General features: G+C 42.1%; 1 protein-coding gene across 4 annotated transcripts; it reads right to left on the bottom strand.

Moving 5' to 3' along the window:
• Positions 1–71098: 71098 nt before the first annotated feature.
• On the bottom strand, positions 71099–247068 carry MED27 (mediator complex subunit 27). 4 transcript variants are annotated; one of them, XM_065418779.1, is made up of 8 exons: positions 246840–247068; positions 240446–240590; positions 173078–173208; positions 114826–114919; positions 100348–100455; positions 88885–88926; positions 74747–74824; positions 71099–71717 (listed from the first exon to the last, which is right to left on the bottom strand). In XM_065418779.1, exons 1-8 carry the CDS (start codon positions 247043–247045, stop codon positions 71583–71585), a joined length of 939 nt encoding a protein of 312 aa, XP_065274851.1. In that variant the 5' UTR covers positions 247046–247068; the 3' UTR covers positions 71099–71582. The 4 variants fall into 4 exon arrangements, with proteins under 4 accessions (XP_065274851.1, XP_065274852.1, XP_065274854.1 ...); XM_065418780.1 differs by lacking the exon at positions 100348–100455; XM_065418782.1 differs by lacking the exons at positions 71099–71717; positions 74747–74824; positions 88885–88926; positions 100348–100455; positions 173078–173208 and having other exon boundaries at positions 114839–114919.
• Between the last annotated feature and the right edge of the window lie 41290 nt (positions 247069–288358).

The following is a 288358-nucleotide window of genomic DNA, read 5'->3' as shown; positions in this document are numbered from 1 at the left end:
CACTCTCTCTGAATAGTGAGTGGCACCAACACAGAGAATGAACAATGACAGGAGAGAGGAGCAGTGCTTCTTCATGAAGGATAATCACATTCAATAAAAAAAATTACCCTTGGGTAAATGAACCACTCGGTGCCTCAGTTTCCACTTCGTAAAATGGGGGTAATAATAGTGACCTACTTTGCAGGGGGCTGAGGGTTAATTAGTGACTCTGATCATCTGAGGAAGTGCACATCAAGCAGTTAAAATGTGTGTGTCCTGATGTGGGCCTTCCAAACTGCATGCAGGTTCCTTAAGAAGGGACTGGCCGTCTCCTACTCTGATTCCATTGTGCAAGTTCCAGCTTGCATACATTTCAGACAACATTGTAAATGTGGGGCACGTAGCCCTGATAATGATACAAACATCAAGCCATTATTTCTCAGCCCAGAGCGCTTCTTCTCGTCTTCAAGCCAGCAGTAATGGGTTGTTTTGTGTGGTTTTTCCTTTTTTCAACCTGACCTCCTGTTTCTGTCTGGGAATTTATGTTAGATTTTTACTCAAAGTTAGCAGCAGGGAGATAAACTCTCAATAAAGTCCATTTGTCAACACAGATTTCCTTCCTTAGCAAACAGACAATGGAAAGGCAAAAACAATGCTCTGGATGGACAAGGGAATTCCAGCACTGTGGAGATTGCAGAGGCTACTCTCTCTGCCCTGCAGAGGCCCCAGGGGTGGCCTTCAGCCCCATAAAAAGTTAATCTTGTTGTCAAATTTATTTCTATCTATTTGAAGAATCCCCACTGAGTCCAGCTGGAAGCCTGGGGATTGTTTGGCTCTCCCCTGCCTTAGAAATTGCCTCTGGAGTGCCTTGTCCCTGGCTTCATTGTTTCATTTCCCTTCAAAAATAAGCTCCATTTTCACGGGGCTCATTATCACTCTGTAACTTGAGGATGGCTTCAGAGGCTGTTGGACAGCCCTTGTCTGTTTCGGAGCCACAGGGTGCAACTAGGGGCTCGGGGGGAAATTTAAAGGGCAGGCAGAAGGGTTGTAATTTAGGTCAAGGGTCTCCATCTTGCCTGAGCCAACAAGGAAACTCCAGGGCACTGGAGGGAAGCGCAAAGCCCATTGGACTGAATTCTCCTCTCCATCATTCATTCTGCTTCCACCAGAGCAGACCCTAGCACAAGGCCCCAACAGTAGCAAGTCCAAAGACAAAGCAGCACTATTGAGCGCCCACAATCCCCATTCCCCAGGTATTCACAGCTGGCCAACATCCCCCATAGTCAGGCAGCACTGTCTAGGGAGAGGGTGTAGCCAGAGTATCCAGATGTGCTGACTCTGTGCATCCACAGGGAAGCCTACCCCAGTGTAGTTCTTATGGTGCCCCAGCTGTTCGCCTCTGGTGGGAAGGCAGTGATGCAAATAGCACCTGCCCTCCCCCGCAGGGTGGGTAAATACCCCCTGCTCTCCCACTCCGGCACTAGCGGAGGTGAATTAAACCCTGACACCGTAACCGAGAGTTTCCAACTTGACACAGCTTGCATAGTCCCTGGATGGGTTAAACTCCAAGTAGTGTCTCATTCCAAACATACTGTTAACCATTTTAACCTGCCAGCAGTGCCTGGCTGACAGCAGGAGCAATACACAGCGTTTGTTTCTGATGACCATTTCAAAACCAGTCCCAGGTTTCCTGGTGATTGTGACAGATGAAAAGAAATCTCTCATTAACCCAGTTACTCTACCAGAAGGCTGGGGGTAGCCAGTGTCAAACATAGTTTGAAAGGAGGCACCCGGGGTGTTTCTGACAGTTATAGACCAGTCAGTCTTACTTTGGTGTCAGGAAAATTAGCTAACAATAACTAAAGGCAGAATAATAAAGCACCCAGAGGAGTATATGATGGGGACTAACAAGCTCTGGTTCTGTAAAGGAAACGGTACCTCTCCAATCTATTGGAAACCTTTGAGAGTCAACAAAATAATGGATAAAGTAAAACCAGAAAATATGATGGGCAATGGATCGATGCCCATTTACACCAGCTCAGGATCCAGCTCAGTTTATTTGGACTTGCGAGAGACTTGTAAAAAGGCTTTTTGTACAATCAGATACGTTGATCCTCAGCTGGTGTAAATGGGCATCAATGCATTGGCCTTTACAGATTTATTTACTCCAACTCAGGGTCTGGCTTAGTTTATTTGGAATTACCTACCCCCACCCCCCAAAAACAACAACAACACAACTTCGACAAAGCCCCTAACAAGAAGCAGTTGAAGAAAGTAAGGGTGTATGTACACTGGAACTGGAAATGTGACTGCAGCTCGGATAGACATACCTATGCTAGTGCAACTAAAAATACCAGTGAAGCTGTGGCATCAGACTCTGGTATGGGTTAGCACTATGAATATATACCCAGGGTCCCGGGCCGTCATGTACAGCCCACGCTAATGCATATGCCACCATATTTTCATTGCTATTTTTAGCTTAAAGCTAGCACAGGTATGCCTACCTAAGCTGCAAGTACACTTCCGATTGCAGTGTAGACGTACCTTAAGAGTGATAGGTGACAGGAAAATCTCTGTCAAGGATTAGAAACTGGGTAGAAGAACAAAGTAGGCCAAATAAATGCTCAATTCTCATCATGGAAGGAAGTTCATAGCAAGGTGTTCTGAGGACCAATGTTGTTTAGTCTATTTATCAAAGGTCTGGGAAAGATGAGCAAACAGTAAGGTGACAATATTTGTGGATGGCACAAAATTATTTCAATGAATGAAGAGTAGAGAAGACAGCAATTCTGGGGGACCTAACAAAGATAAGTGACTAGGCAACATGATGGCAGATAAAATTCACTGTAGACACACAACGCACACTGGAAGGAACCATTTGAATTATTCCTACACATTGATGGGATCTAAATTAACTGCAATGACCCAGGAAAACAAATCTAGGCATAACTGTGGACAGCTCAATGAAAACCTCAATGCAATATGCAGTGGTGGTTACAAAAAAATTCCCCCAAATATTAGGGTGGATAATATAAGGCACAAAAAATAATGCTTATTATATAATAATGCCATTATATACTTCACCTTTAACAGCCGCATAAGGACTGGAGGGTCTAGGATGAGTGACACCTCCACCTCAACACTCAGGAGACAGGCAAACCAGCACCCAACAATTATTGGAGGGTTATGCACCTTAGGAAGTACCACCCGAAGAGACCAGAGCGACAGAACCCTGCAGTCACCTGATTGGTCCACAGCACCGAAACCAAGAAGTTGCCCTAGGGAGTTGTCTGAGCAACAATGCAGACTTTGGCTTGCTACTGTCACAGACCTGGTTTTTCACCCTGTCTTGCTCCTGGCCCAGCTTGATGTTGGTACCCATCTCCTGACTCAGCTTGGTAACTAGTCTCTACTTCTGCCTTCAACTCTGGCACAGCAGATGCTATTGGCCCAACCACCTACACCCCAGCCATTAGAAATTGATTCATTTCTGGTCACCCCAAGAAATGGAGAAGGTCTACAGAAGTGCAACAAAAATGATCAATAATACATGATGATAGATTAAAAATATTAGGACTAGTTAGGTATGACTAAAAGGGAATGGGATAGAGATGAAGAATGAGGACGTGACCGAGGCATTTAAAATAACGAGTGATGCAGAGACAGGCATGTTGATTTACCCTTTTTCATAATACCAGAACAAGAGACATTTAATTAAATTAGAAGGCAATACATTTAAAACTGGTAACAGGAAATGCTCTTTTTACAGAATGTGTATTTAACCTATGGAACTCACTGCCATAAGGTATCACCGAGGCCAGGAACTTAGTAGGATCTGTAAAAAGAATGGACTTATACACTAATAATACAAATATCCTCTGTGGCTACATTAAACATGATACAAACCTTCCTGCTTCAGGGCATACCCCAAACACTAACTGCTTGGGGTTAGGAAGAAACTTCACCTGTCGGCATGTTATTCCATACTGTCCATTATGGGAATTTTACACCTTTTTTGAAGTCTTTAATGCTGGTCACTGTTGGAGATATGACATGGGACTAGGTAGAACAAACGTCAATTGGTAATTCCTGTGTTTGTATGTTAGCCAACCAAGACTGTCCTGTCCAACAGGGAGAAGGCTGGCTCGGTTAAAGTTCATCGGGAATAATAATAAGAGAAACATGGACTTGATTTCAGTGTCTGCCTGGAGTGAACTCTGTCTGTGTCCTCGATGGATGGGGCTGCATCCTTAGAATATGTTTCAGGGCCTATAAAAATCTACATTCAACAACAACACTTGGCACTTATATAGTGTCCACAGATCTCATAGCTCTTTACAAAGGTAATTAAATATAATTGTCTCCCATTTACACCTGGGGAAACTGAGACAGAGAGATGAACTGACTTGCCCAAGATCACAAACATTAGTGGAAGAACTCAGATGAGATCCCAGGTCTCCTGACTGCTCTGTTCTCCTATCTACTTGACCCAGCTGCCTTCCTCGGGGCACACATCTTCCCCAATAAGAGGTATATGAGTATCAGATCTGGAGAAGGGAAAAAGTCCTTTGAAATCAGGAGAGGGGGCCACTCCATGCGCAGTCCAGCCTGGAGAGCCTGTCCCTCTAGTATCTTTGTCCCAACATCCAAAACACATCAACCATCACACACACATTATGCTCTGGATCTGCGAACTGCACAGTATCTGACAGGTGAGGCGGTGTGTGTGTGTGTGTGTGTGTGTGTGTGTGTGTGTGCGCACGTTGGCAGCTGCTCTTCCCTCCTCCCAAGTCTTTATGGTAGGGGAGGAGATGGAGGGAACGGCTCTGGCTCTGGCTCCAGATGACAGAAATAACTGGAACAGCAGGGACCACCCACTCCACCTGCTTCTGGTTTGTTAAGAGGGTTTTGCTGGTTTGCTGTGAGGGACTAAAGAATGAGATTATACAGGAGCCTGTCAGGAGGCCAATGACATTTATAAAATATTAATCCTCACAGCGTGTCACTCATCAGCAGGTTTGATAGTTGTTCTGTGCTGGCTCCCATGGTCTCTTGCCTCCGTGCCGTTCAGGAGCAGTTTTGTGATGCTTCAGGGGCTTGTTGGATTTTTTTTTTTTTCCTTGTCACTTTTTGTAACAGGAATTTGCTCTCCTCTGCCCCATCCTCAATCTCTCCTCCAGGGTTTACTGCTTCAGCTGCTTTAATCATCTGTTTCCTTCTGTTTTCCCCCAAGATCCTCCTCCTGCTTTCCCCAGACACGACCCCAAGCGCCTTCCAACCCTTTGCAGCTCAGCTCCATTTCATCTTTAAATGAGGCTTGAAAGATCCTTTCTTGGGGAAGGGAGGGAGAAACAAATATTCTGCCTCCATATTTATGTTCCCTCCCCTCCCTGACACACCCACATTTTAATTTTAAAAGCATCCAACCAATATAGCCTGAATACCTTTAAAATCACTTGGACTGAGTCTAAGTGTTCTACATGTTGGTCTTGGGGTGGGTGGAAGAAAAGCAAGCACCAACTTCAGTAGTTAATCTGCCCTCCGGGAAGAGAAAAGGAGCAACTACAGCTTTAAAACAAAGATTAGATGCAATTCCCCCCCCCCCCCCCACCTTCTATCTCTCTCTCTCCTTTTAAAGGGAACTTGTCAAGGTTTCCATCAATAATAGATAATGGTGCTTCATTCTGGCAGGTTCCACCCTGAGGCTGTTTTGTTATTTTCCAGAGAATTTGTCAGCAATCCTACTGCAAAGGGGGGGGGGGGGAGAGAAGAGGCCTCATTAATTTTTCGTCATTTGCATTCCTCCTGTTAAATAATGTATTGATTGCTCTCTCGCTCTCTTTTAATTCCCCCTCTTTTGCTGCATCTCGCGTACAATGGTCCTTGCTCCATGACAGACGAGTTTGTCAGAGACACCAGACAGCTCACGCTCCACCTGAAAGTGCTGGGATGTCTCAATGTGACCCCCATGGCTGTCTCCAGGATTGTTACATGGCCTATACAGGCTCTTTCTACAATTGCTTCTCTAGGATGGCTGCAGTGGGCTAAGGCCATCTGGTCTGGGCACTCTGTTTCCAGCTGGCTTTTGAGCCAACTAGGGCCTGCATCCTCACCATGCCAGAGCAGCTTCAGTTTTCATTGTAGGTTCGATCCAAAGCAGCATGGCACAGGGAAGACAGGCCATTCTCCAGGAATCATTGGAAGGACGGATCTTGGAAGCGGAACTAGCACCAGGATCCCACCTCCATCACAGGCCAGCATGCCCCCTGCGTGTACGAACACATGAGATGCAGTTTTTCAGATGAGACTAAAAGCGGAGGTCCACTTGTAATCATTAAAAATCCCATAGCACTTTTCATATGACTAAGAGTTCTCAGTGCCAGTATCCTGGCCAAATTCCACTCTGTTCCATAAACTCCCCATACAGTTTCTATTGGGTATGGCATGCACTTCCTGTCCTCCACCTTTGCGTAGTGTGTCTGTGCACTGTTCAACAGCTGCCTCCTTCGACTTCAGTAGTGGCTGCATTTCAGTGGCAGGTGGAGAAATTTCCTGTGTTTATTGTTTGTTCAGAACTCTCCCTAGGTTATTAGTTGAGAAATTCTTCAAATAGGACTGGAGGGAAAATTTTCCTTCATACCCAAATAGATGCCACAAGCCAAAGATTTCCAAATGTTTTTCAGGCCATAAAAGATGCCATCATGCTGCTCCCAATAGCCACCTGGCCCTGTCCATTAGCCAAATGATGCTGGCCAACTCACCCCATCCCATGTGAAACTGACGTGTGTTGGCATAAATTAAAGCCAGAAAAGATCAGCAGCAGTGAGGCCAGACAAGATGGAACAACCAAGATGACACAACTTGGTTCTTCACAGCAAATCCCACAAGTGATTACAGAACAATGACACCCCGCTCCCCACTCACTGCTGGACGCCCCTCAGACATGCATGCTGCCCATTTAAATTGACATACCCTGAAAAGCCAGCGTGAGTCAGATTTATGAAGCAACAGTGAAGTGGGGAGACAACTGGAGGATGACAAATGGCTAACTGCGCACATCTCTTAAAATCAAATGAGCAACACCGTTGAAATTTGATGGGATTTAGATGCATAGCTCCTATTGAGTGGGAACTGCACCTCTAAACCCCCTAGGTGGCTTTAAAAACTTCAGTCCAAATTCTTATGAAGCCAAAAACCAGCTCTATGGAGTTGACAGCTGAACTAAACAAGACTTCACACAAGATTAGGGTTTTGCTCCTCTTAGCACAGCTGGCTTCCTCTTTAATTAATGAATACTTAATTACATAGTTAATATTTGAATATTCCCTTTAAAATATGATTTAATGGAGTTCCCGCCAGTTATTTGTTTTGTGTGACTTATGTTTATCTTCCTTTTTTATTTCTCATTTCTCCCCCCACTCCCCACTGCAATCCTTGTAGTTACTTGCTGATCTTTGCAACTGAATATTAGCAATTGGGCTTCCAGCCCAAATCGAATCTGGCCTTTGAGTGTGACATGCATCACCAAAGGTGATAATGTGTGTTATTAGCACTCTGGTGTTTCACTGCATATATACAACCTCTGTGAGGGATCAAGGTGAAATGAGATGCTGCAAGGGACTCTGTGGGGGAACGGGGGAGAAGTGAACTAATGTAGCATGCGGGGAGAATAAGAGAAGTCAGCGACAGCAGTGAAGAGGGGGTGTTGGGTACAAAGGGGTGGCTTTATCCAAGAGCTTTTTCTTTGCTGAAAGAGGTAGTAGCATCCCTAGCTGGAGGAGTACTGAGCTCTGATTTTCCCTGGTAACCTGAATCTCTCCATTAGCATGCCCAGTTTGTCTAGGTCAGGGGGTCTCAATCTTCATTGCACCCCTTCTGGCAACAAAAATTACTACGTGACCCCAGGAAGGGGGGGCTGAAGCCTGAGCCCGCCCGAGCCCTGCCGCCCTGGGTGGGGGGGCCGGGGCCGGGGCCGGGGCCAAAGCCAAAGCCCGAGCCCCACCGCCCTTGCTAGGGGGCCAAAACTGAAGCCAAGGGCTTCAGCCCCAGGAAGAGGGCCTATAACCTGAGCTCCGCCACCCAGGGCTGAAGCCCTCAGGCTTTGGCTTTGGTCCCAGGTGGTGGGACTCGGGCTTCGGCTTTGGCCCTGGGCCCCAGCAAGTCTTAAGCCAGCCCTGGTGACCCCATTAAAATGGGGCCACGACCTACTTTGGGGTCCTGACCCACAGTTTGAGAACCCCTGGTCTGTGTGCGGAGCATGGGGACATGTAGTGGTACATGCCTGAAAGAATGGGGAATGGTTCCAGTAGGGTGTGGAGGGGAGACGAGTATAAGTGAGGTCTGAGATATACTGCAAGGACGCACGCAGGAGCCTGGAGGTGGAAGAGAACCGCTGATGAAAGTTATACAGGGATAGGCTGGGTGTGAGGAGTCCCTGGGCTCCAGAATCACAGGGCTGGGAAGTCTCAGATCATTCAGAGGTGCTGCAGAATGCACCAGAAAAGCAGCCAAGTTTCAGAGTGAGCGAGATCTGAAACCTCTGAGAACTACTTCAAATGCTGCAAAGCAGGGTTTATAAATTGATACACGTATCCATAGGGGAGGCAGAGATAGCCCAGTGAAACCAGTACAGCACACTGGGAGTGGGAGGCCCTGATTTGGGGAGGCTGCTGCTGGATCTCTATGTTAGGGAAGATGAGGTGAATTCTGATAGCAGGGAATAGCAAGCTCCCATGCATTGCCACCAGCTACAGCAAAGGTTTTCAGCCTTTTTTCATTTGCGGACCCCGTAAACATTTTGAAAGGAGGTGCGGACCCCTTTGGAAATCTTAGACATAGTTTGTGGATGTCCAGGTGTCCGCGGACCACAGGTTGAAAACCACTGTGCTACAGGATTCACTGGGTGATGGTGTGGAAGGGCACCACCTAGAGGACGAGTGCAGCAATAACAACCCTGCACTCTGTCATGAGTTCAGGAGACTCAAAGAGGTAGATGGTCTCAGAGGGGGTGAGGGATGTTAGAACCCAGTGTGGAGTTTGTCTTCAGCTGAGACCCAGGAACACTCAATCAGAGACCCTGCTTGGGTGCTTAAGAAGGGTCCCTTGGACTAGAAACCTATCTAATAAGCCACATTGTCAAAAAGAACTAAGAGGGAATGAGGGAAATTGATAATGGGGCAGGGAAAAATCACAGGCTGCGAACTAGAAGTGGACTGGCTCAAAGCACTGGGGCTGAGATAAGAGTAATGGGTGGCTGGTGGACAGTATTTTTATTTGTCTTATACCATGGCCATCTGTCACGGAGTATGGGGGACTCAGGGCCCTGCACCCCCGGCTTCCTGCGATTCACCATGACTCTCAGCCAGCCAGTAACGCAGAAGGTTTATTTAGACGACAGGAATACAGTCCAAGACATGTCTTGCAGGCACAGACAACAGGACCCCCCTCAGTTAGGTCCATCTTGGGGTCCCAGGACGCTCCAGCCCCCTTGGGAGGTCAGACCCTGTCTGCCTCCCAGCCACATCACCAGCCAGCTCCCGAAACTCTGCCTTCAGCGACCCCTCCCACAGCCTTTGTTCAGTTTCCCGGGCAAAGGTGTCACCTGGCCTTTAACCCCTTCCTGGGTTCTCATGTTACATGCTCAGGTATTCTCAGTCAGTCTCCCATCCCCCAATGCAGACTATCCTAGCCACACTCCCCTGTCAGCATTCAAAGACCACATTAAGAACAGTCCCAGTTCGTCACACCATCACAATACAGAGAGGGTGGATTTGTCCAGGGAGATCCTGAATTAAAGCAACTTCCCCAGGCTACACTCTCCTCCTCTCCAGATGGCCCTCCTGCCTCCCCACTCAATACAAAACACAATTCCATCTTGAGCAAAATCTTCGCTCTGTGAGGAACATCACTGTGGACCTGTTTGCCTCCCAAACAAACAAGAAATTCGAACTCTACTGCTCCTCTACTCCGGAGCTCTGTTCAGGGGGGCGCTGCTTGCAATCTGAGGCCACTGCACAGGGGAGAGGGCTCTCCCCAACCTGGATCCCACTGGGGTCTCATGACCTTTTGCATGAGATGTTTTCCCAGATGGAGCTCTTGTCCCTACTGGGTTCAGGAAAGGAAAGAGACAGATGTTACATTTGGCGGCAATGTGAGCCTCCCCAAGGCAGCAGAGACTGTTCTGGTGTGCATCATTAACTGAGAATGAACGGGGGTAAGAGATACAGTTCTTAAACCCTGGGACTCTCAGAGTAGTCCTTCTCCACAGGGAGAAGCTCCCCAAGATGGGGAGGAACTAGACAAACTCTACTAGCTATAAAAACACTAAGTCGAAGATCACTAAAACGATTTACAATATACATTTCCAGGTTCTGAAAGCAGAGGAAGATTGTAATGGACACAGAGGAATCCAACTCAGGCCATGTGACGGTAAGAAGGAACTGGAGAGGCATCAGTCTGTGCTGCCCTTTATTCCCTCATTTCATAGCAAAAGAAGGGCAACTGTGCAGGCGCGGACCAATGGACACTACTTGCTACAAATCTGTGGTCTCTGGTGCTCCCACATGTGGAATACACAGAGGGACCAGCACTCGAAGAAGAACCAGTAATATCTCTTTAGAGTCAGTCTGCCAGAGAGGAGGGATTCCTGCGTTCTGTTCCTGGGTCTGCTGCTGACTTGCAGTGCACCTCATTTAACTGAACCAATCTGACCTCGGCACCATTGCACCAGTACCAATGCCAGTGCAGCTCCACCAATGGGAGCACTAGCTAAGACCAGACAGTCTATTTCAACCACTGTGTCGCCTGGCCCTCATCTGAACAGGGAAAGCTGACTTGGTGATGAAAACACCTAAGCCCTATCTACCCTAGTGTTCCCAATGGTGGAAAACACTGGTGCTAGTGGGAGCATTTGAGGAAAATGCTAGTGTAGACACGTCCTCTGTGATTTAGCCTCCCATATATCAATGGATATAATACTGATTTGTGAAGTTAAATTAGGGCTTGTCTACACTAGAAATGCTTTGCTGGCATACGTATACCTGTTATGCCAGCAGAGTAGAGCTACAGCTCATACCAACAAATAGCGTTCTTTTGCCAGCCTAGTTAAACCACCTCCCCGAGGGCTTGTCTAGACTACAAATGCTTTGCCAGCTTGCCTAGACCATCACAGCCCCCTAGTGGAGACGCAGCATAAGCCAACAGACGGAATTCTGTTGGCATAGCTAAACCACTTCCCTAAAAGACAATAGTTATGCCGACAGAAGCACTCTTCTGTTGGCATAGTTGCATCTACACCAGGGTTTTTGCTGGCACAGCTATGCTGGCTGGGCGGGTGATTTTCTTCACACTCCTAGTTGGTGTAGCTATGCCTGCAAAACTTCGTAGCGGAGACCAGACCTTCATGTTTGCAAAGTGCTTTCAGATCTGCAGGTAAATGGTGCTATAGACAGGCAAAAGTACCACAGCTGGGGGAGGGGGATTTCTAGAGCAAGCCTTGCAATTAGTGAAAGGGATTGTTTGCTTCAATTGAACGTGCAACTGAAATCTGAGGTGAAAGAGCACAGCACCAGGAAAGCAAAAGATAAAACAAGTTGGAATGCTAAATTAATGGAACTGTTAAGTGTTCCATATTCCTAGCTAATGAGGCTGCTGCATGAGAGAGGGTGAAAGAAGAAAGCCCATTGTGAGATAATAAAGCGCCATGACTTTAGCTGACTGGAGGCACTGAAGCTAATGAAGTCACCAGAGAGTTGGGATTCCTTTGGCAGATTTGACATTGGTCTGTAGCACTGTTACTTTAATTCAGTCTGAGGAAATAATAATAATAATAATAATAATAATAATAAAAAAGGCATGTGCCAATGTGACATGCCCAAGTGACAGCAGATCAACTCTGATTTGCCTAACAGATCTGCACAGCCCCAGGATGGGCTGTGGAGTTCAGACAAGGTGGCTTTGAACTTTTTAAACAATGAGATGGGGGGAAAACAACCTCCTTGGGGTGTGAGATGCACATGCATATAGATGTGCACAGATACACACACACACACACACCGGCATGCATATACAAAAATGCACACGGACAGTGGCTTCTATTGTGTGCACAGATACAAATCAGAGGCACACATACAGACTGAAGCATGCCCCCATAGAAAATAAGTGCCTAGAGATTACAACAATGGTGTTCTAGAAAAAAACAATGTTAGACAGATAGATCTGTGGGGGAAGACGGATGGATGAGTGGATAGATAAAAGATGCTAAAGTACTTATCTATCTCCAACTGCTTCATAAACTGTATACCTACTGCACCAGTGAAATGCAGTTCCCTCTGGGATGAAGATGACAGCCAACCAAAGCACAGCACAATAGTAAGGGAAGGGCAAATTTTGGCCAAGGACACTGGCATAAATCTCTCTACTTTTCTGAACCGAGTGCCCCAGGCACTGTAATGTCCATGCATAGCAGATAGGAGCTTGTCTTTTGGGGGTTCGTTGTAAAGACCCACACCCAGTACAGTACCTGGCATTCAAGGTAGTTTCCTGAGATGGAGGAGGGGGCCAATTAACCCTGTTATGATTTGAACCTGTGATTCCAGGGAATCTAAGTATTCCAAAGGTAATGCACTGATCACAAAGCTATAAAATGGATACATAGATAGGCAGATGCAAATATAGACCAGAGAGGGACAGAAATGCACAACTCTTCTCACATATAGACACACAACAAGACCACTTCTTTTTCCATGCTTTACCTTGACAGTTGAGATCAGATTTACAAAGGAGAGGGCTGGAGGCTGACCATTTCCTACGGAGGAGCTTCTAACAGAGGCCAAGTTTTATTGAATCATAGAAATGTCGTACTAGAAGGGACCTCCAGCCTTCTGCACTGAGGCAGGACCAAGTATACCCAGACCATCCCTGACAGGGGTTTGTCTAACTTGTTCTTGAAACCTTCAATGATGGGGATTTCTCTGTACCCTAGTCCAGTGCTCAACTATCCTTAGAATTAGAAAAGTTCTTCCTAATGTCTAACCTAAATCTCTTTTGTTGCAGATTAAGCCAATTACTTCTTGTTCTACCTTCTTTATAACAACCCTTAACATATTGGAAGACTTATCAGGTCCCCTCTCAGCCTTTTCGTAACAAGGAGTGGGGAGCTACTACCAAAGAACCCACCCCAGACCTGGCAAGGAGAAGACTTTCACAAGCACTAACAGGAATCAGAGACTTAACTACCTGTTGTGCCTTTGAAAATCAGCCCCAATGGGCTTGGGGCCTGCTGGGGCAGACATGGGGAAATTAGTTAGTACAGTGGAGATAGCCATGCAGTGCAGACATGCTCAGTAAAGTTGTTTCTAGAGACAGTGTATTTTTACTACATACTTAGTAAGTATGCTTCAGTAGCAAGTGTTAGTGTCTAGATTCAAGAAACTCTCGGTTAGCTGGGGCGCCTCCCTGAACCAAGAGCCGCTCCTATCCCAGGACGAAGGCTCTTTTGGCTTTCCCTCGCCAGCCTTTTTCTAGACACCCATTTCTCACAGTTCTGTCCAGATCCGTTCTCCTTCCGCCATCAGCCAGCTGCCGTCTCCACACTTAGGCTAGCTGAAGTTTAGGAGAGAGTCAAAAACTAGCACAGCCCCATAATAAGGTGGAGGAGGAAGAGGCTGGGCAGCTGGTTTCTGTAACCACGTCGTTCAATGAGCACAGTGGCTCTTACACAAACCAGCACAAACTCCCCTTCACTCCACCTCCTCACCCATGCTGTCCATTGAAAATTAAGGGTCTTATCCTGCAAATCCTTAGTCAAGAGATTAGCCCCATTGACTTCACATGAGTAAGGCCTGCTCATGTGGGTAAGAATTTGACAAGACAGCGCTGAGAGTCTGGCAGCAGCTGCACTAACTTTGGCTGTGACTTGAGACTATTTTTGGAAGCTTCACAAAGATCCAATGAGCCATTGATTCCCCTGCAGCTTCTTTTAATCAGAGAAATTAACAAAAACTTCGCTCTCTGCTATGGAGCTGTCCCCATCCCTCTGCTCTGGCCATCGCCTTTCTAGCCAAGCAGTGGATGGGATTCCCCTCAGCGTTCTGCAATGCTGCTCCTTAATTAGAAACCTCTTCTTTAAGTCTTACATTTTCTTCCTGCAGGTTTAGTCACTATCACCTGCTTAATCTCAGGAGATTACTTTCTGGTCTCTAGGAAAAAAACCTCCAGTCCTCTTTTAAATCTTTTAATTTCACCTCATACAATTCCTCCCCAGTTTAACAACTTGGTAATAATGAATAAGATTAAAATGAGGCTATATACGTGTTAAGGAAAGAGTTTTCTTGCTGATTAAGGGTAAAGTAGAGTTAAGAGTCAGGACAGGGATAACGCTAAACTTTGGGGCTGAGCTTTCGTACCCTCCCGCTTGTAACCAGCAAAAGAGAGAATATGGTCTGGATATGGGATAGTTTGGATTGGAAAGCTTCCAAGAGAACAGGCAGGAGCTCAGTGTAAAAGGCATATGGCAACATGAGGAGTTGGGGCCTAGACATGGATGGGACCAAATCACCTGTCTGGATCTGAACATCCTTGAAGGCTGGGGAAATATTGCTTTGGTTTTGGGCTTGGTAACTCAGGCTCATCTAACAAATAACAATACTCTGCACTTCTCTAGCACCTATGTGAGGTAAGTCAGTATTATCCCTATTCTACAGATGGAGAAACTGAGGCACAGAAAAGTGGCTTGCCCAAGATCACACGATGAGCCAGTGGCAGCTACTAATAGAAGCCAGAAGTCCTGACCCTGCTCTGCCTGCGTATGTCTGCACTGTGAATGGGGAGTGTACTTTCCAGCTTGAGTAGACCATATGCACGCTAGCTCACTGCGAGCTAAAAACAGAAATGTGGCTGTCATGGTGTGAGCAGCAGGAGGGGTCAGTCGCCCAAGCAGGTACCTAGGATCTCAGATGGGATCTACTAGGCAGTTATACTCTGTTTTTAGTGCGCTAGCTCCATCAGAGCTAGCAGGGATACATCTCCTCAAGCTGGGCATTACACTTGCAGCTCCAAGTGTAAACGTACCTAACACGCTAGCTGCTCTCTCATCTCCTGGACCCGCAGGTGCAGGGAGCACTGAGTGGCTGTGACAAAGAACCCGCGTGAGTGGATAGGTACATGTGGAGCAGAAATATAGGAGGGATCCTCGGGACTCTTTAAGAGATAGGCAGGTCCTGCCAGGATGAGACAAATAACACCACTAGACCAAAGCTGTTTTCATTTATGGTTCTGAATCCCATGGGGACTGAGTCATGGAGCCCTGACGTATTAGGGTCCCTGATCCACCGCATTGAAGACTAATGCGCAAACTGGTCTTTTAGGGCCTCATTATTCCTGCCTGTGTTTAGGGCCGTACAGAGTTATCACCGGCCCAGCTCCCACTTGGCAGGATGATGCTGGGGGGAGGGGGCAGGTGCTCAGGCAGGGGTGGGGAGCCAGGGAGGAGGGAATGATACTCAGGCAGGGTGTGTGGGGGGGTAAGGTGTGCAGGGATAGTACTCAGGAAGGGTTGAAGGGCAGGGTGCGGGGACGGTGCTCAGACAGGGGTGAGTGGGCAGGCAGGAGGGGACGGTGCTCAGACAGGGGTGGGGGGACAGGCAGGAGGGGACGGTGCTCAGACGGGGTGGGGGGGCAGGCAGGAGGGGATGGTGCTCAAGTCCATTATGTGGAATATTAAATGGAGAGATGACAAACGAACAGTTTGGGGTTTTTTTGCTAAGCACTGGGCACACCCAGCCCCCTCCCCCAAGGGTGCTGGTCCCAGGTGTGCCATTACTCCTGCCTCGCTCCAGATGAGTCCATCCCACCTGGGCTGTGCTTGTATGCAGAGGTCATCCTGTCTTTTCCTCTCTGTTGCTCAATTTGGCCGGCCTGCTATTAAGAATGGTTTGTCCAAGGGCTCTGAGGCTCTTGTCACTCTGCTCTCTCCCTTCCCCTTGCCTCCTTGTTTTGGCTGCGTCAGCTGAAATATGGTCGGAGTTCACCCCATTGGTATTCACTGGGCTCCTTTCCATGTTGATTGCTGAGGTGAAGATTTCTCCACCATCCTCTCTCTCTCTCTCCTCCCTCCCCCGCCCCTTCCCGGCTGCTCAACAGATCTGTCCTGAGGGCTCATGATTAATTCCTGCCCATAAACTTTCTGATGAGGCTGTGTGCTCACGACAGGCAGTCCTCCAGGATCAAGGATTAGCTCACAAAGCAAATTTCTCTGCTCTGGCCCCCGTACCGTCCGGGTTTCATTACCTGCTGCAAGGTTCACACAGTTGCTCTCTGTTCTGCGGAACAGCTACAAAACAAGCAACTCCTGCTCGGAAAAGCTCAGGGCAGCCTGAGAAGGATCTGGATGGTCCCACCAGCTAGCACATCCTGGCTGAGCCTTGTTCCCTGCAGTAGGAGTGCCCTCCTAGGGTCTGAACAACTGGGGCTGTTATTTAACATGTGCCTCAGCGCAATCAGAAGACCATTTTGGTTCTGCAGCTCTACAGAATTTATTTTGAACCCAGCCCCTTGGGCTGTGGTGCACAAGTCAGGAGCATCAAACTCATCTGGAACCTGATCCAGCACATGTGCGAAGTGTTGCATGTAGCAGTGCAAGGTAAAAGGCGATGAGCCAGACAGCATGCACGGGGAAGGCAGAGCGCTGCTGCATGGCCACCAAATTACTCCCGTCTACAAGCTAGAATGAGGCCTAATGGAGTGCCCAGCTAAGAGCCTCCTTAGCATGACGAGAATTAAGGCTACACCCATGTCTCCTCAGACATGATTATTCTCTGCCCATGCTCTGCCCTTTCCCTACCCTGCACATGTGCAGCTTAAGGTGTGGGTACGCCTTGTCCTCAATGCAGAGGACCATGCTCAGTATTTAACCTACTTGCATCCTTACCTAGCCTCCCCTTGCAATGAAGTGCCGCAATCTTGCATGCCCTATGCTCTGCAAGGACCTGGAGAATGAGAGCCATGGATTACACAGGAATTCTTTTATGAGAATCAGTTCTAGCAACCCTTTGTTTTTTGATCTATGTGCTAGGAGGGAGCTGCTCCATGACAGCTCCCCCTCTCAAGCCCCAAAGTGACTTGCAGGATGAAATAGCTGGAGAACCACCGCTGTGTCTGAACAATCCCCATGTAATACAGGGAACACCCTGAATCAGATGTGCCTGGAAGCAAAATCCCTACCATCTAACCAGGGCCGGCTCTGGCTTTTTGGCCGCCCCAAGCAAAAAAAAAAAAAAAAACCTGTGGTGCAGCCGGAGCCAGGGTGCAGGAGGACTCTCTGCCCTTCAGATGTGCCCCGGCTAGCGGGGGGAGAGAGAGAGAGAGAGAGAGAAGTGGGGGCGGCCACGCGGCCCCTCCCGCCGTGCCCCCTGCCGGGAGGGCTCTGCGCTGCTCCAGTCGGCTGGGAGGGAAGGATGCGGGCTGCCCTGCCGGGCTTGCTGCAGGGCGCTCCCGTCCTCCGCGCCGCCGCCCCCTACAGGGTGGCCGGAGCGGAACAACAACAACAACAAAAAGCAGCCATGCCGCCCTAGGATTGGGCGGAATGCCGCCTCCTACAAGCTGCCGCCCCAAGCACCTGCTTGCTCTGCTGGTGCCTGGAGCCGGCCCTGCATCTAACAAAGTACTAAGTTCTAGCAAAAAGCAACAAAGAGTCCTGTGGCACCTTATAGACTAACAGATGTATTGGAGCATAAGCTTTCGTGGGTGAATATTCTTCACCTTATGCTCCAATACATCTGTTAGTCTATAACATGCCACAGGACTCTTTGTTGCTTTTTACAGATCCAGACTAACACGGCTACCCCTCTGATACTTAAGTTCTAGCAGGCATTTTAAAAAGCAAGGTAAGTTATATCATAATGGGCTCTAATGGGAGATGTTCTTTACCAGCAGCCGACTGGCCCCTAGAAAGGAAAGAAATGCTCTATCTCTGAAGATGTCAAGCAAAACCCAATAAGCTGCTTCCCATCTGATCCTTACAACGAAAAGCCCCACTGAGCTGTTGGAGTGAGAAGAAACCACCTCAGTCCTGATAGGACCTGGAGTTTGGGAAGTAGTTTGAACCCACTCTGAACCATGTGCGTCTCCATATACAAAGGTGTTGGAGGAACGCTGCTTGAGTTTGGTGTTTTCGATGCCCCACCTATTTTACACTCATGGAAGCGCCTGTGCATTATAAGATTTTACTGCATAATTCCCATGGATGCCACACTGAAAAGTGTTACTTTCAGTAGTGACAGCTCATGTCAGTCAGTGCTGTTTGGCTGAGTCTAATGATGTGATGTGTCTCCACTAACACTCCCCGGAGGTGGGGATCTCTGAATTGGTGTTGTAGCTTCCTGTTGATTGGCAACTGGACCAGGTACAGAAGTGCGGTCCATCCTTAATTTGGAGAAGGAAATGCATTAAGCCAAATTCAGCTAATGGGAGCCTAGCCATTGCTGCACTCTAAACACAAACCCACACCAGAACTCGGCAATCCTCTCTGCCATCGCTGCGCTCTAAACACGAACCCACACCAGAACTCGGCAATCCTCTCTGCCATCGCTGCGCTCTAAACACGAACCCACACCAGAACTCGGCAATCCTCTCTGCCATCGCTGCGCTCTAAACACGAACCCACACCAGAACTCGGCAATCCTCTCTGCCATCGCTGCGCTCTAAACACGAACCCACACCAGAACTCGGCAATCCTCTCTGCCATCGCTGCGCTCTAAACACGAACCCACACCAGAACTTGGCAATCCTCTCTGCCATCGCTGCGCTCTAAACACGAACCCACACTCCTTCCATTGCACGGCACAGCCAAGCCTGTCAGTGCTCCATATTTCCAAGTGTTCTGAGAGAATCTCAGTAAGAGTAAAAAAGCTTCTGGACATCAAAGGAAATCTGGGTAGTTGACTATTGAAAGATACCCTGCTTGGAGGAAAGGGGAGGGGACTGTTTTGCATCAACACCACAACTTTGCCCTGGCACAGTAGCTGGGAACTCCCATATCCACAGCCTATTTACTGGCCTTTACAATGAAAACTGCTAATGAGAAGAGGGCAGACTGCTCACATTGCATTACCTGTGTTTGGCTGTTTCAATTATCAATAGCATTGGTACTGACAGGGAGTACAAAGAACTGTGGAAATAATTGAGTTGTCAGAGGATGTGTGTGACAGGAATCCTGCCCCCCTGCATGGGTGTGTATAAAACCCTAACTAAAAAATAATTCTCTCTCCAAACATGCCTCCCCCCCCCCCAAACACACACAATGCTGATGCTAAGGGCAAGCCCGTCAGCAAGTCTGAGCAACTTGAATTGCAAGGATGCAGGTTGCGCACTGGCAGGAACGGATGCCTGAACACTGATGATACTGATGACTTCCTAATAGGGAATGAGCACCATTTCCATCTCCTCGCCATCAGCTGAATTATTCAAGAGAACATCTCCTCTATCATCTTGTTTGCAGCAGCCGTGAACCACCCTGTTGGCACCGTAGTCAACCTGTCAGAACAAGGCTGGCGTCCTTGCCTCCCTTTTCAGTATATGAAAGGCCTTTTCCCAACAATTAGTTTTTTCGCTTCTACTCTGAGGCACTGTCACTTTAAAGATGCTGGTCATTTTTAAAGAAAATGTTTTGGTCTTTTGATTCTCGTTCTCATTCCCTGTGGACCAGCTATACAATAAAGGGCACAACTGAGTGATAATGCTGCTGTGGGTATGAGCCCTGATTAACTTGTTCACATTGATCCGAGGAGAGTTTTGATCGCAGCTGAGGTTAGGTGTTGGGTTGGTTTTCTTTTTTAGAACTGCCAGAAAGCAACCAGTAGCATCATAAACTGGCCCATGATCTCAATTAACCCCAATACTTGGCACTTCTAGAACACTGCTTATCTGTGCACCTCAAAGGTGGGTATCATCTCTACTTTGCAGATGCGGGGGAAACGGGGCACAAAGGGGAATTATTTGCACAGCCGCTGAGCATCTGTAGCTCCCTTAAGGAGTCCAGTGGGAATTGTGGGTGCTCAGGACCTATGAAAATCAGGCCCTAAGGCCTCAGTTCAGCAAACCAACTCTATTCAGCAATGCACATACACATGCTTAACTTTAAGCACAAGCTTAAGTCATATTGGCTTTAATAAACATTAAGCACATGGTTAAGTGATGTCTTGAATAGGGATGCTTCCCTGAATCAGGGACTATGAGTTTTGAATAGGGATAGCCTGGTGCATAAGCTTAAGTGCTTTGCTGAATCAGGGCCTTAAATGAATTGCCTAGGGTCAAACAGCAAATCAGTAACAGAATCTAGAAGTCCTGACTACCATTCTTGGGTCCTATCCATTGCTCTACATTGCGTTCCCTAGTGCACACGAAACCAGCAGCACAGTGTTCTGACACCACTGGGTGAAAGATGCTATATATGTATGAAGTATTACTGTCTTGTTAGGTATCTATTTGGACACACATCGTGTCCTCCTGTTACCTGGCTTAATCTCTTGAGCCCAGGGATGCCCAAACTTTGTGATCCCAAGAGATGCATCATTGATTTGGCAGGACTCCCAAATCAGGACACCTACTTTGCATTTCATATTTACATACCTTAAAAATAAATGTACAGCCCCATTGCATTCCAGTTTTGCTCCTCTCTTTCTCAATAGACTCACAGAAATTTCTTATTCACCAGCTTACTGCTGCTCACCAGCAAAAAACATGAGTATTTGAACCACTTTCTCCTCCCCACCAGCAGAACACTAGAAAATTGCTGTTAGGGCATAATTCTGTACTGGATGGGAGAGACTAGATGGGACCTTGGAGGTCTCCTCAATTCCCAATAGTCACGATCATCTACATTACCTTCCAAAATAGCTACGCAACATGGAGTACTCTGACAGCTGACTGAGGATTCCAAAGCTGGGGTGTATCAGGTGCATCTCCTTTTGCTGACCACAGTGACTTGGGATTAAACCATTAACCAGAGAGGACTGGGGAAACAGAGAGAAGAAAATGAAGGACTTTTGGGGAAAAAAAACCACATATAACATTAACCTTTGCTTCGCAACATTGCACTCCAGGGCATGGAGAGGTATGGGGCTTCTGAGTGGCAAAGCTCAACAGGCCAAACGGGGAAATGGTGTAAGTTACAGCTTGTAAATGGGGGTCAGGGAGTCAGAGCTGCTGTGATTCTGGCCCAGCGTATTGGTCTTGTGATCCACTATGCACCTGAGGATTGCAGGCATCTAGGACACCTGCACGTTTACCCCAGTCACTGCTGACTTAGGGATCAATCCTACAGTCTGGTGAGAGGTGCTGATGATTTTCAGTTCCCACTATCCTCAGCAGGAGCAGAGGGGGTTCAGCACCTTGCAGGATTCAGCTCTTAAGAGAAAGCCAGCCATAACATCCACCTCCTCCTCCTGCCCCCCTTCTCTCCATTTCCCTATCCTTGTTATCCTCACCCTTCCACAATTCCCACTAGCTCTACTTGTGCCTCTTCCCCGCTCCATCCTGAAATCCCCCCAGACCCCACATACACACCCTCCTCTGCCATCTCCTCCTCACCTCTGGTGACATCTGCTCTACTATGGCCTTCCCTTCATCTCTCACAACCACCCACCCCACAGCCCCTGCCCCTCGCGTACCACCATTTCTAATCTCATGCCCAACACCCTCCTTCCCCTTTCCTGCCTCCCCTTCAGCTGCTGTCTCTGGAATGTCCCTTTAAGCGCTAAAAAGAGCTCTGCCATCCATGACCTCTTGATATCTTGCCCCCTCCAGCTCCTGACCCTCTGCAGCTGCCCTCTCTTATGGAAGCCTTTCTTTCCCCACCACTCCCTGCCCTGGATCAGACTGCAGCAGGGGTATTGGGTTCCTTATCCCCTCTCTGATCTCCCTCGTGCCCCTGGTTATCCCCATCCTTACTCATCTCTTAAAACTCTCACTCACTTCTGGCTCCTTCCCTCCAGTACAAACATGCTTAGTCTCACCCATTTTAAAAAATACCACCCTTGACCCCATGTGCCTCTCCAGCTACCTGCCCTATTGCCCTTCTGCCATTTATCTCAAAGCTTACTGAACTATCAGTATCCAGAGTTCCTCTCCTCCACTTCATTCTAGACCTTCTCCACTCTGGCTTCTGCCCCTTGTGCTCCACTGCAACAGCTTTCCTCAGAGTGTCTAATGACCTATTCCTAGTTGAAGCTCTGAAACAGTACTCCATCCTCATTCTCCTTGACTTGTCAGCAGCTACTGACATCCTCCACCACGTTGTTTATGTTGCACTCTTGTCCTCCTTTGGCTTCTGTGACTGTCCTCTCCTGGTTCTTCTCCTACCTCTCTAATTGGTCCTTCAGCCGGTCCTTCAGAGGATCCTCCTCCCCCTCCCCCCCCCAACTTTCTGTGGCGGTTCCTCTGTCTTTGGTCCCCTTCTCTTCTCCCTCTACATCTTAGCTCTGGGTGATCTCATTCACAAACACAAATTCAGCAACCATCTCTATGCTGACAATTTACAGATTTACTTCTCTACTCCCAATCTGTCTCCTTCTGTCCAAACTAGAAGTCTTGGCCTTCCCTCTGACATTTCCTTGTGGATGTCTAGCGGCCAGCTCCAGCTCAACATGGGTAAAACAGAACTCTTAATTCTCTCCCTCCCTAAGCCTTCCCTGCTACCTCCTTTCTTGATCACTGTCCACCACCACAACCATCCTGCCTGTCACTCAGGCTGTAATCTTGGCATCATCTTTAACTTGGGCCTCCCTTCTGCACCTTCCAAGATGTATAGGAACCTTCCTTCAGTTGCTTCACACCTCACTAAGTGCCCAGGAACCCTTGTGTGACATTGCCCTCTATATGATTTTATGAAAGTATGCTGATGAGTGTGAACATAATGTAACTAAAATATGCTTCATGCAAAAGGTCTCTTGTAAGGTATCATTACAAAGGTTATAATCTACTGAGTGTGTTCATCCTATTTGTATAAATGTATCACTCTTGTATCTGAAACTAGAAATATGAAATATAACTCTGAGGGCCTATTGTAATTATGCAAAGTGTGGGCCATTAATGGTGGTTTGGAATCTTGATGGCTCCCATCAACCAAGACAATTGACTGTAAATGGCTCTGTTTTACTTGTAAGTCTTCCTGTATACCTGTGTGCTGGCAAGTGGGCAATGAAGTCTTACAGTGACATGGGATTCCAGTTCAGGTGACATGATCTTAAACCTGGTGCTTTTCCATTGGGGGTGGGGTGGGGGGAACCCAGAGAGGGACAAAGGATTACCACCTTATGCAAAAGATATATAAGTACGTGGAACAGAACAAAGGAGGCTGCAGTCATGAGAAATCCCCTAGCTACCACCTGAGCTGGAACAAGGGCTGTACCAGGGGAAAGGATTGTGCCCAGACTAGGAAGGCGTCCAGTCTGTGAAAGAAACTTATCTCTGAGGGTGAGATTTTATCTGTATTCAGTTTTATTACTGTATTAGGGATAGACTTGCGTGTTTTATTTTATTTTGCTTGGTAATTCACTTTGTTCTGTCTGTTACTACTTGGAACCACTTAAATCCAACTTTCTGTATTTAATAAAATCACTTTTTACTTATTAACCCAGAGTATGTATTAATACCTGGGGGGGGGGGGGAAACAGCTGTGCATATCTCTCTATCAGTGTTCTAGAGGGCGAACAATTTATGAGTTTACCCTGTAGAAGGTTTATACAGAGTAAAACGGATTTATTTGGGGTTTGGACCCCATTGGGAGTTGGGCATCTGAGTGTTAAAGACAGGAACACTTCTTAAGTTGCTTTCAGTTAAGTCTGCAGCTTTGGGGCACGTGGTTCAGACCCTGGGTCTGTGTTGGAGCAGACTGGTGTGTCTGGCTCAACAAGACAGGGTGCTGGAGTCCCAGGCTGGCAGGGAAAGCAGGGGCAGTAGTCGTCTTGGCACATCAGTTGGCAACCCCAAGGGGGTTTCTGTGATCCAACCCGTCACACCTTGCTCACCGGCTTTGTACCTTACAAGGTCCACAAAAATCTCTTCCCTGAGTCCCAGAGGTTTCTACCAATTCACAGCAACATAAATTGCTGCATTTTTCAATACACAGCTAAGATAGTCACGAAATGAGCTCAAATCCTTCTTTAGCTGCTCACTTTTTGGTAATTGAACATAGCAACTATTCATGTTCAGTATGTGCTTTCCAAAGGCTCATCATGTGGTCAAATTAAAATAAATTTTCTCTGGAATAAGCAAAGGTATTTCCTCCAGTAAGGACTATAACCAGGCCAAATTTAAACTCTCAACTGCCAACTATTTCAGCTGCAGGCTGGTTCAAAGTCAGGTTTCAAGAATTTTCCTTCTATTAATGAAAAAATTCCCCATTGTCAGAAATGGCTGACTAGTATTCATTCAAGCTTTCCTAATAAAATTTAAAGTAGAAACAAAAATATCAACCACCACCGTGCAGAGACCAAGCCTAGACAATTTTAGTCTGAAAGGTGAAGTTGTCAGAAGGTTAGACTAGAAAGAATCCTGCAAACTTGTCTATAGCAGTCACTACGATCCCCACCATTGTAGAAATAATAGAAATCCAAGACTGGAAGGGAATTTGATAGATCATCTAGTCCAATCCCCGGGACTGAGGCAGGACTGAGGCCTGGTCTACACTAGAAAATTAAGTCGGCTTAACTACATTGCTCAGGGTGTGAAAAATCCACACCCATGAGTGGTATACTTAAGCCAACCTAACCTCCAATGTAGACAGTGTGAGGTTGATGGAGGAATTATTCTGTTGACCAAGCTACCACTTCTTGAAGGGGGATTACCTACGCTGATGAGAGAACTCCTCCCATCGGTATAGGCAGCGTCTACACTGAAGTGCTACAGCAGCACAGCTTTGCCACTGTAGTGTTTTAAGTGTAGACATACCCTCGGTATCATCTATCATCCCTAACAGCTGTTTGTCTCACCTGTTCTTAAAAACCTCCAGTGATGGAGATTCCACAACCTCCCTGGGTAATTTGTTCCAGTGCTTAACTACCCTTACAGTTAGGAAGTTTTTCCTAATGTCCAACCTAAATCTCCCTTGCTGCAATTTAAGCCCATTACTTCTTGTCCTGTCTGCAGCGGATAAGGAGAGCAATTTATCACCCTCCTCTTTATAATAACCTTTTATGTAGTTGGAGATTGTTATGTCTCGCTCAGTCGTCTCTTCTTCAGACTAAGCAAACACAATTGTTTCACTCTTTCCTCATAGGTCATGTTTTTTAGCCCTTTAATCATTTATGTTGCTCTCCTCTGAACTCTCTCCAATTTGTCCACATCTTTCCTGAAGTGTGGTGCCCAGAACAGGACGCAGTACTCCAGTTGAGGCCTTATCTGTGCTGAGTAGAGTGGAAGAATTATTTCTTGTGTCTAGTTTACAACACTCGTGCCAATACATCCCAGAATGATGTTAGCTTTTTTTGCAACAGTATTACGTTGTCGACTCATATTTAGTTGGCCATCTACTATAAGCCTCAGATCCTTTTCTGCAGTACTCCCTCCTAAACAGTCATTTTCCATTTTGTATTTGTGCAATTGATTATTCCTTCTAAGTGTAATACTTTGCATTTGTCCTTAATGAATTTCATCCTATTTATTTCAGATTTCTCCAGATTGCCAAAATCATTTTGAATTCTAATCCTGTCCTTCAAAGCACTTGCAACCTCTCCCAATTTGGTGTTGTCCACAGACTCTATAAGTGCACTCTCTATACCATCATAGAGATCATTTAAGAAGATATTGAATAGAACCTTGTGGTGATGAATAGAACTTCATCATGAAGTGGAAGATACATGACAAAACTTTTCATTGTCCTGTTTCAGAGTGACTGTTTAGAATTGTAATCCTTTACCTTGGGTCTAAGAACAGAAAGTTTCCACTTTGTAGTTCCCATTTCATAGTGCTTTACCCGTTCAAACCGCAGTACAAACATTAACACTCTCAACACTCCTAGTCAGTTGAAGTACTATGATTCTCAATCCTCAGAAGGAACGAAAGGGGCTAAGTGATTTGTCCTAGGACACACCATCAGCCATTGTTAGTGCTGGGATTAGAACTGAGGGCCTCCATAGCCTCAGTGTGGAGCTAGGTTCTCTAGACCACTTTGCCCCTCAATAAATATCAAGTTAATGGTATCTAGACAGGAGCTGATTTCCCCTGGGACTCACTTCCCAGACAACAGTTAAATCCTCTCTGGGAAATGCCTCCCAGACACCTATAGAGTCAGGCTGGATATCCCTCCCCAGCAACATGCTGACCTTTACAGTGTAGAATTACGGCCTGCTGGATGGCAGCTGTGTGATCTAGTGCCTATTAATGCTTGTGATGTATGGCTTTCAAAGAAGGCAGATGCTGAGATCCTGTGTGTTTCCCTTTAAGACTAGCCTGCCTCCCCATCACCAGTATCAATGTCCTCTCCAAGCATATCCAGCTCCTTCCATCCGACAAGAGCCAGCGTGGGCCATGTTCTGGTGCAGACCAGGAGCTACCAAGCTGGGACAACTGAAAGAAAAGTTTTATTACCAAGTATGAAGAAGATTTTAAGTGTCTCACTGGGACATGCAGCAAAATCCTTCTTTATGTGAGGGAGACACCTTAAAATTAATACAAAATGAAGGCGCTTCCTTCCAGTAGACCTGGTGCCAGAGGTCTGCAGACATGTGCCATGCAGTCTTTATTATTTATTAGTAGTTTTATTTCTATTACAACAGAACCCAAAGGCCCCAATTGTGATCAGGACCCCACTGGGTCAGGTACTGTATGAAGACATAATAAGAGACCCATGCTGCCATGAAATGCTTACAATTTAAATAGACATGACAGAGAAAGGGCGAGAGGGGAAATGACCTGTCCAAGGTCACACAAGTTAATGGTATCTAGACAGGAGCTGATTTTCCCTGGGAAAATCTCAGTGGCAGAGCTGAGAATAGAACCCAGGTCTCTTCATTCCCCGTCCAGTACCCTATGCCACTTGACCACACTGCCCTCAATGACCCATAGGAAGCAGTCTGGGGCTGCCAGAACACATCTCAGCTGATTCAGAATCTGCGCTTATGCAAAAATGGGGCCCAGATTGTACTATGGCAAATTCCACGAAAACACACCGTGCGGTGGACACAGAGAAGCTCTGAAGTCACCTGTCCTTGAGAGCCATTAGATTAGTGTGAAGAAGCAGTTCCACCTGCTGGCCAACTGGAAGAATGACTGGGAGGTTCGTGTGCCTATGTGATCAAGAGCATGTGTGTCACTTTGCAGAGCGAGCTATGTTGAGTGGATGGGCATACTTATTGTGAGGTGGAGCATGTCATGCAGGGAAAATAACTTATTTATATGAGGAAATTTATTCCTCCTGGCACTGCGTACTATAGATTCATAAATAATCACCCTTAAAAGCAATTGCCTGAACTAAATCAGAGAGGAACATAAACATTCAAAAGCTGCTTGAGTAGTAAGAAGCAACAGAGAGTCCTGTGGCACCTTTAAGACTAACAGATGTATTGGAGCATAAGCTTTCGTGGGTGAATGCCCACTTCGTCTTTTTACAGATCCAGACTAACACGGCTACCCCTCTGATACTTGAGTAGTAAGAGAAAATTACAATGTAAAGGAAGATCTGTTGCTCTCCTTTGCTTGCCCATTGCACAGCCATTCATAGAAGAAAGTCTCCCCAGTGTTCTGAAAGTAGCAGATGAGCTAGTAGGGCTGAATGCCATTGCCCAACAGCTAAGGAACAAAAAAACCCCGTAAGGAAGCAGTCCATCTGAAAGGAGGCTCTGGCTGAGGGCCCTGCTGAAAGGTGCTTGGCTCTTACCCTCAGCTAAAGCTTAAGCACGAGAAAATGTCATTGAAACACAAGGTGATGCTCACCCCTCCACTTCTGAGGATGCAAACGTTACTTCTCCAAATAGCTATGGCAGCTGCAAGAGCACAGCCTTGCTGCACACAAGACTGCGTCTCTGAACTGTGCTTTGCTGTCAGTGGTACATCGCCCAGGCAAAATGTTCCTTCCCCAGCTTTGTGCATGTCCTCCTAATGAGACCCTTTGATCCATGTGCTTTGAAACATTCCAAGGGCTGCGGGGGAAGGGCAGGGGAGGGAGTGCTCCCTGCACAGGGTTGTACTCTTTATGCTTCGTCCACAGTAAATTTACTCTTAGCAGTTTTACTGCTTCTCCCGGTTATTCATCTAAGTGGTGTGCTCCTTCCAAAGGCTTCACATCAGTCATTGCTGGATACAGGCTGAAGTGACAGTAGCTGTCAGCAGGACCAAGATTATTAGCCCAGTCCTGCCCTGTGGAGAGCTGCAGGGCACCACGATATAACAACAGTAATAACAGCTGACATTTTAAACAGCACCTTCCATCCTGAAGGATCCCAAAGCACTTTGCAAACTATACGCAGCACATTGCTATACAAGCTGTGCACCCATTGGTTCATTCATCTGTGGGTGGAACTTGGCAGCTGTTCAATGGTCCACAGCAACATCACACAAGAATTCAGGAAAGACATGAACAATGCCATACCCAATTTCAATTGCAGCTTGTGTGTATGTATGTTGGGGGTGGGCGGAGGGAAAAGCAGGGAGGCAGCACTAATTACCCATCTGGAGTTTGGCCAGATCACTGAGGTTAAGAGTCCTAGTCTTGGGGGAGGGGGGGAAGCCACAGGATCTTTAACGGGGGTCTCCCAGTCAAACACTAACGAGGCTCCACCATGCTTACTGTGTGCAATTTGAGGTCACAGCCCAGAGTGATATGACAGTAGATAATTTAGTAGCTATCTATCTTGGGCTTTTATTCTGCCACCCATCACACCAGTATCTGAGCACCTTCCACATAAAATTGATCGCAATCATGAAATCCCCAGGGGACTTCATAGACTCTCCCTTTTGAGGTAAAAGCTCACTTTGGGGAGGGTTTGGTTTTTCAGATTTATGCATATACTTCTATTGGGTTGTTGTTTTAAAGGCTGATTGGTTTCAGGGTTAGGTTTTTGTTTGCTTCTTTTCTTGGTTGGGGGTTTGGTTGGGGGCAAGTGTCAATGCGGCGAGTGTCATTCTGACAGTGGCAAGGCCATTTCTGAGTTAAATTTATGATTTATCATGAGCTATTGTGACACGCTGTCACAGAGTCATTCCATTACAGTCAGTGGAATAACTATGACATGGAACAGCAGATGACATATTGCAAAGTAACCAAGAGTCAGCATTTTGGTGCATGCAGAGAGCAAACATTTTAAGGTACCCTTACCTTTTCTTGCCCTTATCAAAGTTTGTTTACTTTAGGAGGTCGTCTTGGGCCAGAGCAAGCCCTGTGCATTGCCTTGTAGGGGAGGATGAAGATCAACGTCTGATTTAACAGTGTGATGAAGAAAGAATTTTCTGTAATATTTTTAGGAATGATGTGTGTGGCCGTGACTTACTGGACTACGGATTGCTGCCTCCTGGGTGCAAAAGGATACAAAGCTGCTCCTGGGGCAGAGCAGGAGACACGAAGTGCGTGTGTGTCACGCCACCATCTGGGGTGGTATGAGTGGGTCTTCACAGGACTCACTGAAGGTAACCCATATCAATGGAGGATCTGAAAAGACCATGGGAGCCCCAATGACTGAACAATTGTCACTAGCCACAGACATCTCGTCAGGTGGAACATGTGAACTCAGCAGGGGTCAGTAGCTCTCACCTGGGACTGACAAAGAGGGAGCACGCCAAAAAAACGGATTCCACAGAAGCTTGGCTGGATGAAATGCTGACTTGGCCAGGATGGATTATATCTTAACCTTTGCTTCTCTATGCTAACCTGAGGACTTTCCGATGCTGTGTTCCAGTTGACTAGCAAACCCTACTCTGTTTTCAACAGGCTGCCTGGTGTCATTACAAATACTTGCTGAAGTGCATTGGTCCCTGAAGAGTATCAAAGTCTCTGACCAGGAGTCTGTCAGTTGATCTCACTGGGCAGAGCTCACGGTGTGAAATAGGAGTGCTGGAGCCCAGAGGCTCAGTCTCAGACGTGTTGGGGACGCATGGCACCCTGACGGGGTTCCACCCAGACTATTTAAAAGCAGGGGCATGGCACAGATCCTGTGGATCCATGACAAACAGATAAACAGCCTCCAAAGCTGTCCTGGGGTGTGTTTGCGGCTTGCGCACACCCAACACTCCAAACAAGGCCCTCAAATATATACAACTAGATCTACCCAGTGTGCGGCTCCACGTCCCCCTATATTTGATCAACCCCGGCCATGTTACGCCTTAATGCATCCTTGCAAATAAGGTCTTTGATTCATTAGCAGGCCTGAGATCGATGCTTTGATTAAAAAAATGCTTTCCCCCCGTTTAAAGTAATGATTTGAATTCCCAGGCAGCCGCCCATGCCCAGCTCTGTGATGACAATCGGGTTCAAAGAAGTCTACATTAAAACCCAGAGCTGCTCCCTCGCCAGGGCCGGCTCCAGGCACCAGCCGAGCAAGCTGGTGCTTGGGGCGGCATTCCGCCCAATCCTAGGGCGGCACAGTCGTTTTTGTTGTTGTTGTTCCTGTTGTTGTTCCGCTCCGGCCGCCCTGTAGGGGGCAGCGGCGTGGAGGACGGGAGCGCCCTGCAGCAAGCCCGGCAGGGCAGCCCGCGTCCTTCCCTCCCAGCCGACCGGAGCGGTGCCGAGCCCTCCTGGCAGGGTGCCCTGCTGAAGCCCTGGCCGCCCCCCCCCTCTCCCCCCACTTCCTCCTCCTCCCCCTGCTAGCCGGGGCACATCTGCAGGGCAGGGAGTCCCCCTGCACCCTAGCTCCAGCCACGCCGCAGGTTTTTTTTTCTTTTTTTTTTTGCTTTGCTGTTCTGGCCGCCGCGGTTTTTATTTATTTTTTTATTTATTGCTTGGGGCAGCCAGAAAGCCAGAGCCGGCCCTGTCCCTCGCAGCCCAAGATCACAAACACCTGCAATGTGGATTGATTGCCTGATTAAGGGGGGATTGATTGCCCTGTCCTCATTAGCATATCGTTAGCAATGACCCCGTGGCTTGCCCAGCTCTAGCTTGCCGTGACCTGGATGGATTAAAAGGTGCAGTGCGTCTGAGGAGGACGGAAAATCAGTAAACGGGAGAGGAGGAGAGGGAGCAGGCTCCTCGGAAAAACCCAGTTCAATAATATTCACAGCATTAAGCCCCTGAGACTTAAAGGAGCTTGGATGCCAACCAGCCCCATGGGGACTTGCATCCAGGAATCCCACCTGTGGCCTGACTCTGCATTCATTGCCTTCCAGTGGGTGCACAGAGGAGCCTGATTCTCCAGTGCCTTGTACCTTCAAAATGGGTGCAAGGTGCTACCACATCAACTTCACACCCACTTTGCAATGACACAAATTGCAGGGCAATGGAGAATGGGGGCCAAAGGGCAAGGAATTAGGGCCTTTCTGAAGAGGGCACAATGAAGGAGCTGCTTCTTTTGCGGGTTAGGGTAAAGAACAGAGACTATCCACTTACTTTGGAGGAGCAGGGGATGGCTAGATAGAACGGTGATAGATACATTGGAGATAGACAGGGGACCAGCCAGTGAATGGAACAGGTGAGGCTGTGACTGAACAGAGAACAAGCAGGACTGGCTATTGCCTAATGAAGGGGCCCAAGGAGAGCTCAGCAGGCACTGAATCTGGAAGCTGGAATTGCTGGCAGCAGCAATCTTGTTCCCTGCCCACTACTCGATGCTAGGTACCTTCTGGCTAACTGACCTCCTGCAGCTACTCAATAAATAAAAAAAGACCAAGAAACCGTGTGTCCAATAATGACACCTGGTAACAGCTCTGATTGGAAATGTTTTGTGCTATCTGCAGCCCTTTTGAACATTGACTAACAAGTTTTTTTTAAATGTAGTGAGTCAGTAGCCTCATATAGGATTTCCATCTGCTCATTGTTAGGCCTTGCCAGGCAGTGTGTTAGGCCTCTGCCAATTAAAAACTAAAGTAGTTTGGTTTAATTTACTCTTGCAATAGTTTTTAAACAAAAAACCCTACCCTCCTCCTTGCCTATTTGCAGTCCCCATGCATGCTCTCTGTTTTGTGCTGGTCAGCTCAAGATAAAGAACATTAGTCCGACATACGAAACAACTGTGGTTCCAAGCTGTATCTGAAATCTACTTACACAACAGGGGACTGCTGAGCACTTGGAAGTACCAACCTATTTCAGAAAAGGCAGAAAAGTAAGTATCTGAATATTAAAGCTACAGCATTGCCAACAATGCAAGTAACATGCCAGATAACTATTGTCTCTTCCCCTTTGGCATCTCACAATCTTTTATGTAGTCATCCTACCAACTCCCCTGGAGTGAGCTAAAGAAACACTATTATCTCCATTTTACAAATGGGAAACTGAAGCACAGAGAATAAGTGACTTGCCCAAGGTCACACAGGAAGTCTGTGGACGAGCAGGGAATTGAACCTGTGTTTCCTACATCCCAAACCAGCACCCATAATCTGGTTATTACTAGAATGTGTAAGAGGCAAAGCTGACTTTGTGAAGCAAAGTCTGGCTTATTTTGCAGCTCCAGTAAAAAGACAGTTTTGTCAGGGGTGAGGATGTGGGGAGAAATGGACTCTGGAAAGACAGGATTAAAGGACAGCATACTTTTGCATGTAGGCAAAACTTCAAGTTGGCTGGGTCAGTGGTGGTTGCAGCTCTGGCCCAGGAAAATAGTGAAAGCTCAGCTCTAAAGGCATTGGTGGGAGATGGCCAAGTCTGAAGCAGCACTTTCTAATTGGTAAGCAGAGTCCACAGATCACTCTTCTCACAGGTATTTTCCTGGTTTTTTCAGGATATGATGCTACTTGCCATAGAGCAGTAATAGACATATAGGGCACAGGGGTGGAAGGGCATTGTGAGAGTTTCAGACTGGAAATAAATCTCCTGGGTTTATTCTGGTTTGTTTTCTGATATCTGATATCTTGAGTTTTCTGATATCTGAGTCTCAGGGGACACCCAAAACTCTCATTAAATGAAGGGAACAGACTTTTCTGACTGGGGGGCACCAAGGGCACTTCAGGTCTTTTCAGGAAAACTAGAGGTTTCTCTGCACTGCCCTTTGCTAAATCAGAGATTCACACCCCATCAGATCCCCCTGTTCTGGGCCCAGCCCTGGCCAGCACCTCACCAGCCAGCATAGGCATGCAAGCCTTCCTGCTGGGCTGATTCACACCAGTTCCCCTCAGTCTCGCCTCTGCTTCTGCTGTCTAGTGTTATAAACGCTTCCCAACTCCCAAGACCCAAAGGAAGCAAAGAACAGTGTAAATGCATTCAAACAAGTTGCACCATTAGGAACTCATGAAATTCCATCATCAAGCAGTGGCAGAGTTGGCACTTCTCCAAGGCCACTTTAAGAGCTCGGGACTTTTACATGAAATAAAGCTCCAGTAATGAGATTGGAGGGTTCAGAACACCCTCCTGCTGCAATGGGATAGAAGAAGCAAGAGACCAGCCAGACTTTGGTGGGGGTCTGGGAGATGTTAAATGCACATGGAGCGGGGTGTCCAACTTTTCCAAGCATGTATCAGTATCACTAATTGGGGCAATAGCTGAAGAGAAATTTGTTTCCAGTAAGAATGAGGGGTGCTTAAAGAGGTCTTATGTTGTCAAAAGCTCTTTTATAATTCTTGTTAACAACTGAGATGTGTGGTCTGGTAGGTGGAAAAAGAGACCGGAAGGCAGGACCTTGGGTTCTGTGTCCCAGCTCTGCCACTCACATCATGCGACGCCTTGGGAAAGTTATATTTCCCCTTTGGGCCTCAGTTTTCTAATCTGTAAAATGGAGATAATACTTCCTCACCTCACAGGGTAGTCATCAGGCTTCACTAAATGCATATAAAGGGCTTTCAAGATGGAAAAAGTACTAATTATTACCACCATCAAGACTACAACATTTACAAGACATTTTACTGAATCTCCTCTACGTCACTTTCTGAAAATAGTAAAGGCAGGGTCTTGTTTTGCTTTTGGCTAGAAACTAATCTAGCATGGCAGTGAACCAAACAAAACCCTTTGTAACATGCTATCCCATTCTAAGATCTCCCTGCCCAAAGAACAATCCCAGCCCTGCAAGTCGAGAACAGATTCCAGACTTGCTCTGGAACGGTGCAACTGCACCTGTAACGCTGCACCAGCCCTAACAGTCAAAGGATATTTTGTAGCAATTTATTTTCAGCCCAGGTATTCTAGGGCAGGTTCAGTCTAGCCTTCATTGTTGTCGAAACAGCAGCTTCTTAGTAAACTCCTCTAGCTGAAAGGTGCCTGAATGACTAATAAACGGAGGGTGCTTTGACTCACTTAATAAAAGGAAATTGCTCCCCCCCACTCCATCAACCTGGTACGTGCACATGTGTTTTTAATACACCGCTATTCAGATTTTGGCTTTACCAGCATAAAGGGCCTAATCAGCCCCTTGCTCAGGTTTAGTTTCCTTCCTCCATAGGGTCTTTTTCAAAAGTCACAATACTGTTGAGGAGCTGAAGGGCTTCTCTACCGGCAAGTTGCTGTGCTGCACCCCAGGATGTGAATCTATAGCAGACCAGCTTGCCATACAGTAACGTCCTGTGCAGATACTGCTACAGCAAAGTGGAAGTCCTGGAGTGTGGCTTAACGTACCAGTACTTGAAAGCGTAGCATGCCGAGCTGCATTTCTCTGTGCTGGAGCAGTGCCCATCCAGGATAATGCGACACAGCAAGCTGGACTCCTGTGCCTGGCTTGCCACAAGGAAACTTGCCGTACAGACAAGCCCAAAGTCAACATCTGAAAAATCTGTGGGGAAAAGGTTGGACCTGCTGCCATTAGGGAAAGTATTATGGAAATAGCTCCCACTGGGTGCAATACAGTGTAGTACGTTCAGGCTGTACAATAATATAAAGGCCTGGTTGAAAATTCTCCACCAAAACTTTTTTCCACAGAAATTGGGTTTTCGACTAAACAAAAGTTCTCACAAAAAGTATCTACTTGGAATTTTTTGGTCAGAAAACCAAAAAATTGAAAACAAAGGTTTCAGCCAAAAACCAAACTTTTTTTTAAAATGAAGATTTGAAACTTTCCATGAAAAAAAAAAATTCAAACCAGCAATAGTAGTAGACACGGATGATGCAACATTTACATGTTATGCATAAGGACGCTATTCTGCCCCCAGACAGTAAACATTATTTCCCATTAGCAGATGGAGACATTGAGAAACAGAGTGAAATTAAGTGACTAGCCCAAGGTGACACAGCGTGCAAGTGGCACAGCTGGGAACAGAACCCAGAGCTCAGACTCCCAATCTGAGCTTTAGCTAAAAGATGGTCTCAGGGCAGAAGGGCATCTCTGTTAACACTCGGTTTTGGATTACCGTGCTCCAATATCCAGTGTACAGCACTATAAGCAGGGCTGGTGCAACCATTTAGGCGACCTTGGCGGTCACCTAGGGCACTAGGATTTGGGGGGCACCATTTTCTTCGGCAGCGACCGCAGCGGCTGGATCTTTGGCCACCCCGGTCGCCGCCGGCATTTAGGCGGAGGGAACTGGGGCAGTGGAGCACAGGGAGGACCGCCTGCAGCAAGGGGGGGAGGGCAGCACGCAGGGGAACTCCCCGCCCCAGCTCACCCCTGCCCCGCCTCCTCCCCGAGCACGCCGTGGCTGCTTCACTTCTCCCGCCTCCCAGGCTTGCAGCGCCTAAGCTGATTGGTGCCACAAGCCTGGGAGGCGGGAGAAGTGAAGCAGCCACGGCATGCTCGGGGAGGAGGCGGGGCAGGGGTGAGCTGGGGTTGGGGGGGTGCCTCAGGGTGGGGGTTGGGGAGCTGCCGCAGGGGGGGCGCCTCAGGGCGGGGGCTCGGAGACGGGGGCAAGGTGGAAGTTTCGCCTAGGGCGCGAAACATCCTTCCACCGGCCCTGACTATAAATTAAACATCATTGTAACAATACAAAAGTAGGAGTGTCCAAGGAGAACTCTTCAGTTTTGCCCACACTGTTCAGTATCAGAGAGATTTTGGTGGGAGATTGGGTTTCCCTGGAGTTTATACTTTGTCCATTCCTGAAAGCCTGTTTTATCCAAATTACCATTCAAATTACCATGCATCCGAAGAAGTGGGCTGTAGCCCACGAAAGCTTATGCTCAAATAAATTTGTTAGTCTGTAAGGTGCCACAAGTACTCCTGTTCTTCATTCAAAGAGAGACCACTTTGGGCTTCTTAATAAGGCAGATATGCCTCGTTCAAGTGCTCTTAGGAAGCAACACAGAGAAAGAGAGAGGTTTCCACAGGACCCTAGCATACTGTAGGGAGGTTGTGGACCTCCGTCCTGTCTTGGAGGGAGGCCACGCCCCTCGCCACCACGCCTCTATCAAGACACGGTGTACTGGGGAATTAGTCTCTGAAGCCCCTGGCCTCTAGGCACGGCCAAGCAGCACGTAGTCCAGGGCTCTGACCTCAGAGCACCAACTAGTCTGGGGTGGTGAGGCCCTCAGGCAGGGCAGGGCACCAAACAGACTAGGGGGTTCAGGCCCTCAGGCAGGGCGGAGCACCAAATAATCTGATGTCCAAATTCTGGCAGACAGCAGACACATGCAGGCCGCATGGCCTCAGGTGGGGATGGCAGCAGGGTATAGTGGGATCCGGGCCCACCCTACTCCACAGGGTCCCAGCCCAGGGACTTAACAGAGGCGGAGGATTCTGCCACTAGGTCAGCAGGGATCCCACCACAACACATTGACCTGTGTTCTGGCCACACAACTGGACTATTGTCTGGTGTCCCTCGGCTACTTCCTACGATCCCCTTGCTGTGTACCTTCACTTTGCAGGTGTCCTCTGTCTTCCCTAGCGGCAGTCCCAGCAACTCCTCGGCATCCGTGTCGGCTAGTAGTTCTGTAGTCCTGGCAAGTCCTCAGTGCTGAAGAGGTCCTCTTCAGGCTCCCACTCCAGCAGTGGGTGGGAGGCCTCTGTCTCCTTCACCAGCTCTGACCCAACTGAGCTGCAGGGCCTGCCTTTTAAACTTCCTGTCCCACGCCTCTGCTTCCAGCGTGGCTGGCATAGCTTGCCTGGCTCCGCCCACCAGGGTGAGTGGGGGGTCCCCCCATCTGTCTCAGAGGGAGGCCATGCCCCCTCGCTACACATTCTGTTGGATGTCAAAGGCTTTGAGACAGTGCTTTGCACCACTGAATGCACATGACAAGAGGGAGAATCTTTGTGAACATTATATAAAATCGTAGAGACCATGAAAGTCCCTGAAAGGTGGACAATTACATGTCTTCTGGTTTATATAAAGATAATATGAAAACAGCACTGGAGAAATGCTGTATACGGAAAATATCTGAACCCCACAGAATCATAGAAGATTAGGATTGGAAGAGACCTTAGGAGGTCATCTAGTCCAACTCCCTGTTCAAAGCAGGACCAACCCCAACTAAATCCCAGCCAGGGCTTTGTCAAACCGAGCCTTAAAAATCTCTAAGGATGGAGATTTCACCACCTCCCTGGGTAACCCATTCCAGTGCTTCACCACCCTCCTAGTGAAATAGGGTTTCCTAATATCCAACCTAGACCTCCCACACTGCAAATTGAGACCATTGCTTCTTGTTCTGTCATCTGCCACCACTGAGAACAGCCGAGCTCCGCATCCTCTTTGGAACCCCCCCTTCAGGTAGTCGCAGGCTGTTATCAAATCCCCCCTCACTCTTCTCTTCTGCTGACTAAATAAGCCCAGTTCCCTCAGCCTCTCCTCGTAAGTCATGTGCCCCAGCCTCCTAATCATTTTCGTCGCACTCTGCTGGACTCTTTCCAATTTGTCCACATCCTTTCTGTAGTGGGGGGCCCAAAACTGGATGCAGTACTCCAGATGTGGCCTCACCAGTGCCGAATAGAGGGGAATAATCACTTTAATTGATTTGCTGGCAACGCTCCTACTAATGCAGCCCAATATGCCGTTAGCCTTCTTGGCAACAAGGGCACACTGCTGACTCATATCCAGCTTCTCGTCCACTGTAACCCCAGATCCTTTTCTGCAGAACTGCTACCTAGCCACTCGGTCCCTAGTCTGTAACAGTGCATGGGATTCTTCCGTCTTTAGTGCAGGACTCTGCACTTGTCCTTATTGAACCTCATCAGATTTCTTTTGGCCCAATCCTCCAATTTGTCTAGGTCACTCTGGACCCTATCCCTACCTGCCATCATATCTACCTCTCCCCCCAGTTTAGTGTCATCCGCAAATTTGCTGAGGGTGCAATCCATCCCATCATCCAGATAATTAATGAAGATGTTGAACAAAACCAGCCCCAGGACCGACCCTTGGGGCACTCCGCTTGATACTGGCTGCCAACTAGACATCGAGCCGTTGATCACCACCTGTTGAGCCCGACGATCTAGCCATCTTTCTATCCACCTTATAGTCCATTCATCCAATCCATACTTCTTTAACTTGCTGTCAAAAATACTGTGGGAGACCGTATCAAAAGCTTTGCTAAAGTCAAGGTATGTCACATCCACTGCTTTCCCCACATCCACAGAGCCAGTTATCTCATCATAGAAGGCATGGTCAGCTTGGTCAGGCATGACTTGCCCTTGGTGAATCCACGTTGACTGTTCCTGATCACCTTCCTCTCCTCCAAGTGCTTCAAAATGGATTCCTTGAGGACTTGCTCCATGATTTTTCCAGGGACTGAGTGAGGCTGACAGGTCTGTAGTTCCCCAGATTCTCCTTCTTCCCCTTTTTAAAGATGGGCACTATATTTGCCTTTTTCCAAATCGTCTGGGACCTCCCCCGATCGCCACGAGTTTTCAAAGATAATGGCCAATGGCTCTGCAATCACATCAGCCAGCTCCCTCAGCACCCTTGGATGCATTAGATCCGGACCCATGGACTTGTGCATGTCCAGCTTTTCTAAATAGTCCTTAACCTGTTCTTTCACCACTGAGGGCTGCTCACCTCCTCCCCATACTGCGCTGCCCAGTGCAGCAGCCTGGGATCTGACCTTGTCTGTGAAGACCCAGGCAAAAAAAGCATTGAGTACTTCAGCTTTTTCCACATCATCTGTCACTAGGTTGCTTCCCCAATTCAGTAAGGGTCCCACACTTTCCCTGACCACCTTCTTGTTGCTAACATACATGTAGAAACCCTTCTTGTTACCCTTCACATGCCTTGCTCCATCTCATTGTATGGAGTTAGTGATGGTCTTTCCAATATCCCAGGATGGTGTTAAGGGGATGCTGTGCAATAGGAGATATCTTTTCGATGAGACACAAAACCAAAGGCCTGACAACCTGTTGTCCTTAACCTTCCATATCATTCTTAATAAAACCCAGGTATTAGAATTTAAACAGGACACTGGGAGTAACTTTGTAAAATTCTATCTTCCTAAAAAATCCTTGCAGTTTCATCTGGAACAGGTATTTTTCACTTCCTGTCCTATGCTGCCATATACTGTTTGCTGCTAAATAGCTGTTAAGTTCCACTTTAGAAGTGGCCACATTGCAGTGTGGGGAGCAAGGGGGAAATTATCCCTGTTTACAATTTGTCTGTCAGTTCACTAAATATAAAGTGCTTCAGGATGAAAGGAGCTAGATAAATGTGAGATCATTGTCGTTCTCTTTCAAAAGAGCCCAGGAATTCTAGTTCCAGTTTGTTTTAAATTTAAGGCAAGTTGGTGTAAGAAAAATCTGTTCAGAAGAATCCCTTGATGGGAGACATATCACAGCACTTTGCCAGGTACACTAACCACAGCAAATTAATTAGCAGCAGTATGTTAAGTACCTGCGAATCTCATAGATGTAATTGAGGTGCAATACTCTTGTGAGGAAAATTTACTCTGCCATCTAATAATGAAACATGTTTCCTCCTTTCTCAAGATGTCTTGTTCCCACTAGGGTCTGAGCCACGATTGTAGAGGAGGAATAATTAGACTAAGTGGAAGCTGAAATACAGAAGCCACAGCTTTCAATGGTTCTACAGTGTCTGAGCCTGGCAAAACTTTTGATTATGCCCTTCCCAGTTTCTTGACATAATTTCATGGATGTCAGAACAAACACAGACAAAATAGACAATGGCTGAATCCTGTGGATACTTGGGGGCAAACTCACCTCTGGCATAAGAAGGTGCAACTCCACCATGGTGTGCAGTCCTGTGTACATATGGAATGGAATAGCAACCAACGCCCATCTGTGCAGGGTTTTGAGGCCATTTGATCCATTACAGCACCCAGGTTGCATGGAGGCTCTGACTGGGCCCCTGCCTAGGGCCTGATCCATAGCCATTAAAGTCAATGGGAGTCTTTCCATTTCCTTATGTGACTGCTAGGCCCCTGAGTAGATTCCATCCCTGGAGCATGTCATATTCGTCAATAGGTGGAGATGCATCAGGTGCTTCAAACTGGGCAGCTAAAGGGTCACTGCTGCAATTTGGGGGGAGGGATAGCTCAGTGGTTTGAGCATTGGCCTGCTAAACCCAGGGTTGTGAGTTCAATCCTTGAGGGGGCCACTTGGGGATCTGGGGCAAAATCAGTACTTGGTCCTGCTAGTGAAGGCAGGGGGCTGGACTCGATGACCTTTCAAGGTCCCTTCCAGTTCTAGGAGATGGGATATCTCCATTAATTTCTATTTTTCTATTTCAATGGTGCTGCAGCTGGGAAAGGGGGTAGAGGTTGAGGAAAATTGGTGGCCCCTGGAATGGTGACAGGTTGGCTTTTGTCTTTGCTCTGCTGACTGCGGCAGGCCCTTGGTAGATTCACCCTCCATTCCCAATGGCTTACAGAAGTAGCAAATCAGCACAGGTTCCCTATTCCAAAGCGCACTCTACATACCTAATGCCCATCTCCTCAGACAAGTATTGATCTATAGGGACAGTATTTCTCCCTTATATTTTCAAGAATGATCCTCTTGGGTTCTGTTGCTATTCCTCCAACTTCCAGAAGCCTACCTTTCTTAATTAAGTCATCTTGAGCGTGGCCAGCCTTCAGCAATAAAAAGACCTCCACTCAACATCAATATTAACAAGGATTCTTTTCAAGCAGCAGAGAAATTGAAACAGGTAAGTGTGATTGATTTGAACTGCAGTGAAAAAAGAAAACGAAAACAACTGTGGTGCTTCTTAGGAAAGGCTAGAGATTATTTTATGAATAAGTAATACAAAGCCATAGATCTCTAACTGTTCTGAGCATCTCTGTGTGATCTTTGTGGCTTTCAGAAAAGAAGCTAGAAACAGAAATATATTTTACAGGCGGCAAAGATGTTTGAAGCCGCCTTCGTTTCTTATTTCAAGTGTTTATCTTCTTCTTTCCACACAGCTGTGCCTCTTTTGCAGCAGGCTGGTGTGACTCAGGAATCCTAACACTCAAAACAAAGTTTTAACTATTGTAGGGCTACCACCCAGCCCAAAACAAAGCCAACACAAACCCTGCTCAATGGGCCAAGAGAAGAGGGGTTGAGACTAGACGTGGCTCTCATTTGTCACAATTTGATTGGCCTCTGGATCAGGGAGTCTTTCTTTTAAGCAAAGGCCTAGCTGTCCATGCTTCCAACATGGAAATATTTCTTTAGTTTGCAAAAGATGATCAAGCATTGGGAACATAAAGAACACGGATTTTACATTAATAATAATTTCACACGCAATCAGAGTGCTTTAACATTACTGGAAGAAACTGATCATGCATTGATCATGGCTGAATCAGCTGACAATAAATTATTATTATTTTAATATCTTCCTTTCCCTCTATTTTAAATATAACAGGCCAGGTGTGAAAGATAATTGTTCACGAGATACTATTGGCTACTATAACAATAATAAAAGTACATTTCCCTCCTATAGCATCTCTCATTGGAGGAACTCAAAACACTGTATATACATTCATTCATTTTTACAGGTGAGAATATCTCCATTTTACAGATGGAGAAACTGAGGCACAGACAGGTCACGTGACTTACCCATGGTCACACAGTGAATCAACAGTAGAGAAAGGAATAGAATAGAGCCGTAGTTCTCAAACTTATTTGATCACACCCCCTTCTTTGTGTCTGTAGTCGCTTACGTTGCCCCCCCCCCCCCAGGTATATATACCGCTGCCCAGCTTTGAAGGCAAAGCGGAGAGCAGCAGCTGCTGGCCAGGTGCCCAGCTTTGAAGGCAATGTCACACCAGCAGCAGCGCAGAAGTAAGGCTGGCAATGTGAAGTGATATTTGTCATCACTTTTCACAGCAGATTTAGCGCCCCATTACCACCCTTATTTCTGCGCCGCTGCTGCCACCCGGACGCTGACAGCTGGAGCCCTGCTGCTACCTCCTGGTGAGGGATTTGGGGGGGGGGAGAGACAGCCCAAGCTTGGGCTGCCTCTTGGCAAAGGATTGAGGGGGGGGGGAAGGAAAGCCCAAGGAGTGGGGCTCCATCTGTCAGCCCTGGGGCGGCGGGGCTCTGCCTGACCCCTTTATCCCATCCCCCCACCTCCCAGGTGTGAATGGTCCTGCTGCATGAGCCTCAGCTGCCTGGGACTGACAGCCGGAGCTCATAAAAAAAAACACACACAGCTCGTGCTTCCCTTGACACATTCCCATGCCTCCCTTGGGAGCCCGCCGCATAGCTTGAGAACTGCTGGAATAGAGCAATTCTTTTTCCTGAGCTCCTGATCTAACCATTGAGGTATTGCTAGTAGTAACTCTGAACATTCCCAGTTCTCTGCTGTGATATAGGTGGTTAAAGGATTAATAGGTATTTACTCTTAATTTAGCTCACAGAATGAAGTGAGAGGAATCTCTCTCAGGTGGGACAAAATAAGGACCACGCACCAACCCCCTCTGCCATATGAAATCCGGAAGGCAGAGGGATTCTATACACCTAGGGTGAAATCCTGGCCCCACTGAAGTCAATGGGAGCTTTGTCAATGTGGATAGAATCATAGGACTGGAAGGGACCTGGAGAGGTATCTAGTCAGTCCCCTGCACTCATGGCAGGACTAAGTATTATCCAGATTATCTATCATCTCACCCCTTGAGTCTACCTCTTACCCTACATGAATTTACTTATCGAAAAAGAAATCTAAAGAGCCAGATAAAGAGATGTGAAAATAACCCCACCGAAAACATCCTGCTCCTCTTTCGCCAGAGAAATATTTCCGCTATAAAAGAACCTGAAAGATATTTGTTGCTTTGGCATCATGAGTCCTTTTTTGAGTGACTGCATCTAATGAGCAGTTGATAGCTTGGACAGGTCTTTTTACAGTTCTTTCAGTGCCCAGATACAGAAGGAAAAACAAAAATAAAAAAATCCCAACCCGGACAGCATGCCATGGAATCCGTATCTTAAACAGTGAAATTCTGTCTGCTTTTTGAAGAAGGGCGATGTGCTCTCAGCCACATGACAGATCTGCAGTCAGACCCAGACATCCAGACTGTTCTACTCAAGAGCCAACTAAGCATAACCATCTCACAAGGAAAACAAAGGACCTGTTCCTGCTCCCACTCCAGCCAATCCCTATTGATTTTAAGGGAGCAGAAGCAGGATCAAAGAAAAACTGCAGGAGTATTGAGCCTGAAGAGTCACAATGGACATGCTTGTGCTGAGTCTCTGCTCATAGGACTCTGCTCCTTCCCTCTCCATGGTGCTGCAAAAGCAACCGTACCTTAACCTTGCTTAGCTTTAAACAAGGTGCCCCACCAGTCCTGTGGGCTTTTCAAGAATATACCAGAACAGCTCAGGGGAACTTTGCAAAAGAATTTGTGATGAGCTCATGCCTCTCCTTTCCCTTTTCTGGTCAGAAGCGATGTCTGGGGGAGGCTTAATCTCATCTCATCTCAGGTTTATGACAATGTTGATACATACTGAGCTCAAGGGGTTTCAGTTCCGACAGTTTCAGCAGAGAGGCTGGCTTTTGTTTTCATTTACTTAAATAAACTCTTCAGGGTGAAGATTTCTCTGAGCTGATTTTTAATAGCATTAGTAGGTCCCCACCAGATTTAGATGCAGCCGGAGGCTTCCTCGCTGAAATGCCTGCTTTCCATAGCTGCCAAAATTAACCCAGGCACAAACCACCTCAGAATTCTGATGTTGTAATTTCTGGCTGGTTTAAATCTGAAAATTGTTATAATTAGTTTACCATCATGAAAGTTTCCAAACTACACTTCACCTTCCTCGTGCGGCTGCAGGCTATCTGGGGTCTCCTGTAGTTAATATGTGGATGTCCAGTATGATTTTATCATAAGTCACTAGGCAGGAGTTGTTTTTTCAGCCAGATTAGGCTTGGAAGCTCTTTTTGTCATGACATTTTCAACTTTGCAAAGCTAATTGTCAACAAAAGCTTGGGTCTTGCAAAGATACAGTCACGGATCTCAGCAAGACACTAAATGCTAGAAGAGAACATAGAAAATGTAACCCACTTAAATCATTATCAGATGGTCATTGTAGGCTTGATTCTCACCGATGCCAAGGCCCTTTTATCCGGCAGTGTAAAGGGGCCTTGTAATGGGAGTAAATTATAGTTTACACTGCCAGAGTGGCATGAAGGGGCCTTAACGTAAATAAGAAACAAATCCTATGTTTTTAAAGGATCCTCCCCCACAATTTCCTGGATCATTTTTGATGTTAATGGCAGCGGGACTTTATTTCAGCAATGGACATAGGCAGGCCGATGCTTCGCAATCTTCTATTCTCTGCTCTGACAGAGAACGTCAGTCCTTACCTGCCGTGTACCTGCCATTCAATGTTGTGATCATTTTGGGGGAGGCAGACACTGCTGTGTGACAGTGCTGGTGGCATGTACGTTTGTTGGCTTTTCCTGACAACGTGCTCTTGTTTCGTTCATTCACATACTCCCGGTGCTGCAATATCGTGCACTCTTACGTTACATTCCATCCAAGAATCTCAAAGCATTTTACAAAAATCTGTTAAGCCTTACAACCCTCCTCAGTGGCAAGTGTGTTCCTCCTTTTACAGCAGGGGAAGCGGATACATGGATTGAGGGAGTGACATGACCTGCCTTGCGAGTCAGTAGCAGTGTTGAGATTAGAACCCACGACTGCGGATTTGCATTCAATTGCTCTGACCACTAGATAACATTGCCTTTATAGGGACTACACTGAAACCTTGGCATACAATTGATTGTGATTTCAACCCCAGATTAGTGCAGTATTCCACCAAGTCATTTCTCAGCCTTGTCTGCAGTTACCAGGAGCTGGAGATTAATCGGATATGCTCTCAACGTGCATTAATATCTCTGAACAGTGCTTGGACAGGTGGCCTGTCATCACAAAATGCTCCCCCTTGAAAGAGAGAATTATTTCACCAAAGTCTAAGAAGTCATATTGTGCTTTGGCAGGGCTCTGCCGGTGGAAATATTTCACTCATGGCAGCTTTCTGGCACTGCCAAAGACACCTGCTGAGAGCCAGCTGAACAAGACAGGCCCTTAAAAAAAAAGGGGGAGGTTGGAAATTACAAACGGCAAAAGACAACAACAACAAAAACATACAGCTTTCTCCTCAAACTGCTCTTTTAGTCCCAACAATGTCTGCTGTGCAGAACTTGCTTTTCAAAATTCACAGCTGCTCAAAAAGCTCATGAATTATTTATCCTTGCTCAGATCAATCCTTCAGCAGGCTGTCAGTTCGAAATCAAAGCCCAAACAAGCCAGGCACTGGAGGAAATGGCTTTCAACCCCCAACATGCAGCCGCCGCAATGCCTGTTCACATGCGGGCGGCACCCTACAAGCCTTCCTCCCCCCCCCCCTCCAAACACTATGTCTTTGCCGGAAGCAGACTTACAAAGCCATAAAAAAAAACCCACAACCCATACACACCTTTTTTGAGCTTATTCCAAGATTCTGCGTATTAATAATTGATGTCAAAAGCGTATTTTAAAATGGGAAAGTCATCTTGTTTGGAGCAAGTTTTTTTTTTTTAAATCCAAATCCACTTTTGTTTCAACTAAAAACACAACAGTGCTAACTAGAAAGGCTGCTTTATTCAGCGAATGTGCCTTTGCCACATTGTGGCTCAGTGTTTCAACTGTAATCTTTTAAAATGTTAAAATATATTACCTCTTGCCGTATCCGGCGCACAGCAGCTATTCCATTCTCAAGGTGACAAGAAAGCTAAGAGTTATTGAGGCTGATGAAAAAAGAAAACAATGCCATCCTCACAAGCCCCCATCTGCCATTCAAATGAATTCAGAGCTTTCTTGTATTTGTTTATAACTGAGTCTCAGCTGGACTTTGAAGAACTGGTATGACATTGGGGTAGTTGTTTTCCCTGCCACAGTGTGGCAGAGCTGTGCTGTCATTGGGAAGTTACCCCTGCCCTAACTGGCTTCCAGGAAGCAGAGTTTAGGGGAGGTTACAACTTATTTTCACTTTGGCCTTCAGAAAGACCCTCCCTCTGTACACAGAGAGGTTTGTGTAAGTGCTTTACATATATTAGCTCTAAAAACAATGTCTCAACTCATGGAAATGCCTTCTGGGGGTAATCCCAACAACTGCAAAGCCAGATTCTGGTCTCAGTTACACTAGTGAAGATCTAGAGTAACCCCACTAACCTCAAAGGGGTTATTCCAGCTTTACACAAGTACAAGCGCAATCCAATTCTGGCGCCAAGACTCCAAGCACAACACAAGACAGCTCTAAAACACCTAACAACGTATAACAATGTTGTCTCTTGTTATTAGCTTGAGTGCTTACACAAGAGTACATCACAGCTCTTCATTCAGAACGATAGGTGTTCTTCCTTCCCCTTAGCGTGAGGATTGCCACAGTGGCAATGTTTTTTTTAAAAAAAGTCTAAGTTCCATTAAAAGGGAAGGGGTCTGCCATGGTGCCATCTTACTCCCTAGACAAAGAGAAAATGAATGGCCAAGATATGGAAGAACAATCCTGCTCATCTGTAATTTGAGTTCTCTGAAGGTGACATAGTCCCCTTCTAAACACTTTCAGGGAGGTGATACCTTGCATGTGGCCTCCAAAGAGCCAGTTCATAGCAGTGTTATTTGAGGCTTTTTGCCTTGAGGAGCTGCTCCCGGGTCTTTTGGATACTTGCCTGGAGAGTACAGTACAGTGCATGGCTGTGTGCATTACACCTTTTTTTTCTCCACATCTTGGATTTTTCAACCGGCTCACAGAATCTTTTGGGCTAGAGAAGTCTGGTGGCTCATCTTGTCCACTTTCATGAGCTGACACAAATTTGGACAGATCTTTACAGTATACATGTTGTTTTTAATTGTTCATACCAGCTGGTGCTGTATGCCTGTTGGATCTCACAAACTGAGCAAGGCTGACCTGGGTCAGTACTTAGGTGGAAAACTTCCAACTACCCAGCACACTGTTGGGGAGCCAGTTCATGACATGTGAACAAGCAGTAAAGCCCCAAGCATCACGCCGTATGATTGGTAACTATGCTGGGATGCTGCCTTTCACATGGACAAACAGAGGCCTGGTTCACCTGAAGTCATTAAAGATCCCATGGCAGCTTTTCTAAGAGTCAAGGTGCTTCTCCCAGTGTCCTGGGCCCATTTGAGAATGCTCTGACTCCCTCGGTAACCACTTTGCATTCTTCCTCACTTCCCACCCTCAACAGCTGTGCTGTTACAGAGTTGCCACGTTCTACCCTAGAGCTGTATCTCTCTGTGTATAACATATCTATTTCCCAAAGGTTGCTACAATGCTACTTAATTTGTGTTTGCAAAGGGCCCTGATATTCTTGGCTGCAAGACCCTGTAAGAAGTATGTACTATTAGCACTGCTTTTATTTCCAATTTGGATCATAGCAGGCCACTGATGATCCTGAAATAGGTACCCAACCTGATCTGTTTGCACATCATGATCAAACAAGATGCCAGTTAAAGCATGCTCCCTTTCTTTTGGATAGGATACCGTACAGCCCTGGATTCCAGCTGCAGCTCCTCCGGATGCAAACCCATTTATCACAGCATAGAAACAGCTTGCCTGCGAAAGGCCACATGATGACAAAATGCCAGTAAATAGATTTACATTCAATATGCCCTGTTAATCTGGCCACCAGAAAGCGACTGCTGAATCTGTACTTTCATTCCTGAGCATCAATCCCTTGTTACTGATTACAGATTGATTCCATTTCCAGTAGCCAATAGTTTTTCTTTTAATTTCCAGCATCAGGTTTAATTAAACTGAGGTGTGCCTGACCCTGTCAAATCATATCAAAATCTGTCATGGTGTCGGGTGAGTGAAAACACTGGCATAAATTATTGATTAATCTTTGTTCAAATTAATCTATCAATGACTTTCTCTGGATAGAATGAGGACAGAGCCCATAAAAGTTTGTCTCAGAACAGCTACTATTACACTGCAGGCTGAAGAGAACAGAAACACAGGGAAGTTCAAGATGCAGTGACATCCTCAGCTAGGGATGTACAGTTGAAGAACCTTTCCAGAGTGAAGTGGAGTCACTCACTCCAGCCCCTGAAGAATTTGAGTTCAAAGCCACAAGTTAAACTTCCAGTAGGTTGCAATCAAATTAGAGAGAGAGACAGAGTAAAAAATCCTGATCTAGTCACAAAGCCCAAGTAAATGGACCTCAGGCAGAGGTTTTCAAAAAAAGCATGAAACCTTCCCATGGCCAAGAGGCCAGGGATCCTCTCCATAGCTACTCCTGTAACTGCATGGGAGCGATTGTCAATGTAGGGAAATCCTTTTCCTCCCTTCCTGGCCTCCTGCAAACTCAGAAGAAGCTGATTTGCAGCTGATTGTACACAACACAAGCTCATACCTGCAGTAATTCTGAACCCAAAGCAGCAAGGTTTAATGGGCAAAGAGGAGCAAACCAACTTCTAGACATTGCCCATTATTTGAGTGCACGTGAGACCCTTGCTTCGCATACAGCAAAGTAAACTCTCAAGTCTGACTGACCTCCCAGTCTGTGACTGAACACGTGTTGAAGGTAATGCACATGAAAGATGCCAGGTGGACGTTGCTGCAGGCTGACATCCTCAGTTCACCCCCAGACTAGGAACAGCATGGTAAGTAAAAATGTGGGCTTCCCCACAGCTGTGCAGCCCATAGGTTTTAACCCTGGCACTGAAGGACCGCCTTTAAGAATGAGCAGGAAGTTCGGTCTCTGAGGCCTTTTTCCTGAGAGGGAGGCAAGTTGGTTTTTGTTGTGACGTAGATCTCCCTTTTCCCCCAGCATTCCACAAATTAGGCTGAGGTTGTCAATTCATTTCACACATGCCACCTTATCAGGTAATGGCTTTTGTTCCCTACTGACTTAGACTTGAACTGGAAACGCCGTCTCCCATCACCAATCTTCTCACTCATTCATTGGTCTACTTAAACATTTTCAATCAGAAAATAATCTATAGCACCATAACTGTGTGTGGTGTTTTAGCAACATTAGATATAGTCTATGCCCATATTAGAATAGCACTTAGAGGCCTCCACCATAATGGAGGCCCCAGTGGGCTTGGTACTATACATATACCTAGTGAGATAAGAAGACAGACAAAAGCAGGGGGGAGAAAACAGTATTATTGAGATGAAGTGATTTGCCCAAGGTCACACACACACACAAATTGAATCCAACTCTCCTGAATCACAGTCCAGTGCCTTACCCACTGGACCATCCCAACATCTGGAAGAGCTCTTTCTTCCCAATAGGCCATACTGGAAAATGCCTCTTTCATAAAACTGTAACTGCCACCAAAGTTGTCAGTGCTGAGAAAGCATCTTCAGGTTACACAATCACACACATCTACTTGCTGGGGAAAAAGGCCCTGGAGTGAAAACATATCACCGCTAGCACTGGCCAAATCTCAGAAGGTTTGCCTTGGATAAGTCCCGGCACATATGAATTCTTATTATGTAAAGCTTATCTAAACCTTTTCCTGTAGGCTCAAAGGACAAAACAAACCAAAGTAATATTTGACATTTAGAAAATGCACAGCCTAGAAAAGGGGAATAAAAATTCCCCTTTAGTGAGGTAAGGAGTGTTTGGCTGAAACGGTGGGTTCCCTTTAGCGCTGTAGTAAATATATATAAATAAAAATGCTCCTTTTGGGTTCTGAATAAAGGTCAGGCACGGACACTCCCTGTTGTTCCTGCTGACACATAGCTGTCCTGACTGCATACTAATCTTTGGCCAAAATTGAAGCCATTTAAAAACAGATAAGGGGCCAAGTTGCATCATCATCAAATGGAAGAAGATATGATTTTGCAGCATTATCCAGGATGCTCCTGCTCTTTGGATAAACTTTGGGTACTGCCAACCCCTGAAATGGGTATTTATCTATTCCTATCCAACCTTTCACTTTAAAGAGTTTGGAGGGTTTTCCAGAAGCATCAGATCAAATTAAGTCAGCAGCATTAGCACTTACCTCAACAATCAATCCGCAAATTTCACAATTCTGCTTTTCACAGATCACATAACCTGCTAAATTGCCTCAATATTATAGCTTGGGTGTTCACTGGCGAAAATGATGGGAGTTAATGAAAACACAAAAGGGGGGAGGGGTAAGATTGTAAAGACCCAAATAGCTTTGTTTTTATATTATTTGGGTAGATTGCCTTGCAAACACGATGGCTAGGATGGCCATGTCCACTGATCTCATTTTATTACTACATCATTAAAAATACCGGAGGCTATTTTCCATCAGCAACAGTCTCCCCATGTTGGACTCTTCTGTCTGTATAACTTCCCCTTTCCTTTCCTATTTTTGTACCTTTTTGTTTCAGCTGCCATTCCTTTCTGAACTCCTGCTGCATGGAGGAATTCTTTGATCATGTAAAGATTTCCAATCTTTTTGGATTAGAACCCTCTCCACCTCAAACACGAAACTGACAGAGGAATGGCTCTATGAAAGGAGAAGATGAAAGGCACTTTTTCCCCTCCCACTGCAAAGTGTCAAGATCAATAAAAAGTTTCCATCAGGCCAGCAGACCTGGCTCTCGTGTAAGGGAAATTGGCTGGGAAGAACGCCGAGTGAGAATGATTCGGCAAAGTATGCCGCACTAGAGTTCATCTTTAAAGTATTTTTAGCACTAAGCTTGGGAGAAAATGCTGCAGCCACATAGTTCAAAGCAGGACAACTAGAGGACATCCGCATGTCACAGATACCTTTGTACAAAAGGTTCCTCCAAAGTAGGGCTGTGAAACTACAGGGAAGTTTAGAAGAAAAGATTAGGCTGAATAGAGTGGCGTTTTATTTTATTTATTTATTTTGCATTGAACTTCTGCAAAATGCGTGAAAAAAGTATGGTGACTTTAAAGTCTCACTCAGGCGCTAGCTAACCCTTTGACTTTTAGATATTTTTTAAAAATTTCAGTTCTTCACAGCTATGCTGCGTGTGTGTGGAGGTATTCTTTTAGTCCTGTGCATGGGAAATCTGTTCATTTGTGATCCAGGGGTGGTGATACACTACTTGATAATCTATATCTCTTCATCGAGTACAGTAGAACATCAGAGTTACAAACACCAGAATTATGACCTGACTGATCAACCACATTTGGAACCGGAAGTACGCAATCAGGCAGCAACAGAGACCAAAAATAAATAAATAATTAAACAAATAAATAAATAAAAGGCAAATACAATACTGTGTTAAACTACTAAAAAAATAAAGGGAAAATTTAAATTTTTTTTTGTCAAGGTAAACAAACTTTCTTTGCTTGTTTCATTTAAATTAAGATGGTTAAAAGCAGCATTTTTCTTCTGCACAGTAAAGGGCAAGTCTAGACTATAGCACTACGTTGGCACAGCTGCGCCACTGTAGCATGTCTGGTGAAGCCGCGTTATGCTGATGGGAGAGCACTCCCGTTAGCATAATTACTCCACCACCGTGAGAGGTGGAAGCTATGTCGGTGAGAGAGCATCTCCTGCCGACATAGCAGTGGTGTGGACAGCACTTAGGTAGCTGTAACTTGCGTCGCACCCTCAGCGATGTAAGTTACATTGATTTAAGTGATATTGTAGACCAGCCCAAAGTTTCAAAGCTGTATTAAGTCAATGTTCAGTTGCAAACTTTTGAAAGAACAACCACAACATTTTGTTCAGGGTTATAAACATTTCAAAGTTACAAACAACCACCATTCCCGAGGTGTTCGTATCTCTGAGGTTCTACTGTTGTACTAACATATGCCCCCTTTGTTACCTCCCCATGCCCTGAGGTTGTATTACTCTCTCTCCTTTAGAAGAGCAAATGACCAGACTTCACTCCAGGACATTTTTAATGTTGGCTCATATTCTATCTTGCAGGAAGAATTTACACAGGCAGGGGCAGTCAGTCACTTCATCCATAGAAGCCAGGTTATGTCAATCCCCTTACAGTTCTTAATTCAAGTGGTGCTCATTTTCTTCTGAGATGGTGTCATCTTAATGTTCCTGAACTGGTGATCATTAATCTTGCATCAGAGATGCACAGACCATTATAGATGAGAGAGGGAAAAAAATCTGTAGGACAGATTGATCAACCAAATTACAACAACTCAGTGATGATTTATGTTTATGTTATACCACACCTTAAGATATTTCTTTCAACTTTTTCCAGAGCAAAAAAAATATATGTAACACATACCAGAGTATTTTGTTTACATACAAGTTAAAGAGACACTGTGAAGAAGTTTAAATCGAATATAATTATAGACTGGCGGGGGAAAAGTCTTCCTACAACCATATTACATGTTTTGCTGTCATCGCCCGACAGCTTATGAATTCAGTAGCGTCAGGTTTGGTCAGCACTAGGATGAGACCAAATAAAAGCCAAGATACTGCAGAAATGATGTCGGCAATGCTTCAGATGACACTATTCCCTCAATTTGACTACTGGCCTCCCTCCCTCTGTGGTATTAGGTGGCACTAGAAGGTGTCTCTTTTTGGATGAGACAAGAGAAGGAGCTGCTGATGTATGGTCAGCAATAATCCCAATAATCTTAAGAACAAGGTGTGCCAGTCCTGATGTCCTAGCCCAATTTCATTTTGGGTACCTACACTATCTACCTATACTTCTCACTTGTAGTCCTAAACTGTTTTACTTTACAGTGTTTAATAGACGCTGTTTTCCACCCCAGAGATGGCTGCATTTCTCTGTCAGATGAAGTGATTACTGTTATCAAGGGGCTGATCCAGATCCCACTGAAGTCAATTGAAAGACTCCTATTTACAGATATTGGCAATGCGAGAGCACAGACAAGGAAGTCAACAAAAGGGAGCAACCCTGCCTATAGCTTCTTTGAAATAGTGGCGAAAAAGGTCAACGTGTTTTGTAGCTGGAAATGAAGAATGCTTTGAGCTTCTAGAAGGGAACATGGAAACGAAGGATTCTTTTTAAACTTGTAAAACGCTGGAGAATTCATAGTGTTAAAAAGTAAAATGAAAAGTGGTTGTTAGTGTTCTTTTAAGAGCAATGTTTGGTCAGCCACACCACTTTTCAATTAAGCAAAAAAAAAAAAAAAATCAGTGTTATAGTCCTTTCATTTATTTTTAAATTACTTTGCCTTCTGAATGCTTTATTTATTTATTTCATACTGTTTCTCTATCAAATAATGCTTCACTTTGGTACACAGATTTCTTATGTCCCAGTCATCGGGGAAAGCAAAGTAAATGCACTTTTAATCCTAATGGCTGGAGGTGTTACTTTTTGTTTATATCACGGTTATTTAATGATAAATATTTTTAGTGCTTCTGATAACTTCTGTAAGGCGTATTGATTTCTCTGCCTTCTGCTGTGAAGTGGCTCATATTAAAAAGAGAGCTGACTCAGCTCTTCTCTACTCTGCGGTGACTGCTAAAAAAAGGCAGATGTTAGACTGCTTTTTAAGTAGGAGGGGGGAAAAGTGATCTTTATAACAGTACAAAATGGCCAGACAATGAAGCACAGAATTATCAACAATATCGGCTAACAGCAGCAACAAATGACGGCAAAACTGTATGTAAATTATGGCCTGAAATAAATAGTTCTGTGTCATAGGAGTATATCCTAGTAGCTGGAGTACCGCAGTCGACGGCGAGCGCTTCCGGGATCGATTTATCGCGTCCAGACCAGACGCGATAAATCGAACCCGGAAGTTCGATTGCCAGCTGTCGAACTACCGCGATAGTGTAGACCTGGCCTTAGCCTTTCTGATTTTATCTCTACATGCTTCTGCTGTTCTTTTGTACTCATCCTTAGTAATTTGTCCATGTTTCCACGTCAGTGCTGGTCCTGCTCCAGCCTTGCTCACATCCTGCATCTGCACTGGTCCTGCTGCAGCCTTGGCTCTGGTTCCTGTACCCTGACTCCGGTTCTGACCCTTGACTCTGGTTTCCAGTCCCCTCAGCCTGGTTCTAACCATTGAGCTGCACTGCCAGTGCCCAGGCTCAACACTGCCTGAGCAAATTGTACCCCTATATACCAATATTCCAGTAATGAGGCTAATTGGCACCACAGACACTTGGTGGGATCAAATTGTAATTTAGCTTGTACACTAAGGCTTCCAGTTCTTCCTGTTTATTCCCCATACTCCTTGCATTTGTGTATAGACATCCAAGATGTTGAGCAGATTCCCCTACTGGCTTCCCTCATTTTTGCTCTTATGATCCTACTGTAATTTTCCATTTCCCCCCAACATCTAGCTGTCTATCAAGGTCACTTTTTTTATACTTGTCTGTGGGCTTTTGTCACCTTCCCTCTTTGAACCTAATTTAAAGCCCTCCTCACCTGGTTGGCAAGTCGATGCATGAACATGTTCTTTCCCTTCTTGGGCAGATGGACTCCATCTCTTCCCAGCCATCCTTCCTCCTTGGTTGAGGAAACCAAAGCCCTCCCATTGACATCATCTGCATAGCCATTATCATCTCCAGGATGCATCTGTCCCTGCCTGGACCCTTACTCTGAACTGGGAAGATGGACAAGTACATCACCTGCACTCACGACCCCTTCACCCTTGCTACCAGAGCTCTGGAGTCACTACTGATCTACTCAGGGTCAGACCTGGCAGTATCATTAATGCCCACATGGAGGAACAGCATGGGATAGTGGTGAGTGGGCCAGACGAGCCTCGGCAACCTTTCTGTAACATCTCAGATGCGGGCTCCAGGCAGGCAACACACGCCCCAGATTGTCAGGTTGGATCAGCAGATGGATATCTCCATCACCCTCTGGAGGAAGTCCACGACCACCACCACCTTTCCTCTTCTATTTCAGTATTGTAAAGAGGCCTCAGCCATATTGGGGGCCCATTGTGCTAGGCACTATAGGAACATATCATACAAAGATCTCAAAAGTAAGTTTCATTATCCCCAAGCATCCATGCAAACCCCACTGACATCAATTGGAGTCATCTCTGAGAGCAGAATTATCCCCCTTTTAATACATTTATTTAACATTAGTGCCATCTGATTTTAACTAGAATCCCCTTTATTTACTGCAATGGGGAGTTCTGCTTAAGAACCGATGACAATACTACAATAACCCAGAATATTCCATGCGCCTGATTATTCACTCTGTTACATTGGTTTTACACTGATTTAACTTCATTGGCATTGATGAAGTTACATCAGTATAACTGAGTGAAAAATCAGAACCATATGTGCACTGTGAGTAAGTTAAGACTACTACAGTAGCTTTTACTTTTGGCATCTCCTGATGTTTGAATGTTCAGTTTTAGGAAATGACACCTGCATTGTATTAATTTTCCTGTGCAAACAACATTTCTATGGGTCATCACTACCTTCAGCTCCTCCACATACTGTTCCAAGGTTGAGGGCTAGTATCACAAAAAGAGAAACTACAGCACATCTTTCAGCACTCGTTGATAGGGCTTCAACTCTTCTTTTGAAGACTTTCGCTTTCCTCTGAGCATCCTAAAGAGGCTACTAAAAGCAGCGAGGCTACAAGGGGGAGAAAAAAGCACTAAAAATACTCCAAAAGAGCCAAAATTCATACAGATAGTGCAGATGGTGAGAGACATGGACATCTTGGAGCCACTCATGTACACATGCCCCCAGTATCAAGGTTATTTTTCTACCAAAAAGGTGTGGTGAAATTTTTTGCTAATTATTCTTCGTCTATAATTTCCACATAGGCAGCTTGTGAGAATTCAACAGATGAAATTTCAGCTTTGTTGGTTAACTGTAACTAGATACATAAATCCTATGATATGTTTCTGTTTAGCAACTGGATGAGAGTAGTGTTTAGAATCAGGTTTCCAATGCTTATGAATTCAAAATTCATTTTCCATTAATATTTTCCCATATTTGCTGTTTTTGGAAACATTCCTGGACTCATTTGCTAGAGCACTTGTAGAAAGGACATAAGATAGTCAAGAATGTAATCAAAGCAGATTTGTTTAAAAATTTAAGTGACTATTAAATTGTTTTTCAGCATTTGCCCAGCTGTAATACAGATCTCTAAATCCTTAGCTACACAGATGATTCCCAGTTGCTGCAGGCATTGTGCACTAGCGTGCTAGAGGCATTGTGCACTAGTGTGCTAGGTTCTGGGATCAGTTAAGTAGGAAGTGTTAAGAAAAACAAGTTGTTTACCCAGCATCAGACGTTCAGGTCCTATGTTCACCAAAGAACTGTTCAATACTCCTGATATGATCATAATTGGCTTCTGCAGGACAAGAGAATATTTGGTCCTTTTTCTCTTGTAAGTGCATCCTGGTCTCCCCACAGATTTTGTACTGGTATAGCTGTGTCAGTTAGGGGTTGATTCTACTGAAATAGTTATGCTGGTATAATGGTGCTTTATGCGGGTATTGCTTATTCCTCTTCCCCTATAGGAATCAGCAGTACAAGTATAATTACATTTATACCAGTGTAATTGTGTCCATACTAGGAGGGGTTGCACTACTTTAATTATATCAGTGTTGTTAAGGTGGCCTTATGCTCAATAAAGGTGTAATGAAGACCTTGTCCTTCTTTATATTCACCAGCAATACAGCATGGGCAGCAGTAGTCAGCTTTCTTAGACAATCCAGCTAAAAAATTCCAACTATGACCTACAGGGACTGCCATTAGAGTCTTCTCTTCACAGCATGGTCTAACACAATAGGCTTTTTCAGTGCAGACAAGTCTTAGGAGTGAAATGGTAGATAAATATCCATAACTTTGGCTTCTGGGCAGTGTGTAACAACCATGTCAGGGGACGACTGCTGTCCAGAAAGGACATTCCTGAGCCTACTTCTGATTTGGAAGCCTCCAAACGGACAACATAAGAGATTTTTAAGGAGCTTTCTTCCTTCTTCCTCCCTGGGCTGGGCGCTGAGGAATTATTTTGGCAACAGAAAAGACGGTTACTCACCGTTGTAACTGTTGTTCTTCGAGATGTGTTGCTCATATCCATTCCAGTCAGGTGTGCGCGCGCCGCGTGCACGATCGTCGGAAAACTTTTACCCTAGCAACACCCGGTGGGTCGGCTGTGGAGCCCCCTGGAGTGGCGCCCTCATGGCGCCGGATATATACCGCAGCCGACCCAGCGCCCCCTCAGTTCCTTCTTGCCGGCTACTCCGACAGTGGGGAAGGGGGGCGGGTTTGGAATGGATATGAGCAACACATCTCGAAGAACAACAGTTACAACGGTGAGTAACCGTCTTTTCTTCTTCGAGTGCTTGCTCATATCCATTCCAGTCAGGTGACTCCCAAGCCCCACCTAGGTGGCGGGGTCGGAGTGAGACATTGCTGTGTGCAGAACCGCTGACCCGAAAGCAGCATCGTCTCTGGATTGTTGCACCAGCGCATAGTGCGCTGCGAACGTGTGCACCGAAGACCACACTGCAGCTCTACAAATGTCCTGGATCGGGACTTGAGCCAGGAAGGCAGTCGAGGAGGCCTGGGCCCTCGTGGAGTGAGCGGTGAGGCGTGGCGTCGGGACACCGGCCAGGTCGTAACAAGCACGAATGCAGGACGTGATCCAAGAGGACAGGCACTGTGAGGAGACCGGTGAGCCCTTCATCCGGTCGGCCACCGCAACGAAGAGTTGCGTCGTCTTTCTAAACGGCTTTGTACGGTCAATGTAGAAAGCCAGGGCCCTGCGTACGTCCAAAGAATGCAGACGCTGGTCTTGACGAGTAGCGTGTGGCTTTGGATGGAAGACCGGGAGAAAGATGTCCTGGTTTACGTGGAAAGGTGAAACCACCTTCGGAAGAAAGGCAGGGTGGGGGCGAAGCTGCACCTTGTCCTTGTGGAACACCGTGTATGGGGGCTCGGACGTCAGCGCTCTGAGTTCAGAAACACGCCGTGCTGAGGTAATGGCTACGAGGAAGGCCGTCTTCCAGGATAAGTACAGGAGCGAACAGGTCGCTAATGGTTCAAACGGGGGCCCTGTGAGCCTGGAGAGAACAAGGTTGAGGTCCCACGTTGGAACCGGCTGGCGTATTTGTGGGTACAGCCGGTCCAAGCCCTTGAGGAATCTAACGACCATCGGGTTAGAGAAGACCGATGACGAGAGTTCTCCTGGGTGGAATGCCGAAATGGCGGCGAGGTGAACCCTGATTGAAGATACCGCCAAGCCTTGCTGTCTTAGTGACAGGAGATAGTCCAGTATGAGAGGGATAGGTGCCTGCAAGGGGGACGTAGCCCGTTGCTGACACCAACAGGAGAACCGCTTCCACTTGGCTAAGTAAGTGGACCGTGTAGAGGGCTTCCTACTTCCCAGCAGGATCTGCTGGACGGACTGCGAACATTGTTGCTCCGTCTGACTCAGCCATGGAGCATCCACGCTGTGAGGTGGAGCGATTGTAGGTCGGGGTGACACAGACGGCCGTGGTCCTGAGAGATGAGATCCGGACTCAAGGGGAGCGTGATCGGCGCTTGAACCGACAGCTCTAGCAGTGTGGTGTACCAGTGCTGCCTCGGCCAAGCGGGAGCCACTAGAATTACTCGTGCCTGGTCGGTGCGGATCTTGAGCAGCACCCTGTGGACAAGCGGAAATGGGGGAAAGGCGTAGAACAGGTGACCCTTCCACGTTAGAAGGAATGCGTCCGACAGAGAGCCTGGAGCTCGTCCGTAAAGGGAGCAGAATGCGTGGCACTTCCTGTTGGCCCGGGATGCGAATAGGTCGATCTGGGGAAATCCCCACCTCCGGAAGACGGAATAGATGACATCCGGGCGAATCGACCACTCGTGCGTCTGGAAGGACCTGCTGAGACGGTCCGCCAGCGTATTCTGGACTCCAGGCAGGAATGATGCGGTGAGATAGATCGAGTGGGCGATGCAGAAGTCCCACAAGCGAATGGCCTCTTGGCATAGGAGCGATGAGTGGGCTCCGCCTTGCTTGTTGATGTAAAACATGGCCGTGGTGTTGTCGGTGAGGACCAGCACGCAACGGCCCTGTAGGAAGTTGAGGAATGCCTGGCAGGCTAGGCGCACCGCCATCAGTTCCCGGACGTTGATGTGTAGGGCTAATTCGGAAGCGGACCACAGACCCTGGGTATGACGCTCCCCGAGGTGAGCGCCCCATCCTAGAGATGAAGCGTCCGTGACTAGGTGGAGGGAAGGTTGTGGGGCGTGAAAAGGCACTCCTGCACAGACCACTGCGCGATCCAACCACCAGGTGAGGGAGGTCAAGACCGAGGGCGGGACCGTGACCAGCATGTTCAGGTCGTCCCGGTGAGGACGGTACACCGATGACACCCAAGCCTGCAGTGGGCGAAGCCGCAGTCTGGCGTGGCTGGTTACGTAGGTGCACGAGGCCATGTGACCCAACAGGGTAAGGCATGTTCTTATGATGGTGAACGGAGATGCCCGCAGTCCATGAATGACGCGTGCGATGGACTGAAAGCGACCTTCTGGCAGAATGGCTCGTGCGCTTCTGGAGTCCAGGATCGCTCCAATGAACTCTATTCTCTGTGTTGGCACCAGAGTGGACTTCTCCCTGTTGAGTAGAATGCCCAGTTCGTGGAAAGTCTGTGTCACCATGTGGACGTGAGCTTGAACTTGGTCCCTGGTGCGGCCGCGCACCAGCCAGTCGTCCAAATACGGGAACAGCTGTACCCCTCGTCGGCGAAGGTATGCCGCGACGACTGCCAGACATTTCGTGAACACTCTGGGAGCCGAGGACAAGCCGAAGGGAAGGACTGCGAATTGGTAGTGCACCTTGTTCACTACAAATCGCAGGAAGCGCCTGTGAGGCGGATAAATAGCTATATGGAAGTAAGCGTCCTTCATGTCGAGGGCGGCGAACCAGTCTCCAGGATCCAGCGAGGGAATAATGGTCCCCAATGATACCATGCGGAACTTCAACTTTACTATGAATTTGTTGAGTCCGCGCAGGTCTAAGATGGGACGTAGACCCCCTTTCGATTTGGGGATCAGGAAGTAGCGGGAATAAAACCCCCTGCCCCTTAACTCCTGCGGAACCTCCTCTATGGCTCCCATAGAGAGGAGCCCAAAAACCTCCTGTGAAAGGAGTTGCTCGTGAGAAGGGTCCCTGAAGAGGGACGGGGAGGGGGAGTGGGAGGGGGGGGGCGAGGAAAATTGGAGGGCGTATCCCTTCTCCACCGTGCGAAGGACCCAACGGTCTGATGTTATAAGGGACCAAGCACGGTGGAAACGGGAAAGGCGATCCCGGAAGGGGGGAGATGAATCCTGGGTGCTGGTTCTGGTGCCGTCCTCGACCGCACCTTCAAAAGGCTTGTCTAGGCCCTGAAGGTGGTCTCGGCTGGCCCTGGTTCTGACCGGGTTGAGGGCCGGTCGACCGTCGCCTACCGCCTCGACCCCGCCTCCTGGCAAAGTCCTGTCTCGGGCGAGGCGGGGGAGGGTAGAACCTCTGAGGCTGGGGCCTGAAGGGTCTGCGTTGTGGACCCGGGACGTGCATCCCCAGAGAGCGCATCATTGTTCGAGAGTCCTTAAGGTTTTGGAGCCTCGAGTCTGTCTTTTCCGAAAACAGGCCCTGACCCTCAAAGGGCAAGTCCTGGAGGGTCTGCTGCAGTTCAGGTGGCAGGCCCGACACCTGGAGCCAGGAGGTTCGCCTCATAGCTATACCCGACGCTAGGGTCCTAGCGGCCGAGTCGGCTATATCCAGTGAGGTCTGTAGGGAGGTGCGTGCCACCCGCTTACCCTCCTCTACCAAAGTTCCGAACTCTTCCCTAGATTCCTGGGGAACCAGTTCCTTGAACTTCTCCATGGAGGACCAGGTGTTAAAACTATATCGGCTTAGGAGCGCCTGCTGGTTGGCCGCCCTAAGCTGAAGCCCCCCCGCGGAATAGACCTTGCGCCCGAACAAATCGAAGCGCTTAGCGTCCTTCGATTTCGGCGCTGCCGCCTGCTGACCATGGCGCTCCCGTGCATTTACTGATGAGACCACCAGCGAGCACGGTTGAGGGTGAGTGTACAAGTACTCATGGTCCTTGGAGGGTACAAAGTACTTCCTCTCCACGCCCTTGGCCGTGGGGGGAATAGAGGCCGGGGTTTGCCAGATGGAGGTGGCATTGGTCTGAATGGAGCGAATCAGCGGTAACGCGACCCTGGATGGGGTGTCCGCTGAAAGGATGTTCACGATCGGGTCGTGAACCTCCACGATCTCCTCCATCTGAAGGTCCATATTGCGCGCCACCCGGCGCAACAGGTCCTGGTGGGCCCGGAGGTCTATGGGGGGCGGACCCATGGCGGATGTCCCCGCTACCGCCTCATCAGGCGAGGAGGAGGAGGATACGCCCGGTGGCAAGGGGTCCAAAGGCAAGTCTTGCTCCAGGTGCTCCTGGAGCTGGGCCTCGCTCGTCCCAGTGTCTATGGCCTGCGCCGGCGTGGGCACTGGAGCCTCCATGCCCCCTGGCGGGGGGCGGGAGATGGTGGCCTCCGGGGCTCTGGGCTCAGAGCGTGCCGAGCGGGAGGCAGACGGTGGGGCCCCTTGGGCTTGGTGATAGGCCCATGGGGTCCAAAAGGACCAGTGAGCAGGTCCCTGCGTAGGGTCCTCTGCCATGTCCTGCGAGTGCCCGAAGTCCGCCGAAGCCGCCTGTCCCTGTGGAGGGTAGGCCGATCTAGAGGCCCCTTCAGAGGAGTGGGACGCGGATCTTGACGGCCATGGCGGTGCCGAACGCGAAGCATCCGTCCCCGGCTGGTGCGGTGCCGGTCGGTGCCGGTCGTAGGACGATCTGTCCCAGCGTGCCGGAGAATGGTGCCTGGATCGGGATCGGTGCCGGTAGCCCCGCCGGTGCCGCGATCCGGATCTGGAGCGGGACGACGATCGCGACGACACCCGGTGCCGGGAGCGGTCCCTCGATCGGCGCTCATACCGGTACCGGGAGGTGCGCCTCGAGTCCGATCGGCGCCGGCGGTCGCGACGGTGCCGAGATGTAGAGCGGCGTCGCGAAGAGGATCTCGACCGAGAGTACGACCGGCGCCGAGGTGATAGTCGGCGCCGGGACTCCGAGCGGCGTCGGGACCTGCTCCGAGACCTGGAGCGGTGCCGAGAGTCCACGGTTGGAGACGGTGGGCGCACCAGTGCAGGCTTGCCTCTCGACTGCACAATGCGCGGAGCCACCGGTGCCGGGAGCTGCGACGGTGCCGGCTCCGTGAGTGCGATCAGGTCCCTCGCGGTATTAAACGTCTCCGGAGTCGAGGGGAGACAAGGTTCCACCACCAGCCTAGGTGGGGAAGCAGTCCGTACCGGACTCAACGGCCTCGGTGCCGGAGTCGACGGTGTGGCCGCCTGCTTTTGGCGGTCCAAAGGCGGACGCGGCTCTACCCCCGGCACAGGGGGAGCCGGCGTCTTCAGGGCAGCAGTGTCCTGAGCCTTGCGGGCCTTCTTATGGCCTGGAGAGAGGGATCGGCGCCGAGTCCCCTGAGGTGGGCGCGGTGCCGAAGTCTGCCGGTGCCGGGAGGACTTGTCCGCGGCGCCGGTCGGAGCCGCTGGGGCGCTGCGCACCGACGCGCTCGGTGCCGGGGTCGGGCGCGCCGAGGGAGGATCCGGGCTGAGCGCCGCCTCCATGAGGAGCTGCCGAAGCCGAAAGTCCCGCTCCTTCCTCGTTCGAGGCTTGAAGGCCTTGCAGATTGGGCACTTATCTGCGTGATGGGCTTCCCCGAGGCACTTCAAGCAGGAGGCGTGCGGGTCACTTGTTGGCATCGGCTTCGCGCAGGACGCGCACGGCTTAAAGCCAGGAGCCTTGGGCATGAGCCCGGTATGCACCGGGGGGAAAAAAAGGGGGGAGAACAACCCCCTTAACCCCCGCTCACAATTTATAACAGCTACCAGCTAAATAACAACTATCTAAAGACTCTAACTACTATACAACTATCTAAACTATCTACAGAAATAAGCTAGACGCTAGGGAGTGTGGAGACCAGCTAAGCTGTGCTCCGTAGTTCCAACGACCGTCAGGGGCGGTAAGAAGGAACTGAGGGGGCGCTGGGTCGGCTGCGGTATATATCCGGCGCCATGAGGGCGCCACTCCAGGGGGCTCCACAGCCGACCCACCGGGTGTTGCTAGGGTAAAAGTTTTCCGACGATCGTGCACGCGGCGCGCGCACACCTGACTGGAATGGATATGAGCAAGCACTCGAAGAAGAATTAACATTTGCTTGCTGAAAATAAAAAAGAACCTTGCCTTTTGCACAAGGAAAAAATTGCGCAATGACAAGTCTTCTGCCTTATCCAGCAACCCCCTGGATTTTAAAGCAATGTGAACTTTTTGGTAAACTCTACTCATTACTGGGTTCTCTCCCACATTTCTAACTACAACAGACCTCCATTATAAATTACCCGCATTATTAGCTTAAAAATTACATTAAATAAAAAAGTGTGCGTGTCCCACAGACTATGTCCTGAGGATGGGATATATAATAAAATGTCATTTACATTCCTGTAAAGACGCCTTCAATTTCTTCTCTCCCTTTATTTTTACAGTACAAAAGTGGCAATTGGCTGCTGCTGCGCTTTACAGATGATAAAAAGCCAAGTGATAAAACAATCTGGTTGTTCTAAAGGAACAAACCAAATGACCTCATACAGAGTTCATTGCTCTTTTCTTATTAACAAGCATCAAACCTGGAAACCTTTTTTGTTTTGATCATCCAGTTTTAAAAAGGACGGGGAAAAAATACAGATTCTAATAGCTTCATGAAAAATTCTCACTTCTATGGAAATGGATTATCTTATGTTCAAAACAGACTCCCTAAAAAGGGGGGGGGGAGGGAAGAGGAGGAGAGATGGGACAACTCATACTAGTTTCATCTCCAGGATATCACTCACAAAGCAGCGGACTGTAACCCTATGCCACTGAAATGCCTACACGCAGAACAGAAGGTTTTCATGATGCAACTCCCTCTCCCCCAAAACAACAACAAAAGCAACAAACCACTCAGTTTCTCCATTTCCTTGTGGAGTATCATCTCTTTTGAAGGACACCAGGTGAATGCTGAAGAGAAATCCCTGCCTAGCAATAACACATTAGCAATAGACATAGGGAATTCAAGAGTTCCACAAGTAATACCTACTACACTCAAATCTGGATCAAGGAAACGGTTGCCATACCTAAGCCAGGGGAGGAGTCCAGAAAACGGCTTGCAGTGCTAAACTCACTGATGAAACCAGCATTTAGAGAAGGCTTTGAGGTTGTCACCCTCCCTGCATGTACTTGAACTAAATCCATAGCATGAATCCATAATAAGGTCACACAGGTAGAGGTGCAGACAGCAGTGAGAGCATTTAAGGTTTGCACTTTACTTACCAGTGATAACCCAGCTAATAAATCAAACAACTGAGCTGTCTGACTGAGAATCTAAATTATAGACATACACAGCCAGATCTCCCTTCTCAGATACCTGAGCTACCCCCTACTTTTGTACAGGTATAATTATGTCAGTTAGAGCAGCGGTTCTCAACCAGGGGTCTGAGGCCCTCTGGGGGACCGCGAGCAGGTTTCAGGGAGTCCGCCAAAATAAACCAGAGAGCAGGACTGGCGTTAAAGTAATTGGGGCCCAAGGAAGAAAGCCGAAGCCCGAGCCCCCTTGCATAGAGCTGAAGCCGAAGCCCAAGCAACTCAGCTTTACAGGGCCCCCTATGGGGTGGGGCTGCGGGCAATTACCCTCCTTGCTACCCCCTAATGCCAGCCCTGTTTTTTAATCGATTGGATATGTAGAAAAACAGTTGTTGTGGCACAGGTGGACCGTGGAGTTTTTATAGCATGTGGGGGAAGGAGGGCTCGCAAAGAAAAAAGGTTGAGAATCCCTCATTTAGGGGTTACCAAAAGAGGTATACTGGTACAATCTAGTGTAGTCTTGGTACAGGAATAAGCTATACCAGTATAACTGCATCCACACTAAGGGGGACTGTATACTTAGGCTGGACAAAATTCAATTTTATAAATATAATTGATGGATATTATCAATTTTATTTTAAAGCATTTTTTCAATTTTCATCTATTTAAATTTTCACAGTTGCGCAAAATTATTTCTTCCCTCCCAGTTTTTAATCGATTTTCACAGTTGTGGGATTAGGGAGGGAGTCAGATAATAATTATTTAATGACGGTAGATATTGTGACTCAAAAAGTTAAAGCTTTAGAACCGTTAAAAACAAACCATCAACATCACGTGTCAAATTATACAAAGTCAATATCCTTAAATCAAACTCTAATAAAGTTCTCAAGCAGCACTCTTCTTATTTTGCCTATCTGTAAATCTCAATCATCATCAATGGAGAGAGAGAGAGAGAGAGAGAGAGAGAGAGAGAGTGTGTGTGTGTGTGTGTGTGTGTGTGTGAAATCGACATTTACTGTTAAAAATCTAATCTTTCCCAGCCTAACTATACTGGTATAAAGTGCTACAACTTGCATGTGGAGACAAGCCCTAAGTACTAATGCACTCAGTTCCTTCAAGATTCTCCTATTCTTCCATACTGCTGCTGTTTATATCTTTTTAAAATTTATGAAGTTGGCTGGCTAGATAGACTGGAGCCAGCAGCAGAGCCCCAACCATGGTTTGAAATTAACATCTTCCCCTCTACCCCAAATTCTTCAGTAACTCCACGAACCAGCACACGTGCTATTACAATCCATTGCCATTAAGGGGACCAAGGTCTCAGACAGTGGACTGCAGTATCATTACACAACTCAGAGATGTGAGGGTTTCCATTCAGACATAATTACCTTGTTTTTTAACCTGCATTTTTACCCTTAAAAGTGTCTGTAAAAACCGCACTGTGGGTTTGCAGAACCACTATGCCCACTGAATAGAATATCTGACCAGTTTACTTTTTCCCACCACCATTCTTGAAAACTCACCTCGGGCTCTGATAGTTAAATGGAGTGCCTTCTATCTCGCATATCATCACCACCACCATCAATAGAAACTCTTCAAGCAAAACTGTAAGCCCAAACAAACATATGGAACCCACCAAATCATGTGGGAGGAAAAACATTTTAATTTGCATATTGAGCAAATCTGATATGGAAATTCATGAGTTACTCAGTGCCATTTTTACAGTCTTTTTTGGGGGGGGGGGATGTATAGTATTTTAAGTGACAATGAGATGGAGAAGAAAAAAAGAAAAAGGATTCTATTAAGTCCCTGGGGGCACGGACTTTTTGCTCTTTGTTCAGCGCCTAGCACAATGGGGTCCTGGTCCATGACTAGGTCTCTTAGGCACTATGGTAATACAGATAAATAATAATAATAATAATAAATTAAATAGGATTTCTGCACACTTAATTTCAGTAAAGTGTGTTCAATGCTCAAAGTTGATTCTACTTGAAGACAACCATCCTTTCTGCCATCCTGGAGCTCCAATGAAGGGATGCCACCAAAACACTGGTGTCTGATTAAGAGTATGTGGGCAGGGGAGATGCATGACACAAGGCGCTGTTTGGGGTACTAAATGATGACATTTCTATTATGTCTGCTTCAGCACTATGAAGTTTAGCTGCTCTGGATGTAGGCGTTATTGGTAAGGTTTGTCAGAAAATGTGGTCTCAGTCAAAAACTAAGTAATTTTCATTACAATCTGTATTTGATACTCCTGAGCACTATAAAAGCAGCTGAATTCACTTTTTCCTCATACAGGTGTAATTTAATGGGCTCTTGCTCCTAAACTTGTTTGAAATCAAACACCACTGTTACATATTTCTAAAGGCTGTTAAAGACTTCAAATAGCAGCTCTAAATTTGAGCCTCACATTGAATCCCTATGGCTGATTTTGAAATACTGCTGGCAGGCTCCGTGGCAGGTCCCATGCAGTTCTGCAGAACTGGAACTTGTAAACTTGAATGGGGATCTCATAGCATGAGAGTAGAGATCTCTCAGACATGTCTGCCAATGCACTGTCTGAATCAAACAATCCTGAGCTATTATAATACACAGGTATCACCTGTGAAATGCTTGGGCGGGATGAGTTGTATTACACTCCTGCTCTGTGCATCTTCTTTGCTAAACACAGTTTTATGACAATGACCATTGTTTTGGGGCTGGTAGCTTTTTTGGAACAGAGCAATAAGAACAGCCAAAGATACTCTGACTCTTCAGCCCCTCCCCCCAATGCTTCAATAAGAGCGATTCATAGTTTCTCTAAACCAGGTTCAATTATGAGATCTGGCACCCCCAGCGTTAGCTTTTGATGCATCATTGCTTGATATTTTAATTGGCATTAGTGGGGCATAAACCCTTCTGGTAGCCTAGGTCCCATTTAAAAACCAACAAAAAATCTTGTTAGTAAAGAAAAATGAAAAACTCCATACAAGGGTAACAGCTATACAAGAAAAGCAAGAGAACTAAAAGGCTTTGGTTAGAAAATTAAAGTTGTTTGCCATGGCTTGATGGCTTAATCAGTCGATCAATACTGTTCACAGGGCAGGCACGGAAAGAGCTGCGAGTTGTGATGAAAAATGTATGAGGGGACAAGGGAGACCTGGGAGTAGAAAATTAAAAACTCAGCCTGTTACATTTGTCCAATATCGGCAGAAAAATTAAAGTGGTTTGGGTGTGTGCATGCTGGGAGGGAAGAGGAGAGCTGGCTGCAATATTACTGAATATCTGCTAAGGGGTCCCTTCCTGAGAGAAGCTCTCACATTAATTACAGTTGCTTTCTTAGAGAAAAGATGGATTTTGTAACCTTTAAAATTTACAAGCAACACGTTAATAGGAGGGGGGTTTGCACATTAGATAGAAAGGGTGATCTCTCCACATCAGGCATCCTATCAAAGGCTTAACAGCCGTGTGCTCTGACCTAGGGTAAAGTGAGATTGAGGCAACAACAGGCATCATGGGGCAGTGTGTTTTCTTTGCAATGTCAGGTTATACTAATGTATCAGTGTACTGTAGTCTGAATGCTGGAACAATACAGCTTCATAACACACAACCTGCCTTACCTTCTGATCCACCAAAGAAAGCCATTGCAGCAGTGTTCTTTGATAGCATAGGTCATTTCCACTTCTCTCTCACTCCCATTGCTGAATTTGACTACCACCCCATTCTACGATGGAATTTGCCTTGCTGAAATAAGGTACCATGAAATATGCAATTCCGACTTCTCTCTAACACTAAATATAGGGGAAAATGGCCAACCATTCCTCAGGAGACATGTTCATTATCATTTGCCTTAAATAATTTGAATGGTTTTGTAAAGGATGCAACAAACTCAGATTGTGATAAAATGCAAAGTTACCCAAACTGCAAAAAAGCCACATCTTGCTGCCCATCTCTTTACCTAAGACTGAATAAGGAGAGCAATGTTCATTGCCTAAGGAATATGGTTGGTAGGTGTAACAGTGAAAGCTTTCCACCATAAGAATGTAGTTTTGATTAGAGGCTTTAATTCCTCAAAATTCAAAACCCGAAATTAGTTTCTCCTTGGCTTAAGGAATGCATGACCCAGTGATTAGCAGCAAGTGAACAAAGAACAATCCAAAGTTTTAGGGGCAAATTCTAAGGTAAGATTAAATGGAGCCTAAACTATTGTAATTTTTTCAGTCCATCAGTTCATAAGTTGGACTAATTTAGACACAGTTATATCCCATTCCCCTTAATGCAAATATTCCAACCCTTACACTTCACCTCTGGAACTGGCTTTGTATTTCTTTCCCGTGAGCCTTATCAACAAGACATGATTTGCCAGGTACTATATGCCAGACCTTTTTGTATGGGAGAACGTTCCCATCTACCTGAGGCTTTTTGAAGGAATTATGCAAACTGAATTTGCATTACATGTCCACAAGCAAGACAATTATTCTTCTGTTCAGGTACCTACACTGAAATTTTCTGACTCGGCATCAGGATAGCCAATTACAAGCTTAAAATTTCAAACTCAATTAACATACAGACTGGCTGAATCAGTTTTCTGCAACTAATTATCTGTAACTGCCAATATGTTATTTCACGTGTGATTTTCCTGTGAACTTTGGGGTTGCTTTCTACACCATTATCCAAGTATAAACAAAATGGAATAGACAGAAGCCTCCAAAGCCTGCTGAAAAGTGCTGTCAACCATAGCATGACCTTTTTGGGTTTTTTAAAAAAAGAAAAAGCTGACAGTGTAAGAAAATTAAGTCCTGTAAATAATTCACAGGCCGGGTGCAGTGATGGCAAGACCACTTACCATATTACAATATTCACTCTCATCTGGGATGCACATATCGTTCTGTCCTGTATGACCTTTGCACCCAGAATGCTAGATAGGTCAAATAGTAGCAAGTGAGCAGGAGTATGTGCAATGGGACCAGTTTTCACCAAGCAAGTCAACTTTACTTGCATTGACAGAGCCTTTAAATCCAATTTGGCAATCTTGTGTTTGGGGTCACTTGTAGAGTTTTAAAAAATTAAAAGGCGAGGTAAAATATATAAAATTTCACTCCTATTCATCAACATCATCAATCAAATGTATATTCACACCTCGCAACCTTAAAAGGAATAGTAGGATCACACACTTCTTTGTAGCCTCTGTCTCCTCTCTCTCGAAGCTGGGCTGGCCTAAAAAAGTTCCAGATATAGAATCACACCCGGAATTCTTAAATTCTGAACAAAGTCCCTGTTTTTGCATTAACGCTGAAACATCAGTGTTGCAATGTTTAGTCCTTTACATTAGCAACAGGATGTAAGAATGTTTCACTCAGTACCATAACTATATACAATGATAGCTAGAGCAAGTTGCAACCTCTCCAGTTTCTGTACCTATTTAAATAATAGCATCTTGCACTGCTGGACTGTAGACTTAATCCAATGATATCAGCAGAGCACTTTAAGCTCTTTGCATAAAATGGACTACGTGCAATACCTTACTGAACATGGCCACCAAGAGGAGGTAACTTTACTCAACATTCTTCTCTAAAACCAAAGTCCTCAGAAAGAAACGTCTCACTTTTCAGCAAGAGGCACTCTCCACACAACCGTAGGGGCTACAAAAATGAGTTTGCACCATTCGGATTCAACATCAAATCTGCTGAAAAATAAACAATTAACAGTGACAGCCCTTCTCTAGCCCTCCCCCTATTGGCTTCATTACGTTTGTGAAGGTAATAAAGGTGCACTAAAGGGAAGCACAGCCAAATGACTGATAAGGACAGGGACAGATACAATCTATGATCGCCCAGAAAAGTACGAGAGGCTACCTACACTCAATCAGCATTTATTTGCAACAACCCCACCTTGAGTCATCAGTGAAGACTGATCCAGAGACTTTCAGTTCAGGCTTATTACCTGTGCTCTTATGCTCTGTGTGGACCAGCACTATAGGTGGACATGTTACCCTTAGCTAGAGTGCTATATGGAAAAAACCACAAGTTTTAAATCATCACACTGCTGAATAAGTATGTGTCTGCTCTAAAGAAGCTGTGCTTAAAGCCTAAATTTATTTTAGAACTTTCAATACTGAAATGGGGCAAATGAATTAGACACACTGTGACTGCTCACCACATATTTTCTAACCGCTCAATACCCGCAGATTTTGCTAACATTTTTCATTACAATTTTAGTAAAGGGAAACATCTGTTTCCTCTCTCAAAAAGTACAATCCATCTTCCAAGCTGCCACATGCCTTTGAAATTTCATGTTTATCAACACTATACTCTCTTCCAGAATAAGAGCAGCACAGAGAACCATCCTTGCAAAGAAAAAAATTCTAATAGCATTGTTTTTTAATTATTCCAGTTTTTTAAAGTCAAAAACTGAAACACACACAAAATGAACCTAAAGTGTGTTACAGAGTAACAAAGTAAATGACACTTTTTGAATACAAAGTTTTTTATAGTTCACAAAAATAAGTTTGCCTCCATTGTGAATTTTGTAGCAAAATGTACATTGTACATGGATATTCTCATTAAAATATCAGTTATTCATGACCATGATTACAACTGACAGTTCCCAGAGAATGACTTCAGCACAAACACCCCAATATGACCACGTATGACCTGCCTATAACAGTAACTTTTCCCCACCTTTTCCCTTGTGCATTAATTGAAGTAAAAATAAAATAAAATAAAATAAAATAAAAGCCTCATTAGTACCTTGGACAGAGACTTCTTTTTTAATGGCCAAATGCATAGTGCTGCTTTACTACTCAGTAAGAAAACTTTACTAAAGGAGGGAATGTGTATATTAATGTTCAGAAAGGGAATCAACTAATGAACCATCAGCATTCTTCAGAGCTCATCTGAAGGCCTGTTCTGTCCATAAGTCCCATTCGCTTTCCTTCTTGCAAGACCAGGGACTGGGTCATGCTACTACTGCCTGCAAGTGTCATGAAAAGCCTCAAGCGTTCGGAAATCTCTCCACGTAGGTGGAAGGCCATCCTGCAAAAACTTTCCACAGCGCTGGCATGGAGCCTGGAACAGCTTTATGTAACTTCTTAACCAGGTCTAAAAAGAAAAGCATAGAGAGAAATTAAACAAACTGGATATAGATGCTCCCCAATGTTATCATTCCTGTCAAACAAAATGATACTGAGGATCGAGAACGTACCTTGGCTTGGGCCCAGCAAGATATACAGTGATTTTATAGAAATGGAAGCATGCAGAAAACCACAAGGTCACAAGACAGCTGATTTTCATTTTGCTGGAGTCCCTACTCTCTCTCATTAAGCAACTTGGAAAACAGAAATTCATGCTGGGAGAAGAAGTTATTTGTAGCTAAAGGATCACCATGGACAACCAATGCTCCTCACATTCCAACTGACATAGGATTATGCTTGATCATTCTCTGATACTTGTGCCCTGGTAAACTGGATATTGGTTTCTTTCTTTTTGTTATTCCTCTACCACACCTCTGCTGCAGTCACAGTGCAGAAACCTGAACTCTTAATAGATGAAGATACAGTATATGACTTTCACATCAGGTTCACTAATTTTCTTTCTAATGTAGTTTGAAGATAGTACTTATTGGTCATAAAAATACTATAAAATCTTATATTTGATGACGCTGCTACAAAAGAAAAAATGTTGTCAAGTGATAAACAACAAATAACAGCTTAAAACATTCCCAAGTAAAGGTTTTCTCTCTTAACCGGGTTGTCATAGATAAGAATGAGCATTACATAACTCAATTCCAAACTCAAGGAGATATGCAACTAAAAAACTCAAGACAAGCAGCTTCACAGTGTGAAGGATGCACATGAATCTTGTCATTTAAAGTCCTACTGAATTACATCAATAAGAGAAAATTGTTCTCTGAAGAAGAGGTCAAGTGAATTTATTGAAACAAATCCTTGCATCTTCATCAGAGCCTTCTCTATAGCAGCAGAATCTAAAGCAGTCAATAACTTTCCTCAAAAAGAACTAGATCATCTCTGGGTTTAGCAGTAACTGTAGGGACATGGGCAACAGAATACTATAGGTAAGCTGCTGCTATTTACTTCAGCTCTGTTGGACTTAGCTTGCACCACAGAAAATAAAATTTTCTGAACCATAATATAGAATTAAGTAAATGAAGTTAAATTGTACACTTAAACACCTTTTGAAAGAAAAATAATGTACTTCATTACATCCTGACAAATGGACTGAACACCTGACATGTAAAAGGACCGACACATTGATACTTATGATGAGCTTGTGTTTTTGTTTTGTTGAAGTTTTCAGTAGTGTTTTATCAAATCAATATGACAGGTCCACGCACAGGCAAATGTGCTATTTTTCTTGAAACATTAATTTTCAGGTACATCCTGCAACATAGATTGGACCAGTAAGGCCTACTTCTGCCATTTTGTAGCTGAAGACTCTTATTGTAAGATGCTCCCTAATAGAAAAGTGTTTTACACAAGTATTTTAGCTTGGTGGCCATTTTATAAATTAACTAAATAAATGCAACAGGTAAAGGAGTTCAACAGTTTTGAAATCAGACTTCTAACAACTGGAACATGAAAGAGCAATTTACAACTTCCCACATGGGAATCTAAGGGCTGGTCTACACTGGGGGAGGGGGATCGATCCAAGATATGCAACTTCAGCTACGCGAATAGCGTAGCTGAAGTCGAAGTATCTTGGATCGAATTACCTGGGGTCCAGACGGCGCGGGATCGATGGCCGCGGCTCCCCCGTCGACTGCGCTACCGCTGCTCGCTCTGGTGGAGATCCGGAGTCGACGGTGAGCGCGTTCGGGGATCGATATATCGTGTCTTAACGAGACGCGATATATCGATCCCAGATAAATCGATTGCTACCCGCCGATACGGCGGGTAGTGAAGACGTACCCTAAGTTTTCTCCAGGAGTGGTGGAGACTGATGGGAGACAAAGCAAACCGGATCCTGATTTTAAAAAATGCCCATGTCTCTATCACTTATTCTGGACAGTTATAAAAAAGTTGAAATACATTTTATGAGCAGTGAAAAAGTGTTTCTTCGACAGTAGGTGGGGTAGATTGGGCCCTGACTGTTTTCCACTGCCAAACTATATCCTGCCAGAAAGAGTATGAATAAGGAACCATTGTTCTTACTCACCAGACAGCAGTATAGTTTATACAGAAATCTGTTTTTACAAACAAAATTATAAATATATTCAAAGTTTATACGTGGTGAATTGAAATCTGTATATTGAGACATAGATTGGTTTAAATAAATTAGTATCAGAGGGGTAGCCGTGTTAGTCTGGAATAAATAAATACCTAAATAAATTAGGTAATTCTTAATAAATAGTACTACTTAATATTTCAGAATAAATCATTCTTTCTGGTAAAACTGTGGGACAGGTCTGTGTGTGTGTGCGCGCATGTGCACAAATGCGCACTTGTCCCCTCTTGATTCCGAGAGCCAGTCTGTGCCAGCCGTGGCAAGAATTATGCCAGAGTTGTGTGGTCCCTGAGGAACCAGGTATGAGCTGAAGACTGATGTAGCCAAGTGGAGTGCCAGCCAGCCCCCTACCAACATGTCCTCTCCCATCTCTCAATGTGCACTCCATGCCAGAAGGTACGGTTGGTAAAGACATGGCTCTGCTGCTTTTACGCCAGTTAGGAGTTCTCCTCAAATGGGAATTCTCAGCTGGCCAATGACAGCCAGAATCCAGTTCTTTTACATTGCTGGAGTCCAAAGGGGACAGATCATAACTGAGAATTTGGCCTCATTTGCATGTCAGTTTCAGAGCTGACCCCAGACCAGCTTCACAGATAAGATTTAGCAAGCAAACATTGAGAGCTATAATGAGTTATACAGTTGCATATACAGGAATCTTTGAATACCATCCATCCCAGTGTACTAAGAACGGCACTATTTACTTTAAAGAGTATTAATTACTAATAACATTGGCTACCTTCTTCAGTTGTGAGTTGAGGAATTTAGTAAATAATTATTTTTAACCACTTTAAATATGGGAAATTACTCTGTGTAACAAACTGCCTGGTATCACTCACTCTCACCAGGCTGAAGTCCAGCTGGAAGAATTTCTTTTAAAATAAGCTTACCATGAAGGATCTGACCACCACATCTGGCATCTGGGGCAGCTGGTAATGCAATAAAGCAGTGGTTGCATGATCTGTCACCTGTACCACAGACAGAAGGGAAAGACCTCCTTATTAATTCATTGTTTCAGACAAAGATGTGTTACTTTAAATAGAAACAGCATAATATCTCAAAGGGAAGATGTGAAGAAAGAATTACATGACACCCAAGATATTCAGAGAGCAACACAAAGATGTTTATGTGGCTTTCTCAAACACAGTCCCATTCTTTAGCTCTCTACACAAGAGAATTCATTAAGACACAAATGTAATTAGTGTTTTCATACACAAACACTAAAAACTAAAAGCACCTTTAAAATGCAATAGCATGGTAATAGCTAATAATATAGGGAGGAAACATGGTTTAAGTCTTTAAAGAAGGGGTCTGTAAGCCAGGAGAAATAGGTTCTATTCCCAATTCTGCTAATGACTCACTGAATGACACTGGGCAAGTCACTTAATTTTTCTATGCCTCAGTTTACTGACCCACCTTTGTAAGGCACTTTGAGATCCTTAGGTGGAAAGCACTATAGAGGTTTTCTATATAACTTATGATAGGCAGAAATCTCAAGAAAAGAACAGTGTAATATTCAAAACAAGAGCTACATCAAGGAATTTGCTTAACTTGTATTTTAGCCTTCTACAGTGAAGAAGAGTAGAATAATACCCTCTTGGCTGTGGCTCTACAAAGGAAACCCAGTGTGCACTACAGAGTCATTAACAAGCTGAACCACTAGCAAACAGCTTCAGAGGAAAATCCTAAGTGTTCTCTTCTTTATAGGCCTACATTTCCTTTTTGCCATTTTTCCTAAGTTTTATGTTCCCTTAAGTCATGTTGATTTACTCTATGGAGGAAAAGATCCACAGTGATGAAGCAGAGAACTAATTTTATTCATACACAAACAATTTTCCCTTTTCTGGATGAGGAAAATTATTTTCAAGTTTCAATTCCAATATCAAATGTAAATTGTCTAGGTAGACAATCTTGTGGGAAAGACCTCTTAAAAGTCAAGCTATTTTATACTATTTTAAAAAATGATTCCACTCTTCCCCACAAAGATTTCATATTTGACAGCATTATTTATCTGTATAGTACCACATTTTCATGGAAAAATGGATACCCTCTTCTAACAGAAAAGGAAAGAAAAGATCATTCTTAAAGTCCCATTTAAGGTTGTTTACATCAAACCGATACAGATTTAGCACTCTTCTTGGTCTCCTCTGTAACCAAGACTCTACAAATATGTTCACGGTCTACTTACCAATTTACACGGGGAGAAGGTTTCTGATAGCAGGGGGCTTTTTAATCTACCAGACAAAGTCATGACAAGAGCCAATGGCTGCAAGTTGAAGCAAGACATATTCAGACTGAAAATAAGATGCAATTTTTGTTTGACAGTGCTGGTACTTAACCATTGGAACAATTTACCATGGCTGTGGTAGACACTCAATCACTGAAGTCTTTACATCAAGACTGAGGGGCTTTCTAAAAGATATGCTGTAGCTCAACCATCAGTTATGGGCCTGATGCAGGAATTATTGGTGGAATTCTCCTGCTTATGTTATACAAGAAGTCAAACTGATCCCTCTTGACCTTAAAAATCTATGACTATGATCTTACAGTGCTTACTAGCATCACCCTGGATATAAGAATATCAAATTATATCATTGTCCAGTGGTTAGTTGTGTTCTTGTAGTTTTTTCAAGAAAGAGACAAGCTCCTCTCCAATTCACACAGTACAGTTGGTTGCCTCAAACTCCCTATACTGATAGTTGGACCAATGTAGCCTATTTTTCATCAAGCCCCACTTTAAAGCATATTTAACTGAATTTAAACTAATACCATGAAAAATACTAATTTCTTTGGGCCAGATTCTGCCATCAATTATTCATGTAGACTAATAGGGGGGGAGGGATAGCTCAGTGGTTTGAGCATTGGCCTGCTAAACCCAGGGTTGTGAGTTCAATCCTTGAGGGGGCCACTTAGGGATCTGGGGCAAAATCAGTACTTGGTCCTGCTAGTGAAGGCAGGGGGCTGGACTCGATGACCTTTCAAGGTCCCTTCCAGTTCTAGGAGATAGGATATCTCCATTAATTTTAATACATTATTCTGAAAATAGCCCCATTGATTAAAACGGTTCTACTTACGGAGTAAATTGCTGCTGACTGTGAATAAGATTATCTTTGGGGCAGGGACTATATTTTCCCACGAGCGTGTTCTGTGCAGAACACAATGAGGTCCTGACCCTAACTGGGGTCTTTGGGAGCTACCACAATATAATGATAATTAGCAATAAAATAGTTAATTATTAATAACAAACAATAGTAATTTACAGCTTCCTAACTTAAACCAGTCAGTCATGTCTTTAATTACATCTCATGGATTATGTTAACCTCTTCACACTTCAAATCCTACTAGCTATTTTTTTTAAAAGATAGCACTTAGATTTATAGGACAGTACCAGACTTTAAAAAAAACAGGCAGTTCTAAAGATATTTATGAGTAACAGTTCCCCTTCTATTGATATTTCTACCTCTAATGAACAGTGTTTCCCCCCGAAAAACAAAGCTGTTTTCTCTCAGCATTGAAGATGTGGGAAAAAGTTGCTTGAAGAGAAATATTGCCGTTAACAAATTCAAATTCACTGGCTACTTTGGCATAGCTGCACATATGCTGTTCCTATTGTGATGTAAAGCTAATGAGATTCCACAGGGAGATAAAAGCCATCCCAGCACTGCTGGAACACTAATAATGTTTTCTGAACAAAAAGGAGGCGACTCATACCATAAGCAAGTGCTGATAAAGAAAAAAGATGCTTCTAAAAAGATCAAAGTGGGTGTCAAATTTTGGGAAGAGGAAAGGGGGAATAACACCCCACAAAAGTAGCAACAAACATTGTGATGCTGAACAGAGCAAAGAAAAGAGATGCAAAAATGTCAAATTGTCTAGTGGGTGGGGGACCAAACAAAACAGAGATGAAAAGACAAAGCGCAAACTGTCCAAGATTAAAAAAAATTAAAAAGGAAGGTAAGAGATCAATACAGAAGGCTTTACTAATGGAAATATCATTTCATGCCAAACCAAAGTAAATTGCACATGCACCAGCTCATTTTGGGGATATTTTTTCTTCCATTCAAGTTGGAGTTGCAAGATAATTTATTTTGGGTGTTGAACGACATTTTGTATATACAGGACTTGTTTTATTCACTTCCCTTTTACAGTTATCACTTCTCTACACTATCTTACAACATTTCTGTTCCCCTCACCTGTCCCCTTTTTTCCTGATTAGGTTGTCCTCTAGCTAGTACACAAACTGATTAGACAACTACTCTGAGTTGCAGAAAAACCTCTTCCCCTCTTCCAAGAAATTTTGCAAAAAAGCTTCAATTGTCACAATTCATTTTCTGGAAAATACCTGTGAGTTTTTCCAAATAAAATGCAAGATACACTATTGAAGTTAAAGACAAGTTTTGCTAAATGAAATATTTATCATTTAACCAGACACATTCACATTTTACAGCAGAGCCTCAAAGCAAAAAAAAGACTCCAGTTGCAATAAAAATTGACTGGTAGAAACATGCTCTTGGGTCCTGTCTTCTGAATGAACTTACATTTCTACTGGACTGGATGAGCAGATTTTGGTTTATCAAAATACCATTGTGTTTAAATTTGAATAGAATCACTTTCCCTCTTGTTAGCAGTTATTTAGATTGATCTCTGGCACCAAACTTAACATTTTTTTGTTCATTTCTGCTTATAAAACTGCTTATAAATGTAAACTGCTTGAATGCATTATCTTTCTTCCAGTCTAGAGAGATGCCTGCATTCTGAGTTCAAACCGCAGATCACCAGGCTTCCGTTGGGTGAACCTAATCTTTAACATGACTTTATGGGAAAGAAATTTTCAATACTTTTTCTCTAAGAGTAACAATTAGGTCCCAGTGAGTAGAGTAGTCTGGGTATTTGTTCACTCTGAGAAACTACATGCTGAGCCCACATTGCTGCTCAGCAGTACAGTGAAAAGGCAGGTACGCCTTAGTTCCTTATCGCATCTGACGGCTCAGCTTGTTTGCTTGGTAACGTTATAAATAGCTCATGAGATCAACACACAGTGATAGCAACAAACAAAAGCCTTGCTGTTTGTCTGAACCAACCCATCCTCAGCCTTTCTCCAAAATTTCTTATCCACTCAATGGTACTATAAAAGGCAGTAGTATATTATTATTCCTGGAGGTTTCACTTTTCAGAAGTGGACAGCAGGGCCGGCTCCAGGGTTTTGGCCGCCCCAAGCAGCCAAACAAACAAACAAACCAAAAAAAAAAAAAAGCCGCAATCGCGATCTGCAGCGGCAATTCGGCGGGAGGTCCTTCGCTCCGAGCAGGAGTGAGGGACTGTCCGCCGAATTGCCGCCGAACAGCTGGACGTGCCGCCCCTCTCCGAAGTGGCCGCCCCAAGCACCTGCTTGGTAAGCTGGTGCCTGGAGCCGGCCCTGGTGGACAGTATCCAGGAATGACAAAATATCAGAATTTCTAGTGTTGCAGATTCATTTAAAAAGTACAGTCTTGTTTATGGGTGGGTCAGGGTAAATGAGTGCTTCCAAAATTGTGACAAAAACCACAAAGGTAGGGGTGTTACTTTGCACTATTATGAAGGGGACCTATTAAATAGTCTGGTTTCTTACTATTGAGGCTGACAGGGGCTTAAAGAACTAATAACATAGGATGTTAGAATATAGGAATTGCTATACTGGTTTATACTAGTTGTTCCTCTGTTCTAGCATCCTGTCTCAGAGTGGCCAGTAACAGAGGTTTCAAAGGTGCATGTAAAATCCCTATAGTGGATAGAATTTTTTAATCTAGAGGTTGCTTTATGACCTCAAACATAAGGGCTGACATCCCAATCTAATGTATCTGTGAATGTTCTCAAGATACATATAAGTGCCTATTGTTTTAAAATCCTACTAAGCTCTTGTCTTCCATGTGATACAGTAGCAATGAGTTCCATAGGTTTATTATGCCCTGCGTAAAAAAATTCTTTTATCAGTTTTTAATGTGCTGCCTTTCAATATAATTTAATGCCCCTTTGCTCTTATTGAAAAGAGTAAAGAAGAATACTTGGAGATGAATGAGAGGCAAACAGCTCCTATCTTCTCAATTTCCCTTTCAGGAAAAAGCCTGAGAATCCCATAAAATAGGGGAGCAAAAGCACTTTGGTGAGGTCACAAAACACAGCAAAGAAGAAATAATGTATTCATACATAAGCTTTAGGGCTGTCAAATGATTTTTAAAAATCATGATTAATTGTGAGATTAAAAAACAATCGTGATTAATCACAGTTTTAATCGCACTGTTAAACAAGAGAATACTATTTATTTAAATATTTTGGATGTTTTCTACATTTTCAAATATATTGATTTCAATTACAACACAGAATACAAAAATTTTACAGTGCTCACTTTATATTATTTTTTATTACAAATATTTGCACTGTAAAAAAGAAACAAAAGAAATAGTATTTTGCAATTCACCTCATACAAGTACTGTAATTCAATCTCCTTATCGTGAAAGTGCAACTTGCAAATGTAGAATTCATTATTATATTTTATATAACTGCACTCAAAACCAAAACAATGTAAAACTTTAGAGCCTATAAGTCCATTCAGTCCTACTTCTTGTTCAGCCAATTGCTCAGACAAACAAGTTTGTTTACATTTGCAGGAGATACCGCTTCCCGCTTCTTATTTACAATGGTATGTCTACACTGGAAACTTCAAAGCGCTGCCGCGGGAACTCTCCTGCGGCAGCGCTTTGAAGTGCGAGTGTGGTCGCGCCTGAGCGCTGGGAGAGAGCTCTCCCAGCGTTCCTGGTAATCCACCTCCACGAGGGGATTAGCTCCAAGCACTGGGAGCACAGCTCCCAGTGCTCGGAGCCTGTCTACACTAGCGCTTTAATGCGCTCAGGCTTGCTGCGCTCAGGGGGGTGATTTTTCACCCCCCTGAGCCAGCAAGTTAGAGCGCTATAAAATGTAAGTGTAGACAAGCCCAATGTCACCTGAAAGTGAGAAGAGGCATTCGCATGACTCTGTTGTAGCCGGCGTCGCAAGGTATTTACGTGCCAGATGTGCTAAACATTCATATGTCTCTTCATGCTTCAACCACCATTCCAGAGGACATGCTTCCAGGCTGATGACAGCTTCTGCTCGATAATGATGCAAAGCAGTGTGGACCGACCCATGTTCACTTTCATCATCTGAGTCAGATGCCACCAGCAGAAGGTTGATTTTCTTTTTTGGTGGTTCAGGTGCTGTAGTTTCTGCATCGGAGTGTTGCTCTTTTAAGACTTCTGAAAGCATGCTCCACATCTCATCCCTCTGAGATTTTGGAAGCCACTTCAGATTCTTAAACCTTGGGTCGAATGCAGCTGCCATCTTTAGAAATCTCACATTGGTACCTTCTTTGTGTTTTATCAAATCTGCAGTGAAAGTGTTCTTAAATCAAACAACATATGCTGGGTCATCATCCGAGACTGCCATAACACGAAATATATGGAAGAATGTGGGTAAAGCTACGGTGCAGGAGACATACAATTCTCCCCCAAGGAGTTCAGTCACAAATGTAATTAATTATTTTTTTTAATGAGCATCATCAGCATGGAAGGATGTCCTCTAAAATGGTGGCCGAAGAATGAAGGGGCATACAAATGTTTAGCGTATCTGGCACATAAATACCTTGCAACACTGGCTACAAAAGTGTTTTGTTTTTGAGTGCAGTTATGTAACAACAACAAAAACCTACATTTGAAAGTTGCACTTTCACGATAAAGAGATTGCACTACAGTACTTGTATGAGGTAAATTGCAAAATACTATTTCTTTTGTTTATCTTTTTTACAGTGCAAATATTTTCCATCAAAAATAATATAAAGTGAGCACTGTACACATTGTATTCTGTGTTGTTATTGAAATCAATATATTTGAAAATGCAGAAAAACATCCAAAATATTTATAATAAATTTAAATTGGTATTCTATTATTGTTTAACAGGGTGATTAAAACTGCAATTAATCATGATTAATTTTTTTAAATCGAGTTAATTTGTTTAGAGTTAATTGCTTGAGTTAACTGCGATTAATTGACAGCCCTAATAAGCTTGTATTCTTAGCAACTCAGGTTTTGACAGAGCTCACATGCATATGCTCCGTAAGAAATACGCCTGGAAATATTGAGCTTGGAGCAGAGAAAGACCACTTCATCATGGAACCACAGAGCCTTGAGGCTCAGAGAAATCCAGGAAAGAATGAGAGATGGTGTGTAGGCAGCTCTCAATAAGAAAAACATAACAAATGATTGACGTTTCTTAAGTAACTGCTTCCTCAATACAGTATGGAAGGATAAGGAGTTTTCCTGAGGGTAGGGTTTGGTGGCTGTGTCCAAAACCTCTGAAAACCAGAAATATTTAATCTGCTTGGTTTTCTTATTTGGACTTGATCAGACATTTAATCATTGTTTAACCAGCTACTTAAATACAACCAAGTACTGATCATGCAAATAAGCAATCAGCCAGGTGACCCTCGAACAGTCCATCTCCTCTCTTTGAGCAGGCATCATCAGTAGTCCAGTATTCAGCTCATGCATGCATTCATCCCACACATTGTTTTATTCAGATATTATTGACAAGAATACATCTTCATACATTACAACACTTGTGTGTCCTTGTAACGGTGACAATTGTGCCCTGAACTTCATTAGTGTGGGACTGCAAACCTCTTAGACAAAGACCCGGATGCACAGCAAGAAATGCAAATAGCATCAGGCACCGTCAATGATGTACTACTGTTTCTCCTCCCTGAAAGAAACTAGCATTTGAAAATTTGTAGAAATAGAACCCCGAACACTAGGATATATATGACTACTCAAAGCACTCTGTTTGTGGAAGGCATGTTTTATTTCATATGTTCAGTTCTCCTGTGGTTGCATCTTGCTTGTCTTGTTCTTGCAGGATTTTGTACACTGTAATTTTTAGACTGTGATCATTTCCTTACATTACAAACAGCTTGTTGAATAAAAGATAGAAGCATGATTCACCTCATAAAACATGTACATATGCATTCAGGTCTACACGCTCTATTTTATCATCCATAATGTCCTCCTACCTCTAGGAATTTTAAAGATCATGACTAACTACACAAAGGAAAAAGCTAAGCAACTGTTTAACAATTAGCCAGAAAATACTGGAACTAGCTTGTTTGCTGGTTTCGCCAACTATCTTTTAAATCTCTTGAAAGCTTGGGTTCAAATGTAGGTAGGATCTCAAAGAAGAAATCTAAAGGATTGTTTAGTCACAGCTGTACATGTGAAACCATCATACAACCAACTTGCAGTCTGACTACTGTAAAAATAACAGGAGTACTTGTGGCACCTTAGAGACTAACGAATTTATTAGAGCATAAGCTTTCGTGGGCTACAACCCACTTCTTCGGATGCGCATCCGAAGAAGTGGGTTGTAGCCCACGAAAGCTTATGCTCTAATAAATTCGTTAGTCTCTAAGGTGCCACAAGTACTCCTGTTATTTTTGCGGATACAGACTAACACGGCTGCTACTCTGAAATCTGACTACTGTGAATCTCTGTTTAGGGGTAATCCACTATTAGGCTACCAGGTGTGCTGTAGGTCAAGACTGAATTGGCAGGAATACATGTGAGTTTACGTGGTGCCTATGGATCACATAGCTAATTGGGGGGTGGGGGAGAGGGGAAGAGAAGGAATAAATTACATTAGACAGAGAAACTATATCTTGTTACTGAAGGGCTCAACTAATAGTTAAGGGCAGAAGTTAGCCACTGGTAGAGCGTTTCATTCACTACACTACAACAGAAACAACTATACCAGGGGTGGCCAACCTGTGACTCTGGAGCCACGTGCGGCTCTTCAGAAGTTAATATGCGGCTCCCTGTATAGGCACCGACTCCGGGGCTGGAGCTACAGGCGCCAACTTTCCAATGTGCCGGGGGGTGCTCACTGCTCAACCCCTGGCTCTGCCACAGGCCCTACCCCCACTCCACCCTTTCCCACTCCCTCCCCTGAGCCTGCCCTGCCCTCGCTCCTCCCCCTCCCAGCCTCCTGCACGCCACGGAACAGCTGATTGGGAGGTGCGGGGAGGCGCTGATCGGTGGGGCTGCCAGTGGGTGGGAGGCACTGGGAGCAGAGGGGGGGAGCTGATGGGGGGCTGCTGACATATTACTGTGGCTCTTTGGCAATGTACATTGGTAAATGCTGGCTCCTTCTCAGGCTGGCCACCCCTGAACTATACTGTCCTTTCTTCTTCTACTTTCCCTCTGAATGAGAAGCTATGAAGCTTGCTCCAGTCACTACAATATTTTCCTTCAGTTCAGCTACTTGGCATTCCACACCCCTCACCTCTATTTTTCAGATTTCACAGCAAAATTTAAACACAGTAAATATTTCTAAATTTCTTGTCTTATTCCTCCTCTTAGGTTACTGAATGAAGACATGTGAGGTGTTAAAATAGGGAGGTTAAATATCAAAACAGTCACCGCACCTGCCGAGTTTAAATGTCAGAAAAATATGGAAACACAAACCTTTTCTTTATTGTTTGTGGTTTTGCCCTTTCAAATATCCCCCCCTTATTTTTAAGTTCCATTCTCTGAGACTAACCCTGCTGGTAGATTCGGTGGCTATGAAAGCTTATTCACCCCAGGATGAAGTTCAAGAAGTCTCCAGGGAACCTTAGTAAATGACTGTACATTTTAGCAGTAATGGGCCCACTGGGAGTTCTCCCCCTTGGTATTATACACACATGGGTATCCTGTCTAATAAGGAGGAGAGAAAAGGCTTGCTGACACAGCCAACGGTTGCAAACAAAAGTCAGGACAAATTTAGCTTCATTTGACAGGGTTGGATAAAGGATCACAGGTCTTTGGTCCTTAACCTAGAAAGTCATGTTGCAGTCCTGTGAGAATTTGACAGGGTTTGCAGCTTCCATGAGCAGATATCTTGTGAGCTCCAGATGTTGTTATATTGTCATTGAAGAGAGTTTGGGAACTACGTCCAGCTTTTTAAAAATAAATGTCCTTTGCCCTTCAAAGGAATGATGGATTCTGCGGTGTTAAAGGAAACAGACACAGTGAAAGGGCTTCCCAGCCTCCTTGGTGGAAGTCATTGTTGCTCTTCTGAGAAGGTGAAAACAGAGCTATTTCCACAAAGGGTCAACACTGATTGCACAGAGAGAAAGATTTCATAGACATACAGATATGTTGTGACATGGGTAAACAGGTAGAGAGAAATTCAAAAAAATGGTGGGAAAACATTTATTCTGGAGACTTAGGAGTGCCACAGTAAAATCGTTTCTCCAACACTACTTTATCTGATACCCTTTAGCTCATGCTGCTATATCATTATTTCAATGTACACCTCTACCCCAATATAACGCGACCCGATATAACACGAATTCTGATATAACGTGGTAAAGCAGTGCTCTAGGGGGGCGGGGCTGCGCACTCCGGCGGATCAAAGCAAGTTCGATATAACGCAGTTTCACCTATAACGCGGTAAGATTTTTTGGCTCCCGAAGACAGCGTTATATCGAGGTAGAGGTGTATTAAAAAGAATCTGATGGGAGCATAACTTCAACGGAGAATAAAAAAGCAAAATCACAATAAGAGCTGATTATGCAGAATCACAGCATTTTCCACCAGCTGTTTAGAAATGTTGACTATATTTTTCATAGGTCCTAGTTTTAACTTATTTCCCTATTAGTGCACAGTTATAGGCTCTGCTACTGCTTCTCAGGAACAAATAATATCTTGCATTTCTATAATGCTTTTCATCCAAGGAAGTCAAAGCAACGCAACCAAGATTCAGAGCTCCTGTGAGGTAGGAAAGTATAATCCCTATTTTAAACATAGGGAAACTGATCCACAGAGAGGTTAAGTGATTACTCAAGGTAGCGCAGTGAGTTAGTGACAAAGCTGGGAACAGAACTCAAAAACCCCTGCGTAACAGACCCTTGCTCAAGCCATTAGACAACACTTCCTCCCTCCAGCAACCATGTGCTTCTTATTTTAAACTAATCCGTTTTATATTATTTGATTAGTTTTCCTGGATAGGAATGATAAATAGTAATTTAATGTTCAGATAATTTAATTCTATTTCAATTATGAATGAAAAGTTGTAGATTATTTGCAATGAAAAATGAACATAAGAACAGCCATACTGCATCAGACCAATGGTCCATCTAGCTGAGTATCCTCTCTTCCGATAGTGGCCAATGCCAGATGCCTCAGAGGGAATGAGCAGAACAAGCAATCAGTGAGTGATCCATCCTTGTTATCCACTCCCAGCTTCTGGCAGTCAGAGACTAGGGACATCCAGAGCATGGGGTTGCATCCCTGACCATCTTGGCTAATAGCCATTGATGGACCTGTCCTCCAGGAACTTATCTAATTCTTTCTTGAATCCAGTTATATTTTTGGCCTTACAACAAGTTCCACAGGTTAACTGTGTGTTGTGTGAAGAAGCACTTCCTTTTGTATATTTTAAACCTGCTTCCTATTAATTTAATTGGGTGACCCATGATTCTTGTGTTATGTGAAGCAGTAAATAACACTTCCTTATTCACTTTCTCCACACCATTCATGATTTTATAGACCTCCAACATATCCCTCCTTAGTTGTCTCTTTTCCAAGCTGAAAAATCCCAGTATTTAAGCTCTCCTCATAGGGAAACTGTTCCATACCCTTAATCATTTTTGTTGCCCTTCTCTGTACCCTTTCCAATTCTAATATATCTTTTTTGAGATGGGGAGACCAGAACTGCACGCAGTATTAAAGGTGTGGATTTATATGTCAATTTTGGTGGGTTTGTGTATATGATGTGCACTTGTGCTTTGAGAGCTGGGCAGAGAGACCAATAACTTATTTCCTATACAGCCACTAGATAGATATGAGATGGTTAAAGTTTCTTTTCACTACTGATATGTATTCAAACCAGCACTTGACATATTTTATTGAATTTAATTAACTTAATATTTTAAAAGAAAATTTAGTGAGTTAAATGTGCTGCAATGACAGTGCTAGAGAACAAAGACTTCCCATTACCCACTGGAGAGGGGTTTGTGGGCAAAGGAAGTACAGGCTTCTCCCATACTTTCTCACCAAACTATCTCACTTCTGACCTGACGGGCCACCACCTAGTACGTGCTTAAACTTCTGGATTGAACTGAGACTGCCAAACTTATTTTTTATGGTCATTTTGCACCTAGATACTACTCTGATTATTGCCCTATAAATATCTTAGTTAGAAGTTAGGTAAAATTATAGGGCCAACTAGCATCCAGTGTGATGGTGGCTATTATGTGGATTCTTGACAAGTAGGAACTGTACTGAGACCAACTTGCTTTACTAACTATTATGCAGCCACTGGTGACATACACTGTAAAAGAATTCCTCATCTTTTTACCAATTATATTTACAGTTTAGAATGGGTAGCTGATACTTCTACCCACTTGTCAAACTGATTGCACTAAGGTGAGAACTATTACTAAGTATGTTGGTTGGTCCCTTTTAAAAATATATTCTAAACTAAAACATCTAAGGAATGCCTATTATGATGATTTGCAATACATTTATGCCCACCATGTGGTAGGCACTGTACAAACATATAGGAAGATGCAGCCTCTCTCTCATGAGATCATAATGTAAAACACATATGGAGAATTTCAGAAGACATACTTAATTACAAAAACCTAAACCTGTTCCATTGCAATAATTACTTCAAAGCATCATTGATAAAGGTTTATTAAGATTAATTCTGCAGTAAATTACTTTCCACTGCATTCTTCTCTACCTGACATAGGAAAGAAAATAGTTTTGTGGACAGAGAAGAATTAACAGGTTAAAGAATTCTTTACCTGTCTCTAGAGTAAAGAAAGAACCACAGTGGCATTCTTTCTGCCTTAATACTAGGCAGGGAGGGACTGCTACATACCTCCCCCAAAGCTCTGATCCTTCGCAGGTTAATATCATAGGTCAAAACTGTTTTTCTTTTGACTGCACATGAAATCCTGGAGTGAGTTTGGATTCTTGGAAACATTTATGCCCAAATACAGGTGTTATATCTTTAGTTTTGACCCCTGCTTTTATGCCCTTTAGAGTCCCTGACCCATAGTTGTTACATAAACTACAGAAGTAGATGAAAGGAATAAAGTAGCGTGAGCCTTAAATTCCTTGAACTGTGGTTTAAATGTAATGACATTGGAATTTAAAGCCAGTTCAGTTTGAACTTGCAACATTTTGGCCAAAGGTTTTCATAGAGAAATTTTATTTCACTTGCCTTGAAAAAAAAGCACAATGTCTAAAAGTGTCTTTAAACTCTTGGCAGGTTTATACTTAATGGGCTTATTTTTGTCTCATACCATTCTCACATTCGTGGAATGCCCCTGATTTCAGTGGAATTACTTTGGTTTACAGGAGCATGAGAGGACAAGCAGGTCCAATAGTTAGCTTTAAGGTAAAATTTTTAGAAGTGCCCAAGTCTGACTGACTTATTAAAATTATTCCTCCTCTTGAGGTTTGTGTGGAATTTGTTTCAGAGCAGTTTGGAAAAGATGCTGTTGACTTGCCTCCCTATAGAGGGTGCACTTTTTCCTTTAAACTGAGAAAAGTAAAAGAATAGATTTTTAGACTTAAAACTACTTAGAAAGAATTAATCAAACTAAAGCTCAAAAGTCAGTAAGTGAAAATGATTTCTCAGGCTAGAGAGGAGAAAGTCCCATAGTTTGGGCCCCGATTGCCTTGGCTAGGGTCAGAGATATGCCAGGATATAAGTGTAAAGTAATCTCTGAAAAACAAAAAAGCATATCCTATTTTTGTCCTACTGACTATCTTCAGTCATTGGAGATTATATTTTGTTCTTTGCAAGCCGTGATGGAAGTTTTATAATCACATTAAAGATGGCTGACAAATAACACAAGACCTAATTGTTTTTGCAAAGTGTTTGTCTATTCAAAAACAAGAAGTTCTGCAAGACACAGAATCCACATTTCTTTTATAGGCATTGGGTAGAAAGTAAATGTTGTGGGACTTACCTTCTGAAAAACCTGATAGTTGGATTTGGACCATATGTCAACCTGTAGTCAGAAAAAAAAAAAAAAAAAGTTATATATTACCACACATGGATTCATAAGAACACTTTATTAGACTAATATTTGTCTTGAAAAATCTATAATCCCCATTACCAGAAATAAGCAGTCTAAACGAAGAGACAGAGGAGCATATTTGTTTCTTAACATTACCTTGGTTTCCAGTGTGCAGGCTGATGGGGATTGCTCAACCTCAACAGAATGTTTTAGGATTTTTCTCTTGCATTCACTCACTGGACTTTACTAGGTTAAATTGACTTTATGCTACTGAGTTAATTGCTCCACAAAACACGACTATAAAGCCACTCTGCTGCCCTCTTTTTAATCTGCCAAGAGCCACTTAAATTGCCTAAAGGAAATTACCAACTGATAATGGCTAGATGGAGGGCCAGTAAAGACTTCCAATATTTATTTGTATATATATATATATATATATATATATATATATATATATATATATATATATATATATATATATCTGTAGAGATCTCTTATTTATATTTAAAAAGCGCCAGGGGCATCTATATTTTGTAATGGGAAATCCCAAAAACAGTTTTAGAATTTGACACCTGGTTAGACACAAGGCCAAATTTTACTTTGCATCCTATCCCTTTTGTGCCACTGAAGTGGAGCAATTCTGGTCACAGCTGTCATGCCCCTATGTCCAAGTGATCCAAAAGGGATGGAATGCAAGCTAGATTCTGGCCAAAAAAATTAATAAGATGTACAGTCTTCAGCCAGTTGTTGGGGATTTCCCATTACTAAAACTAGATGGGCTGGCACATAAAATTGACACATTTATCACTATTAATTGAAGTGAAGGGGATATCAGCTGATATTAATAAAGGAAGTCAAGTTTTGTGTGGGTCATGCTGAAGATATATTTGAAACCCTGGCACTAAGGATTTAACACAAGAAAACTTGTCATCTGTGAAATTCCACTGTTACCCTTTAGTATTCAACTACAGACATTTCACATACAGACACAATTAATGAAATGAGTTATGGTATATTTTATTGTAGTTTTAATATGGTAGTATGGAACCTCGAGTGCTTTGGTGCTAGGCCACCTAATAAATATTAAAAGCAGTTTCCTTTGAAATATTATACTGCCTCTGACTTCAATAACAGTTGTGTGGCTTTAGTTATATACACATATACACATAAGGGCTGCAGGATCCTGTGGGATAAGAACAAGAAAAAGAGGTGGTGTCTACTAACAATGCTGTTCTAACTTGGTTTTAACCACTATGTGCTCAATCTGACAGCTGAGATATTCATAATGCCGTTTCCTAAAATGGGAAGTGGTATTTTCCACATAAATAATGTTTTCTATTATCTCAGTTTCATGACCCAGCATTTCTGAGCTAATTTTACAATAAGAGGAATAAAAGGAGAGACATTTGATTATGTGTGTGTGTGTATATATATATATATATATATATATATATATATATATATATATACACACACACACACACACACACACACACGAGACAGACCATTGTAGATTCTCAGCACAACAAAACCCATTTCACATGTGCACACTGTTAAAATGCCTAGAGGTTTTCAGTAGTCAAGGGTGGTTTATACACCATTTGAACCAGAAGGATTTTATACAATAAGGTCCACACTTTAAAAAATATATATCTGTTCTATAAGATTATTTTGCATTTCTACGTCACCATTAATCAGTAGATACCTCAAAGTGCTTTACTTGCAGTAGGCACATGACTAAGGTATTATATGAGCCAATTACTGTAGTATCTGAGTGACTCGGTGTCTTTAATATTCTGACCATGTATTTAAAGACTACTCATGTAAGCAGGGCTTACAAGTTATGCTTAAGCTCAAACAAAAGTTTGATATGGGAATTAAAGGGTGATGGTCTATGGCCTGCATCATGCTTAAGATGAGACAGTCATAATGGTCCCTTCCAGCCTTAAAAAACAAACAAACAAAAAACTGTTATCTTCTAGAATTCTCCTATGAAGTGGGTATATATTATTCCCATTTTACAAGTGGGGAAACTGAAGCACAAAGAGGTTAAGTGACTTGCTCAAGTTCACAGAGCTGCAACAGCTTTCCAGGAGTCCTGACTTTGTACTGTTTTGGCCATTAGACACTTCTGCCCCAACCTTCACACACATCTAAGAAGGGATCTAATGAAAAAAAATAGTCCTTGTTTTGCAATGAATAAGGCATACGGTGTTTAAGTTTCATTTTATTAAAGCTGTACTATGAAATCTTATAAATGAGTCCTGTTGAACCAATGTGCAACCTTAGAGCCAGCAAGATCTCCTAAATTCATTTGTAGGAGATTGTGCTGATCTATGTGAATATTTATCAGCTTCAGCCTGTCTCTATAACAAGGGCATTTCTTCTAATCTTTTGCGGGTCCTGTGTCCACGAGTAAGTGATTCAGCAACAACTGATACAGAACACATTTAGCTGAATTAAGCTAGAGCACTGGTCTACAGGAACCAAATAAAATACCCCCTGTATACTGTACTTAGAATTCCAAACAGGTGGGGTTTTTTTTTTTTTGGTTAAGCTAGATTTAAGGTTGTGGGTACTGAACCTATCTGTGATTTCAATATATTTTACTTTTCAAGAATATAGGAGCTAAAAACACCAAACAAATAGGAGTTAAGGTTGCACTTCTCAAACAAGGGACTGATTCACACATTTACACAAGCACAACTGATATGCTAGTGCAATTTTAACACAGCCTTCAGAATATACTGTCTCGGTGGAGATAGCAAAGATGGCAACTTCCTTCCTCCTTTCCTGACCTCCAGCTTATTTCCTATTACTAAAGGGCCTCTTATAGTCATAATTTCTCATCTGCAAATCTTATCATGGAAATCACACTTACTGAAGAATTGTGCTGCAGAGATACTTCGCTTTCATTTGAAAAAAATCATTTCTAACCTTTATGGGTGGGTAGAAAACATCAAGAAGATGAATCAAAAGTAAAATGCTGCAGGGAGTCTGTGCAGTACACCTCTACCTCGATATAATGCGACCCGATATAACACGAATTCGGATATAACATGGTAAAGCAGTGCTCCGGGGGGGGCAGGGCTGCACACTCCGGTGGATCAAAGCAAGTTCAATATAACGTGGTTTCACCTATAACGCGGTAAGATTTTTTGGCTCCCGAGGACAGCGTTATATCGAGGTAGAGGTGTATTTGAAACAATAGCTGTGTGGCCTGATCCATTCACTTCTGTCACAGCCCTGTGGACTCCCTGATTCTGCAGCCACAGAAATTGGCATTTTCCCCAAATACTATGGAATTCAGCATTTCTGCCACAGAATTTGCTGTTTTGATGTAGCTATGTGCCCAACATTTTGTCTTCTGGCTTCCTGCCCTTCTGGGACCTACATGCAGCTGTGTCCAACTTTCCCCATGACGGAGAATTAACTGGATTAAAGTGCATGCTCTTCCATGGAGCCAGGCAGCAGAGAGTAACAGGTATCAGAGTGGGCATGTCCAGCTTGTAGCCAGGAAGTGGAAGGAGCCAAAAGTTTGGGCTGTTGCATGGACAATAGCATACCAGCTAAAACCCAGTGAGCTGGGAAGGTGAAACTGCTGAAGCCAGCTAAAAGCTCCCCACTCTTGAGGACGAATGAGGTTCTGAGCTGGATTATTTGGCATTATGGGAGCCAAGAAATGGAGCCAGGACACCTGAAGAGAGTAAGGAAAAACCCATCAGGAAAAATAAGCACGGTCTAAAATGAAGAATTTTAGATCAATGAGTTTTTTTCAGCTATGAGCCAGAGATGTGTTTGAGTGTATATGGGTGGAGGATGGGAATTCAGGGTATTTAATGGCAGTAGAATAAACTAATATTGCTGTGGAATTTAAGGGTAGCTATAATTTTTGGTTCCATTGTGCCATGAAGTACACAGGGCCCTGATTATTAGTTCTCTTGGATAGTACCTAGATGGCCAAATAGGACTGGAGCCCTGTACAGAGGTAGACGTGATACCTGCCCAAAGAACTACCAACCTACAGCCCCAATCCTGCAAAGATTTACGCTTGGGCTTAAATGCATAATGTTAACACTGCATTGGAGTTATTTTTATCATTAATTATATTATTGTTTATACATTTTAACAGGTTTTTTTTACACAAAGGAGAAATCAGACAATCGAAGTGTTTGGCAACAAATTAGGAACAGATCCTATTTACTAAGTTCTGCTAAAGTTTGCATCCTTACATATAAACAGGGTTAGTTTTGTTTGGTCAACCAACCTCCTTCTTTAAAATAAAGTATAGCTATACAATTATTTTGATTTTTTTTTCTGTTATGGTAATACCCAAAGGTTCCAATAATGATCAGAACTCCTTAGAAAGGCATGGTCCCTGCTCCACAGAGGTTACAAACTAAATTGAAACAAGTCACAATGAGTGAGGGTAGGTCTATGGCAGCATTTCTCAAATGCGGCCACAGGCTCCTGGGCTGTGATGGGGGGAGGGCAAAGAAGAGCCCACTCCCTGTTGCTCCTGGATGCTGGGGCCAGCAGCAGAGGTTGGGCCCTGGCCCCCTCTGGAGTCACCTGAGGCACAACGCTGTAGGAGCAGGCAGCCAGTACATTCCCCACCTTCCCAGGGATGCTGGGGCTCAGATTTTGGGCTTCTGTCCTGGGGTGGCAGGGCAGCAAGCTCTAGCTGCAGGGCTTCAGGCTTCAGCCCTGGGCTCTGGCTGCGCAGTGGCAGGCTCCAGGCTCTGGCGACATGGCTTCAGGCTTCATCCCTGGCCCCCCGTCTTCTGGCCACGGGGCTTCGGGCTCTGGCCGCAGGGCTTCAGGCTCCAGCACCCTCACTGCCGCCTCCTGCCATCCACCCCCATCTCCCTTGGCCCCCAGTGCCTCCCCCAACCCTCCATCCAGGGCTTAATTTGTCCCCAGGCTTGCCAGGGCTGATTAAGTCTGCTGTGAAAAGTGATACTTGTATGTTTGTTAATATCGCTTTTCACAACAGACTTACTTGCCAGCAATAAATAAATTACAATGATTTGGACATGTATATGTGCATATTTATTTGGTTTTCCTAAAGCTAATCAAGTATTTTAGGAAAAAGTGAGAGACAGTGGCCACCAGCAGGAGTTGGTGGCCACACTCTGAGGCCACCAAAAAAATTTGTCCTGAGAAACCCTGGTCTACAGTGCAATCGTGGAATGAGATTGCAGTTTGTGTGCATCTATCTGAGCTAGTTTTAATGTAAGTAGCTCAGGTACTGATGCTATAGGAGAGTGCGCTTAAGTGTGTGCTAGCTGCCTGAGTAATTTAACCAGGGTTCCCGGCAGCCTTGTCCAGCCCTCGCTGAATTGCACACTGCCACAGCTTCACTAAGCTGGTACCTGAGTTAGCTAGATTAAAGGTAGATCAGCTATATCCACATGAGCTGTAATCACACCCTGTGATTGCAGTGTAGACATACCCCAAGTGTGACAAAAGAGAAGGGGATTGAAATGGGGAAAGGAAGAGAAGTTGAGGGCAATACTAATAAGTTCACATGGTTACAGAGGTTAGCAATGTATCTAAGTTAATAGTTCCCAATCATTTAAGAGTATTGTTTGGATTTTTTGGCCCCAGACCTAGACATGGTTAACTGGCCTACTTCTTGTAGATGTCACAGCAGAAGTGGATCTTGTGGAGGGATTTGGAGGGAGGAGAAGGTAGAGTGACCTTATGGATCAGCTCAAGAAGTGTGTTTCATGCTTGAGAGTTGGCATGGAGTCAGTTGCAGGAGAACTGGACAACTAGGCAGGCAAGGCTAGCATTACTGACAGAGCAGTGGGTGACATGATGACATACAAGAAAGAAGAACTAGAGAGAGAGTCATAAAGGACGTTCAAGGTCAGGATGTAAAACTAACTTGATTTGGTGGTGGTAGGGGAGTGGGGAATGTGTGTGAGAAAGATGACCTTAGCAACTCCCTTTTGTATAACTGGAGAGAGGCAACACAGAATAGGGAAAGGCAGTCTTACATTTTAGTAACAAATACGCATGCTTGTAAAGCTAATTCTACAATTTAAGACACACAGAAAATTAATTTAGAGTTTGTTTTCTAGCTATTTTCATCTAACTGAATGTTGGTTGGTTGGTTGATTGATTGCAAATCTTGTGTTATAATTGGAAAGCATATTAGTTACTCAGTTTTAATCTCCAGTGATGATCATTCTCCAAGCCAAATATATGATCCTCTGCAGTTTAATTCAAAATTTTTAAAAATTTCTATTTTAGATTCTGTACCTGTTGAATTCATCCAAATGCAGCATGTTCATTATTTGGCATGAATACTCAAAAGCAGCAAAAGTAATTAATGTCTTATAGACCTGATGTTATCCAAGTTTAAAAAACCCTCAAAACACATGCAGGCATCTTAAATGACTGTCTATTTTTCTCCATGAAAACAGAGGAATAAGGCAGGCGTACTAAAGAATGTATTGTTACAGATCTATTATTCTTCAACTTTTCACTTTCAATCAAGATACACATTTGTATCTAAAAAACTGCTGAAAGCACAATTTCGGGGCATCCTCTGCATCTGAATTAAACTGGGGCTTTTTTTTTCCCAGTGCCCCACTCTCCCCACCCGTCCCTAGTATAAGTAACAAGAGACCATTTTCTGAAGGTCGTCTGAACAATTTCAAAGGCGATAACAAATCAAAATGTTCCCTGCATCTAATATCAAACACGGCTGGTGCCAACACTTATTAGAGAAATCGGATTCAACCCCCCCTTTCACCCAAACACACACACATCCAGCTTTGAAGTGGAAAGAATGCAGGGATCAGAAATTACCCAAGAGACAGTTCTGGCTGTCTTTGAAGCTTTCCTTTGATACTACTATTTCTTTTCCTCTCTTACGCTAGGAGGCTAAAAGCTGCCTTTTTTATTGATATGGGGTAATTAATGAAGCCATAGCATTAACATAACCCAAGTTCCTTAACATGATAATTCAACTGAGACACTTATGTTTCTTTAAGTAAGTCTAACTAATGCAGAATTAGGAATTTGGCTGCGCAGTAATGTTAAATACCCACGCCAAATATGCCATGTCATGGTTCTTCCCCATCTCTGTATTTACAGAAAAGCAGCCTGTCAGCATGCCAAACAAACCTGAAGAAGAGCTCTGTGTAGCTCAAAAGCTTGTCTCTCTTACCAACAGAAGTTGTTCCAATAAACGATATTACCTCACCCACCTTGTCTCTCTAAACAAATCTTAATGCAATTTTATTTCTATTAGCAGAATTAGGATACTAATGGCTCAGTTCATGAAAGCCTGCCCTCAAGGATGAGCTGCATGGATTTATTTTTTCAGGAATCTGGATGGCATTACTAATAATTAAGGCTACGATTTTGTCACGGAGGTCGCAGAAGTCACGGAATCCGTGACTTCCAAAGACCTCCGTGACTTCAGCCCTGGCAGCTGGGAACTGCAGGGTCCCATCGCCGCCTTCCCGCAGCAGCAGGGAGCTATGAGGTACCCCCACCGCCTGAGGCACCAGGCCCCCAAGCTCTGAGCCGCCACAGTGGGGCAGGGGGACCCCCCGCAGCTCTCTGCCAGGCACCACGGCGGGGTTTGGGGACCCTGGAGCTCTGAGCCCCCATGGGTGGTGGGGGCCCTTGAGCTCCCAGCCACCCCACAGCTGTACAGCCCCTTCCCATTTTATCATGGCTATTTTTAGTAAAAGTCAGTGATGGGTCATGAGCTTCCGTGAATTTTTCTTTATTGCCCGTGACCTGTCTGTGACTTTTACTAAAAATAACCATGACAAAATCTTAGCCTTACTAATAATTACTTTCCATGACTGGATTCCAGTGCACTATGAGTATGTCAAAGTTTGAAATTAGGGGAGGCACAATGCCACCACTATGGCTACAGACTAATTAAAATGCATCACTATGCAGTGGATGTAATGGGCCAGCAGTAAAGCAGAGGAGAGACTGCACAACCATCAGAATACAGCATCTACTGTATGGAAAAACTGCCAGGTCTCATCTATTCTTTTTCCAAAAAATCCAACAAAAAGGTGTGCGGCGTATTGTTTGCAATCTGGCAAAAGCAAGTTCGGCAGGTCTTTTGAATGCTTCATAATTAGGGCCCTACTTGAATAGCGAGATTGTCAAAAAAAAATTGCAGCTGAGTTGTGGACAAGCCATGGAAAATTGCAGAAAAGTAACAACGATCTTATTATTTGAGGTAATAAAGTCCATTATTATTTTTCCATGATTTTCTGCTGTTGGCAGCCCGGGACTGAGAGCGGGGACTCCCGTTGTCAGCCCCACACATGGCAGGACTCCCGCTGTCAAGGTTTAGGTGGAAGCTTAATATTGCGGAATCCACAATTTCCGCAATATTGCAAGTTAAGTAGGGCCTTATTCATAATTCAAATACAACCAGACCTTTTCAGAAAATTACTGGTTCTTATTTCTTTGCCAGTATGCAAAAATCTTAAAAACCCACAAAACAAACATTGTCCAATTTCTCCCCATGTTAGGTTAAGACCATCTGCTAGATTTATTTTTTCCTCTTCATTTTGAATACAGTGTTATTTTTTTCTCATCTGAATAAAAATGATTGACTAATTGCATTTGCTGCACTCGGATAGAGTAGAAGCTAGCTATTTGGCAGCTTCCTCACTCAGCTCTGCCAATGTACTTCCATAATGACCTGAAATAAACTGGCTATTCTAGTCCCAATTTTTTTTTTTTTTGCAACTACCAATTGTTCCTAATTATGCCAACCCTGTGTGGCTCAGTGTCCAGGAGAATCCACCAAACTCACTGCATCTATAAATCCTAAACTCTGATCCTTAAAAGTATCAATATTTACCCCCATTCTCATACCAAACTCCTCAGCATTTAATGTAACATTGCTCCTCTCAAAGATCAAAACCACATAAAACTTATTCATGCCCCTGACACACCTACATTTGCCTTCCTGTTTCTCTTCTGATCCCCCTTCCCCTCTAGCCTCAAATCATCTCCTGGTCCTATCTTCACACTTAATCCTCCAGTTTTGGCCTCCTAGTTCTGTCTTGGAGCTCTCCAGTGAGGGGGCTCTTCTTACTTCTGCTGCCTCTTCTGTCCAAACTCTCCCCATCCTTTCCTCCAAGCCACTTCCTGTGCACATTTCACCTTAAACTGTTACTGGAGCTGCCCCACTGGAATGTTGGGGAAATTAAGTGAATGATGTTTGTACAGCAATTTAAACATAAAGCACAATGTAACTACTACTATTGTTCTAACTTCTCTTTCCTATTTGGTTTATGATAAAGACAGAAACATAGGAATTGCCACAGTAGATGAAACCATTGGTCCATTTTCTCTCTCAGAGTGATGAATACCAGATGCTTCCAAGAAACATGCAAGACATCATGAAATGGACACCTATGAAATAACCTGCTCATAAGGAAAATTTCTTCCTAACTCCTTTTGCGATCTTAAGTACTGACTCTCTTCATCTCTCTCTCTCTATAAAAGATGATGTCTGAAATCTCCCCACAATTCTCTCAATTTTCTTCTATTCCTCCATCTCTTCTTTTTTGGTTCAGGATGGGAGTAGAAGAACTGGAGTTGCAGTAGGAAACTGCTCTAAAATGCTTTACCAACAGCGTCTGTCGCAAGGGAAAAGGAAATGGAATTTAATATAATCATGCCTTCCCAGCAGACACAGTAAGTAAAGAGCATTACTGCATGAGTTCAGCCCTACTCTTCCTCTCCAATTACCAACATATTTAATTAGGGAAAAACAGGTAGCCCACTGCTTGTCAATATGCATTCCAGTTGGGCAAACTAGCAAGCTACATATTTATTCACTCAACATTTTAAAGTCAAAGTTGCTGCTGGTTTAACTGGACATAACTCGGTCAAACTCAAAGGAGTTATGCCTGCTTATACCTGCAAATAATTTGGGCCTTCGGGTTTGGGACTAGTAAAGTCCTAGACTAGCCTAGTGGAATAGTGAGCTGACAAGTGAGTGACACAAGTTCATACAGTCTCACTTAGGGTGACCAGACAGCAAGTGTGAAAAATCGGGACGGAGGAGGGGGGTAATAGGAGCCTATATAAGAAAAAGACCCAAAAATCGGGACTGTCCCTATAAAATTGGGACATCTGCTCACCCTAGTATCACTGCAGGTGTTGGCAAAGACTGGTAGTGAAGGTGAAATGGTACACTCCTCTCATCAAATTATCAACGCTTTTTAAGAGGAGTAGGATTATCATTTTACTTGCATGCAAGACCAGAGGTTTTATGGTTTTTAAAAGTCTCCTTTTATTCACTAATATCCAAAATATCTCCTGCTCGATGGTGTATCTGATGGATAAGTGAGGTTTTACCTAACCTGCATTACTAGGCATGCAGATTTAAAACCAGTGCGCTGTCAAGCAATTTCTATTCTCCCCACTCCAAAAGGGAGAAAATAGAGTTGTACTTCCCTTTAACAGATGGCTCTTAACCTCTTCTCTGGAAGAGAGGTTCAAACTCAGCCACTGAACTCAAGGGTCAGTACATAACATGCTGCTGTGTGCTAAAACACAGGTCCTCTTTTGAACGAAAAAAATCTCTCATTATAACATGGCCTATGGGTGCCACATGCTCATCTAGCTATAAAGAACTTTGTATTTTAATGGGATTCATAATAAGGGGAGAAAGCTCCCGAGAGAACGTGAATGACAGAGGTGCTCAGTACTTGTTACTGGCAAGGGTGAGTTGTGGTGGGTGTCTCAGCAAGAGAGCCTATTCCATTCTGAAAAGAGAAAATAAAACTAAGCTGAAGCCTGTCAGGTCCCATTAACATCTTTTGATGCTATACAGAGAGCCATATGGAGTGTGTGCAGTCAAAAGAAAGTAGAGGTTCAAGCAGGTTGAATTTTTCATAAAGCAAATCACTCAAGGAAATACAGGTTATACTTTCTTTGGTAGCTGCTGTTCAAGAGGCACTATTACCAACCAGCAACTTATTGAGGGCTACCAATGATTTTCATAGCAGAGTTTATCAACTCAAGTATAAAACTAGCCCAAGATTTCCCAGTGGCTCTCAGAGAAGAGAAATGTGAACCCTGGGCTATTGATGTGCTGGTAACTGAAAAAATGTTTCCTCAGTAGGCACTATTAATGAGGCAACTGTGGTCTAAGGTGATAAATTAGAAATTCAAGCAAGGGCACCAGGGCTTAGAGAAAAATCAGACGCTTGGGTATGAAAAATCTGAGTGAAGTGTGCTAAATTTAAAGCTGAAAGCTTTGCAAAACATTAGCCCAGCCTCTTGTGATGGTTTCTTGTTCGCAAACATACTTCTGATGAGACTTCTTTTTTGGAGTTTCTCAAAAAAACAGGTATCAGGTAAGTATGAAGTTTAGCCCTGCTAGAGATGTGAAAACCCTACCTTGCCATCTTCAGTGTAGACATTTTCATTATATCCTTTTACTATTGTCCGGTCAATGAAGAGACTCCGCATCACCACTATCACTTTTAGCACTTTTCCTAAGGTAACCTGTCAATAACAAGACAAGGACAAAAACAAAGCTGAAAGAGAGCTGGCTGAAGTCTGCGTTCACAAGGTCGTGGAGTTAATTGCTTACATTTGTGGGAATTTCAGTTTGCAACATTTTACAGGAAGATGAAAATAAAGATCAAAAATACTGTGTGCGTGTGTGAGGAAGAGAGGCAGATTATAAAATACAGAATAAGTAAATAGTGTAGACCATTTGTGTCTGAAAATGTTTGAGATCGTGAAATTCACCTGTACAGATATGACACTGCCAAACAACTCTCTCCTCCTTAAATTAACAAAACCCAATATGTCAAAAATACTGAGCAAATGTGATTGTTTTCAATATATTTTATGCTCCCCAACAGAACTGCATGCATAACAAATAATTTTTAAAAGAATCAGCAGACTTTTCTAATGCTACCCCTGAAATGCATGTTGAGAGTTTAAAGCAAAACATAACAAAAATGTAAAAGGGGAAAGGGGGGGGGATGTTTTTTTACTGTTAGCAGCAAGACTCTGTATTGCACATTACATGCAACGTGACTTCTCCTATGCAATTGTGGCATCGTAAAACATGTACTGGAAAAACTTTCATGCTTTGACATTTTGGGGTTCACCCAGACCAGTAATGGGTTTGATCACTGTCTGCCTTGAAACCTTGGGTGTCTTGTGGCCACTCTCACATTCCTGGAATGTCTCACATTCTGGTACGTGCGGAATGGCGTAGTCTTGCCCACAATCTCCTTTCCTGCTTTTACTGGTTGGCCTGGCCAGGACTCATTACATAGATCAAATTGCTTTGTTTCTTTGTCTCCTAAGGTGAAGGATAAAGATGGAGTATGTCACTGTTCCTTATATCCCCAAAAGGGTTGTTTTTGTCTTACAAGTCAGGAAGGCCTCCAGGAGATTCAGGCTCCTGTCTCTCCCTGGGGCACAGGACCCATGTTGTCGAGTTCAGGACCAGGATAACCCCCTGGTTTAGCTTGATGGCTTTGTTTATTGCTAATATGTAAATTGAGGTAAACCCACTTCTCTTTGTTTAGGACAGACCTGTTTATCACCTTTACCTAGGCTAGGTTGTCTTGTCTTAAAACATGTTCTAGTAACATCATACAGAGGGAATTCATAACTTCACATATAACATTAACACATGCATTTTACAGTGATATTAATAACCAGAGTGGTGGTAGCTTTTATATAATACCTTACACACTTACCTTTTGGATAAATACCATGGCAAGAGATTGGGTGAAGTGAGTTAGTTGGGTCGGTCTCAGGAGAGACAGAGTACCTATGCTAGTGGGCATTAGGGCTCTCAGAGTCACACATATCAAGTACACAAACATGACAAGTGCCGAAAAAAGGGTACTTATTTAGAAATTGGGTCGCCCTTTTTATCATACTCAGAGGAGGAGGACTCCCCAACCAGCAAGCCAGAATATTTAGTCAGATTTTTTGAATATTAACTTGATCCTGCATAAGTAATGTACCATGTAGTATGTTAACATTTCATCGTAACTTCGACTTAATAAAAAAATTAAATAAAAGAAGGTTAGCTTGATGCCCCTTTGGGAAAAAAAATAAAAGGGGTAGGGGAATGAAACGGTTGCAGGGGGAGATTACAGTTACAAGAGTAAAAAAAAGTTACAATTTCAATAGTTGTAAAGGGATATTTACCCCTCTATTTCTAATTTATTCTGTAAAGAGTAAACATATAAAAAGAAAAACTAGTGTCAAAGGAAGTCTGTAGGGTCCAGTGGAGTATAAGAACAGAAATAAGCCTTAATTACTGAAAAAATACAATAATTAAGAAAGCATTTTAATGTAATATCTATTTACTTTTCAAAGATTAGTTTGAGTTTTAAGGCTGTTAAAAGGATGTGTGTCCAACAAGGATTTCTGTCTTTGTGATTAGTTATACAGACAGCATTACATAGTTTTTCCTCAATGGAAAATCATAAGAGAGAGAAAATATCTGTTAGATTATTTAAATCCATCTCCCAGCCAGTAGAGGACTATTTTCTACTTATGTTCTCCAGGACTTTGTCCAGTCTATATTAAAATGCACCAGAGTGATGGTGCTTCCACTGCTAACCTTGACAGACTATTCCACATTCTAATAAATCTCATTCTCCATAGTTTTTCTGATTTTTTTGCCTTTATTCTTCTTTTCTTAATTTCAACTCATGGCTCCTAGTTATCATTGTACCACTTTTAGTAATTCTCAATGCTTGGGGTGAGAGTCTCATTCTCACACTGGCCCCTGTAAACAGGGTAAAGTGGCTCTAGGAGGCCTGTATACAGCTGTGACAGGATAAGAGATGATTTTTTATTGTTCACCAGGACACCTAGCTGGATGAACAGAGAGAGGGCATATTCCAAGCTTGCTGCCATCTCCTGCCAAATTTTGTCTTCATCAGACAATCATCCAGGTACTGGCAGAAGTGAATGTTTTCTTCTCAGATGGGCACCATGACTGCTAGGCATTTTATGAAGATCCTTGATGCTGTGGAGAGTCCACAGGGCAGTACTTTGGACTGATGGTGATTGGGCCCCAGTGCAAATCTCAGGGGCGTCCTGTGGGCTAGGTGGATGACTGCGTAGAATTACGTGTCCAGTCATGAACCAGTCTTGAACCTGAAGAGATGGATTGATGGAGGCAAGTGTTACCATCCTGAATCTGAGCTGGCGTATGTATTTGTTCAGTTTCCTCAGACCTAGGACAGGACATTGCTCTCAGGTCAAAGAGAGTTGGATGAGGCCGACTTTAAAGCCTGTACATGATGTGCCTTAAATTTCTTGGAATGGAGACTGAGATGGGGAGAAAAACTTGTGTTTGTAAAGAACTGGGCAAGTTAATGCTCCATCCTGGGGCATAGAAGACAAAGTCCTGAAATCTACCCTGGGTCTTTTACCCAGTGTAACACAACTTTACTGCACGGCCACCTGCCCTCTTTTATAAATGACATATATACACATGAATCTAACAAATAAAGGAAAGAACCTGTTATTGAAATATGTGCTGAAAGTTCTGAATTTTAGCACTTCGGTACATTGCAACTTTCACTCTTTCTAAAGTTACGTTTTAAAAATGACCATTCTGGGGTCTTCACAGCTGCCAGATGTTGGAATATTAGGTTTCCTATTTCATACCAATGTCTTCTTGACAGTGGAGTTCCAGTAGTTTTTATGGTTGAAAAAGAGGGAGTGGGGATTTCAGCAATTAATTTATTCTAGGAACAGAGTAATCCACAAATTGAAGGGGTTGTGGCTCCGGTCAAGAAGATTAGGGAATGGAACAGAACTAGAGGCAGAAATTTTGGAAAGGTCACTGTGGTAAAGAATGATTAATCGTAATTTCTGTAATGTCACTGAAAGAATGAGGCCAGTAATACTGCACTCAGCAATGGCTGTACAACAGCCTGTCACCTAAGTGGGGAATGCTGTGAGATTTGGAAGCCACAAGAGCGCCCCATAGCTCCTTTCAGTGTGGAACAGAGTCCACATTATTTACAACTATAAATACTTTTATTTTGTCTGTAATGATCAAATGTCATAAATTGCTTTCAGAGTAGCAGCCGTGTTAGTCTGTATCCGCAAAAATAACAGGAGTACTTGTGGCACCTTAGAGACTAACAAATTTATTAGAGCATAAGCTTTCGTGGGCTACAACCCACTTCTTCGGATGCATCCGAAGAAGTGGGTTGTAGCCCACGAAAGCTTATGCTCTAATAAATTTGTTAGTCTCTAAGGTGCCACAAGTACTCCTGTTATAAATTGCTTTACAGGGCTCTCGTCTTGATCTCAACAGCATTTTACAGTTCTCCTACAGAGAATTCTCAGAGGAATACGTTTTGTTCTTGGACATGTGGGGCTAACTTGGCCCAGACAATAGGAATTCATGCTTGGAAAAGATCTAGCTCTGGAGTATAATTTACATTTTCAGGCATACAGCTGTGGCCCCGCAGATCATCTGATAGTAGGGAATAAAACACTAATAGCCCTTACAAAGGGAGTAATTTGATAGTTCTACTCTGAGCTCCAGCAGTGCAGGTCTCTTCTTTTGGAGGTCAAGCCCCACCTGGCCAGTCCTTTTTAAATGAACACTCAATGTACCCCCTTGACCTGCACAGATGATAATCATAGGGAGCTACTATCAGTGTAGAGATCTGCTACTTTTCAATTTAATTAAAGTGGGCAACATTTTTTCCCTTCTAAAGCAAACTTTTCCCATTAAACTTCAACTTCTTCTGTCGATACCCTGTTAGACAGCACTTGGCTTTTTAATATTTCGCCTGTAGGATATGTGCCAACTTGCCCTTGATGTAGAAAATTTTAATTCAAATCAATACATGTACAAGGTCACTTTAAAATTCAATTAATATGAATGGAAAAATATGCCCCACAGTTCTGTGAGCTGAAAATGGAACAGCTGCAAGTTAAACACTCATGTAGCTCCTGTTTTGGTTCTGTGTCTACTAACAATGCTGTTCTAACTTGGTTTTAACCACTATGTGCTCAATCTGACAGCTGAGATATTCATAATGCTGTTTCCTAAAATGGGAAGCTCCAGGATAAGGAGAGACAATGTACTGAAACATACAACTTTACTGACAAAAATAGGGGTGAAATAAAAATCCCTTTGTAAAATCCTAGATTTAAAAATATTTTGTCTACCACTAATAGAACTCTGAGGGCAGATGACTAACATTTTAAGCCAAAAATGAGGGGCACTTAGGAGAGGTAATCTGAACATTTGATTTTGTTATTCTTAGACACCTATCAAATGCTCACTTTAATTAATTTACTGACAAAAAAGGAAGCAAAAACAGTTTTTTTTCTCTCCAAACTGGTAGTAGCAAGGTCAAAATTTAGCTTAAAAAGGTCAAAATTCTGTTTGGAGAAAATATCTTTAAATCTCCTCTTTGTAACTTTAGTACTGTACTGAAAATTATGACAAACTAATTCGCTCTTATAGGCACTAATTAAATACTATTATAAACATCCTCTGTTAGATTTATTTTATATTTTGATTTTAGGAGAGAGGTTGCTGAAGGCACCAAGTTCCAATACTATGCAGGAAAATTCCCTAAACTCCAGATTGCCTCTCGGCATCCCAGGGAATCCTCTGCTGATTTGAAATGCAGATGCTCTGCAATGCAGAGCTAAACAGAAGAAATATTATTTTCAGTTCACTTGCATACCTCACTGCTAATGTCAAAAGGAATGAGAGAGAGAGAGAGAGAGAGAGGGGTGTGTGTGTGTGCACGGATGTGTTTTCATTCACCTTAGGAGACAGTAACGCATCAACAAATTAAAAGCATAATGAAGCTGTGCACGTTCAGCAGCAAAAGGCCAGCCCACCTGCTCCTTGCAAAATAGGCAGACCTACTCTTTTTTCTCTTGTATCTTGATAATCAGCAGAACAGCCACGAATCATATGGTACGTGTATTGAGAATACAAGCATTAAAAAAGCAACAGACTTTCTATTAGTTATTTTTTCCCTCCATTTCTCTCTCTCATCTGAGGCTGGTATGAATGCTGCAATTCCCTTCACACAATCATTATTCTTTAATGATGCCTATTTGTAAATAGCACGATAGGATGCAATTAAGCCATTAGAGGCTAAATAAACCAACATGCTAATTAGGTTCTTTACAAGAATTTTTTTTTTAATGTAGAGGCTGGAATTTACCTTTCATTAATCTAACTTAATTGCAATAGTGCACGTTAAAAGTCAACACAAATTAAGGTCTTTAAATGATTTCCCCATATTAAGGATCAGTTGGTGATCTTTTCCCTCAGTAACAAGGCATATTCTGTTAATAAGGAAACCAAACTGGCAAACAATATTGCTAAAAGGTTAGAAGACAGGTTTTGCCTGTGGGCCAGTCACATTTATGGTATAATTATCCAAGTCCGATGAAGATTAATTTGCTACTGAGAACAAATAGTTTCTTAAGTTTTGCTTTCCTCATTCTAAATTTTAATACCCCAGTAATATTACTGGGATGGGATGGGATGGATGTCTGACTTCCGTCAACAAATAAGCAGCTCTACTAGAGCGTCAAGATGGATCATTGACACTCTGGAATTGGATGCATATTCACCTATACAGAGGAATAGAAGCTGAATAAACTCATCTCCAGCTTCTCTCCACCTCTCCCTGCTCCTTCTCCTTTCCTTCGCTTCCTCACCTTACTAACTCTCACCCACCAAAAGCAGGTAGAGAGCAACAACACTCATCCTCCAGGGCTCTGCTGCTCATAGATTATGCTGGTTCCATAGAAGTTCTTCCCTATCTACAACCCATAATGTGACCTGCCCTCCTCACTGCTTGTCCCTGACCTGAGGAGACAGTCATGTACCAGCAGCAGAGGGAGACAGGTCAGACTGTGATGGTCAAAGGAGGTGGGGTTTGATGCAGGGACAAGGGGTTGAGATTGGTTCTTCTAGTTCTGACTCTGGCAAAAGAAGCTGTAACTCAGTGTCCCAGATAAATACTGGAAACTGGCCAGTCTCCAAAATTTTAAACACCTCAGAATTTATCAGTGCCCTATTAAAGGTTTTCTGACATTTGGTTGCCTGTTCCCATCATGCTTATGCACCATATAAAGTTCAATGTAAATACAGAGAGGAGATATTTACAATGGTCACTTTTAAAATTTGCTAATTTTGCTTTAGAAAAATAGAGGAGGAAATATGACAAATGCTGAGGAAATGTTAGTTATCAAGAACAACTAGCAGGGTTTTAAGGATGAAGACTTATACTGATTAGCATTGGGGGAAATAGGGATTTTTTTAAAGTCAAACATTAAATTGTTCCAGCAAACTACAGCATAGGCAACTGATTCTAAATTACTGGATAATTAAATATATATATATATAAAAAAAATTGTTTAACTGCTCTCAGGATAATATCTTATAGAAGATTCAATTTGATGTCTTTTTTAATTGTCAAATTATTAACCTCAAAAACTGAATTTCCAATAGAAAATGGTGGCAATTTTAACTAAAGCACTGTAGCTACAATATATAGAAAAACAAAAACTGAGCCAAAAAAGTCTTCCATCTTAGTGAACAGATGTCTAGCCCATTTGCAATTAATACGACCCAATTCCATACAATCAGACTGCTTAAAATGCCTGGAACAAGATTTAAAAGTTAAAATGCAAATTATCTGATTTTAATGAGAATGAATGGAAACTATGTCAAAAATCTCTCTCCTTTTAGGGCATGAAAAGTAGATGAGGGAAGCAGTAGGTAAAAATCTAGCTAGCAGTATAAATGTATACAATGAATTTATCATCAAAAAGATTGCTTGATAACAAAATATGAGAAGAAAATGCTATTTCTGAAATGAGCTTTGTTTTGGCAGAAAGTATTTTCCAAAATTAGAATTCAGTTATTTAAATCATTATGTGTTAGAAACAGCTCAAAACAATAAAACTCTTCCAGTGTTTTTTAAAACACATTTCCCCAGTGTTTATATCTGCTATAGTGTTCCTTTTATATGCTTTTATGATGTTAGAAGGTAGTCAGTCCTTTGACGTCTGGTGACAGAGAGGCAGAATGGTCTAGCGGTTGAAAACAGAAGAACTTCGTTCTATTCCTGAATTGCTGTGTGACTTTGGATAAATCACAACTTTCCTGTGCCTCATCTGTAAAATGGAGATAATGCTTACCTTAATTTGTAAAGCCCCTTTTGATGCTTGAATAAATATGCTACTATATATATTGGTATTATCATTAAAATATCACACAACAAGATTTTGAATTTTGATAATGGTCACAAGATGGCTGAAAACAACCACACTGTGAAAAGTCTTTATAGACACAGGGCAATTGCAATAGTTGAATTTTTAGAGACACACTACCTTAAAACCAAAGATGACATTTGCAGTGGCAATTCTACTGTTTCTAATATTGGTATTCTCTTTTCCTAGCCTTATAATCATAGCAAAGCTTACGAAAATGGTTAGTTTGGAAAGAATGGAACCAGACAAATGATATTCTAAAATAATGAAAGAATGGAAAGGACAAATGATATTCTGTGGGTCTGCCAAAATCAGGAGAGTTCCACTGCAAAGAAACAAAATCCTATCTTCTTAACCTGTATTACACCTATTGCAAATAAAGCTGTACCAGTTTTGATCACCCCAGTAATATGAAAGCCAACAGGGAAGAAAGCTCTAACTATTTTGAAATACATTGTGCATTTCACAATTTGTTAAAATTTTAGGGTATGATCCATTTACTTTTATTGGCGCTACATTGATTTACACCAGTTGAGATCTGACAGCTGCATTTTGGAGAAAACTGCTGACTGCAAATCTTGTTAAAAGTGACTTTGCATGTAATCTTGGCATTATGGAAGCCCAGGTGAGAGAGTACATAAAAATGTCTACCTGCTTCACACTAACTGGTTCACTACAGTCATAAAAAGGGATTTAAGTAAAGTATGAGTATTTTTTATTCAAAATTGAAGCTTTTCTTCTGATTATTAAAAGGCAGACTGCAAAATGGTTAACAGTGACTTAGGGCTCTCACTTTGCAAAGGTCACAAATGACTTCCCATTTCAGCATGGCTGCTGCCACCACAAGGAAGTATGCCTGATATGATCTTTGAGCATGCTCTAATTCACACTGAGAGCTGGTTTGGTCCCTTCACAGACCAGGATACAGGGACCGCTAGGATGGCTTGCAGCTCAAGCACAGGAACATATTTGAGAATCAATCCCAGTATGTTTATTAAGATAGGGTCCATGTTCTGAAAATTTTTCCAAACTCCTGATTTAGGGAGATGAGTACTTTCCCCAGGGCTGTGATTACCACAAAATAACAAAGAAGACAGTTGATCTCACAAGAAACACACCCTGTTTCACAAATAATGTTGTGTGTCCAGGAATTTAACAGGTTAAGTAATCAAAGAAACAACAAAAAGTCATAATTAATGTATTCTTAACATACTAGGGAAAGTTTATCTGTTTACCATCCCACTTCAAATATTGTAAGCTACTGGAAGTTGAGCAACAAAGTCAAAGAAAAACCTTAAAAGAGTCCTCTGTTCACTCCACTGCCACAACAAATTAATTTTGCATAGCACTTTTATTGAAGCTGATCTAAAGTGAATGTTTGTCTTCTTTCATGCATAGATACAAGTAAAAAATTAATTGAAAAATCAATAGTGTAGATTGGGATTAAACTGCACACTGATAAACGGCTTTTAAAAATCAGTTGAGGATTTCACACAGCTCTGAAAGATGTCAATGATTTATGCGTTTGGTCTATGCAGCGTAAATCCAAGCTAATGAGGTACAATTGTTGTGCATAAATCTGAAACACAAAAAGACACAGTTGTCTGGAAGAAGCAACAGCCACATAGGATTGCATGTAGGAATCTTTCAGAACTAACATTTATGCTTCTAGAAATAGTTTAGTATCTTCTTGCTTACTGGTGGTGGCTTGTGTTGAAAGATGTATGCTGCCAACTGAGGGCCAAGCTTCACATGAAGGTTACTACCAGTTGAAAGCAAGCCTGCAGGTCTACTTTTGTTTACCAGATGGTGTCTTTCAAATGAGAACTACTACTTTTGGGACACTGAAGGAACTGTGGATTGTAGTAGTCACAACTGCTATGGTTAAAGTTGCAAAACAATTTCTAAATTCTCAAAACTTTCTGGAACAATAATCTTTTGGGCTAACATTTTCAGTGTTGGGTCTCTTCCCGGAGGTGATTTGTTTGGGAAAGTTTGAACAAATTCCTTCATACTTTTGAAGTTACAAAAGGGCTAGCAAGCATATTTTTACCACTTCCCCCATAAAGATAACTACGAACAGCTAAACTTCGAAACTTCAAACTAGACACTCAAATAGGTCATGATAATAGAACATGCATTGCTCAGTCTGAAAATGAAAATGTTTTAAAACAAAGGGCAAGATCATCCTCTGAGTGAGAATTTTCTTGGGGGGGGGGGGGGGGGGGACGACTGGAAATTATGAAGTTCTCCTTGTGGAATTGTCTTGCCTTTGATTTTTTGGGATAGGGCGTCAAAGTTACATCCCTGCTACACATAGAACAAACGTGAGGTTGGTTCCCCAAACCAATGGGCTTCTCTTGGCCTCTGCATGTGCCCTCTCCAGCTCCCCAGCAGGGCCGCCCAGAGGGTTCAGGGGGCCTGGGGTCTTCGGCGGCGGGGGTCCTTCCGCTCCAGGTCTTCGGGGCACTTCAGTGGCGGGTCCCAGAGTGAGCGAAGGACCCGCCGCCGAATTGCCGCCGAAGACCCAGAGCGGAAGAAGTCCTTGCCACCGAATTGCCGCCGAAGACCTGGAGCGGAAGAAGCGCCAGGTCTTCGGCAGCGGGTCTGGGACCTGCCGTCGAAGACCCGCCAAAAACTCTCATGGGGGCCCCTGCGGGGCCTGGGGCAAATTGCCCCACTTGCGCTCCCCCCCCCCCGGGCGGCCCTGCTCCAGGATTCCAAATACATATCCCGAAGCCCCACAATGAGAGTTACACAGCGTGAAGGGTTAACTTAACATTGCGGGAGGCAGGCTGCCTCCTTCTCACCATGTTTTTGAGCCAGTAGATCCCTTCCATAATTTCCCCTGCACTGACTCGCCATTTTGGTCTCTTCCACTCACAAAGGGAGAGGGCACAATCCAGCCCAATGTTTGAAAATATGGGCCCTCAAGGTCACAACAATTTGGGCCTTCTTAATATACTTGTTTCTCATGCCAATACCTTTATTAGTAAGTACCGTATATACTTTTCTTGGTCAACTGAATTATTTTAGAGCATGCTGGATGCCTTGCAGTACAAAAGCAAGACATAGCCCCCTGCCTCAGAGAGCTTACACTATAATTTCAGACATAATGCAAAACTGAGAGGGGATAAAACAGTAGGGAAGGAATCGACAATGGTTGCATCAATGAGATTATATAGTTACTTAATAAAGACTACTTGGCAAACAGATTTGGTGGCGCAATTTTTAAAAATAAAATAAATGTCCTTTGAATCACTATTTGAAGTAAGAGAATGAACCAGTAGTGCTGTGGCAGAGAAAAAGTGCTGCTGTGCAGAAACTCTAAACTGGTCTTACTTGGGACTCTCACTCACATATTGACAAGTCACAAGTATTAGGGAAGACTCACTTTTCTCTAGTGGCACAGGTACCAGTCTCAGTGCCCATCACATAGCACCTTTCACTGACTGATTGTGGCTGAAACCAGCAAAAGCTTTTATGGCAGTCAGGGGAAAATGGAAGATTCCATATTGGCAACATGAACTAAGACAGATGGGAAATAGAAGGAATAGCTGCCTGAAAAGAAAAATGATCATTACATGACCATATACAACAAATAACATTAAAACAAAGTTTCAGGATCTCTGATTGTGGATTATGTGAATACCAACTGAAAGGGAAATATCACTTGTTCAGTACACTGCAGTCAGGGCCGGCTCCAGGCACCAGCTTAACAAGCAGGTGCTTGGGGCGGCCAAGGGAGAGGGGCGGCACCTGCGGTAATTCGGGGGCGGCAGGTCCCTCGCTCCCTCTAGGAGCGAAGGACCTGCCGCTGAACTGCCGCCGCCGATCACGGCTTTTTTTTTTTTCCCCCCCAATTGCCGCCGCCGATTGCGACTTTTTTTTCTTTTTTTTTTGCTTGGGGCAGCAGAAATGCTGGAGCCGGCCCTGACTGCAGTTAACTGGTACCAGTAATCATGTCCTTGATTTAGTGGTGGTACTGTGACAGGTACACAGAGGGCAATTTAATCATGCAATCCAGCATGTTATTACTTATTGCAAAAAAGAGTCTCTTCCAACAACAACTCTTCCAACCTACTTTATTCCTTACCTGTACTCTGTCAATGCGCCCAAATCACAATGTATGTTTGGGACTTGATCCTGAACAGCGTTGAGTGTCCTCAACTCCCACTATAATAAAATAAGTTGAGGGCGCTCAGCCTTTAGTAGGAGCTGCTCTGAATCCAGCAGAGTTGGGTTCAAAGTGAAAATGGCAACAAATATTTTCTCATACTGAAAATGTTATAAATAAATAAACCTAAGAGCAACTTTAAAGGCATCATGAGGACTACCATTTTATGGCCCCTTAGATATTATGTGGTTCCGTTTCATTAATCAAACAATTGCAAATGACATGTTTTAATGCCTATGAAAGCCAGCTGTTTACCCTCTGACTCAGTTAATCTCTTAATATTTTTTTTCTGTTCAAAGAAAATTAATAATGGGATGTTAGTTGATTAACAAACTAAAAATCAACACAGCTAGACTTATGGATAAATGAACTCATCCTTTTAAGGAATGTACAGGGAATTTACCCATACTGAGGATTCTAAAGTCTACAAACGCTACAGAAACAGCCCAGATTCTAGATGGCAACTAACACTGAGCCACAAATATGCTTACAGTTTGGTTTAGCTTTGGCTCAGACTGGACATTAAATGAAAGCTTGAATTCTTTTCTACATCTGATTAACTAAAGTTTCCAACAAAGTGACCAAAAAAGAAGGTTAGAATGACTACTGAGGTATAATAATTATAAATCAGCACACCTTGTGGAAGTCTTTCCTTTCCCCTGTTGAGAAATACAAATGTCAGTGTAAAATGGGATTAAATGACCCAACATCTGAAATTGAAGGCCAGTGTATTAAGATGACTCCATACCTTCTTGTTCAATTTTGTCAAAGATTCTGATTTTAGATTCATTTTAATATTCACTATAACTATAGAAGATGAAAGGAAGCACTAAGTAAACCAAGAAAGGTGTTCTGAAACCTGAACAGGTTAACCTTTTTCTGGTTCCATATTCTATGTCTCCTTGAGACCACTTTCCACGTGGATATTTGTTATCTAAGATGTACAATACCATCAGCACAGTATCTAAGTGCTAATGTTGGATGTCCTTGTAGAAATTACCCTAGTTTCTGAACCCTTTTATGACAGTGTTTTAAAATACATATACATCCATATCTACCCACACAGCTGTTATATCCAATCTTTCCATAGTTGTGTATGGGATAACGAAAAATTAACCATAAAAGGAAATGGAATGAGAAGTTAGATGAAAAAGACTGAATAGGTCCCATCCACTTCCTCTCCCACCTATAGTATATATATTTTTTATTTTATTTTAAATGTGCCAAATAATGGGATTTCTATCACTTACCTTGATAGCGCAAAAATAGCTAAATACATTAAAAGTGTCACACGGCCACTGCTCAACACCCTTCAAAAGGTTAATCTTGTACACTAAAAATTTTAAAAGCTCTCTTCTTGCCATTAACACAGCAGCTGCATGTGAAAATTGATGTGGCTGATAGGTCCTTGTGGAATAAAAGCTTGTTCGCTCAGACAGAAGTAACTCTAATATCTTGGACCTATTTATCGATAATCCAGTCTTTACTGCTCATTCACTCCGATGCCAAATTCCTGACTTCATCATGGAACAGAAACTCACTGACCCAGAAATAATTTGAACAAACCTATATCACTGAGGATTTTTTTTACCCCATTAAACTCTCCCGCCCTGATAATGCTGCTGAAGGCATGGTTAATGTGTCTGAGGCTGGGTAGACTCAATCTTCCACAATCACATCTAATAGTTTAGGTATTAAAGTAGCACATTAATCCCTTTAAAGGGAGGAGCTATTTTTGACCATTTACTTTTCTTTTCAAAACAAAAAGCCCTCTAAATTAAAAGATTAATCCTTACACTATATCAAATTAGGAGAATATGGATAATAGAGAAGATCTTAATACTAAGAATATTTGCTTCTCCAATTAAGAATCAGCAACAAGACTTGATCCTGCTCCCACTGCACTCAATGACAACACTTCCTTCCACTTCAATGCTGCAGGATCAGGCCATAGTCAAGATGGCAAAATCTTTTTAGTGTCAAATGACACAGAGTCATTCTGATGTTATTTATCACACTTTTTATCAGTGCAAAAATCAAAGAAATATATTTTCCCCTCAAACTCATCTAATGCTTTTCCTGTTCAATTAATAATCTTTCCTGCAACTCCTCCATCAGAAATGCAAAGCGGTCCTGGGAATCACATTTTGCAATGTCTGTGGGCTGATTCCCACAAAGTCCTCCTGATTCTGAACTCTGCCAATATGTCTTCCAGGACTGGATCAGTACTTTTTGTTTTTGGACTAAGTCAAATATATTTTCCCATCTTCCTTACCAAAGGGAAGAAATGAACTACATTATTGTACAGCCTCAGGCACACTACTACTCTGAAATGTACTTGAGTCTTTAGCAATGTTCATTTTAAGAACAGCAAATTAGTCTGTTAAGCATTCAACCCCCACTGGATTATCTCAAAACCAAATGGTGGAACTTACCAGAAGCATTGCAGAGGTTCCATTTGGCCTGGATAAATGGATAGACATCTCAGGGAACATCCTATCAATGCGGCTGATCACATCATCAACATACCTACCAAACAAAACAAAAAAAACCCCCAAAATTTTAGAAGTCTATTTATGCCACATATGCAGCAATTAAAACAATCACAAAGATTGTGGTACAGATTTCAAAATCCATCTTGACAAACCATCCAATAGGTAACAAGCCAGAAGTTTTATTCTGGCCAATGTCTGCAAGGAATGGTGGGGAAAGGAAGAAGAGGTGGATGGCTGATTTCCTCCCCTCTTCCTAATTAGCTACTGCATTTCCAAAGGTGAGAGACTTCCTCCTCCTACAGAGCACCTGAAATCAGTAGACTCCCTCCACACCTTCACGGCAAAACTCCTCTAGAATTTTCAAGCATTTGTAAGGCTGTGCTCCCAAAATACTTTTTAAGCACCTTTCTGTCACACCGCTTGCCATCGGTTATTGGTCAAGGATTGTTCCATGACATTATATAAGCTGACTTTGTATTACATTTGTGATTGTCTCTAATTCAGATATCATCCTACCACTCATCAGTCAGAGCTGGGTGCACTTTATAAGTTTTTTACATTCCATTCAGCCATCACTGACACGCACCAGCAAAGCTATATGCTAGAAGCGCAGTAAACTGGAAGATCACTTTGGAGCAATATGAAAGTCTATAGCTCACAAATGCACCCTTTGAATAATATGCTAGGATGCACTAGGAAACAGAAGTTTAGCACTGAACTTCTAGCAATGTGCTCTCATTGAACTCCATTCATACCAATGACAGCTGTGTTTCCTTAGTAACTAACATACTTCAAAGAGTCACACACGTTTAATATATTGTGGTAAACAAGGCAACCCAATGTGAATGCAGAGAGAGGAGCAATAAAGGAATAATTCTAAACTAAATGAGAATAAGTGATTTTTTTCAAAAAATAACTTCACTCTGGCAAAATTATATTGAATATGTGACAACATGTGGGAGCATGAGGTGCTATAAAGTTTAAATTGCCTCTTGTTTGAGAAGACCTACATAATTCATTCATGGCTTTCCAATGCCAGAGTAATATAGCTATTCTGAAGTGTTGGTCCTAAAGATTTTATAGCACCCCACCTACATACACTATTTCAGAATGCAAATCTTTTGTACTTCATGGAATTTAAATTATAAACATCTCAGGAAGGAACTTGTACTTTTTGTCTGTAAGGCACTATGCACAGTTATGGTGCATTAAGTAATAATTATTGATAATAAAGATAATATAGCAAACTAACTGCACACTAAAATAATGATGCACAAATACTATCATTATAAAGATGAATGCAAACACACATTAAAAATACTCATGAAAATAGTTACTGCTCATAAGTAAAGTCAAACTTTAGATCCATAACATGAATGTTAAAAATATACATATATGTTCAAAATACAAAATTGATTAGACTATTTTATGTACTAAACTTTAAAGTACCGTATATACTCATTCATTAGCCCATTCATTTATAAGCCGAACCCCCAAGATGGTTAGGTAAAAATAGCAAAAACTGTATGACCCTTTCATAAGCTGACTGTATATTTCAGGGGTTGGCAAACTTTGGCTCCTGGCCCGTTAGGGTAAGCCACTAGCAGGCCTGGACGTTTTGTTTACCTGGAGCGTTCACAGGCATGGAGCCCCTCAACTCCCAGTGTCCACGGTTTGCCGTTCCCAGCCAATGGGAGCTGCGGGAAGTGGTGCGCCACTTCCCGCAGCTCCCATTGGCTGAGAACGGCGAACCGCGGCCACAGGGAGCTGAGGGGCTTCATGCCTGCAGACGCTCCAGGTAAACAAAACAACAATGTATTAGATATTCAATTCAATGATTCCATAGAGTTTAAAATCATCAAATTTTGGTGTAGACCCATTTATAAGCCAACCCCCGCTCTTTGATGTGTCACTTTTTTACCAAAAATATTTGGCTTATGAACGAGTACATACGGTATATTTGTGAGAATGAACTGAAATATTTAAAAAACAATCACTTTAGTAACCATCAAATTGCTTTAACTAGTTTTTCAGAGTTCTCATACCCCTATGTTGATTGTTTTTATTTTTGCAGTGGTTGAGCAAATTTATTTTTGATTTTTTAAAAATTAGTGTTTTAAAACTAATTCAAATATATTTTTATATGTACCACAACTCAAAAAAGTTTCAAATCAAAGTCTGAGACCATTATTACAAAGTAACAGCCTGGAGGGATTTTTTATATCAAAGTTATAAGCCTCTGACAACAAGGGTTTATAGAAAAGCTAAACTCTAGTGGTGTGAACTGTGCCACTGGAATAATAATAACCCACCATAAAATCTTTGTATTCTGAAAAAGTTAACAAACCCTTTTCAAAGCAGGAAAATACAGGGCACACTCTCTGGCTCTTTAAGGACAGGATCAGATGGGGTGCTACTGGGTTGCTTCTGAATGCATCTACAAACAGCATGAGTTGGTTACAGAGCTACAAATTGAAGAAGGTATACGTGGACATGTTTACATATTAGCATACACTTAGGCTTTGAAAAGAGTTTTCACAATATTAGCTAACCACCACCAAAGTGAAAGTAAAACATTTCTGCATCTAAGAACTATTTCTCACATGGAATTATTTGAACTGTTTAAGGAGGGTAAGCAATTTTGAGATTTTGCTTTTTAAACTATGTTTTAAATTATTCTTTTTAGTCTTATTTGGTTAAAAAACCCAAAGGAATCTTTTCACTGTGGACATTTAGGCTTTGATTGCTATCTTGCAGTAACCCAAATTCACTGCTGGGCATCATCAGTAAGTCAATGAAGTTGTATCTACTCATGCAATTGGTGAACTCGACCCTCTTATTGCAAATAAAGAAGGGAACTACTGTAACATTTTAACATAAAAAACTGCTCCATCCTTCCTGTTACAAGGGGGAAGAGGAAAACGTATGGTTTTTATCCATGGAAATGAAATTGACTCTCAGCTTGCTAACTGATAGTGGAGTCAGAATCAGTGTAAGCAAGGAATGTCTTCCTTAAAATGGTGAAAGAGGAGAAATGCATGACAAAGCTCCAAGATAGTCTACATATCAACAATATGTATCACTGTCACTTTAAACATTCCTGCATCTGATACATTTCTATTCTAAGCATATGTCTGTGTGACTTGAATCCAGTTACTCCAGACTCTGCAAAAAGCAAATTCAGCTGTCACTTGTGTGTGAAAAAAGAGGTCATTGCTAACCATATGCTAATTAAGAAACATGGAGTTTCTCCTTAACAGATCCTCAATCAATACACATCATAGCCTTGGACAACAATGCAAATTATTGCAGAATTTAAATAAAAAGCTATGGCAACAGATTTTGGAGTTTCAGGTGATAATTAAAATGGAATGAAAAATGAACTTTTAGAAGTATTATGCCACTTGTCTGGCATATATAAAGCCAGGCTCACACCAACATTGACATATTTTTTATTTTACTATGTAAGGGAAGTTAAAATAATACTAAATCCTGTATCTATACTAGAAAAGTTAGGGTTTTCTTTGTTTTTTTAAGCAGAGACCCAAATCATAACTAGTCTCTTTAGAATACAATAACACAGTAGTTTGCATGAAAAAGAAGCAATTATTTTACTATGCTACCATAGCTCATCATGACATCATATTCCAGATATCGGAAGCTGTCCCAATTTATGATAAAGTCAATGTACGTTAAGATAAATGTTGCCTATTAAATGTATTCTCCTGAACACCACTTGAAACCTCTATATTACACTTAGAAAAGGTAAAAACTGAATACACATCAATTCTTGCAATCCACAATCTGATAGGAAAGGTCAGAGGATGGATTAAATACATGACATTTTAAAAATCAGACTTTATAAAATGTAAATATCTTTCCTTTTAAAAAAATCTGTTTAAAGTTAAATTTGAAATGACCACAATCTATCATTAAAGGCCTAAACTTCCCAGAACCTATTAACATCATTTAAATAAATAAAAGCACTGCATCAATGGGTATGTCTACACGGCAGTTAGACACCCGCGGCGGGCCTGTGCCAACTGACTTGGGCTCGCGGGGCTCAGGCCTGCGGAGCTGTTTAATTGCAATGTAGACATTACAGCTCAGGCTGCAGCCGGAGCTCTGGGACCTTCCCACCGTACTGGGTCCTAAAGCCTGGGCTGTAGCCCAAGCTCAGATATCTACACTGCAATTAAACAGCCCTGCAGCCCAAACCCCACGAGCCTGAGTCAGCTGGCACAGGCCAGCCCCAGGATTTTTAATTGAGGCTTCCTCAAATTCTAATGAGTTAAAGAGTACTGCTTTTTTAATAAGATCCACAGTCAGGGGGAAACATCTACCTTCTGAGGTCAACTCAAACTTTCTAAATTTGTCACAATGTCATGTACTGCATTAAGTATGTATATTATTTTCAGTCTTTAGAATTGAGCAAATGCCGGTATTTACATTTTCTCAAATGGAAGTATTTTCAATTTCACTTGTCTAGCAAAGCTTTTGTCTTAATTATATTGGGGTTCAGTTTAGATAGCAGGTACACAAATAATATTTTATTCATTTGCACTAATTCATTCAAATTTAAGAAATGGATTGAGTGTTGAAAAAGCAGGAAATCTTGTTTCCTCCTCCAATCTATGCATTAAAAACAGGTGGGAGAGGATGAGATCTACTCAGTTTAAAAACTTGAGGGGCATGAGGACAGATTTTCAAATGTATTTAGACACTTAAAGATGCAGATAGGCACCTGGTAGGATGTTCAAAAGGGAGTTAGGTGCCTAACCTGTGTAGGAGCTTTTGAAAAATCCCACTAGGCACCTGTCTGCATCTTTAGGTGCCTAAATACCTTTGAAAATCTGACCCACGACAACCAAACTAGTTAATTCACTAACTATGGTTAATACTTCCATCCAAAACGTACTTTGATAAGCTTTTTTCCCCTTATGTATTTAGCATATTTAAGGTAGTTTTACTTAACTAATAAAAACAGTTTTTAAAATGCAGTTTTTGTATATTTTTAAATTAATTCCCATTTCCATCTAAGTGTAGCTTGACACAAATCCCAAGTAAAAAAAAAGTCTAGTAAATAAAAAATACACCATTCACCATTTTCTAACATAATAAAAAATGTAAGTCAAGAATTTGAATAAATGCATGTTATTAAGCTATATAATTGCTTAAATAAATATGTATGGATATATTTGGTTACAAATCAATGTTTTAATGGTTACCAACCAATAAGAATGAATCTTTCTTTAGGAAAATATCTAAGTACAAAAGTCAAAATAAGATTTTAATCAATGATTTAAATCAAGGTTCCCTGCTTGCTGATTTAAATCATGATTCAAACTGACGATTAAAACCACTGATTTAAATCAATCCAACCTGAAAGGCCACTATTTTCCATATTGTTTGTTTACTAAAAGATAATTCAAACACAACACTATATGAACCTGTATATACTGTTGGCTCCTCCAAGTTCTCAGGTGTGGCTGTTCCTAGGGGTCACTTACCCCAACCTAAGTCTTTGCACTCCAGACTTGTCCGCCTCGATGGTTCCTTCCTTTGGGACTTACTCTATCCCACTTCCTCGGCTAGGGAGCTACTCCCACCTTTCCTATATTCTACTGTCCTACAGAGGTACTGAATTAGTCTAGAGCAGGGGTTGGCAACCTTTCAGAAGTGGTGTGCTGAGTCTTCATTGAGTCACTCTAATTTAAGGCTTCGTGTGCCAGTAATACATTTTAACGTTTTTAGAAGGTCTCTTTCTATAAGTCTATAATATATAACTAAACTATTGTTGTATGTAAAGTAAATAAGGTTTTTAAAATGTTTAAAAAGCTTCATTTAAAATTAAATTAAAATGCAGAGCCCCCCGGACTGGTGGCCAGGACCCGGGCAGCATGAGTGCCACTGAAAACCAGCTCCCGTGCCGCCTTTGGCACGCGTGCCATAGGTTGCCTACCCCTGGTCTAGAGCTTGAGTTCCCTGCTTCCCACTTCTATAAGGTTAAAGCAGAAGATATTCAACCATTTCCTCATCTCAAGGCCCTACTCTTGTACTATTGCCAACAAAGACCCTATACCAAATTCCACACATTCTTTTTGTGGGTATGGTATTTAAGCACAGAAAAATATTAGTGGAGTCTATTTTATAAAGCACCATAACCCTGATCAAAGGAAAGTCAAAGCTAGTACTAGTAGGATTCCAAAAGACTAGGCAAATGCATTGTCAGTAAGAATTAAGAACACTATCTACAAATAGCAGAAAACCTTATTTTCCACAATAGAGGCATTGGACAAGGAGATGAGCTCTCTCTATATCCCACTATCCAAGCTCAAGGCTCTCATGCAGAATCATTAAATATGTAATAGGCAAATGGCAAGGGAGGCTGGCCTAGATATACTATTCCATCATTTTTCTCTCTCTTTTCCACAGCCTGGATATCATGCTTGTTCTAATTTCCATTGAATTCAGATACCATGGTGATGGACACAGATTTGATATGTGTCAATAGTTGATATTTTATAAAGAGCAGAAAATACTGGTGAGAGATTTATTATGGAAAAAATACATCCTGAATCTTTAAGAGACAATGAATTGGTTTAAAAGAGAATGCCTTTGGTTAAGACAATCATCCAGGATTGTGAATCGGGCAGAGGGATGGAAGGCAAATGGCATGTGGAGAGTCTGACACTGTGTCAATAAACCATCCGATAAATATATGAAAAGGAAGGAAAATAGGGAACAGCTCTCTGCCCCTCCAAATAGTTCCTCCCTGCATCCCCATTTAGTTTAACAAGGAAAATGGACATAAGAGTGAACAACATTAAATCATACCATCTGCATGTACACCACATGATGGCAACTTCTTGAGTGAGTCTGATCTGATAAGCCATGTCTACCAAAGTAAAGTAGGACTGTTGATTAATCAATTAATCAATTTAATTAATTCAAATCTTATCAAATCTAATGCAATTTCACCAGTTGGTCAAAATGGTGGATTTTCTAATGAAGCTGTAACAACAGGTTTTAAACCCTGTCCCCACACCCTACAAGTTCTTTTTTGGCTTTAAATCAGATTCTCTACTACACACGTATTGTATCATGTTTGTCTCCCCATTGGCTTTAGATACATCTTCCTGCTCCTTTCACTGCACTTGTCCTTCTTCCTCTTCCCCTACTATCCCACTCTTCTCAACACTTCTGCACTTCATTCAAACTTAGCTTTTTCATCCAAGAGTAAAGTTGATTTGTTTCTCCATGTAATTTACAAATAGGCCAAATCAGACATATGATGAAATCAACAGGAACTTCAAGTACCCAGCATATCTCAGGATCATGTCTTGAACTGAGGGCAGTGTGGGACTCCAAACTTCACAACAAAAGGACATTATTCTTTAAAAGAATATCTTCAACAGAAAATCCATAGTCTAGCTGGTGAATAGTTATTATTCATTAACATCCATTTAAACATGCAGTAAAATTCGGCAAACAAAATTAGATCCGACTTGGAGTGCTGTGCCCAGATCATCATCATTGCTGGCTGTTATGTTATACTCTGTTTTCAGGTGGTGGAACAGTTTCCCCATAAACAAGTGCTGTATTAACATCGGTGAAATCAAAGATAACCATCTACTTCATAAACATTAGCAGAGACTCCAAAGTTAATTCTAAATACTATAATCTTTTTGTTTTGTTATAAAAATTCATTTAAAAAAATCAGCTCTGGAAAGGGAAAGCAGAGAGTCAAAGTTCTTTGAAAACCTCCCAGTGGTGTTGCCAATAAGCATATAAAAATCCTCTAGCTTATATTAGAAGAGCAATGCCTGCAACAGACAGTAGACACTTCTGAAGCAGTGCCGTATGTTATCGCCAAGCCAGTTACAAAATGCTGTTTCTAATACACTAATTAGTTCTGCAGAACATTGAGATACAGTTGTTAACTAAAAAGATCAGGTTTACAATGTAGGAGTAATTCAGAAGCCAGCTTTGCAGCAACAGCTCCTATAATGCTCTTTGATTCCCTCCTAGCTACCCCACTTCCCCCAAAAAGAGAGTAATAGGGACAAGTAATTCATTATAAAAGCCTTTCAATTCTACACTGGACAGATGGCTTAGTTTTCTAACATGACCTTTTTTTTTTTTTTTTTTTACTGGATTAGATCCAGTGATCCAATGGTTAGCGTGATGTTTAGCAGCTCAGGCAAGATTTAAATAGCATTTATCCCACATAGTGTTTAAGATGCATGCTGTTCATTTTTTCCACTCAATACAAAAATCTAAACATTAGGAATGTTTGTATTGATAATCACTGTTTTGGAGTTGTGGTTGGGACTGAGGGAAAAGGGAGGGAGAACAAATATTACCCAAAACATGTTAGGGAAAAAAAAGATACATTTGTAAGACTTGTTAAACTCTGAATATCGTTCCACTTCTGCCCAGACAACAGGGTTTAATCATACTTGTATAGCGAGTGGAAAACTCTTATGCATGGGATAAACAAACTGCTGCTGCTGTCCTGCTAGAACATCGATTCAGGGTGTTCTGGAGAGCAGTAGAAGAAACTCTCCCAAAATAATCACTTGTGTACTACAGCAACTTTTTTCTTGTTTGTTTAAATTAACTTATTCTTCCAGATTCTGTTTTTTCATTGATGAAATGTGGTCTAAGTTATATCTAACCAGGCTTCTCTAAGTCTTTCTTCAGCACTAGTTTTGGTTCCTTTTGTTCAGGTTAATCAAACCAGAGTCAGCTTTCAGGCTGCGTAATAACTCAGTGTATCACAAACCACAACATCTCTTTAGAGCTGTGGTTCAGTATTTATCCAAATAGCTTATGCAGCAGGAGACACCAGATTCTGGTTCATTCAGGGTGCTAGAGATGCTTGATCTCAGACCAGACCTAAACTAAACTTTCTGCTCTTGACCTCCTGTAATAATTCTAGTAATGCAATCTATGGGGTTGTGGTAGGACAAGATGTCAAATGCCTTTAAAAAAAGAAAAAAGTAACTGAAAACAGATAGCCTTAGAACTTGACCCAACAAGAGATTCTATCTCAAAGTTTCTCCCTAGATGCCATCAAATCCACAATTAACAATGTACCCCTCTGCCTATCACTTCAAATCTTAATTGAAATTGGTGAGTCCTGCTCCTCTTTCAATTCTGTGAATAAACCAGAATGTTCTGATAAATCATCTAGCTACTATTATATTCTACCCAACACAGCACTCTACCTGCTTTGAGCATGGCTGTCCCTTTGGTACCGTCTTACTCCTTTATATATAAGTGGTAATTATGTCAACAATAAATCAGCTCATTATAATGTTCATTCTTCTTGTATGTTATACCCCTTCCTCCACCTTGCATCTGTCCTGTCTATTTAAATTGTAAACTCTTCGTGGCAAAGACCACCTACACTGCCCAACATAAAATGGGCCCCGTTCTTGGTTGGCACTTAAGCAATACTGTAATAAACACTATTAATAATAACAGGATAAGATTTCACACCCACAAATCATCCTGATTAGCAGATATCCTGGTAAGCCAAAAGGTTAGTGAAAAATCAGCATTATGTTTACAACACTGCCGCTTCACAAAGAATTTGACATGGAGTAATTCTGGAGGAGAAAAGGGAGACACACAACAGGAATAAATCAGGCAAATGCTGTGGTCGTGAGCACTATTATATTCAGTTTGACATTCAAAATACTGTAGTGGGCCAGCAGATTTCCAAAGAGAGTCACAATCCTCCACAGCAGAGCAACAACGTAAAATAGCAGAAGCCTCCAAGATGTTAGCATCTGCGCCCTCTGCTCTATTATCTACAGAGGCTGAAAACTTGTTTCCAGGTGAAAATTAAACTATAAAACTATAAAATTGACCTATAAAGGCCTAAAAATGTTTTGGATCTGGACACCTTAGAAACTGCCTCCATCTTCCAGGATGGGGGCATTTTCACCTCAAAGGTCCATAACTCTGGAACTTAGGTCCCCACCCTCATCTGATTTAGCCTGGATTTACTGGCTTTCAATCTATGCTGTAAGGCTTGTTTATTTTTTCAGTCTTTTTGTGATGAGTGGACTCACTGAGGAATAAGTTAGTTGAGGAAGTGAAATTCTTATTTATGGTGAATTAGATATTTAGTGGACATTAATTCAATAGAATTCTATATTGATTAAAAAAAGTAAATATATAATAATCTATACTATGGTATAGGTACTTTTATTAAACCTAGACAAATACACAATGAAGTTCAGAATAATAGTTTTAAAAGGTAAAACAAAGTAAGTATTCATAAGAATAGAGGTCCAGCCATGAACCCACTGGAGTTTTTAGTATATTCTACCCATTTTCCAACTGCTTTCATCCAAAAGCAACTGAACAATAGTTTATGAGTATTAGAAACAGATTTAAAATTGATGGGCCTGATCCTGCTAAAAAATTTTTTTTAACCAAACACAGTGCTCACTACCATAAGTAGTCACTAGACTTCAAACTATTTGTAACAATAAGCACTGTACCCAGGTAGTAAATGTATGTGATTTAAGGTTATTAATAGTGGTGGAGTTTTAATTATTACCATTCTGATAAAGAGAATAAGCAGATGTCAGGCGTTATGTGTACTGAAGATAGCATTAAAAATAGGAAAACCACAGTTCTGGTATAATTTTTTATACTGAATATAATTTATTAATCTTGGGGTGAAAATTATAATTTAATTCAACAGTTACCTGCTGTGCAAGCCTTTGCACGTAGCAAATTCAGCTCCATAGCAGACTTTCCAGCAGTACCCATTAACAATAGTTATTAAACCAGTGATCTCTGCCAGCTCTCGTGAAGTGACACTGCATGCTCAGATGGGCAGTGGAGAGAGCCTGAAGGGAGATTCAATAAATTCTCACACTGAGAAAGCAACAAGATTTGAAACATTCAATTAGACAGCTGGCATGAGCAGAGGATTCGTGCTTTGAAGATGGAAACACACCTCGGTCCCTTTCCCAAAATTCCAGAAGTTTTTGGCTCTCATCAAAATCTCAATGTCTCTAAAATCCACCCTTCATTTTCTGACTCTTTTGATAAAACCCTTTAGCATGCCTTGATCATCTTTCATTTCAGCTACTGTAACCTCCTTGCTCCTCTCCTCTTCATTCTTCAGCCTCCTCCAGCTGCTCCAATGCCATCTTCCCCTTTTTGAATCCCTTCACTGGGTTCCTTCTCTTTTTTCACATCTTCATTCTCAGAGCAACTCAAGGCTGCTCCTGCCTACATTTCAGCTTGTTTCAAACTATTCCCCGTCACACTACCTAATTCTTTCACTACTCCCTTAAGACTCTAATTCTTGCTGCACCATAGAGGAAAACTGCATTTCTCTCAGGCAGCCAACCCAAGCACATTATTAAGTGTCTCTCAAGGAGGACAGGCAGTTCATCTGGAGAGACAAACAGAATTTTTTCCCTGTGTCAAAAGTACGATTGTGCTGTCTATGATGGCCTGAGGAATCAAGGGAGCAAACTCTGGTCAACCAAACTCCAAGGTCCGGTCGGCACTTAAAAGTTTAACTGTTAAACGTTTTCAGTTAAGAATGTGAATTTTTATTTTATTTTTATTTATTTTACTAAAATAATTAATCTACTAAAAGTCCGAGTGTGAACACATTGACTTATACCAGTATAAGTTATTCCCCATCCCCTACAGAAATAGGTATATGGTATAAAGCACTTTTACGCCAACATAACCAAATCCTCACTAGGCAGTGTACTGCTTTAACTGTACAAGTATAGATAAAGTAGTACAACTTTCTATATAATGTAGACAAGCCCCAATGCAACACATGGGACACCAGAACATCCACCCATGCCAGGAACTCCTTGCCGGATCAAACTGAACTGCAAATTTAAGATGCATCGTTCTTTTCATTTATATCTCTTCCCATAGAGCAAGCTCTGAAGAATTTTGCGTAGGTCAGGGGTTCTAAAACTGGGGGTCGGGACCCCTCAGGGGGTCATGAGGTTATTACATGGGGGGTTGCGAGCTGTCAGCCTCCACCCCAAACCCCGCTTTGCCTCCAGCATTTATAATAGTGTTAAATATATAAAAAAGTGTTTTTAATTTCTAAGGGGGGGGGGGTCGCACTCAGAGGCTTGCTGTGTGAAAGGGGTCACCAGTAGAAAAGTCTGAAAACCCCTGAAGTAGGTGAACCACACACCACTAAGAATTCTCACTCATTTTTCTTTTACTCCTTCACAAGATGAAGTTTCTGAAGGCTTGGGGGGTGGGGGCCATTACAGGGCAAATACAAAAGAAATCTTTTCTGCGGATTTACTTTAAGGCTTATCTGGCAATAACACCCTCAGGTAAGTGATTTGTAAAATAAAACAGTGACGTCAAAAGCACTTTAAAAAAAATGCAGCAAAGACCTGCAAATTTCAAATAGTTGAACCAGCATGCATCTAAAAAGTCAACAGGTTAAGCTCCAAACCCTAAGGGGTAGGAGTTTTTAAATGTTTCCCTTAGTTTATTTTAGACTCTACACTGCAGGTAGTGCTATTTTGGTTGTTAAGGAAAAGATAATTACGTAACTTTACTGTAACTATTGTTCTTTGAAACGTAGGTGCAGATGTATATTCCACTCAGGTGCGCGCACCCAGCGCACTGAAGACAGAGAACTTTAACGAACAGTATCCATAGGGGTGGTGCTTGAGCTCTGTCGCCTTAGCCCCTCCCCGGCTACATAAAGATGGTGCTGACCTGACTTCTCTCAATTCCTTTGCACTGAAATCCAAGGCTGAAGACTCCAATGCAGAGGGAGAGTTGTTGATTACATGTCGGCACCCACATCTTGAACAACAGTTAAGTAGTACAGATAAGTAACCATCTTTTCTTTTTTGAGTGGTTTGAGATGTGTATTGCACTCAGGTGACTCCCAAGCATTTTCGGTAGATGGTGAGGCTTGGAGTCTATTTAAACAGTGACTGCACAACAGCCTTCCCAAAGTTCATGTCTGATCTAGGTGCCATGGTAATAGCATAATGTCTAGCAAAAATAAGTGTGGAAGACCATGGAAGCCAATATTGAGACACTGCTGAGAAATGTGATTGATTGTCACTTATGCTCTTGTCAAATGGGCCTGTAATGACTATGGGGGCATAGTCTGAACTACCACAGAAGATGTGGTAATATAGGAAGTTATCCACCTGGAGATCATTTGAGTAGAGACCAGCTGACATTTCATCTAATTCACACAGCAGACAAAAGTCAACACGATGAACAAAATGGTTTAGTCCTCTTCAAGTAGACTACCAAGCACTACCTCACATGTCAGGATAAGTGAGTTAGGGGCAGGACGCGAATAGAAACGCAACCCCTGCATGATACCATAACAACACTTGTCTGTACACTTTGCCATAGGTGTCAAAGAAGCTGGAGTACTCCACAGGAGTGCTTCATTTATGGGGAGAACTACTCTTCCCAGGTTCAAAGACTGAAGGGAGTCCACCAATTTGTGCGTTCCCTTGCACAAAATCAGCCTGCATATGCAAGGCGCCAAAGCCATTTTTCTGAGAGGATTTCGATGCTCCTTAAAATCTCCAGGCACTGAGAAGAAAGACTCCGGCACTACCTAGTCATTTGGTGATGAGGCGGACAAAGGAAGAGAAACCACTGGAACCTCTTGCTGCAGTACTGATATCTGTATATACCTGTTCAGTGTGCACATGCTCCAAAGGAGCTGCCTCTGCTTGAGTTTGCAACAAAGTGGCTGAGGAGCTGATACCCCCAGATGGTTGGGTGAAGTGGATGTAGGATCAGGATTTTAAAGAATGATGAACCTCCCCTGGATTCCACAGAGGCCAGTGAGGAGAAGCGTATAGAATCAGTTGCCAGCAAGCACTGGACCAAGAGGCCATCTCTACTGTAGAAACGGTACCAATCCTGAAGACAAAGAAGGTCTCAACCACCTTCTAGACCAATGTCTAAAGAACAAAGATGAGGGGGAGGATGGCTGCCAACTTGATCCCAATGGATCAAAGTCATCCAGATTTCATAGGGAAGCCACCCCCCGGAGAAGCGAAGAAACATCCAGCCTCACGCAAAGTTCAATATGTTGGCTGCATTGCCACTGAGGTAGATACCAAAGTCGGTGCCCTAACAACTAGCAAGGGTATCATACTCACTGTCGGTACCAACACCGAGGTTGGTACGAATCCTGACAAAGTGATCTGCCCTGCTGCAGTCGCCACTGGTGCCGAAGATAGCCACTGTGCTGATGAAACCCTCCTCTCTAGGGGATGACTGGAAAGTTCCTTTCTGATGCCCCCCTCTTGCTCTCTACTTTTATATCAGATCAGTCTGCCCTTGCCCAGCTGGGCATCATCATTCATCAGACCTCATCTGCCCTGACTCTCCTCCAGGTGCAGCCTGTCATGGGGTTAACTGGCCCTTTTTAACAAGTCAGGCCTTGTGTGGGGTGGACACCCCATCCCATCTGCGAAGAGACTCACAAAAATTAAAAAAGAAAACATCTCAAAAACACTAACCTGAGATTACCGTTGAAAATATAAACACAGATGTCAGGAAATTCAAAGCTATAATTCCCCAGTAATTGTAGCTCACACCTCTACACACACAAGTGCACACTCATGGCCTCCCTTCAGTCAGACAGACGGACATTTCCTGACATCTGAGCATTCAAATTCTCAGTTATAACATTCTTTAACAGTTGTTTACATTGAATTACCTTGAAGCGGGGAATTGGGTTTTTTGTTTTTAAATATAAAGCAAAAAGATTCCTGATCACAGCATTAAATAAATCCATAATGCTACCATACAGTGTAAGTGATATAATGTAACAATATGTGTAAGTTAGAGAGAAGGACCCTGCAGTAAAATTCATATTGGTGATTTTAATAGTATTGAAACAGTTTTCTTTGTAACTAGCATGGAACCTTCTTCCAGAACTCTTTAGCTCCACAATAGTAATCAAAAGAGGGTTGTGAACATTAGAATGTGTGAATGTGCTTAGCGAAATAAGCATGTGTCTATTTTACAGTCATTACTGGATTCTTGTCTGAGCTTGTTTACTAGTCTTTATAAGTTTTGTGAAAATTGTCAATAATTCCTTTATACATAGCTTGAAAGGAAAAACAACCCTCCCTAAATGTGCAACATCAGTGGTAATAGGATTTCAGAACAAATACTTCACAGCACACAAACTCATTGTTTAAACTCTACATCTGTTTGTAAAAGTAGAATTTATTTCACAATCTAACAAACATTAGCAGCAGTCATTTACTCCACCTAAAAACAGACTAAGCATACAACACACCACTGTTTCAGCTACATTCCTTTAAAACAATTTCAGAGTACAAATGTTAGCTTTTTATATTGGAGAACGTAAGGGGCAAATATTCATAAACAAATACATTTATATTGATTTTCCAGCATGAAAATCTTTGCTGCAGTTTCTTCTGTTTTACTAAATACCACTGAGCAAACTTCTTACAGTGGGTGTCCTGACAGTCCAAAGATCTGATACCAGAACACTAACAGACAATCAGAATACAATCCAATTAGTCAATATGAAGAACCAACCTGGAGTAGCATAACATTCAGAAACTAACTTTATCATGGAGATGATGGTTAAATGTTTTCTGTAGTTTTATATGTAAAGGACCGTAGAATAGGTTTGATTGGTGTGTGTAAACAATACGAATGCAATTACATGACCATTAGATAATATCTACATTATGTAATATAACTCATATCTGCGTAAATTTTTGTTTAATGTATAAAGTGGAGGCAAGAGGAAGAAAGAAAAGACTATGAATGCAAACATACATAATGGTTGGCATTATAATGGAATTCTGAAGTCTTCATGTATTAGACATAACTGGGTAACTCATGAGTAAGGCTGTTTTTCACACGGATATTTTTAGTAAAGGTCACGGACAATAATGAAAAATTCACAGAAGCCCGTGACCTGTCTGTGACTTTTACTAAAAATACTCATGACAAAATGGGAAGCCTGGGCAGCTGCGGCGTGGAGCTCTGGGGATCCCCACGATGCCCGGGGTGGCCAGGAGCAGTAGGGGTCCCTCTTGCTGCCCATGGCGGTGGGGAGCAGCAGATCTCCCCTGATGCCAGCAGTGGCCAGGAGCAGTGGGAGTCCCTCTTGCCGCCCATGGTGGCGGGGAGCAGCAGATCCCCCCTGATGCCCATGGTGGCTGGGAGCGTCGGGGGTTCCTCTTGCTGCCCGCGGCAGCCGGAAGCTCCGGGGATCACCCCTGTAACCCACAATGGATGAGAGCAGTGGGGATCCCCCCAGCTGCCGAGTCCCCCCTGCCACCTGCAGCGGCCGGGAGCAGCGGTAGGGAGCTGAGGGGCTCCCCTCTGCCACCCGCGGTGGCCAGGAGCTGCAGGGATACCCAACAGCTCCGTGCCTCTGCTGGCAGCAGGGGACCCTGCAGCTCCCAGCCGGCACTGGTTGAAGTCACGGAGGTCTTTGGAAGTCACGGATTCCGTGACCTCCATGACTAAATTGCAGCCTTACTCATGAGCAGTGACAGGAGAGAACTGCAGACATTAAAAATTTCATGACTATATTGTCTGTAATTTTTCACAGACAGAAAATACCTCAAATTCCTTTTCTCAAAGGCCCTGATCCTGCAATCAGATCCAGGTGAGACCACACAGAGTCCTAATGAAGTCAGTGAGGCTCTGCCCAGGTGCAACGGTCCACCCCAGTTGGACTGTTTGCAGGACTGGGGCCTAAATTGTAACATATCATTCTTGGGTCCAAGCTTGTAAAACAAGAATGGCATGAAAAAGGATCTGTATTCTATTTTCAGCTCTGCTATGGAAGAATAGCAACAGGAGAAAGTCACCTCACCTCCCTGCTCTGTGCTTCATTTCTCCCTCTGTAAAATAGGAATCATGATAACAACCTGCTTTTGTGACGGACTTGGAGATCTATGGATGAAGTATGTTACCTATTATGCATTCTATATCCATTTCAGGCCAGCGAGATTTTACCCTTGGGTAGAAAGATTGATGCATAGCAAGCATACCAAGTTTTCATTGTTATACTTTTTTAATGCACTATACTTGACCACATTATTAGCATTGCTGGAAGAAAGAGAACATAGTGATCATTTATGTTATTCACACAACCCCCCTGAACTTACTGAAGATTCAAAAACCCAAACAGACAAATGGGGGGAGGGAGAATTAGGAATATAATTCCCCAGAGAGTTACTAGCAACATCATAAACCAGGAGAGTAGAGGTTTCACTAGAATCCCAAGATTGAATTTTATTAAAACATAGTGTTGCAGTTTGCTTATTATGGAAGCATAGGCATGTCTCTGGCATCATTTTCTGTTTCAAATAATGTCTTTTACTTTGGTGGATTAAATCAAACTCTGATCACCTTCACATAGTATTTTGTAGATTAAATGCATTCTTTCAACTATTATGAATTTAATGTTTGACGTTTCCTGAAATTTGTTTCTCATTTCTGTGGAATTTCAATTGCTCACAATGTGTGTTTTTCAAATTTAGCTATAAATATGACAATGCATTTGTCTATGCAATCTCAGCATCTAATAAAGGCACCAACATGCATGTCAGAACTTCTACCTTCATCTAGTGGATGGGTTTTGTGTTTTGCAGTTATTCACCCTACCATATCTAATATTTCATAGCCTGTTAGCAAGTACTGGGATGAAGATACTCTACTTCGATAAAAGGCAGACTGTTTTATCCCTACAAATATAAGCTGAAAGTTGATGTTCAATAGATGGATATTTATGTTTTTTCTCATGTGGCAATTTAGAGGAAGTAGAAGTCCAGATTCTACCTCACAAGTATTTTTTAAGTTTCTGGAGAGTTATGAGATATTTTCCCTTTGAATCTGTGCTGCCTGCTGTATTTTCCACATAGACCTCTAAAGCTTGCTTGCCCTCCTAGTTTTTATATCAAAGTTTCATTTAGAAGGCAGCCAGACAATGCAAACACCAGAAATTCAAGAGACAGAAGGAGACATGCAGATAGTAGGAAAAACAAAACAAAACAAAACCACCTACATTTGAGAGGACAGACAAATGTTATAGCTACCAAAAGAATATCCTTTATCATTGCATTCATGCCACAAGCAACCCACAGTGATGGAATGTTACATTTGTAATCTGTTCCTTTGCCAAGGTATTTTTCTCTCTTTTCAATAGAATACATTATTGGGACGTATAATGGTAAAGTTACAGCAATAAAAATCCATTTGTTAGTACAAATTCTGGATAAAGTGATATATATCAATCAAGCAGCCACTCAAAACACCTTTTACTTTAAGCTCTAGCACACATTAAATGCATTTGAATTGGGAGCAAGGCTAAACTGGACAATTTGCACTATCAACCTTTTTAAGGTTCAATACTTTTTAAAGATAAACATGTTTCTGTGTATAAGAGAAATTTGTGCGGAATAATAAAGATTCTATAAACCTGAACAAGGAATACTGAATTGTATTATAGCTCAGTACATATCATGATGTAAGGAGTATTTCATCATTTGACTAATTACCAGTGATTCATAGAAGTTGTGCTTTCATTATAAACCTTCAAAATCTGGAAAAGAATTCTGAAAACAAATATATGTATTTAAAAGTTTGTTAAAAAAATTCAGTAAGCCACTAAACTATAATATCCAGCTACACAATTTCCATCTATTTCTGTTTGTGTCCTAATGTGACTGTTTAAAAAAAAAAAATCAATATTTATAGTATGTATGGGTAACAGCAAACATTATTAGTCACATGAACCATATTCAGTCAGTTTGCCCAGATTGTGAATGGAAATTTTCCAAAATGATTTGTTTTATTGTGATACATGAAGTCCCCAAGAGACTGCCATTTTGAAAAGCAATGGTCAACTGTATACACAAACTCACACACTGCTGTACACTCTCATTCTTTACAGAGAGACTTGGCTCATATGACAAGGTCAAAATCTGAATAAATTATTACTATTTAAGATGACAATTTAGCTGTTTGAAATCTTCTGATGCAGAAAGATAATTAAAAACAGCCCTCCCAAGAAAAGGTGAAACAGTACTAAAATCTTAATACCTTGGTTTGGCGGCCCATCAGCAAACACAAAGCAATTGGGTTTCTTTGAATTATGGGTGCTCACACAGAACCTGCTATCCAAACTTCTTATCTGCTTGTTTCTTTTGACTGGAATGGATGGGAATCTTGTTCTCCAAATGAATTTGAGAGCAGTTTACTTGTAAATTTCAGTCTCCTGTCAGCTCACTCAGACAGCAAGAATGGATGGATGGCACAGTAAGTACATTCATGATTTCAAGAAACCAAGTCTTAGGTTTGCTGGGGGGGTTGGGGCAGGGATGGAAGTGTCAAAGAAAAAGTTGTTTCACACCCCGCACTTCAGAATGCTAGTTTTCCATCTTTCACTTTTCTCTATTCAATAGAAATTAAATAATATAAACTATTTTTATTATTATTTTGTGTTTTTAAAAGGAAGGTTTGATGGGATATACAACCCTGCACCGGACAGGAAGGGATTAAAGAGAAGCCATGAGCTCAGTTAGCTTCACCCTGCTACACCTGTGCAAGGAGATAGTCTAGGGAAGGAAAGCCCAGTAGCTAGAGGCTGGCTGGGAAGAAGAGCAGACTGGCCACCCCCACATGCTGCAAGAAGCCTGGCAGATACCTCTCTGTGGGAGGATAGGTCTGGCCTCATCTGTAGGCCCATTGCTAGGCTTTAGGATAGGCTGTTATAACCGAGGCCTGCCTCCTAGGAAGGGGCTAGTAGCTGAGCCCAGGTTGGCAAAAGATCACTCTTTTGGCTGGTGTTTCTGCTGGATGGGGAACAGGAGACTATTACCGTACTCAACACAAGGCTATGTCTACACTGCTTACCGTACAGTGGCACAGCTGTACTGCTACAGCTGTAATGCTGAAAGGTCTCCTGTGTAGCTGCTCTTTACCGGCAGGAGAGCTAACAAAACCACCCCCAATGAAATTAATAGACAGCAGGTTTAAAACAAACATACGGAATTATTTCTTTACACAACACAGTAAACCTGTGGAACTCATTCCCAGGGGATGTTGTTAAGGCCAAAAGTATAACTGGATTACAAAAAAGAACTAGATAAATTCATGGAAGATAGCTATTAGCCAAGATGGTCAGGAACACAATCCCATTCTCTGACTGCCTGAAGCTGGGACTGGATGACAGGAGATAGATCATTTGATAATTGCCCTGTTCTGATCATTCCCTCTGAAGCATCTGGCACTGACCACTGTTGGAAGACAGGATACTGGACTAGATGGACCATTGGTCTGAACCAGTATGGCTGTTCTTATGTTCTATGGAAGTGTTCCATGTAGGCAACAGGCTTTCCCTTTTTAATCTGCAGAAGCCCCTTACAGATACCTTGCCTAGATTCAGACTGCACAAAGCTGGAGGTGGGGTTGGGGAGAAGGGAGCCAGTTGGGTTCCTCAGATTCTCCCCAATCCACAGGGAAAGTTAATATGGTCTACAGCTGTACTGAACATTCTGTATCCCCCTTCGTACAATGGAAACCCCTGAGTCAATTGTGGTGAGGGTAGGCCTGAAAGTGTGGCTGCTATAGAATCGGTATTCCCCATGGGCAAGCAGGAGGTAGGGAACAGGAGGATCCATGGGTTTGATTCATACACATGCCACAAGTATGAAGAATTCATAGTAAACTCTTTGAATTCAGACTCACAGAGTTCTCTCTTTACCTGCCTTGCTGTTGCAAAGAGGAAAATGTGGAGTTTTCTTCTGCTTAGTTATTTTATCAGTCAAAATGTATATAAACATAGAAGTTTAGCATGAAGCTTGCAATGTTAAGAGGAAAATCTAGTTCTCTCCCCTGCAAATGTGGAGTGGAACCAGTGCAGTTCTACCATTTGGGGGTGCAAGCAGTGTTCCCTCTAATTTTTTAATTCCATGTGCAGAATGAATTTTTGTTATGTGCACCAATATAGAGGTGGTGTGTGACACATCACCTTCATATTGGTGCACATAATAAAATTCGTGTAGTAGAGGTAGGGCCGCGGGGTTGCAAGTGTGGGAGGGGGCTCAGGGCTGGGGCAGAGGGTTGGGGTGAGGGCTCTGGGATGAGGCTGAGAGGACTCCCCCCCCAGCCCTCTCTTGCCGCAGCAGCTTGGGGCAGGGGGAGAGGCGCCTCTCCCCGACTGCGGCAGCTCCGGCGGGCCTAGGGAGGGGCTCCTCTCCCCCAGCCACGGCAAGTCCGGGGCAGGTCCGTGTTGGGGTGCCTCTCCCCTGGCCACAGCAGGTCCGCACTGGGCCGGCGGGGTGGGGTGCCTCTCCCCTGGCTGCAGCAGGTCTGTGCTGGGGCCGGCAGGGAGGGGTGCCTCTCCCTGAGCAGCCCTGAGCCCCTGCACGGGGCTTAGTAGGCAACTGCATGGCTTAGAGGGAACTTAGGGTGCAAGCACCCTCTATGTAATGCTGTGAACTTCAGCCACGGGTTGAAGCAGATTCCACACAGGAACTCCGCAACTGCTCCATGGGCTGGTGAGGGAAAGGGGGGGGGGGAGGTTTAAGAGGAAGTAGGAAGGATTTCTCCATTCCCCCATGTGCATTTCTCTAGTGCCCAGCCCATATACTTAAAGAGGAAGGATGTAACCATTCTAATTTGGGACTTGAGATCCATTTCAATTTCCTGCTCCACCACAGACTTCCTGTTTGACCTTGGGCAAGTCACAGATCTCTGTGCCTCAGCTTCCCATCAGTAAAACGAGGATATAGTATTCTTCTACCACACAAGTGTATTGTGATCATAAATGCATAAAAAAAAAGGTCAAGCACTCAGATTCTACAGTAAAATAGGAGCCATACACATATGTAAGACAGACTGATAAGAGCCTGGATTTAGGCCTCAGTGCATCACTCATATTAACCAGAGCACTTTATAGACCATATGCTGAAATGCAGTTTATGAGATTGAGAGCTGGGTTTGTTACAAAAGACTAAAGGGTTAAAGCAATAAATTTGTTTAATTCAATTCAAAATTGTAAGTGAACTCATCATTTGCATAGTGATCAGCGTTCTAGTCACAGCCTTGCAAACATTTCTGGTCTGTTCCCTTATTAGGGGCCAAGTACCACACTCACTTAGACCCAATGCAGCCCTGTCAATTTAGGGGGCAGAATTTGACCCTAGATGCTTTACAATGGAATATTTCAGGCAGCAAATTCAATGCAGAGCCACGTTCACTCATTTAGACTTTCAATATTTGCAGACCATCTTTGGAAGTGAAGAGCTGAATGAATGCGTAAATGTAAAGCTCAGTTTCTTGCCTTTTAAAAACAATGAACGTGACTAGCCGCTTGTTACCTTACCTTTGTTATGCTTCACCCAATAATATATGAGATGGCATGATTGATACCAGCCATAGATACTACTGATGTTTCATGGTAAGAAACATGACAAAAATGATTAAATAGGTAACACATGTACTTTACATACAGAACTCAGTGTAACCAAATTTCTGGAGAAACTTTTAATAAACAATAAAAAAAATCAGGCTAAAAATTAAAAAATTAAGCTACATGAGCTTCTAATTTAAAGGTTTTCTTATGGGATTTTGTAATCAACCTATGAAGTTTCTCTTCAGGATTATGTTTTTAACAAATATGTCAATTTGCCTATGATACATCAGAACTGAGAAATCTAACCTTAAAACATCGAGGAACCAGAGAGGTCTTCTGCAAGGTGTATGTGTGGTGTGGGTTGTTGTTTTTTGTTGTTGGTTTTTTTTTTTGACGGGGAGTGGGGGGGGGTCTGAATATATCAACATGCAATTAGGTGTTAATAAATTAGATTCCCATCTAATGCAGACATTTAGAATGCATAATACACAATTCAAAATTTATTTTTGCTTCATAAATCCCACACTTTATATCGGTGTCACTTATTTCTCCAACGCAACTTTATACAGGAGTTTCACTATCATACAGTGTATTAAATCAGGCTGGGATTTTCAGAAGGCATGAGGGAGTTAGTCATCAGCTCCCATTGAAAGTCAATGTGAGTTGGGTGACTAAGTCCCTCAAATTGCTTTGAAAAGCATCAAATTCACTTTAAAGAATAAAAAACAATTACTGGCAGAAGATTACTTCTGGCATTTTTACATACGAGTTTGTTTCATTTTAAAAAATGGGATTTGGTAAGGAAAATGGTCTACCATGCCATTTACTTCTGGGCTTGCCAAGTACAGCTCACAAACGTATGCAAAGTAACTTCGTAGAAACTGAAAAAAAAAAAAAAAAAAAAAAAAAAAAAGTTGTTTGGCCGTTTTCCCGCTCTTGTGGTCAGATTCCTTCTCACCTGATGTTCTGCCCCGACATCACAAGAAACCTGTTTGCAGTCACAGCAGAGGTCAGAAAAGACTTAATGTGGTAATACAACTTTTCTGACACTCAGGTCCCCATATCACTCCCCTCTTTCCCTCCCACACGTGCTCAACAGCTGTAGTACAGCTAAAGCATATGGAGAGGAAAAGAGAGTGTCAGAAAAAATTCCACTAAAAATAACAAAAAAAATCAAAGTTAGAATCTAAACAGAGTTCTGCCCCATAAGTATATTTCTATACCGTCTCTACATTACCTGCAGCATTTTCAGAAAAAGGGGGGGAAATTAAAATATTAAACTGCATTATTACTTCTAGATCCAATGGAGTTACATCACAGATGAATTAGGCGACTCAAGTAATATATAAATCCAACATTTAAAAAACTTAAACATAAATGAAAAGCTAATTCAACTGACTAATTAAAAAAGAAACTGGTGTTCGAAAAGTAAGTTAACAGAAAAAAAAATATTTTCTGAACACTAAACTAAAATGGAAAACCATAGCATTATGGTCTCCTACCTAAAAGAATATAGCTAAGACTTTCAAAAGTGTCTAGTGACTTTGGGTTCCTCAATTTCTGAGTGCCCAATTTGAAACACCTTATGATTTTCAGTGTGGGGGCACTCACTCACTACTTTCTGAGAATCAGGCCCTGCTAAGGTGCCAAGCAATAGAGCACCCAAACATAAAGCATGCAAATCACCAGTCACTTTTGAAAATCCTGGCCTACTTGTGTTTGTAAAGCAGTTTTTCTATGCAATGACATTCCATATTTCAACTCTTTTTGTGTTGCAAATGCCACCTGCTCCTGTTGCTACCCCATAGACAGGTAACTGAAAGGGAGATATTTTTTCTGGACCCAGTGACATTTCTAGAATGGCAAATAGAGCGATACACATGCTAAAAAGCACTGAAAATGTTGTGGCAATGCAGATGGGAGTTTTCGCCTTCCTCTGAAGCATGGGGCACACGGGTCACTTGCAGGTTTAAACTAGTGTAAATGGTGGATTCTCTGTAACTTGAAGTCTTTAAATCATGATTTGAAGACTTCAGTAACTCAGCCAGAGATTATGGGTCTATTACAGGAGTGGGTGGGCGAGGTTCTGTGGCCTGCAATATACAGGAAGGAGGTCAGACTAGTTGGTCATGATGGTCCCTTCTGGCCTTAAAGTCTATGAACCAAGTATTACACGCATCATAAGAGGATACCAATAGGACAGTAAGTACGAAGTCAAAAGGGACAATCCTGTGCATCATACCACACCAACTATTCTGTTCAGTATTCTTACGTAGTACAGAAGCACCAGAAGGGACCACATTTGGTTGCATGCAAGAATTCTGATCCCCTTCCAAATAGTCTCTCAGAAGTCCTGCTTACTCTCTAGCAGGAGCAATCTGCAGCAGGAGAGACTTCTTGTGGACTCTGAAGGCATTACCAGCCTGATCAACGTTTTCCTATTCATCAATCCAACGATCTGTTGCAGTCTCTCTTTTGTCTGCCATTAACAATGTCTCTCGGCAGGGAGTGGTTTATTATTCTAATAGGATGACCCAATAAAGAACAAGTCAGCTGCAAATCATTATCATGAGAAGATTTAATTACACTTGTGCCCTGGTAAAGGACACTCCCTGCACAAAGATGAGATGTGTAGATTCAATGTGTAGATGATTGACAGTGTATTTTAATGCAAGGTTACCTCAACTTCCTTCATATTAAACACACATCTTATGCTAGGCTATTTCTCTTTTTTGGCTGCCTGTATTTGTAATTACATTTTTTCAGCTCAAAACCCCTTTGTAAGAAGAGGCCACGAACATGGATTTTTGATAATTAAAAGCTCTTTGGGTAAACCTTTCAAAATGTACATCCCAACAAGCACCTCTATTTTTCCCCCAAAGGAAGATTTCATGTCAGCCTAAACAGTCCAAAATTTTTATCTGTGGAAGACTACCGCACTCGTTCTCTCTGCACAGCATGTTCCATTATGTAGCACACCTAATAAGCCAGTGAGAAGTACAACCATGCACCATACTCTCAGGCTACATACACATGATGTATTAAAAAAACCACAAAAAGCGTCTTGTAAGAAAATAACGATAAATTAATACATAGCTGGAAACCAAAGCAAAGCAGATAAGATTTCTGTTAGGAGCAACCTAATAATGAACAATTACTCACCTTCTTGTTCTTCAAGATACACTGCATAGCTATTATGCTGCAGACATGTGTACATCTTGTGCATCAGTATCAGGGAGTTTTCTCTAGCAGTAGCCGTAGGGGAGGGGCAGCTCCACCCTCTGTCTCCTTATGCTCCATGCCCATATAAAGAGTGGAATTGCCTGGCCCCGCCTTCAATTCCTTCGCACCAGAAAACAATGGTAGCCTCTGATGCGTTGGGGAAAGAGGGTGGGTCATGTAATGGACGTATGCAACACATCTCGAAGTACAATTGTTACCAGAAGGTAACTTTTTTTTTTCTTTGAGTGCTTGTATGGATCCAGTACACTGTAGGTGACTCCCAAATTGTTATCTTAGGCAGTGGGGCTCGGACGTTCATTGGTAGATGGACAGCAAGCCTGCTTTACCCATCTTTGTGTCATCTCTTGATATAGTGGTAAGAGCATGGTGACTAATAAACGTGTGTACAGAAGACCACATCATTGCTCTGTAAGTGCTCATAACAGGGATGTGCCCCACAAATGCTGCTGAAGCGCCATGTGCTCTGGGAGAGTGTGCTGTCAGCCTTCCATGGTAGCATCCTGCCCACTGCCACATAAGAGAGATGCAACTGGTAATCCATTTTGAGGGTCTGAGTTGTATTTGGGTAACCTTTCATGCATTCCACGTAGGAAATCAATAACTGGCCAAAGACCCTGAAAAGTATTCTTGTTGACCAGAACAAAACCTATGTGCTTAAGTGTGTTCAGCACCGTAGAGAATTGAGCCCTTAGTGATTAAACTAGCTCAGTAGTAAAGGCAGAAGGAGCACAACTTATTTCAAATGCAAAAGAGGGAATTTAAGAATGCGTGAATCTGGACAGTTGCAATGATACATAGAAGATACGTTTCTGTCCTGGCTACGTAGGTTGCCAAGAGTCACTCTCCTTCCTCAAAAACAACTAGGAGTCCTTGTGGCACCTTAGAGACTAACAAATGTATTTGGGCATAAGCTTTCGTGGGCTAGAACCCACTTCATCAGATGCATGGAGTGAAAAATACAGGAGCAGGTATAAATACTTGAAAGGATGGGGGTTGCTTTACTAAGTGTGAGGTCAGTCTAACGAGATAAATCAATTAACAGCTGGATACCAAGGGAGGAAAAATAACTTTTGAGTGGTAAGAGAGTTGCCCATTACAGACAGTTGACAAGAAGGTGTGAGTAACAGTAGGGAGAAATTAGTATTGGGGAAATTAAGTTTAGGTTTTGTAATGACCCAACCACTCCCAGTCTTTATTCAGGCCTAATCTGATGGTATCCAGTTTGCAAATTAATTCCAGTTCTGCAGCTTCATGTTGGAGACTTTCTGAAGTTCTTTTGTTGAAGAATTGCCACTTTTAGGTCTGTTATTGAGTGACCAGAGATACTGAAGTGTTCGCCTACTGGTTTTTGAATGTTATGATTCCGGATGTCAGATTTGTGTCCATTTATTCTTTTGCGTAGAGACTGTCCAGTCTGGCCAATGTACATGGCAGAGACTCCTTGTTGTTTTTGCTGATACAGGCTAACACGGCTACCACTCTGAAACCTGTCTCCTTCCTCACATTTTACAAGTAGATTAAGGACCCGATTTTGCTCCCAAAGTCAATGACAAAATTCTTGTTCACTTAAACTGGAGCAAGAGTAAGCCCTGAGAAAGCCTGAATAAAGGAGCTCATGAAAAAAAGCATATGCTGAAAGTTAAGCAAGTACTGTATTTAAGTGCTTTCCTAAGTAGGGATGAACTTAAGCATGTTTCAATGCTCTCCTGATTCAGGGCCCTACTTAAATGGTATAAAAAGTGTTAAACAGGTGATATTACCATGCTGCTGTACCAGCATGATGAATGGCAGAAAAGCAGAGGCTGGGGGCCAAAGAAACATTACCCACAGCTAGAGCACTACGTTTCAATAGCAGAATTTCCATCCACATCAACAAGGGAATTAAAAACAAAAGGAAGTGAGTGATTGTAGAACAACAAAAATGAATTAGCAGCTGAAGATAATATTTTAGCTGCACTAGCAAAATTCATAATTGATTTTCTGTCTGTGGTATTGGAGTAGCTACCTTTACAATGAAAATAAATTTTCTTTTTAAAGTACAATCACACATTAACAAAGTTCCACTTGGCATTTTCTGCAAACAAGCAAGCTTTTAAAATGACATGGAACAATGACACTGCTTCTATATGTCAAGCAATTAGTTTCACTTCCTGAAGTGGCTCTTGAAAATACCAAAGATTTGACTATCAATTTTTATATTAGCAATGAAAAAAAGTTCTCTATGAAGATAAGGCATTGATGTTGCGAAGCGACTAGGGTCTGAATTAACACCAGCAAAGTGAGGGTCAGATCAACCATCTGTTCCTAAATTTAGGGATCAGCAAGAAAAATTGCAGTTCTCCAAAAAACATGGTTTGTAATGCAAGTGCTAATAGACCTTTAACCCATAAAAATTACACACCCAGGCACCCCGATCTAAAAAGAATTCACTGAAAAAGACAACTTTATTACCACAGAGTTAAGGTTGCCTGGTGGTATCTCAAGCCCTGCCAGAACATCAAGTTAATCAAAATACTAGCTTTTGAAAACCAGGAAATGAAGAATTAAGGTACACGCCTGCATAATCTTAATTCTGCCCCTCCCCCCTCCAGGCCTAGGAATGGCCACCGGGAATTACCTGAATTTACCGCACTAGGTGTAGCTGTACTAAATGGTGGGGGAATTAGTTGGAGCAGCTTGGCAGAGCTGTGAGTGTGATATGGGGGTTTGTGCCATGGGGGGGGGGCTGAGCCCCCCTCGCTAACCCTGTGCATGTAATCAAAGGAAAGAAGGCATATGTTCCTCAAGAGATTCAGTATGCCTCATTTCAGCACTATGCTATGTAGGTTGTCAGTAGCAGGACATGGGGGTCACCTTGCCATGACGACTGTCAGCAGTTAGGTGGGAGAGGAGTGTGGTCTGTAGGTGTAATGAAGGGTAAGTGAAAATACAGTGTTAGATGGCACTGTGTGCACAATGGTGAAAAGGTTGTAACATTTAGGAAATGTGATGTTATTTCTCTGTGGAGTAGGCTAGTGTTTTAGTGTAGCGCAGATGTAGATAGCTCCTTTTCAGTACTGCGCAAAGGCAGAGTGCACAAGTGTGTTATGGACCTATTGGGCATCTCTCAAAGGGGTCAATTCATCTCAATGTGGTGTCTCAGATGAACAAAAACACCTCATAGAGATTAATGCAGCCTGAAACAATAGCTATGAGATATATGTGAATTGCTCCATTCCTCTTGGTGGGTGTTTCTACCCCTCCCCAACCCCAGTGCTTGAGTGTTGCGATATCCATCAAGCATGCCCATTCTCGACTCCTCAGCCCTGTATCAGCAGTGTTTTCTTGGCACATTCCTGTTCTCAACTCCCCATCCAGAGGGGCAAAGCTTCCCCAGATGATGGCTCACATGAGGGGCAGAGGAGGGGCTCTGACCCCTTCAGAGGGAAGGGGTCCCCCAGATCCTGACTCACAAAGAGGGCAGGGAGAGGGCTAGGGGTAGAGCCCCCCCCCCCAGATCCTAGCACACACATGGGACCGGATAGAATGTGTGGCTGACAGGTGTCCACCGTCCCTAATCCCTCCCACTTGCCCTTCCACTCACCTCCATGTCAGCCCTCGCAGTTTCCCACTCCTCACCTTCCACTCCCCTTAACTATCATCCCCTCCTTCTGGCCTGAGCCTCCTAGTCCCCTTTCTCCTCCGCTACCACCCATCCCCATTGATCCCCCTCCCCATAATCCTCCTCCCTTTGCTGCAGCCCCAAACCCCTCTACCCCACCCTCTAATCTTCCCTCCTGGCACCAAGCACTCACATGTGCAATTTCTTTTCAAAAATAGTTTGAGTGCCAGCTAAACTTTGCCCTCTTAAAACTCTCCCCCCACAATCTCCCCCCCTCCAACACTTCTCTGTTACCATTTCCCTGTGATCATTCCACAAGGAAGATCTATCCCAGATTCTTTAGTGAAAAGAAGAGGGAAAAATTCTCCTAGACTATTACAATAGGGTAATCAACTACCTGAGAAAACAGTTCTCTTCATGATTAATACTTAGAACTTTTATGCTACTGTATGTTTTTAAGGCACTGTAACATTAAATAATTAATTCACAGATAACACATGGAAATTAGCCTCTGATGCGGTCTTCATCCATGAGACCACTATGTGAAATGAGGAAAAGAATGCCTGATCTTGGCAGATATGGATGGTTTGGCACCACATACATCTACAGAGGCAGATTGAGGAGGAGCAGACACAAAAACCTGGACATGCTGTTTACCCCAGTGAAACTGCTAAATGGAGTGGTCACTGAGTCAGCTAGAGACAGAGGTACATGTGATTTGGAGGATGTCCTACCCATTGGACTCAAAAATAGAGATCCACTTCCTGGGAAACCTTTGTTTCCAAAGAGTGAGGGAGGACCCATTATTTCTATAATGCGTGGCACAGGAGTAGGAGAGCTATTGAAGAAGCCAACCAAAAATAAATTGAGGGGCACACCACTGAGGTTGTTCAGTCCCTGACAGAAGGAGTAAAAGAAAGCTAGAAACAGCCAGAGATCACAGGGGTCTGTAGTGCCAAAAAACTTGGTCACTATTTCCTTGCTCTCATAGATTGTTGAACGAAAAGAGGAAAAGTTCAATACATCGTGCCAAATTGACTGATCCAACATTGCAACATTTATTTTTAACGTGCCCCCTCTAGCTCAATCCCTAATACAATCAGACAAGAATCAGTTAGTAATTTTAATATCCACTGCAGCAACAGAGACCATCTTTAACATTTATATGGCTAGCAAAACTGAAAAACTTCAGTAGTCTGAGGGTTAATAGATGTAGTGCTTGAAAGATAAACATCTACAGACACACTCCAGTGAATTAAAAGCACAGGCTCTATTATGAATGTGCTCATTATGAATGGAAGCTAAAGTCTAGAATATTTGCTCATTCATACTTAGACTGGACAGCTCACAGTTAGAGAAGAGCAGGAGCTCTCTAACCTGTACTATAAAGTCATCAGTGTGTGTCCAATTGTAGTTAATCACCTGTCCTATCTATTTTCATGGTTTTACAATCCCATTTTCCAAAAATGTTTTTCTCATCCCTCTTGTCATTTGAAGAATTAACAAACAAAAATGGAAACTAGTAATTCACTATACAAGTGAAACAACAAAACTGATTACACACAGAGTGTTGTTAAATTCATACGTTAAACTGAAAGAATATGCTTTTTTCCAGACTGATCTCTTTCTGTTATATTTTTGTGTGTTATTTGTAACAAGGTAGGTAAATTATTTTCAGATACAAATGTGATTTTTCAGGTTGATAGTTCCCATTAACTGATTAGTCCCCAAACCCAGAACTAAGTTTAACTTGTATTTTAGTCCTTCAGAAATAGCTCTTTTAAGATTCTGTGGTCTACAAGGCACGTACAAACTTGTCATGAACAGGTGTCATCTTTGCTGACCCCTGGTCAAAAATCTGAGCACCAGAAAAATGAAGTTCTGCATATAAAAGATACAAAAGTAGATTAAAATAAGCATTCTTGATGGTAGCTTAGTTTTATAGTGCTTTTTGGACAGAACTCTTCTGTTTTTAAAAATATATCAAACACCAAGATACCTTCTGCATTTTAGTGCACACTTGTTTGTAACACCAAACGCTGAATGTAATAACCAGAAAAAGAGCTCAATAATTACAAAACTCAGGTAGTCTAGGGAGGTTGAAACAGACTGACAGGCTCCAGCCGAGCTTGCTGTGTAAGTATTTCAGGCATCTGCACTTTGTCTTTCTATAACTGAAACGGTACCTAAAAGCATGGAGACAAGGGGTACAAAATAATACATCACTCCTCAATAAGAATCCTGGCAGAGGGTAGCTAGGCCTCCCAATTAGATCTTGAAAGTAGGATATGATCATTCATTTCCTAGGACATGTCACTAATGCACTTTGAATTTAAAAAAAAAATCTAATTGGGTTTGAATGTTACCTGACAATGAGATGCAAAAACCAAGGCTTTTTCCTAATGAGAAAGCATCCTCCTAATATTAGTGGTTTATCTCATCAAAGCTCTGTACAAATACTACCTAATTCATTTTCAACATCCTTGTGAAAATGGTACTATTCACATTTTGCAGGTGGGGAAACTGAGGCACGCAGTAGTTCAATCAATTGATAATAATTTGAATTTATATAGCGCTTTCATTTGTAGATCTCAAAGTGCTTTTAGAAAACGTATTATTATTCCCATTCTGCAAATGGTATAACTAAGGCAAAAGGGTCAAATGAAACAAAACAAGTCAGTGGCAGAGCATGACTAGAACTTAGTAGAATCTGGCTCCCAGACCTGTCCGCAGTCCCCAAGCCCAGATATGCTGCCTCTCAATCCTCTACTATCATTCCCCATAAATGTGGAGGTAAAGTTTCTAAATGGTTTAGCCCTTTTAATTTAACTGCTTAGAACAGACATCTATTTTGCTTTCAAATGCAGGAACAGGGTAATGGATGAGTGTGCTGTCCAACATTCTGCAATGAAGCTTTGTGAGGCATTAAACAGTTGATTAGAAGGAACCATGGGGCAGACTAGGAATGCCAGATGACATAAAATGTATCTTTTCTATACCTATCATTCTGGAGGTATTGGTAGACGTAGCTAATATTAAACAAATTGAATGATCCAGTCTTCTCGCATAAATCAAGTAGCACAGTTTGACATTTCCTGAAACAGAAAGATTCCTAAGAACAAAACACCAAAAAGCAGTGTATTTGTAACACAAAGGAGAAACATGATTTTAGAGTTGAACATTCTGTATGAACATATGGCAATCTCTAAAGTTTGAGAGTTCAAGGGAAAAGAAAATAACTGAGCTTTAGCAAAATAAAATTATCTGCATTCCACATTACATTGTTGCTACAAGACTCTGTTTAGAAGTAATTTAAAAACAAATCTACAAGCACTAGAACAAATAAAAGTGTTACACACTGCAACCACCACAATCAGGTGACCCCTTCTGAAATGCAGAAGGTTGCTGAGGAGACAGGGAATGTCAGTAAGAGACAGGAAATTTTAATTAAATTTTAATATACCAGCACATGCTGCTAGGTGAGAATATGGCCAGTACGAGAACCCTGGTATGACAACAATACTGCGAAACAATGTAGGATCAAGAAAAAAGGCTCCTTCAAAAGGAAAGAGAGATGGAAATGACAGTGAAGCAGTTTTTCTAAGAAGTACACAGGGACTAAGTCATATCACATAAAAAAATCAACAAGGGTTGCCTACAGACCCATGCACGACACTTAAAATTTATTCCCAGTTTGTATAAAAAGCTCCTTTTCTAGGGATTGCATTGGTATGTCACCCCCCACACACACACTTCCCTTCTTGGGAGTGGGGAGGGCAGGACATTCAAAAGCAAAGCATGTGTACCAAAAAATGTTTTTAAAACAGTTAGAAAGTGATGGTCTAAGATCTGTGTTTAAAATTTAAAATTAAAATAAAAGTTCCCATAAAGTCATTGACTAGAATGCTTCCCCAAGCTTTTTGATTTAAACTCCCCCCTCCCTCCCTCCCCCCCCCCCCCCCCCCGAGGGTTCCTTGTAAACAAATAAATGCCTGGAGAATGTCCCCTGCAGTAAAATAAAAAAGCAATAGAGTTATTTTTAATGTTGAGTAAGGGAAGCATAGCAAAGCAATTTGCCAACACAGTACCCTTTCTTGTTAAAAGGACATTAAACATTATTTCTGTAACTATAGTATAAATTACTAATGTGGGTTTTCCTTTTGAGTTGTCGTCCAAACTGCAAAAAACTCCCCTTACAATAGGTCTCAACATTGGCTTTGACTTTCATGAAAGACTAATATGTTTAAGTTTATTACAAGGAGGAATCTAGAACTTCCTTCCATGTCATTAACAATACATATTTTAAGCACCTAAATGTGTAACTATTTAGTACTATGCTTTTGAAACTCTTTAGCAGTATGTTTTTGAAACAGCTAGCTTTCATTTTAAATCACACACAAGTGTTTAAGTGTATACATCAATAAATAACTTCATTATGTAATATAATTCTGTTCTGTACATTGCAAGTAGAATTTTACTAAGCCACATTTGCTAAACCACAAAATAAAAATTGATGGCTTTTCTCATGTCATTAGTATGAATTAGCGAGGACCTACTCTTTTTTGTTTATTACAGCTGACAACATAATATACTGTGGGGGGAGACAGCAGATTTGCTAGCATGTATTATATCTCCTGGTTAGTATGCAATGGTTTTAATTTAACCCTTTCAAAATGATCTTTCCTTTTAGCAAAATACTACTAAAATAGCAACTGCAAACACTCATGATAAAAAGGGGTAAAACACTCATATGATGAAATCACAGACTAAGAGCAAACTTTGATTTTATTAATTCCTAACAAATTTCCTCTATGATTTTAGTCTGCTCTTCTCTGGCCAATTATCTCAACTACCAGTAGTGTACATTCCTTTTGGACAGTGAAACAAGCAGTGAAACTAGAATTTGCAATCTTTAATTATATATCTTTATCCCTAACTTCCTTTTTACTGAAAGTACAGGGATTCCCTACAGTGTGATATTAGTGTACCATTTAACTGCCGCAAGGGCAACTTTTAACAATTGGGGCCATGGAACAACTTTTAATTAACTGCCACCTCTTAATGGTGTTGCTCTCACACAAACTTTACCTTTAAGGCAAACATACATCAAAGAAGCAAAAACTTGCTCCTTTACAATACAGCTGCAATTCCCAATAAGGGCCAAGCAATGCACTTGATCTGTGAGCATATCAGGAGCTATACATGCAGACTGAGGATAATATATGGCCCAAAGTTTGAAAAAAGAGCTAAATCTCTGTCTAACTGTGAAGTCTCCCAGACAGTCTCCAGCCAAACAGATGGGAGTTATGTCAAAGCACTTTGCTCACAGTCACACAGAGCTGCACAGCAGACTCAGAGTGTGATCCTATTTGCTGGATTAATCTGTAGAATGTGTAGGGTTACCATATTTTAATTTAAAAAAAGGAGGACACTCCACAGGGCCCCGCCCCAACTCCGCCCCTTCCCCGCCCCCACTCCTTCCCCAAAGTCCCCGCCCCAACTCTGCCCCCTCCCCTGAACGCTCCGCCCCCCCTGCTCCTCCCCCTCCCCTGCTTCCCGCGAATCAAATGTTCGTGGGAAGCCTGAAACAGGGAGGCAGCAGGTAAGCTGGGGCTGGGGCTGGGCGCGGCGTGGCCCAGTCCGGCCCCCCCGGCCGAGCGGCTCCCTCTGGCGGCCGGCCGGCCCAGGCCAAGAGGCTCTGGCCCCGGCGTCTCCTGCCCGGCTCAGCTCCGGCCCTGGGGCGCCGGCCCCGGTTCCGGCCGAGCAGCCCCAGCGGCTCTGGCCCCCGGCTGAGCACCGCCAGCCCCAGCGGCTCCGGCCCAGACGCAAGCCCCACGACCCCTCCCTCCCTATTTTCCTGGACATGTCCGGCTTTTTGGGATTTCCTCCCGGACGGGGATTTGAGGCCCAAAAAGCCGGACATGTCCGGGAAAATCCGGACGTATGGTAACCCTAAGAATGTGGCACCTAAATACCAACAGCAATCATTAATCCCCTCATGTGACTAGCAGTAAATTAACAAGATTGAAGGCTTCTTTTTACTATGTGCCCAAAACAAGAATAGGTGTTTATCTTGTATCCAAACAAAGGCAGCAGAGTCAGGGCCATCCTACCCATGAATTAAGCACACATAGTACACAAGTGATAAAGATATGTAATTGTGGCAAACATGGAGCTGATATATAATAATCTTATGAATACCATAAGTGACCTGGTCAGTGAGAAAGTTACCGTACAGTTAGGAGTAAGGCTACGATTTTTTCATGGAGGTCACGGAAGTCACGGAATCTGTGACTTCCGAAGACCTCCGTGACTTCAGCCCTGGCAGCTGGGAACTGCAGGGACCCGCCGCCTTCCGCAGCAGCAGGGAGCTATGAGGTACCCCCACTGCCTGAGGCAGCGGGCCGCCAAGACGCCAGCCGCCACAGCGGGGGCAGGGGAGATCCTAAAGCTCTAAGCTCCCATGGGTGGTGGGAGCCCCAGAGCTCCCAGCCGCCCCACAGCTGCTCAGCACCTTCCCATTTTGTCATGGTTATTTTTAGTAAAAGTCAGGGACAGGTCATTTTTCTTTATTGCCTGTGACCTGTCCCTGACTTTTACTAAAAATAACCATGACAGAATCTTAGCCTTAGTTATGAGTTACCAGACTTTCTTATATGAAAGTATTGATCTGACTTAATGGGGGGCTGTTCGAAAGACCAGCACGAAGGCAACACAATGGAACATCTCCAACACAAACTTGAAAGACAATGAGGATCCTATATATCCTGTATCCAAGTAGCAAGCCGTGTTTCTCAGTGCTAGGAGCTAACAGATCAAGGGTTAAAGATAGTTAAAAAGTGACCTGAGAAGGGAGGTGATCAAAGGACTGGGCAAGTTTTTAAGTGACTCTCCCAGAATCAGTGGTGAGAGAACTGGTTGTGAGTTAAGGGACAAGATTGTGACCCAGGGCAGAGGCGTGCGTGTGTGTGTGTGAGTGTGAGTGTGAGTGTGAGTGTGAGTGTGAGTGAGAGAGAGAGAGAGACACACACACACACCCAGGCCCTGGCAGTCGTGTGTATGTGTGTCTATAACAGGCTTAGACCAATCACAATTCCCATATGGAAAATAGATATTTGATAAGCTAGACATCATATAATCAGTTTTATTGTTTTAAGATCTTTTTCTCTTATAGTTTTGCTCTAAATAAATAATACTTTACTTTAAGAAGGCTGTTTGGCTAATGGAGACCCTCATCATTGCTCCCTGAGGGAAAAGGAACTGAAGGTACTGAAAGTAAGTCAGACCTGCTGAGGTACTTGTGGTTGATCAGAGTGGATTACAGCCCAGGGCGTGGTCTGAAAGTGGGAGTATCAAGTGATTCCTCCCCAAGAGAGGCATCAGTTTACCGCTCGAGACCTGAGGGGGATACGCTCAAAGACAGCCGTAAGGATCAGAGGTACAGTAAGCCTGGTAACTCTGAAAGTAATGAACATCCATCCAGTTAAAAGAAGGGGGGATATATTATTACTATGGCCGAACCCTATTTATTCATCCAATATAGCTCCAGCAATCATAGTTAAGTATACACAAATGATCTGATTAGGCAAAGGACAGTTTATTATTTATAATTACTAGGGCTGTCGATTAATCGCAGTTAACTCACGCGATTAACTCAAAAATTAATCACGATTAAAAATATTAATCATGATTAATCACAGTTTAATTGCACTATTAAACAGTTACAGTTTACGGTTATTAAATATTTTGGATGTTTTTCTACATTTTTAAATATATTGATTTCACTTACAACACAGAATACAAAGTGTACAGTGCTCACTTTATATTTTTAATTGTATTACAAATATTTGCACTGTAAAAATGATAAACAAAATGAATAGTATTTTTCAATTCACTTCATACAAGTACTGTAGTGCGATCTCTTTTTCGTGAAAGTGCAACTTACAAATGTAGATTTTTTTGTTACATAACTGAACTCAAAAACAAAATGTCAAACTTCAGAGCCTACAAGTCCACTCAGTCCTACTTCTTGTTTAGCCAATCACTAAGAGAAACAAGTTTGTTTACATTTACAGGAGATAATGCTGTCTGCTTCTTATTTGCAATGTCACCTGAAAGTGAGAAAAGGCATTCGCATGGCACTTTTGTAGCCAGCATTGCAAGGTATTTACATGCCAGATATGCTAAACATCCATATGCCCCTTCATGCTTTGGCTACCATTCCAGAGGACATGCTTCCATGCTGATGACACTCGTTAAAAAAATAATGCATTAATTAAATTTGTGACTGAACTCCTTGGGGGAGAATTGTATGTCTCCGGCTCTATTTTACTCGCCTTCTGCCATATATTTCATGTACTAGCAGTCTCGGATGATGACTCAGCACATGTTCGTTTTAAGAACACTTTCACTGCAGATTTGACAAAACACAAAGAAGGTACCAATGTGAGATTTCTAAAGATAGCTACAGCACTCGACCCAAGATTTAAGAATCTGAAGCGCCTTCCAGAATCTGAGAAGGATGAAATGTGGAGCATGCTTTCAAAAGTCTTAAAAGAGCAACACTCCGATGCGGAAACTACAGAATCCCAACCACCAAAAAAGAAAATCAACCTTCTGTTGGTGGCATCTGACTCAGACGATGAAAATGAACATGCGTCAGTCCGCACTGCTTTGGATCGTTATCAAGCAGAACCCGTAATCATCATGGATGCATGTCCTCTTGGTGGTTGAAGCATGAAGGGGCATTCGAATGTTCATCATATCTGGCACGTAAATATCTTGCGACGCTACAACAGTGCCATGCGAATGCCTGTTTCAAGTGACATTGTAAACAAGAAGAGGGCAGCATTATCTCCTGCAAATGTAAACAAACTTGTTTGTCTGAGCGATTGGCTGAACAAGAAGTAGGACTGATTGGACTTGTAGGCTCTAAAGTTTTACATTGCTTTGTTTTTGAATGCAGGGGTTTTTTTTGTACATAATTCTATGTAAGTTCAACTTTCATGATAAAGAGATTGCACTACAGTATTTGTATTTGGTGAATTGAAAAAATACCATTTCTTTTGTTTTTTAATCGCGCAATTAATTTTTAAAAATATATATATTTTGCAGGGAAAAACCCTGACCACTGCAGGTGGCCAGCTGAAACCCTAAAACATGAGGTTTTAGGAATATAAGCCAGAAGTGATCCACAGGGCTGTTGAGCCCTGCCCCCTACCATCATAAGCAACCGCATCAAACAATTGCATTCATAAATTTGTCCAGCTCTCTCTTAAAAAGTAATTAAATTGCTTGCCCTCAAAACTCCTACTGGGAGGGCAGTTCATAAACTCACCCTGCTGATGGTTAGAAATCTTCTAATTTTCAGCTTGAATTTATTCATGGCAAGTTTATAGCTATTTGTTCTTAAATAGCTCTTCACCTTCTCTAGTATTTACCTCCCAATGTGTTTATAAAAAAGTAATCATATCCCCTCTCAGCATTTTTTGTTAGACTAAACAAGCCAAGCTTTTCCAGTCTCTTCTCCTAATATAGTCCCTCCATTCCCCTGACTATTCTAGTAGCTCTTCTCTTCACCTGCTCCAGTTTAAATGCATCTTGGAATGAAGTAATGTGAAATATTTATAGTAACGTGAAAAGCAATACATCAGATGCTAGCAATTATGTAGTACTACAAATGTTTAACTACTATTTAAACATTTCAGAAGTAGGTTTTATTAAAAACCTAAGCAACAGAACCTTGCTAATTTGCACTAATGATCAGGAGACCCACTGTGATTTACTGAATTTTAAAAGTTAGCAAAAATACTACTACTTTAATTTTATTTGATACATATAGATTACTTTTACTTTATAATACTTTATAACATACTAGTGATTGATTGGCAATCCCGCAATATAACATACTAGCAAATATAAATTGTAAAACTAATGTTATTTTTTATATGCATCTCACATCACACAGAGACTTCATTAATTAGTTTTATAATAATGTGAGCCCTTCATTACCCTGCTGCCTGCGATGAAATAGTTGAAGAGTGGAGAGGCAATGCCAATATTTTGAGCAGGTTATTCTATCATACCTTTTATAGAATAGAAGTTTCTATATTTTATTGGAACTAAAGAACTTCTAGCTCTCTTGCCTTTTTGTAATATGTACAAATATAAATGACTATCATAAGCAACATTTGGGGTGGAATAGTCAAACCTTCTCTTTGGTCAGTCTGTGTTGATCAATGCCTGCTGGTTTTTTATAATTGCTTTTGTAAGAAAGTGTACAGCTGTGCAATTCTTGAATGGGAGTAAAAAAATTCAGCAAAAAAAAAAAAAAATCAGCATTGTTCTGGAGTCACAAAATAAAGAAGATTATTACACAGACTCCTGCTGCCAGATACATCAACACATTAGATTAGATCAAGATTTAAATAAAAAAATCATACTTCTAAAGTTGCATAGAACAGCAAAGCAGATAATTACTTTCTCTTCTCTTCCAGCCACTCACCAGGTGAAACACAGACACTTGGGATCAACTTCCCAGCCAGCATAGAGAGCAGTTTAGTGAACTGCTCCCCTTACAGAATCATTCATTGGGATAAGAGTCCTATTTGGATCTTGCATACCTCCTTGGCAGTTCACACAGCTCTGAATGGGATGTGTGCATTCTCCTGAAGACATACACAACAAATGCACATAGCAGGTGGAGCACTTGGCTAAATCTTATCCAGGCATATAATAAATGACTACGTTAATTTTTTTAAACTGTAACCTGGATGTGTTCAAACCTTCAAATGGAATGCGACTTCTCTGACAGTTAAAAATATGAAAAAGTTTACATTTCTCAAAGCAACCACTTGTTTCAGTACCAGATGCCAAACATTATTCTCTCTCTCTCTCGCACACAATTCTAACACTCAAATGATTCTTCTGATTTTTATTTTTTCAAACTTCAATACAAAAATTCTCTCCTTAGGCTTGAGACTAAACATTAGAAATGTTATGCCAAAAAAGTTTGTTTTTTTATTTCAGGAAAGTAAGAAGGAATTAAAATAATGCTTTCCAGAAGGACAGGATTCTTGAAATCTTAACTATGGATTGTTATGACTCCATAATATGCAACTGAGTACATAAAAAAATCCTCTGGTTCAGACTATTAGGAATTACCATATTTAATAAAATTTTCAAATACTTAGTTTGCCACATATACAGTTTTGTTTTATGCACAGTACTCCATATTATCTTAGTAAACATAATGCAGTTTAGTATATACAGTGTAGAATAACAAACTTGGAAATATGAGACATCACTCTGTCATGCTGTTAATTATGAGTCTGATTGAGTAAACTGCACATGGTCCAGAGTACAGAGTGCTTTGGCTCTACATTACACCTGGGAAAGGTCAGGGAGGCAGAATTAACCTCAGAGTTCCCTGTATTGCAGCGGTGTACATTTCTTACTGTGTCCCTTGAAGTAATGCAATATCCTCCCAGACCTTTGCTGTCCCTCTTGATCCCCTTGGGGGTAAGATTGCATCCCAAAGAGCATACAAAGAAGCCGTCTCTGCTCCTTGCCCCCCATCCCATTCCCAATTCTCTCTTAGGTAAAGCCCAGCCACAATCCGGCTCTAAATCTCAGCTGAAAAGTGGATTGATACAGCCAGAATTTTTACCAGAAGTATCAGGTTTGTGGATTAACAATGAGAATTAGGTTTGATTGGATAATAACGATGTGATGGGTTGCCCCCCGTTAAGATGCCACCTGATGCGCTGAGATACCACTGAGCCCGCCTGTTCTGCCAGCCTGGGCACCCTTTTTACCTGTTTTGCTGCGCTATTTCCTATTAAGCCTCCTCCAGCACACACACAGGCAGGGCCACATCTAACTGCAGAATGACACAGACACCGAGATCAGCTCTGGGAAGACTCAGCTAACGGGACTTGCCCCAGCACTCAGGTGTCCACCTCCCTTGGAGTGCAGACCCAAAGGGATATTATGAAATCCGCCCCCTCCCTCAATGTGGAGGAAGGTATGCACAGCCTCTTATTCCACCCCCACCCCCCCCTGAAATGATGAATTGCACAAACTGGGTTATATTATAAACAAGAATTAAGTTTATTAACTACAAAAGGTGAATTTTAAGTGATTATAAGAGATAACAGACAGAACAAAGCAGATTACTGAGCAAATAAAACAAAATATGCAAGCTAAGCTCAATATACTTAAGAAACAGTTACAAAATGTAACTTCTTACCCTAAATGACAGGTTTCAGAGTAGCAGCCGTGTTAGTCTGTATCCGCAAAAATAACAGGAGTACTTGTGGCACCTTAGAGACTAACAAATTTATTAGAGCATAAGCTTTCGTGGGCTACAACCCACTTCTTCGGATGCAATATGCATCCGAAGAAGTGGGTTGTAGCCCACGAAAGCTTATGCTCTAATAAATTTGTTAGTCTCTAAGGTGCCACAAGTACTCCTGTTATTCTTACCCTAAATGTTATTTTAGGCAGGTTGCAGAGTTTCTGTAGCTTAGAGTTCCAGTTATATTTCTTTTCAGACTGGACCTGTCTCAGTCTGGACTCCCCCCTTACCTGCCCTTCAGGTATCTTTAGCAGTCATTCTTCTTGGGCAGACAGGTCATGGAGTAGAGCCCTGTTTGCCTTCCTCCCCACCCTTAAATAAGGTTTACATAGGCGAGAATCCTTTGTTTCCCAAACTTGACCCCCCCCTCCCATCCCTTTTAGTGGAAAGTTACAAGAAGTCCAAGATAATGTTTAGTATAAGCTGTCAAGACCACCTGACTTAGGGCTTGTCTACACTGGCACTTTACAGTGCTGCAACTTTCTTGCTCAGGGGTGTGAAAAAACACCCCCCTGAGTGCTGCAAGTTTCAATGCTGTAAAGTGCCAGTGTAGACAGTGATACAGCGCTGGTAGCTACACCCCTGATGAAGGTGGGTTTTTTAGAGCACTTGGAGAGCTCTCTCCCAGCACTATGCCGCGACTACACAAGCCACATTACAGTGCTGTCGCGGCAGCGCTTTAACGTTGCCAGTGAAGACGTGCCCTTAGTAGTGACACAGTTATGTCCAAGGACGCCTCCCAGGAGGGAGAGAGATTAGTATCTTCACAGTCTTGTTGTTCCTTCCTAATGGCCCATCAAATCTGATGGCCTGTTGTCTGGTGGGTGTCTTCCCAATACACACCCAGTAATTGTTACATAGTCCGTATTCCTAACTTTAGATGCAGAAATGATACATGAGTACAAATTGGATAATCACATTCAGTAAATCAGATCTTACATGAGCCATCTTGCATAAAGTACGTCAGTTATGTCATATCTATAACATAAGCATAATTTCATAAAGAATATGGAGTGTAATGTCACAAACGTGATACCTAAACTCAGAGGTCAGTGATGGAGAAGATTTACTTGGTCACAGGGTATGTCTACACAGCTATGAAACCGCCCCATAACCTGAGCCCTGCGAGCCCGAGTTGACTGGCACAGGCCAGTTGTGGGTTTTTCTTTGCTGTGTAGACATACCCACAGAGTCCAATATCAGCCAGTGCAAGACTGGTCCATACACAGTACATTTTCTAATGTTTTGCAAATTTTAAAACTGGAACACACTATTTTCTGTTATTTCACATCTGTTCTTTAAAGCATGTTATAGCCATCTAATCAAAGGTAGGCTTGACAAAAAAAAATAATACACAGTCTTAACTGAAAAAGGACAGTCGATGACCTTAGCAGTCTCTGAGATCAAAAAACCAAACTTTCTTCTGTCTCTCAGATGTCTCTAATTACGTTGCACAAGCCATGTGTGGATTCAGAGTTAAATGTGATGAGTCTGAACCGAGCAGAAAAAACACTGACATTTTATATGACAAACCAAGTACAGCTGATTTCAAAATTTACTCCTTCTCAAAGGGAAGCACCAGAGACGGGGGTCGGCTTATGAACGGGTATAGAGAGGGAGGGGTGGGACACAGCCCCTCTCCCCAACAGAGGGAGCAAGGAAAGGCAGCACAGCCAGCAGAGCCAGAAGGGAAGAGGCGGAGCCAGAGTCTCTCCGCTTCTGGCCACGCTTCTCTCCCCCCAGCCTCCGAAGCAGCTGCAGCTCCGGGACTGGTAGGCTGCAGCCGTGCCGCTCGGCCCCGCCCCTCAGAGCAGGCTGTGGCCACGCCGTCCGGCCCGGCGGAGCATGCTGCGGCCATGCCGCCCAGTCCAGCCCACTGGAACATACTGCAGCCGCGCCACCCGGTCTGGCCCACTGGAGTAGGCTGCGGCCGTGCCTCCAAGCCCAACCCGTTGGAACATGCTGTGGCTGCGCCACCTGGTTTGGCCCACCGGAGCAGGCTGCGGCTGCGCTGCCCAGCCTGCCAGAGCAGCACCAGCCAGGCCAGAGACATCCTCCCCTGGCCCTCCCCAGATAAGGTGGGAAGGGATGGGATGGGGAGAGTGTGGGGGTCCCGGGCTAGGGGTGGGGTCATGTGGGGGGTGGTCACAGGGGTTATTTCCCTGACTCCCAGCTTCTCCCCCCCCCAAAAAATTTCCCCACCAGTTGCTGTCCTGGCCCATCAGGGTAAACAGCTGGCGCACCGGGACACTTCGTTTACTTAGGTTTACCTTCGTGCCTGCGGATGCTCGAGGTAAACAAACCATCTCGGCCCACCAGCTGCTTATCCTGATGGCCTGGGACCCAAAGTTTGCTGACCCGTGAATTATAGGGTCGGCTTATGAACGGGTTATAAAATTTTTCCATTTTTACTTATCCATCTTGGGGGAGTCGGCTTATAAACAAACCGGCTTATGATCGAGTATATACGGCAATTAGTAATTAGGTCAGGTGGAGCTTTTCTTCTCCCCTTTTTTTTGTGGTGGTGATGTGTTAAATACACTTAAGCAACTGATAATGAGAAACATACCTATCAGACCTGTAATACAGAAAGGAAGTTACTGAGTAACCCTGATTAGACTAAATCCACTAAAATCCCTCCTGGATCAGAACAAAATTGTTTTTTTCTTTCCTCTGAAATAATACATCTTGCTTAGTAATAAATACCAATTAACTCAAAGGAGCAGACTGTTATATAAAATATGTAGACTGGTTCTGATTTTCATTATTTAAATAATAATAAGAAAGTCACATCAAGAAGTACATGATAGACTTTTGTCAGATACACATTTACTGTGAGGCCGCTGAACTGTTTTCAGTTGAGGGGAACAGAACAGACAGGAAGCAGAGATTAAAAGAATTAGAAAGTGTAGAACAAATCTTCAAAAAGGACAAATTAAATACTTATTGCACTAGAGGCAGCTAAGAGTACAGAAATACTTTTCTAGTATCACTTTTACATATAGCAATTGCTATAGTTACCAAAAGGGATGTTTCTGGGGTGATGAACAAGAGGAGATGACATCCATGCAATCAGGAATGCAAAGAGATGTTTATCCAAGACAATATTTCTAATAAGATGTGGTCCTGCTCTAGGAAAAAGTTTGAAAACCTTTATCTAAGACAATTTGAAAAAGTTGATTTCACAGGATAGGACCAAAGAATATAGAATTTACCTCAAAACTTAAAATGCTCATTTCAGTGGTTGCTAATAGCATTCAAATATTGTCAGTCCTAATTTCTAATTTGCTTCATGAAACTATCATAATGGTGGCTGTCTGCTTGTTAATTATTCTTTATTATATTTCAGACACTTTAGAAGTATTCACTTAGTGACTCACTGTTCTCTGAGCAGGGGTTAGCATATCATTATATTGTGGTTTTCCTTTAAAGAAATAAAATATAACTTTCAAAAGTAATTCTTGGATTCCCTTAATAAACTGAAGTACTCAACCACTACAATTTAATTACAAAACCCTAATTTAGAGGGCCACCTCTCTAATCCACTAAAAGCTATCTGTACATACCAGTGATAATTTCCCAGATTTAACAAGTATGAAATCAATGACATGAAGATATATTAAGTACCGTATGAGTATATTACCTTCTGACTACTGAAAGATGTAGATGTGAAGCGTGATTCAGTGAGGAAAATGCCTTTGTTCCATTTGCACTGTAGCATACAGACACATGGACACAAAGTCTGAAATTGCTGACTTTTTTTTCCAGTCCCCTCTCCCCCGCCCCCGGAAAGGTGTCATATGGAGTTACTCCACACATACACGCATGCCTACCAACTAGAAAGTCTATAGGACACATCAAAATCTTAAACTCTCAGTTCTGCTCTCTATGCATCCAGTGACAGATCTTTCTCTAGCCCAGTAAAAGCCTACAATGCCAATTCAAAACAGCCTTTCAGCAGAGGTTACTAAGGCTGTGTCTACACTGCCACTTTCAGCACTAAAACTTTTGTCATTCAGGGGTGTGAAAAAAACACCCCCCTGAGCGACAAAAGTTTTAGCACTGAAAAGCATCAGTATAGACAGCGCTTTATCGCCGGGAGCAAGCTACCACCGCTTGTTAGGGGTGGGGGGGTTTTAATCGCCGGAAGAGCTCTCCCCCGGCAATAAAACGTGTCTACACTGCCCACGTCACAGCGCTGCCCTGGCTGCGCTGTAACGTGGGTAGTGTAGACAATCAGGGTCTTACAAAAGCCATGGTGAACCTAGAAAATATTTCAGTCTATTTGTCAAAGCACTTGCAGATCTTATTTCAAAGCAAGTGAAAAATATTTTAACAGAATTACTATTTATTATAATGCTCTGGATAGAAAGTGCAAACCCATTGGCTAATAACAGCTCTCTTGGTGAAAGTAAAAGGTATTTAACAAGTTGATGAAGTCAAATAGTCAGCACAGAAACGTTTGCAGTCACTTTCTATTCAGGCTTCTGCAGAGTGGTTTTAGGAATATAATTACCAGAATTTATCATGAAGGTGCACAAATATTTTTTGAATATATGAATATCAGCATGCCAATTAATGATTAATAAAGTATGCCCTCATCCTATGGTACTGCACTGCAACTTACACAAAAATAGCTCCACTCAACACCATCTGAAGGAAATCTAGTTGTTAATTAGTTTGTTTACCAAAGAGAATGAGAAAAAAAGTTTAACATGATGCAAACCATGCATACTCATGAAGACACCAAATATTAAGGTAAATGACATAGCTACATAGTGCAAGATTTATATACTGAAACGTAACTAAACCTTTCCATGTAAATCACTGCCGTCTTGCACTATAAGGACCTAACTTTTAATCTTTTTCATATAAAAAAAGATTAATTTAGGAAGCAAGAGAGTCACTGATTGGAGCAGCACATATCCTTTTACAGTTCCAGTAGCACTGTCTTGCAAGGGTAAAGCTAAAGGAATACTGTGAGAAACTTAAACATGACTGAGGATATTAAATGAGCTCCTAGTATTGAAAGTTATTGGAAACTGATCTCTTCCTTATTAATGCAATTCCCCATCATATACAAAAAGGTATCTCTATGTTCCAGAATGCAAACAGTGTTTTAATCTTTAATTACATTCTCAACTTTAACTCTTCTGGAGAGAAGTATAGACATGGGCCTGAGGATTATTTCTTTATTGCATATCATCTCTCTGGTATTTAATGAATATTGTCTCTTAATACAGCCCTGACAGTAGGGGCAAAGCAGAACTTTAGAATTGCACAAAGAACTCTGGATGACTTTTCCTAAAAAAGCAACAAAAGTTACTGCCACAGACTTTTAGCATTTTCTTTCTTGAATAGTTTTAAAAGCAACCTTTCCAAAAGTTAAATTTGAGACTAAACACCAGACTGCTCTTTATAGAATGATGTAATAAGTGTTGGAGTACCATTCATACTATTAGTTAGGGTTATGTAAGGACTTCCATTATAAATGTCCCTTTTCCCAAAGATTTATAAATTAACTGTCACAATTAGCTGGGAATCTGAAATTATTGAGCTCAACCCAGGAATTACTGGGTGTAATTTTATGGCCTGCATAATGCAAAAGGTCAGACCTCATGATCATAATGGTCTCTTCTGGCCTTAAAAACCTAGGAAAGTTTATCCTTTTGGACATTCTTTGGACTCATTTTAAAAAATAATCTGTTTTTGAAATACACAGAATGTTGTTAGAATATATATGGAATAAGAAAAGATCAAGAGTGAGTGCAGATACTTTGTACAGACCCATTAAACAGACAAACTTGCTGTTCCAAATATTCTATGGTACTATGTGGTGGACTGGTGGCACTCTAACCCAGACCACACTAGGTCTTTATTGAACAAGAAAATTGCAGCACTGTAGACATCTCTAGACTACCATGCATTAAGAAAAAAAACACGCCTTCCAAAAATTTACACATATCCTTTACAAAAGGCCACTCTATGGGTTTAGGATAGAACTAGAGATGAGATGAGTTCTTTTCCCTCGCCAATGACACCCACTGCAAATAACCCAGATCTTAATCCAGATCATGAACCAGTGCATTTCCAAGACTGGGAGAGCCATGGAATATACTCTGTTACTGAGCTATTCAGTAAAGAAACTTTTCTGACTTAAGAGATCAAAACTAATTTCACCTGGCCCACTCTCCCTTGGTACCAGTACATTCAAGTCAGGCATTATGTTTCTCAGCTTTCTAGAAAGCCTATTCTATACAGTAAGCTAATTTTAATAGGAGTAATGGCATCTGGTCAACTAGGAAACAAAAACAAAAAATCACTAATTTTTATCAATCTTTGCAGACAGCTTTCCTAACCAAAAAAACTGTCCATATACAGTATATTGGGAAAAGAACATGGATAGACAAATTACCCCAGAGGAATGTGGTTTGATCTGGAAAAGAGGACCAGCAACCTCAGTCTGCAGCACAATAAAAAAAAGTCTTTAAGATACTGTTTCAATGACACCTCACATCAGTCAGGTTGAGAGAGAGAGAGAGAGAGAGAGAGAGAGATTGAATGGGAATAAATGTTGGAGAAACTGTGGTGAAAGAAGAGATTTTACGCATATATGGTATGCATGTCCAGTCATTAGAGAGTACTGGGATGCAATCTATAACCAAATCACAAATAGTTGAATATTTATTACCAAACCATCTTTTAGTAGTCCTAATGTGGCTTCCTAGTGGAAATAGTCACACCTGAGGAAAGGAAGAATTAATCTCTCATCTGCTAGAAGCTGCTTGGTTATTGGTAGCCTTTCACTGGAAAAAGAAATATAGCCCAACCATAGAGGAATGGTTCAAAAAATATGGGAAGTTGTGGTTATGGAAAGATTAACACACCAATTACATACCCAGCAAACAGGCAGAGGACAGAAAGATCTGATGACTACATTACTGTATGAAGTCTCTAAACAAAAGCTAACTGTTGCAATTATTGCTTTGTTTCTGATATTTACATATGATTTGTAAACTTGTTAAAAATTTCCTAAATAAATAGTAAAAAAAAAAATCTATGAAGTAAACTAGACATTGTTAATTCTGTAAAATAATGAAAAAAGTCACTAACTTGCCCCTCAAGAAACCTTGGCAGAATTGACCATTAGAATTTTTCATAGTCATGTCAGTAGCATCTAATTTAGAAAACGCAGATTTACACAAGATAGGCTCCATATAATCTATTCTGGCATATTTGATCACTAGGAACACAGTTTATATTTGTACACACCTTTTAGTTAAGAGATAAAACATAGTAATTCATTTTAGTATATTACATACAAATTACAGTACTGGCTATTTTAAAATATATCTCCTCAAGAGACAAATGGTTCAAATGAGTCGTTCCAAGCCTGAGTAAATAAGATAGAATTTTATAACTTTCAAATATGTATATAAAAATATATAAATTATGCTTTGATAAGAACATAAGAACTGCCATATTGGGTCAGACCAATGGTCCACCAAGCCCAGTATCTTGTCTGTGAAAGTGGCCAGTACCAGAGCTTCAGGAGAGTATACAGAACAGGGCAGTTGGAGTGACCCACGCCTGTCTTCCCCCAACTCCACCCAGCTTCTGGCAGTGAGAGGTTCCGGATTGCTCCGAGCATGAGATTAGCTAATAGTCACTGACAAACCTACCCTCCATGAACTCCTCTCATTCTTTTTTGAACCCAGTTATACTTTTGGCTATCGCAACACCTCATTGCAATGAGTTCCACAGGTTAATTATGCACTGTGTGAAAAAAATAAAAGTAAACAATTAAAGTTGGCAAAAAAACTGACTGTGAAAAAGAAACTGGAATGTCAATAAGTGATATGTAATATGGAACAAAAAGGTTAAAAACTGATTTATGGATATCTGTAATTTTATTTTTCTAAGCCTAGAAAAAGAGATCTCTGCTGAGCCAGTGAATTAGTGTTTGTAAGGAAGCTATATCATCATCAAAGGACCTTCTTCTCCCTAGACTCCTTGAGGATGCATGAATGCACATACACCTATTGCATGCAGCTACCTTGAAAGGACTACTTGGAGATAAGGCAGTATATGAACGGGGACTGTCTGATATGATGATTAATTTTAGAAACCATCCTAAGACTTGCCATGGACACAGGGGCTTAAATAACCATTTGAGTGGGAGATGGGGAACTCCCAAGAAGATCTCCAAGACAGAAAAGACTCAGGCTGACCAGTGAGTGCTCAAAGATGAATGATTTCCAAGATACGCAAGGTTTTATTTTCATTTTTCTGTAACTAAGTAGGAATGCCTTATCTAGTTTAGTTTATGAAAAACAAATCTAAATACGGTAGGCAAACCATTTCTTTTGTCTTACAAAGCCATTTATATTGCTATTTGAATGGTGGGCTGCTGATTGGTCAATTTCATGCAGAGGGCCCCAAAGAGATGAACTCCTCAACCAGTGAGGAGAGGCAGTGAAGGAGTTCCTAGATCCTCCATCCCCCAATTGACATCTTAGTTGGAGGGGCCCAGACAAAGTGTCTTCTCCCATTAATGTGTGTAACAAAATGCTGCAGTTATGCATTCACAAGGAGAAAAATCTAAGGAGGAACAGACCTAGTGAGAAAGTGTGTGATCGGCAGAACCCACTGGGCCATGTTCCTCCTACAACTCCCTGAATTAAACCAAAGATTAAAGAAATTATTTTCATGGCTTTCAGTTGTGCATGTTCGATTTCTTGAACGATTTTATAGATGTCTTTTCTATTTAAATGAGTCATTTTCCTGGTCCTGTTTCATACAAAGTAGATTAAAGGCCTGAATTTAGATTCAGAGAAACTTTCACTCACTTAATTCAGATGCTTTCTTTGTCAGTTTAGGAAATATATTGGAAACATTTATATTCAATGTAAGTAAAAAGCACTAAAGCAAAACAAAAAACAAAAACAACAACAAAAAAGCACCACACACCAAAACAAAACAAAAACAAAACAAAAAACTTTACTCCTCATTTATACTCAGACCTCTCTGTCAACTGAACCATGAGCCAGAGAGTTCTGAGCAAATAAAAACCTATTTTCCCAATACAATGAATGTCATAATGGAAGACCCTAAACATACCAAGTGGTGAGAATCTCAACCACTATATTAGAGAATAATTTAAACTTTAGATACTGTTCCAGTTCGAGGAAAGAACTGAACTGAAGTACTGAAAAAACACTATCTATAAAGCTATACAAACTATTGGGTCTAGTCTTTATTTGATACCCCTAAAAAATCTCATTAACCCTAATAGACCACCCTGTGTTTGCCAACAAGTATAACTCCAAGAATAAAGAAAGTGAGCTCACTGTGGTTATCCTGTTCTCTCTTCACCATATCACAGTGTTTCATGCTGATCTTGTTTCTCAGCTGTGCAGTAACACATCTGAGTGTCTGCTGTGCTCTCAGCAGGGCCGTGCATTGGCATGTTAAGTTAAATGTGTCTCCTCAGTGGAACGAAGGAGAAATCCCGTTAGGACTGAGGAGGGGAGAAAGAGGCACATCACTAATCATGTTCTTTTGTAGATCTCTACTATCAGAAGAGAGAGATGGACCACCATCATAACGTTCCTCCCCCTCTCCTATTCAACTGCTAAAGAAATCTGCTACTGGAAAGCAAACAACACTAGAGGCCTCTTGTCAAGACTCAACGATAGCAGAGCAAAAGCAGTTACTTACCTGCACAGTAATTACTGTTCTTTGAGATGTGGGTGTAGAGGTGTATACCACTCAGGGGTTCATACACCAAGCGCACTGAACTCCGGTAACTGCTTAACAGCACCTGCCCGGGTGAAACTCATGCCTTTCAGGCCCGTAGACCTTCCCATGGCTATATAAGGGCAGTGCCTCCTCCCTGACCCACCTCTCTTCCTTCACACCAGAATCCAAGGCTAATGATGCCAATGTAGAAGGGGACGTTGGGTGGAATATGCATCTTCACCCACATCTTGAACAGCAACAGTTACAGTACAGTTAGTAAACATTTTTCTCCTTCTTCAAGTTGTTGCAGATGTGTATTCCACTCAGGTGATTCAAAACCTGTAACTGGAGGAGGTGGGGCTCAGAGACTAACTCAAGAACGATTGTAAAACCACCTTCTCAAAGTTTGCCTAATACTTGGTAAAAGTATGTGCTGAAGATCAGATAGCTGCTCTGCAAATGTCTAATATAAAAACAGCACTGAGGAACGCAACCAAAGCGGCTTGGGCTCCAGCTAAATGAGCTGACAGTGGTGGTGTATGCTGAGGTACTCCACATGCTGCAGTACTGTAGGAAGTAATCCACCTAAAGACTGTGTGCATGGAAACTGCCTAACCCTTTACTTGCTCTCCATAAGAGACACAGTCGAGATGAATGACTAAACAGCTTAGTTCTCTCTAAGTAGAACGCCAAACACGGTCTCACATTCAGTATATGATGGAGCTGTTCCTCTGTATTCAAATGCAGTTTAGGATAGAATACAGGTTAATATATGTTTGGTTAAGGTGAAGCCATGACACCACTTTACACATAAATTTTGGATGCTGCCTTAGCACCATATTTATCCTTGAAAAATTGTGTATAGGGAAGTCCTGCCATGAGAGACGGCAACTCACTCACCCTCCTTGAGGGAGTTATGGCTATGAGGAAAGTTGCCATTTGGCAAAGAAAAGACAGAGAGCAGGTTACCAAGGGCTCAAACAGAAGACCCATGAGAGCAACTAGCACTGTATTAAGGGCCCAGAGTGGTGCCGTTTCTTTAACAGGCGGGAAGAGACAGACTAGGCCTTTAAAAAAGGTACTTACCTGGAATTTAGAAAAAATGGATTTCACACACTTGAGTGGAATACGTATCTGCAACCACTCAAAGAAGAACTGGCAACACTTACATGCCACTTCATATAGTATGTAGCCTGCCTTTTAAGTTTACGGATTCCTGAAAGTTTGTACACCACATACCTTTCACATAAGAAATAAATGATGGCTTCACTAAATACATGGTTGTGCCTCCTTTTAAACAGACGAGAAACCTTCAACTTCTGACAATACTCATCCACAGTCAAATTTATAGTCATATATATGTCATGCTGATGCTTCAATATGTACATCTTTCAAGAGTAATTAAGAGTAACCCATCCCAGCCCAAACTCATGTTGTCAAAAAGTATGAATAAATCTACCAATTAATTCTGTTTTCCTTGCAATTGTTTGTTCCACTAGGAAAAAATATTTTAGATTACTATTTCTTTCTATTGGCAGTTTTCTAATGAACATTTATTCAAATAAATGGAATATCCTATATTTGAACCAGCTACATTTAGCTGCACTAGAGAGGCATATTCAGAAGCCTTTCTGGTATGCAGCTCAGAACTGTAAGGATTTAAAAGACTGAAGGGGTTATTGAGTAAACATGCTGTTGCTAGGCAAAAAACCATGTGTAATAGGTTCTGGTTGAAATATAGCTTGCTAAAGTAGTTTAGAAACCCTATAATAGTTAGGCTATTTGTGATGTGCTGTAGCACACTGTGCCACACATCTGGGAGACTCAAGTTTTGAATTGCCAGCTTCACAAGGGAATGTAACTAATTGGATATAATTAGCCTTTGGGATACAATGCCAGCATGAAAGGCCTTCAGAAAATTCTTTATCCATGTCAAGTATCAAAAGGGGTAGCCGTGTTAGTCTGGATCTGTAAAAGCAGCAAAGGGTCCTGTGGCAACAGATGTATTGGAGCATGAGCTTTCGTGGGTGAATACATGCATCCGACGAAGTGGGTATTCACCCACGAAAGCTCATGCTCCAATACGTCTGTTAGTCTACAAGGTGCCACAGGACCCTTTGCTGCTTTATCCATGTCATTATCCATCTTACTTCCTGAGCCGGAGGGTGGTAGTTTCCTGGCATTCCTGCATTGGGATAGAATTGTACCTGAATTCATGAAACATCTGGTCTTCACGCTCGGGAATGGCTCATTTGATTTTTCAACAGAGTTCTGAGGGAATCCAGACTGCCTAGAGTCTGACACCAAGCGAAGGTCATTGCCTTGCTGAAACCTGGGAAAGACCTACACTTGCCTTCGAGCTGAAGACAATTTCACTTCTAAGCGTTTACTTTAAAAGTCCTTGAGTATCTTCTTTTTCAAAGAATTTCACCATCTGTGGAAGGCATGCTGTCACCAGAGCAAGCTGGTTTTCATCGCAGTCATAGTACATGTGATCAAGTGCTGGCACTTACAACTTGGAATCCATTTTTGATTAAACATAAGCTGAAGACTGGTTCAGTTTTCCTTGATCTGACCCTGGCATACAATATGGTTTGGCACATGGGCCTTTTGATGAAATTGTCTATAACTGTACCAAGTTGGTTAATATGTGCAATGGCTCGGTTTTTGAGAAATTGCAATTTCTGTGTGCATATTGATGAGAGAACAAGTGTTGGAAGCACCAGAAGAATGGCCTCCTACAAGGATAAGTAATATCTCTAAGATTACTCAACTTATATTCAAATGACCTACCATATACCGGGTCTCACAATTTATGCAGATGACATATGCCTCGGCACTCAGTCACACTCCTTTGACAAACTTAAGAGTGTTCTGAATGCAGATCTGACGGCTACAGCTAATTATTGTCAATGGTGGCGCCTGATACCAAGTGGAATAAGACTGTGTCAAGTGTCTTACACATACATAATGCACAAGCAGGCAGAGAGCTGAACATAGTTCCCAGTGGTCAGCGAATAAAGCGTAGTTCACGCCTGGCCCATCTAGGTGTCATGTTGGAAAGAACTCTTACATATCATGACCATCTTACAAAGAAAGCAACTAAGGTCAAAATGTGCAAAATTGGACGGAACAACATGGGGCACCAACACCCAAATGTTACGCACTTCAGCCTTGGCACTCTGTTATTCAGTGGCGGATATTGAGCTCAAGTATAGGCTCGCTCGTCTCACACAAAGATGACTGATGTGCAATTTAATTCCACAATGCAGGGACACTTAAATCTACTTCTCTACCATGGTTACTGGTTCTCTGCAATACTGCTCTGCCCAGTGTTCACAGAGAGGAAAGCATAGCAAAGCTCGTGACAAAATTGTGTGATATGCCACATCTACTGTTAATTAAAGACTTGTTTAATCCACAACATGGTTGTCTGCCCTCGCATCGCCAGTTGCGGATAAGTTTACTGGGTGAGGGATTTATGGTAGAGGATACATGGCGAGCTTCATTGTCCGCAGAGAAAGTGACAAATAATTATCTTGTCTCGGACCTCATGCAACGTCAACCCGGGTTTGATTTACCACGAAGGCAATGGAGCCTTCTGAACTGGTTTCATACTGGACACGGAATTTGTACTGCTGTGGAATTTTGGTGGCATTTTAGTGACAGTCTACTATGTCAATGTGGGCAGCCATGACACACATTTTTGAGGACTGCAAAATTACTCAACTTCCTGGAGGACTTATTGCCTTGAACATCATTGATAAGAATGCTGTAGCTTGGCTTAACCAGATTGCATACGCCCAATAAACTCAGCTGTGTTGCTGTGTGTTCCAACTTAGACTTGCTTCCCTGAAACAACAAACTGAAGTGCAGAACCAGTTTTATCTCCCCTTGCACTAAGAAAAACTTTAGGCAATGCTACTGCTCTGAATAACATTTAAGTGTTACTGAATCCCTAAAGACAATGCTACTAAAGACGTGCAACTTAATTTAATATTTTTACTGAAACAAGAATATTTGTCAAAATAAAAAAAAATGCTTATTTGTTCAAATACACAATAGATACAAGATATCTGAATTTCCATGGCATAAATAATAGCAAAGTGGTGGGAAGAATTCTACACTTCCTAAAATGCCTTTTCAAGGAAACATCTGGTTTGTGCTGAAGATTCTTCTCATACTGCTTCTGCTGTTATGAGGAATGAGGAAAATGAGAAGGGAGAATTCATTATACCCATGAAACTGTAGCACAATTGGGACAACATAATCCATTTGTCACTCCATTTTTATACTTTGATGCAAGATATCAGATTAAGCATAACAATGGACTGTCAAATACAAAAATATCAGACAGAACAAACAGATCAAATATTGATTAATTAATGTAGCACAACATGTAGTCATCTTAATCCACGGAAATGCAATTATATGTTCACTATTAGAGAAACCAGAATTACTGCAGATTGTCTGCAACAGCACCACAGCATGTGGTTATGCAATATGCATACAACAACTGAGGCATCAACTGATCTCCCGACATGCAACATATTTGAGTAAGTTTTTTTTTTTTTCTCTCTCTCCTCTCTCTTTTTTCAAAACTGAGACTATTTGAGCACCTGGAAAGATAGCACACAGAGGAAACTCTCTCACCCCAACTGGAAAATAATAATGTACCCTTTTATCTCAATAATCCTTCAACTGCTGCAGTTTATTTTGTTGGCCCTGAATCACTAATCACAAGCAGGAAGGAATCTGAATAAGAGATGTTCCCAGGATGATATTGCTATGCCAGCCACATTTTCAAACAACTGCAACTTTCAAATCAGACACCTCTTAAACTTTCTACAATTCTGTTCTCACCACTGGCCAAAGCAGTTAGACAACCAGTCGATGGGCCTGATCCAGCCTTCATGATGAATTTATGTGGTCCATGGGAAATATTTAGAATCTGCATATACCCAGCTTCCATTGGGGAGAAAAAAAAAAACTTTCTAGTCCTCATGATTGAGAAGAAAACCTTCCAAACATGGATCAAGTATAACAGATGCAGTACTGTCTGAAGCTGCAGACAGCCTGCAAGAGGTGAACTTCCCTGCCTACCAATAATCTCACTGGCATGTTGATTCTGAAGCCTAATGATACAAAATGTAAACATTAACTTTTTCATTGCTTATTTTAGTGGCAGAATGGGGTAGAAGTGGGAGTAAAGCCTAAGGATAAGACTGGGAATTGGAAGTTGATGCAGGAAAGAAATTCAGAAAGAAGAAACGGGAAGTGACACAAGAACAGTGAAAAGAGAGAACAGAAAGGTTAATGAAGAAGGAAGAGGGGAAAAAAGTGAGGTGGAGGAGAAGAGAAATATAGCTGATCCTTAAGGTGAGCATATTTTCCACCTGAGTGATGCTGACTGTGGCAATAAGGTATTGAACAAATAACAATAATATGACAGTAACTACAAGTTTAGTTACTACACTAAGACTCTATTCTACCCATGATATACTCTGGTCACATTTTCGGGCTTTCCTCCGCAACCAAGGTTAGAAACATAATTTAAAAAAAAAATCAAGCTGAGATTTTTCCGTAATCATAGCATTTCAGAAGCTGGGGCTATGAGGAAAAACAACAAATATCATAAGACTCGCAATAAAATAGAGAGAATTGGCAACACAATACTCTGGCCCATGAACCATAATTAAAAATGGAATTTGTCTTTCTCTACCAAATTAATTTGACTCCTCTGCCAAAGAAATACACACATTCAACCAAAGTCTACCCAAGTTACCACCGCAGTCCAAAGTCAATGCAGTTACATTGATATAACAGTGATATCTGGCCCTACATCATTTAATTTTGCTAAAGCAGCCTTTTTAACCATCCTGCTATTGATATATTGGTAAGGAGATACAACAGTTGATAGATTTTTGAATTACTAGCTGTTTAAAGTTACTATACAAGGAGAAAACTCTGCTGATTGCACTTTGCTCTCATTTCATTTTTTCTTAAGAAAGCTTGGATTTCCATTAGGTCCAGCACTGCCTAAGTGCCAAAGACTCCAGTGTTGACAGAGAAGTAATACGGTATTTATACATCAGTGGATCTTGTTCTACGTGAAAGGCAGCATTCCGTTTTTACCCGCTGCAAGTATGTTCAGTACCCTGAATAATCACTTAACACTTCATTTCCTATTATAATAATAATTTTCTTATACATAACTAAATATTTTAAACAGTTTACTTATTTATAAGCCTAGTTGTGGGTGTCTCAGTGTTTCTGGCATCACAACACAGACTGCCTAGAGTGCTGTTGTCTATTTCCTTAAACATTTTCTAGGTGTCCTCATAATTGCTTGTCACCTGTAAAGGAGGTTTCAATCCAATGAAAAATTAACATATGGTGAACAGATGGACTGAGAACAGGCCTTTGTCAAGAAAGTACTAGCACCAAAGACTTTTTGGCTCCAGTCTTTTAGGACTTTCTGAAAAGACCTACTCAAATCTCCTAGTCACTGATCAGTTAATGAAGAATCTTGCTTCAATGTCAATCTGATCTTGAAAAAAATACTTTCAAGGCCAGCTGGAAAGAGAATTCCTGTAATTCAGATTTGTTGTTAGAGTCCAAAGTAACATTCAGCGAGACTGACAGGCAGCAATACATTGTTTGCGTGGTACCCGTAGTCCCCATCCAGTTACTGGTCTCACTCCTCTATAGAGCAAGCCCATACAAAAGCCTCTTAATATTAAAAAGTTAATTTTTAAAATTAAAAATAAAACACATCACACAATAAGAACTCTCTCAAAAATGTTCCACTACTTACTGAGGTGGTAAAACAAGAGTTGTAGGTTGGGCTTTTGGTCTCCGTTTTGCAGATACTCCCATCTGGTTGGCAGAACGTTTCAAAGACTGTTGATTCAAAAGGCCAGACGCTAACCCTGCATGGTACTGCAACTAGAGAGCAAAGTGAAATCAGCAAAGAGACAGTACATTAAAAATCCTCCCCTTTGCCCAACTGCAATATTCTATAATCTCAGATTTTCATCACCTGCATCCTTAGTAACACAACAGCTACTTGCTGCTAGTAAGACAGCAACTACACCTCTACCCCGATATAACGCGACCCGATATAACATGAATTCGGATATAACGCGGTAAAGCAGCGGTCCAGGGGGGCGAGGCTGCGCACTCTGGCGGATCAAAGCAGGTTTGATATAACGCGGTTTCACCTATAACGCGGTAAGATTTTTTGGCTCCCGAGGACAGCGTTATATCGGGGTAGAGATGTAATACTTTGCACTTTATAGCACCATCCATACAAACACTTTATAAATATTAAATATAATTTACACTTTACAACAGGTCCATGAGGAAGGTAGATATTCCCATTTTATAGTCAAGGAAACTAAGCCACAGAGGTTAAGTAACTTGATCAAGATAACAGCAGATCTGCAGGTGAGCAAGTAACAGAATCAATGTTTCCTGCAACCCAGTATTGTTCATAAAACCCTAGAACATTCTCTCTCTCTCTAACAACCAAGCATTCTGATTTTTTTTCCTATTTGAAGTCACCATGCTAGTTTTATAGGAGGCTTTATCTACGTGAATGACCTGTGACCAATATTATAATTTCTGCTAGACTACTCTTTTAGGCTTGAAAGCAGAGCCCACAATATATTAAAAACTGTAGTGTTTAATAAGCTACAGATACAAACTAATTAAGGACAATATGTTGCGTCCAAGTTGACCTAAATGCTACAGAGGCAGCCAATTTCTCTTAAATATTTATTTCAGATGCCAGGAAAACTGATCCCATAATCTGCTGCTCTATGCAAAATAAATTTGTGAACCTGGACATTTCAGAGACCCGTACCAGAATAATAATAATTTAAAAAAAACAACCCACAAACTTGATTCCAATGGTCTATAAATATAGGCACATTTTCACTGATAGCGCTCATTAATTCAAAGAAGTAATATTTTACTATATAAACAGATTTTTAATGAACAAGATACGACAACAATTATTTGTGAATGGGTAACAGATCATACACAATAAACCAAGGGATTCAGGGATCCTTAAAAGAAGAGGATCAGGAAGCTGGCTACACTAGGAAAATCTAGTTTTTGTTGCAATTGCTTGCACCTGCTCATTTTGCAAATGAAAATTTCATCTGAAGTAGCGGTCTTCTCCATGCATTTATTTTAGTTGACAGTGATAGTGAAAGACAATATGTGAAGGACGTACGTGAACATGGAAGACAATTTTACCGAGCGCATTCTCAGATAGACATGCCGCTGTCCTTATGGTGAAACCAAATTATTAAAAGGATAAGTTGCAAATTAACCTTAATAGTTCTTAAGTCATCCTGATCAATGAGTTCACCCTACCCCAGATTCTGAAGTAAAAAGCACCAGATATTTACTCAATGTTAGCCAAGTGGAATTCTTTCCATATCTGTAGCCCTGTATCAGTGTTTTGTCAAAGTGTCTACACATTTGTTTTGAAAAGGTCAGCTATTTTACAATTTAGGGAAACTAATCCCATGACCACCACATAAGAAAGTCATAGCTTCCTCGGCATAACCTAACAATGTTCAGAAAATAAAATCCACTTACACACCACTGTTCCACAGAGTTGTGACTGAAAATGAAAGAAACAAAACCAATTGAAATTATCATCTTGAAAATGGCTATAAAACGAATGAAGCTATCCAGTGAGCCAATAAGACTTAAATGTCAGTGTTTAGAGCATCCATATTGCTTTTTTAACAGCTTCCTGATTTACTTGGTCGATTTGCCATGTGATTTATACAGCACTATGACACAGACAAAGATGTATAGCAGTCTTAATAAAAGCAGAACTACTCTCAGCTAGGGAAAGGGAGGGGTATCATATTGCTCTAACAACTCATCTTAGACCAATGAATTTTGCTCAAATTTGTTTTTCTCCTACAAATTTCTTAAATGGGAAATCAATGAACGAAAGGGACACTACAAGTTTGAAAGACAATGTTTCAAAATGTCAGGGGCTTAGTTTTCTATCTCCACTACCAGAATTTGCAATGAGTGCAATATGCACAGTGTTTTATGGAATTAAAGGGAAAGACAGCTTGGCAGGAGACCTCTTCCTGGCTCTAGGAACATTCCCTTCCCTTTTCTTCATTGCATCTTATTATGATCAGTGCAAACTCAGCCATTTTGTCCCTGCTGACACTACTCTGGAAGAGTTATGCTCTCTGTGCAGAGTGGCACAACAGGTATTTTACCCAAAATGGCATCATTTTGGCCACTTGCTCAAAAGACAGAGCAAAAATAGTACTATTACAGATGAATTATTAATATTACCATTTTAAAATGTGATACTATTCAGAGACCTTCTGGTGTATTTCACACTTAGGGGCCAGGTACAAGAAAAGTATGTACCATTTTTTAAAAATTAGTATTCCAGAAAACAAACTATGTCCTTGAATGCTGACTCCCAGTAATTCAGTGACTTTTTGTTACTTAGGTGTGTGCTAATTCTATGCTTCCAGGAACACAAACCCAACTGTCAAAAACCTATAAGGACCCATTAAATATTTAAAAAAACATCTTTACAATGAGAGAAAGGGTCAAAGTTAATAAAACTGATAGGCAACTCCTGTCCAATCTCATTTATACATTATTTAAGCATCACATACTGTATTGTACATTTTTGAACCAAAAAGACTGGGAAAATGTTTCCTTAGTCACAGGTTCTGAAGAACAGAACCAAAGCTGAAGGTAATTCAGATTTATTACTATTTACAAATACAGGCATGAGATTTAATGCATATAGATAGATAATGTGGTATATACAGTACACATAAAATGTACACTTACCATGCACACATTTATCTCCCAATGTTCCATGAGAGCAACTCTTGTTTCAAAAAGGAGGACCATGAAACGTTCTATAATAGTTCTCTACTTTTCAAAATAATATGTTCATTTTATGGCATGGTCAAATGTGAGCAGAATAAAGGATTGGGGGAGGGAAATACACCTTTTCATCATACCTGGTTATTCTAGGTTTTCTGTTCTGTTACTCCATTTGCAGTTACTCTATTATTCTGGTTTCATGGGCTTTTTAGAAAGTCCCTTATTCCCAGCATGAAATTATCACAGTACAGTTATTATAGGAGCTAATAAAAACTGCTAGTCATTCTATTATCAGAAATTTCCTGTATAGGAATTATCCTACAGATGGGATAGACAACCAATACTGTCAACACCAACTATTCAAAAGTCATGAGTCCTACCTTAAAAAAAAAAAATCAGGTTTATTTACTTAAAAAAATTGTGGGGTTCTTTTATTTGCCTTTTGGTCTCTTTGCCTTTAAGGTGCTTTCAAGAGTTTCTATGCAACCATGAGGGCTAGAAATTCTCTTTAAAAAAATATGAGATTCTCTTGCAATTGCCTGACTCCAGGAAAATGACCTTTAAGAAAAACATGAGATCCGCAACAAATTAGTGAAAGCTAGCAACATTGAGTAACGAAGCTGTCTTTAATGACTGGCTGAGATAATGTTTAAGACGCTGCAAAATATATACAATTTCACATAGTATTATTCCATTGTTTTACTGCTTGCCCTATCCCTGCTTGTTCACTCTGGCATGCAATAGCTCAACGCCTTTATTTTGCTCACAGTATTACTACTATATATGGTGATCCAGAACACAAGCACCTCTGTTGGCATACTTCCAGCATTTCTTGAAGAAGAAAAAAAAGTGCTTTGAAACACTTGTATAAATAGTAATTATTAGTATTACTTAAAAACAAAATATTGAAAGAATCATAACCTTCACATTAATAAACTGTAAAATACTTGCTATTATTTTTACTCAATTCAAAGCCAACTCGCACTCCCCTGGATGGTGAAAAAATATTTGGCTTCTGTAGCTCAAGCCAGCCTGGGATGTTTAACAGAACATCGGTCAAGAATGGATTCAATACAAGTAGGGAGAGGAATGAAACCAGTTCAAGAAGTCTATGACTTGGTCTATCCACTCCTTCTAAGCATCATTCAGAGAGTTTGTCATGTGACTGAAAAGATTTCTGCCTTCATTCCTCAGTAAAGAATGGTACAGGGTCCCTTAAGGTCCAATCAGCACCCAGCATTTACTGTGAAATGTGGAGTGCTTTCAACTCATTAATTTCAATGGAGGCTGAGCACCTTGAAGGAGCAGACCAATAAGCCATCCCATGAGTTACTTAACTTGTTACATCAAAGATGTGACAAACTGATTCATCACAGACATTCTAAATATTTCATTAAAGGTATTTTGCATACATACCGGTATCACATTTCTCCAAATAATTTGTTCTCCAATTGTAACCATACTGTTTCAATAAAAACTGTTCCAGAAATCAGATGCTATGGCTAGACTGCCAGAAGTTTATTTTATTCTGATATTTTCAGTGATCATCACCCTCAAGCTGCTGTTGACAGTTACCGTTTAGCATTTTGCCAGCTAAATGTGTGCAACAGCTGTCAGGTTAAAATATGCAAATACCTGTTGTATCTGAATGTTGACATATTGGACAGTATTAAAAATCATCATCATATCAGCCACTCAGGATTCCCCATCATTCATAAGCACTATTACAGTAACTCATCCATGTAACTTTCAGTTTTGGGGAAATCCAACTGGCTGGTGAGAAGCTAAGCTCTTTACCACCAGTGAAATGCTAAGAACATAAGTTTGGCCATACAGGGTCACACTAATGGTCCATCTAGCGCAATAGCCTGTCTTCTGACATGGCTGGAGCCAAATGCTTCAGGAGGAATGAACAGAACAGGGCAATTAGCCAGTGATCCATCCTCTATTGTCCAGTCCCAGGTTCTGGCAGTCAAAGGGTTACCATTAGGATCATATTAGATCAAATGGTCTTTTGCTTGTGTTGATCGCTGACAAAACAAGCCATTACACTCTACTTATTGAAGATATTATTTAGCTTGCAGAAACTGAAAAAGCACCTGAAGCATTTGATCATGTCAGTTCACAGTGTGCAATAAATTCACAGATTAACAATCCTTAGAATTCTTTTTTGAGTAATTACTTTGCTTAAAAAAATGTTTAAAACCAGAAAGCTCATGTGTGTTCGTTCATATAACCCCAAGGTGACTTTTTCCAAAATCTTAATTTTAAATATTACAGGCACATATATGTATATAATATTTTAAATAAAATGCTTTTTGGGGGGCGGGGCAAGAGGGAGTTGTTTTTAAAAGTATCTGGTTCCAACTTCCCTGAGAATAGGGGCTTCCTGGAAGCAATGACAGATCCTTATCCATCACGGGACTTTCTAAGACCACTATAACATTAGCAAAAACATGCACATTTCTCTCCTTTTAAGATGCACAGTATTTTGCCCCTCATTAAAATACTTCTCCCTTTCAGCTAACAAGGGAGTTTATTATGATAAAGCTGTAACAGTTCTTTTGAACCCAGCTATGAGCAAGCCAACAGAACACTCCCTCGGTTTCATCTTTGCAGACGAACGCAGGCAAGAGAGAAGTTACATTACTTTAATTGATACTTTTAAAAAGCGTATCTCAGATAATGAGGCCAGTTTGGAATTTTTTTTTTTTTTTCTAAACAATGTTTGATCATTTTAGGATAGCTGAATTCTCAACTTGGTCAAAACAGCAACAATAGACCGAAAGAGCAGGTTCTCCAATTTATTTACTTATTTATTTTCTCCTGCTGAACTAGGTTTCAGGCCTTCAATTAATAGGAAAGCCAGACATCATTTATTTGTTCTAGATTTCCAACTCAATTAGAACACTTTGTTCTCCTTTTCTTTTTTTAAAATATATTCCCCACACTCCTTTAGGATGCCTAAAGCAACAAGTATTGTACCCCATCTGTGGAGGTAACAGAACTGTTATCCCATTACTTTTCTTCCTTCAAATCCCAGTATTACAGTTGTCCTCTTTTCCTGCACTCTCTGGCCCAACTAGGCTGCAGAACTAAAGAGCTTGCACTTCTATTAAAAATCTCTTCCATGTAACTGCTTCTATTTGTACTGAAGCCATATGCAGCGTGTCACTGCCTCAGTTCCATATGGAACATTCTAAAGAGACCTACATTTGCTCCCCAGTCCTGTAGAAGAGGGATAAGTGGGTCCTTTCCCACGACTGGCAGATTGGAAAATGCTCTCTTTGATGGCATACTAAGAAAACAAAGTTTGTATCTTTCTCAGTCTGTGTTGTTTTTAAACATTGTTTATTTTAGAATTTCTCTCCTTCATTATGTCTATTTTATTCCATTATCTCTAAGCACAATATTTATGCTGCACGTGCTGTTTTAATTAGTGTCAGACTGCAGCCTTCAAGTGTGGTTTTGTCTCATATTTTCTTTCAAAAACAAAACAAAACAAAATTCAGTATGGAACTCCTGACTGTAAATCAGTGAACTGATCAACCTTGTCCTTGCTTACTACTTTCAGAGAAGGATTAAGATGTTGGAAAGAAGAAGGGGAAAATTAAGGGGCAACATAACTTCACAACCCACCTTAGTGAAAGAAATGGAAGACTTGCAAAACCAAATAAAACAGTATATTCCTATTACCAAGAGCTAATTAGGTAAGCAAAGGAATTCCAGTATCATTTCTTCCCGATATGCCAATATTTAATTGTTGACTGGAATGTCTCTTTATTTTCAGTCTAATGGGATCAGGTAGGTATGTTCCTTTTGTTTAAAAAGCAAAAATAATAAAATAAAAACAATCAAGATCTTGCTTCATGCTAATTGAAAGAACAAGTCCCTCCTGATGAGCTGTAATTGGAAAATTTTGGATTTTAATCTGAGCAATAATTCACCTACTGCAAGTTTTTGAAGAGACTGAAAGACAAGAGCCAAGTAACAAAAACCTTATATAAAGTCACCATGGTGGTGAACAAGATAATTTCCTATCCTTCCAGGCCTCTACTCTTAAATGTCCATGTGTAATCTGGAAAGCTTGCTAACAGGTGTTTTCAGGATAAAATGAGAATAGCCGCCACTGGCCTTGCATTTAAGGCACTGGATTGGTGGTCTGGATTCAGTCCTCAGCTCTATCAAATACTTCTTTTACAGAGAGATTAAGAGCATACAAAGGGGATAATATTTCCCCTTGTTGACTAGGTTATTGTGAGGGGCTCATAAAGGATGGCGATAGAGTCCATATATTTAGGTAGGCTTCCAAAGTTAGGCACCTACCCAATACCAAAATTGCAACATCACCCTAAAAAAGTGTTGGACCAATAAAAGTTCTGTCCTTCATATGAGATTTTATACCAAAGACTCCTCTGCTGGTCTCTGGTTTATGACCAGAAGTTAACAAATCCATCGCACTTTCCTGAAAACGTTGGTCATAGGCCCATTATCCAGATCAACTTTCCATCCCCCTTCTACTCCTAATAAAAGTGGTTGCAGCGTCCAAGTCTGTGCAAGAGACACTGCTGATCATGCAGGTTTGTAAAGTGTTTTGAAATCTACTTGGTCATTATATTAGTAAAATTTAACTGCACTTTGGGATAGTCTCTTCAGGTTGAAATTATTTCAAAATCAAACTATTCTCTAGTTTAAAGAAACCTAATATTTGTTACCCCTTTGGGGTTTAGAGAGCATGACTCCTTTAAAAGTTCCTACACAGGCAGAGGAAGTGCTGGTTGTTCCGGGAAGAGGAATTGCTGGTTGTTCCAGGAAGAGGAGAGTAGAGAGAGGGAGAAGTGTGTGTATGTGTGTGCGCGTGCCTCATGCGCGGAAGCAGTGGAGAACCAGCCTGAAGCCCAGGAGGGATAGAGCAGCTGACCTGGAAGTCCCAGGACGGGAGCCAGAAGCAGCACTGTGAGAAGGACAAACCAGATCCAGACCCAATATCACTGTCACCAAAGCTGTATGGAGCTGCGAGTACTGGAGCTTGTGACTTTGCATTGGGAGTAAGGAGGGAGGCTGTAGCTAGTTAAGTGGGGAGGTTTTCGCTCTGTGTGGGTTTGTACAGAGTGACAAAAGAGGGCACTGGAAGGGTTTGTTGGGGAAAATTTACTGGTGCCGAAGATGACCAGGAGCACCCAAGAATCGCTGCTGGACAGGAACTCTGCCCAGCATTCTTGAACTCTAAATCTAGATGCATTGTTCAAGGTCTATTTTTTCATACTGTGGTACCACTGGGCCTGTAGATCCTGGTGCTGGATATAAACCGTGTTTTACCGTTCTCCCTATCTTATTCTCCATTCATTGTACTACAGACGCCCCCCAGGTTATGCAAACCCGACTTACACAAATCCGCACTTACGGAAAAAGTTCCGTAAGCTAGAAATAGGAGGGTTTTTGTTGTTGTTGTTGTTTTTTGGCGTAATTGTCGAGTATACATTTCCAACTTGCACAAAATTCAAGTTACGCAAGGCGTTCCGGAACAGAACGCTTGCATAAGTCAGGGAGCGTCTGTATTCTGGTGTGTATAAGTTTACTGAGGGTAGGAAGGGTTGGAACAAGTGCCCCAAGGATGGAAGAGAGTTTCCCTGCTGCGTTGCTGCGCGCGCCTTTTATTTGGCCCAAGCCACTAGTTACATTTATACAATACGTAAACTGCATGTGGTGATGATACCCCATATTTTAGATATGCATCTCTGAAATTGTTTTGAAAAAATCATATAGTTCTCAAAACTGTCAAGTTGTCTAGAAACTAAACTGATACTTACCTAGAAATACAAGTACAATCCAGAGGCATAAAGAAGAATCCCTAGAGAGTCACAAGTGCAAAAAAGTGAAGTAAAGCTACCACAATCACCTCCAGAATTCAAGGGATGGGCTAGAGACATATTTAGCAATAAAGGAAGTAAGAAGAAATCTATGAACCTGAGTGCATTTGGTTGGTACAGAGGGTGTCACATCCACCACTTCTTAGCTAAATATGCAAGTGATCTTATTTCATGTTGGTTTTAGACTCGAAATGGTACCATTTTTAATTGCTTACTTTTATACATGGTACCTTTCTATTTGTATGTTATTCTTAATGGATAACCCTACTATCTGCTGAGCTAAAAATCATTCATACACAAAGAAAATCCATGTTCCCTTTTTAACAAAGGGATTCTTCTTGAATGGGAAAAAAGGATCTGTAGCTGAGAAAACAGGTTGTTAAAACTGGATAAGGACACAATTAGCATCAACTTTCATTGCTACTATGGCTCCTTATAAAGCCACTGGAACTTAGAACTGAAGACTCTTCTCTTATGCCCTGAAAGACTAAGATAACTATTTATATTAAAATGTCTAGCCGCATTAACCTCAACGCAGCAGTTAAGCAGTATACCATGATCTGCAACCTTCCAGGAGGACTTCATCATTATAGCACACAAACCATTTTCATGAAGGGGGGGGGGGGAATGGGGAGGGCGATTTGCATCCCATCTTCCAACAAAATGTATATACCAATTTTCAGCTAATACAAATTAAAGTAGCCCCATTACAAAGTAGAGGAGAGGGGAGAAAAAGAGCACAACACAGGAGCGAAAAATCAGGTTAGTGGACACAGTAATTTACCTGAAATGACATGATCTTCATAGGTCAGGTTTTTAAAGGTATTTAAGCACCTGGCTCCCAAATCAATGGGAGTTAGGCACCTAAATACTTTTAAAAATCTGAGCCATAGTCCTACCTGTAACAGGTCTAGTGGGTACCTATTGCTACTATATTTTTAGTGGTTTAATAATAAATTAATGATTATTTTAACTTCTTTAAAGTGCTTCTCTCTATCTCTGGTTGCTTTCACAATAATTAAAATGCACAATGCTCAAGAATAAAACCCAGAACACAGATAATGAACTTTCAGCAAAACAAGCAACGACCCTTTAGCCCTCAATCAACACAGACCCCCTAGCCACCTAAGAGGAAAAAAAATTAGATGAGTTTTGAAATGTGCCAGGAAGATTAACAAATCCAGACTTTGGTAGGCCAAGAGGGATGGGGAGAAGAGCAAATGTTGGAGTAGCATATGTTGTCTCCCACAAAGATTATGACAACCTGGCTTTATTTACTCTCTGGGCTTGTTATATAAAGATTATGACAACCTGGCTTTATTTACTCTCTGGGCTTGTTATATATATATATATATATATATATATATATATATATATATATATATACACACACACACACACACACACACACACACACACACACACTTTTATTGTATTAGTTAATATAATTATCCAGGAATAACTCCCTGTGTGGACACTCTCAGGCTGGAAGAAGAGTGGCTTTTTCCGGATTCACTCATATCACTATAAGTTACATTTGTAGACTTCTGCTTCTTGAGTAAACAAAATTGTCAGTTAAACATTACTTTTTTTATTCTTCAATACAGACGGATCCTACAATGGGATTATCATCAGTCTTTACTTAAGAGTGGAAATAATAAAAAGGCTATTAGGATGCAACCCATGTACATGAATATTTAGAGAGAATATGTTGGAATGCACTGAAGTACTACTGAGTGCAGCACCCTTTGGCCAAACACGCATATAGATAACCATGTGGCTGCCCAGCATATTTCTTCATATGGAGCACAAATTTCTCTGCCTCTGCCTGAGACACCTCTACTAGTTTCAGAAAACATGCTCCAAACAGCTCTGCTTTATAGCTTCTATCCTCCAGAGACATTCATCTTGATATGGAAAGATTTTGATGCTTTCTAACCTTTGATGGCGGAGTTCCTTGGACTTATAGGTAAGGCTAAGTTTTTGTTATGCATATTTTTAGTAAAAGCCATGGACAGGTCACGGGCACCAGGGGGTTGGGGGGGGGGGGAGAGAAGGGGAGGAGGCCTCAAGTCATGAAAGTCTCCATGACAAAATCGTAGCCCTACTTATGGGTTAGCTTGTATATTTTAAGTGTCCTTCTCACTTCCAGTGTGTTCCATGCTTCTTCCTTTGGATGAGACAGCCTGGGACATAATAATGGCAATACAATCTCTTGAAATTCATGAAAAATGAAGATGACTTCAGGAATAAAAGCTGGATTCAGCATCCACATCCATTTATCAGCAAGTGTAGAACTGTGACTTAATGGAGAGAGTTCCCAACGCCAAGATTCATCTGGTTATATGTATCAACAATGCCATTCAGATTAACTTTTTACATCTTTGTGCCACGAGATCATTTTTCTTCATGCTCAGTCCACGACGCTGGTCATGGCTGATATCAATCCGTTTTTGTGCAGATTTTCAAGCCCATAGCAAGACTGACTTTCACAAATTCCAGGATATGTTGTACCTTTGCACTGAAACAGGCCTTCTGACATGAGAAAAATTAATGCTTTGCACTTAATTAGGACATTTAAGACTAGAACTTGAGAGAACAGATTATAAAACTGCAAAACTGTCATCGTTTGGATACATTCTAATGAAAACTCATTTAAATCCATTTACAAACTAAATTTCTGAGGATTAAAATTTACTTTTATACAATAAAGTCTGTGTAACACTGATCTAGACCGTACACAGTGGGAGAAACATGTGGCCAAGACTTTCAGAAGTACACAGTGATTTGGGGTGCCTCCGTTTTTAGAAGCCCTAACTGAAATGACATCAAGGGCCTTTATTTTCAAAAAGTGCTAAGAACCCACCTCTAAAAGTTAGGCCATTTAAAGGTGCCTCAAAATTGGGCACCCAAAATATCACTAGTCACTTTTGAAAATCTTGGCCAAAAATTTCTCAAGCCTTCAAAGAGTTAAGTTATGAATGCTTTTAGAAAGGAAAACAAAATCCATCAGGTTTGATTGATAAAAGTGTAGTTTTTAACTAAAACTGAAAAAAGTGAAGCTTGGCAACATTTTTCCCCAGCATAATTTGCTTCCTTTGCTTTTTTCCCACCGGGCTGCACATAAATCAAAGAAATGTTAAAGAGGCCCATATATCACAAACTGGCATTTCAAAACTATTTACAAACTCTATAATAGACAGAGGATGGAACATATAAAAGCGTGACCAGGAAACCTGAATGTAAGTGAAAAGGCAGTTCCTACCTTCCATTTGGGGTTAATTAAATTTGGAAATAACTCTTAATTGAAAAGTTAGGATATTTAATCAGAATCCTGATAACTCAGGATTACAAAAGAAAAAGGAAACAAGTTAATATGTGCCCCCAAACAAAAATAATGTGGATTTGAACAACTTGCCTGCGCCATGATTAAGCACCCAAATCTAAAAACTAAACAAGGAAATGATGCTTTAATAAGATTTGAAATAAGTGTGCAAGCATAGCTGGCATTACACTTGCAGAAAGATTACAGTCCAAAATCATGATTGTGGGGAAAAAAACTCCAATGCTTAACTGCATAGCTGTATTAAATTCTCAAACCCTGAGACCTAAGTGCACAGCATGATACTTTATATAAATGAAGTTTTCTTAACAGTAGCAAGTTAAACAAATAGGAATCTCATCTCCTCATTTGAAAAAACGGGCCTGGATTATAAAAAAATTAGCTGTCCATCTGTTTAAATATCACACTCAGACTAGAGAGTGCAAAAAGCACAGAGATGTTTTACAACCAAATCCAAAAAGTACAGTAGTCTGAACTGGTGTAATAAAGCCATTTGCTTTGCTAAAACCTCTTTCATTACACAGATTTCTTTCACCACAGCACAAAGAGTAACAGCTATGGATTATGTAATCCTTACTTCTGAGAAGAGATCACATATTCTTACCCTTATCTGCAACACTTGGGTGAGCTAACTGATCAGAGAAACTAGAAAAAGGAAATACAACAGAGTGCAATTTAAGCTAAGAAGTGCTTACTCAATATTCATTCACTAGTTGACTGAAGTTACCAGTAGCTTATATGTAAAGAGCTCAGATACCATAGCAATGGGTACAGTCCAAGACACTAAACAAACAGAAATAGAAGACAGTCACCACCACCTTTTATGGGAGGGAATCAAAACAGTTTGTTTTTTCCCCCTACTATTCAAGATATTCAAGACTTTCTGCAAGTACTTATAATGATTTTTATGAGTACACAAATGGAACATGCTTTATATTATTTTCCATGGGAAATTATAATGGTATTGTAGGGTAACACAATTAGCCCACAAGATTAGGAGCCTTTAAAATGCCCTGAGTCACTCATAGGTCTAATGAAAATCTGGCTTAGTGCTGAGTAAGCAACATATAAGAAACCACTAGCTATACAAAAAAAGTGTGTTATGTCTAGTCTGCCATTTGTTTTCAAGGTTTCTATTTAGCAAACAATGTGTGTTTCAAATGACAGAATGCAGTATTAAAGAAAGTGAGCACCCAAGTCAGTAATGAACTGAGAAAAAGGCATCAAGGTGCCACATTATCCTGGAGGCCACACTACCTGTAACTACATATCAGTTTACTATAGACAACCAATTTTATTTCTAGTTTTACTGCAATAGTTAAAGGTTTTTACAAAGCAGATGCCTTTCCTCCCACACATCAATTAATTTGCAAATGCACTCAGGTTGTAGAAATAATGAAGTGCTGAATGCTTTTCTATTGGCAAGTTTTGCTATCAGGAGGTGGATGCTGTGGGCGAGGTGCTAAATGTGCTGCTGCTATATGCATGCCAAAGGAGAGATACGCCACATGAAACCTGGTCGACAGCTAACAGTGCACACATCAATTATTTCATTTACCCCTTCCCCACCACCAAGAGAAAGAAACAGGATCCAAAAAAAGCTTTTTACTATATTTATCTAGATATTTACAACATGCTCTTTGCAGTGACATCTGAGATTTTTTTTGCTGTCCCAATAAAAATTTCAGATTTGGAGACCAACATACAGAAGGAGAGTGATTTACTCATTTCATAACATATATTGTTAAATTACTTCAAAAAAGAAAAAAGAAAAAAGATTATATTAAAAGAATACTAAGATTGCAAAGTCAAGCACTAAAGTTAGGAAATGCCTGAAATAAGGTTGCCAATGCAACCAAGCAAGCAGAGGTTATTTAGTCCTACTTTTTCAACTCCCAGTTGGTTTCTTAACTTTGAATGAAATTGTCATTGAGCTGAACTAGTTGAATAAACTGAAATGAATACAATATTCTTTCTGAACCTACAGAAAGACTGCTGTCAAAAGCTGGTTTAGCATTTTAACAAATTTTGTTTCCAGTGTTTAATAAGTGAGTTTCACATCTCTGAACTGGTGTGACTTTGTTTAAAACTTCAGCAGCAAACATGTACTACAAAATATTATTTTCTTTATTTAATTTAAATTATTTTAATAGATTACAGTAAACTTTACAACCTATGTTAAGGCCTACTAATTTCAAATTTAAATTTAATAGGTTTATTTTTAAAAAGAAAAAATTTAATTAAAATATCTAATTTAAATTTAAAAAATCTTTTTCTTTTCTTTTCTTTTTTTATCTACCTTGCTTCTGCTGCAGTGCATCACTTATCTTCTCAAATATGGAGCCTTCTCTTCCTAACTCTCCTTCTCTCACCTTGGCTGATCTGTCTCTGGCCTTCCCCGTCCTACCCAATGCTTCTTGGGTGGTTCCCTGAGTCTTTCCCATTAATCCTTTCTAAATACCTGCTTTGTCACCTTCCCCCCCCCCCCTTCTTTCCACTGTCCATTCCCCATTGTCTGCAGGACAAGTAGGAAGAAGTAGCTACTCCTAGGCCCCAACCAGCTAACCCACTGTCCCAAGGTGCTTCACCCTGAACAGGCAGTCATTAATGACCCACCATAGTACCCTGTCTGCAAAGGACATGCTTAAAGCCTTGTCAGCCCTGGTGGGCGCACAGAGACATATAGCATTTCATAACAACTTCACAATGTTAACCAGAATTCATAAGTTGTACAGACAAATTCCCCGCAATGTCATAAGCATCATAGTATCTTAGTTCTTACCAATTTAACAGATGGAGAATTGAGGCACGGAGATTAAAGCCAAAATTGTCAAAAGTATCCTCTAATTTCAGGCGCCCAATTTGAGAAGCCTAGGACCAGATTTTTCAGAGTATTTAGCACTGTATAGAACTTTATAAATTCAGACCAGAGCTCCCACTGACCTTAGCTGCAGTTACAAGCGCTCAGCACTTCTTTATAGATGTCTCAAGTTGGGTAGCCAGAAATGAGCAACACACAGTGGACACCTATGAACATTTTTGTTTACATGACTTGCCCAGCATCACATAGGAACTCTGTGGCAGAGGCATGGATAGAATCCAGTTCTCCAGGGTGGCATTCAACTGCCTTAACCATGAAACAAACCTTTCTTCTTCCAGTTCTCCACCTCATTCACTACATACCTTCCAACTTCAGCAACAAATGAAAAAGGGGTCCTACAGACAGCAGCTTCATTTACGACACAACCCTGACTTATGGCCAGAGCAAGGTCCATCCTGTGCACTGAATGAGGCAGGGATTGTGTGGATAACACAGTATGGGATCATACAATTAAAGATTATTAAAATGCACAAAGGAACCAAATTAAGGTTGCAGTTCACATTTTGGTGAATTATTTCAAGGACAACTAAAGGCTCCAGGGTGATCCCCTCCAAATATAGAAATATACAGACCTAGACAAAACACCAGGGTGGATAAAAATCAATGATTTAAAAAAAAAATTAAAATCAGATTTTTTTGATAAAATGCTTTTTGAGGAAAAACATATCTAAAGATAGTTTTAATTAAGATACATTATAGCTCAAAGATATTTCATCATGGAATAGGGATTATAAATTCTAATTCTATAGTATGAGACAATATATCCATGTAATGTTTAAGAAAAGTTTTGTAAATGAGTTCCAATAGTTCATGGATTAGGGACCCAATCTTTGGGGTTCCACAGGCTTCTGTATAGATTATTTAGGTTAATCTTTCTATCTATCCAATGGGACTCAGTGCTCAGTCTAGAACAGGGGTTGGCAACCTTTCAGAAGTGGTGTACCGAGTCTTCATTTATTCACTCAATAATTTAAGGTTTTGCGTGCCAGTAATACATTTTAACGTTTTTAGAAGGTCTCTTTCTACAAGTCTATAATATATAACTAAACTATTGTTGTATGTAAAGTAAATAAGGTTTTTAAAATGTTTAAGAAGCTTCATTTAAAATTAAATTAAAACACAGAGCCCGGTGGTCAGGACCTGGCCAGTGAGAGTGCTACTGAAAATCAGCTCGTGTGCCGCCTTTGGCATGCATGCCATAGGTTGCCTATCCCTGGTCTAGAAGATACCATCAGAGATGCTTAGTTTTGCAGTTCTCAAACTGTGGATTTGTGTCCCCAGAGATAACATGCTTGTTAACAGCAAAAAATGAGGTGAGAAATAACAGACCTCAACCTTATTGTCCCTCGACAAATTTGTGTACACAGAGTCAATCCCTTACCTCTCTCTAAAAGTGCAAAGTTTTAAAAAGTTCAATGAACAGAAGATTGTTGGGGGCGGAATAGATCTGGACAAGGAGAAGAAGTCTGGAGATAAATGTAAGAAGGGAGGGACAGGCAGTAGAAACAGAAATGAAACTGTTTGAGCAGCATATTCCAGAAGTCTTGAGGTCTTTCTGAGTACAGCCTTCATCAATTTGAGATCTACCATACCATTCTCTCACTAGAAGGGAAAGCCTATAATGGCAGCAGGCCGTAAAAGAGACCCAGTTTGGGAATATTTTAATCAAGTTCCTCTACCTGTGGGTAAGACAGGCATGCGTGCAAAATGCAAACAGTGCAACAAAGAAATGCAAGGCCTGGTTGCCCGAATGAAACAACATCATGAGAAGTGTTCCTTCTCAGGAGGAAGCTGCATTGAAGATGATGAAAGGAACATGTCTGAACATGCAGGATCTTCAGTTTGGTCAACTTTTTTATTTCATACTTTTCTTAAGGACTGCCTATCTTCCTTCTGGACTATTCTTGAATTCTCATGTTTGAGCAAAAAATATATTTGTTACTCTAGATGCAGTTGTGATAAAAACATAAATAGCTGAAATAGGCAGATCTTCCTTTTACAATTTCACCTTTCAAGTTGTACTGTCAGTGAATGCAATGAGTAATACTAAATGAGCAGTATAGTAATAATAATTAAATAACAGGAAAATCCATTGTCAACATACAGGATTCTGAAGACTATCCAACTTCAAGACACCATAATTTTCTATAGTTTCAGAGTTATCTGCCAATGATAGTGTTTCAGTCACATCATGTATGTCACATAGCCACAGTATATCACCTGTAGCAAAAAAGGAAAAAAAAAAAATCTCCAGAAACAACCAACCATAGATAAGTTTGTGATAAGAACCAGCAAATTACAAAAAGAGATAATTGATGAAAAAATTGCCCAGTTTGTTTATGCAACAAACTCTCCTTTCCGTATGATTGAGAACCCACACTTCATTAACATGGTTCAGTCATTAAGACCAGGATACAGTCCACCCTACAGAGCAGTCGTCGCAGGCAAATTGCTGGATAAAGTGTATGAAAGAGAAATTGAGCAGTGTGCAAAAGGTCTAGAGGATGAAATTGTTAACCTGAGTCTTGATGGGTAGAGTAATGTCCACAATGATCCTGTTGTATGTGCTTGTGTGACAACAGAAGAAGGGAATGTCTTCCTTACAGAAACAATTGATACATCAGGAAATGCGCACACAGCAGAATACTTACAAGAAGTAGCAGTAAAAGCTATAACAAACTGTGAAAAAAAATTCAAATGTCTACTATGCAGCTTGGTCACAGACAATGCTGCAAATGTATCCAAGATGAGAAGAAATTATTTAGAAGCGAGTGAAGAGAGTCCCAAGCTAATAACATACGGTCGCAGTGCTCATTTGATGCACCTCCTAGCCAAAGACTTAAGTGTTCCAGAAATAAAGGCTAATGTTGTTGAAATTGCAAAATACTTCTGTAACAACCACTTTGCAGAAGCTGCTCTGAAAAAAGTGGGAGGAACCAAGCTAACTCTCCTACAAGACATGCGATGGAACTCAGTAGTGAACTGTTTTGAGCACTATATCAAAAACTGGCCTAATCTGATGACAGTTTGTGAACAAAATCATGAAAAAATAGATGGCACTGTCACAGCCAAAGTTCTCAACATTGGGCTTAAGAGAAATGTTGAACATATGCTGAGTACCCTGAAGCCTATTTCTGTAGCCTTGAACAAAATGCAGGGAAATAGCTGTTTTATTGCTGATGCTATTGAAATTTGGAAGGAACTAAGTGAGATCTTAAAAAGAGAAATATGCAATGACAAGTTAAATTACAAGCATTAAAAAAAACTAATGGGACAAGCACAATCTCCAGCTCATTTTCTTGCAAATATTCTCAATACTTGGTACCAGAGTCAAACCTTAACTGCAGAAGAAGAAGAGTTGGCTATGATATGGACATCCAGCAATCATCCCTCCATAATGCCAACTATAATAAACTTCAGAGCTAAGGGTGAACCATTCAAGAAATATATGTTTGCTGATGATGTTTTAAAGAAAGTCATACCAGTGAACTGGTGGAAGTCACTTAAGCACTTGGATTCAGAGACAGTTGAAGTGATGCTCTCTTTTAATAGCAGTAGCTTCTTCTGCCGGCCTAATTCATTCCAAATTGAGAAATCGTTTAGGACCTGAAAAAGCAGGAAAGCTTGTTTGTCTTTTCCAGATTATGAACAAACAGGAAAATGAAGGTGAAGACTATTGAGTTAGCTGCAGAAGCCAATATTTTAAGTTTCTCATGTTGACCTGGCTGACATAGTCGATTTAATTTTTTGAAATATTTCATTTAAATATTTTTAGTCAAAAACAATTTTAACAAAAACAAACCTGATTTTAAAAAACTTGTTTAACTTAATTCAAAAATTCATATGCTTGTTTTGTTAAAGTATTATATGTTTGCTGTTGAAGAAAAAAATCCTGAATACATAACGTTGTTTTAGTTAAATAAAACAATTTAAATGTCTGTCTGGTGACATTCTCCTCCTAATACAGCATGGCAAGAAAATCCTCCAAATATTCATAATTAACCTGTTGAATTGGAGATAGTTCACCTCCCAATGACTTAATAAATATCTGCTTCAATTACCTTTGGTAAATGAAATAACCAAACAATCATTCATTTTCTGATATATCTGTAAAACTAATCTGAAAAGTTTTCAAAATAAATCACTTTAAAAATGCATAGTGTGTACCTTCTAAAAATGAAACCTACATCTATCTCTGAGTTGTGAAGAATATGTATTAAGATTATAACAACCAACAAGAATGCACTTTTATGTAGAAATCCATGATTAAATCGAGTCTTCCTGACTAATGATTTAACTCAATTTGATTTATGCATTTCCCTGCCTCAGTTTCCTCACCACTCTTGAGCACTGTTTGGGCATTAGTCATAGTCCGAGATCACCACCACCAACTGCACGTCACTTTTCCAAATCATGGGAGTGTCTCTCCCCCCCCCCCCCCCCCCATACAGCCAGTTTCCTTCTTTGTAGCACTTATATGCTACTGTGATAAGCACTATAAAAAAAAAGAACATGAAGAAATGAATAATTCTGTGTTCAGTGCAGTGTTTGGCTGATGTGTGTTTGTAAATAAAGTATGTGGTAACACACTGAATGATGAAAATAAAACAAAATATTGAATAGCTACTCATTCAGTGAGCATTGTCCATTCCTGTGTACTGAATAAGGGAGAGATACGGTGGGCAAAATATACCTTGTGATCATGTTTTTAAAGACATTTAACACATACCCACAAGGGGGCCAATTTAAGGTTGCATGTCCAACCTTGATTCCCAAACTTCTGAGTGCTTGACTTTGCAACTTTTGTTTTTGATATAACTGTTAACGGAATTTTAACACAGTTTCAGTTTTAAATTTAAAAGTGAAAACTAGCTAAAGTGGCAAAGAAGCAAGGAGATATACTGGTAATAATTAATCCATTTTACATCAACTTACTGTGCTGTACTATTTCAGCATGATTCTGTACATAAAAATCTTCAAACGTTTTGAGATTTCTATATTATTCAGGTACAACTATTTCCATAATTTAAAAAAAGACAACAAAAACTTTTTGGAAGTAAATATTCCTCTATAGTGTTTACAAGGCAAGCACTGAACTTTCTATTAGTGCAAAGACGCTAAGCAATGAAAATAGCTAGAAATAGTCCATTACCGTTGTTTACTTTCTTTACTTTTCTCAGCTTGGACAAACAGCATGCAGTTGTAAAAAACATAAGTAATCCAAATGCTTAAAACCGTCTCACTTTTTAAAACCGGCTAAAATGATTTTAGTAATACAGGTAAGGGAATTTGTATTTTAAAAATATATGATTTTCAATCTGACCTTGTCCCTTTAAAATTTTTATGGCATCTTCAGTTCCAATTTGAGATTTTCATATGGGGCAAGTGATCTTTCTTCTTTCTATATTAAATGCAAGACACTTTCTTGGTATGATCAGTAATATTAATAATGTAATAGTACCAATTTCAGAAGCAGCACTGTAGCATCACATGCATACACCTACATGAATGGAAATGAAACCATGTATATCATTGCAACTTTTAATACATTAGGGGGGAAAAGCAGATCCTACATAGCTCAAGTATTTGATTTTTTTTCTCTTTTTACCCTACAAGCACATGACCTTGCCATCCCTCACCAACTAACACCAGCATATCTGATGAAAGACAATATGTGCTCCGCTTTATTGGAATCAAAGGAATAGAGGGGAAGAGAGAATGCTTTGCAGGGCCAAACCCAAGTTGATAAATACTAAATTTACACATATCACAGTGTTCAGCTCACTGAAGAAGCACCCAAAAAGCATAAAACCCCCAAACACTCAAATGACCTGTACTATCCTATTTACAACAAAATGATTCCGAAATAATGCAAACACCCCATTTAACTAGTCCTTCACTCAGATATCCCCAGAGGAGACTTAGCTTAGAGATTCAGCCAGCTTTAAATTACTATGTCACAGAGTTAAAAACAAAGGGAAATCCTAAACGATTACTTTTACTGGATTGCAAAGTAACTGATATGCATTTGATTTTTCATGCATCAGCCGTCTTGCAGTACCAAGGAACCTCCAAGCACTTTTCAATAACCTAATTATCACTTAAGCATCTTCCATCTGAGCCATAGACATTTTAGTTCTTCATTTAAAAGGGAGCCCTCCTTATTTTCTCACACTATACAACTATTAAATACTGAGAAAATCTTAAAAGGAACAGGAAGCATTGATTCATCAGTGTACCAATTTAAGAGACTAAGCTTTCTTGCTGTCTGTACTTAATTATTAATGGAATAAATAAAAAACCATTTATCTTTTGCTTATCAGCAGTGACCATCACAAAAGAGAGGGAAAAAAATTCAATTACATTAATGTGGCTACCCACATTAGCTTCTTTGGCACATTCTCTACAAGGTAAATCACATGTATTAACAATCAACAATTACTCCAGTAATACTGAACAATTGTGTGGGCACCTTGTGAGTTTTGCTTCTGCAGCTTGGTGCTCCATCCCAGCCCAAAGAGTTATATTTCTTCCACCAGACAGGAAATGGCAAGTGACAGTGGTTTCAACTACCTATTCTCTCTTCTTTACTGGAAGTAGTATTCCTTTCAGAATATGAACATCTGTCAGCCACCTTCAGAGAAATATCTTTGGCACCTAGAAGGCCACACACATCTTAGTGGAAGAAAGTGGCTCTTTCTACCCAGCACTCTTCCACAGACTTGGTGTGACCTTTTGCAAGTCATTTAGGTCCACATTTTCAAGAGGCCACAGATTTTGAGTGACCATATTGAAACACATTAGGCCTAATTTTCAGAAATGCTGTGCACACACAGCTTTCACTGACTTCAACTGGAGTTTTGGGTGTTCTGAAAACCAGACCCAAGTTATCTCAAGTTTGGGAAGAAAAACACACACACACAAAAAACATAGTGGCCTCTTCTTGAAAGTGTGAGTCTAAGTGACTTGCCACGGGTTACAATAAGCAGTTCCACATTTTTGAAAGGGTCTGTTTCCTTACCTGTAAAACAGGCATGATGTTGTTAGACCGTTGTAAGGTTAAACTTTATTAATGTGTTTTAAATGCTTAAAGATCCTTAGATGGAAGATTCTATTATAAATGCAAAGTAGCATTACCCAATGCATGAAACATATACACATAACTCCTCCTTGGCACAAAGCTTCCCATACTGAGTACCACTGGCAAAGACAGCCCAACCTGAAGGAGTTCATTCAGAGCTTAGGAAGTAGAAAACCTCCAGCATCCACATTTTTGATAGAGATGGAAATCAACTTAGAAATGGCTGACTTGGAAGCTCTCTCTTCACTTTCTCAAGTAAATTAAGTTTTCCTAATATACTAAACTCTTACTTTTATCTAAATCAGAGGTTCTCAAACTGTGGTCCGTGGACCACCAGTGGTCCACAAACTCCATTCAGGTGATCCGCGGACAGTTCCCTCTAAGGTGCGCGCCTGGGCAGCTGCAAACGGAAAAAGAAGGGCCACCCACCTAATTACTGGAGCAGCGCAGGTGTGGCTCCACTAATTAGGTGCCTGGACCCTGGAGAAGACGCACATGTAAGGTGAGGTGGTGGCCTTGGGAGGAATAGGGGGTAGATGGGAAGGGGCAGTGGAGGGAGAAGAGGGGGTGGGGGGAATTTGGGATGTGTAGGGCTACGGCAGTCAGAGAAAGAGGCGACTTTCCCCAGCTCCAGGGCTGCGGCTGGCAGGGAGAGATAGCCCTCCCTCCCAGCCTCAGGTCTGTGGCTGCTGTGGCAAGGGAGAGACCTCCCTCCTTCCCAGCCCCAGCTCGGGCGGGAGAGAGAGGGCACATCCATCACATGAGAAAGGTAAGACGACTGATACTAAAATATGAGTTGTGTGCTTTTATTTGTAGAACAAAAAAGGTTTTTTTTAGATCGCGCTTTTATCCAAAGTGCTTTATAATAGTTAGCTAACGGTACAAACAACATTTGGAAAGATCATTAAGTGGTCCGCCGAGACCCTCAGCAATTTTCAAGTGGTCCACGAAAAAAATAGTTTGAGAACCACTGATCTAAATAACCCACCTAGTACCAGAAAGTAAAGCATTATTTCCTTTACATTCCTAGGAGACACAAAGGACTCTGGCATGCTAGGATTTCCCCACCCTGACCCCCCAGATTTCCCCTTATTGCACTGGTTCAGCTTCCCTAGTTGCAGCAATGGTGGCCATTGGTGTTTTGAGCACTCTATCACATAGGATCTCCTCCGAGCAGAGGGAGATGAAAAGGGGCTTAAAATGCAAACAGCTGCCTGGACCCATGTCTATACTGGAGCTCTCATCATTGCTATCACTAATGGAGCTGAAAAAGTGGTAGCAAGAGTGGAAAATTATGGACCAAAAAAAAAAAAAAAAAAAAAATCTAGTGTAGACACCTTTCAGTCCCTCTGACAGTCGCTTAATGCTGCCACTAAGGGCAGCAACAGTGGCAGTAGTAACCTAAAATGACTATCACCTGGCTTAATGGTACTTTTCTGCAAAAACCGACAGAAATGTCACCAGTAATTGAAAATCTTTCAGATGCAAAAGAAACTATAAGGAGTCCAGCCTTCCTTATATTTCAGTTAAGTGTTTATTACTACATGTTGGGAGTAACTTTTATCTTAGTCTTTGCCTCTCAGTAGCCATGATGTCAGGAAGAGAATCAACAAATTGCAAAGTCAAATCTGCTCCCAAGAGATCTGGTCTGTGCAGGAGCAACGAAGGACCGGCCCATCATTTTCAGTGCCAACTCCTCCTTGAAAAGGTTGTATTCAGTAGGATTAGAACAAGCTTCTCTCCCCTTATTCTCTGTAATAACCATAAAAAGTAATAGCCATAAATGGAGGGCATATACCAAGGGGCTATTTTCTCCAGGGTTCAAACTGCATCAGGCTTGTTTCACCAAAAATTGACTGACGGAGCTGTCCTAACTGTAATTTCATACAGACATGGAGGCAACTGAAACTGGGACATCCTACCTTCTGCATAAATGCTGAAATATCTCTGGCTTTAAAGACCATTGCCCAGAATTTAGTTGATGCCATATCAAAATCCAGGCAGATTTGCCAAGTATGACGCAGTAAAGGCATGTAGTAGTTTCTCTACCAAATGCAATAGGCAAAGCAACACCCAGAAAAGGAAAATGCTGTCAGTTTCTTTCACCCTTTTTTGTATGGACTGCATTAGCTCCATGCACAGACAGCTTTGCCTTTAACTCTCCTTCCTAGACAGGTCAAGTACACTGCTCTGGTATCCAACACATTTATGGTGAGATGCTTCTCTTGTACAAGGAAGATGGACAACAGATTTTCCAAACAACCATCTTATCCTGACAAGCTAGCATCTGTGTAGTCCCACCATACTGGCTGGATTAATGATCTCCCTTCCTGAAACGTTTTACACTTCCGCCATAATTTCAGTGTTGCTTTATTGTAGGCTGTATCCACTTACATGCATACATAACTGTGAGCTAAAGTTACAAGTGGTTCTGATAGAACAACTATGCACCTGATACAGCAAAAAATAATTACATGGATTTCTGAGAGGTACTAGTCCTGAAAACCTACAAAAACTGTTCCTGTATTCTAAAGAAAGGCTGACCGGTCACTGACAATCCTATTTCCCACCCACAAAAAATAAACAAAAAACCCCACATCTCTCTGAACCACCCAAGAGGAAGACACCTCATGCTGCTAAGCACCCAATTTATCCCCCATTCTGCATCACTTCCCACCCAGCTACTACACAAGCACAAGTACTTGAGAATTATTGGAAATGGCTGGCTCATCCTGACCAGTGAACTGGGAATGTATTTTGCTTATACACCTCTACTCCGATATAACGCGAATTCGGATATAACGCGGTAAAGCAGCGCTCCAGGGGGGCGGGGCTGCGCACTCCGGCAGATCAAAGCAAGTTCGATATAACACGGTTTCACCTACAACACAGTAAGATTTTTTGGCTCCCAAGGACAGCGTTATATCGGGGTAGAGGTGTATGTATATTATTCTTTTATAAAAATTTATTTTAGGTCTTAAAAGAAAAACAAGTAAATTAAATACAAGAAGATACGATGCATTTTGTTACATCAAATTTAATGTTTTAAAAATATGCATAAGCTGGTAAATTCAGTGTTAAGGTTTCCCATAGTGACCTTAATTTTACCCTTTTGTGTGAATGAATTTATTGTAGGGTCTCTCTCAATATCATACAACAGGAGACAATGTGATATACAAACAAGTGTGTGTTTGGAGAACCTGAAGGCAGGGAATTTTAAAACAACACAAACAAGTTTCTAGTTTGGCTAAGCTAATAATGGCTATTACTTCTCTCACTGGGAAGCTTTTTGTAGCTAAGAACTCTAACCATATGCCTCCCAATAGCTGATTTCTTACCATAGTCATAGTTCAGCAACCGGGATATGTTCATTCAACTACACTTACTGCCTAAAGCATTTAAAAAAATAAGAGACTTAAGGCCTGGTCTACACTACAAAGTTAGGTTGACATAAGCCGCTTTGCTTCGACCTAGTTGTGCACGTCTCTACAGTCAAAGGTGTCTCCCACCATTATAAGTGACCCAACACAGTGATAAGCCATGGTCGATACAGCAACACAGCATGAGTGTCAACACTGCATTACTTATGCTGACCCTAACTGTCCTCCAGCTGCTGTCCCACACTACCTGACACTTACCACTCTGGGCACAACTGTGAACATCACTGTCCAGGAATCAGAGAGACCGGAAGGCCTCCCTCCCCTTTAAAGCCCTGAGAATTTTTCAAGTTCCTGACTTGGCAAGCACACCTAGCAGCTCTCTACTGGTATGTGCAACTGCCCAGCTGACCGTACTGTGTATCCACTCCAGCTTGGAGTAGACAGGAGATATTGGATCTTCTGGACCCGTGGGGAGAAGAGGCTGTGCAAGCACAGCTCCAGAACAGCTGTAGAAACCAGGGGCGGCTCCAGGCACCTGCATAGCAAGCACGTGCCTGGGGCGGCGAGCCGCGGGGGGCGGCCTGCCGGTCGCTGTGGGGGCGGCAGTCAGGGAGCCTTCCGCGACGTGCCTGCGGTAGGTCCGCTGGTCCCGTGGCTTCGGCGGCAATTCGGCAGCGGGTACGCCTAAACCATGGGACCGGTGGACCTCCCGCAGGCATGCCGCTGAATCTGCATTACCAGCCGGACCTCCCGCAGGTGCGCCACCGAAAGCCGCCTGACTGCCATGCTCGGGGCGGCAAAATACATAGAGCCGCCCCTGGTAGAAACGCAGACATCTAAGAGCAGATTGCACAGGGGATGCAGGAGAAGGGGTATGAGAGGGACCCAGCAGCAGTGCTGTGAAAAAGCAAAGGAACTGTGTCAGGGATATCAGAGGCATGCTGCAGACCTGCCGCTTTTGCAAAGAGCCACATGTCATGCTTGGCGGAGATTCCACTACCACTGTGGACACCTTCAAGGAGCCCAAGCCTCAGGCCCCTGGCATGAACAGTGAGAACGAGGTGCAAAATGGGGGACATGTGACCAAAGGGTCCAGCTATACCGCGAGCCAGGACCTGTTTGAGACACCACCACAGTCCTGTCAGTCCCAGCAATCAAGCATGGGCAAGCTCGATGCAGGAGAATGAACCTCGGGTAAGTATGTACTTATATTTCCAGTTACAATGATGTACTGATGGCACCCCCAACTTAACAGGACACAGTTACTGACTTTTCATTAATTTATTCATATTAGCATCGTTATCTGTTTTTCATTCCCAGTAGAGTTAGGCAAGGGGGAGGGCATGTGGAGCAGTTTGTTTATGTACACAGGGATGTCCCTTGAATCCTCCTGAGAAATCTCAATGAAAAACTTTCATGGAAGTACTGTGCAATCCTCTCCCAAAGGTTTCTAGAAATGACTGCCTTATTTCTTCCTCCACAGTAGAACACTTCCCTTGCCAGTCAGCAATAACTTTGGCCAGCACCATTGCAGTACACAGGATAGCAACATACAGGCCCAGGCAGCTTCAAGGTGCCAACAGCAGCTATGCTCTCTGTGCCGGTTACCCTCAAGAGTGAGATATCAGCTAAAATCACCACCGCCTGTGGAAAATGGTGCCAGTGTTCAGTGCCACTGCCCTATGTTCATTGTTTCATGCAGCTGAGCAATTCCCTCCTCATTCCCCTCACAGGCCATACTCACTATGGCTTATACTGTGAGTAGTGCCATGCACATGCACTTCGAAGCAGAAGTTTCAATAAGCATATCTTATTTATAACTTTTGGGAAGTAAGGAAAGGACATTCTGAATCGTAATGTTCGCTTTCCACTGACTATAGTGGACAATGGTACCCTCTGGGTGTTTTCTCTGCAGCTGCTGCTGTTGCAACCTTGAGGGGTTCTCCCTCCACGCCTGTGGAACACTTGAGCCAGATGAGGAGGAGAAAGAAGAATACTGACATGTTCAATGAGATCCTGCAAGCCAGTGCTGCATTAGATTGTGAGCAAAGGGCCGGGAGGGTGAACACTGCCAACGGCCTGGAGAAGGAAAAGCAGACAGGAGACAGGTCCTGGAGTCCCAGCAGGAAAAGGAGAGGGAGATGCACCAGGGTTTTTCTGGCAGCAAACAGAGATGCTACAGACTCTTGTGGGCCTACAGGTACAACAATTACGGGCTCGCCTCCCTTTGTAATCCACGGAGAACTCCATTACAGCACCTCCCTAAGCCACCCCTCAACATTCTACGTGCCATCGGGGGCCACATTCTTACTCCTATCACTCCACTCCAGGGGACATGAAGGACAACCCCAATTTCACATACAGCAACTGCGGCTTTCAAAAATCAGTGCACGCGTAAGTAAAATGGACAGGAACAGTCTTTTCCCTTGTTAATAAATTATGGAACAAAACTTAAGTTTTTAATGTATTTGCTTTTAAATTGCACAGATTTTTCTTTCCACTGGTTTTGTTATTGAATAAGATTCTATTATTTGGAAAATAGTTCATCTTTATTAGTTCCCAACATATGCTTCAGAGTGCCTAGCATTTCTGAAAGCACCCACTTCTTGTTACTGTACAGTGTGACACAATTCATAAGATCAGTGACAAACAGTGTAGTAATCATAAATGTACAGCAATCACTGCAAAATAAAATTGTGCACTGTTATATTCAGAGATGTACACCAAACACCCCACAATTCCTCAGCAATCGGTCCTCCAAGGAAATTGTCATGTTCCTCACTGATTCAGTTCTTCTTACGACTCTGCAAATACTGGAGGATCATAAGTCCATAAGGCTCCATGCTTCTGTCAGATATGGCGGACAGTGAGGAGGGCTGTGTGGGTCCATAAGACATTTTTAAAAAACATGAAATTTATGGGAGATATATGACATTACAGGATAGAGACAGTTGCACGCTAGGAAGTTGACTCCTTGCTCCCAGTCACCCCCACATAACTCATTTCTGCCCCATCATGCATTGCCAAAATTTCCTAAGAGACAGTGTGCTGGATGGTGGCAAGTTGCACACTGGGGTCCCTACCCAGGGTGCACCACACTGTGCATCGACAAAAGCGCTCCCGGTGAGTATGCACAGTGCCGACACAAGGAGCCAAGTATTCACATGCACAAGTGATATACTAATTGTAGTGGCTTTATGCCAACGTAACTTGCATCAAAGTTTGTAGTGTGGATCAGAGGTTCTCAACCAGGGGTCTAGGGCACCCTGGGGGGCCACAAACAGGTTTCAGAGGGTCCGCCAAGCAGGACCAGTGTTAGACTTGCTGTGGCTCAGGGCAGAAAGCCAGAGTCCCACTGCATGGGGTTGAAGCCTGAGGCCCTGAGCCTTGCCACCTAGGGCTGAAGCAGAAGCCTGAGGAACTTAGCTTCACGGTGCCCCCTGTGGCATGGGGCCCTGGGCAATTGCCCAGCTTGCTACCCCTTAACGTGGGCCCTGGCTTTTATATGCAGAAAACCAGTTATTGTGGCACAGGTGGGCCATGGAGTTTTTATAGCATGTTTGGGGGGCCTCAGAAAGAAAAAAGATTGAGAATCCCTGGTGTAGACAAAGCCTAAGTGAAACTTTTAAATGGTGCTTTAAAACAGTTGAAGACATGCTCATGGCACACTAAACAAACAGGGACAATTTAAAACCATGGAGCAGTTAGAAATTTACACTACTGAGCCTAATGCTTGGATAGTAAGGAAAACAGATGGTTATGCACTATGGAGATGGATCCATGAAAAACAACAGGCACAGGGATGCTGCAGTAGTAAGCGGGAGTCGCCACGACAGCCACAGTGAACAAAGTTGTATCATTTCAAGATGACATCAAGAGAGGGGGAGAACATACAGAAGACACAGGCAGTAGAGAAGAATATACTGAGAAAAATGGCAGGCAGATGGAGGGTTGACAGAGTAGGCATGGAAGAAATTAGGGGGAAGATAAACATGGAACTCTCAGTGATCAGTAGGCTGGACAGTGCATATCTGGGGTGGGCTGGACACGTTGATACAAATGGGAGAAGGACGACCAGCAAAGAAAGCCTGGGAGGAAGAGGGCAGCAGGAAAGGATATGGAAAACCAAGGATACGATGAAAAGACATTGTTAAGAGAAGTTTGAAGAGAAAAGGACTGGAATTCTAAAGCCTATGAACCCATGCCATGGACTGGAAAGAGTGGTGAAGAATTGTAAGCACTTCCAATCCTACGTAAAAGGGAAAAGGAGTCAAGAAGTGAAGTGATCAAGAGAGGCAGAGAATATTACAGTACGAGACACTACTATATTGTGAATTTATTTCCAGAACATAGGATTTATTCAGGCTTTTTGGAAGATAATGGCTATCCCACCATAATTTTGTGCAAATAAATGTGTTTATATGCCTGGCACTAGCAGTTTTCCCAGGTTGATTCTGCACCATGCAGAATGCCTATGAACATCAACTATTTAGGCATACTTCTAGCTCAGCTTTAGATGAGAAGAGTCTTCTGAGCATACAGTGCATAGTGAAGGCTCAAAACCACGGAGATGGCACAGACTGCAACTGGGCAGCATTAGCACACTGTGGGTTTTGTAATTTTTGTTTTTAATTCTGGCAGACTTATTTAATTGGATGGAACACAAACAACATTTGCTGAGGAACATTTCCAACTGCATTCTGGAGCAGACAAGCAGCTGACTGGTTTCAGATGTAAGTAATGTTCCAGTCCTTGAGAACCTAAGCAGATACAATGGGCTTTTTCAATGCGAAGAGCAAGAGCATGCACACACGAGCAGGAGATGGATTCCATGGCACACATGTAAGGAGGTCAAACTATTTTCATTTTTGAAAATGTTGAATTTCCCAGGTCACCATAACTGAATGCCAAACATTTAAAAATTCTCAAAACTTAAATCTGTAACCTTTGGGAAAGGCTAAATCATTGGAATATCTTCTGGCCAAAGGGATACCTGAAAATAAATGTACAAAAGTTCCTAATAATGGCACCATGGATGAAAACATGGGTTTAGAAGCAAGCATGAGACCCTTTTCCCCCTCTGCAGCCCCCATAAGATAAAAAAATATGGTGTGGGAATAGTATTTGACTTGGATGGAGGAAGTGAATGCAGCCTCCTTATCTGCACCCCATACCAGCTGAAACATGAAGCATCAGAGTGGCCACAGAAGACTAAGACGTATTCTGTCTTCTCAGAAAAAAAGACAGCTTTTTAAAAAATCTGCAGTGAGAAGGAAGGAAGGTCTAGTGATTAGGACACTAGCATAGGTCTTATGAAATCCAGGTTTAACTCCCTGTTCGGACAGACTTCCTGTGTGACCTTGTGCAAGTCAGAGTCTTTTTATGCCTCAAATTCCCATCTGTGAAATGGGGATAACATTTCACATCGTCCTGTGAAGTAGGGAGGATAAATACATTAAAGGTTGTGAGGTGCTCAGGTATTGTCAGCTGGCTCTGGCCATGGTAATATAGCAACCCAATGAGCTCGGCTGGGCACAATAAACCCTCACTAAGTGACTGCGCTTCCTGATTGGACAGAAGGCCCAAGAGATCCCTATTTAAGCCTGGCAGCAACTAGAGCACAGTTGCTTAATGCGTTCTACACCCACGCTGTGCCAGACCTGCTATCTGTCCAGCCCTTGCTTGCTCTGATCCAGCCTAGTCCCTGCCTACCTCGGACTTCCTGATTCCTAACTCCTGGCTCTGACCAGTGGCTTGTCTCCTGACCATGACTCCAGCTCAGTCTTCTAATTCTGCTCCACTCACTAAGCCAGACTCCTGCTCCAGCCACTAGGTCACACCATCTACACTTTGGTGTGTGACAGATATTATGGTAATGGGAGCCACATAAGTGAGAGAGAGAGAGGGGAAGCAACCACAGATGTAGGCAAGCTTTTCTCCAAACAATGGTTAAGTATGCAATTCTCACATCACTACACCAACATCCATTAGACAAGACAACAATCTTCATCAGAGTTAACTTGGTCCACTAAACAAAGTAAACCTTTAGCAGAAGAAAGTAATAACATTGTGGGGAGAAAGGAGAGATTTTATTCCCCATCTTCCACATCAGTATGGAAAATTTGGATGCCACACTCAAGACTAAAATAGGACTACCTTCTTTAAAACAGTTAGATATAGTTTATTCATTCTCTACCATTAGAGGAAACATTACTTGTCAACATGTCCCCTTACGAAGCTGCAGCAATTTATGAATAGAAAGTTCCACTTCAACTCAAGCCAGATTTTAGAGACAGATGAAGAAAGTTAATCTGGTTAAGAGTGAACAAATATTCTAGCATATGAATGTAGAGTGGTGAGGGATATCAGTCAGAAGCTGTCACAATTCAAAATACAAAAGGATAAATTCATAAGTTTCTAAAGTACCAGATGAAATACTATCTGCATTTTGCTACAGATTTAAAATGAACAACAGGGTAGCTTTCTGTAATGAATCCACATTAAAACACACTCAATTTGTACAGGAACCAACAGTACTCATTTCTAGTTTGCAATAAAAATGCGTATACCACTAAAGCAGAAAGTATTTTTGTTTCCACTAGCCGGGGGAGGGGGGAAAATAAACAAACAGTGTTTTGTTACTGAAAGTATCGATCAAATGGGGGGAAAAATGAAATCAAATTAATCATAAACAAGATGCTTTCAAAATACAACTCACTTCTTCTGGACTTAAACTTCTTGTATAGTGTACCAACCAAAGAATTAAAACAGATCCTACACAGTAATTGCCAGCAAGCATATTCATGGGGCTTGGCCTGCAATGACAGCTGCCACTGGTTATTATTCTTCTCAAGAATGCAAATGATTAAGAAAGATTAAATACCTACTTTGGTTAAATACACTTGATAATGAGTTTTTTCCTTTTTGTAAAGGGTGTTTCATGTTGGCAGCTAATGGATCTTGCGTTAAATTGTTTTAATTCGAAAACACCACCATCTGTTGTTAGAATTACCAAACTCAAGAAAGGAGGCAAGCTAAAGAAAGGAGTGAAGGGAAGATGATGGAAGAAAGAGAGTACAGCTTTATATATATGGAGCATTCCTTCAGTGTTATATTCCTTCTGTCAATTTCTTACTTTGAAAAAGGTTTGCAAATAGATCTCCATCCAACACAGAAACATTCATTTACAATCAGAAAATTTCTTGTAGTCTGGAAACTTAGTGAAGCTATAATTGCACTCAGTGATATGTTCTAGCTTTTAAGTTACTGTAAAACAATGTCTTTGTAATATATTGATCAGTGTAACATACAACACAGCTTGTAAGAAAAGAGTAAACACATTCCCACCCTTTAAAAACTGTCAGTTTGACAAACAGCTTTTAAGTGAAAATGGCCATCAACAAGGGATTTAAAAAAAATTGTAAACACATTGCAAGAACAAAAACTGGTCTTTCAAGGTAGTGCTTGGATTTATCAGCCACAGGGAAATCACAAAGGACCTTCTGCCACTCTGATTTGATCATGCAAGTCGCCGTGAAGACTTTGCCTGGTCCATTATTTATTTAAAAAAATATATTGTCTTTCCACATTTACTGCAAAGTGTGGCAAACATGAGACATTTGTTTTTCAGATCTCATATTGTGGCTGACACAGCAAAACACACAAAGAAGTTAGAAGGCCATCAGAGCAATGCAAAATTCACTTTGAAAGGCCACGTCAAAGAAGTGTCCCCTCAGTCCATTCAAGCACATACTTCTACTACTACTGTATGCCAGTGTCAATTTTAAAAGATCACTAATGTTTTGGGTAAAGCCACAGCAAAAATTGTACACTGCCTCAGAATTCACCAAAAAGAAAAGCAATGAAATAAGCAAGGGTTGTAATGTTTCTATGTCATATTATATATTTACACATACTACGTATGCACAAAATGAGAGTACAAACAGGATCAGAGGACAAGACATACTTCATGAAAGGAGAGCTATGCAGCTATTTTAGAAAAACTGGTAAGTGACAAAGGATTTGATCATAGCCTTGAGACCGTAGGGAGGTGGTTAAACTAGGAGTGGAATTACAATTTTTATTAAGATGGTGTGGAGTATAATGAGTGGATATGATGATGAGGATGGATTGACCCTCATTTGGTGAGATTTAATGTTCAGGGAGTTTATGGTTCCAGTTCATATGATCCAACGGAGAAAGTGTCTTGGTCCCTTTCTCGTAGTCGAAGAACGATGTCACTCTGGCTCACGCCTCCTGGTACTGTTGGTGGCCGGTGATGTGCTCGATGTAGATGTCCCTGGACCATCGGATGGTGCCTGAGACCATGAGGCGCCGCATGAGCCGTGCATAGTGTCGACCAATCCTGCAGGTCCGCAGCACTCGCTCGTTGCAGGGATCCCAGGCGCCCAGGGCTCCGACGATCAGGGCGTCCATCTGCACCTCGGAGCCCTTCGCTCTCAGGGTGTCGGCCAGGGGGGCGTACTTTTCCAACTTACGAGCTCGGGCGTCGCGAAATGCCGGGGTCCTGTTCTCAAAGGAGGCTGTGACGTCGACGAGCATAATCTTTTTCTGGGCCTCGTCGGTGAAGACAACATCAGGTCGTAGCTGGCTGTCAGTACCGGGGATGGTGCAGTTCATGGAGATCTCCCCCAGGCGTGGTGCGATGGCTTTCACCAGGCGGTTCTGGATGGCATTGTGGCGCAGCTGCCGGCTCTGGAGTGGGGTTTGCAGCTGCACAGGACGTGGGGCAGGGTCTCGTTGGAGTAGCCACACTTCCTGCAACGCTTGTCTCGGTTCCCACGGCAGACGGCTCCGTTGAGCGGGACGCAGTTGAGCCGGGCACGGTGGATGAACCGCCAGTCGGTGAAGCGGGTGAAGCCGCCCCCAGCGAGGAAGTGGTTGCTGGCGTCCCACTTGCTGGTCAACTCAAAGGCTTTACCTTGGTCTGGTTTACGCTTCAGGGTTTCCACATACAGCGAGTGGATGGCGGCCTTCAGGGTCCTCTCCAGCAAGCCCCTGGCGCTCTGGGTGCCGATGGTGTTGTCGTCGGACCTGATCTGTGGCACCCGGACTCCCAGCTCTTGGCGCTCCTCGCACCACTACTAGAAATCCTACTTAATCCCTCTACCTACGTCCTACTTTGCTAATTCCTCTGCAGGGCTATCCCAGACAAGGCTTCCATCATTTGTGCTTCTAGTTAGCTACCCAACATTTTTAAAATGGCACCAACAGCAGCAGAATCAAGATAACCTTAATCCAGGAGCAAAAGCAAGCTGTTAATTTCTTTTATTCATTATTACTACTACATTTTCAACCTGAAGTTACCTCACATACATTCAATGGAGGAGGAGGGAAATTAAAACAAAAATAAGAAGAATCAAGAACTTTACAAAAATTGAAATCTAAATTATGACTTAACTCTGAGGTTGGCAGTGCTGCAGCCTGAATGGAACATAGCTATGCCCCCTGAAAAACCTGTCATTAATGTTCTCCTTCTTTGCTGCTTTTCTCTGCAGGTGCAAAAGCCAGTAACTAGAGACTGGACTACCCACCTGCAGTAACGTCTGGTGCCAGCCCAATTGGGCACCAAGCCCAAAGGGGGGGGCAAGGATGGGGAGAAGGTGAAATCCAGGGGAACACTGAGTATCAGGAGAGTCACTATCTGAAGGGCATCTGGTGTTCAAACGCTCAAAGCAAGTTAAAAGAAAAGCCTGGAATCTCAGGGCTACCAACAGAAGTTCTTCCCTCCTGCTGAAGATAAGTACTGGAACAAGCAAAGCCCTTTATATAGGGACAATGACATCTCCAAAAGCTTTGTTTGCACCTGCTAGAAACGAGAATACATTACCTACAGTCTGGGATGTGAGAGGAAAAAGAACCCCCAAACAATAAAAAGGGTGTGGAATTATTGAAAAAAAAAATTTAAATTAACTAACTCCATTTTAACTTTAACTCCAATCTGTTTTTGTCCTATCCAGAGTCAGCCACCAGCACTGGTTCAAAGTTGCTGAAGTCATACTGTGTTGTTGTACTCTACAGTAGGGGTTCTGAAACTTCATTGCACCGTGACTCCCTTGTGACAACAAAATTACTACACAACCCCAGGAGGGGGGACCGAAGCCTGAGCCCGCCCGCACCCCATCACACCGGGCAGGAGGGCCAAAGCCCAAGGGCTTCAGTCCCAGGCAGGGGGCCTGTAACCTGATCCCCGCAGCCCAGGGCTGAAGCCCTCAGGCTTCGGCCCTTCATGGTGAGGCTCAGGCTTCAGCCCCAGGCCCCAGCAAATGTAAGCCAGTCCTGGCGATCTCATTAAAACGGGGTCACGACCCACTTTGGGGTCATGACCCACAGTTTGAGATCTGCTGCTCTACACACAATCACAGAATCGTAGGACTGGAAGGGACCTAAAGAGGTCATCTAGTCCAGTCCCCACAAGGGAACATCACTAATTCCTACTAATGATTGGGAAATTCATTGTGAATTACCAAGGGCTTGTCTACTCGGGAAATTCATATGCAGCAAGCTAGTGAGAGAATTTACTGGACACTAGCAACTCCACACCAACTGCCTGTGCAGACACTCTCACTGCATACTAAAAGTGCCCTTGTGCACTTTAGTTTAATACACTTTAAAATGTACTAAACTAAACCGCCCAAAGTCACTTTTAGTGCAAAGTACGAGTGTCCACACAGGGAGTAAGTACAGAGCAGCTAGTGACCTGTAAATCCACACCCTGGCTGGATGCACACTAACTTTCCCATGCAGACAAGCTCTAAATTTGCAAGTTAGCACACAAGCAAACCAATAAACTTAAAGGATATGGCAAATAAAAGTGCATTTTGTTCAATTATGTACATAACTGTACTAAGGATACCATAATTAATATAGCCTCCAAAAATATACTATAGGGTAACAGTTTGAGTAAGAGACTTCATTAGAGCACTCCCTCTACCATTGAGAAGTTAAGCAACACTTTTTTGGTGAAAATGATTCTATGTACTGACTAACAAAAGGTAAAATTAGTGAGGTACTACTACAGTATGACTGACAGCACTCTTAATGTAAACCATCATCAGATCATACACACTGTCTGAGGGTTTGTAATTGTATCTGATATTTAAATGGACATTGTCAACTTTAAATTTTATCAATTTTAAAATAAGCGAGAAGTAGATCCATACCTGTCCCAAGACACCTGCCAAATTTTGTAGTTTTAAAATCCCATTTTTCAATTTAAAATGTTATTCTCGCCCCGCTGCGGCACGAAAGACCCACACAGAGGAACTCAGTTTAATTCATATAGCAGAAATAGTGAAACATACTACATACAAGTACGAAATACGCCAAGTTACAAAATGCTAATGAAAAAAATATATTTTTCTTTAACATCTTTCAGTTACAGAAATCATAGTAATAGGTTAAAAAAAATCTGATAGAAGTGTGATTTTTTTTTTTTTTAACTTGAAAGCGTCTCTAAATTTCATTTTGGACAGTGAACCTAAATTCAGTTTCTTTCCGTCAAACCTTTTACCATTTTAAGACTCCTTTTGCTGTTTCACTAGACTAACCATATTAAACTATTTTCTCAGTCCTGCAATATCTATTTTTCTTTGCATCAACTGAAAGGAGCAATGGTCATCTGCAGTGGTGAAGCAGTTGTCTCATTCTTGATGGTTGCAACAAAAATAACAAGGAATTTATTCAGAGCTGTATACAGATGTGGTTGTCTTTTAAATAGAAACGTGATCCTGAAACACCATGCTTACAAAACTTCACATTCCAAAGCAAGCTGGTCTTTATGGACAACTACAGAATACTAAGCTGTCACATAAACCACCACTAATAAGCTGTGCTTTTGATTCCCTACAACCAAAAAGTCCCCACCTGCCAAAGACTGTCATGCAGTCTCTCCCCTCCATCTGTTCTGCAGCAACACACTTCGAATGGCCAAAATCAGCAGGCTTCTGAATTTGTCAACTCCAGCAACTGTAAGGATGAGTTAACAAAAACATTGAGCCTGCATCCTTCCTCACACCTTCCCCCGCAAAAGGGAGTTGTAACCTTCATTTCTGCAGTGTTGTAGAATCCTCTCATCCACCTTAAGTTCTCTAAAAGACAGCTAATTGTGTCTCCAAGTCACTAACTGGCTCCCTCATTTATAAGAGGAAAAAAGTGTGTTGACTTGTGCCCTTTAAGCACTGATACTCCAGCTGAGTAAATTAAGAGATATACTGTGAAAAGCAAATTGCACCAAAGGAAGGTACATAGCCAAGTAAGGCATAGTAGCAATTTTATATCTTCTTCAATCTTCCTGAAATGTGATTAAGCTTGACCTTTAAATCTACTGGATCAACCAATCAATTCTGCTGAAAAAGTCATGCATGTGATGCAAGACCATGCCCTGTATAAGGCGCAACCTTCAATGGCTTCAATGGCCTACTCACTTTATTTCACTGGAAACGTTACCAAGATTTGTCTCAATTGATTTTACTTGTAAGAAAAACACAACATCAAAACTGCAGCATCAGCAGACACTAAAGGTCTTAGCTTCTTGCAGGATGAATGCAATATCAATAGTTATTAGGACGTATTCATACAAGGTACACAAGAGGGATGGAGAGAAGATGCTAGTAATCCAACTTAATCCTAAAGCGGCCCCAAATCAGGCTCTTTAGACTGTGGGAAAAAAAAAATCAAGGAAAAAAAAACTTTAAATATTCCTGAGACTTTGCTGGGCAAAATGCTGGATAATATTCTGACATTTACAGAAAAAGAAAGGACACACAAATATGTTAATGATTCCAGAGAAAATAGATCAAGAAGTCAAGCACCTCCTTCCCTTTATCCCTAAACACATAAGCACTTGAGAGGGGGCAATACTGAGGTATTTTGTGGATATATAATTTAATCTTTGACACTATCTCACAGTAGAAATTCTTGCAAAGTCTGAGTTTTTGCTTTGTTTTTTAAAAGTACTCGACATCTTCTGCGCATATATTTTCCCTTACAATGCATACTACAAAAGGCAATTCCAGTTCACACTAATGCTTTATTCCATAACTCTAGAACACAGCTTCTAATTTAGATTAGTCCTGGTACCACACAGGGCAAGCCAATATTGTTTCCAAGGTGAAAGAACAAACTACAATTTGAAAAATGAAGGAAGACTTCAACAAATCAAATAAATGTTTTATTATCTTGTACAGCGCTGATAACAAAGAGAATAGAGGTAATGTATAACAGTATTAAAACATTCCAAAATCAAAGCAATCCAAAATGTAAGTTGTAAGATGCCCAAGTATACTTCAGTTTAATAATAATTATGACCCAGCTGTTATACAGACAGCACTTTTCCTCAGTAGCTCTCAAAGCACTTTATAAAAGGAAGGAAGTATCATGATCCCAATTTTACAGATGGGAAAGCTGAGACACAGAGAAGTGAAGTGATTTGCCCAAAGTCACCCAACAAGCTAGTTAAAGGGCTAGGAACAAAACCCAGGTCTCCACAATCCCAGTCTACTGCCCAATCCATAAGGCCACACTTCCTTTCCCCCGGAATTTGTTCCCATCTTTCAAAATTCCAACACTCAGTATCATTCCCCACTTTTTGTTCACACATAGGTAGCGGACAGTTCATTAGCAGACACTTTTCTTCTTTAACAGTTCTTCACAACCCTTCCCTCCTCCTTGTAAAGGCAAACAGAATTTCCTTATAGCATTCAGGACATCCTACTCCAGGGCTGATCACTGGCAACAAAGAAGTCAATACTGCTTGGTGGGATGTCTGAATGCCACTTGTGGCTGTGTAGTTGCGGCATAGCACTAGGAGACAGCTCTCCCAGCGCTATAAAAAAACCCACCACTTCCATGAGGGGAATAGCTCCCAGCACTGGTGCACTATCTACACTGGCACTTCACAACGCTGAAACTTGCAGCGCTCAGGGGTGTGTTTTTTCACATCCCTGAGCAGCGCTGTAAAGTGCCAGTGTAGACAAACCCCAAGTTGGAACCATCATGTTGTAAGCCACAGGAGATCCTGCAAATCTGATCAGCTCTGTGAACTATGTAATTACTACACAGGGCTTTAGAGGATACACCAGGTAAACTAGCTATACAGGGTGACCAGATGTTGAAATGGAGATGGGTCCAGCCCCACCTGTGACACATTTAGCTCACCTCCCTAGGTGGAGAAAACTAGCAAAGTCGCATGGCTAAATCAGGCCCCCTTGGTAGGGGAAAGAGATAAAAAACAGATGCCTGTGAACAGGCAGGAAGGAAAGACTCCAGTTAGAAAACTTTGGGAGTTGCTGGTTGATAGAGAGCAGAGTGAGACTCAGAAGAGCAGAAGGGCTACATAAACTTCTCTAAGCAGAGACACTATTCCTAGCTCCCAGGCAGAGGGCCTTGGGAGTGCAAGCCTGCTAGGATGGCTGGAGCGTAGAGAGCAAGTCTGCTAGAGGAAAGCCTCAGCAGAAACAAGACTAAGAACCCAGCATGAAGTGTTGTGAGCCAGCTAGGAAAGGCTGATGGAAAATGTTTATGTTTCCCTGTGAACTTTGTTAATAAACCCAGACCCCAAAGAAGTGGCATTACTCAACACATGAAATCCTTTGTTCAAGCTACTGGAGAGCACAAAAGGGGGAAGCTGAGGCAACAACTAGCCCAAAGCCAGACTGGATAAGCAGCACTGCTATACTAGCCAACTCACTCCAAATGGCATAAGCCAAATTTAAGACACATTCTATGAAATTCTGGAAATGCAGTGCTCTGCTCTGAGTAAAACTGAACCATAAGGCAGGCCAGAAACTTGTTAGACGTCAACATGTTGAAAACTGCAGAGAAAACCCTAAATAGAATATAACAAAGCATATAGGTAGGACAATGAGCGTTAGAATAAAAATCTAACTACTGTGAAATGCAGAATGATTTTTTTTTTAAAGGAGCAATGAAACCTCAACAGAAAGGGAAAAAAATCCCCCTCAAGGTTGAATGTATCAGTAGAAGAACAATGTTTTTTAAAATAGATCACACTTATTTGATCTAAGTTAAAAAGTGACATTTCCTCTAAATGGGTTGTTCTTTTAATGCAAGGAAAAGCCAACTTCTGAAATACTGCTATAGGCCAGACGAGTACCCAGAAGTCACCTCCTACAAGACAGGCCCAACAAAGAAAATAACAGAACACCACTAGCTGTCACCTTCAGCCCCCAACTAAAACCTCTCCAGCGCATCATCAGAGATCTACAACCTATCCTGAAAGATGATCCTTTACTCTCACAGATCTTGGGAGACAGACCTGTCCTCGCTTACAGACAACCCCCCAACCTAAAGCAAATACTCACCAGCAACCACACATCACTGAACAAAAACACTGACCCAGGAACCTATCCTTGTAACAAAGCCCGATGCCAACTCTGTCCACATATCTATTCAAGGGACATCATCATAGGGCCTAATCACATCAGCCATACCATCAGGGGCTCGTTCACCTGCACATCTACCAATGTGATATATGCCATCATGTGCCAGCAATGCCCCTCTGCCATGTACATTGGCCAAACCGGACAGTCTCTACGCAAAAGAATTAATAAACACAAATCTGACATCAGGAATCATAATACTCAAAAACCAGTGGGAGAACACTTTAACCTGTCTGGCCATTCAATGACAGACCTGCGGGTGGCTATCTTACAACAGAAAAACTTCAAAAACAGACTCCAACGAGAGACTGATGAGCTGGAATTGATATGCAAACTAGATACGATCAACTCAGGATTGAATAAGGACTGGGAATGGCTGAGCCATTACAAACATTGAATCTATCTCCCCTTGTAAGTATTCTCACAGTTCTTATCAAACTGTCTGTACTGAGCTATCTTGATTATCACTTCAAAAGTTTTTTTCTCTTATTTAATTGGCCTCTCAGAGTTGGTAAGACAACTCCCACCTGTTCATGCTCTCTGTATGTGTGTATATATATCTCCTCAATATATGTTTCACTCTATATGCATCCGAAGAAGTGGGCTGTAGCCCACGAAAGCTTATGCTCTAATAAATTTGTTAGTCTCTAAGGTGCCACAAGTACTCCTGTTCTTTTTATAGTTGAGAATGTCATCATTTCCATCATAAAACTGTTTTTCAGAGATCAGTAGCAGCTGTTTCAAACTGAATTAGACTAAAACTGGAAACAAGCTGTCAAGACCCAACAAATTGCTTCAGCAGTTTTTATTGTAACGGTCAGCCAAAAACACAACTATAGTAACATTCTATTATTTCAGACTCTGACAACCTCAAAGAACCTCTTAAAAAAAAAAGTTCTGTTAGTATAGATTTATTGCTTTTGGCTTTTAGGATGGGGGGAAAATGTCAAATTGTGCATATCAGGGATTCTCAAATGTTTTCATACCTTAGAGAGCTTAAGACAGAAACCCTCTTGATGACGGTCTCTCCTAGATATTTCACCTTACCTGTAGCAGCTAGGTGTAATGTAATGGGTGTGGCTGACAAGATATAACCTAGGACAGCATATGTGTGCTGTTTCTTTCCTCTTCTTGTGTGTAGGATTATAAAAGAGTAAAGCTCTTCAGGGCAGGAAGTGTGTGCGCGCACACGCATCAGGAAATATTTGCACCATTGATTTCAATGAGACTTCATATGCAAAAGTAAAATTCTATGGTTAGAAAAGTAAAGCACAGTACTGCTGCAGTTGCATATTATGTGATCACACATCTATGAAAAGTTATTTTAATTTAAATACATATTAAAGAGAGACATGTCTAGATAGGACTAAAGTAAGGCTATGTCTATACTACTGTCTCCCTATGCCAACGGGAGAGAGTTCTCCTGTCGGCATAATTAAACCACCTCCAGTGAGCAGTGGTAGCTATGTCCGCAGGAGAGCGTCTCTCACCAACATAGCGTTGTCCACACGGGCGCTTTTGTCTGTGAAACTTATGTTGGTTGGGGGGGGGGGTTCCCACACCCCTGACCTACAAAAGTTTTACTGACAAAAGTGTAGACATAGCCTAACTATGATAAAAGCAAGGAAATTCACAAATGCGGCTGCCATTCAAACCTTAATTGATTCCTTTGCATCTGTATACCTGACAGGGTATGCACAGATCACTACAGTGTTTGAATTCAGGGACAGAAGAATACTTAGAGAATCTGGCCTTGGCTACACTTGCAGCTGTACAGCGCTGTAAGGTAAACCTGTCTTCGTGCAGCTGAGTAGGGAAAAGCGCTGCAGTCTGTCCACACTGACAGCTGCCAGCGCAGTGGTGTGGCCACACTTGTAACATTTGCAGCTGTGTTGGGAGCGGTGCATTATGGGCAGCTATCCCAGCATTCATGTGGCTGCAACGTGCTTTTCAAAACGGGGTGGGGTGGGCTGGATTGTGACAGGGAGTGTGGGGGGAGAGAGAGTGCTTTTTGGAGCATGTCATCTCTCTATTTTGCAAGTTCCGAACTCCCGGCCCCCTGCTCATTCATTCACTCACTCAAAGCAAACTGTTTGCTTTTTCTCTGTGGTACGAGCTTTGAAACCGGCACTTCCGCATTCCTGCAGCCGGTCACAACAATGGAGAGGATTGGCCACTTGACAAGGTGATTAGTACAGCGCTGCAAGCCGTTTACACTCACACCTGTGAGTCGTAGCCACTCCGCTGCAGCTGTTATTCCTCTCGGGGAGGTGGAGTACCTGCAGCGGTGTACCCAGGGAGATACAGCGCTGTAAGTGCCCTGCCAGTGTGGACGGGGAGTGAGTTACAGCGCTGGGGGAGGCTTTACAGCGCTGTAACTTGCAAGTGTAGCCAAGGCCTCTAAGTACAATGGGGCAAGCAAAGAGACTGGCAACTTAGCTTTTAATTTTACCTTTTTAAGTGTAAAAGACAGTTTTATATTTGTATTTCATATTTTAAAAGGTAGCTGTTTTCAGTCATGCTCTGCTTTCCAATCAAACCCTAGAATGGCTCTGAAAAACACTCAATTTCAGATGTAAGGCTATATCTACACTACCACTTTTGTTGCTCAGGAGTGTGAAAAAAACCCACCCCCCTGAGCAACATAAGTTTCACTGGCATAAGCGATAGTGTGCACAGCGCTACGTCGGTGGGAGAGATTCTCCCGCTGACAGAGCTAACACCACTTGTTGGGGGGGGGTGATTTCATTATATCAACAGGGGAGCCCTCTCCCATCAGCATAGAGCAGCTACACCAGAGATGGTACAGCAGTTCAGCTGCATCGGTACAGCTGTGCCACGGTAAGGTTTCTAGTATAGACATAGCCTAATTCTACCCAATAAGTATCTTAGTTATTTTGTCAGATAGTCAATGTACAAACTTTTGAAGGAGACAACAGCAATTTGGATAAGGCCAAATAATTCTTAGGGGTATCAAACATGCATGGTTTGGGGGACGGGTGTTAAAGTAAGAAATTTAAAAAAAAAGAGACACCAAGCAAGCGAGTAAGTACAATGATGTGAGATTTATACTTTGTGTTCATTGAGAAAATGCTTCTATGCCTTAATGAATCAGTGAACAGATGAGATATAACTGTTCTCACTTAGTTTCACAAGCTCTTTATAGAAACAGCTCTTTGTTTAATAAGCACAAAGTAACCACTGACGCTCCTCTCACTTCTTGCCATGAGATACATTTTGCAAACACAAAATAAAGCTACGTGCAAATTCTTTCCAACAAGTCACTTACCTAATCTTATTTGTAAATGAACAGTAGATAATAAATTAATTTTTAGTTCTCCCAAACACATTAACAAAGCAAACTGACGGAAGAATTCTTCTGACAACCTAGCTACCGCCTCTCAGGATTACCTACCCCAAACTGGAGAACCCCTGCTGTCAACTAGGTAGTGTCTACACTGAAGAGCTACAGTGGCGGACCTGCACTGGTGCAGCTGCGCCGCTATAGCATTTCAAATGTAGACAAGCCCAAAGACTTGCAAACGTTAACCAAAACACTATAGATGCAGTTTTTGTTTTGGTTGCAGACTACATTGAAAAAGACTAAAGCAAAGATTAAATATTGATATAGGGTGTAGGTCAATTTCTGATGAAAATCATTACTTTTTTTTATTTTAGGAATGTGTGTGTTGCCCATCAATGTCGTATCAAGGCATACTGTGGATGGATGGATGGGGAGACTGAGCAACGTTTGTGGAAAAGCCTGGCCAAAGAGAATAGTCCTAGTGTTTTCCTAAACTGGACAGTTTCTTGGGTCAATTTCTGGAAGAAGCAAGATATTTACATTTTTTTACCTTTTCTCAATCAAAGCTGTCATATATGCAGAGCACATAAATTACACCAAATGTTAGGACATAGCATTCAAAGTATTGGAGATGTTTAAAACATTGTAATAAGCATAAATTAGAAAATTACCAATAAGCTAATAGGTAAAAGTACCATCAATTTATTCATTACACTGTACCAGCTTATTTCATGAGTTGTTTAGAACTGTAAGAGAGTAATATTTGACTGGTGAGCTTATTTCATTCCTGCTAAATATAATTAGCCAGTAGTGATTTGGTATGACTGTCTTCTACCATTAATGTACATGCAGTACAATAACAGCTTTAAGCATTCCATCTACAGCCTAATGTCATCAAGCAAGACTTCAGTCAGAGTTCACCTTGCAAAGGGGTTAATGACAGGAAGACAATTATTGATCTCTTCAGGATGCTTCAGGAGTCTGTAAAACTTGTTACGTTTATAAGAGGTCAAATAATGGCCAAGAAACAGTACCTGGAAGAATGAGTCATCTTAAAGGCCTTTATTAAACCTACTTTTATTACTACAGAAGAAGGTTTTACCAGAGCACGCTATAACTGCACTAATGTCACTGACAAAACATTTTGTTTATGTCTCTGTTTTTTCCAAATGGAAGCCATTTAAAATTAGACAGGATAAAGCATTAGAGTATCCTGCATTGGCAGGGAAATTGACTATATGCCCTAATAGGTCGTGTCCATCTCTAAATTGTAGGATTTTATAATTTATTCAAGCACAAACTCTCCCATGCTCACTTGAAAGCAAGAGCTTAGGCAAAAGTAGGTATAACCACTGTAATGCAAAGATTTAGGATTCAAGTTGTTCTGAATAAGATGTTCACATTTTTACCAGTCCCTTATCCCCTTCTATAAGCCACCAAGAGGTGTACTGTGACACCAATTATGCTGCAATGAAAGCTAAGAAACTTCTCTCTGACCAAAATACCCTGACAATCGGTCATAAAATGATAATTCTGGTGTTCTGCAATCTCCACTCCCATACTTAGAGTACTGACTTTCACCATGCCTCTAGTCCCAACTGGCCCAAGACACAAGACTACAACCATAGAGAAAAATCAAGCCTCTGTCTCCCAAGAGATAGCACCCTGCACTACAAGTCAAGTCAGCTCTTTGTTTTCTATGAAAGAAGAAGAGTAATTTATTACACCTGTCCACAAACCTTGATAACTCTTGTAAAGATAAATATAATGAATAGGGCTGTTGATTAATTGCAATTAACTCACGCGATTAACTCAAAAAAATTAATCATGATTCATCACAGTTTTAATCGCACTGTTAAACAATACAATAACAATTGAATTTTTTAAAAATATTTTTGGATGTTTTTTCTACATTTTAAAATATACTAATTTTAATTACAACACAGAATGCTAAGTGTACATTGCTCACTTTATATTATTTTTATTACAAATATTTGCACTGTAAAAATGATAAAATAGTATTTTTCAATTCACCTCATACAATATTGTAATACAATCTCTTTATTGTAAAAGTGCAACTTACAAATGTAGATTTTTTTTGTTACGTAACTGCACTCAAAAACAAAACAATGCAGAACTTCAGAGCCTACAAGTCCATTCAGTCCTACTTCTTGTTCAGCCAATCACTAAGACAAACAAGTTTGTTTACATTTACGGGAGATCATGCTGCCGGCTTCTTTTTACAATGTCACCTGAAAGTGTGAACAGCCATTCGCATGGGAATTTTGTAGCCAGCATTGCAAGGCATTTACGTGCCAGATATGCTAAACATTTGTATGCGCCTTCATGCTCTGGCCACCATTCCAGAGGACATGCTTCCATGCTGATGACACTTGTTAAAAAAAATAATGCGTTAATTAAATTTGTGACTGAACTCCTTGGGGGAGAATAGTATGTCTCCTGCTCTGTTTTACCCGCATTCTGCCATATATTTCATGTTATAGCAGTCTCGGATGATGACTCAGCACATGTTCATTTTAAGAACACTTTCATTGCAGATTTAACAAAATGCAAAGAAGGTACCAATGTGAGATTTCTACAGATGGCAACTGCATTCGACCCAAGGTTTAAGAATCTGAAGTGCCTTCCAAAATCTCAGAGGGATGAGATGTGGAGCATGCTTTCAGAAGTCTTAAAAGAGCAACACTCCGATGCAGAAACTACAGCACCCGAACCACCAAAATAGAAAATCAACCTTCTGCTGGTGGCATCTGACTCAAATGATGAAAGTGAACATGCGTCAGTCTGCACTGCTTTGGATCGTTATTGAACAGAACCCTTCATTAGCATGGACGCACGTCCTCTAGAATGGTGGTTGAAGCCTGAAGGGATATATGAATCTGTAACACAGTGGTCCCCAACGCAGTGCCCGCGGGCGCCATGGCGTCCGCCGGTGCATTTATGTGCACCCACCTACTGACAAGGGAGCGCTTCCGCTGGACAACCAGCCGCCAAAATGTGTTGCCGCCGAAATGCCGCTGCTTCACGGCGGCATTTCGGTGGTGATGCTTCTTGATGACGCCGGTTCTTGGCGGCATTTCGCCGGCGGCGCTTCTCGATGTCGCTTCTCGGCAGCATTTCGATGGCTGGTCGTTCGGCACCCGCCACACTCTTCTGGGAACATAAATATGCTATTGCAACAGAAAGGTTGGGGACCCCTGCTGTAACACATCTGGCACATAAATATCTTGCGACACCAGCTACAACAGTGCCATGTGAGCACCTGTTCTCACTTTCAGGTGACATTGTAAACAAGAAGTGGGCAGCATTATCTCCTGCAAATGTAAACAAACGTGTTTGTCTAAGGCCTGGTCTACACTACGAGTTTAGGTCGACTTTAGCAGCGTTAAATCTAATTAAGCCTGGACACGTTCACACGACGAAGCCCTTTCTTTCGACTTAAAGGGCCCTTTAAACCGGTTTCTTTACTCCACCTCCGACGAGGGGACTAGCGATAAAATCGGCCTTAGCGGGTCGGAATTGGGGTAGTGTGGACGGAATTCGACGTTACTGGCCTCCGGGAGCTATCCCACAGTGCTTCATTGTGACCACTCTGGACAGCACTCTCAACTCAGATGCACTGACCAGGTAGACAGGAAAAGCCCCGCGAACGTTTGAATTTCATTTCCTGTTTGCTCAGCGTGGAGAGCACAGGTGACCACGCAGAGCTCATCAGCACAGGTAACCGTGATGGAGTCCCAGGATCGCAAAAGAGCTCCAGCATGGACAGAACGGGAGGTACGGGATCTGCTCGCCATATGGGGAGATGAATCAGTGCTAGCTGAACTCCGTAGCAGTAAACGAAATGGCAAAATATTAGAAAAGGTCTCCAAGGCCATGAAGGACAGAGGCCATAAGAGGGACGCACAGCAGTGCCGCGTGAAAATTAAGGAGCTAAGGCAGCCCTACCACAAAGCCAGAGAAGCAAACGGAAGGTCCGGGGCAGAGCCGCAAACATGCCGCTTCTACGCGGAGCTGCATGCCATTCTAGGGGGTGCAGCCACCACTACCCCAACCGTGTGCTATGACTCCCTCACTGGAGAAACACACAGGGAAGCGGGTTCGGGGTACGAGGAAGATGAGGATGGAGATAATGTAGATAGCTCACAGCAGCAAGGAAGCGGAGAAACCGGTTTCCCCAACAGCCAGGTTATGTTTATCACCCTGGACCTGGAACCAGTAACCCCCGAACTCACCCAAGGCGTGCTCCCAGACCCTGAGGGCGCACAGGGGACCTCTGGTGAGTGTACCTTTGTAAATATTACACATGGTTTAAAAGCAAGCGTGTTTAATGATTAATGATTAATTTGCCCGGCAATCGCGGCCAGTACAGCTACTGGAAAAGTCTGTTAATGTGTATGGGGATGGAGCGGAAATCCTCCAGGGACATCTCCAGAAAACTCTCCTTCATGTACTCCCAAAGCCTTTGCAAAAGGTTTCTGGGGAGGGCTGCCTTATGCCATCCGCCATGGTAGGACACTTTACCACACCAGGCCAGTAGCACGTAGTCTGGAATCATTGCATAACAAAGCATGGCAGCGTATGGTCCCGGTGTTTGCTGGCATGCAGACAACATCCATTCCTTATCGCTCTTTGTTATCCTCAGGAGAGTAATATCATTCACGGTCACCTGGTTGAAATGGGGAGATTTTATTAAGGGGACATTCAGAGGTGCCTCTTCCTGCTCTGCTGAACAGAAATATTCCCTGCTGTTAGCCACGCGGTGCGGGGGAGGGGTGAAGTGATCATCCCAGACAATTGGGGGGGGGGGGGGGAGGGGAGTTAGTTGAGTTTGTGCTGCATGTTAACCCGGAAACCGCAGCCCCTCCTTTTACATTGCAAACCCATTTTAAATGGCCAACCCAACGGGTGCTTGGTATGGGAAATGAGAGCGCTACTGTTTGAAACCATTCCCACATGTTAACAAGGTTAAAAAAGCCAAAAGACTGTGTCTTACCATGGCTGCCTGCAAGCCGAAATCTGTGGCCTGGCACTGCGTGAGTGATCTCTCACACCAAACCGGCAGGCCCTCAATATAAGAGGAAAAATGCGACCTTGTAACGAAAGCACATGTGCTGTGTAATGGGAACAGCAAAATTTAACGTGAAAGAGTGTACCCATTGTTCTCTAAAATGTGTCTTTTTTAACCACCTCTCCCTTCTCCTCCACCAGCTGCAAATGTTTCTCCTTCACAGAGGCTAGTGAAGATTAGAAAGAGAAAACGGAGGACGCGGGACGATATGTTCAAGGAACTCCAGATGTCCTCCCACGCTGACAGAGCACAGCAGAATGCGTGGAGGCAGTCAATGTCAGACTACAGAAAAGCACAATATGAACGAGAGGAGAGGTGGCGGGCTGAATCGCGGGATGAACAGAGCAAGTTGCGGGCTGAAGATGATAGGTGGCGTCAGCTTGCAGACAGAAGGCAAGAGTCGATGCTCCGGCTGCTGGAGCATCAAACTGATATGCTCCAGCGTATGGTTGAGCTGCAGGAAAGGCAGCAGGAGCAGAGACCGCCGCTACAGCCCCTGTGTAACCAACAGCCCTCCTCCCCAAGTTCCATAGCCTCCTCACCCAGACGCCCAAGAACATGGTGGGGGGGCCTCCGGCCACCCAGTCACTCCACCCCAGATGATTGCCCTAGCATCAGAAGGCTGGCCTTCAATAAGAGTTAAAGTTTTAAACTGCAGTGTGTCCTTTTCCTTCCCTCCTCCCCCACCCATCCCGGGATACCTTGGCAATTATCCCCCTAGTTGTGTGATGAATTAATAAAGAATGCATGAATGTGAAGTAACAATGACTTTATTGCCTCTGCAAGCGGTGCTCGAAGGGGGGAGGGGAGGGTGGGGTGGTTGGCTTACAGGGAAGTAGAGTTAACCGGGTGGGGGGGGCGGAGGGTTCATCAAGGAGAAACAAACAGAAGTTTCACACCGTAGCCTGGCCAGTCACAAAACTGGTTTTCAAAGCTTCTCTGATGCGCACCGCGCCCTGCTGTGCTCCTCTAACCGACCTGGTGTCTGGCTGCGCGTAATCAGCGGCCAGGCGATTTGCCTCAACTTCCCATAAATGTCTCCCCCTTACTCTCACAGATATTGTGGAGTGCACAGCAAGCAGCAACAACAATGGGGATATTCTTTTCTCTGAGGTCTGAGCGAGTCAGTAAGCTGCGACAGCGCGCTTTTAAACGTCCAAATGCACATTCCACCACCATTCGGCACTTGCTCAGCCTGTAGTTGAACAGGTCCTGACTCCTGTCCAGGCTGCCTGTGTACGGCTTCATGAGCCATGGCATTAAGGGGTAGGCTGGGTCCCCAAGGATCACGATAGGCATTTCAACATCCCCAACGGTTATTTTCTGGTCCGGGAAGAAAGTCCCTTCCTCCAGCTTTCGAAACAGAGCAGAGTGCCTGAAGACGCAAGCATCATGTACCTTTCCCGGCCATCCCACGTTGATGTTGGTGAAACGTCCCTTGTGATCCACCAGGGCTTGCAGCAGCATTGGAAAGTACCCCTTGCGGTTTATGTACTCGGTGGCTTGGTGCTCCGGTGCCAAGATAGGGATATGGGTTCCGTCTATGGCCCCACCACAGTTTGGGAATCCCATTGCAGCGAAGCCATCCACTATGGCCTGCACGTTTCCCAGAGTCACTACCCTTGATATCACCAGGTCTTTCATTGCCCTGGCAACTTGGATCACAGCAGCCCCCACAGTAGATTTGCCCACTCCAAATTGATTCCCGACTGACCGGTAGCTGTCTGGCGTTGCAAGCTTCCACAGGGCTATCGCCACTCGCTTCTCAACTGTGAGGGCTGCTCTCATCCTGGTATTCTGGCGCTTCAGGGCAGGGGAAAGCAAGTCACAAAGTTCCATGAAAGTGCCCTTACGCATGCGAAAGTTTCGCAGCCACTGGGAATCGTCCCACACCTGCAGCACGATGCGGTCCCACCAGTCTGTGCTTGTTTCCCGGGCCCAGAATCGGCGTTCCACGGCATGAACCTGCCCCAGTAACACCATGATTTCCACACTGCTGGGGCCTGTGCCTTGTGAGAGGTCTATGTCCATGTCAATTTCCTCATCACTCTTGTCGCCGCACTGCAATCGCCTCCTCGGCTGGTCCTGGTTTTGCTTTGGCAAGTCCTGGCTCTGCATATACTCCAGGACAATGCGCGTGGTGTTCATAGTGCTCATAATTGCCACGGTGATCTGAGCGGGCTCCATGATCCCAGTGCTAGCTATGGCGCCTGGTCTGAAAAAAGGCGCGAAACTAGTATCTGACGGACCAGGGGAAGGAGGGAGGGAGCGGCGAGTGACGACATGGCGTACAGGTACAGGGAATTAAAATCAACAAAGGTGGCTGTGCATCAGGTTGAAACACAAACAACTGTCACACAGAATGGCCCCCCCCCAAAGATTGAACTCAAAACCCTGGGTTTAGCAGGCCGTTGATTTCACGGAGGGAGGGGGAAGCAAATGAATACAGAACAAATCTATTTTTTACATCTTAAGCTGGCAGACGACGGTGCAGCATGACTGATAGCCCTCGGCATCTTCTGGGTGCTTGGCAGCAAATACTGGGCGCTTGGCAGTTAGTGTACTAAGACTGATAGCCACTGCAGTATGACGACAATGGATACCAGTCGTAATATACTATCTACTGCCAAAAGGCAAGGGGCTGCTGCTGTGTAGCAATGCAGCCCCACATCTGCCAGCACCCAGATCGCCCTCGGCCTCTTCTGGGTGCTTAGCAGAAAATACTGGGCGCTTGGCAGAAAATAGCATACTACGACTGATAGCCATCATCGTCAAGACAGTTCGACAGGACTGAGCATGTCTGCCCAGGTGCCCATGATCGACAGCCACTGCAGTATGATGACGACGGATACCAGTCGTAATAAACCATCTAAGTGACTGACTGAACAAGAAGTAGGACTGAGTGGACTTGTAGGCTCTAAAGTTTTACATTTTTTATACATAATTCTACATTTGTAAGTTCAACTTTCATGATAAAGAGATTGCACTACAGTACTTGTATGAGGTGAACTGAAAAATACATTTTTTTGTTTTTTACAGTGCAAATATCTGTAATCAAAAATAAATATAAGGTGAGCACTGTACACTTTGTATTGTGTTGTAATTGAAATCAATATATTTGAAAATGAAGAAAACATCCAAATATATTTAAATGGTATTCTATCATTGTTTAATCGCACAACAAATTTTTTTAATAGCACGACAGCCATAATAATCAACTGTGTTAGATAAATGTATATTAAATAATGTTAAAGAAGTATATATTTAAAAGGTTGTAAAAATCAGAAAGCTGGTTTGTGTCTTATCTATAGTAGATTCTTGGTCTGTGAAGGTAACAGGGCAAAGCAAACCAGACAATGTGTGATTTATTAGCCACTTGAAGAGCTCCCTAGTAAGACAAACTAGGGAGGAGGGATTCTGACTGACCAGAACTAGCCAACCAGCAACTACAAAACCACAAGAAGCAGATAAGAATAAGACAATTGTTGTAAAAAATAATGAAATACATGAAAGCAATGGAAAGACAGCTGGACTCGATTAGGAGGATCATAATTGTTATAAAAAGATAAATAAGAAGGTACCAGATAGAGTTTTAAGCAGGATAAAGTATAAAGGATGTGTGTTTAACAAAGTGAGAGGTGGCGCAATGCAGCCATCCCTTGAGCAGGCTCCAACCCTAGAGGGTCACAGGGTCCACCTGCTACAATGGAAGACTGTGGTGGGCTGATGCTGGGAGGGAATACCCTGAAACATTTCAAGGTTGGGAGGGGAAGAGCATACTGTGGGAAAGGAAGAGTTTGGTCCCGAGGGCCCCCTACGTGACTCTCTTTGCTGTGCCTACTCTGAAACAGTAGCTCCCTGCCACCACCACACTTCAAGAGAGAAGCTGGGTAGCTGCTCCGTGGTCAACAGTTGCGGTTCTGAGAGCAGGCTCCAGTGGCTAGACAGGAAGTTTCCCAGGCCCTTCAATGTTTTGCTTCAACCTATGCTCCGAGCCACCATTTGCATGGTCATGGGGCTGCTGCCTGTGTCAGGCCTGGGAGATCTTGAGGCTGAGGCATGGCCATTGACTGCTTTCTAGGCACTCTCCTGCTTGGGACACTGAAGAGGATCTTGGGTTTCCACAGAACAGGCAAAGATCTCCATCCAGGCACTCCATCAGTGGTGAGATGCAGGAGCAGCAGTTTGTAGCTTCCCCTGTCTTAGACTTCTCTGCCATGCTGCACTCCATGTGGGTGAACAGGGGACACAGAGTCCCAGTGACTATGGGGAGAAAGGAAATCCTCTGTTGATAAAGAGCCTGGGGATTTTTTCCCCTCTCCCTCCTCCCACCCCCCACCCCACCAGCAGGGAGGAGCTGGTCTGCCTGCCTGCAGCTGAAGAGAGAGGCAAAAAACTGTCAGTTTCTCAGAGGAAGAGCCATACCTCCCCTACCACTGACTAACAAGTTTGACCTGCCTGCAAGGGTGCACAGAACAACAGAGACTCCAATGTCATGGATCTGTGGACCTGATTACAAATAATAAATATCTTACAAAGTTTGTTTTCTTGAGATAAAGATCTTGTCTATTTGAAACTGCTGTCTTGTACAAAGGGATGTGTGTCCTGTTTGAGAAAACACTCTTGTTGACTTGTTTTTGACCAAACAGTTCCTGGATTTACAAGCTACCATTCATAGTACATTTACAACTTGCAATTAAAATTCCTATCCAGTATTCTGTACATAGCATGAATCATAACAAAACTAACACTTATATTATTCTCTTTTATGCGATGTTTTGAAACGGTGTGTATGTAATAAAGCAGCATTCCAGTGTCTGTGTAAACATGCTTGGTGATAATAAATATGGTTTTATGGATAAGGAGGTGTCATCCTCTGACACTTTTGGTTCTTGCCACTGGCTGACAGAAAGCAGACATTTTGGAGGAATTTCCTTAATTAGCTTGAACATATTGTTTAATTAAATAAGTAACCAAAAACATTAGCATTGGAGCTATCATAATCTCCAAGTTTTGTATGCATGAAAGTAAGTATCTCCTAAAATTCAGTACAGAAGCAGGCAAGTTTGTAATAACCCAACATTATACAAATACAATAATTTTATTAATAGCCATATTTGCATCAACATTGAGCTTTACCCCTTATCCACTAACAGGAACCAGACATGGCGAGGTTAAGTGACTTGCCCAAGGTGACACAGTGAGTCAATGACAGTGCTAGGAATAACAACAGCAGGAGCAGAACCTAGGAATTCTGTTTCAGACTCTTCACTTAACCCCCCACACAACGTCTTGCAGTTATACTTTGTCATATTTATCACCTTCTATAAATGTTTGTCTTCATTTTTTACAGCCCCCAATGTGATATGTGGAAGAGCAAGATGCCATACAAATCACACACACCTGTAAAAGTGCATGACTCAATTTAGTTCAAATTTTGTTATTAACACAAATTAAATTAAGGCACTTTAACCAGATGTATGCAATGATTACACTATGTAAATTAAAGTGGAGGTAAAAAGGAAGAGTGGTCTCACTGGCTTATCTACAGCATAATTCAACCACCCAAAAAAGAACTGTTCATACAGCTCTTGTAAAGGAAGAAGAAAAGAAGAGAGAGGAATAAGAATTGGAGGGGATGGGGAAGAGGAGGAGTGTTTTGGTGAGCACGGCAACATCAATCATATTCACCCTGAGATGTGTGCTAACAGCTAGGATTTTAATACTTGGAGACATATGAAACAACACTCGTTAGAAAATAAAGGTATTTCAAACCATTTAACAATTCACAACCACCTTGTCAGCTGTTGAGGTTTATGATGCACTGTATATTAGTGTATATCACTTCTCATAATTATGAAAAGTGAGAGTTGTACTGCTTCTGGCACTATTGTAATCATAGCCCTGAAAAATACTACAGCATTACAGAAGACACAAGGCACAACAATAGAACACCACACACACAAGCACAGTATAATATTTGTGGGCTGTATCAGATTTTATAAAGGATTCTAACAACTTGAAATAGGGAGTGCATCTTCTAGCTGTACAGATGAGGCACCATTCTTACCAACAGCGCCCTAATGCAAATGATTAAAATAATTCCTGCTGGGAAAGAAAATGTAAAATCAAATGATTACATATTTTTAAAAAAATAGAATTATCAAAGCAGACATGGACCAAGGATTCCTAGTTAATTCTCTTGCATCTTTAAAATAACAGAACAGCTCATTTTCACCACCATATCCTGTGATCTGTACACAGGATTAAATTTGGCACAGCACTGCTACTCTGTGGTAAAATCCCACCAGTCCCTCGCTACCCATAGCACCTTTACAGGGGTGCCAGCAGGAGCAGAGTAAAAATGATAATTTTATTCTGCTCCTGTGGCCAGCATTGCAAAGTCAACAGCACAAACATGATCCTCCAATGTTGGCAAGGGAGGATTTACAGTAACATTGAGGGGGAGAAAGAGAACAATGGAGGAGGTGAGGGAGACTAAAACTGAAGGACAGGCAGGCTGAGGTGGTGGCAGTGCAACCAACTAAGGCCATGTCTACGCTCCTGGTGCTACAGCAGCACAGCTACAGGGCTGTAGCTATGTCCCCAAAGTACCATAGTGTAGGCACTTCCTACAGCTATGGAAGAGATTTTTCCATCACTATAGGCAATCCTTTTCACTGAGCAGTAGCTAGGTCGATGGAAGCATTCTTCTTTCGACACAGTCATGTCTATACCAGAAGTTAGGTTAGAATAGCTACAGTACTCAGTGCATAGCTACATCAATCTAAATTTTAAGTGTAGGCCAGGCCTAAAGTATTGTTCCTTAGATCAGCAAGGATGAGGCGTGCTAGGAAGATAGTGTGCTTGGCACCTTAGGAGCCTCATTACTCCATAGCAACTTCTTACGTCTGGGGTTTATGAGCTTCATAAGAATCCATGCGCAGCTCTCTTCTGCCAAAGGGAGCTTCACTAAAATGTATGCCTTTTTTGTTTTAATTGGGGAAATGGGGGAGTTGGAATTTGAAGAAATCACATCACATACGCATACATCCTCTACCTTAAAAAGGTAGGGCTAGTACTCGAACAAAAAGATGGGGAATAAGCAAAGGGGAGAAGAGAGAAGACAATCATATAAAACTCTAAAAGCAACAGAGGGGAAGGAAGGGGAAAACAGAAAGGAAAAATGCTGAATTAAAAGAGGAGAAAAGTGAGGAGGTTCATTTAGGGACAATGGAAAAGAGGATGAGAATTATGGTCTTCTAGTTTCTTTTGATTCCTAGTTCTATTACTGCAGTTAGTCCTGCTGAGGGCTCAATTCTGCACCACTGGAGTAAGTGGGAGTTTTGTTGGCAACACAAAGATACAGAAAATAACTTCCAACTACAACCACTTATATTTTTAACTTCTTCTTAGAGTTTAAAGAGAATCTTCCACCTTCACAGACAGAAGTGGAAACATAGCAACTGCCACACTGGATCAGACCAACAGTGCCTCTAATCCAGTATTCTTTCTCCAACAGTGGCTGACACCAGAAGATTCAGAGGAAGGTGCAAGAAAGCCCACAATGAAAGCCAGACTATAGGGGAGATTTCTGCCTACTCTGAAGCAGTTGGGGGTGTCTAATTCCCCTTAAGCATGAGGGTTTATAATCCTTATAAATTTTAATTCTATCTAATGTAACAGTGAACGTTATTATCCATGTAAGTGGGCGATGTGTAAAAATGGCACTTTACACAAACGCAAGAAATTCAGACTCATTTTCAAATTAAACATTTAACACTAATGTTGTTATAAATATTGTATTCAAGTTTTTTGATAAATGCTAGAATTTTAATTTCTAAACCAGTGTTGTTGCCGTAACATTCTCTCTTTCTCACGTACACATCTGTTGAACAAATACTATGGCTCTTCTGTAAAGTATCAACAGGGTGCTTATCTGAGAGACGCCTTTATGTTTAAAGGGTAATTTGTGAATAAGTTACCCTCTCAGGTTGATAACAGGATAGTTAGATTAGATAAATTAATCAAAGAACAAGTTGTACCGGCAAGCACCAGAGACTCACCATTTTTCTTAAGGCCGTCCTGCAGTCAGCCCTGAGAAAGCATCTTAGAGAACACAAAATATGAGCTGGAATGTTCCTGTGTGCAGAGGAAAAGCACAGTGGTGCACACATTACAAAAGCATGATATCTGTGGGACATCAAGGTGTCTACTGAACTGCAATAATAGACTCTATAATCCAGAATACATTAAACTCACCATAAGAGGATATGAGAACCTTAATGTTAAAAAACAGACTGCCAGGAAAGCCAGGCAGTTCTGAGTTATGGCTGCTATTAACTCACCCTCATTGTGCCTAAACATTGCAACATAGGTGGTCCCTCTGCAGCAGACATTCCCAGAATAACTGGTTAATGAGACCCGGACTAGGTGATTCCTATTTTGTGAAACACAAAATATTTATACCTAGTCCAGGGGTAGGCAACCTATGGCATGCGTGCCGAAGGCGGCACACAAGCTGATTTTCAGCGGCACTCTCACTGCCCAGGTCCTGGCCACCGGTCCGGGGAGCTCTGCATTTTAATTTAATTTTAAATGAAGCTTCTTAAACATTTTAAAAACCTTATTTATTTTACATACAACAATAGTTTAGTTATATATTATAGACTTATAGGAAGAGACCTTCTAAAAACGTTAACATGTATGACTGGCACGCGAAACCTTAAATCAGAGTGATTAAATGAAGACTCGGCTCACCACTTCTGAAAGGTTGCTGACCCCTGACCTAGTCACATATTTAGCTCATACAGATTAAACAAATTTTCCTGTGATTTTAACCAATGCTGTGAATCCCACTGTCCTGCAATGCTCAGAGACAAAAGGCTCATTTAAGAAATTTCTTGGTTTTGTAACTAGTCTCCTTCTGGGAATTTTCATTACAATGCACTATCCTGTTGAGCAGGAGCCTGCAGGAATACTTCTGTGCACTTTTCAACAGTAGCCACCAGGTATCTCAGAGTTCATGTGAAGTTAGGAATTTCTTTCCCTTTAAATTTGTTTCCTTTTGTTTTAAATTATTTATCAGTTGTCAGAGAATTATATTTTGTAGTTATATATACACTCCAGAGCTGATTGTCTCAAAGTGCTTTAGAGAGATGAATTAAGCCTCAGTGCCAGTGAAGTAGGTAGGTGACAGGATCCCAAAGAGATTAAGTGATTTGCTCAAGATCACACAGCAAGTCAGAAGCAGAGTCAGGAGCCAAACACAGGAGACCTGACTTCCAATCTCCTGTATGAACCACTAAAAAATTATCCTTCACCAAAAATAAATGGGCATAACTGATTTAGTCCTACTCTTCCTGCTTGCCTCTTTCTTCCCCAATTACTGCTCTAGCAGGTGTTTTTTCTAGGAAGAGTAAATACTGCACTATACTCAGCAATTTCCAGCTTCACCCTCCACCCCTACCGCCCTCTTGAATGATCATCACAGTAATTTTTCAAATAATTTTCTCACTTTTCTAAAAAACCCTTAGAATCTTGGTGACCCTTTAGCCAATTATTTTTCCTCCTCCAGTGACATTTTTGTTGTTGCAAAGTTATTGACAATTTCTGGCACAAACATTTTATCTGATGGTCTTCCCTCCATGTTACCCACTAACACTGAAATCACCGAGAGAATTTATGCTCCACCTGAATTTTGCCACCCCTCTGCTGGTCACTGAGTCAAATCTAGGAATAATGGCACTAACTATCCCCCTGGTAGAGCACAAAGGAACAATTAATACCTATGGCAGTTGGATGGGATAAGGTAATCATCTCTTCCCTAAATCCTTCAAAGTCAGAATAGTCAGAAAATTGAATTCAGAAGACTAAAGGCATTTCACCAAAACATTTGCCTAAAATTGTAAAGAATTAGAAACCTAGAAGGGCATTTTTCAAGCTGCCAGACAAATGAACAAGATTAGTGACTAACTGGTTAATACTTGGCATCTATAGAGTGTCTTCTGCACAAGGATTTCAATGCACTTTACACACATTTGACTCAAAACTCTCCCAGGAAGTTGGCTAAGTATTATTATATCATTTTACACTTCTTGAGAAAGTTGAGGCACAGAGATTTTGGTGACATATCCAAGGTAACAAAGAAAATTAGTAAGCAAGGCAGGAATGGAATTCAAGGGCCCAAGCTGCTAGTCTATGTCTTAACCATAAGATCCTACCAACAGAAGTGTTTAAGCTCTACTGGTGTTATTGTCAACTGCTCCTCCGTTGACTGGAGTACCAACTCCAAGGTTTGATCATTTAAAATCTTTCCCCTAAACAGGCACTTTTCTGGACCACCATCCTGCTCATCAAGTATGTCAAGAGCCAAAAATCAACTAATGACATTACCATTTGTATCCTGAACAGCAAAGATAGCTCTTCAAGAGTAACTTCAGAAGCACTGGGCTTCAGCAATTAGTTCCCAGACAGTTAAGCTATCATAATAATGTTTTCTCAATATGCCAGGCACATGTATCACCCAGCTGATGTTACAATAGGTTTAAAAGGAAAACGTTTCCCCTCTGGATGAATGAAATCTCTATAGAAAAAGCTGGATCCCCCATAAAAGCATGCCAAAACAATACAACCCTGCATTTTTATAGGATGAAGTCCCTAAAGTACAACATCTTGGCTATCTGCCAGTTTCCAAAGAACTGCCAACATAGTAATTCAGTTACATTGCCCATACTACTGTAAAACTACATTAAATTCAAAATGTTTGAGCGCATCCAGCAATTAAAATTAAGGTTCCTTGGAATGAGTGCTTCACTTTACAATCAAGAAGAAAAAAAATTACCTCAACAGTGTTCCTCTAGTATTATGGTTAACATTTAACGGCATTTTATTGCCGTTAAGCCCAATATTTGTGTCTAATCGATACTAAGCTACCAAGGACAGGCTAACAAGTCTGGAATATCTCTATAAGACTCTATTGATTTCCTTTTTGAGGCGTGCAACTAACACAATCTACACAAATAATTTAGAAGGAAACAAGGTAATTTAATAAACAGAAAAGGAACATGTAATTTCGCTTTTCTCAAGTGACAAAATCATTTTAACTCATTAATGGTAATTAACACTAAAGTTAGATATTTAAATTTCTGTAAAATACTATGGATAAAATAATGTAAGCATTTTAGAAAGAAAATTATCAAATAAATATTAAATCTACAACATGTCAATAGTTTCTCAAGTCCAATACGCAGATTAACAGTAATATTTTCGATCTTGGTTCAATTTAACTTCACACTCTGTATTAGATAATCTGGTGTTTTAAAATGAATTCCTAATAATTTGCACTTGCACACCACCCTTTATTTAAGGATCTTATAATGCTTTACATATATCAATTACATCTCAAGGTCTAGTAGCTATAATCTTCCTTATACAGATGGTTAAACTGAGCAATTAAGTAATCTGCCTTAAATCATACAGCCAGTCAGTGGCAGATTTCAGAACTCTGATTTCAAGTCACTTGTTCTAACTACTACATAATATTTCCTCCCCAAGTATACCATTAACAGAATTTTCTAATGCAATCTTGATTCTGTTCTAACTACCACCATCACCACCCATCCTTGTACATGTCACAAGAATGAAAATTTGGAAGCATCACTTTAGGCATAATAAAAAAATGTATCATATAACCACTGTAGAATAGTATAGTGCTTTATTTCTGTGTTTTAATTCAAAGTGAAATATGTAATTATTCTCTTGAATATATGCTATGTTTCTTTCAAAAATTTCACACCACACACACTGCATTATGCAACATCCACTGAAAGTCTGAAAATTCAACTTCTTTCCCTGCTGAAAGTGTTTACAAGACTTTGTTCTGGTTTACGCATTAGGAATTTTGTTACTAGCAAGATTAATTTTAACAACTCCAGGAACAATGTTTAAGTCTGCTGCTACAGAGCAGCCATACAACTTTAAGACCACCAGGAATAGGGGTTGATGGGGGTTAGTTAGACATAGTGCCTCTCCACACTCCCTTCAAAGCAGCAAAAATTCTCTACCAGATGATTAATTTTAAAAAGGTCAAACCTTGGGCATTAACTACTTGAAAACTTCCCTTTAAGATAAGAAGCATTTTTCCTATGAAAGTGTTCACCTACGCCATCAACATACAGTATGCAACACATTTACTGTTCCAATGGAATCAATGGATATACCTTAACAGGCATTGCCTCAGGCATGCACAGGGCTAGGGTACACAAATGACACCCCAAGGGCAAGGAGGATGGATAAATAACAGAACAAGCAATAACCTCACAGAAGCAGCGGATGAAGGATCAAAGGTACATCCGACTCAAAGAATGAGGTGGAACTCAAGTGTTCAGAGAAGATGCTAAATGTATTCCAAATTCAAACATTGCTACAACTGGGATGATAGCTATTATATTATAAGCTTTAATAGATTAAAATTAAATTAGCCTAGATGTCATGTATCCAATATAATTGTGTATACCTTATAAAACAGACTTTAATTAGACAATCACCTACTTTTTTCCACAAGACCACTGCATCATTCAGTGCACAGAATGGACAGCACACAAGGCAGGGTTGCTTAGTGAATGAAGCTGTTATCCGTAGGTCCCTGGCCTCGTTTGCAGCAGAAAGTTAAATATGTTCAACAGGAAGATGGGGCATACAGGCCTTGCGGTTAAGGCACTGGACTGAGATCCAGGAGAAAAGAGTTTTGTCACAGATGTGATGTTAGATTAGTCATTTAAAACAAAATTTGCAGAGGTAGTCACTGATGGTTCATTTTTGGGGAGCTCTACCTGAGACACCTACCTAGGGTGTAATTTTCAAGACTGCTGAGCACTCAATTCCAACTGAAGTCAATAGGAGTTGCAGGTGCTCAACACCTCTGAAAACTCAGGCTACCAGCATCTTGGGCACCCAAAGTCAGTACGCACTTTTGTAAATTTTGGCCTAAATCTCAACGTGCTTCAGTTCCCTACTTGTAAAATGGAGATAATAATACTTCCCTTCTTCACAGGGAAGTTGTAAAGATAAATTCATTAACATTTGAGAGCACAACAGAAAAAAACATGAAAATATTCCATACTTAGTGCAGCATTTGGACAGCATGCAGTAAATAAGATATGGGAGTATACAATGAATGGTAAATGTAAGTATTGAACAGTTGCCTCAATTTCTGAACACCCCTCTTCCTATGCACTGAATCAGGCAGGGTACTGTGTAAAAAATAGTATATGATCATATAATTAAAAGCTAATACAATGCTTACAAACAAGGAGTCAGAGTTAAGGTTGCACAGGCAATCTTCATACTGGCATTTCCTAACTTTTGAACACTTGGCTTTGCCACCTTAATGTAATTTTAATATAATTTTTGTATGAAACATATATGGATAAAAAATGTCTCTATTAGTCAGTATTTCAGTCTAACTTAAATGACTTTTAACCAGTTGCTCAAGTGTAAAATTATAATTGCAGTACTATCTTCCTATAAGATTTTTCTGTGAATTCTAACGTAATACAGGGATGCACACTAGAAAACAATGAAAAGTATTATTCTGCAGGTGATGTGCTGAGTGGTCTAAGTAATATCAGACCACACATGCACATGCCACGATCCTTGAAACATTCACTGTAATCTTGGATTTCTAAACTGCTTGGCAGAGCAAAGTACAAAAATGCAACTGTCCATATGTACATGATTACTGAAACAGAAAACAATTTCTAATCATTAGGCAGAGCTCAAAGAGTCCTAAAAAAAGAGATAACTGCTGGCTACAAGGAGCACCATAACTTACTAACATCTGATCAACATTTCACCTACAGGAAGATACCTAATTCTTTTCTTGTTAAATCAGAATGCACAGGAAGGTCAATTTGGGAAATGGTACTTCAATTATAATTAAAAACTTAGCTTCCGTTCTTAAAGAAATGGTAAAATATATATAACTCCATATATTAGACCTAAATACTGACTAATGGAGACATCTCCTGTCTCCATGAGCTCTAGGACCAGGAATTAACTCAATTGAGCTATATGATTTCTGCCATTACTTAAAACAATAAGTCATTAGCCAAAGCAAACAAAAAGCCATCTAATTTCTCCCTTATAAATGATCAGTTTCAACTTTCAATGTTTATACCGGCTAAAATTTGTAAGCTCTGCTAGGCAACACCTGTAAAAGTAAAGTTCTTTTGAAGATTCATGTGTGTTTAATTAATACATTTAACAAGCTGTTTTGTGTTCCCAAAGAACACAGCTGTCTCTATTACATGTACAACTTTACCATCTGCAAAAACTACAATAAGTAAATATCAAGATAGCAGGTGTTAATAAAGAGCAGCCAAGATGACTCTTCTCTAGGGAAAGAATTAATTATTTCATTATAATCTTCTGTAGCCCCAGAGCAGGCAAACCTTAGCTGCTCAGGTCTAGAAGGAACAGGTTTTGTGGTTCATGGGAACAATAAAGTAAGTTCTTGGGGTAAATCTCTGCAAAACCACAACTATTAAGTATAAACTAAACACATGGCCCCAGGCCAATTGCCATTTGAAATGTGGGCCTCCACATAATATTCATTAACCACAGTTATACACATTCACACTTGATGGATAAAATGAAGCTAAAATTGTCAAGGGAATCCTTAATTTCCCATTTTAATATTTAGATTTCAAAGTGAGAATTTTCTGTTGAGGTCTATAAAATAAAACATTCCCATACACAAAGTATTGCAAATCTATTCATTTAAAATGTCTTAAGATACAGTGTATTTTCACTACTTTTCTCCCAAAAGGTAACTCGCTTATTATTGATATTTTATCATATATATTAGTCTATTACCTAAATTCCCATGGTTTGAAAAGTTAAACGGGTATGTATGGCTCCATGCAACAGCAGAAGGCTTTTACAAGTGCTTTCCCTGTGCTTCATGGATGTCTTTTGGAATCCTACCCTAGCGCACGTGTACACACACACACACACACACACACACACACACACAACCTTTCTTTATCTTCCACAAGCAACCAAGTGATTATTCGTGTAATCAGTAATGCATGAACCATCAAAAGAAAAAGGGAGAGGGAAATGCCCTCATCTCATCAAAAATACAACAAGCAACCCACAAAGGGGTCACAAATTAAAAATTAAATGCAGACAGAGAAAGTGCATCCACACATTACCGCTACTGAAACTTCCCTTCCAAACTGGGGACACATATAGTAAGGAGAGGAGGTGGCCAAAGACATATTTTAAAGTTATACTAATTACATTTATTCACAACACATGTTTATCAATGAAGAAAAATTAAGCACCAGCATGCTTGAACACCATTAGAATCTTTGCAGCTATAGGCAAAGCCACTGGATGGCTAAAGCTGTCACACAGGTGACAGATCTGCTGTTAGTAACTAAGGTAATCTATATACCAGTGCCAAGTGCTGCAAAGACAGCAGGAGGTGACTGCAGATTACAAGAAACTCAGGAAAGGAAGTTAGTAATGCTTAGAGATGCATCAAGCAGACAATAACTAGTTAAATGCAAAATTTATTTATTTATTATAGACTAGATTTGTACAATATGTTTCCACTAAAAAAAAAATCCCCTCTCCCAAAAGACAAGTATCTATTAGCACTAAATTCCACCTAATTTATAAAATGTTAACATGCATTTGCACTCTGAAAAATGATTGCAAAAATGACAATGGGACTCTGTGGGTCTTAATAAGACTAGATCAATTTGCTCAGTTTACAAATGAAAAGTCACCTTCCAAATTCATCCTGGAATCTGAAAGTCTTTCTTGGTCAGGCATCACCAGTAAGAAATTGTCTACTTCTGGAACATATATCTGCTTACTTTACGGCCCAAAATAATTTTTGCTAATTTTTATTCCTGATACTGCTACAGAACCTATACAGCTATGTAAAAGAGATGGATTCTGCTCTTTCTTGCGCATCATCAGAATTATTAGCTAAGTTCCAGTTGCAGACTCTCTTACCAGTAATGAGCAATATGCCATATACAAATCAACCTCACACTCTCCCCTAGTTGTAATGGCTCTGGAGTGCTCACAAGGGTACAAAGTAATTTTTGTTATTAAAACAAAGATACTTTCTAAAGTAAGTAGATATGTATAACAGGTTGGCAACATTTGCTTGAAAAACCCACTGGAAGCCCCCAAGCCTGGAGAGAGGGATTGGGCTTGATTTTGTATTCCATTTTAAATTTGTCAACAAAACAAAACTCAGTAAGGGGGTTTTAGGTCTCTGACTATACCCAGGAAGTAGGTCTGCTAAGTAAGAAAGTCAAACTGCTGATGATAACTACACTTGAAACAGAAAAAATCAGTTGGGGGGGGGGGGGGAAGAAATCACACTTTAAATTAAACTAATACTGAGTTTTGCATCAGACTAGAAATTCTGCAGCACTACAGATAAATTAAAATAGAAGATTGTATTGAATTAAAAATGAAAATTCACAATATGATCAGTAGAGTATTCCTTGTGGGGTTTATTTTGCTATTCAATTTAATGTATACAGTCCAGAAGTGGTAAATATAGAACAGATGTTTATATTTACAGTACAGAGGTACATACCAATAATTATCAGGGAAGTGTGAAGCAGGAGGTTTCAGCTGCAAGACAGGGGACAGTTTTGGCATTTGGGAAGGCATGGGAGGCAGGTGAGGCTTTTGGCAACGGGAAAGGGATGCATCTCCAATTTCTCTCTCGCAAGTAGGTTTGGAAGGGACTTAAACTCCTAGTTCTCCACCTCAGCATCCTACTGCCTTCTGCCACAAAGTCTCACACTTCCTCCAAGGACAAATAAGGGCATTATTAGCTGGATATTTGTGCTAAAATGACCAACAGTTTGAATAGACGACACAAAGTTATTATTAGGTTTCAGAGTTACACCCCACCAAGAGAAATGTGGGCAGTTCTGCAGATGACTCTAATGAAGTGAAGAAACTGCCTGCCAGCACAGAAGGGGTTAAAGAGGACCTCTGGGCCCAGTTAACCCTGCCCCATTGTACCTGCAGCCAGCGCCAGGCCTGGAGGGGGAAGAAAAGGAGAGAACCTGGCTCAGTTCAGGGTTGACTGGCAAAGAGGCAGGAGCTAGCTGCCTCCCTACCTGAGAGGAAGGAGCCAAGGCAGGAAATAAGAATGGTCTCCCTGGTTAAAAGAGACTGTGAAAGAGACTTGAGAGCAGCGGGCCTAAGAGATAACTGGGTGACTAAAGCACAGAGACCTTGTGGGGTTCCAGCTCTGCCAAACTTATGGCTGTCCTGCCCAGAGGAATCTGGGACCACAGCAGGACACCACCCAAGGTCCACGAGGGGACACTACTTAGAGAGAAGCCACCACAGCAACTTGGATTATAGGAGCCACCCCACAAACTGAAGGGACAGCAATAGGAAGCAACCCAGGACAGTAGACAGACTCCCCACTGGGAGGTCCCCTGTTCAGGGGTTGACTCACACAGGGCACTGGGCTGGGACCTGGTGGAGTGGGAGGGCCCAGGTCCTCCTACCCCACTGACTTAAAGACTGAGTACCTTGACCAGAGAAGCAAGGGGCAGGTGGTCAAGAGTTCCAACCACTTGACCACCTGGCCCTCCACACCCCGTTACAATGACAATACAACATCAGTTCACATTTGGAAGATTATCTTCAGAAACATAATTAAAAACTTTAAAATAAATTAAAGCTTAAATTCTGTTTCATAAGTTCTGCAGCCTTGATAACGTGAAATACATAGGGTTCTGCCTTTGTAGCAGACCAAACATTATATACCAATGCATACCAAATACCCCACCTATTATTTAATTACTTCAGAGTCTACAAAAGATCTATTCATTAGCAATTTGATACGTATCTTTTACCTTGTTTGACCATTTATAGGCCTGAAGTAGTTGACTGTAGAGAGGAGTTTTGTCCTGTACAGGATCTAGGCTCAACAATCCACTATTATGGAGAGGATGGTTCTCAGATGGTTTGCCTACTAGATTGCTCAGACGTTCCAGTTCACTAGAAGTAGAAAAACAAACACCTTTTATGTAAGATCTGCAGATAGTGTGGAGTGAACAATGAAGTGTGCATGTAAGATATGGTCCTTACACATCTCACAATTTAAAAAAAATAAATCAATGTAGACATAAAAATTTAAAAATGCTTGTCCAAAGCTCAAGGCAATTTGACAAGCATTTAATCACCAGCATTAACCAAAGAGTCACAAATGACCCACCCCCAAACAACAATACTTTTCCCTCCCCAAAAACCTGGGTAAACAGATGGGCTTTGTAACATGTCCTGAAGATTCAGAATATTTTGGACAAGGGTTGGTAGAAATTCCAAAAACCAGGGGCACTCTTGGAGAATGTCCTTTAAGCCGCACCCTCACTTTGAACCAACAGACCCCCAGCTTGAGCACCTCCCTGACTGTAATTGCTTCAGTACGACAGGGGGCTGGTCTACACTCCCACAGTAAATCGATCTAAGTTACACTACTTCAGTTATATGAATAACATAGCTAGATCTACTTACCGTGGTGTCTACACTGCACTGTGTCGACGGGAGGCACTCTCCTGCCGACTTCCCTTACGCTTCTCGGGGAGATGGAGTACACAAATCAATGGGAGAGCGCTTAGCACGTCTTCACCAGACCCACTAAATGGACACTGCTGCATCTATCGCAGCAGTGCCAATTTAGCCAGTAATGTAGACAAGGTCAGAGAAGTGGCCTCTCTCAAGTAGGCAGGTCCCACACTATTTAATTGAGGTATTGGAACTTAAAAGTTCTTTCCCTTAAATAAACAGAGGTAATAATGCAGGACCTGATTCTGCAGCAGATCCTGAAAAGCTTATTAATGCATGGAAGAAGTCTTTAATTCATAAATTCTCAGGGAAGGGATGTATCACATTTTTACAAACGCCATGCATACTTCTAGATCTGTATAAAATACTACTAAACTGAAACACTATGGTTTATTATTGTTGCCCCAAAAATATTCCTACTATAGTGCTTAAGTTTCGTTTTTGCTGCTTACATCTCCTTTATCAAACATCACATTTAGTGATAAAAAGTTAATGCATATTTTAAATATCCCATAATCTTTATAAACCCAGAAACTTTCCATAGTGCTGAAATACAATATTACAAATGACAGCCATAATCAGGTGCCTTTTCCTTTGATGGGTGAAAGACGAATCCTGCTATCATTGAAGCCAACAGCAAAACTCCCACTGAATTAAGAGCAGGATTCAGCCCTTAATGCAGTGATTTGAGAAATTCTTAGCAGGAGAGAAGCCAAATGAAGGATCCAAAGCTGAAGAACAAAATTTTGAAGGAGAAAGTAGTTAAGGACCTTGAGGTCAATGGCAATTGGGACAAATTACAACATGGTTTTACGAAAGGCAGATCGTGCCAAACCAACCTGATCTCCTCCTTTGAGAAAGTAACAGATTTTTTAGATAAAGGAAATGCGGTGGATCTAATATACCTCGATTTCAGTAAAGCATTTGATACGGTACCGCATGAGGAATTATTGGTTAAATTGGAAAAGATGGGAATTGATATGAAAATCCAGAGGTGGATAAAGAACTGGTTAAAGGGGAGACTGCAGCGGGTCGTACTGAAAGGAGAACTGTCAGGTTGGAGGGAGGTTACCAGTGGAGTTCCTCAAGGTTCAGTTTTGGGTCCGATTTTATTTAATCTATTTATTACTGACCTCGGAACCGAATGTAGAAGTGGGCTCATAAAGTTTGCGGATGACACAAAGTTGGGAGGTATTGCCAACTCGGAGAAGGATCGGGATATCCTGCAGGGAGACTTGGATGACCTTGTAAACTGGAGTAATAGTAATAGGATGAAATTTAATAGTGAGAAGTGTAAGGTAATGCATTTAGGGATGACTACCAAGAATTTTAGTTATATGCTGGGGACGCATCGGTTGGAAGTAACGGAGGAGGAGAAGGACCTCGGAGTCCTGGTTGATCGCAGGATGACTATGAGTCGGCAATGTGACGTGGCCGTGAAAAAAGCTAATGCGGTCTTGGGATGCATTAGGCGAGGTATTTCTAGTAGGGATAAGGAGGTGCTGCTTCCGCTATACAAGGCACTGGTGAGACCTCATTTGGAGTACTGTGTGCAGTTCTGGTCTCCCATGTTTAAAAAGGATGAACTCAAACTGGAACGGGTACAGAGAAGGGCCACTAGGATGATCTGAGGAATGGAAAACCTGTCGTATGAAAGGAGACTCGAGGAGCTCAGTTTGTTTACCCTAACCAAAAGGAGGCTGAGGGGGGATATGATTGCTCTCTTTAAATATATCAGAGGGATAAATACCAGGGAGGGAGAGGAATTATTTCAGCTCAGTACTAATGTGGACACGAGAACAAATGGATATAAACTGGCCGTCGGGAAGTTTAGGCTTGAAATTAGACGACGGTTTCTAACCGTCAGAGGGGTGAAGTTCTGGAACAGCCTTCCGAGAGAAACGGTGGGGGCGAAAGACCTCTCTGGCTTTAAGGTTAAGCTTGATAAATTTATGGAGGGGATGGTTTGATGGGATAACGTGATTTTAGTCAATAGGTCAATAACGTCCCATCGCTGGTAATTAGTATCAATGGTCAATGTGGGTCTGGCTGGAGAATCTTGCCCGCATGCTCGGGGTTCTGCTGATCGCCATATTTGGGGTCGGGAAGGAATTTTCCTCCAGGGTAGATTGGCAGAGGCCCTGGAGGTTTTTCGCCTTCCTCCGCAGCATGGGGCAGGAGTCGCCTGCTGGAGGATTCTCTGCGACTTGAAGTCTTTAAATCATGATTTGGGGACTTCAGCTGCTGAGTCAAGGGAGAGAATTATTCCAGGAGTGGGTGGGTCAGCTTTTGTGGCCTGCATCATGCGGGAGGTCAGACTAGATGATCATAATGGTCCCTTCTGACCTTAAAGTCTATGAGTCTATGAACAAGGAGAACAATAATATACTTGAAAATATAAAAATTAAAAAGGGAAAATACTAAAAGTGGGGGGAATATTGCCTTTGCAATTCTTTTCCTCTTTGCCTGTATTCTGTCCATTTAGGTTGTCGGCTCTCTAGGAAAGCGACCTGTTGTCATATATGCCTATAAAGCACCTCCCTCACTTTTGGATACTATATAAAAAATAAATCACATACAAAAGCCTTGATTAAACATTAGTTAAGGCTGTTTATCAACATAAACTGAAAAATAAAGGAACAAATAGTCAAGGGACCCAAGCAGTTTCCCTGCTGCGACATCATCCTTCTTCATAAACTATCATTAAGGCTGCAAGTCTGTCACGGAGGTCACGGATTCCATGACTTTCCGTGACCTCCATGACTTCTGCAGCGGCCAATGCTGGCTCAGAGACTGCCCGAGCCAGGCAACCCCTGGGTAGCAACAGCAGTTTGGGTGTGTGGGAGGGGGCTAAGGGCAGGGGGTTGGAGGGTGCAAGGCTCCCCAGCTCCCACTGGCATGGCCCTGAAGTTCCTAGGCAGAGCCATGGGGCTCTACACGCTGCCTGCACCTGTGGTTCCCAGCCAATGGGAGCTGCAGGGACACGTGGAGCTGGGTAGGGAGCCTGCCAGCCCCGCCAACCCCCCCAGCATCAGCAGGGGTCCTGGGCCACCTCCCCCAGCACCAGCAGCGCACCCAGACCGCCCTGAGTACCCACGGCCCTCCACCCAAATTTTAGTTACGGCTATATAGTACAAGTCATGGACAGGTCACGGGCTGTGAATTTTTGTTTACTACCCGTGACCAGTCCATGACTTTTATTAAAAATACCCATGACAAAAACGTAGCCTTAACTATCATTCCCTCTGACTTACATGTCCCACACCACCTTAAGGCTCCATCCTGCAAACATTTAGGCATGTGCTAGCTTTACTACTGAAAGTAGACAAACTGAAATAAGTGGGATTACTCACAGTAGTAACATTAAACATAAGTTGCCTTTTTATGGCATTATCCAAAGTCCATTGACTTCAACAGGCTTTTGATCAGATCCTTGTTTCATTCAGTAATTTAAATATGCTATCGTGTCTAAAGCACCTCTCTCACTTTTGGTTGTTAAATAATAAAATAATAAAAATGATATCTATCCAATTATGTTGCGAACCTCAGAAAAAATCATTAGATATTTATAGAAATGGGTGGGAATACCTTCGCTAGCTAAAATGCGAGACAGGAAAATATTTCAGGTAACTTACTGACAGACACTTTGTCATCAAATTTGGTTGGCTAATTAAAAAAAAAAAAAAAAGTGGCACAATTTTGGAACTTCCCAAAATGCAGTTTCCGTGTCTGTGGAAGGGGAAGAAGAAGGGAAAAAAAAGTCAGCTGAGTATTGTTAAAATAGAAATTTAGCAAAGTAGTGGAGAAAGCCCTCCAATTTATCTGCACCTTTAATGTTCTTGTTTACAAGGAATCAAGTAGGAAGCTTGTTACCTTCACAGCCTCACTATGATCATATTGGTTTAAGTGCAACACAGCAGCTCGTATGGAAGAGCAGTAAGTAATAAAATGTCACTTGTCTGGACTGAGTTCTTGGTTACCCTAGGTTTCAGAATTATACGATTTTCCCTAGTCTACAGAGAAGTTACTGAATGTTTAGAGCCAGTGAAATCATTATTCATAACTTTTACAGCACTACACTTTACAAAACAAATAAAGACAAAATCTCGGCCCAAAACAGCTTACAGTCTGAGGCCTTGATCTTGTAAAGGGATCTGTTCAAATAGCTCTTAGCTAGCTTTCTTGTATTGTATTAATTATTATTATTATAACTATTGATCCCTTTGCAGGATCAGGTTCTATGTTAAAATGAAAATAGCAGATGCATAGGAGCACAAAGGCAAAAGCAGAACAAACAGCCACTTAGATTAATTTCAATGGCTTCCTATCCTACAAAGTTTAGCATCACTGTTAAACTAGTTTCAGAGTGCTAGCCATGTTAGTCTGTATCAGCAAAAACAACGAGGAGTACTTGTGGCACCTTAGAGACTAACACATTTATTTGGGCATAAGCTTTCATGGTCTAAAACCCACTTTTAGCCCACAAAAGCTTATGCCCAAATAAATGTGTTAGTCTCTAAGGTGCCACAAGTACTCCTCATTGTTTTTGTTAAACTAGTGTATCCCACAAATTTCTCCTCTTTCACTTAGGTCAGTGGTTTTCTACTTTTTTTTCCATTTGTGGAGCCCTAAAAAACTTCAAAAGGAGGTGCAGACCCCTTTGGAAATCTTAGGCACTAGGTGCTGTACAAACAGAACAAAAAGACAGTCCGTCCCTGCCCCAAAGAGTTGATAAACTAAGGCCCAGATCCTCAAAGGTGCCTAACTCTCATTAACTTCAGTGGGGATTAGGTCAGTTAGGTGCCACACAACTGATAACTGGGCTCCCCACCTCTCAGTTCTGATGTACCCTATCAAAACTCAACCTTCAGGATGAATTTGAAATGTAGCTTTTAAAAGAGATGCTGTTAACTTTAAAATCAAACACTATACACAAAGTTACTTACGAACACCTATTAAAACAGAAAGAATTCTGAAAATCTAATCTACTTCTATTTACACTCTCTGTTTACTTTTTCATGGTCCAAACCTAAAAAGGCAGATTCTGTTCAGTGTCACTCACTTGCCCTCAGTTTCACTCTGAGGTTCTTAGTGCTAAGAGGGTTTTTATTTTTATTGTATTGCAAACGCTGCAGGGGAAACATTTGCACCAGTAACATATCCAACTGGTCCTAGCCCTGACATAAGCTTGTTTCCACCAAACTAAGTGGACGTTCAACTTCAAGTCAAGTCAATTTCAAGGCAGGAGTGAAAGGTAAGGGCCAGCCCTCCACCCACCTTGTTGTGCTTGTCTAATCACATTTCCTATTTAAAATCTCTCCCCCCGCTTTTTCCGCGCAAAGAGGAGTGACACGGACGGTGTCGCGCCCGAGGCGGGAGCCCCAGGGGCTCGCTGGTTCACGGGATGGTTCCAGCTGAGGGTGCCCCTTCCAATCCTGGCTGCACCCGGCCCAGCCTCCCTTCCCCGAAGCCAGGCTCTCGCCTCAGGCCCCAGCTCCCCTCCGAGTGCCGGGCACCCCTTCTCCCCCGCGCCGCCCCTGTGTGGCTCCCCCCACTCACACCGGGCTCCGAGTCTCTGCCCACCATCTCTCCAGCGTGCCGGGTCCCCTCAGGTCCCGTCGCCCCCAGGTCTGGGCCCCCTAGCCCGGCCCGGCGAGCAGCCGCCCCCGGCCCCGCACGCACCTCAAGTCCCGGCTGACCGAGTGCAGGCTCTCCTGGAAGCAGGCGACGAAGCTCTTCTCGCGGCCCTCCAGCGTCTCCTTGTTCCGCATCCCGTCCTTCAGGCAGTCAAACACCCGGGTGACGCTAGAGCGCAGCGCCTGGATGGCGGCGATGGCCTGGGAAAAGGCCTCCAGGTTCACCCCGGGGCTCAGCACCCCCTCCGCCATCTTACCCCGCAGCCAGCCGAATGGGCCTCCCCGCCTGGCAACGAGAAGCGCCGGGAACACCACGGGGCCGCGTCGGCCCAGGGCAGCCTGGGAAATGTAGTCCCGGGGGGGGGGGGTTAGAGAAGTCTGTGGAGGCGTGGGGGAGTCAGCGTGCGTGAGGGGGTACAGGCGTCTCTGGGTGGACGTAGGGTGGCGGGGAGTCAGTGTGGGGGGTGTATAGAGAGGTGGGGAGTCAGTGTGGGGGTAGAGAGGTCTGTGGGAGTGGACGTAGGGGGGCGGGGAGTCAGTGCGGGGGTATAGAGAGGTGAGGAGTCAGTGTGGGGTTAGAGAGGTCTGTGGGGGTGGACGTAGGGGGGCGGGGAGTCAGTGTGGGGGGGTATAGAGAGGTGAGGAGTCAGTGAGGGGGTAGAGAGGTCTGTGGGCACCTAGATAGGGATTCCTAGATGGGGACCCTGGAGGTCACTTTTCAGGCACATATATGAAGTAGACAAGTCTGCAATGTAACTGCCAATTCTTTATCCATTTTGTGGATTAGGACAGAACTTCATTCCCAGTGCTGTCTGTCTGATACCTTTCACAAGCTCTACATTCACTTTAGAGAGAATGGAAAAAAGTTATCATCAGGGGCGGCTCTATGTTTTTTGCTGCCCCAAGCACGGCAGGCAGGTGGCTTTCGGCCTGCGGGAGGTCCGCTGGTAACGCGGATTCGGCGGCATGCCTGCGGGAGGTTCACCGGTCCCGCGGCTAGCCGCCGCCGAATTGCCGCCAAAGCCGCGGGACTGGCGGACCTCCCGCAGGCATTCCGCCGAACTGCTGCCCTCACGGCGACTGGCAGGCCGCCCCCCGCGGCTTGCCACCCCAGGCACGTGCTTGGTGCGCTGGTGCCTGGAGCCGCCCCTGGTTATCATAAAGCAAATACACCTCTACCTCGATATAATGCTGTCCTCGGAAGCCAAAAAATCTTACCGCGTTATAGGTGAAACCGCGTTATATCGAACTTGCTTTGATCTGCCAGAGTGCGCAGTCTCCCCCCCCCCCCCCCGCCCGGAGCGCTGCTTTACCATGTTATATCGGGTCGCGTTATATCAGGGTAGAGGTGTAGTGATCCAAATTGGAATCCTGCACAGCTTGACAGGACAGGCTGCAGAGGTAAGGATGGAGAGTATAAAATGAAGATGAATCTATGCACAACAAGGCAGGACTGTACAGAGCAGGAAATATCAACCCAAAGCATAGCATGCACCACAGCTACTAAGGCTATGTCTACACTTAAACTGCTAGAGTTACACAGCTGCAGTGCTGCAGCTGCACCATGTAGCACTTTCGTATAGACCAGGGGTCGGCAACCTTTCAGAAGCGGTGTGCCGAGTCTTCATTTATTCACTCTAATTTAAGGTTTCGCATGCCAGCAATACATTTTAACGTTTTTAGAAGGTCTCTTTCTAGAAGTCTATAATACATAACTAAACTATTGTTGTATGTAAAGTAAATAAGGTTTTTAAAATGCTTAAGAAGCTTAATTTAAAATTAAATTAAAATGCAGAGCCCACCGGATCGGTGGCCAGGACCTGGGCAGTGTGAGTGCCACTGAAAATCAGCTTGCGTGCCGCCTTCAGCACACATACCATAGGTTGCCTACCCTTGGTATAGACACACCCTTCAGCAACAGCAGGGTTCTTCCATCGCTGTTGTTAATTCATCTCCAAGAGGAAGTAGCTACATCGACGTAAGAATTCTTCTGTCAACATAGTGCTGTCTAGCACTGTCTATACCAGGACTTAGGTCGGCTTAACTATGTCGCAAAGGGTGTGGATTTTTCACACCCCTGAGGGATGTAGCTGGGTCAACCTAACTTTTGAGTGTAGATCTGGCCTAAGAATTGAGAGGCATGGATAGAGATTTGTTCTGATTAATCTGAAACCCCAAAGGATGCTTTTAGAGTGGTCCCAGAAGTGAAATAAAAAGAGATTTGTTAGGGAAGAGAAAAAGATAGATAATTAGAAAGAGATTTTCCATAATAATACAAAGAAGTTTTGTTGGTGGGGAGGTGGGCAGGGCAATCAACTACAGTAGAACCTGAGTTATGAACACCTCAGGAATGGAGGTTGTTCATAACTCTGAAATGTTTGTAACTCTGAACAAAACATTATGGTTGTTCTTTCAAAAGTTTACAACTGAACATTGACTTAATTCAGCTTTGAAACTTTACTATGCAGAAGAAAAATTCTGCTTTTAACCATCTTAATTTAAATGAAACAAGCACAGAAAGTTTCCTTACCTAGTCAAATCTTTTTTAAACTTTCCCTTTATTCTTTTAGTAGTTTACATTTAACACAGTACTGTACTGTATTTGGGTTTTTACTGTTTTTGTTTTTAGTCTCTGCTGCTGCCTGACTGTATACTTCCGGTTCCAAATGAGGTGTGTGGTTGACTGGTCAGTTCATAACTCTGCTGTTCATAACTCTGAGGTTCTGCTGTACAAATACTGAGACTGATCCTGCCAGCTGCTGAGCATCTCTTGTAAAGTTCTGAGTCAGTGCTCAGCTCTTCACAAGCAGTCCTTGTCACCTGATAGGACAGGATACATTATTTGGAATGAATGACAGTACTAGAATTCTAACATTACTATTGAATCATCAAGTGTTAATTGTCTACCTGTAAACCAAATGTATTCCTGTGTAACTAAATCTGTGTATTCAAAGCCTCATGTATCCTGTGGCAAGCTGGGCCTTCTTTGGCAAGGTCACCAGGTTTCTTCACACTCCATTATTGTATTTGATGGCAGCTTGGAAATTCTACAGCAGCTTCAGGTAAATGTAACAGATTGAAGTTTATGCTGAATTAAGTGTGAGGCTGAGTAATACAATCAGTATATAATTCCTCCTATTTTTTATTTTGATATTAAATTATTTTACACTGCCCCAAAAATTTCAGTCTTCAGTTTGCCACACATGTTTGTGCTGACAGCTTTATAGAAATAATAATAGTAATACCTAAAACAGTCAAGGGATAAGATGGTAGTTTTCTCGACTCAGTAAGGGGCAGTTGGGACTTTGGGCACTGAGGAAGTATAGTAGACTGTTTGGTTTTTCGGCACCTAGTGAGGATATTAACAATGGATCTCTTCTTTCCCTTCCCTTTTTGGGCAAGGTTGGAGTTATCAAGAAATTTTCTGGAATGTGGGGAAGGTCTGAATTTCTGATTCAATACTCTTGTTTCTTAGCTATCACCTGCCCCAAAATATCTCGCTTCATCCAACTATGATGGATATGTATATTATCTGGATACATCCACTAAAATGATAAGTGGAGAAATAGTCAACAGTGTTGAAAATGAAATAGTCACATTGGGCTTCAGAGTTAAACATTCCTATTGAAATGAATGGGGGCAGTTTAACTACTGTTTCAGGCTGTCTGCAAACTCAGAAAAACAACACTATATTGGTTTACATTTGGTTCCCGTTTGGAAACTTTTTTTCTAATGAAGTCCTCATGTCTGCTTCACATTTAGATCATGAATGATTTAGATAATGGCATAGAGAGTACACTTATAAAGTTTGAGGACAATACAAGCTGGGAGGGGTTGCATGTGCTTTGGAGGATAGGATTAAAATTAAATTTTTAAAAATTAAAATTCAAAATTATCTGGACAAACCGGAGAAATGGTCTGAAGTAAACAGGATGAAATTCAATAAGGACAAATGCAAAGTACTCCACTTAACAAGGAACAATCAATTGCACACATACAAAATGGGAAATGACTGCCTAGGAAGGAGTATTGCGGAAAGGGATCTGGGGGTCATAGTGGATCACAAGCGAAATATGAGTCAACAGTATAACACTGTTGCAAAAAAAGCAAACATCATTCTGGGATGTATTAGCAGGAGTGTTGTAAGCAAGACACGAGAAGTAATTCTTCCGCTCTACTCCGCGCTGATTAGGTCTCAACTGGAGTATTGTGTCCAGTTCTGAGCACCACATTTCAGGAAAGGTGTGGACAAATTGGAGAAAGTCCAAAGAAGAGCAACAAAAATGATTAAAGGTCTAGAAAACATGACCTATGAGGGAAGATTGAAAAAATTGGGTTTGTTTAGTCTGGAGAAGAGAAGACAGAGAGGGGACATTATAACAGTTTTCAAGTACAGAAAAGGTTGTTACAAGGAGGAGGGGAAAAATTGTTCTCCTTAACCTCTGAGGATAGGACAAGAAGCAATGGGCTTACATTGCAGCAAGGGAGGTTTAGTTCGGACATTAGGAAAAACTTCCTAACTGTCAGGGTGGTTACGCACTGGAATAAATTGCCTAGGGAGGTTGGGGAATCTCCATCATTGGAGATTTTTAAGAGTAGGTTAGACAAACACCTGTCAGGGATGGCCTAAAAAATATTTAGTCCTGCCATGAGTGCAGGGGACTCAAGGTCCCTTCCAGTTTTATGATTCTAGGATTTCTGTGGCAGACAGTACAGTTTGTGACAAACTCTGCAGTTGCAATCATGGGATACATGGAACCCTGACTATATTTTGTCTTAAAAAACACTGTACTGCATTCAAGCCGCATTTATTACTCATTGAGTCCTACTGAAGTCAACAGGACTTTTTCTTGAGGAAGAATTGTAGGATTGATCCCATTAACTAATTCTTCTTCACAACACCCTAGATAAATATTATACATTTTACAGCTGGGGGAAACAGACTTCAGTACACTACAACATTTAATCAAGTTTGTAATTAGTTAGTGATATGGTTGGGTTTAAATGTGCTTTGTATGGTCACTCAGCATGGTTAATACATTATGACAGACAGCATGTTTCACTGTTCATAGTGGTCGATTTTTGGTGTAAGGTTGTTTTCCTATAACCAGCTTGTCACACTTTCTGCAGTATAGACAGGACCCCTAACCATGCTTGTGTAATGGGTTTGGCTGGTTCTCCTACCTCTCAGCTTTTTGTGTGGTAGGATATCCCAGAGTGTATTGCCCCTTTTTATGCTGGTGCTGGTGCTTGTACTCCAGGTACTATCTCTTGCTGAGGTGCTATGGAATACCTGCCCAGATTTTCCCAGAATGCACTGATACAACCATGGTTACATAATATAGACATGGACATGCACACTTGGCTGTCACATGGTTGTGTTATGAAAATAGCTGCTGTGTAGATACAACTCTACCGTGTTTGTTAAAAATGAGTCAGATAAGAGTGTCACAAACTAGATACAAAAGCTCAGTTGTACTTGTAATGTAGACTGGTCAGACTCAGTGAGGTTAAGTGACATGCTGACAGCATGTCAGTGGCAGAGCTGGAATCAGAATGTACACTAAAAAGTTCTGTCTCTATGAAAAGAAATATACAGTTAAAACTAACCAATATAAAAAGGTTGTGGAGAGAAGTGTGATGAAAAAAAACAATATTAGGAAGGAGAAATTAAGTATTGGATGGCAAAACTTGGTAATATACTCCATTGAACTAAGCAGGTTGTGCAAGCATAATGAATTAGCTTAGATCCTCAAAAGCTCTATTCTTTTCTTATAAATGCTTACTTGGCTTCACTTGGAATACTCACGGTAATAAGCACCGTGTTTAAGTATTTGCAAGTTCAGGCCCATAGCTAGTAACAAAGAGCATGATTGGCTGATGTGAACTGAATACCAAGTTCTCTAGCTATCTATCTGAGTGTCTCTTTACAACACAGGGGATGTCTACACTTCAAGCACAGGGTGCGATTCCCAGCTCAAGGAGACATACTCATTGAGCTAACGCACTAAAAATAGAGTATAGCCATACTAGGTAGACACTCGGGCTAGCTAGCCCTTTCTGCCACTCATGCTGCTGTGACTAAACTATTTTTAGAGTGCTATCTTGATCAGAGATAGCACAAGTATGTCTCCTCAAGCTGGAAATCACACCTCTAGCTAGAAGTGTTGACATGTCCAGTTTACTCAAGTGTGCTAACTTGAGCTAGCCTAGCTGAAGTGAGAGCTTCCACACTTTGAAACAACACTTGAGTTATGTGGAGTGATGTGATGAGCAGCACAAAGGCATTGGATTAGCAGAGGGATTGGATTGGCTGCTGATGAGTTGTAACTCGAGTTGTTGTATCCCCACTGCATTACAAAGCTTGAGTGCTGCAGAAGCTCAAACTAAAGTTCCTCATCTCCACCCCACGATGGACCAACTAGCTCTAGCTTAAAGCAGCACTCAATTCAAACTAGAGATTTTTGTGTGTGAGTCATAACTCAATCTAAATGTGCTGTGAAGACACACCCTAAATGACTTGCCCAAGGTATGAGAAGAAGTCTGTGGTGGAAAGGATATTGGCCCTGAATCTCCTGAGTCCTCTGGCTGACCTGACCACTTGATCATACTTCCTTCTTATCAATCCTCAATCATTTAAATTGTCACTGGTATTTGTTCAGCACCATCAGTGAGCTTGGTGCTATATAATACACAAACCTAAAGATAATCCCAGTCCTGAAAGGGCTACCACAACTGATGGCTCTTCATTTTCCCGTGTGGAACAGCTAGGAGGTGTTAGTCAGTTTCCAATGAAGAAATGTCCATGTCACAAAATCTCCCATCCTATACCTATTTGGCATCCTTGTGCTCTGCAGAATGGCCGAGGACTGAACATGCTACCTATGGAAATTGAACTGCCTTTTGCCCCCTGAAGTTGGCCCCTTTGAGGTCAGGTTTAAGGCAGTATGGGGAAACCTGCTGCGACCATTTCTCCACAGAACATAGAGGATTTCAGTCTCCAGGGCTGCCAACTTCGCACCTTACACCAGCACTGAATTCACATGAAAATTTAAAACAAAATGCAAAAATAATCTGTACCCAGTCAAACTAGATGTGTTATTTTATGCATTTAATATTCTGTCCCAAAAATATATCAAATTTTACTTGCAAAAATAAAAGGCTGCTGTTTTATTCCATACGCAATCTGTAGAGCAATACGCTCAGCTGCTTTTTTTTTCCTACTCAAAGATCAAGTGCAGAATCTGGTGGAACACTGAACGGGGAGAATATATCATGATTTAAAAGCTAAATAACTGCTTAAAATTAGATCTGTGAAGGCATCGAAAAATACCAGAATTCACAGATGGTTTGTAGATAAATTCATACTGTATTCAGTCCACTCAACATCTAAAAAAAAAAAAAAAAAAAAAAGCTTTTTCCTCTCTTTCTGTTCAGTCTGAATGCTGATGTCTGCTCAAAACATATGTGCTTCTTTCTTTAAATTGAGCTCTGAGTCATGGGCTGTTGCACTATTACATTCAAACAGCCGTCTCTTTGAAAATTTGCACCAATATATTTATTTTTAAAATATGTAAAATACATATTTAAATTTTGTATGTATTTTTGCATACTTTCAAATGGACAGCTATCGGGAGCAGGTTAAATATAGTGGGAATAATGTAGACAAGCAGAGCTGCAACAGGCAGGGGAATGAGACTGAATGATCCAATTGTTTCTTCATGGCTCGATCACTCATCCTGATCCTGCAGTTCTCATGCAAGCAGAATTCCAGTTGAATTTACTAGGAGTTTTGTCAGAGGGCTACAGGGTTAGGCTCTTTGATGCGTTTCTGTGACCTTCCTATGTTCAGTATGCACTGTGGTTAAACTAGGGTTTCCTCCTGGATTCTGTCATATTATTTTAAATCTTACTATATTGTAGTACATCAGACTGTTGTGTCAAGTGGCTACAGCAGGCAACTAAAAGTTAGGACTCCTAGGATAGGTTTCTGTCACAGTCTCACATGAGGCAAATCCTACTTCCATGGATGTGGAGAGTCCAGATTCAGCAGTCACTCAATATACTACTGTGCAAATCCACTCTCCTTGATCCTCATGGAGCAGGGGCACAAGAGGTTCAGAAGCTACTGAATTCTTAGGTTTGTCGTAGCATCTGTTACGTTGATTTGGTTATTCCTCCACTGCCAGAGAAGAAAACCCAATTGCGCACCCTAGATACACAGGCTGAGCATTGCGTTCTAGGATTTGACCCTGTGTCAATAGTTACTCTGGCTCTCTGTATTTAACTTTCCCCATCTGTTGTTGTTGTTTTTTTTTAATAGCCATCTTTCAGGGGTGGTTTAGGCTTCAATAATTAATAATTAGGGGGGAGGGATAGCTCAGTGGTTTGAGCATTAGCCTGCTAAACCCAGGGTTGTGAGTTCAATCCTTGAGGGGGCCACTTAGGGATCTGGGGCAAAATCAGTACTTGGTCCTGCTAGTGAAGGCAGGGGGCTGGACTTGATGACCTTTCAAGGTCCCTTCCAGTTCTAGGAGATAGGATATCTCCATTAATTTAATTTTAAAACAAGTGTTTATAGTTTGAGGTCCTGGAATGGCAAGGACTATGTAAGAGCAAGGTTTTATTATTCTTTACACCATAGCCTTCCTTGTATGCACATTTCAGGTAAGACCTCTTTTTTAATCCAGCCTTTTCACGAGTTGTCTGTTTTAAAAGTGTGATTCCAACAGTAAAAATGAAGTCAATAAAATCTGTTTATGGGTGAAAATAGCTATGAAAATTTGGGATTCCCAGATTACACTATCAATTTTGAATCATCATCAATTTTCTAACAGTTGCACAGGTCAGGTTTTTTCAACTGTTTCAGACTCATCAATTCATCAAGGAGGACAGCCTGGATGAGTTTAAACATCAATTTAGCATAGAAAAATCTTCCAGACAACAGATATAATAAATAGAGGCTCAGTGGGAAATTCAGAGTCTACTTCACTCTGGCCCCGATTCAGGAAAACATCCCTAGTCAGGAAAGCATCTAAGCACAGATTTAATGTTAAGCGCACACACCCCTTAAGTGGGTTCTCGAATTGGGTCCTCTTTCAAGCATTCCTTTCTCTTTCCTGACACAGGTCTACATAAATGTGTGACTGTAATTAAAGGTAAACTCCAGTGTAATATAAAAGATATTCTACTCTCTAGGCATGATTGTAAGGAATAATTAAATGAGTTGTAAATATTCATAATGAAAAATATAACTCTCAATCAAGCTGCCATCTTGTAGAACTGAATCTGCCTTGCAGAAAGTTTCAAATTTGTTGTAAGACAAGTTCTGTAATTTCTATGAAACAATTTTGTTTCAGTTGAATTGCGCTTAACTCAATTGTTAGATTAACCTTGAATTAATTTATGACTGCTTTTCAAGTCTCTAATTTCCATTGCTTTCCTGTAGGGAAATTGAATCCTTCAATTCAACTGTGCATCAAGCAGCCGAAGCTTGTTGGGAAGCATAATTAAAATTGCATCCCTCACTGTGAAATTCACCCCACTGAAGAGGGCCTGTACGAGGCTCTCTGCACCACTTAAACCCATGCAGAGGGCCCAGTGCTTAATTTTCCCTGGTATCTCTAGGGTTGGCTGTTCATAGCCTCGGCACCTCTGGACTTGTCGCATCAGTTACGAAAGTAAAATAATTGCTTGAGCCCTGGCACCTCTTTTATTACAAATTAAGCACTGAGATGGCCAACTGGGACCTAAAATGGTGCATAGGGCCTGGTGTGTGCTCTCTGTACCGTGGTGAAATTTCACGCTTTGAGAAATAGTTGCCTGTTCACTTAATAGAGATTTTGAAACAGTAACAGGTATTTTTAAATCCTCCTTATTTAGTATGTAAGGGACAGCTCTGTACCTGCCTGATCCATCTGGAGGAGGTTCAAGTCAATTCCATGCTATTCATCTTCTTATACCACCCTCATCACCATAATGTCTGACCGCCTTGCAAAAGGACATTAATTGACATGACTAACATTTGCAGAGTGTGATTTGTTTTTTTCCTTTCAGCCTCTCCTCAGGGGAAAATTGAGTGTGCAGTATAGTATTATGTTTTGATAGGGTTGTTTTTTTAAAAAATATGAATACATTATTATGTGCTTATATTAAAGAAGGCAAGGTCTTTCACAGGTTGGAATACCCATCAGTAGACCTATTTGCCTCAGACCAGAACAAGAAATGCTAAGTGTTCTGCTTCAGAGGGGGCTCCAGTCTACATACCCTGTCAGATGCCTTTCTAATTTTCTGGATGTAAAGACTAATGTATGCCTTCCTCTTGATCCCCATGATACTGAAGAAACTGAGGCAAGATGCTGAATTGATGATCATGATCGCCCCAGCAGTCCTGGTACTCAAATCTGGTGAACTTCTCAATGCAGCCGCTGGCCACTTCCCCTGCTCTGCCAAACAATCTTGCAAAATAACTGTAAAATATTACACAGGGACCTAGCATTGTTACATCTGACAGTTTGGATGTTGTCTGGCTGACACGGACTGAAACACCTTGTTCAGCTGATGTTCATAACATTCTTCTCCAAAGCAGGAAACCCTCAGCTAGCCTGACGTATAAAGCTAAGTTGAAGACGGTTTCTATTTGGGAATCTCAGGACCATTTGTCTCTTTAGACAGCACCCATTTCAGCAATACTGGACTATTTACTAGCCCTGAAACAATCTGGACTCTGCATTAGTTTTATAAGGGTCCATCTAGCAGCCATATTTGCAGATCACCCTTCTATCCAGGGCCACAGAGTATTTTTTCACCCTACCGTGGCTAGATTCTGTGAGGGCCTTATTGATGTTTGTCCCCTGGTTCAGGATCCCCCTCCTTTGCACCTCAGTATAGTAACAGATTTGATGAGTCCCACCTTTGAGCCCTGAGCACCCTGTTCCCTATCAGTGAAGATTGCCTTTTTAGAAGCCATTACATCAGTTGGAAGGGTAGGGGAGATTCAAGCCCTCATGGTGGGTCTCCCTTACACAGGGTTTCATAAGAACAGGGTCACATTCTGGCCTCATCCATATCAGCTAATTTACTCATCTCCCAATTTTCTTCCCCAGGGGAAGCTAAACGTCATAAAATACAAGCAGTGGCGTCTACCTTCCCAGAACAAAATCATTCAGGAGCACACGTGGATTGTTCATGGGCTTCAATGGTAGGGTTAAGGATCAGGCAGTATGCTCACAGAGATTATCAAAATGGATCTCCAAATGTATAAGAACATGGTTATAAGCTAGTCAAGTTAGATCCACCTAGCCACTTCAGATCTCATCCCACTAGGGTCTCAAACAGCCTCTCCTGACTGTTTGAAGAACAACCTTATTTCTGAAATCTGTAGGGCAGCTACATAGAGCTTGGTCAGCACATTTACAAGGCACTATTCTTTGGTAGAGGCTTCCAGACTGAATGCCCGTTTTGGTAGGACTGTCCTGCAGTCAGTGTTTAAGCAGGAATCCTAGAACCCACCTCCAGGTAAACAACAGACAACTGCCTGTTTGTCACCAAGAGTAGAATCTATGTGGACAATCACTCAGAGAAGAAAGAAAAGTTACTGATTTTACAGTAACTGGTTCTTCAAGTGTGTTGTCCACATGGATTCCATAACCCACTTTCCTCCCTCACAACTATGGAGTCCTAGTCCTTTGGGATTCTATATTGGTGAAAGAACTGAGGGACGATTGGGCCCACTCCACTCTTTATGCCTTCAGGTGGGGGGGGGGGTGTATGTGTGAGGACTTCTAGGCTGCAGGTGTAGTCCAACAGACACTGCTTGCCAAAAGATATCGTGCACAAAGTATGAAATGTATGTAGACAACACATCTCAAAGAACAGTTAGTGAGGTCACAGTAACCATTTTTTCCACTCTACACACAGGGCATGCTAGAGTTATTGAAGCCCTATCAATTCCCCTTAGGGAATTGGCCAGATTAATTCCTGGTACAATCTCATTAAAGTCACTGGAGTTAAACCAGGGATCGATTTAGCCCCAAGTGTGGTACCTGAAAACAGAGTTTGTCCAGCTGTATGTAGTTCTCATAGTAAAATGAAATTAAAGTATTTAAAGTGTCCTTATTAAGTCAGAGGGAAGTCTAGGCAGCCAATCACTTTAAGAGATTTGCAGGGCTAATTCCATGCTTCAGTATTTAAGGTCTCCAAAAGGCAACATCCATCTTCTGTTTAAAAAAAAAAAAAAAAAATCTTCCTGCTATCTAGAGATTATTTAGTGTTCTGATATTGACACTGCTTCTGTTGAAAGATTTAAAGATAAAAATGCAGTGTATTCAAGTACTGATCATTTTTCATAGTCAGTTAGTGACAGTACAGCCTGTAGTCAATTGCAGCAGATTTATCTTTTCTGATATTGATCGTGCGTGTGGCTAAGCGGTTTGCAGATACCTTGCTACATCCATCCTGAACTGCAGCAGGAGGTGCAAAAAGGGAGGGGACCAGGATGATGCCAAGCTGTCTTGTTTTTATTCTGAAGCAGTTTAAGTATTTTGATTTAAGTGGCGAGATAAACTGCTATAAGACATTTTGTATGTGCATGGACATAAAGCACTTTCTGCCAGAAAAAGGAAAAACATCGCAGCGTAACTTTCCAGTGTAGACAAGCCTCTACTGTGCCAAGAGGACCTGGGTTCAAGTCAGTGAAAAAACAGTAAAGAGCAAGTGTAGAGAACAAGTTGAAACTTCAGATAGCTGAGGCCAGAGCTCTTGTATTAGGTGTGGGGGCTGCCACGCACTTTCTTGAAGAATACTTGCCAAAAATTGGGATCCTCTCTGGATTCCCAACCTATGGAAGACTTCCCCTTTTTCTGGAGCTCCTGGTTTGGAAATTGCAGACTCCAGAGTCTGCAGAATTCCATGTCAGCAGATGTACCAGTGTTCTAAACTCCATACACAATTCTTACATTGAATAAAAAGGAGTTACTTTCACACTGAAGATTTCTGGCTTGCAGAGTGTTGACACTGATGCTGAATTCCACTTAGTCCAGCCAGAAGTCACCCTCTTAGTTTACATTAAAGCTGAGTCTGAGACACAGAATTTAAACATGGACTAGAATCTGAATTGTTTAAAAGTTCACAGTGTCAGATCCCAGTTTTTGTTTTGCACCATCTCTAATTTAAATAGAACCAGACTTCCATATGTACTGTCCTTCACTGAAGCCAAACTATATCTCTAAGTGCTGCTACAGAGGCTGTGGATTTGATGGCTGGCTAATGCTTGAGGAAATCCTTGAGAAACCAGGAAACCTTTGGGTGGAGGCTGTCATGCATCTCCCCGATGGATCACAGTTCACAAACCATAAACACACTTAATATGGACAGAAGTCAGAACCAAGTCTCCAGCTTTCCAAGCAACTGCTGTCACTGAACTAAAAGGAGCATCTGTGCTTGCTCCTCTTGCCAAGAACTTTCTGAAACTCAACCCAACCATCCTTAATACCTCATTATACTAGGTGTAGGCTTGAATCTTAAAGGTTGCAAGGGGGGTGGGAAGGACATAAGAGGTTCCCATCACTGAAGGGAGACGCCATAGTATAATGCTATTTGCAGCCTCCCCATTTACTTGAGAGTCAGTGATCTATGAGCTACAGCTCTCTGTATTCAGTGGAATACTACTGGTTGGTAAGAAAAGCAAAGAAAAACCCTTCTTTTATCTTTCATTTCCCAGTTAGTTGATGTTTTTTTCTTGGGACATTTATTAACTATTGCTTGAAACACAAGTGCTGAATTAAATAAGAGCTTCACTGAATTGCCTGAGCAGAGGATCTTCTTGGAGCTTCCTCAGGAACTACACCCTCCCTCCTCACCTTCAGTAAGATGCCAAGTAGCCACATACTCAACCAACAAAGCACAAGTTAGAAGCATTATATCAACAGAACAATTGGATTGGCTACTTACCTCCTGAGAGGTTAACACTATTTCTACCAGCTCCAAATTAAACCTTTCATGGGTATCACATAATCACAATATTCACTGCGACTTTGGAGTCGCAAAACAAATTTGTAAATCCCTTGAGTTTAACTAGGAACATAATTTTAATGGTTAGGCATGAGCATTAACAAACATCCAAACTTTAGAAATCACATTATAGTCTGTGAAAAACAACAAACCGCAGCCTAGATATGATGGTGATGGGTGCATTAGAAATACTTAGCTTTAATAAAAAAACAACAAACAAAACAAAAAACACCACAGTGGCTTTACATTTCTACCTGTCCTGTTTTCTCATTGGAAAGAATACAGCCCCACTTTCTTTCTGGCTAATGACTCGTATTATAAAGAAGGGAGCCTGGAAGAGCCAGCAGATTTGATAATAAAACATTAAAATGCCTAGAGAACTTTAGCAAATCTTCTACAGAAACTAGGTGGAGGTGAAATTCAGATATTTTATTCTTCAGATAAAGACTGGACCAAGAACAAATAAGCTACACTAGACTAATGTATGTCACTAGGCTCCACTGCTTGCTCCCTAACACATATTCTCCAAGGTGTTCAACCCTTCCCCTCCACTCTTATTGAGGTCACCCTGTTCCTGGACAGATTTTCTAATCATTCCTATGGTCGACATTTCTCACCTGTAGAAACTTCCTAATCCTCGCTCAGTTTTTCTTCAGCCAGAGCAGATTCCCAGATCCTCTCCTGATCCCACCCCATTTCCACTAGTCATCTCTTCCCTAGACAGGTTTATCAATCTTTTCCCAAACCTGCCTTCTTCTGAAGACAAACATTTCCTGAATAGACCCTGCTCCACTGCAACCATCCATCCACTGCACAGACACCTTGGTTCACAGTTTAGTAATTAGTATGCTGTTCGTTATAAATAGTAAATGGGATCATTGGGAGACTGCTCATAAACCCACTAGTAGACTGCAAACGGTTTTGAAGAGCCACTGCATATTGCACTCACTTACCCTCGCTGTTCACAAATCTGGGAGATGTGATACTAAGACCTTGTCTACATTAGAAAGTGTATACTGGCAAACCCTCCTTGTGGAGACATAGCTTATACCAGCAAATTAATTCTTTTGCCAGTTTAGCTTATACCAGTTCCCTGAACAAGCTAAGCTGTGCTGGCAAAATGATTTTTTTGATGATATAACTGTCGACATTAGGGCTTTTGCTGGCATTGCTATGTCAGTCAGGACTGTGATTTTTCCCCACGCTTTTAACCAACATAGCTATGATGGCAAAACTTTTACATGCACCAGATGAGGCCTACGTCATTTTCCGCTCAGCATTCACCAAAGAGTGAGTACTTCCCCAGCCTTCCTAACATAAAAAGTGGCTTAATTCTGTACCCAGGTATCACCTGCACTGATCCATTCCTGATTCTTTCTTTGGAAACCTGCCCTGCACAGATAACCAGATCCAAGTTTAACAAATTAGCAAAATGTTTCCCCTGAAGGAGCCATATCATATGTCACCATCTGAGATGAAGTCTCATTTTAGTTTGTATGAAAATGAAGCCACAATAATTAGTATTTGCTACCACTCGTGTTTCAACACTATCTTAACATAATGCTTCACTTCGTTGCATTTAACACTGCAACTTTCCAAATTAAATAATGTCAATAACTGACATTACCGATTGTATTTTAATGTACTTTTCTCCTGAAATGACAGCATTTACTTCTGAAAAAGTGGCAAAAAACAGGACTCCTGAAAACATAAGACAACTGAACTGTCCTACAAATGGCACAAAGGACAAATATTCTACAGCAGGCAAATATAACAAAGAGGAAAAGGTAAAAACATTCCTAATTTTCATCCTTTGTTTAAAAAAAAAAAAATAGAGAAGTATACTGCAGTAACAGCTCCCAAACACTGTAGTTTTGGGAGAGTTGTAGAATACTACAGTACTTTATTTAAAATAAGGGATTGCACTGTGAAGTCTGCTATCTGGTGCCCTTTCTGGGATGCTGTACCTGATGCAGGACAGAAGAACCCCCATGAGGAATATTGATCCAATCCTGTTTGTTGTCAGTTCAAAAAATAGCCTTTGATATGCAAACAGAAGTCTATTCACAAAACAATAAGCTGTTCAAAAATGTCCCCCTGCGTTGTTACAGATTTGTTTTTATTGATTTATAATCAGAATATTTTATGAAATGTTTGAGGGAGACTCAAATCTATCCACCCCCCACTCCCTAAATAATTATAAGGTTTCTTTCACCCATTGGATAAAACAACAAAAGCCTTTTCAAACCCATTAGAAATCTACTATTTATAACAGACCATCAAAGAAAACCCTTCTCATTAAACTTTACACTTCATTTCCTTTGGGAAGTCCCATTCACTTAGTTTAGCTGGACTTGATCAGAAATGGGATGAGTGAAGGCTGCAGCTGTAGTAAAATTCATGCTCAAATTCTTTTTAAACTATATTAGCAGAGCCGGCTCCAGGCACCAGCTGAGCAAGCTCATGCTTGGGGCGGCAGATTCTACGGGGCGGCATTCCGCCCAATCCTAGGGTGGCACGGCTGCTTTTTTGTTTGCCGATCCGGCCGCCCTGTAGGGGGCGGCGGCGTGGAGGAGGGGAGCACCCTGCCAGGAGCGGGCTGTGCGCTCCGTCTGCCCCAGGCGGTGCCAGGTCTGTAGCAAGCCCAGCAGGGCAGCCCGCGTACTTCCCTCCCCGCCGACCGGAGCGGCGCGGAGCCCTCCTGGCAGGCAGCGTGGCGGTCGGGGCCACGTGGCGAGTGCCCCGCTGAAGCCCTGGCCGCCCCCTTTCTCTCTCTCCCCCCTGCTTTTTTTTTTTCCTGCTTTGCCGCTCCGGCCGTGCCACAGGTTTTTTTTTTTTTTTTTTGCTTTGCCGTTCTGGCTGCCCCGATTTTTTTTTCCTTTTTGCTTGGGGGGGGGGGGGGGGGGGCAAAAAAGCCAGAGCCGGCCCTGTATATTAGGCACAGTCAAATCTCTGAACTTGCTGGTTTGCAAGCTAAAGCGATCAAAGTTTTGGCAGGAGAGTACACAGGGAAGGAAAAGCTTGGGGAGTCCTTCAAAGCTTGATGCGTAAGACACAGCTTTTTAATGCGATTGATTCCTTTAAAACAAACAAAAAAACACCACACACAATATCATTTCTCCCCACAATAAGAAAGTCTCATCTTACCCCATTGTCTCTACAATGAATTTAGGATGAAAAAGCACTAATGGCTTTCTTATTGCTCTTCCCCTCCCCATGTTTCATTACAGTCTTGTTTTCCTTACAAGGATATTCTCCCCCACAACCTAGTTATTAGGATAGTGGGCCAAAATCACCTCTTGTGTAACAACTTCACTGGACCTGCATCAGGTTTTAATTTGGCACAATAAGACTGATTTCTTTGCATTTAATAAAAAGTGCCAGCCAAGTCAGCCTACTGATTTTATGGTGATTTGCTTACATTCTAGCTTGGAAAGCAAATGTAGGAAAGACGTGTGCTGATTCTTCATTCACGCTGCATTTGTATGAATAATTCAGCCAACAGCGCTCTCCATGGACAAGGCATTTAGGTATCTTCAAGTTCTCTCTTACCACTAAACCTTAATTGTATCAATCATTTCTGTTGGAGTGCCACAAGGGGAACTGTCAAGCATAGGTTTCCTTAGTTTGTTTTGGCACTTGATGGGAAATGTAGGATTTTTTGGTCTATGATAACACTAAACTTCTCTTATTTTAGTGATGGAATAAGGGGAGCAAGTGCCTTGATTACTGCCGCCTAAGTTTGTCTAAGACTGAGCTTCCTTGCTTACCAATATCAAAGTTGTCTCCTTTGGAAAGCACTACTGGATAACATCTATGGAGCGATCCACATGGGGTGAGTGGTACCACTGAAGTTTGTCTGTGGAGTAGCCCTAACCTAGGAGCTACAGTGTAAATACTATGGGCCCTGTGCTTCCTTCTGGAGTTTCACCTCTACTTTATGATATTATTCATGGCATTTCATCATTTTCAAATAGTTCAGTCTCCTACACTTTGGATACCTAACCTGGTGTTAATAAGAAGCTCTTACAAAGGATGTTGCAGAGTCTGTAACAAGAAGCTTCACATTCTTAAAAGACGCAGTATTCCCTGTTTTATTATTTCACTGTTTATGGTTGATTAAAGTGCGTGTGTGTGTGCACTGCTTACTAAGCCTAGTTATCCGGTTATGTACAATCAGTAGTTATCCAACTACATGCATAATTATACAAGTACGTACACTGGTAAATATTTTGTAAATTATTGCTAATCAGGTTAAGTAAACAAATAAATATTTGGTATAATATTGTTCTATAGGCACATATACAGATAAATGTTTGGTACAGTATTTTTACAGGTAGGTGTGCCTTCAGATAGCATATTTGATACAGTATTGCTATTCAGATAAAATATTAGCTGTATTAGTACAATATAGTTATAAGTTGTTCTGTAGGAATGGTAATTGCATTGTGGGGGGGAAAATACAGAATATCAAACCCCAATGCCACTCTAACAAGTAGGCTTATATATGCTTTTCTCAGCTGGTAGGGAATGACCTTGTGGGGTTGCGTTACAAAATTCTGGACTGGTCTGAGGGCAAGTTTTCTGTGAACACAACACTAAGTGCAAAATGCAGTCCTCCATATATCACCTCCCCTTCAAACCTAGCCTCAAAGCACAAGGCATATTTCATGTCTCTGCTAAGGTGTTAAAATGGACTTTTGGGTAATACTTTAGACTGAGCAGCACAATGTGTGACCACTGCAAAAATGAAAGTCTTAACAGAAAGCACTGAGAATGTACTAGCTCCCCCAGTAGGGCTGCAACTCATCCTCTGTTAGGCTGTGTTTTGTCTTCTTCCAGAAATGGAGGTGGTGTACGCTTTGACATAATAATATTTATCATGGCTTGCAGTGCACAATAGTCTCATACCAGCGCCAACTCTGTTTCAGAAAGGATCCTCATTATAGCAAGAGGTTCCCCTTTACAAGGATTTTCTTTTTCTATATAACACATTTTGTACATTGAAAATTCCTTGTGCAGATATTACTGCATTTATAATGACAAATGGCCTTCATCAACTGAATATCTTTCTAAGAACAGTTTATGGAGCTCTGAACTTTGCTCTTAAGATTTTTCACCACATACATAGTTGTATTCCATGCATCTGTATTGCTTGGCACCATTTTTTCTGGCACATTAACCAAAACCAAACCATGTTAGGCAGGGGTATTTCATGCCAGAGGGGAGGAAGTGGATGGGGGAAGCAGGTTGGCAATGTAATATAGATTAAATTTCTAATTCATTGGTTTAAATGTGGCCAATGGTGTTCAGGACTCCTAAAGTGTTATCATCCGATAGCTGTTCTACACACACCAATTTACAGTGGTTTTTTAAAGCAGGCACTGACTTTTAAGCAATATGCTTTCTGAACATTAACACACACTCACTCCCCCAAAGTTCCCTGTGCTGCTGTCTCCTGCTATTGCTTTCTTCTGTATAACCTGAAGTGATTTTTCTGAAAATACGTCGGCACTGCCTTTGTGGCAATTTCAGTAGAGTGGCCAAGGACTGAGAGCTAGAGACTGAGCAACCTTCTCACCCTGGAAGTGAGTCAGAAATGAGGCATGTTAGTGGATCAGCATTGGGGAAACTGGCACTACTGTGGACTCTGTTTTACCTGCTCTGAGGATTTCAGTCTGCATGACTTGTCAGTCCAATGCTTTTCCTGAGCACTGAATTCAGTTAATGGCATAAAAAGAGAGAAACAAGTATGAGTCATACAAAACAGCCTTAATTACAGCCAAGAAAGACTGAGAAATATAAAACCAAAGCCAAAAATGTAATTTAGATTTTAGTCCAGTTATGTTCATAGAAATGAACATTTAAAATGGCATTATGTCTCAGATGTTTATGGAGCAGATAAACCTATCTTGTAACTTCTAGATCTTATGCCGATTAATCCTTCAGAGCTGGTACAGCTCTGAGAAAGTGTGGTGGATTCTCTTCTGCCTCATATGTATCACCCTCAAAATTGTTAGCCAGATTCTGACTGCAGAATCTTTGTCTTGGTAATGAAGGAAGAGAGGAAGCCACCTTGACTTCCTGATCCCAGGGTGAAGGTTATTGCCAGTTGGGGAGGATGGGGGTGGAAACACAACCCAGCAACTCCTTTTTCCTTGTGACCTGAACAAATGTGGAAATTGCAGAGCGAGGCTAAACATTGACACCCTCAATGTCACTTTTACAGTATCACTTTTCAGACTGTAATAGCCGTTGTAAGAGTTAAGAGAAAGGAAAGGAAAGAAGTGGCAAGGACACTCTCTCATACCCCTTCAGGCTGTGTTGTTCCTTACACATCATCAGACTGGGCAAGCTTTTACACACGTCAGCCAGGACGTGCTGTACCATATCAGAGACCCAACTCCTCTGTGTCCCTCCCAAAGTAGGGTCTCTCTCTCCCACTTCCGTTTCCATTGACTGACTGGTAAGATGCTGCCTGACTTCATTGAGAGGCTTTTAAAATCTTACTCTTTGCTATTAGTATTGATTAGCCTCTTAATGGGATTTTTCTCTTTTCCTGGCTTGTGGCATCAAGTCATGTATTCCTCTTCAGGGTTCTTTATTTGGATTCACAAAGGTGAATACAGCTGTGGCCCAGCTCTGCTAAGAGGTGCTAATCTATTGTACAAGGGAAAAAACACAGCATTGCATTTCAGTGTTTGGAAGACCATGCCTAATGAGGAAGTACTAAGCGAACTGGTCATTTTATCTGTTTGCATGAAATATTCAGGTAAAAAAAAAAAAGTAAATTGCTAGGCTTCTGCAGATGATGATTTCCTAACCCAGTGAGCTAATGCATGAACCTCCTCTCTCCGGAGACCTGAGTTCTAAATTAGTTTAGGACACCAAGTGTAGTAATTAATATCTTGCATTTATTTATATAGCAGTTTACAAGCTAATACACTCTCCCCAAGAATTAATCCAACTCTAAATGAAAGCACATTTGTTGTGGAACACAGCAGCAGTTTAATAGTGCATTGCACCAATGAACAGCTTAAGATAGGAAGGGAAGACAATGCTATAGTCAAAAAATGAAAAATGTAGGCAGCAGAGTCTTATGTAGAGATTACACAGTTAAGCAGGTTATAATTTGGCCAAAATACCCTAGTGTTACAAAATTGCAATGGAATTGCCACAATGTGGCCCCACCTGGGACACCTTCCTGCTACAGGCTGCAGCACAGCAAGTGCACCTGCCTCAGTTTCCCTCCTTCAAAGTCCCCAGTAACTCCCTGCCAGACTCTCTTACCTCAGTACATACCCCTCCTTGGGGCCAATTTATTACAAAAACATAGTGCACATAGTCCATAACAAAAGTTCCAAAATGTAGTCCATTGATCACCCCCAATCATATCATCCTTAAAATCCCAAGATATCTAGTCCCTTGACACCCCACACTCCAGTATCTTCCATCACACTGCGCTCTTCGTTGATCCTTTTCCTGCCATTTTACCAGGGCAGCCACCCCAACCCTTCCAGCTAGAGTGCAACCCCACTCTTTCCAGCGGGAACCCTACAGTCTCTGTGCTGGGAGTTCATCCTTACCAGAGAAGCATCCCCAAGGCCCCTTTGTCCATTAACATCTCATGTCCCAGATGGCCCAACAGCTAGGCCTTTCTACTGTTCCCTAGGCTCCAGCAGAGATGTCAGAGAGTAAGCACCTCCACTGCTGCTCTACCTTCAGCCCTCTCCAGCCCTCTGCTGCCACTCCCCAGCTCAGAAAACCAGCAGGCAGCTCCCTCGTACTGCTCTCCTGCCTTCAGCCTTCTGCCAGGAACCACCTACAGGTTCCGTCATGGACCTCCTAGAGCCTCCTGCCTTTAGCAGCTCTCACCTGCCATCTCCTGCCTCACCAAGTTTCTCTCTCCTTTAAGGCCCTGGGGTTCCTCTTAAGACCAGTTGTGGGTCAGATAACCAGTCACAGGTGCACTAGCCTATTCCCTTTTAAAGGGCCAGTAACACGCTGTAACCGGAATCTAACTGTTACAGGTAGTCAGCACCTCAATTTTTCATCTCACCTGAAAGTCAGCACCTCTAGATGCACAGTACCCCCTGACACAATACTGCAGCATTGGTTCAATACTAATTCAGAAGAAACTGTGCTGTTTTGAATCACCAGCACAACTTCCTGCAGTACTTGAGCTTTTCGTGGAGGTCCCATCCATGCACTGACCCAGCATCCGAACCTTGTTTTGTTTGTGAGGGCTGCAGGCTCACAGCCCAAGGTGGTATGGCTGCAGGCTGTTAATTTTATGGCCTCAGTCTTGTCCTTAGTGGAATTTATCCATTACATGATTTAGCTCTTTTATCAGAGACTTTATGTTGGAGGGAGAAGTTGTCTCTGAGACAGGTGATAGTAGAAAAAAACCAAGAGAACTATCAGAAAATGCTAGTTGCTATTTCCTTGCCCCCATCCAAAGCGCCTTCAGAATTGTTTGGTTACAGTCTATTGCCATGGCATAGAAATTTGATTTAACTTTTAACCCTCTTTGTTGGCTCTGCTGCCTGGGGTTTGACATTCAGTCACTCACATCAGCTCACCGATACCCCCTGTGGTGTTTGTTTAACAGCATCTATTATTGTACAATATGAGGCTCAAAGGCAGTATATACTTTAGACCTTGTATTGCAGTGAGGATGTCTACATAGTGCACCTCTTGTGACAGGTGAGCTAATAGCTGGAAAATGTTGTTCATGATACGCTGAGTTGCAACTCATGAGGAACTGATTGTACTGGCTAAGAAGGCATTTATGTGGTAGTTGAGACCCCAAAATTTCTTTCTGGAGGAGTGTCTCTAATTAAGTTGACCTAGGTGCTCAGTCAGTCTGAGATGGTATCAGTAAACCTGGAATCTTAGAATGCAACTTGGAAAGTTGTCCATGATGAGTTTACAATTTTTAAACTTAAAGAAAATATAGGTTTGCAATAGAAAGTTTCTCAACTGGGAATACAAGATATAAAACAAACGAAGAGAGGGAGAAAATATGCTGGAGAACATTGCAGCATAGCCTGAACATGAATATCCAGTACAAAAGGTTTTCTCTGAGAAAAGCAGTTTCGGGTAATTTTACTGCAAAGGCATTTTCCTCTGAAAATGAAATCTAGACAGGATGTTACTGATAGTCCACATCATATTTTCAATAAATGATGAACCTTCATGTCCCATGAAATATGAAAGTAGAAAGCTGCACTCTATTATATTCAGGCAAGGTTCCCCCCTCCCTTTTGTTTAAATGTATTCATTATCAAAGGTATAGTGCCCTTGAGAAGCTGAGGCAGTTGGTTGTATTGCTGTGCAAGGAATTTAAGATACTTAACTAAAGTTTTCGCAAATGATGATGCAGAGATGTGTAGTGCTGTCTTTCAAGAAGCCCCCAATCCATCTATTCAGTGCTGACACTCAGGCTGTAAGGAGACATCTTTGTGCAATTACTTACATATTGCATACATGATGAGGTAGCTCTCCATTTCTAATACAATAGTTGGAGTTAGAAATTAAAGCAGAAGGGCTCAAGACCTCTTATTACAGACTTTGAATCTCATGGCTCCATGTATGGAAATACTACTGACAATAATAAAAGTTCTGCATTTGAAGTGAAGGCAGAGAGTATTAGAGAGAAAGCAATCCTGTTGATGAGAAAGGAGAATTTGGCTTTATAAAGTTTCCATCATACTGCCTCTCAGGTCATTAATGTGCTACAGATTTTTTTTTAGGGTTAGTTGTTTGGGATATGAATTATTTTCCGTGGCTCCTTTATGCTTCACTCTGCCATTCACGAGTAGCACTTATGAAAATAAACACAATGAAATGTATAATATAGATCACCTCCAAAAAGGAACCACACAGTCTCAAGAGACTAATTTAAAGAATTACCAGGATTGCCAGAATATTTGTTTAACCTTTGGTTAAATACCCACTTCTATTACTGGTTTCACTTTACTATTCCACATTTCACCATTTTATAGGTGTGTCAGAGCGAGAGAGAGTGTGTAAAGGTAAATATTATGTATAGTACCTATTTTTAATATGAGAAAATAACATTTGCTTATATGAAAACACAATTGCTGCACTATATATAAATTAATTCTCATAAAAAACACTAGTTACTATAAATTATCAATAAATTTAAAATTTTCCTTTTCCAGTTGTTACATGTTCCAAATGATGAGATGCTGTTAACATATGACTATGTATTGTCACAGCCATAGTATGGTCCAAAGTAAATAAGAGATTGTGATAGCATTATCCATGATGATCTCTCAGAGGAAGTCTCATGCAATCATATGAAATATATGAAACTGTGTGTCAAGGCCATAACTTATCTAGTTGTCACTTGGTAATTCCAGCTTGCCAACAACTGATAGAAATGACCATGCCATTTGAAATTCACCAGTTACCTTTCCCTCACATCAGTGAAATATGTCAATCAATAGCATGAGCATATTCTGATTTAAACAACTTATTGCCAGGCTTTGCTACATCTTTTCCTAGGCTTTTATATGAACCGAAGGAGCTAGCTGGCTCCTTTCTTGTCCAATCAATCACTATAGTACAATTCATGCCTATTGAAAAAAAGCAACAAAGAGTCCTGTGGCACCTTATAGACTAACAGATGTATTGGAGCATAAGCTTTCGTGGGTGAATACCCACTTCATGCATCTGACAAAGTAGGTATTCACCCACGAAAGCTTATGCTCCAGTACATCTGTTAGTCTATAAGGTGCCACAGGACTCTTTGTTGCTTTTTACAGATCCAGACTAACACGGCTACCCCTCTGATACTTGACTCCATGCCTATTGAAGCTAAAAGGATGGTTTATTTGTCTAACATACTGATTTGGACCACCTTAATTCCCTAGAATTACAGGTTCAAATCCCAGCAGGGTTGATACAGTCCTTCATCCATGTGAAGCAGATAAAATAAATCCCATGTATCTTATAGAATGTGGGTCTTTCAGATGAGACGTTATCAACTTAACTGTTTAAAGACTTGGTGAAGTCTTCTGGTCAAGCCATTCTGAACCCCATATAGTTTGGGGGGGTAAAGATGGCTTTAAAGTACCTTTATGCCCCCCGACTCAGGGCACACTCGGCCTGTCCCAAGTTGCAATTTAGGGCAGTAGTAGGGCTGCTCTAAATTGGGTCAGCTTCACACAACCAGCCCTAACAGGCTATTTCAGCAGCTAGGGCTCTTCAGAGCATAGACATCAGGAGTCACTACTGCAGTGGTCAGGAAGGAGGGTGATATAGAAGCCATGGCAGTGGTGCTGCTCCACCTGGGGATTCCCCTACACTCACTTCACAGAGGAATCCTCAGGCGGCTGAATCCAGCAGATTTATGGCAGCTTTGTGCCACCATCCCTGCACAAAGCAGCCACAACAAGGCTAGGATCTGGTCCTGAGCATCCTTTAGCATGTTCCATATGATTCAGCTTTCATCCTTGTGTCCTTTCCTCTCCCCTCCCTTAATGTGCATTTTGCTAGTTAGCGGCTGCATGTGAATATCTGAAAAGTCCCATATAAATTTAAATGCAAGCTATTAAAATAACTTTAATAAATGGTCACAAATCATGGCACATGGTTTCCCCTAGCAGCCTGGCCACGACGGCCCTCTTTACTTGCATTTTTATTGTAAGCGAACACAATTTGTATGTAGGATACAAGATGTCAAGAAATCTTTTCTATACCTCACTAGAGTTAGGGCATACTTGAGTCCGTTCCCTGGAACAGAGCCATCCATACCACTTCTGGACTGTGCTCTTGTGCTCTCCCACACTAAGCAGAACATGCTTGAAAAGTTCTAGAAGTAAAATCTCCAAGGCTAGTTGTGGATGCTGTAGTCTAGTGAATGGTGGTGTTATTCAGTAGGTGGCCCTCTTCTTACTGAGCCAGTGCCCCAGTATAATGCTAGAGGGCACTGTATTGTTAAATGTTTTTTTGGGGGGGGAAAGGTGCACTTGTGATCATTAGAGATCTCATGGCACTCAGTGCAAAATTAGTGTTAACTTGTCAAAGATACTGGGATTAATCTGTGGAGTTACATACAATCTACTGTCATAAATTCCTGCATAGTTACAACTGAATCCTGCATTCAGTTTAATTTCCAGGTCTGAGCTACTGTGTCATGTTACTAAAGAGCTACTGTGCTCCACTTCAGAGCTGGTTGCAATTAAATGGGGAGAGAAAAGATTCTAGTATATCAAGTCATTGCAATACGTTGGGATAAAAGACACTCTATAACAGTGTAAATTAAGACACTTTTTAAAAATATCAGTTATTACTATCAATTAACTTATTTATTCATTGCTAGGCAGACAAATAATTTAAGTTTAAAGCCAATGGGCTTGCATTAATGTGACTGAAAGCAAAATTTGGTCCTGTGTCTTTTAAGTCTGTAAAGTACATACTTCAAAATGTTTCAGCCTGGGAACCTAAAGTTAAGTACATATCAAATAAGAATTTCATGATAGTAGTCCTCTCCTCCGGTGGTTCAAATCAGAGCTGTATTAAAAGCATTTTTTCCTAAGTATATTTAAAATAGGAATATATACCTCAAAACAAAACATTTAAAAATCTCCAATCCATCTTATCTGTCTCTCTTAGGCATTACTAGAGTACTCACCACTGTAGTCTCTAGTTCAATATTCATCCAGTTTAAACTTAATAGGATTTAAGACTGAAAGAACAAAAATCTAACAAAATAAACAAAACTTACAAAAAAATTAAAAAGTTTGCCTCAGGTGGGGAATCAAGACCTCAACTCTTCTGTATATAAGCTAGGAATATCACTGCTAGAAGAAATATACATGGATACCATATTTCCTGATCCCACAGTGCTACATGCATACTTGTTTTTATGGTAGATCCAATGGGTGAAATCCTAGCCCCATTAAAGTCAATAGCAAAAGTCCATTGATTCTAATGGGTCCAAGATTTCACTCAACATGGATAGGTGGCAAGATTGCCCTGATACTAATGCTTATTTTGCATTGTTGACAGTATTTTAGCACTGATGTCACAGAGTGTACTATCATAACAAATGCAGCCTTAGTGAAAAGCAGTCATTCTACCCAGTAGGAACACATGTTCTTGTACCTTTATTACCCTAAACATTATTGTTTTGTTTAAATACAGTCCCTCTCTTCCTCTGACCCCACCAAAAAAAAAAAAAAAAACACCACCCACGCCAAACCCTTCAAACACAAACAAAAATAACCCTACTAGAGTTTAAGGAAACTGATCTCATTAATATCTTTGATGTAAAGTCCAAATTTGATTTGAGTATAAGCAGGTGTAATTTACACACTGAGGGGAACTGGAAGAGGGTGTAAATTGAACCTAAATTAGTCTAAATTACCACACCTAGATTTATCACTGAATTTGGCACCAGTTATATGGCAGATGATCAAATTTTCTTTTAAAAGTTCCTGTGGATTAGAAATCTGCTTTGTTTATTTTTGCTCATTCATAAACATTTTACACATTTTTATCCTATTAGTATATGGAACATGGGCAGATTAAGGGAGTAGGGTGATAGGACTGTCATGGGGTCATCACCATCTCAAAGCACCTCTTTCTGGCCTGGGGAGCTCTGCAGATATCCCACCCTCAGTTTCCCCTTCTCAAGGCTCCTCAGGAATACTTCAGCTCTGGTTGGAATATACAGTGGGTTCATTTATTAGTATGGACAATTCAAATCACAAAATAAAGTCCAATACCATAACTCAAAAGGTTCAGGCTCCACCACCATCTGTGACCAAAGGCTCTTCGTCTCAATCATCCTACAGGCAGGAGGGCTTGCAGCTTACCCCCAGAGTTCCCTGATGGAGTTCAAAAACTCAACTGAAGCCATAACACAACATCCACCCACCTTGGGCTTAGTAAAAGCCTCATAATTCTCCAGAGTCTTTCCCAGCTGTCTTCCTTTTGTACAGGAGAGTGGTCACAAGGTGCTCCTTTGGGCCTTCCTCTTGCTCCAAAGACTCCCTCTCCTGCTACCCAAGCCTCCTGGCTTCTCTCCCCATTCCCAGGGAGCAGGCAGGGAAGAACCCTACATCTCTCTCTCTGCCCCTTTCTTATCTGACTCACTCAGGTGCCTTCTCTTAAACCCATGACGGGGAGTAGGAGGTGGAGAGAGGGAAAGGAAGAGAGAGGCACAGGTTGCTTCCAGTTACAGGTGCACTGGCTTCTTCCCTCTTAAAGGGACAGGGCCATTCTGTGACAAGGATTTTACGGTAGGATTCACAAAGGTACTAAGGCATCTACACCTCAGATTTAGACATCTAAATATGGGATTTAGGCCCATAAATCCCAGTTTTAGGGTCCACAAAACTCCCACCAAACCCTGTAGGAGCCTAAACTCACTCATCACTTAAGATTTCAGAGTCAAATTTCCCTCAGCACCCAACTTTCTGACTCTGGACACATGCAGTGCGGTTTCACTCTAGGAGTCCGGACATCTCTCTCTCTCTGCCTAAGCCTTCAGAGCAAGCTATGAACCCCAGGTGAGGAGCGTCTTCAGCGCCCCTCCCCTTTAATTTCTTAAACTATATATATATATATATATATATATATATATATATATAACTTCACACTATCGCAGCTGGGCTCTCAATTCACTCCACTCTTATATCACTGACTGAATGGCGATGCCCTGCCCCTTATATACCTACGAGGGCAGGGCTGACAACATTCTAGGAGGTTCAAGGAAAATGTAGTTCTCAGAAAGTCTGGAAGGTTCCATGAGATTCTACAAAGGTCCAGAACATTCTAGGAGGTTAGTGGAAAATGAATCCACATGGGGAATATCTGAAACATTTTACTTCAAATATTCTATTTTCCCTTTTGTCGCTAGCAACAAAAACAGGACCCTGAGCCTGGCACCCTCCCAAGCCTGGCACCCCAGGTGGTTGCCTGGGTCATCTGCCCCTAAATCTTGCCCTGGTTAGAGCACTGTCCTGAGAGGGGAGAGACACCCGTTTAAACCCTTTCTCCCCCTCAGTCACAGGGGTGTATTGAACCTGGTGTCCCACATCTCCGGTGAGTGCTCTAACCACTGAGCTAAAAGTTATACAGTTGGCACCTTCTCCTCCTCTGGCCATTTTTTGTGTGGAATGAGGCAGGCACCTAACTCACTCTCAGAAAAACCAACTTCAATGCCTCAGCCACATGACTCCAGGAGAGGGGCACCTGGCTGTGACTTGCTTGTAGAGATGGGCACCTACCTACAGCCTGGACTTAGGTGCCTATCTCTGTGTGAGGGCCAGCACTTACCGCTTAGGACACTTCCCTCCCATCGACATCTCCCATTAGGCTTAGGCAACTCCCCACCTTGCACACTGGCTTTTGTGGATCACATTCTAAGGTGCCTCTATCTCCCCATTATTGTATAGGGAGATGAGGCACCTACCTTGGGATTTGTGAATCACAGTGTTGTTTCTGGGATTTTTCTAGGCACCTAAAAGTTAGGTGTTGCAATCCTCAGCATCACAACACCAAAGTCTCTTTGTGAATCTGGGCATAATGATTTCAAACTCCAAAACCCCACTTTTTAACACCCAGTGTTTGATAGGATATTACTTTATTAAATTATAGATGGACTCTTCTTCCCACAAGATCTGAATTTCAGGTAGGCCCTAATTTCATAGAAGTCTGGAGCAAACCCCCTGATTTGACCAGTCTCAAACTCTGGGGTCTTCACAATCCAGATCCAAATACTGAGTTTTGGGCTTGTCTCCATCATTCAATAATATTATCACCCTTGATATTTATGAAGTACCCATCTTAGCCGTAGCTAAGAGCCCAGTCCAACAGCATTTCAAATCAGTGGAAGACTTTCATTTGACTTCAGTGGGAGTTGGACTGAGCTGTGATTATTAATATGAGAAACTGGGTTCCTACAGTTTAGGGGACTCTAAACCAACATCCTTTCACCCCTTCATTAATCTGATGCTACTGTGTTTGTATCAGCCTTGTTTATCCCATGTGTACTTAGTGCCATCTTGTTATGAATATGAAATATGCAAATTTGGGGGGTACACTTTAATAGTGGGTCCATCTGCTAGGATATTTTATTATAGAGATGTGTGAATGCAGTTGCCATGCAATACGCTTTTACACACAGTGACCACGAGTTACAAAAACAAGGGAAAACATCTCATGCTTCTTCCCTTATTTGTATTTCACATTCATTGTTTTTGCAGATTATTTTAATTTTAGTTTATAAATTTTCACAAAAATGTAATTTGAGTGAAAAAGCCCAACACAGTCAGCACTGGCTGTGTGTGTGTGTATCTATACACACACACACACACACACACACACACACACACACACACACACACACACACACACACACACACAAGCAGCTATTACTTTTCCATTGAGTATGATGACATGAGGCTGAATGATTAATTACAGGTATAAAATTATGAGCCAGATCCTGCAACCATTATTTACACAAGTAGCCCCAATGATTTGTAAGGATTGCACAATCCGTTGCTACGGTCCCTCCTTTCTCATTCGCAACAGTTAACTCCACCTGGTTGTCTTCTTCCATCTGAAGTTTGTAGAGAGAAGTTACAGTTGTTTCTGAAATCTACCAGACAAGTGAAATATGTTACACCATTGAAAAATCTTAACCAGTAACACAAATAAGTTGAATTAGCCAATCCCATAGATTCCCCTACAGAGCTGACCTAGTGAAGATAGGAAAAACATAAGACTCGTTCTTTCCCAAAATATATTCCCTGTTAAATCACATATAGGTACAGATATTTTACAGAGTACTCTAAGTAAAAATATTTTACATATAAACATAAAATAAACTTACATTTTGGCCATATAATACTTGATGACTTGGGTCTGATATGATCCTGACCTTATCTAAAGACACCGGATAATTATGTATTAAGCATTATGCATTCTCTCTCTCTCCCTCTCTAGAGACACACACACACACACACACACACACACACACACACACACACACACACACACACACACACACACACACACACACACACACACACACACACACAAAAAGAGGTCTCTTCTTTGAGTACAAAACTCAGCTCAACTTTAAGTATGGATTCCTGGCCCCTAATGCATTGTCATGTGCTGCTATTTCTCCTCTTTTGTGCTACCCAATTCTCTGAATTTATTTCCAGGATGAAAAGTTCACATTCATTTTATTTTTATGGAATTGTTATCCCCCTTACTTTTGCCTTTTCCTGTGTGTGTATATGTGTGCATGCAGGTGTGTGTCCAAGTGCAGTTCCACATCAATAGTTAAGGGAAAAAATTGTTTTAATTACGTAAAGGCTAAGACTTAATTAAGATAACAACTTGCAGGTTAAATCTAGACATCCTAGACAGCAGGGTAGTGAACTGGGTATGGCACAGAAACTGGGGTTATGGTGTCCTCCTGGTGGTGGTTAAAATTGAGGTATCCATGCTGATATTTTCAGATTTATTGGCTGCCTTTGATACCATAGTCAATGAGGTATTGTTTATATGCCTGCAGACATTGCGGGGAATGGATGGCTCTGCTCAATGGCTTAGTTCCTAACCCTCAAAGAGATCCCAAAAGCTTGCATTGGCAATTGCTCCTTTATCCCAAGGATGCTCACAACATGTGTACCTCCACAGGATTCCATCTTATCCTTCCTCCTGTTTAGCAGATATATGAGGCAGTCAGGAGGACTAGTGAGAAGGCATGGGCTACCATGTCTTCAGTTTGCAGATATGCAGATGACACCCAGCTTTGTGACTCTCTCTTCCAACTTAGATGGTCCAAATAAAACAGAGGTGATGGTGGGTTGGGAAAATCAACGGGAATATACACTGAAGAGTACATTGACCGCCTCTTACTGAGGAGGTTCGTCCACAATGTATTACTCATGTTTGCAATGGGGAAATCTGCGTAGACTCACAGTTATTATTTGATGATCAGCTTTCACTGGTACCTGCTAGGACGGACTCTTTTTCATTTTTGTCTGGCCAAGAGATTGTGACCGTTATTTCTTATATGGATGTTACTGCCATGATTGGTGATAGAATTGGGCATAATCTTGACTGGATTGTTCAACCAGGATTTATGCAGAGAGAAAGTGGAGTGTTGGAATTGGATATCTATGTATTTATTAAGCTCCAATGATGCGAGTACAATATTTGCATAACTGGGTCAATTATTTAGCAATCAGCATGTGCATGTACTGCGTCTGTGCAGCTGAACAGATCACCTGCTCAGTAAAAAATAAATATGTTTATTCCAGTGTAAAGGAGAGAGAGAAAAAGTACAACTCAACCTTCTAGAGCTAGCTGATCATGCATTTTCCATATCAAATTGTCAGCATTTATTCAATTACTTCACTCATTACAAGCGTGTTCTTCAACCACTAACCTAAAAACCCTTGCTGTTGCTGTCAACTCCATTAGAGGTGATGTGCACCTGGCTGCCTACACTGTGGGTTAAAAAGAATCCATGGAAAACTTCTAGTTCAAGCCTAAGATTGCCGTCTCTTGCTTTCCAGGGCCGACAGCGGCTGGGAGTACTGCAAACGGAAATGCATACAGCCCTGAGGTATGGGAGGAAGTGTCTCACATCACTCAGCAGTGAGCCCTATCGTGGGCAGAGGAGCAGTACTGATGGGTTCCAGAGGGAATACCTCTTCCAGTTCTTAGCCAGAAGGATGGTTGACGCTAGGCCTCAGTGGGGAGAGGGGTGGTGGGGAAGTGTTTTAAAATGTGTATGGTGATGGTAGGGGAGGAGAGAGTAGGGAATAGAGGAATCTTCAGGGCTCCATCAAGGATGCATAGAAGCCCCTGGAGCAAAAAAAGATATACTCTCAAACAAATGCCTCCATTTAAATAATAAGCTGAAAGGCAAATTCCCTTTCTGATGGGTTGTTAATTATAGATTCCTTCTCTAAAAGCCCCTCCTGCTTTACCCTTACCTCTTTCCCCAGAGCTGGAGATCTGGGAACCACTCTCTTCCTAAAAATCAAATAAATCTTAAACACTTCCTGAGCCACGCTGCTTGGCTATACAGTGATTTGATATATGAAACAAAAGACAAGGGGCTGAGAGTGACTTATTTTCCCTGTGTAAAGGTGAAGCACTTCCCATCACCTGGCTGAACTTTTCTGGAGTTAATGTGCTTTAGTAATGTTTAACTGATCAAAGTTTTTTCAGAAAAGATGGTGGAGAAAACATTTTTTTTTAAACTTGTGATGCTTCTTTCCCTTAAAGAGGCAATGACCTGTCATGGTTAAGCAGTTTGGCTTGCACAAGCATTTTGAGAAGCATTATCGCCCTCACAGAACAGCAGCTTCATGTTTCCCTGCACAACAACCTTTCATAGCCTAAAATGCTTTGCATCCCAGTTTCCTTGATCTGTCTAAGTGCTTGCATGCTGAAAATCCCACCCCCCTCCCTCCAGCTGTCCCTCTGGCAGGAAATAGACAGCATCTTCCCTCTAGAGAGCACAGTCATTGCTCCTTTGGTTATTTAATCAGTGAGGGTAACATTCACTAAGGGCCCATGTAAAGCTTTCTGAGCTGCAGAAACACCAGATCCACGCTTACACACATCCAGTGGCTCGGAATACTCCTGCTAACAGGCGTGGCTGGATAGTAACTGTTATTCCAGCCCACAGGTTGAAGCAGCATCTGCTGAAGTGCAGCACTGCAGTCTCCACATTAGGGAGGTGGGGTAGCTCAGTTCCTCAGGCTTTGTGCAGGATTTCAGAATTTCACCCTGAGTGCAAAATACCAGGCCTCGCAGTGTTTTAAAATACACTAGTTTTATTTTCATAATAGCTGGGAAATGTTCACTTACCCAGTCTTAACAATTTAGGATTTCTTTTCATATTCAGCAAGGAAGGTACAATGGGTGGGGTAGTGAGTAGGCCCTAATCCTGCATGAACGAAGTCAATAGGAGTTTTGCAATTGACTTTAAGGGACATAGGTTCAGACCCAAAGTGCACTGATTTTCACTTCAGGACACCTCACTTAGGTCCCAAGTGCAAATGACTTTAGTGATTTCTTCCTACATTCCATTTATGCTCCCCACAAAACTGCCCTGCAGCCTGGAATAATGGGCAGTCTCTACTATGGAGAGGGCCAGGACTAGAATAGCAAGGGTGTTGCAGGTTGTGATTGAGGTATGTTAGCTAACCTGTGTTTGAAACCCACCACATTGGTGTCTCACATTATCCTTGGCTCAGGTCACTGTCATTAGTCTCACACTTTCGTGAGCGTTAAATTCACCCAATAAGCTGTAAAAGAAATATATATTTCTGTAAAATGGGTTTTAACAACACTTACCCACCTTTATAAAGCACTTTGAGACCCTTGGCTGTAATGTGCTCGATTCATAGATTCATAGATTCTAGGACTGGAAGGGACCTCGAGAGGTCATCGAGTCCAGTCCCCTGCCTGTATGGCAGGAGCAAATACTAGCTAGATAAGAGCTATAAATACAGAGTGTTACTTATAGGCTATATAGGTCTTTGTATCTTCAAAGGAAAGATCCTTTTTCAGTACAATTATTAATATATCAGTAATCTTGGATAGCTCTCGGGGCTAAATTCATCTCTGGTGTTAGCAAGTGTAGCCCCATTGAAGTCATCTGCTCACACCAGCACAGAATTTAGCCTCACCATGCACAATGTTTAACTTTTTTGTACTTCAAATTATTCTCTATTACTTTAGGTCACTGGGTGTAGAATTGGGTAAACACCTTACCGCTACATTTTTTCACCCTCTTCAATATGTCAAAACCACATTCAACCTTTTGAACTTGCAGAGCCAAATGCAGCTGTGGTGTAAATAGGTGCAACTCTGCTGAAGTCAGTGGAGTTGCATCTGCTTACACTTTGGTCCCCTAAACTTTGTGGACTAATCCTTTCTGGAGCAAAAATGGAATTAAATATTAAGGGCCTTATTCTTCAGCCTTACTCACCCTGTAGTAACTGAATATCAAAGTAGTCCCATTGATTTTCAGTTGGGGACTACTTGTGTAGTAAAGTACTACTCAGTCTGAGTAAGCACATGGCATAATTGGACCTTAAAGGAAAATTGCCCCTATTTTGTTCAGCACTGAAATTTCATAAGGTGGGAAACAATTCTCAGCATTAATAATCACCAACAATGTATTTTTAAAAATAATGCAAGTTTAAAAAAATTAAATATTGTTTATTCACCATTTTTTCTTCTGGGTTGTATAATTAGAATCGCAGCCCGTTAGAGATTGGCTAATCATTTCTTCCTTTGGGTTCCTCTTTCGGTTCGTCTCACAAATAATGTATCTTTTCATCAAAACAAAGATCAGAAATACCAAACTGTAATTAAAACCTTAACATTCAATTATTTCTGATTATTCTTGAAGTAGAGACAGTGTAGTCCCATTCTTGAATTTGCAAGTCACTTCCCTGTGCCTCATTTTGTCATCATCTGTAAAACGAGCATAGCAGTACTTAGCTGCCCCTATGGGGAGTTGTGATGCTTAGTTAATGCTTGTAAAGCGCTTTAAGAGAGCACATTTTACCTGTGTGTATTTAAATATTATGTTGAGCTTTGGAACTTTGCAGGACTGACCATATGACTGGAGTTGTCCTTAAATGCAGAGCAGTTTAGAAGTGTGACTTCTCCTGTAAGTGTTTTAGTTTTCAGTTGAAACCTAATGATGCATACATAACATTTAACTCTGATGTCAATAAATAGCACACTACTAGGTCCTTGCCATAGCTATTAGAGGGAATGAAAATAAAATACCAACTCATTTTTATCCTGTGACTATACCATAAAATTTAATAAAGCAGTAATAGGTAAGACACAGGGAATTTCCAGGGGATTAATGACCAGGGGGAAGAGCTGACGGTACACAGTGAAGCCTAGGGACATTAGCCAATCATGAATCCCCAGGCAATGCCCTATATCTAAGTAATATATATTGCTATTATGAAATAAACATTACAATGAAAATGGTATATGGAGAGTAGTAATCTGCTCACTGGCCAGCAAATTGGATGGGTGGAAGTGGATCCAGATTTCTCCCACCCCAACCCCTCTAAATGGCGTCCAGACCCAAAGTCAAGGGGGTCTTGCAGGTGAACTCTTTATATCCTGTGCTGGCACATAGTTTGGACCACAACCTGGCCTTGAGACATTGTTTTTCTATTTCCCCTTTCATATTTCCCCTTTCCCTGGGGTAATTCTAAATTACATCCACCCAGCTTCATGACAGAGGGATCCCTCTGCATGTATTTATGGAATTCCTAGATGGGGAAAGCCATATCAAAGTCTCAGAGTTGTGGACCAAAGCAAATGGTAGTTAGCAAATGATAATGCAAACCACAGAAACATATAAGGGATGGATAATGCATTTTCTGGCTGGGAAGTCACTGAAGGTTTGTTTAGAAGGAAGGAACAAATATATTTATTTTGGTGGGGTGGGTTCTCTGGATTTTTCCTATAAATCCCTCATCTCTGTTTTTGTATACACCAAGACTGTGCCACTCTCTTCGGACCCTTCTCTGCCTCTTCATGTTTAGGAATGATCCTGCCTTTCAGTACCCATCTATGTTGAGGCCCTACATTAGAATGATGGGACCTGATGCAGAGAGGGGTTTAGCACCTTCACCTGCCCTTGAGTTAACCACCAGTCCATAGCTGTAGTCTGCATATTCTTCTCCCCGGCCTCTTGGTCCCAGGAGAGTTGCTCTCAACACCTACAGCTCCTACTTCCTGGTGCTGGGAAAGTGTTATCAGGCATTACAGATTTCCATGATAATCCCCAGTCTCATGTAAGAAAAACTGGTTTGGTTAAATCCAAAAGCACATCCCACCATTACCAAGGCATTTCTTTATCATCTGATTAACAGGCTCAGGAGCTCCTGCTTGGTTCCTCCCCCTTAATTCCAACCTCCCGCTACCCCAGACACCCACCCACACCCCATAGCCTTATTTATACTATCACTTCAGAGTAAAGGAGAAGCATGATCCCAAGATTTCTGGGCGCAGAGCTCACGGCACACACGCTGAATCACAAAGGGCTGGCCACATGGGTCCCCTGGAACCAGCTAATATCTTTAAAACAAAAACAGAGCAACAAAACAAACAAAAAAAGCCAACTCCCCACCCAACTTGTGAAGAGGGGCACACCCAGTTCTCCAGACCCTTTGTTATCTGATCAGAGGCAGTGAAACTTACCCAGAAAGAAGAACTGCACATATTCCTGCAATAACATTATACAAAGCTAACCATGCGCATTATTCAGTTGATTTAGGTATGCACATTAATCACATGGGTGTGTGTGCGTGTGTGTGTGTGGGGGGTCCCCTTGGGACTGGGCAGATGCTTTGTCTGCATGCTCCCAGTGTCCAAGAGTGTGGTGCTGAAAGCTGAGGACGCTTTGCAGACCTGCCCAAGACATCCTCTGCCTGCTGCTGGCGTTTCTTCCTTGGCTCCGCTCCCCCCGCCCCTGCAGTTCCTTCCCTGCACCTTTAAGAAGCACATTGCTCGCTGGTGGGATGGTGTGGTAAAGCTCCACAGAGGAAGTTACGCAGCCTGGATCAGGCACTGAGATAAAAGCAACGACTGTGATTGAAAGTGATGGCAAAAGGATTTGAGCCTCAGTATTAACTTGCGAGAGAGGAGCGAGGGTGGGGGACGAGGGAGATTTCATAAAGCTCCCGGCCATCTGCCCTTGAGCTCCAGGCGGGGAATGGGCTGGTCCTGCTGGAGAAGAGGGGGACCCCGCCAGGCGCGCGGATGAGCATTGCCATTTGTATTTCTATTTTTTGGGGGGTGGGGGGCGGGGAACGGTCGGGGGTGTTTGCGGTCAGAAAAAGTTAAACTTCTTTTATCCTGCTCCGGGCTCCCCCCTGGAGACGGGGGGCAGGGGGTTGAAATTTCTACCCCCCCCATCTCACACACGCCCCCCGCAGCCCCCCCTCCCCAGCCGCCCGCTCTGCCAAGCCCTAGAACGCTGCCCGGGCAGGTTGGTCCTTACCGCCCTAGCCGAGGGTGGGGGAGCAGCCTTCCCCACCCAGCCAGGAGGAGAGGACGCGTGTGCATCTGCCGCCTGGCACGGAGCTCCGGCGGAACCTCCCTTGCTGCACCGGCTCCAGGAGCGCCGAGCGCCGGTAAGGAATCCCGGGGCGTGGGGGGGGGGATTCGGAGGTGGGGAGGGCCCCCCGATATCGCTGAGCAGGGAGCTGCCGCCCTCCGCTCCGTGGGTTTGTGCAAAGCCGGCAGGCGGGTGGGAAGCCGGCCTCTGAGGCTGGCCAAAGCCTCCACCTCCCCGGGCGTGAGCCGAGGCAAAAGTTAGTTAGCAAGCGGGGGCCACTGGCGGAGGTGCCCTGCCCGTGTCTTTAATGTTGTTTTAATTGTGATAGGGATGGAAAGGATTGTTTGGAGAGGATGATTTGTTACCAACCCATCGCTCCCACGGCGGCTTTCCCCGGGTGTTTGGGCAAGAGATTAACAGTCCAGCCGTTTTTAAAGGTGTGAAGTTACAGCGTGACTCACTTCAGTCTTTTCTATCAAACTTCTCTGTCCGCCTTGCCCATCCCCTCCCCTCCTTAACTCTACCTTGACTGGCTGCTTTGCGTGCTCACATTATATATATATATAGAGAGAGAGAGCTCTGGTTTGTTTGGAAAATACACAAAGTAGCAGGAAACAAACAAAACCTCTCTTAGATTTCCTCCTGCAGTTCTCTTCCTGGCTTTTATGAATAAAGTGCACCTATGCAATAATTTGTTTGCCTGCATATGTTTAGGCAGCTGTTAAATGGTTTACTCTGCTCTGCTTATTGTAAAGAGATGATGCATAGATTTTTGTGATTAGGGGAGGCTTTGCAAAACTATAAGGACACATAAATCCCAAGTGCAATATTATCTGGACAAATATTTTTAAAAGCCTCAGATTATTATTGATTGCACCCAACTTTCTGCAGGAAAACTTTTATGAAATTAACCAGTACCTTGGAATTTTCAGTGCCTGCAGTTTTCCCTATCTGACAGAGATGTGAGGTAGAGACTAACAGCAAAGTCCCCTGGTAACAAGCTCTAATTTCCAAACAAATTGTTTGGAGCTATTTTCCTCCACCTTCTTTCTCTAAAGTTAGTTGTACAATCCTTGCAAAGTACACTCTTGATTATTTCTCAAGCTTTCATCCTTCTTGTGCCAAGGAAGTGGTGTTCTCTCCACTTAAACTTTTTTTTAGAGTTTCAGAATAAGAGATGCAGAGCTAGAGATCATCATATTACATTGACATCTAATTTCCTATTTTACCTGCTTTCTAACATTAGTCCTTGAATGATCTCAAAGTCCTTATGTAAAAGAAACCTTACAAGGGGTAAGAAAGGGGGGGCAAAAGCAGCATCAATTTATGTGGAACCACAAATGCATTAAGGATAGCAGCTAAATGTGAGTGAGATTTGCAATCTTTCTGTTGGGAATATGGTTGTCCTCTGAGCTTTGCAACATCATGTGCCTGCCTACATGCTGGGGGTATATTTTCTAACGTTGCTTTTTAGAATGAATTAAAAGGGGGTATTATTATCCTGAAAAAGAGAGAGAGGATTAAAAAAATCTCCTTGCACACGGTGTGTGTGTCAGTCTTTTTGATTTTTATAGTTCCAGGTGACACTTCTGGAAAGAACATTGAGAAGTCCATCAAGTTTACTTTCTGTACTTAATTCCAGAGCAGTGTTTTGTGACTCAAAGTGTTGTCTCGTTATTTCAATAAAGGGTTGATCCAATAAAAAAGGGAAAGAGCTAAGTCCAGATACCCAGATAAAATCTAATTTTGTGGTTTTAATACTTTGGCTATCAGTCCCTTGTGATTGCTGAGTACTCTTAACGGAAAATAAAGAGCGTTGATTCTATTTGTTCCCATGAACTACAGTTTCTTAATAATATCAGGTGAAGATTTATTTTCCAAGGACAAAACAAAACCGATCAGGGTGAAACCTGTAGTTTGAAAAGGTTTTTTTTTTCCATATTAGCTTTATGTCATATTATTTCAGAGCAACATGGTGAATTATTTCTGCAAAACATCTGTAATGTTAAAACGTTGACACAACAACTATAACAAGGAGATAATGTGCTTGTTTGACTAATTGTAAATAAATTCTCAGGCAGATTTTTATTTCCTTGGGAATATGTGATATTTAACAAATATAACAACAAAACAACTAATAGATATTATAGATTCTTTCCTTCTTAAGCTTCTCCCTCTGCCAACCGTTCAAGTGCAAAATGTATTATTTTTAAGGTTATGAAAATAATTTCTTAAAGATAACAGCATGAAGTGCCCATTGACAGAAAATTACCTTACTTGGTTTGTGTGTTCTACTGAAATCTCTACTTCTCTGTGATGTTGTTTAACAGTTGGCGGTGACCAATTTGATGTAATAATTAGGCACAGACTTTTATAATCAAGAAGACAGCTCTGATGTCAGCAGGGCTTGTAGACACTTCTGTGTCACACCATTTTATTATTTCTACTAAATTTACTCAATGTAAAAATAGCACACTATTCTTTTTTTGGGAGTTTATTCAGGGCCAATGAAGCTATAACGGGCTCTCCTTTGAACAGCTAGAGACGAAGCATGAAAGATGGGTTTTCTTTTCTGCATTCATTCATCTCAATCAGAAATCCTTCAGTCTAAGAAAGGGGGCAGGGAGGGAGATGTTAACATAGATGTATGAATCCCCCTAACATGGATCAATGGATCTGTAACCTGGAGTTTCACATAGTAACCAAGGTTCACGATAAAGCAAATACTGAACACACTATGCAGGCAAAGTCATCTTTAAATTCTGGAGAGGGAAAGGGAGTTGTAGATTCAGGTGGAAAGAGAATTAGTCGTGGCTCAAGTTTTTGTTCTGAAAACACAGTTCACACCTCTCATTATAGAACTATCTTGGGATTAATGCTGAGAGAAGTTTGCCTTTTTTTGTTATTTTGTTTTGTGATTACTTGCGATTTTTATACTCTAGTGGCAAGAGAGGAAAAGATTACACATTCTTTTGTTTAAGCTGAAATGAATACTGGGAGAGGTCATTGATCTTTGTGTATTAGGAAAACCTTAAATGTTATTAGTACTTTAAATTGTTTTCATTAAATGTTATTGTGCAAATAAATCCTGTCTGTGGATACTGGACTGTGTATCTGTCTGCCTAGCTACCTTATTTATTTGCTTATTTTGTAAGACTATCAATTTGTCTGTCTGTCCCTCTTGTCTATGTCTACCTATTCATGGTTCATTCTCAATCTTCTAATGACCTATCATTTCTTCTTGATAATGTAGAGATCCATTAGTGCTATTGTTTTTCAGATACTGTTAAAAATCAGGTACCCTTAAATGAAGTAGCTACTGATACAAATCTTCTACACAATAGAACACCCATAAGTATTTTAATATGGATTTTTTTTATTAAAGTTGTATATCTCTTACAAGCTTTTTTAAATTTCATGACTCCTAGAAAGCTCAGCCT

Source organism: Emys orbicularis, chromosome 18 (assembly GCF_028017835.1).
Source record: "Emys orbicularis isolate rEmyOrb1 chromosome 18, rEmyOrb1.hap1, whole genome shotgun sequence".
NCBI lineage: Eukaryota > Metazoa > Chordata > Testudines > Emydidae > Emys > Emys orbicularis.
Note: the sequence above shows the minus strand (reverse complement) of the source record. Positions and strands in the feature narration are given on the sequence as shown.

Excerpts from the sequence above, each read along its gene's own strand:
- MED27 (XM_065418779.1), bottom strand. The coding sequence starts at position 247,045 with ATGGCGGAGGGGGTGCTGAGCCCCGGGGTGAACCTGGAGGCCTTTTCC. Across the intron at positions 114,920-173,077 it reads ACTCTTGTTTTACCACCTCA|GTATGTTGATGATGTGATCA; the intron begins GTAAGTAGTGGA and ends TTTGTTTGGTAG. Across the intron at positions 88,927-100,347 it reads TCTACACTGAAGATGGCAAG|GTTGACATATGGTCCAAATC; the intron begins GTAGGGTTTTCA and ends TTCTGACTACAG.